Source organism: Gouania willdenowi, chromosome 1, assembly GCF_900634775.1.
Source record: "Gouania willdenowi chromosome 1, fGouWil2.1, whole genome shotgun sequence".
In the NCBI taxonomy this organism is placed as follows: domain Eukaryota; kingdom Metazoa; phylum Chordata; class Actinopteri; order Blenniiformes; family Gobiesocidae; genus Gouania; species Gouania willdenowi.
In genome coordinates, this window is record NC_041044.1 from 8,940,037 (window position 1) to 9,228,394 (window position 288,358).

A 288,358-nucleotide genomic window follows, 5' to 3' on the forward strand; every position below is an offset into this window, starting at 1 on the left:
TGCTAAGTAAAAAGGTACAAGATGGAACAAAGTGAAACAAAATTAGCGTCCGTCCAGGCGGACGTCCGAAGGAAGTGCCGCGCCCCCGCTCCAACAGTTTCAAAGCTTAAGCTTTTTATACAGATAAGAAAAGGTCCCAACAGTGAGAGACAAAAGGGAGGGAGTCAGATGCCCATTGTGGCAATGTTGGAGGATGATGAAGATGTTATGAGAAGGTTTGGCTCCAGTCTTTATCTGTCTTGATAAGTGTGTGCGTCAGTGTATGTCTGCATGTGAGCAGAGATTCTGGCTTGGCAGAGACTGTGCTGCACTGAGAATAATACGATCTGTACTGTTTAATCATGATTCAGCTGTTCAAAAGTGTAAAGATTAATGGAGTCGTCATGTATTAAAACATGACAAATTGTACACATGAACATACATTTGAGGATATGATGATGAATATAAAAATGACCATAACAATAGAATTCAAGATTCTTCTTCTCACTTATAAAGCCCTAAATGGACAGGCACCAGTCTATCTCAAGGAGCTTGTAGTGCCATACAATCCCCCCAGAACACTACGCTCTCAAAATGCTGGACTACTCGTTGTTCCATTTGTCTCTAAAAGTAGTATAGGAGGAAGAGCTTTCAGTTATCAGGCCCCACTTCTCTGGAACCATCTACCAACCACGGTTCGGGGGGCAGACACCCTCTCTAACTTTAAGGTTAGGCTCAAAACATTCCTCTTTGGTAAAGCTTTTAGTTAGGAACCAGCTCATAGCTCATAATTAAGATGCAATAGGCATAGACTGCCGGGGGGGGGTCTGGCATGCTCGGTTGGAGAGAGGTTGGAGAGGGCGTTAAGAGAGAGGTCATTTAGGCTAGAGAGGGACCGGAGAGGGTCCCATTCCTCTCTCAAACACTCCCTCTATGTCTGCTTCTTCCCTTATGTGTTTGCTCCTGTACTCCTTCTGGCTTTTGTCTTGCAGGTCCGTGGGATCCTTAGTGTGGAGTTACAGAGTCTCAACAACTCTGTCTCCACCCTTTCCTCTGCACACACCCAACACAGCATAACGTGGATGGCTGTTCATCATAGGAATGGGATCCACACAAGGTTCCTGCTGCTTAACAGAAGGTTTTCCTTGCCGCCATGATGAATTCATGTTGGGTGTGGGAAACATATGTATGTGTATATACGTATATATGCATATGTGTGTATCCATAAAATGAAGAGTCCGTCCTTAAGACTGCTCTACTGTAAAGTGCCTTGAGATACCATTGGTTATGATTTGGCGCTATACAAATAAAGATTGATTGAGATTGATTGAAATATCTAACTGATAACTGAATGGTTAACCATCTAAATCAGTGATATATAGTTTTAGAAACAAAATCTTAACTTGCCACGTGGCAATTCGATTGGATGCCCCATTTGTCATACATGACAAGTGACCTTTGGAAGTTAAGGTAGAGCTCTGTTATGTTTTGGCTGACAAGTTTATCTACAAATGCAGTTTTTAGGCCGGGCTATCGGACTCAAAACTCCACTCACTTTGTTCTTCTTCTTGTTGTTGTTGTGTACACTAGTTCAAATCGCTACTCCTTCATTATTCGTGAACGGATCGGGCTGAAATTTGGTAGGTATAATCTATGGATGTGTACGCATCGATGCCCTGAGCACGATTTTCGATTCAGGGCCCAGAGAGACCTCAAGGGGCCCCAAAAATTCAGTTGATTTCTCATTTATTTGTGAGTCAACTATTATGATGGTTGGTGATACCGAATCATTGGCACATACTAATATATAAATGGGGCCCATTACCCTGTAGTGTAACGTGGGCTCCAGGTGAAACCCCGGGGGCCCCATTCTTCAAATGGCGTTAGTTCTCGTTAGATCGGTATGCAGTTTGGTATGAATACTCTATGAATGAATATGATGACACCCAAAACCTCCCCCCCCCAATTTACTGTCATTTCCAAATTTCTGGGAACATAATCGTGTGATATATCGTTCCAAAGGTAATTCAACGTAGATTATGATTATACCTCAAGGGGCCCCAAAAGAAAAAAAAAATAAAGTTGATTTCCCATTTATTTGCGAGTCAACTATTATGACAGTTGGTGGTACCGAATCATTGACACATACCAATATATGAATGAGGCCCATTACTCCGTATATGCCACGGGGGCGCAATGACTACTCCTCTGCTAATGCTCATTGAATCGGACTGTAATTTGACATGGAGATTCGATGAGCAGATGTCAAGAGCCTCTCGGAGACCTTTTTGAAAGTGTGGGGTAGCACCCCCTTTTCCGGTAATTCCTAAATTTATTGGAACACAGTCGAGTGATAAATCGTTTCAAAGGTAATTCAACGTAGCATACAGGGCTAAAGACTGCGACCAAAATGGTTGCATATGCGAGTATATTTTCAGTGTGTGCGAGTGAAAATTTTATCTGGTCGCATCCGTGCGAGTATGGTGACCATATTTTGGACAGAGCGGCTGAAATCCCACAGAGTAGACTTCTTTCTTTCTCTCTCCGTGCTGCGGGTGAGGTGCGTGCTCACACAACTTGTCTGAGTGTAATGCAACGGTGAATATCCCGAGTATAAACACAAATGCACTCCTTCGGAGTGTGCGTGGTCCGCGAACGGAGCCAGGCATAACGAGCCCATCACTGAGTGCGCGCTCACATTGAGGGCATAAAAAGGAAGAACGTACCGAGCGCAACGATAGAGCGTACACGCTCATCAGAACCAGCATGGACTATGATGCTAGGACAGATGTTTAGCTGTGGTTCTCTCAGAGCAGGGGTCTCCAACCTGCGGCTCTGGAGCCTAATGTGGCCCTTTGACTCTTATGCAACTGCTCCCTATAGTTTAAAAAAAATTAAAAATAAATATTTAAATAGTTTTTTTTTACAGAGGCTATTAATGATTAATGACAAATAAAATCAAGATATAACAATTTGTTAACCTAAAATAAATCACATAGTGCAATGACTCAGCACCTTCCTACTTCACCTCCAGCAAAATCTACAGATTATCAACTTTCCTTCACCTGTGGCTAACCTTAAGTTTTAAATCCCTGGTAAGACAACTAAACCAACAAAAAAGTATAGTGGTAGCAAATAGAGATTTTAATTGTGTGGGAACAGATTCATTTAACCACCAATGTGCAGGTTAAATCTGCATGTTTTATGTGTGGCAGAAATGAGCAGTTATCATGTGTTGACCACATGATCATGTGTTATCAAATTCAAGTTACTTTTTGTAGACTTTCAAATACAATAATTTAAAAAAAAAATCTTCTCTATATAACATTGTGTTCATGTAAACTGAGATGTGTAAGAATTGAAGATGCAAGATACTGTTTTATTTCTTGATGTCAATTTAATTTAATTTTAAACTGTTTTTAAGTTTCCATTTACATGTTCAATATAAAATCAAATCAAATTAAATCAAACATTATTCTACATAATTTTAACTGTATAGAATTTAATACACTGTATTGTCTTCATTGAGAGGGTATTTTTTCGGCTCCATGAGGACTTTAATCCAGGTGAGATGAGGCAAAATGGTTCCTTGTAGAGTAAAGGTTGCAGACCCCTACAAACACCTACTGTTAAGTTAATTCAAGTACAGCCTTTAAACAAAATTTTAAAAAAAAAACAGAATACATGTAACCTGTTGTTATGCTTTGCTGTTATTTAAAAAAAAAATTATGTCTTCTTTTAAAATTATATAAAATAAATGACCTGTTATTTCAGCCACTGCTTGTCGCAGAAAAACCTAACATTGTCACTAAAACCTGAAAATATTTTGCAAATATCTAAAGTCATCAAAACTACGGTACGCCAGTTAAGTCAACTATTCATCAGCATGCATGGCTATGCTGTACACCCCCAAATTCTGTGCTGGTGCGACCAACTGTAAAAACCGAGTCATTTCACTGAATTCTCAGGAATGTGGTACGTGCTATTCTACGGGTCCGGCCGTAGTTCATCAGAACTTGTTGAAGAAATAATTTCAAATAAACCTTCACATGAAAGAATTGAAACATTGAACAAGCAGCTGGCCTGAAGCCATAGAAGACTTTTATTTGGAGAAAGATCTTTAAAATCACTCATTTTTAAAATTCAATTAATTCATTGAGTACAACATCTACATTCTCAGAAAAACTTTAAAATCATGCCTTTAGTCTTTCGCAACATAAAAGATGTAGCATTACAATGACAAAGTGATTTTTTTTCTTTTATAAAATGACATTTTAACCTCTGTTAAAGAAACAATGATGTAACATAAAAGAAGCAATTATCATCCCTCTCAATAAAACAAGTGAAAAAGAAAAGAGAGGCAGAACACAGTAGGTTACAATGAGCTGACATGGCTTGAAAGCACACATAATACAGTACTGTACAAGGGTCCGCCTCAGACAAAATGCACCAAAGTCACTGTCACTGCTGAGGAGAGATCAAACATGTGAAAGAGCTAAACACTGCTTATTTACCAAACCCAGACCACGGCATGGTTGTTGGCAACTGGTAAATGAGGTAACGTTTTTTTTTTTGTTTTTTTAAAAAAAGCACCAAGGGTTTGGCCTTTGAATGGTTTTTATAGCTTATAACAAACAGCAACTTGGAGGAAAACTACTATAACCTTTGCTTATCCCCTAGCAATATTATTGGAGAATATTGGAGAACTACTGAGGTACAGAGGCCAACAAACTCACCTTGCCAGGCCTGTTTAGTACAATAAGCAGTCATTTTTCTGTAATAAAGAAGGACATTTCATGTCAGTATTTAGAGTGAGATCTATGCAGGTAAGACTTTAATCTATGTCCTGCCTGGATTCACCTTTAATCTTTTTTTTTTTTTTTTTTTTTTTTTAAAGTGATTTTTTTTTTCTTTCTTTCTTAAAATGTCTAATCGCTCACAAAGTTCATTAACTCAAAAACGCCTCATTTCTCATTCAGGTCCACTTAAAAAATCTTGGCCATCAGAAGGCTTTTACAAAGCTTAAGTCAAGATACCAAGTATTATAAGATGCTGCTACGAACAAACATCGAGGGAAAAGCAGCAAAAATCAGGGACACGAGGGTCTTTTTTTAAAGATCACCTTCAAAAATATAAAACAATCTTCGGCCAAATACTTTAGGGGACAACAACATCTAGGTCTAAGTAATATGATGTGCAAAATCAATTGTGCATAGAGATCAAATTGTAATAAATATTAAAGTGATAATTAACATTATCACAAGTTTGACTATGTCAAAACTTGAAGGGGTGATTGATTGTACAATTAATGATTAATTTAGTTTGACTAAAACATTAAAAAGGGTTTTTAATAGTGCTCTTAGAAAAGCTTTTAAGTAACAAACATTTCCCAGTTATTATTAACAGGAGCCCGAAGACAAACACAACAAAACCCGCAATAAAAAAATCCTGAAAATATTTGTCATTGATTTGTCATAGGTATTCATCAAAGCTCCACCTCCCACTGAATGGTTCTTTCACTTCAGATCATTTTTTCTTTTTCTACATTTCCATGTAATTTCTGCACCAAAAAAATCACGTGAGCAACAAAGAACAAACTGAGCATTAGAATGATGTACAGGGACTTTACACAGAAGTACTTTAGCTAGCTTCTAAAACTCAAAACCAATTCATTTTATTTTCATCCTTTCTTCATTTGATGTAGCTTAAAAGATGTGAAGCATAATGCCTGTCTTTGGACCACCGAGGTAATTGTAGGTGTGTGTGTGTGTGTGTGTGTAAAACATGCTGAAATGTTCTCCAAACATTTCATAAGAGGAAAAAAAGTGTCCGTCTGAGCCGTTCTGGCTCGTTCTGGTTCGAGGTATATGATCCTGGGGCCGAGCGGTGGCACCTGTGGAAAATGTTTCAAAGCGGTCTGATAGATGATGGTGAAGTTCATTCATGCTGCTGAGTTTCAGCCAACACCCCCCCCCCCGTCCCCCCACCCAGTCTTTTTCTGCTTTGACCGTTTTGTTGATTAATCAACAACCTTCTTTCATTCCTATTCTCTTTTGGATCAAATTAAATTGTATTCACCTTCAATTCACTCAATTCAAAAAGTGCCTTTAAAAAGGTTCGACATTCAAAACTCAAAAATGTTTAAAGGGGATTCTTTAAGGTGCATTTACATTAATAGGTAAGCACTAGTTTCATTTTCCTTTAAAGTCTGACTGAATAAATGGGAATGCTCTAAGAATTGGGAATGCCAAGTGGATGTCACATTGTACCACTAATCTTTGGAAGCCAACACTACTAAAACTACAACAATGATTTCAGGTCAACTAATCAATTAGTGGATATTTTCAGTCTGATCATAGTCTGTTAGTTACATGAACTTATAATCTTTGAAGTTTGTAAAGTTTGAACAGTATCATTAGTGCAAACAATTAAGGCTGAACACAATAATGGACTGTGTCAAATATCTGTGCATGTTTTTTGTGGAGCTTGTGTAATTTTAATGTCATTTTCCTCACCTTCCATGTGAAGACTCTTAATAACTGGCTCCTCTCTGTTTCTCTCCCTCATTCCTAACAGTGTGCTGTATAACAAGCTGCTGTGTCTGGAGCCGTAACTCTCTCCACTCCTTAGTTCAAACAACAGACAGAAGCTCATGTATTGACCAATCACATGTAGCTAAAAAACCAAAACAAATCAGCTCCCAAATGGTGTCTTTACTTTCACCTATCCCAGAATCTGAAGTTTTAACATTTAATCTGGTACGCATTAGATATTTTGTGTGAGCATGAGCCCTGCTTATGTGCACCCCAGCTTATAGCACTAATATACATTTGAACTAAGGAGTTTCTTCCACTAACAGGCTGAAGACATACCGAAGGAAATGGAGAGTTTAATTTACACATTTCTTTGTCAGGATAGACCAAAATGGACAGCGACAGAAGATGTTGTACCCTTCTCTCCAATATTCTGCTTGGAACATTAAACTTCCTACATGAGGTTTAAAATTTGGGGTGTCACTTTAACACGTTAATTGTGATTAATTAATTATATGAGAAAATAATGCACTAAAAAAATTAATTGAGTTAATCACTTTTTTTTGTGCACCAAACAGAGCGGAACCTTTCTTCTATTACCCGTAATAGTGATGCATCGGTTACAACGGTAGAACATTAGGGGTCTTTGAGCGTGTTCAGTTTTCGTTTAAAAAACACAACAAGTGGAAAAATAAAGCCCAGTTGTGTGCAAATTATGCAAGAAAGAGGTCCTCTAGCCTCCAGCGGAGCTCTTCCACCCCAATGCTAACTATGTAGCAGCTAGCACCCACTGCGGTCCTTCGGACGCTACACTAGACCGAGTGGTTAGGACACACTGGATAAGATGACACAGTTCAGAGCCAGAATGAATAAGTCAATGAGTGACAAATGAACAAAGCGAGTGGATAAATGATTGTAGTGGACAGTCGACCACTCTCACGAAAGTGGATGTGGGCGGGGTTACTACGAGAAGCGACTTTATTTTGTGATGAACAATGTTATTTTTGATGTGCTAATTTACAGCACTGTGATTAATGGGTCTATTTTATTTATTTTATATTATCTGAAGGAGAGAAAAAGACAACAAGTTCGGTGTTCATTAATTGTATTGCTCAGAAAAGTGTTCTTACTGTTTATGATGTGCTAACTTACAGTATAGCACTACATACAAACCTGATGTTTGATTTCATCAATATTTCCCCGATGGTCTAAACTAAAGGTGTCAGCAGCCCTTGGAACGGGTCTTACATACAGACATTGACACCTACAGTGTCAATGTCATGTGACACAGGAAGACAAAACATAAACACACGTGCTCCTCCTGAACCTCTGCTTAGAAAACGCTTTAGCGCTCAGATGTATTGAAATTCAGCCCAAATGGCCCAAAATTGCATGATTCTTTATTTATAGATAATCAGATTTTACCAACAAAACCTGTTGACATTATTAAGCGCAGTCATGTGAGTGAAAGTAAATAAACCAATGGCACAAATGTCCTTCAAACTTTACAACTACAAAGGTGCTAAGTCAATGCATAAAAAAAACTGTGTTTGAATGGTAGTTTTTGCTTTATTGTTCCCTCATAACTTTCCTAAAAGCCATGGGAACCCTTTAGAATTTAAGGTTGATAGAAGAATGAGGTTATTGGGAAGTCCAAATAGGTTTACTCATTAGTTTTTAAACACCTTTAAACCTTAAAAAAAAGTAACTGAAGTTGAATCATATGAATTGAATGTGAACCAAACTTTAACGTTTACCAACATATCTTACCCTTCCTGCATTTCCTTTTAACAATAGTCAAAACCCCTCCACCTAGTGACATATTTACCCACTCCCAAACTGTGCACTGTCTTCCTAACCTCTTTGGTGACTCTCAGTTCTTTTTAAAACAGGGTTCCTACACAATGTTACAAAATTCAAGACTTTTTTTTTGGATGGCTACTTAAAGCGTATGATCATTAGCGATGTTGCTTTATAGCTTACGATTAGTCGTCACAGTAACAAACATTACAACACACTAAAAGACAACTATTTAAAAAGGGGTTTCTACAGAGAAAACCTTTTTTTTTTACTCCCAAGGTTTCCCAGGATTTTTGTGCAATTTCAAAACACCTCATCAATATTTTTTTTCTGTAAAGGCCCTTATTGCCCTGTGTAGGAACCCTGATTGAAGGTGGCTTTTATGATAATAAGGGAAGCTGCGAGTGCTAATCCCAACAAACAAGATCAACAAGGCTGTTAGGACCAAATAAATGTTGGTTTTAGGAATGGGCTCGCTATCCTCTTTCTCTCCCTGCCTAGGTGGAGGAAGCTCCATGAGTGGGCATGTTGGCCATGCTGCCAACCATGCCAGTCGCACCAGCCATACCTGAGGGCCCTCCCATTGCTGGAGGGCTGTGCTTGGTAGGTGAGGTCATGTCGGCTCCACGCCCCTGCCCCTGGCCTGGGGTCTGGGGGGCATGGTGGGTGTGCTGCAGGGTGTGGCGCTCCAGCAGGGTGCGGTGGGTGAAGGCCCGGTGGCACACGTTGCACTGGAAGGTGCGTTCAGCACGGTGAGTGCGCATGTGCACGTTGAGCGAGCTTTTCTGGGTGAAGCGTTTGCCGCACATGGTGCACTGGAAGGCTCTGACGCCGGTGTGCACCACCATGTGCTTGAGGAGGTAGTCCCGCAGGGAGAAGGAGCGCCAACAGATTGAGCACTGATGAGGTTTCTGACCTGGAGACACGAGCAGGCAAAGAAACCAAAATTCAAATCATGACATCAGTCAAAATAATTTCTTCAGTTGGAGGCTAAACAAGATGCTATGAAATGACGACACGTGATTCAACATCAAACCCTCTGGTCTTGTTTTAACAGAAATAAAAAATCATTTACCGAGTCTTAATGAATAGGGTATGACAGTGTAACAAGCTGCAGTGACTTTCTTACTGTGAGCAGTAGGCTTACAATATTATATGTTCTGCATTTTATGCAATTAATGTGATCAGCTGGAATGTCTTAATTTGTTGATCCGATCAATGACGTCATTGTCGTGATGGAACTTTCTGTAGATGCTTCCATTGCATTGTTTTGTCTCAATTAATCCAAAGACGTTCCATATCAATGACATGTTTGCTCTACGTGACACGGTTTTATAGTAATTAATTTGCATCTGTCGGTCGGAGCGAAGCGTTGGGCATGGTCTGCTTCCTGAGTCTACCGGCAATGAAAGCGGAGTTAGCATCTGTTGTTTGCGTCTCTGTGTACCAGAACTAGTTTTGTTTATTCAGGCAGTGCAGCCGCAGGGTGAAGAAGAGCCTGATTAAAGAGCAGACAGCAGATCGAGGCGGTTCTTATATTTCTGTCCATTTCAGGAGGTTGGTGGACACAGGCGTGTGTTTGTGCGCCCCACCTCCACTATGCACCTGTGAAAGGGGAAATCGCCTTCTCCACTTCCTCACAGTCACAAGGATGCATCTATAGGTACCAAAACATGGTACAGGTACAGGTTGATTTTACGTAAATCTGCACCAGGTAGTCCAAAGGAATTCGGTCAATACTTAAAAAAGTACAAAATTCGGTTCCCATCCCTCCTCATATAATCGGATTGGTGATCATTTTCTTAAACTCACTGATTGTTGATCGGCCAAAAAAAACATGATGGTGTAAAGCCCAGTGTGCAGCTTCCTGCTGTGACTACAACAAAAACAAAGCTGTTTAGAGAAACTTGTTTTACTATCAGTTACAAAAAATAAGTAATGGAAAACAACTTTAATTAGAAGATGATACAATACCACCATATCTGTTAAAGTAGCACTGCCAGTCATATTCGTTCTAGTGCCGCGGTTCACGATTCTTTTAGTAATACATTAATTGATTAATCGTATTACAGAAATCTACCTTTTATAGTTTTTATTGCTTCTATTGTTATTCCAAAACTAATAGATTTGTGACGAAAAAAATCTTCAATGTATAAAAAAGTATAGAGGGGACAAGGAGGAGAGACTCAAAGTAGGAATTGTAAAGGATGGGGAAGAGTTGATTACTTTAGAGAGTGTGAGATGTGATGTTATAGTTGTGCATATTGTGCTTATTGTGTTGTGTAATCAAGCCAGTCTGGTGACAGGTGTGAAACTTAGGTATGATGGTGGTGGCTGTGAACAGAGGGAAGGAGTGAGTGCTTATACCTAAAACAGGTATTCGGGATCATTGTGTCTAAGGTTAAGCCCAGTACGAGTTTTATCCCACAGCCCAAAACCTGCCAGTGCATCGTAGACCAATGTATGTGCAAGGACCACTACTGCAAACCCAAGCGCTGCCCCGGGCCCGAAGATGCAGCCAGGCCAGCAGAAAGAGCGGGGGCCAGGGAGCCCCAGGCAGCCCCCCCACGGCCGAGCAGCCCCGCAGACGCCCCCAAGATCCCAAGAGAGAGGCAGCCACATACAAACCCGAAAAGCCCCAAGGAGTCGAGGATCCGCCACTGACCCCCAACCCCAAGGCCCCCCGCCAACATCCCGGAAGGTTATGTTTTACCTTCCGTTTATCTGTCAGTGTGCTAGCAAGATAACTTGAAAAGTTATGAACAGATTTGAATGGAATTTTCAGGAAAATAAATAAATGGGACAAGGAACAGGTGATTACATTTTAATGGTATTCTGGCAACCAAAAAAAAAAAAAAAAAAATATATATATATATATATATATATATATCCCATTCATTTTCTCATCCACACTGTGGAAGTTTTTGCTGATGATGTCAGGTTCTCTCAGAGTCAACAGATCAATGTTGACAGGTAGTCATGGTAACACAGCTCAATGTTGATCATGGTAATCCTGAGTTTACCATGTTACCGTGACCGGAGCGTGTTCGCTGAGCTTGAGCTGCTTGGCGGATGTCTGCTCCAAGTGCTTTTCTAGTTTTTAAATGTAATCTAATTGACATACTAACAGTAAATGTATTTTCATCTTTGACTCTTATTTAGATATATAACTAGATGTAACAATTAATCGTAAGGCAGTTAAAAATCAATTCATAGGTATCACGGTTCACATCGATGCTCTGAAAATTTAATCGCAGTACTTTTTTAAACATCGGGGGGCGCTATATATCCTTCTCATCTAAAAGTGTAGGCTGCGGGTGGAATCTGCTACTACTTTCTTTCTGGCCGCCTTCTACTCTTAAACAGGTTCATAAATGATTCCTTACCCCTTTAGCGCCAAAAGAATATCTGTAATATTACGTGAATATCTGTAAAAGTCACGTTTTTCTATTAGCTCTGTCGGCTACCATAACATCTCTTCTTCACTGCAAGGATATCTGCATGCCAACCGACCACTGGGTTACCAGCGCCCTCTGCTGGTCCAAACTAATATCTGACGTAAATACAGTGCAGACTGTTTTTTTTTTTAAATGTCCAATTGTTAAGGCACAAAATACATTTTCAGTTGCACTTTTAAAAAGAAAAGGAACTATTATGCAGTTTTGCATTTTTTATTATAGAACCAGAAATTAAATTATTAGACTATAGTGTCGGGCTGTAATGAGTTCGGGCTTAAAAAAAAAAAAAATAAACAAAAAGTATGATATCGCACAGACCCATCGCCGCTCTACTAATTTTATGAACTGTGTTGATCAACTATTCATTTTATGTCCAAAACAGAAATGACAGAAACAATTACATTAGTAAAGAGATAATCTCTTCTTAAAGTAATTTCTCCCTGTAATCATTAAAGTAATTCTGATTCCAATTTATTCTCTTTACCAGCTTCAAAGGGAACTCACCGGAGTGGATGAACATATGTTTGCTGTAGTTCTTCCTGGAACGCAAAGATTTGCCACAGTGCGTGCAGTCAAACGAGGTCTCAGATCCCTGGGAGGAAGGGGATGGTCCAGCAGAGCAGGAGGTGGATGGAGGCGGGGCCGGGGTCATCGATGCTGGCGGTGGAGCCGGCTGACTGGGCTCTGTCCCTGCCATGGTGTCCATCCCACCCATGGGTCCCCCCACGTAGAAAGGAGCCGGCTGTGATTGACTCACTGGGTACTGGAACAGAAGCTGAGGAGCAATTCAATACAGACATGAGCTCAAGAGGAAAATCTCCTCACATACCAAGATATCACTCGTGTGTACTGGATAGACTGACCAAGATACACTCACTAATCTGCGAGGGAAATTTTTTTTCTTGCATGTAGTCAGCACAAACACATGCATGTTTATGCATCAACAATATACAAAGATAATACTGTACAATTACAAGTGTTACAAAACACAACAGACACAATTAGGTATATAAATGTTGTGTCTATGTGCTAGTTCTTTATTTAAAAAGCTAGTTTGATGTGATCCAGTGGCATACTTCTAGCTTGAGTTCACAGAATGTTTTATTCCCATGAAAGACCAAAATCAGTTAAATTGTGAAATGATTAGAGTTGAGGACTGTCTAGACAGGAAATCCAAAAGAAGTGAGATGGAGTAGACGAGGCAAAAAAGGGATTCAGTAAAATATGGTTAATAAATAAGGTTTACAAGTTCACAAGAGCAGAGGAGCAGTGGAAAGGTAGAAAGGAAGAATACCAAAAGTTTGGAGGAAAAAAAAGGTCGGTTTGTTCCTAATATTTGTTGTTGGGAAATAATGCACATGATCTTATCAAGTAAAACAAGCATCTAAAAATCTTAAAAGGCCTTGGTACCTTTGAGTGTTTATTTTATCTAAACTATCTCTGAAATCAAAGTTGAATTGAGCATCAGTGGGTCATTCCATGTCATTTCAATAAATGGCCCCACCACACTTTAATCTCAGAAAACTCTGACATTTTTACCAACTGTTCAGTGATTATTTAATAGGCTCACTGTACATTTTTAGTTTGATCAGGTTAATATTTTTAAGATATGGTCAATTTAGTGAGGGGGGTATGTTTCAATGTTTGCACATCCTTATTTTACTTCCACATAGGAAACTGACATTTGTTTTGGAATGCAGCTCCACCTACTCTTTCAGAATATACAAAAAGATCTGCTATACATCCTACCCGGTGGATATGCAAGGCCCTCAAATGTGGAAAAAAGGTTTGTCTGGGTTTCGAGCTCTAATATGTTTAGGCCTTCAGTAAAAAAACTTTACATATGTCTCAGCTCCCTGTAATTTGATCATCTTTGAGCTATGTACATAGACTGTTCAAATCACTAATGATTAGTCAGATATAAGCATTGGTTCTTGGGTGACAGTCTCTTGAAATCCAAAACAATACTTTTGTGCGTGGGATGTCCTGAAAATTTGTTGTAATGACATAGAATGACCCCGATATAACTACAGTGTTTGTAAATAAAGACACAAACATCTGTTAACAGTATTTTCATTTACATAAAGACATTTTTGAAATGCAAATGTATATTGTCAACAGGTGACTTAGAAAGAAATACAATTTTCTCTTTTTTTCTTTAATTTGCACTACATAAGAGACTGAATCCCACTGCCTGCAAAAATTAATTAAGGAAATGTTGGTCTGCCTCAGAACACCTGCCAATCAAACTGTGTAGGCAGGGCCCAAAAAAGAATCACAAATAAAGAAACACTCAAGAACAATGAAACTTAAAGCCATAAAACTTCTGTTTGTTTGTACCAGAGTGGATTCAGTGAATTTTTTTATGCAAAAGTTTCCCATTTGTCAATCACCCGGTCTTCTCAGTAACTAGATGACTTCAGCAATACAATAATATTTCAGATTTATTCAGACAAACTCATGTGTTTAATGTGAAGGTGATCATTTCTACATGAACATCATCATGATTTTTTCATTCAGATGGTTTACACTATTTTTAAGTTATTTACCAGTAAACAAACCAATTCACTTACTTGAAATCATCGCCCTTAATGGTAAAAAAACAAATAAAAGATAATTTAAGTCAGGGTACTTTTCAAACATTTTTAAAAATGTATGTAAGAAATTTAGCAAACTGGTTCCATGTACAAATAACATCAAACAAAAAGTCTGACAAGTTCTTTTAGTCACAGTCTTTTTACTTTGTTTAACTAAAGTGGTGTAGCATTAGCAACACTTGCTACATAACAAGGCAGCAGATCAGTCTAGTGATTTCCATTTGTTATTGAGGTAACATTCATGTTAATAAAATCCTACTTTAAGCAGTTTTTTGAACCCCTCATTTAACACAGTTTGGACAATCATATCTATTACAAGACAAAACGTTACTGCTTTGGTTACATTAGGCCTGGGTAATATGAACCAATATTCATATCTCAATATTTTTCCCCAAAATGGCAATAGACAATCCCACAAAGACCCTTTTAATAATCATTAGCAGCAAAAGATCAACATTTTGTTCCACTTTTGACTTTTTCCTTCATTAAGGCTGAAATGCATGTTGCTTCTTTCAGGGCAGCTCTGAGTTGCTGAAAGTATTTTTTAAACACAGTCAGGACGTTGTCCCTTTAAGGAAATCAGCTGAGATGCTGCGCAGCGGAGCAACGAGTTAAAATTGTTACAGTAGAGCAATACATGAGGTGCAAACACAGACACATGCAAACATCATTCACTGCCGTAAATGTGGACAGAAAACACAGCGGAGATGAAAAAGGCTCCGGTAAGTTTGTGTGTGTGTGTGAGAGAGAAAAAAAAAAAAAGAGGTTTGCTGTGCGCAGAAATGGATATATGGATATCACCATGGAGCAATATCGCTCCTTTCTCTCCATGTTTCAGCTGTCTCGTGCCGTATTGATGTCAGGCCAGAATCAGAAAAATCAGATGAGTAATTTACGCATGATCACTGATGGTGGTTTGAGAGTGTGCGAGACACAGCGCGCTAGATGATGGTCAGTAGTTCATCTTCAAATAATGCAGACCGATTGACAGACTGTGTAACTGTATTAACTCCGATCAATAGGATGGTTTTTGTCCCAATATGCCTATTTTTCATGGACTAATCAGAGCTACAGCTACAGGACCAGATGAGGCACCCACATAAATGAGGGAAAAAAAATATCATTAGGTTTTAAAGTTGTTGAAAAAAAAAAAAACATTTTATTTGTTTATTTAATTTTCTACATTATTAAACATTTGTGTAGCAGACAGAGAAGTCCATCTGCCTCAAATGTCAGCGCTTGTGCGCACTGACGTTTCCACATTAAACGAGCAAACCGCTCATTTAAATAGGGGGCGGTCTGCACCAGCTCTGCTCATGCACTAATGATTGCTGCAATCTTAGTGAATCCCGAGCAGCAGGTGAGGACACTGCGTCACTGAAGGATTTAGGGAAGCAACTTAATAACCACCCTTTATTTGAGATCTTTGTGAATCCGGCCCTCAGAACTGAGTTTCAGGGTGTACTCATACTGCCAGCTTGGGCCGTTACAAGCTCACAGCAGGAATCCCCCCCTCCCTGTCCCTTTTCTGGCACGGTAGAACGGACGTGATCACCAGCTCAACTCGGTTCCCACAAACAAACACGTCATCACGTTCATTTACGACACATATATGGCATTACGTCATCATTAAGCGATTCTGGGTTTGTCGTTGACAGTACATGCTGTTAATTTCATATTTTCTGTTGTGTAGGGTAACTAAACGTCAAGATTTACCCAGACACATGCTCTTTTCACGGCTGGATTATACAAACAAACTGGGTTAACGCAAAACGTTAATTTAAATGACCGTAACTGCTCATATTTGCTCTATCAGAGAAATACCATCAGTTTATGAAAGATAAGATGTTGCTCTTTACAGCCTGTGTCGGTAAATTTAATTTTCCTCACACGTGATTGAAACATTAAAGATGCCGCTTTGTTTTGTCGAAATCGACACAAGGAAAAGAAAGAGAACCAAAGTCTGAGTGAGAAAGAAAGAAAAATTAAAACAGACCACATAGCAGTGGATTTATTGAAAATGAAGACTCTTGGATGATAAAAACCACCATGGATGGAGGTTGAAAGGGATTTGAAAACAAAGGAGGAAATTGAGCCTATAAAGGTGAGATCAGTTTAATTTCTGGATCAATAAATGCTTTTGTGGAGCTAGTCTTAGTGTACATTAATACAAGATTAAATGGATGCTTTTAATATGTGAGAGTTTAGGACAGAGTATTTGTGTGTTTGTTTAAACTTTGTGTGTGTGTGTGTGTGTGTGTGTGTGTGTGTGTGTGTGTGTGTGAGAGAGAGAGTAATCTTAAAATTAAAATAAACATTTTGAATGTTTTGCAACAGCAAATTACTCTAAAATAACAGATGCACACACTTGGGGTATGTGGAAATTGTTGACAAAGTTTCAGGTCAAATAGACACCGCGTCGGGAAGATATTCGCTCCACAAACACACACGCACACAGAACTTTCTTGCTTTTAAAAGTAGATTTTCCAATTAGTCCAGGCTAAAATTTCAGCACCTCAGACCTGGAAATTACCAGAAGAAAAAAAAAAAAAAAAAAAAAACAGACAAGCTTTTTAAAACCACTCTAGTATTAAACTGATATATAACGTTCACTGATACTTCAAACAAAAAAAACATCAGTTTACTGTTTTGGTGATGTTGACTTTTCAACATACGTATGCAACACACTGAGCCGAGATCTACTTGTAAATTTTTACACTCATTCTCATATCTACTTTGAGGCACTTGCATGAAACTGTGGCACATCCTAAAATAAAGCTAAATAAATATAGCAACACTAACAATACTGACCTGGTTGTTGATGGACTGTGTGGTTGGAGGTGGAGTCGGTAACTTGTTGACCCTTCCTCTTGGGTTAAAAGCCATAGCTTGAGGAGGTTCACTTTGGGGCCAGAAACTTTCTGAAAACACCCCCTGCTCATCATAGAAATCCTGAAACAGGGAATGTGGCGATAAGCATGGACTGAATTAAGTCAAAAAAGTACGCAATAACAATAATAAGAAGAAAAAGTAGAAAGACACCCATATACTAGCACAGGATGAGTTCAACACACAAATAGACAAAGAAAAAAATTGGTTCTATTTTATAAGTAATAATTGATATAATGGATGATAACTTATTGATAACATTCTTCCACAGTCTGTGATTAATCAACTGTTAAAATCATTGAAAGCTGCAGTCCTACATCATGAAGCAGCAAACATCCTGTTGTCGATCATGATTAGAACCTATCAGAGAAAAATGGCTCAAAAGTTTTCGATCAAATCACTTTTATTCACCTGAACTACCCAGCCGAAAAAGGATGTTGTGATGATACAGGAAAACACAGCAGTCAAGTATTCAATTTTGTCGTATTTTGTTGTAAAATGTAAGAGTGACAGCCTTCTATGGCTTAAAACCTGTTTTTAACAATTTGATTTTGCTATTGGCTGAGAATAGCAGTTTGTGATGTTTCTCAAGCTTTTTGTGTCACGAATAAGCATTGTTGGCTCCACCTCTCCTTTAAAAGCTGGTAGGAGGGACTTGCACGTAGTAATCTCTCAGCCGTCAATGAGCATTGATTAACAGCTCGGTTGTGGACTGCGTTCAACAGCTGTGATTCTTGTTGCTCTGTGTTTAAAAGCTGGTTCTGGTCTAATCAGAGGGTTAATAAAGTTATGCGTGTATGACATGTGCCCTCACTATGTGACTCCTTGTTGCTGCGTGTCCATCTCGCTGGTATGTGTGAGTTGGTTTTCTGAAGCTCATGGCTGTAGAGCAGGGTCTGTTTGCCCATGTTTGTGTGTGCCCACCTGTAGCACTGTTGTGGGTCTTGTGGTCTTAACTGCTCTAGGAGCAACGTCCAAAATCAAGGCTCCGTAGATGGTTGGGCTGCCGTGCGGAGCTTAAACACATCTTGATGGTGCGGTGGGGGGGCAGCAGGGCTGTGGGCCTTTGGGGGGGGGGGAGTTAGGGATCAGGCTGGGGACTCACATTCCGGTATCTATCCATGCTGTATCGGTTTTGCGTTGTGCGGCTGGTTGCAGGTCTCATCTCTAACTGGTCTTGGGTGTGGTCTCCACGGTGGGCCAGCACGGGGAGTGGGCGCTGTGCATGGCTCAGGATGGTGCAATCTGCAGGGGATGGCGCCTGCTGTCCCGGCAGGTCGGGGTGCCTTGAACAGGTTGGTAGGGCTGTCTTGCTGTCTACAGGCCAGTGGGTCCGGGCTTTCACAGCTGCTGCTCTGCATTGGGTGAGTGCCAATGGTGTGTCTCCTCCCAGGAGCGGCAGCCCGTCCGTCACTCACTGTGGGGCATTCATGTTGACTGGTGAGCAGCAGGGCTTAGGTCACTGTCCTTATGCCGTCCGGGGTGGAGTAATCAAGCTGGATGGTGGCTGGTCTACGGGTTGGTGGTTGAGGGTGCGCGTGGGGCCTTGCCCGGTGGCTCGGCCATTAGGCACCCCAGCACCCTCCGGGTCTGATGGGCTCCACGGGCAGACTGGGCTAGTTTTGTCAGGGGTCTTCTGGAGTGGGCGGAGCGGGCTGTGCCCTTGCATGCCTGCTAGTGCTGTGGGCAGCTGCCCTCTCTTGGGCGGTGTCCCTCTTGGTGCTGCGCACGCACCACATGTTGGTATTATGGGCTGTCCTGGGCCGCATGATGATGATCATGCATGAAGCATGCCTTAGGCTTCAAGATAAGCTCATATTGGGGCAAAACCTTGGGGACATTGATTTCAAATATCAGTTTTAAGTTTAGGTTTAAGAACCCGTCATCTCCCTCTATTCATGGCCACCATCACACTTAAGCCTGGTGCTGCATCACCCTTTTAATCTCTCCACATTTGTCACCCGACTGATTCAGTAAATTACATTCCACAACACAATATGCTAGGGATGTAACGATTCACTCAACTCCTGATACGATTCGATTCACGATACGATTCTCTCACGATTTATTTTACAAAATGGGATTGTAGACATATGACTGAAGAATATTCCGTTATTTTTTTCCTTTTATTTTTCATTGTCAAAAGAATCCCTTGATAAACTATTCAAAACAATGCAATTTAACTAAAAATAAATCTTGAATGAAATAAATAAAGGAATAATACAAATGAAGAAGAAGCCTTTTAATTTAAATTCTGGTTCTATCGTAAACAATGCAAAACAGCATAATAGTTATTTTTCTTTTTAAAAGTGCAACTGAAAATGTATTTTGTTCCTTAACAAAACTTGAAATATTGACTAATGCTTGTGGACTCAGATTAACTGTAGGTCAACTTGGCACATCAAGTTATCATTCAAAGAAAAAAGGAACGCCAAATAATGCCAAAACCAAGCCAAAAACGAGGCGAGTTGGATACCACACCAGCAAGCCAAACCTGCGTGGAGGAAAAGGGCGCTGGTAGCGCCAATGCTACTTCAGAAATACTGAAGGAACTCAAACTATTTCGAACTGAAACGGCAGGGAACTTTGGTGTGCTGAGGAAGGAGGTGAGCGACATAAAGCTGAACTTCGAAGAATTAAAAACAAGGGTGGATGACGCCGAACAGAGGATTGCGGATAACGAGGACCGTAACATGGATCTAAAGTGCTGTTTCATCTGATGCGTAAACAAAAGTATCTTGAGGAGAAGTGTGAGGATCTGGAAGGCCGTTCTCGGAGAAATATTTTAAGAATTTACTCAGTAACGGAGAAAACAGAAGGCAGCAATATGATTGTGTTTATAGAAAAGCTAATTCGTGAGCAGCTTCGTATCCGGGAGGAGATTTACATTGAAAGGGTGCATCGCGTCAGAGAACAGGTGTCTCCGTGGGACGTGCTGCTGCAGACTTCACCAGATCTATCATCGTTTGTTTTCGCAGTTTTAAGGAGAAACAACGAGTGCTGCATGCTGCATGGTCACTAAAGGACATTCGTATTAACGATCAAAGGATATATTTTGACGAGGATTACACCACCGAAGTGTTCAAGGAGTGCGCAAAATACAGGAGTGCAAGGAAACAACTCCAGGAGCGAAAAATCAAGTCTCGCGTTCTCTACCGCGCAAAACTCATGCCGTTTCTGCAGGATGGAAAGACTAAGACTTTTGAAAACCCACGAGAAGCAGCTGAGGGTCTAAAGGACTTTGGTGTAACGATGGAAGTCCCAAGAAAAAAGCCGAATTGGGACTCAGCGCTGCGTGCTGCGGGATGGCAGTCCCCCCGCAGTAGGAGCAAGCATGCTCCAGCTGAGAAAATAACAGCCAGGGTTGAATCTCTTCGACTTTCCTTGAACAGTTATGAAAATGATAAAACAGTCGATGATTAAGGTATGTGGAGACTACATTGTGGCTAGTGCTTATTTGTATAATTAAGTGCAATGTCCGCAGTGTTTGAACATATACTTACACAAGCTGAAAACACAAGTGTATATGACTATGATGAACTGGATTCCGAATCAAATTTATTTCCAAACATAAATGATACATGTAAATATTATACAGACGCAGAATTTAATAATAATATAGAAACAGTTGGTTCATTTTCTCTTATTCATTTGAATTGTAGAAGCCTGTATTCAAATTTTAGTAAAATACATGATTATTTGAACACATTACAAAATAAATTTACTGTCATAGCTCTGTCTGAGACGTGGTTAACGGATGAGAAGGATGCGGAATTTCATTTTGAGGGATATTAATTGTTTTATGTCAATCGGATCAAGAAGAGAGGAGGGGGGGTTGCTCTTTATGTTAGCAGTGAGCTGAAATGCAAAACAATTGAGTGTATGACTACTGCAACAGAAGATTTAATGGAATGTTTAACTGTTGAGATCGAAATGAATAAACAGAGGAATATTGTTGTCACATGCATATATAGAACTCCAGGGTCCAACATAACAGCATTTAATAACAAGCTGGAGCAATTATTAGTTGGGATGAATGAAAATAAACTGTCTATAATTTGTGGAGACTTCAACGTAAATCTCTTGAATGTGTCTAATCATACTAGTAGTTCAGATTTCCTAGATTTAATGTATAGCAGAGGCCTTTATCCAACCATTACCAGGCCTAGCCGAATAACCTCCAGTTGTGCCACATTAATTGATAACATTTTTGTTAATATTTTTGAAAAAACGGTCAAAAGTGGTCTTCTGATAAATGATACAACTGATCATTTACCTATATTTGTAACTAATTTTTGTAAAGTAAAAACAGACAAAGAAAAGTGCAGTAAAGTTCTTCGGTCAAGAACTGAAGAAAGACTAAATACATTTAGGGATGATCTTATGAAAGAACACTGGGACAATGTTTATAGTACAAATAATGTAAATAAGGCTTATGAATCATTTTTTAAAAAGTATCTATAGTTATATAATAAAAATTGCCCAACAAAAATATTGAATGATATAGCAAAAAAAAAAACAACAAGCCTTGGGTAACAAAGGGTATATTGAAATCTTGCAAAAAGAAGAATAAGCTTTATTGCGACTTTGTAAAATATCAGACAGTAAATGCAGAAAAAAAATATAAAGCCTATAAAAATAAGTTGACTACCGTAATGAGACGTGCAAAGAAAGATTATTATACAAATTTGTTGATAGAAAACAAAAGTAATATCAAAGGAATGTGGAAAGTTTTAAGGGAGGTTATGGGCAGTAAAATGAATTGTAGTCTGCCATTATACTTAATGAACCAACAGAATACAGAGGTAAGTGGTGTACAAATGGCTGTTGAATTTAATTCATTTTTCGTCAATGTTGGTCCAAATCTTGCTAAATCTATACCACTGCATAACGAAAATAAAAGCTGGATAGGTGAAAGTAGAGTTATGCAATCACTATTTCTTGGTGAAGTTAGTGAGAGTGAAATTATTTCTACTGTCTCTAAATTGAAATGTAAATATTCATGCGATAGTGATGGCTTAGATATGTATATTGTCAAAGAAACTATACATTGTATTATTAGACCATTAAAATATATAATCAATTTGTCTTTTGATACAGGTTTCTTTCCAGATAAAATGAAGGTGGCTAAGATTGTTCCACTTTTTAAATCGGGTGATAGGCATAGTCTCACAAATTATAGGCCTATATCTTTGCTTTCTCAATTTTCCAAAATTCTGGAGAAACTCTTTGTTGAAAAATTTGATTATTTTCTTGAAAAACATTCCTTGATACATGATGATCAGTTTGGGTTTCGAAACACCCGCTCAACAGCTATGGCTTTGATGAAAATCACAGAGGACATTACTACAGAAAAATCACACAGTTGGAGTTTTTATTGATCTTAAAAAGGCCTTTGACACTCTCGATCATGGTATATTGATATCTAAATTACAGACATATGGCATTAGAGGTGTAGTTTTAAACTGGATTAGTAGTTACTTGGAAAATAGACAACAATATGTAGAAGATATAGGTCATGAATCTAAGTTAGAAACAATACAGTGTGGAGTCCCTCAAGGCTCTGTGCTGGGGCCGAAACTTTTTACTTTATATATTAATGACCTCTGTGAGGAATCAAAGATTTTACGATTTGTTCTTTTTGTGGACGATACTAATTTTTTGTATCGGGGAAGAACTTAGGAACATTAATGGAAACTGTTGAACAAGAAATGGGCCAACTTCAGAAATGGCTTAATAAAAATAAATTGTCGTTAAACTTAAGCAAAACAAAATGTATGTTGTTCACAAATCAAAAATGTCCTGATAGTGTTAATTTAACTTTAAATGGAATAACTATTGAGAGAGTGTCAGAATTTAGGTTTTTAGGAGTTCTCATTGAGGAAAAATTTAAGTGGAAGTCGCACATAGCTTACGTAAGAAATACAATTCGTAAAAACATTGCCGTTTTGAGTAAAGTTAAGTTTATGTTGAATTACAAGGCAATGAGAATTCTATATTGCTCCTTTATTTTGCCATATTTAATGTATTGTTTGGAGATATGGGGTATTTCTTATATTACTAATTTAACGCCCTTATTTCTTTTGCAAAAAAGGGCTATAAGAATAATTAATGGAGTTGCTCCAAGAGAGCACACGACAGGACTGTTTCTGAGGTCAGGACTACTCAAACTGATGGACTTGGTTTCTTTACAAACTTTATTAGTTGTTCATAAAGCAAAAAACTGTCTGTTATCGCATGGACTTCAAACCCTTTTTACTGTAAACAGTGAGACAAACAGAAGAAATAATGACTTAAAACAACCTTTTGCAGGAAATACCCTCAAAAAAATGTGCACATAGTTAACTTGTATAGCGATGAATGTGAAAATTGTTAAATTTACAACAACTGTTTAAGCAAAATCATTTATAATAATAAGATATAGAAATAAAATTTAAAAAATAATAAAAAAAGTGAAAATTGTTAAAATCGAAAGTTGATTACATCTGTTCTGGGCTATTGTTATCTTTTGGCATCGTTGAGGCCATCTAATTTGTAACGTTTTTGTTAAGAATGGGGTAGGAGTTTATAAGATTTTTTCTTCATCCTACTCCTGGTCTTTTCATGGAATGTATTATTGTTGTGTTTTCTGGATTGTTGTACCAATTTATGTTGCATTACCATGAAAAAAGAATAAATAAAATGAAATAAAAAAAATGAACAATTGGATTTAAAAAAAAAAAAGTAATTGCACTGATTTACGTCAGATATTTGTTTGGACCAGCAGAGGGCGCTGGTAACCCAGTGGTCGGTTGGCATGCAGATATCTTGCAGTGAAGAAGAGATGCTATGCTAGCAGATAGAGCTAATAGAAAAACTTGACTTTTACAGATATTCACGTAATATTTAAGATGTTCTTTAGGTGCTAAAGGGGTAAGGAATCATTTATGAATATGTTTAAGTGTAGAAGGCGGCCAGAAAAGAAAGTAGTAGCAGATTCCGCCCGCCGGTACACTGCTGGACAAGAGAAGGGATAAATATATAGCGCCCTCTGCTCTTTAAAAATACTGCGAATCAATTTTTAAAGTATCGATGTCAATCGTGACACCTATGAATCGATTTTCAACTGCCTTACGATTAATCGTTACATCTCTACAATATGCACAATAGTAGCATAGTGGCCCACCACAAATAAATAAGGCACGCTCTATGAATGTAGCATGTCAATACTGTACATTTGGTGGCGGTATGCAATGCCTTGTGCAATGTCTTGCTTCTTAAGGCAATTGGTCCACCAGAGGAGATGATGCAGAAGCAGGAAACAAGGCTTAAAATATTTTTTTCCTTTTTTGACAGAAACACTTTTCCCACCAAAAATCAACACAGCCCAAACAGGATGTTGGGATGATGCGACCAAACACTGTGGTCATCTAGCATGTCCGTGTAGGTTGTAGGTTGAAACAAACGTAAAACAATCAAAGTTACGCTCTCAAGTGCCATTTAGGTTTCTGTCACATCAACGCCTGACACGTGGCTCAAAAAAAATCCTGACTGCACATCAGCAACATGAATTCAGCTTTAGTCTCTCAGCGCACATTTCACAGAGATCCTCTGGTCTTCATTACAACTGATTTAATTTGACTCTTTCAGAAGCACAATCAGTTATAGGCCTGTACATTATTATTCAATGCATACATGAATGGGTCAAGTTTACCATATTTAGCATTTTATATTATTGTTAGAATGTCATTGCTAAATATGTAAATACATTTTTATAAATATTAATTTATACAATTGTAATGTTTTATTTTAGTTAGTTTAGTAACATACAAAGCCATAAATGCAACAGTACTAAAAATATTTTCTGCAGTGTTTGTTTTCTGCCTTGGTTTTCTATTTCTTCAAGAATTTTCATTTCGGTGCATTACTAGCAGTGTTGTGCTAGTTACTGATAAAAAGTAACTAGTTACCGTTACTAGTTATTTCATTCAACTTCATCAAACTGCTCAGTATTAGTCTTTACAAATACCAATCTGACTGAAACACTAAGTATTCTTTCAATGCCAGTTTATTTACCTGAGACCAGCAGAAACTGAAACTGTTACAAGGAATTGTGAAACAAATAACACAAAACAACCTGAACATTATTCAAAATTAAAGTGGCTTCAGCATCATAAAATGGTTGTGTTTAGCCCTTAGAATGAGCCCTTACAGCTAATGTACAAAAAGTAGCAACAATGTACAACAAACAAAAAACCTTCAAAAATAAATAAATGAAAGCAATCCGAATTAACATTAGGAATAAATTTTGACCAACTTTGCTTTACAAAAACTGCTATAAAACAAACAAATTACGTGCAAATAAACCACAAAACAGCTGCTCTAAAATTAAAACGGGAATTTTTCAACCTTAGCAGAGTAAAGTAAAGGCAGGCATACACTGTGTGATTTTTGAGCCGATTTTCGACTCTTGCGACTATTTTGTGGGATCGTGCGAGTCTCTGCTAGATCGTGTGTCGTGCATTGGGTAGTATACATGGGGAGAAGCTAATAACACCTCACGACCAGCTCCCGATCAGCAATCGTAGGTCGTAAGTAGGGATGTAACGATTAATCGTAAGGCAGTTAAAAATCGATTCATAGGTACCACAATTCACATCGATGCTCTGAAAATTGAATCGCAGTACTTTTTTTAACCAGCAGAGGGCGCTATATATGAACCTTCCAAAAGCAGACGTGACTGGCGGAATCTGCTACTATTTTCTTTCTGGCCGCCATTTACTGTTAAACATGCTCATAAATGATTCTTTACTCCTTTAGCACCGAAAGAATATCTGTAATATTACGTGAATATCTGTAAAAGTCAGGTTTTTCTAGTAACTCAGTCTGCTAGCATAGCTTCTCTTCTTCACTGGTGGAATAACTGCATGCCAACCGACCACTGGGTTACCAGCGCCCTCTGCTGGTCTAAACAAATATCTGATGTAAATACAGTAAAATGACTGTTTTTTTGTTTTTTGTTTTTTTAAAAGTCCAATTGTTAAGGCACAAAATACATTTTCAGTTGCACTTTTAAAAAGAAAAAGAACTATTATGCAGTTTTGAATTGTTTATTATAGAACCAGAATTTAAATTAATAGGCTTCTTCTTCATTTGTATTATTCCTTTATTTATTTCATTCAAGATTTATTTTTAGTTAAATTGCATCATTTTGAATAGTTTATCAAGGGATTCTTTTGACAATGAAAAATAAAAGGAAAATAGTATAGTATTTTCCCCAAAAAAATAAAGAAATATTTTTCAGTCATTTGTCAACATTCCCATTTTGTAAAATAAATCGTGAGAAAATCGTATCGTGAACCCGGTATCGTGAATCAAATCGTATCGGGAGTTGAGTGAATCGTTACATCCCTAGTCGTAAGAATTTCAAACACGTTTGAAATCCAGTTGCTCCTCGTGAGCTCCTCGTGAGGGTATCTCACAGTTGAAGCAGTGCTCACACTGAACATGAGCGAACATCGTAGGACTGCTGTAAAATTGACGAATTGTCCAGCCAGCTCCTGGTCCATCATGTCGCTGTCTTTTTTTTTTTAAAGCTCTTTTTGCTGATTTTTGCGAGCGTCTCTCCACTTCTGGGGTTTTCTTCTTCGTCTGTTTTAATGGTGACGCTTCAGTGTTCTTTTTCTTCTTCTAATTTGTACGTTGCATTTCTGGAAACAAGACCCCAACGTGTCGTGTATGGACGTACAGTGTGAGCAGTCAGATCGTGTCAGAGTGTCGGTCCGTACAGTGTGAGCACATGAATCGTGAGCTGCGCATATTCGGGCTCTGCGTCTGAGTCGCACAGTTTGAGCTGGAGCTGAGGGCCATGATTGAAAAAAAATCGCAGTCTATCCCAGCCTTAAGCTGTGCGTATTCCAAGAACACAGTCTACCGTTGAAAATGCTTATAAAAATAAATATGGAAAAACAAACTCAGCATTTTTCTCAGCTACACAATGCAAAACGTATCAGGCTAACGAGCTGCTGTTAGCGGCGACTACACAGAAGCGACAGGCTGCATATTTACAACATACCGTGCAATAGCTTTGCTGACCTGTCCCTGGATAACAGTCGCAGTCAGTTAAAATCCAGCCGCTGTTGTTTCGGTGCAAAGGCTTGCCTCACAGATTGGTAAAATAATGCCCGTATTTCCACTCTGAGAAGTTTATCCTGCTCTCGCATTGACTCGCCATGATTGGCGCGCGTGATGTAAACAGAGACGCCAACAATTCTTCTTCATCTTCTGTTTTACCGTGGTTGGCACGGCATCCCACAATAAAATGTAGCGCAACTGTAACAAGAAGTACATTGCAGCTAGCAAAGTAACAAACAAACATCATATTGTAATGGTAATTGCATTCTTTCTTTAAAAAAATATTGCATTAGAGTACTAGTTACTGTCAAAAGTTCACGCGTTACCGCCCAACAGTGATTTCTAGTTACCATAAAGACCTCTCAGTAGCCATACTCACTTCTTTGTCTTTATATTTGAAATATATACTCTGAAACTGTTTGGTGGGCGTGCCTGGTGCCCATGCTGCCGTTGTCAAGGTTTACCTCCGTGGTGAGATTATAACCCTAACCCTAATCTAACCCTAGCATAATCCAATAAACAAATAAAACATGTCCGTTCACTTTAAAAAACAAAAATAAACAAAAAAGAATGTATTTTTTTTGTACATAAAGAAAATCACAGGGTTTGGCATAAATGATAAAAAAAAAATAATCTACAGGACAAACTAAAAAAAAAATCTTAAAAGACCAATAAATTGTCCTGAGTTTCAGGTTTGCTTGTATCGCAAAAATAAAAATTTTGAAATGTAAAAATATCAATCTAAAAATAATCTGCATCAAGATAAAAGCTCCAAAAAGTCAAATAATATTTTCAAAAAACAAAACATCTTACAGCAGAAGAGGACAGTGGATGACTTTATGACAGACTTTAAAACGTAGAAGTAAAAAAAATCAGCGGAAAAGATCGGTTTCATATGCAAGGATCAGCCGATCGCCAATCCCCCAAAATAAGGGAAATCGGCACCTATCGATCGGTGCATCCTTGTTTAAAATAAAATAAAATAAAAAAACTAAAATTTGGTTCCGGTCTTTCCAATGGAGCCAGCATCAGCCTCCCCCACTTGTTCCTGGTTTTCTTATGGCACGTCATATTTGTGCTGCCTGCAGACGGACACTGCAAATCCAGCAGGCAGAAGTACAAATCTGCTTTACCATGATTTCCTTTTCAAGTGCATTTTTGCAGTTATGAAATGCTGACTATAAAGCTTGAAAAGTGTTATTTTTTACAGCAATGCAAATACAGCTCTGTTTGTCTTTACAACACATCTGATAGTATATGATGACTTAATGGCATGTTCCCAATAACATAAGCATTTCATCAAGTTTGCAATTTACAAAAGTGATATCACTTAATCCTTTGCAGGCTTTCTTAATGTATGGAGGTACATACCTGACCAAAGCCTCCCATGGCTTCCTGGGAACCCTCTTGTCCTTGATCTCTTCTCCCATCCTCCAAGGAAAAAACAGTTCCATCTGCATCCTGCACTCCTTCATCTTTCACCACCACTGCCTCTCCTCCCAGCACCTAAAGACAAACAGGTCCATTTTAATTGAGCAGGAAAAAAAAACAGTCCTGTTTACAAGATTGGCTTAAGCTAAAAATGCCAAACAACACAGCATTGAGCCATCTAAACCCTTTTAAGCAGGTTCTAATAAAGTGAATTACCTACAGAAAATATGCAGAAGTCCATAGATTAAAAAGAAGGCAATTACTGCCGAAGTACAAGCGAGACATTCAATTGTCCAAAGTGCAGAAACATCTCCAAGATATACGCCAATGCAGTGCGAGAAGAGGGAAAAGCATAAAAAGAAAGAAAAGGAAAACGTTGCAGCTCTGCATGCCTGAAAGCTGTAACCATAGCAACCCTTTCCCTTATCCCCCTACCTGGAGTCTTAACGGCTGCCTCTGCTTGCGGCTGTGGCTCACCCCCCTGTCTCTGTCTCCATCTCTTCCTCGCTCTCTTCCATCCAAGTCTTCCTCCTCGCTGTATCTTTCCATCCCCACAAGGTCATCAGAGAGGTCAGTTGTGTTGCCATGGAGGCTGTCCCTGCCAATGCTGTCCACGCTGGCCACACCGGAGCTGCAGCCCGCTGAGAGGTTTCCCGTGTTGTTGGTGTTGGTTCCATTGGCTGTTTGGGCCAACAGGTCTCGGAGCTTGTACCTGACATCCTGAGTACAGCTGGGGCTCTGCTTCATGAGGATCGCACCGGCCCCGCCCCCCATCCCGTCCCCACCACAAATAGAGCCTTGGCCCATGTCTCCCAATGACATCAGATTGACTGTATTAGTCTGATCCATGGGACCAGGGCCGCTTTCACTCACGTTAACGCTGGCCCCGCCCAGCCCTCCTCCCATGTTACTTGCCCCACACTCAGCCATAAAGTTGGAGAAGTTTGCATATCCCCCACCTGCAGTTCCAATGGAGCAGCTTCCATTATTGCCACTCTCTCGGCCTTTCCCCCCGCCACGCTCCTCTTGCTTGGGCAGGACTCCCCCCAACATCCCTCCCCCTGCTGCAGCGGCTGCAGCCGCAGCAGCAGCTGCTGCGCTTGCTGCCCCGGCAGCTGCCTTCCTTTGAGAGATGATCTGGGTACACTCATCGATGACTGTCTTAATCTGCAGGATACTGGCAGCAGTGAGAATGCAGAGTGCCTGAGACTGCAGAACCACCAGTGAGCCGCTATACATGAAATCCACCAGCTGCTTCACTGTTTCAGCTGGTACCAGCGGTGGGACAGAGATTTCAGAGTGGCCAAGGAGCAGCTTGTCTTGAAAGAAAGGGCTTCCAGCTGCCAGGACGCAGGCATGTGCACGCAGAGAGGCGTCATGTATTCGCACGGTGACATCACAGAAAAGACCCTCACGCCGCTGTGTACGCAAAGCCTCCAGAACGGACTGGCTGGAATTGTGAAGGTGGATGTAGTGAACCGTCTCTGTGCCGGACACCATGGCGGGAGGAGGTGAGTCACTTGGGGCTGGGTGGGAGTGGGGATGGGGAAGGGGGGGAAGGTGTCTGGGGTTTTGCGTCAGCTTGAGGGATGAGGAGAATACAAAGGGAAACGGATACAGTTCATGGGCCCTAGTTGGGCCACGAACAACTCAGACAGTCATGAGTCAGGTGTAAGTTCACAAACGAACTTTTTAGCTGCGGGCAGACGCTGCCTTTCCTGAGAGGTGTTGATGATGATTTTTGATCCCACTGGCCTCAGTCTGTAATCATCAAATAAAACATCTGCATTAGAGACAATTATTCTTTCACATCATATTTCTAAATATTGCAAAAATAAATACATTTGTTTTCTTTTACAACAGTAAGGTAAGACACTTTAAGGCAGTAAAGCTACATATCAGATAATCCTTTAAAGTTACAGAACTTATTTGTCTTTGGTCCGCAACCAACATGACCAAAATCTTAACTTCTTTAAAATTATTTGTTTTAAGCCATTTTGAAAAAGGTCTGAAACACATTAAACAAAATATTATCATCAAGAAGTGTGATATCACTATAACTTCTACATTTTCCTAATTGGTCATATTTGATGTAGAAGAGACATTTCTTATGTAGATGTCATTACATTTCTGAAAACTTTACAAATGGATGTGCCAGTATTATACCAAAATATGAAGAAAAAAAAAAACCCACACACACAACTACAAAAAGATTTACAACTAGTTTTTGAATATAGTTGTTTTACTTGTGTAATGTAATTTGCGAACATTGTAGTTTGATATTTTAGTTTCTTTGCGTTATTTAATATTGTGATATGGCAAATATAGATGAGAATGTCAGATTTGGCTTTTTGATTTTGCCGAAGAGGGTGGAAAAGCCCGCAGAAAGGATTAGTGGGGGTCAAAGGTTATTAGACTTATGTAAAATGAACAAAAAAAATGAAAACTAGAAGCAGAAACATTTTTGTTAACTGAAATAAAATAAAAACGAGCATTTAAAAAACAAAAACAACTGAAACAGTATTGTGTGTCCACAAGACTAATTTACTTCAAATTATAGCCATAATTTCCTTTGTTTTCGTCTTTGTAAATGTATTTTATATTTAAGCTTGTTAGATTGATCTATTTTCATCTGATCTGCTCGTTTGTGGCAGCTGTATGGAACCTTGTTATCTGTGACATCCTGTGTTGACATTAATCTCTCGTAATGACCATGACAAAAGTTGAGAGAAAGCGGCAGAGTCCTATTTAGGATTTCTTTTAATAGGACTGTGTCAAGTGCGATGGAATGGCACCCTGTCCAGTGTGCACCGTACCCTCGCCTAGCACACGATTACCACTGGAGATAGATACCAGCAGAGCCCCACGACCCTAAAAAGCAGCAAGCGGGTTGGAAAATGGATGGATGAGTGAATTAACGATAAAATTAAGAAAGTGTCTACAGATAAATTAAACGTTGTCCAAGGCGCCTGACTCAAGGATTCTTCCTTCTGCTGCTGTGGGTTCCAATCCCACTTTTGACATATATATGTTAAAATGAAAAAAAATATATAACAGGCTTAGGGCCAAAATAAAAGGGTTAGCATGTTAGCTATAAATAAATAATATATGAGCTAAAATACAACTGACAGAACTTTAAGTCACGTGGTGCACCCATCACGTGACCTAAACTAGTCACGGCCTAAAATGAAATGCCTTGTTCTAGAAAGCAGGCGAGTTTTACCCAGCACATTACACTAACCTCAGAAGCAGTATTGCACACAGAGGCTGCTCTCTTGTGGATGTGGACTACTGTATTGAATTTGTGGGTAGCTGTTGATCAATCTTTTGAATACATTTAAAAAAAAAAAAAAAAAACATTTTTTTTCAATATGTTCTGACTATTTACATGATTGCACCTGACAATAATCTAATCTCCTCGTTCTTAACCTGGTTTTGATCGAACCGCAGGGGTTCATTGAGTGAGTCTCAGGGATTTGGCAGAGGTCAAGACACACAGTAAAAACGTGTTACACAAAAAAAATTATGATCATGTTAAATTTGAACTTCAAATATTAATTTCTAAAAAAAAAAAAAAAAATGTTTAAAGCTTACTGGAACCAAGCAAAATTTAGCCCAGGCTTACGCGTGTCAGAATAAAATATATACCTATGAAGCAATCATTTAATTTTTCTAATCACGCAGGGTTCGGTAACTGCTATAATGAGGCTTGCAGAGTTTATCTCTAATACGATTAAGAACCACCGATTTAATCTAAGATATCAAACCTAATCTTGATCTGAAAGAAGATAAATTGAGATTGGCAGCTGGAAGGATTCCTCAAACCAACAGACAGTAGAAATGGCTCAACATACACAGAGAAAGAACCAACATGTGTTCTAGGACTTTTTGACCTCATGAACAGTCAAAAAGTCGTGAACAAAGGCGGTCCATCGCCATAAACTGCAGTGAATTCCTTCACACGCGAGCTCCACAGTGACGTCAGCTGATTGACAGCTGGCACTGCTTAATAAACACATAATTAATCACGCGCTGTTTGGAACACCTGTCCGGTCACCGACACTGCTCGTGCCACGCTTGGTCCGGTGTGTCCCACTCAGTGGGTGGTCAATGACCACCGCTCATTTTACACACAATCTGTCAAACAGCACCGCAGAGCCCGACTGTCGTCACAATGAGTCGATAAGATAAAAAGTAATCATCATTACTTCTCGACTTACCCACATTGTCATTAGAGACTATTGAAACAGGTACTAACTAGCTAACGTCAGCAGCACACGAACAGGTTAGCCGCAACAAGCTAACGTTAGCTAGCATTAGCTGTTGACATTAGCCGCTGAGGTCTGCACGGAGATGTGCAACAAATTCGCAAAAACGTGCATGCAAACTATCCTCTGCTGTCAGTTTAGAGACAAACCTTTAGTTTTAAATGCGGTGCGGTGACTGGCAACGTGCCTTGCACAACAAAAGCCCTTGGCTCGCCCCCACGTTCTGTTGAAATGCTAACCTAGCTCTGACACAAGCTGGCGTTAGCAAGCCTTACACATATTGTCATAGACACAACTAGTGAAGTTAGCACTCAGGCAACTAACAGCGCCTTAACCTGACTAAGGTTACAACAGCACGGCATGGTTGTTGATTAGCGGCTGCTTACCGGCGGTGAGGTGACAGCTCGTGCGTTAGGAAGCCCTGCACGCACCCAACCTGATGAGAAACTGATGGAAACCAACGTGCACGCTCACACACGCGTGCAGAGCGACAGACAGCGGTGAGCAGCAATTATTTCTGCACACTAACTACACAACACGGCCAACAATGAATGTTATTAGACCTCTCTTTATAATGTTTAGTCTAAAAATGGCATAAAGCGCGTCTTTTGTAACTCTGACATGTCCATAAGAATTGCCCATATTAATTATTCATCTCGGACATACAACAATTCAACGGCACATATTACCACAACAAATACATTTTATCTGCTTTTAAAATGATAACACATTTGCTTTTCCTAAATGAGAAAACCCAAGGATTATTAAAAGTATTGATTAAAAGTGAATACGTTTAAAAATCCCTCCAATTCATCAAGTGATTATAATTCGCATTTTCATTTATTTATTTATTTTTTTTGTTGGGGCGGGGGGGGGGGGGGGGGGGGTAATTTGGAATAAACTGATATATATTAACAAAAAACTAAATGAAATAATTTTTTGCTTCAGCTTGTCTTGAAAAACATCAGAATTTGGCTCAGTAGGATCAGATCTGCAGTAGCTTTTCAAAGCTACATTAAAGCACCTAGATATAAAAATTCACGCAATACTTTTGAATTTTTATATTAAGAAAGACATGTTGCAAGTGAAGGTGATCTCACCTGTCGGCCCCCAACAGTTTGAGAAAGCACTATGATCATTATAGAGATAAAGAAAAAACATAACAGCCTAAATTTAATAATTTGGTAGCCCACTTTATGGGGGCAGTTCTTCAAGAACCACAATGCTATCAACGCTTTAACTATTTTTTGAAGGTAATTTTATGTTATTTTGCAAAAAAGACAATTGGGCTTTAAATTACATTAAATTCTAGATGTATTAGACTCCACAATGAGTAGAATTCCCCTGCAGTTCACATTGCCTGGTTCAATCAGGCTCATGCTTTATCTTTAAAATGTATTTTCTGTCCCCAAATATGTCAACCATTATCAGTTAGTGAGATTTAAAGTGATGATGTTGCCTGAAGGTACACGCAGCTCTCTTTCAAAGGTAGACCTCATAATTATATGCACACCCAATCATCTTCAAAGAAAAGAAAGAAAACGTAATTAATGTCAAACCTCATGCACAATAATAAATGAAATAACCAATCCTTCAAGTAATTTTCAATGTAAACATGCTGCAAATGCTGAAAGGGTTCAATTAAAAAAATAATAATAGGTGACTGTCATTAAAACTGAATTTCTCTATTCACTTTTTTTTGTTTCCTTTGGATTGATGCCAGTGAAGGGATCGTCCCTGATTGATACTGCATGCTTGGCTTGGCGTGTGCAATTAAAATACTTTTCATTATTCACCAAACTAGTACAGTGCCCGTACGAAGTATGTATTGCTATAGAAAAGTAAGAGGGTAAGTAGCTTTTTCATGGATGGCCAAATGAGGTTGTGTTTGAAGGTGGGACTCATCACTGTAAAGGTGGGACTGTTGACGTCATCGCTTTAGAGGTGGGACTGATGACGTCATCGCTGTAGAGGTGGGACTGATGACGTCATCGCTGTAGAGGTGGGACTGATGACGTCATCGCTGTAGAGGTGGGGCTGATGACGTCATCGCTGTAGAGGTGGGACTGATGACGTCATCGCTGTAGAGGTGGGACTGATGACGTCATCGCTGTAGAGGTAGGACTGATGACGTCATCGCTGTAGAGGTAGGACCGATGTTCCAACTGATAACATCACCACTGTAGAGGGTACAAATGATGACATCATCACTGTGGAGGTAGGACTGATGACATCATCACTGTAGAGGTAGGACTGATGACATCATCACTGTAGAGGTAGGACTGATTACATCATCACAGAGTCCATCAACTCAGTAGGTGTGGCGTGGGGGGTGGGGTATCCAAACAAATCCAATGGTGCACACCCTTGAACCAAGCAGCAGCCATGTTGAAACTCTCAGGTCAGTCTGATACCCAGAGATATTTGAGGAACGCACAAGCACACGATCCTTAGTTTTACAGAGAGATTGTAACATTTTGTTCAGGAGTGTATTAGCAACAACAATTGATGAATTTGGTTTAATTGTCGAGGATGGTATTATTTGAGATACACAGGTGATATACACACTATATCCTGCCTAAGACGAGATGATTTTGCCCTGTGTTCACACGTTACACACCTGTAGAAAAAGAACAGGGCTGGTACTTCACAACAAAATAAAATTTAATGACAAACTTTTTACGATGTTTACAACTAGAAATGGATAAAGGAAAAAACCTAGATAATCCAGAACTCTTTGTCCTGATGTAAGGCATGCAATCCCCACAGAGCTTTGGACATTAAAAGCTACAGGTCATTACAGTAAGACACACTGACACTCTGCCACAAGTTCACACAAAAGCCTTCATGGTATCCATTCTTAATTTGGGGCCCAATAAACATTTATTTTTTTTGGATATGCTATGATTAGAAGAGGAATTCGTCACAACACTAAAAGTATAGAAGTTTACAAATAGCTATAGGAATCACCAACATTTGTGCTGGGGCTTGTTCTACCTTGTCCGCTCTTGAAGGACTGACAGTTACACAAAAAAGTTGAGTTAGTAGGTTTGCACATAATGTGGGTGTGTTGCACACAAAATGAAAATGACAGTAGCAGCCGTGACTCTTGCATTCGACCCTTTGCAGCAAACCAGTTTTCTGCACCAATTAAGCCTCTAGAAACCAGTTTATTTAGTAAATAGGAAACGTCTATTGTAATGTTGTTGTTGTATCTGTCATAGAAAATGTGCAGACATTAACTTTTTTCTATGGTTAAAATTCCCAACAACCTCTGGGATTTAAAGTGGCCTCAGCTATATAAATACACTTATATATTTGCCTCCATATAAAAATAAAATTAGTAACACACAGATATTGCACACCTAAGGAGATTTCCCAGATTATTGACAAACTATTGAGGAAAAGTACAAACATAAAAATCATAAACCCTCTAATGTGGCATAAATAAATATTTAGCATTAAAATTATATGCAAGCGGCACGTTTCTCCGATTTAGGGTGAATCAGAAGGGGCAGTGGTGGAGTCACGGCTGACGACATAAATGTGTGAATGAAATTTGGAGCAGTGCGGTGACTAAAGCATTTGGTGGAGCAGCAGGCAAATCGTGAGGAAAGAAAGGGGGAGTGAGCTTCTCAGTGCTGCTGAGCTTCCTGCTCCCTTTGGCGACACCCCACTGCTGTGATGAGGGCGGCCCCTTTGCCACTGCCATCCTCAGACAGCAAGAATGTGACATTGCACTTTGGAGAGAGTTCTTTTACTGTCTGTTGGAAGATCCGGTTGAAGCTGAGGAAAGAGAAGAGAATTGGAACATCAGCTAAAAGCAGCTTATTGTGGAACCAAACAAAATAAGAAGCTATAACACAAGACGTTCCATTATAATATCTGATTTTGTGATTATAGTAAAGTAAAACACAGTTCTGTAAAATCATAAGTAATATATTTCTTGTGTATTGCCAGCATGTGTCAGACACGGGATGAATACAATAAGTGTTGTGTGTAATTTAGATACAGTTGAAACCTTTTTTTCTTGAAGGCTGCGTAATAATTTAGGGCCGTATTCTCCGGTCTGAACATAAGCACTTTTTTACGTGCCTGCAGTAACGTGTCTATCTCCTGCGCGTTTTCTCCGGTCCAGGTTCCTGACACGCCCACCACACATAAATCAATCAAAAGCGCGTCGTCTGTCAATGAAGGTGGTCTGAAGCAAAGGAGGCGTACTGGGCCATGATGTCATTTTTTTGGGCTGTCTAGAAATCCCGAAACATGGAGTTTTCCTAACACTTGTAAATATCATTGAAATCCATGAAAATGATAAAGCACACTTTTAATTTACAAAAACAATATAACAGGTTGATTTGATAAGATTATTGCAGTGTGAGGATTGGCCGCATTCTTCTGTCTGAGCTACAGTTAAAATCTCTCTTTTTTCCCTCATACTAACATTTGTTTGTGTGGAAAGCCTGATTTGATTAAAGGTATAGAGGATGATTTTCCCAAAGTTTAGAAAAGAAACGCCCTCTCCACTTTTTAAAAAAATGCACATGCGCAACACTCTACCTGCTCCCAAGAGGGAACGCCTATTAAACGTGTGCGAGAGAGCGTGCACAGCTCTGTGTACAAGTTGGTGTCGGCATCGCTTCTACAAACTCACTTTACTTACGACTGAGGCATCAGTGGGAAGCCCAACGTGTGCTTTTAGCGCACGTCATCGTGTGAAAAATCTGACCCAGTGAGAACGGCGAGCTAAAATGAATGGCTGAAAACGTTGCTGACGAGACACATTAACACTTTTTAGTGCGCATGCGCAGCAAGCCATAACTAGTTAGGTGTGCGCACATAAAACGTCCTTACATAAACATATCACCAAAATGACTAACAATTAGAAGGACCAAGGGGCGACCGTGGCTCAGGTGGTAGTCGGTCGTCTTCTGATCGAGAGGTTGGGGGTTCGATCCCAGTACCTGACTATGTGTCGAAGTGTCCTTGGGCAAGACACTGAACCCTAAGTTGCTCCCAGTGGTCGACTAGCGCCTTGCATGGTAGTCCTGTCCCACTGGTGTGTGAATGTGAGAGTGATTGGGTGAATGAGCTGACATGTAAAGCGCTTTGAGACCGCTTCAGTGTGGTGATAAAGCGCTATATAAAATCAAGTCCATTTACCATTTAGTCCATTTACCAATAGCTTTGATGACTCACCCAGAATTAAAAGCCAAAAAAAAATCCTCCACAATACCTTTAAGTACTTACATTCCTGCATTCAGAAATGATCAGCGCGCATTAGTTATCATCTGTAATCAATGTTTGGCATGTTATATACTTTAGTAGTGAATCAAACTGTGGCTATATGTTTGACATAGTACAAAAATAAGTGAACAGCGTGGACAGAAGTTTGATGCTGCTTTCACACCGGATGCGTCACAAAATGTCCGTACGTCCAGATTACATACAAAGTCAATGGATAGATGTGTCCCAGATACGTGGAGGAGAATCAGCAAGGAGGTGGTAGTAGCAGGTAAAAGTTATCTCTGTAGTTTTCATCTTAGAAAGTCGGCATGAGCTAGGATAGCATTAGCTGCTAATCACGCCGGCTTTTTTCACTGGTGGTTTATGTTTATGAGAGGAGAAAAACAAGAGTGCAGCTCCTCACTTTAGCAATCAGTGAAACTCAGCATGTTGGATGTGTCACTGGTCGGTGGCTCTTCGTTTCAGACGTGCGTATGAAGCAAATGGGGACATTTTTTAATCCTGTGGACCCTGTGGATCGTGCGGCAGATGCGTCCGGTGCCGCAGATGCGTCCGGTGCCGCAGAAGATGCATTTGGTGTGAACGCAGCATTAGGTCTGTCAGGCAGCAGCCGACGTGAGTGCACACAGCCACGCCTCCGCGATGCAACACTCACCATCCTCCCAGGAAAAGTAGTGGATGGCAAGGGTAATATATAATGAAATGTAACACATGTTGTTCCGTCTAGAACTGGTACATGTAAACATGTCATAATAATAACACATTTTATTTAAAAGTGCTTTTCGAGACTCTTTAAAAGTTAAAACAATATCAAAAACAGTGATTAAAATAAAAAAAATATATAAATCAGAAAAAAAGAGGAGGCGGGCGGCGGCGGTTTGTATGTATGGGAGTTTATTTAGAAGTGTGGAGTTGTACCAAAGAAAATGCCATTGCAGTAGTCGAGGTGGGATGTGATGAAAGCATGAATGAGAGTTTTGGCTGGTTTTTGGCGTGGAAAAAACATCCACCTCAGATTTTAGAAATGCTGATGGTCAATATTTTGGCGTACTTGTGTGACTCCCCCTGCCCCCCTTTTGATAGTGTCAGTTTGGATAGGTTCTTTCTGGGAGTCTCTTTTACAATATTATCCATGTAATTGTAACGAAGTCCAAACTTTTAGTGCAATATAATGTTTCACCTTCCCTAGGAACTGCACTTATTCCAGCACCCCGGGAGAATGTGCGCAAGGCCAGATTGGAATGGGAACACCCACATTTCAGGGCCGCTCCTCCTACAATGCGTAACTGGGATGAAGGCGCGCAGTGACCAACTTAAGTACAGATGCTGAATAGCTTTTCATGTATGGGAGAATACGCCCCTTAATGAATAACCAGTAAAACAGCTCTCGTCTTGTGTCAAAGTGCCATAAAGAAAAAAAAAAAAACTTTGGGTCTTGTGATTCTTACTGTGGATGCAGCTTGTATAATGTGCCGTCCACACCCACGGTCACATCTAGGTGTTCCAGTTTACGGTTCTCACGGATCTTGTCCACCACGGCAGCCATTCCGGCACCACATATCTGAGCCGCACGCCGGGAAACCGTGCCGCACACCTCTTTGACAATAATACTGTCATCACATGTGCTGTCGAGTCCCAGCTGCTGCAAAATGGCCCTGACCTGCAGCAGTGCCAGACGATCACTGTAGGGCGGGGGGAAGAGGTGGGAGGAGAGGTAGAGGTCAGCCAACAGTAGGAGAGTCACTGAATACCTCACAGCTGTTCCATAAGCTAAGATAGGTCTACACTCACTATAAACTCATGTCACCACATTTTGGCTCTCATCAGCTCTTACACTCTTTTTTTTTTTTACATCTTTTTTCTCAGTTCTTTTAAATTTCATGTGATTGTGTCTTTCTATAACCAGCCTGCTATTGGTCATCTTTAATTTCAACTTTGTACCAACTTATACCTGTTTAATAGACATTTTGATCTATCTTTAGATTAGCCGAGTGTATTACAATTCAAGTTCATAGTCATTTTAGTTCGAATTTGTCTATAGAAGTGTTTTAATGTTTTATTTCATGTAGATGTAGCAATTTTCTGTTCTGTTTGTGTGTTTGGGATTGTGTATTGTCTATTTTTGGCCCTGTTTTTGGCTGCATATCCAAAGTGTAATGTTTTTCACCTTCAGTGCCCTGAATTACAGGAACAGCTTTCCTGTATACTGTAGGGAGATCCACAGAGTTGTCTGTCAATAAATGATGGGAGTTAGTTTGACGTTATTTTTTTTCTAGTCCTTGTGGTTTTAACTGTTCAGGCCTATGTGCACCAGGAGCAGTGGAACTAATCAACCTATCTGTGTGATTACAGATAAACTTTGCGGTTATTTTATGAACACTATTCCACCTTTGGTATGAAGGGATCCAAATTCTCATGGCAGAACTTGACAATTAGCTAAGAAGGCAGTGGTTAAAATCAATGAGAGAAGAGTGTGAAATGATTCTCTCACCTTTCTATTTGTGACAGAAACTTGGTCTCAAAGATGCCCCTCGTCTTCAGCGTCTCAGAAATCTGCCCTCGGAAAAGGAAGCCACGCTTGGTCAGATCGATCAAAATCTGCCTGACGATCTCCCCCAGGTACATTCCACTGCACATCTTTTCATATCTGAGGGCAGTAAGAAAATTATTTGATGTTATAACTCAAGGGAGTAAAGCTGTCCACTTCTGTTTGTTGTCTACTTTACCTTTGTTTGCCTTCATTGAGTGAGTTCTCATCCACTGCTTGGTCATAGATTGTGCGGATGTCATCCAAGCAGCCATTATCTCCAAAAGCGCCCCACTCCATATTAACGCACATACGTCCGGCGTTACCCTCCACTATCTCAATGTTTCTTGCTTCCTCCATGTAGCAGGCATTACTGCCTGTGCCTATGATCATATTCAATATTTAATACTTCCTACTTTAACACATACAGTACATTATATTGTTTTGGGGGTTTCATTTTCCTGTAGCACTGATGTCCAACTAAAGCACACACTTTTATTAAAAGGATAAAATAAACACATTAATTCACCTGCAATCAGTCCAACCTCACAGGTTGGTTCCTCATATGCACATGTCATCATTGTCCCAACTGTGTCATTCACTATGGCCACAACATCCAACTCAAATTCCTACAAGACAAACAACACAAATGCAACCTTTTGTCATCTAATAAGACAAACATGTTCCAAATTCCAGTTACCATGCATGTTGAGAGTATTCAGTTCTTTTATAATCTCATGACAAGGTAGCTGTTTGCCTATTCAGAAGTGCAGAAGTGCACATGATCTCCATTACCAAACGTAGTCCTGATCATCAATGCGGTTTGAAGCAGAAATCAACTTCTGAATTGCACATCAAACAAGGTTGAACAGGTGTGTTGACAGACGAGTTAATATCAGGCCGGAGGCTTCTTAAACATTACACTGAGCATAATGCAGTTTGTTTACATTCCTAGAAACGACAACACCAGAAAATATGCACACTACTGAGAAGAAGGTTGAGCTCTGCCAAATGCACAAAGTACACAGAGTCCTCCTGGTTGGAGCCAAAAGTTTGAAGTGTTATGACATGCTTTTAGCACAGTCACACACGGCTCCAATCCAACACGGTTTTACTAGTCATGTTATTAATTACCCTCAGATAATACTTACAGGATTCTCCACCTAAAAGAGTGAAATCATGTCAAACAAAGTGATTGAGGGACTACTTTGGAAACACAAGTGCTGGCCAACATTCATTAAAGAGTAGAGTGGAAGGTCATCCATGTTTACATTTCTCGTAAAGAAAGTGTGGGGAGTTTATCCTAAAACTGCCATCTAAAGGCATCCGTGAACCAGAATTAACATGCATGTTAGTTATGAGATGTTGATGACAATTGTGTGTTTGTGAAATAGTTTCCTCCCTTTTTCTACAGCTTATGTTGCGTAAATATTATGCATTTAGAAAAAAAAACTAAAACATGCTGTTCATCAAATGCTAAAGGACCTTTCTGCTGTTAAAACAGCTTCACAGCTAAATTTAGGGAGCCTTTTTTCATAAATACATGAAGAAAAACACTTTAAATAAATGCACTCATACAGTGCTGTCATAAAGTATTTGCCCTCTTACCTATTCCTGATTATTCTTGTCTCACGAAGACAACCCAACTAAATATAAAATGCAGTTTCTAAATGAACCTAATAGCTGGTAGCGACCCCCTTTGCAGCAATAACTGAAACTGTGTTTCAGTGGAAGATGCGAAAGGATTTTGGTCGACTCCTCTTTGCAGAATGGTTTGAACTCAGCCATATTTGAGGGTTTTTAAACATGAACTGCCTGTTTACGGTCACATTACAGCATCTTGTTCAGATAGAATTCCAGATTTTGAAATGGCCACTCTTAAAACTTAATTTGGTTTTATTTGAAGCATTCAGAGGTGGATATGCTGGCGTGTTTTGGTTCGTTTTACTGCTGCACAACCCAAAAGCCCTTGAGCTTTAAGGCACAAACTGATGGCTGGACGTCATTGTGTAATCAATTACAGCAAGTCGTCCAGGTCATCGAGCAGTGAAGCAGCCCCAGATAATAACTCTGCCACCACCATGCTTGATTGTTTGTATGATGTTCTTTTTCTCAAATGCTGTGTTATTTTTACACCAGATGTAACGAGCTGTGCAACTTCCCAAAAGTTAAATGTTTATCTCGTCGGGCCACAGAATATTTCTCCAAAAGTCTTGGGGATCATCAAGATGTTTGTTGGCTAATGTGAGACGAGCTTTTGTGTTCTTTTTTGTCAGTGGTGGTTTTCACCTTGACACTCTCCCATGGATCCATTTTTGCCCAGTGTCTTTCTTATGGTTGAGTCCTAACACTGACCTAAACTGGGGCCAGTGAGACCAGCAGTTCTTTGGATGTGGTTCTGGGATCATTTGGGAGCTCTTGGATAAGTTTTCGTTGCACAGTAATGTTGGTTGATCTACCACTCCCGGAAAGGAGTGGAAGATCAACTGCATCCAGTTTTCTCCATTTGTGGATAATTGCTCTAAATGTGGTTTGTTGTAGTCCCAAAGCCTTGGAAATGGCTTTTTAACCTTTTTCAGACAAATAGATTTCAATCACTTTGTTTCTCATTTCTTCCTAAACTTCTTTAGATCCTGTTTCTTTTGGAGCCGACTTCAATTTGTCTGACAGGTTCTATTTAAGTGGCTTCTTGTTCAAAATACATCATAGTGGTAACCAAGCCTGGGTAATTAGTCTTTCAAATCGGGTCAGATGGGTTTGGATTTTTCCCCCCTTAATATATTAAAATATTATTTAGAAACTGCATTTTAATTTGACTTGGGTTGTCTTTGTGAGACATTAAAATTGCTGGTTTGATGATCCATTTAAGTGTGATAAATATGCAAAACAATCAGGAATGAGGAAGATATACTTTTTCCACTGCATTGTATTTCTATATACACTCACTGGCCACTTTATTAGGTACACCTGTTCAATTACTTGTTAACACATTTTTAATCAGCCAATCACATGGTTCCAACTCAATGCATTTAAGCATGTAGATGTGGTGAAAACAACTTGCTGGAGTTCAAACCAAGCATCAGAATGGGTGATTAAATCATTTTGCATGTGGCATGGTTGTTGGTGCCAAGAGGGCTGGTCTGAGTTCATCAGAAACTGCTGATCTACTGGAATTGCCACTCCTAACCATTTACAGAGAATGGTCTGGAAAAGAGGAAATATCCAGTGAGCAGCAGTCGTGTAGATGAAAATGCCTTGTTGAGGAGAAAGATAAAAGGAGAATGGGCAGACTGGTTTGAGATGATAGAAATGCAGCAGTAACTTAAAGGGGACATATCATGCTAAATCCACTTTTTTAGCCCTTAAATGCATTTTGTTGTATATTTAGAGTGCTTAGAAGTACAGAAAAAATCAAATTAGTCTCTTCAGGTGCTCCGTAGTTATCTTTATATTCTGTTTTGCTCATATATTTCAATCTGTTTCAATTTTTCTATTCTCTATTACGTTTTTTGAACTGTTACATCACAGTATTTGCAGCGGAACTGCCAAATTAGTACATCAACTCCAGGTCCAACACTTCGAGCAATCCGCCATTTTTATTTCTCGCTTTTATTTTGTAGTCCAAGCTCAAGGATGCCGAAGTTACGAGAGGATAAGTCAAAATGTTTGGTTGTTGGATGTAGTAACCCACACGCTTCATTACACTGTCTCCCAGCATCAGAACCTTTTCAAGGTGCCTGGTTGAGTTTTATTTTTCACAGAAATGTACCCACATCTGTGGGTAAGGTCCTTTTTGTGTGCGTGAAGCACTTCAAGGATGACTGCTTCTGCAACCTCCACCAGTATAAAGAAGGATTTGCCGAAAGACTTTGTCTGATTGAGGGTTCAATTCCTTCTATCTTTGGAGACGACGAACAGAGCACTTCGGTAAGCTGTAAATAACGCTAAAAAGTGTGATGATAAGACGTCCCTGTCATTGTTTTGTTAGCATTAGCAGTTGCACCGTCTTCAGACTTCATATGTTCGCGCTGTGTGCTCATTTCAGATCCTTGATGATATGGCCTACGTGATTTAATTTAAGTCTAAAGTTTTCATTATTCATTTCATTTTGCCGTTTTTGTCTTTGAAAAGACTGTATTAAAATGCATTTTGTGGCGGTAGCTCGGCGCTAGCGTTAGCGCGGCGCTAGCGTTAGCTCGGCGCTAGCGTTAGCTCGGTGCTTGTGTTAGCTCACTTGTTAGGGTTCTGCAGGTTCATCATCTTCATTTTTATCTCGCTCCGCCGGGTCCGACTCTGGCTTGAACATGTAAGGCTGGATGGACAAGTCTTCTGTTGTTGACATTTTATAAATAACCTCTGAATAAAAAGTTTATGCGCCGCTACATAGCCGTATCTCTTCTATCAAACTACAAAAATGGCCGAGCAGGGTGGAGTTGAACCGAGTGTCACCTGAAGAGGGGGCGGGGTATGGAGTGTCTCATTTGCATTTAAAGAGACAGCACCAAAACGAGTTGCTCTCAGACGCACATCAGAAAAAGGGTAGAAAAGGGGCCTGTGGAGCTATAATAATGAGGAATTCAGACCCAAGCATTGCAGTTCCACTTTATATAGACCACAACTGTATGATTTATATGTAAAAAGGAAGGATTTAAAACCATGATATGTCCCCTTTAAATAACCACTCGTTACAACCAAGTAATGCAGAATACCATCTCTGAACACACAAGTGTGCTGAATCGTGATATGCAATGTATGGTATAATATTGCACTTGAATATTTTGCATAGAGGTAGAGTTTTATTTTGATCAAATATTACTTTACTTACATTTTGGGATTTCTATGTTGTGTGTATTCTGCTTAATGTTGTTATGTATTATTTATGCTTTGGTTATTGTGTTTTATTTTGGTTATATTTTCTTTTCTGTGTGAATGTAATTTCTACATGTTATCTAATCTGTTTTTTGTACTTCACAACTATCGTGCATATATAGTCTGTGATGTAGACCCCAGGACGAACTGCTTCTGCTTTTGCAGTATAACGAACGGGGATCTTAACAAAACAAACATTTTCTAGGCACACTTTGGGCCCCTTAGTACTAATTGAGCAGGTTTAAACACAGCAGCCTACCTGAGTATTGTTTCTGACCATGTCTATCTATGACCACACTGTACCCATCTTCTGATGGTTGCTTCCAGCAAGATAATGCAACATGTCACAAAGCTCATCACATCTCAAACTGTTTTCTTGAACATGACAATGAGTTCACTGTACTCAATTGGCCTCCACAGTCACCAGATCTCAATCTAATAGAGCACCTTTGTGATGTAGTGGAACAGGAGATTTGCATCATAGATGTGCAGCCGACAAATCTGCAGCAACTGCGTGATGCTGTTATGTCAATATGGACTAAAATCTCTGAGGAATGTTTCCTTGAAAGTCTGTCATGAAGAATTATGGCAGTTCTGAAGGCAAAAGGGCGTTGAACAAGGTGTACCATATAAAATGGCCAGAGAGTGTATATAAAAATCAGAAATGCTTTAATAATCGCAGGGGGAAATCTTTATTTTATATATGTTTCTAGCATTACGTTTAAATGCAGCATCTTTTTTGTCTCAGTACCTCTTTCCTCTTGATTGCGTCACGAAGAAGCTCAACTACATCTTCTCCTTCACAGTCTGTGGCTTTAAATCCTTTGGTCCATGTGACGAGGATACCCTGCAAATTAAAAATCATCATCATCACCATGGAAAAAGAAACAAAAGTTGTCTAAAATAAATGAAAATGTTTTTCATGCCACATTCATAACTTATGACTAAACAAAACCTACTGCATCCAGGCTGGTCTGATGGCAGGGGAAGGAAAAGGTGAAACCCAGCGGCAGTCGAGCACTTTTCATCCCCATGTAGTCCAGGAAATCAGAGATGCAGTAAACAATGTGGTCAAACAGCTGGAAGGAGATTGCCTTGCTTTTAGTTTTATAGAAGGATCACATTTCCTCAAGTTATTTTCCTGTTAAAATAATTTTGTTTGTACAGAGAATGACCAAGAAATCATTGCTCTAGAGTTAATTGATTACTTTTACATTATTAATTACCTCTTCTCCTGTGCCCTGCATGACCTCAATAGGAATGGCGTAGATTTTGTTATGCATTTCCACCGATCGCCTCTTCCCACTACGAATCTTAACCAGCAGCACACGGAAATTTGTTCCACCAAGATCCAGTGCAAGGAAATCTCCATTTTCTGTAATAAAGATGTCAGTGCTGAAAGTAGACATTTCATTTCAGCTAAAGACATTTTAGCAAATACAGACAGACATAGTGCTCTTTATGTAACGCAAACATGCTTTTAGTGATAATGTGACTGATATATATTTCTATATTTATATTTGTAGTTCAGATTTGGGTTTCAACATGTTGATCAGCTAAGCTTGTTTTAGTAGTAAATTAGGATTGCCATCTTCAAAAAGATAGTAAAATGTGAATTAAAGATTACAATACTGCAACCTAGTGGCCAGAAACTGCATAGAAAATACATTATCATTAGTACGTTTGCTTTGACAGATTGTACATGAGCTTCATATTTGATTTTCATCCAATTCTTTTTAAAAAAAAAAAAAAATCTGAGTACATATATTCAGTCCAATGGATAATAACCTATTGAACAAATTAACATTTTTTTAAAGTACAAACTAAACATCAGAATAAAAAAGAAAACGTGCTTCCATCCTCAGTGCTGACAAAGACAGGCTTAAAAAGGGAAACTATATGGTGAAAAGCAGTTCATTAGGATTGAACAGCTCAATAATGGCAAAGATGATTGGAGAAAAACAGGAAATAGGGAATCAATTATGCCAAAGTATGCAATGGATCATTTCTGACCACAGAGCAATATAATGAGAAGTTACACAGTGGTTTTTATAAGTCCTGTATAGTCCTGGTTTAAAAAGAACAACCATGAAAACCAGAATTCCTTCAGCTTTGTATTAATAGTTAAGGTGTTATAGTGTAGTGCAGTGTTGGGGTGAATTATAATTGTAATTGTGTAATTGATAATTAAATACAATTATGAAGTCATATTTGTAAATGTACTTTTAAAAAATGCTGTTGCAATTGTAATTGATTTGAGTTCAGATAATTGACTGTCTTTGTAATTGGCATGAAAATGACAATTACAATAATAATTGTTAGTTCTATGGCTTACACCTATTTGGTAATTATTAAAATGTGTTTCGGATTAACTTTTCCCACTACCTGTCACATCTCTTCAGGATCATTTTACCATTTAAAAAAAAAAATATAAATCTAGGGATATACTGACAGAAAAATGTCCAAGACATCTACACCAAAAATATTAATTACAATATTTTCATTGATTAGGATGCCTAACAAGGTAACCTTACAGCTGATTTATTAAAAAACTGACTCAATAACATAGGAGATGCAGAAAGCTAACACAAGAGGAAGGTTATGTTTTATGGGGTTATTTATTAAAGGCTCAGTAATTGTGATCAATTGAATTGAACTTTAGTAATTGAGAACGTAATTGTAATTGACTTTTAGGAGGATAATAATCATTGTAATGTTAAATGGAAAAAATGCCAGTCACTGTAATCGTAATTGAGTTGTATTGAAGACATAAATGTAATTGACCCCCACCCTGGTTAGTGGGACTTTATACTGTGAACACACTTGTGTTATTTAGCATCAATTGAGTATGATTTAGTGACCACAGCCTCATAATGTCTCGCCCTTTTCCTTACCTGTACCGTCTGGTGTACTTCGGACGAAGGTGGGCAGCATTTTGACTGTAGCCTCCTCGTGGCTGTCCTTCTTCAGGCCCCTTTCGATCTCCACCCTCATCCGTTTCTTCACCTCTAACAGCTGAGTTTTGCTCAGACGGAATTCTGCCAAAGTCTGTTGGATGTGCCGAGCTTGCTCCGTCAGGCGGTAGGCCACCGCCGTCACCATGGCGGCGCCTTTCGCGCTTCCACTTTCAGACAGCAGGAAACGGACATCTGAATCTGGTATCAAACGGCGCACAGTTTTGTGCAGGCGACGAGCATATCTGTTCACAGAATGGAGAAAAGATTCTGTGGTGGCAGGAAATCCTAAATGTTGAGATATTACTTAAAATTGGACGGCTCTCAGAACTGGATCAAAACTCAATTTGTCTGCCTGATGTAAAACTAAGATTTTGTGTAACTGTATTCATCCATCAATTGACAAACAGATCATAATTACAAAACATATCTCCTTGAACATAAACTAGTTGATTTTCCTCAAAGTTCAACTTGAGCATTTAGCCACCAAAATTATTTTTAAAAGTTAGTGACATGAACAAAATTGGTCATTACTATACTAAACGTATTACACTGTTATACCTTTATACTACTGAGCTGAAAAAAGCTCTAAAACATTGTGTACATTTTGTATTTTTCTGACTTGGCAGTAATGTAAAGCATTATTACTATCTTGTCTATTACTAAATCCTCATTGTAATAAATGCGACATGTGAAGGGATTTCTGTTAGTGTGGGAGTTTCAATAACACCTGATTCATGCCAAACATGGAATATGGAAATAATCTTGCAGTTGCAGCCTGGCTGTCTTTTTCCGCAGTGTGTTATTTTTCATTCCTTGTTAAACTCTTGCATAGATAACTCACTGAGGGTGCATCTTGTAAAGAGAACCATCAATGCCCACTGTAGTGCGGAGGCGCGCCACTCCTTTGTTTTCCTTTAAACGAGAGAGGATCGCTCCCAGGGTGGCAGATATTAAATTTGCTGAGCGGAAAGATACGATGGTGCAGACGTGTTGCACGGCCAGACAATCTTCATCCGAAGGTTCCACTCCAAGCCTGGTCAGGATTTCCATACACTTCTTAAGCCCCTCTTTAGTCCTAACACAAATAAGTAAAAACCCAAGCGTGTCAATTATTACATGATAACTCAGGGTACAAGAATGCATTTCAACCAAATTCACTGCCGTTATCTTGATAGCCAATCATTTTGTTTTAGCGGCATATTAACCATAAAGTTTTCTGACTTTATAATCTATGGGGTTTTGAGTAATAGATTAACCACTAAAATTTCCATTAATTTTGTTCTAAAAACATTGATCACACCTTTCTGTAATGTTCTACAAAAAAATAATAATAAGAAGAATTTACTAGTCAACACTAAAGTGCAGTCGGAAGCTTTTGTGGAAAAGACTTCCAGGCTTTTTAAAGCTTCTCGTCCTTAAAGTTAACACTTAGATATTTTACAGATTGTTTTTCCACACTTTTATGACTCCGACAACTCACTTTTCTATGGCCGACACATGTTTTGTTTCAATCTTCCCTCTTGTCAACAGTTCAGGGGTTATTCGTCCCTCAAACAGCAGTCCTTCCTTTGCCATCTTGACCAGGATTAGTCGCACCAGTTCTCCCATGTACATTCCACTGGCCATCTTTTCAAACCTGGTCACAAACAGCAGCTTTATCTCATTGTGTTTATAATGCAGATTATATACTGTACTCTTCCAAAGCTGCTGTGTAAGACATCAAGTTTTGGAAATAAATTCAACACCAAGACAAAAATGTTTTCACCAAAGAACGATTAGTAAAGAAGAACCTTACAGTTGTTTTCCTGGGTTTAGGGATCCTCTGTCTATTTCACGATCAAACTCTGTGCGAATGTCCTCCAAAGAACCATCGTCCCCAAAGGCTCCCCATTCAGTGTTGATGCACATTCGGCCTTCGTCTCCCTCCACCAGGTCAATATGACGCAGCTCTTCCATGTAGCAGGCATTAGTTCCCGTTCCTAAAAAGATGCACGTGGATGAATTTCCCTCTGCTGAACTTGGTAGTTCACAATTCTGTTGGAGCCATAGATTGATTTTATACCTTTTGGTGCCCCCACATGTGTACTATATTGTTATTTGCCTTTTTTCTTTAATACAATATTAGGTAATGAACATCAAGTGAGCAAATCTCAATAAAGACGATGAGTGACTTCTTAGATTTTTTTGTTCAGTTTCCATAATATGATATTTCCACTTTGTTATATTTTTGTGTATTTATTTGTATCTAATTTAAGTTAATGAATATTTAGGGTTTCCAAAGATTTGGGGAAGGCAAGAACCTTGTACAGGCGAATACATTTGCACACAATCTCCCTTTTCCTCTGGAGATATGCAGAACAGATTACAGTGCAGTGTCCAAAGTTGCATCCCATTAAAACTCAAACTCAATAGTTATGAGTTAGCTGAAAAAAATACATCCTCGTTAATCACTATGCCAAATATGCTGGTAGATGAAATTGGCTAACAACAGTTTTTGCTCATCTGTAACTTGGGGGAAATGTAGAAATGCCTTGATTATGGGCATTGCTCCGAGAGTAGTTGATGAATTCATGTGGGGTGTGGGATACATATGTATGTGTATATACGTATATATGCATATGTGTGTATCCATAAAATGAAGAGTCCGTCCTTAAGACTGCTCTACTGTAAAGTGCCTTGAGATACCATTGGTTATGATTTGGCGCTATACAAATAAAGATTGATTGATTGATTGATTGATTGAGTAGTTAAGACACGCCCAGTCACAGCAGCCCTGCCCCCACTGCGCTGCACAGTTGCACATGAAGATGTCAATCAATGCTCACTGATGGCTGTCTACATTTGTTTGTAATGAAATTCTCTTCGACTTTTTGATCTATGAGGTCTGCACTACGGCCGTGTTTGAAATGTCATACTAACGTACTACTTGTACTAAGTCTGACGTCAAAATTAGTATGTAATGCGTTCACATTAGATAGTATGAAAAGATTAAGCATGTGATTAATACCCAGATGTATACTATATCTGGACATTTTTGAAGTATGCAAGATGGGCACACTAGGCATACTCAACCACCCCATGATGCATTACCAGCAGAATGTAAAATGATCCTGGGACCGGCTACAACCTAAAAATCAAATATTCCCTTTTCAAATCAAAAGCATCTCTTCTTGTCTTCCATTCGTTTTTAAACGCTTTTGTAAATAGGGCTCTTGTTTTGACTTTAACCAGATGTTTTGTCAGTAGCACAATTACGGGTCTTCAAAAAGTCAGAACAATGGCAAGCTTTATGGATCAAATGACCACATTTGATATTCTACTTGGTCACTTTCTTGCTTAAAATTCTTTCAGAACTTTCAAAGGTGGCGAATCAACTGAGATATTTAGCCTCAGTGTGCTTCAGGTTTTTGTCATTGTTGGTGCAAAATGCATCTTGGGAAACTTGGAAGTACGGTCTACTTCAGTGGGAACAGTCATCATCCTAATCCTCATAACCATACTAGTATATAGTAGACAGTATATACTCATTAAGTTTGTAGTGTGTAGTACAGAATGTGCCATTTCGAACACAGCCTATGTCTTTATCGGTTAAAAAGATTGTTGGCCCCAGCAGCTTTAAAAGACAAATGAAAGATTTTTAACAATCAATGGTAGATCCTAATTAAGTATGGTTTATAGCCCAATCAAATTGGGTAACTAAAAATGACACACACATATACCAAACCAGTTTAAGAAAGACCTTTATGTGTAATGAAATAAATATGGTATTCTATTACCAATAATGATTCCAACTTCACAGCGCTGATCATCAAATCCACAGGTCATCATAGTTCCCACCGTGTCATTCACCACTGCCATGATGTCTGCTTCATAATCCTGATAATCCAGAAGTTACAACCATCAGTCAGTCTTCAATCTTTCTTTTTTTTATTGTGAGCTATCATAATTCTCACATTTACAATGTGACTTAGTTTTACAGTACAAAAATGACCAAAGAACCCCTCACCCCTCTTTTCTTGATGGCCTTGTTCAGTAGCTTCACAACATCCATGCCTTCTACTCCACTGGCTTTAAACTTCTTTGTCCATGTCAGCAAGACCGCCTATAAAACACGTAGCTACATCACGCTAACTGCATCTGTGTAGCATCCGGAAATCTGCTGTTACAACTTCAAACACCATTTTCTGCCAGTTTTCTAAAGCTTTATCACAGTAAATGTATTCATCATCACTTACTCAGAGTTTTCGCAGATCTAGAAACTAAAGGAAAATGACTTTCTTTATGAGTAAATTGTGAATCTTTGATGTTTTTACCATTGCCCAACTTTGTACTCTAAGGTGGTAATGCTGGATCAAACTGGAGCTTGTAAAACATCTCCACAGTATAAGTCTTGAAATTGGCTGTTGAACAACAATCCTTTAACTTCCAAACTACTTTATAAGCATGTTTTCCTGAAACCGTTTACCTCGTCCAGTTTGGATTGGACACAGGGGAAGGAGAACGTAAATCCCACAGGAAGCTTTTTATCTTTGATTTTTTGCTTCTCCATGAAGTCGCCCAGGCAATCGGCAACGTGTTCAAAGAGCTGCAGACAGAAAGGAGACTTTAAAAGAGCATCCCACCAAAGAGTGAAAAACAAAACATCTGAACATCAATTCATTTTTCTTTCTATACCATCAATCTTTAACAAACATCTATTACCCACATGTATGTTGTGTAGTTACTAGGGGTGTGGCAAGAGCTCACTCATGATAAAATCTGTCTCGCAAGTTTTGTTTTTTTGTGAGTTATCCAAACTTCTATTTGTGACCTGTGGGGGCAGTAATGCACCTTTGCTAGGTCTAGCCTGCCAGAACCCAAAGTAGGAGAAGGAAGAGCAGGAGGAGTAAATTTTAATTCTAGTTTAAATTTGTGGAAGAAAACGTTTACTAACAGTTAAAAGAACATGGCTGTGTAGTTGCAGTATGTTGTTAATGACATACTTGGTCAGGCTCTGTTTGCACTATTTGCACTCTGTATTGACAGAGTAGAACTTTGATTTGGTTTTGCACATAATATTGTTTTGTACTTGAAAACAAAAAGAAATATATAATTTTATTTGTTTTATTCTAGCTTTCATAAATTTTAGTTTTAGTTTCAATTTGTGGAAGAAGTGTATTAAAAGTTCATGCTTACACCATTGGATTTATTTAATTATTTTTCCTGTGGAGTTACTCAACCCTAGACTTTTAAAAAAAAAAAAAAACTCTGTTTATCCATTAAATTCTTAAATTTGTCCAATGTGATGAATAGTGTAAAAGTGAGAGAGACGAGAGAAATGTATCAATTTAAACTAAGGGTTTAAAAATATATGAGCAGAATTGGCAAAGTGCGATCCTACGTCTTTGTTAACAAACCTGTCCTCATATCAAATTACAATTCTGTCCAGCTGTCTGCTTCGCTTTTCACTAGACTGCATCTGTCCTGCTCAGTCAGTGGGAGCCATGCTCCCAACCAATCACACTGCGTCAGTCACTCGTGTTTTGGTTATTGGGTTACAACACGACTGCCAGCTGTTGGACACAAGTTCCATGTGGGTCAGAAGAGCTTTTCTGACACAGCTCCAGCGTTATCCGCATTACAGCGCAGGTCGTTTTACCCAAACTGAGCCCCAGTTCAAACCTAAACACAACCAAGCTCTGTGTGGAGGGCAGACAGAAACTACGATGCTAGTTAGGGCTTTACCGTCTGCCCATGAGGTGGATTACAACCCTGGGGAATTGGACACCGTCTGGTAAACAGAGATTGTCTTATTAAAAGTAATTCCTAATTGAGAATAATGTTCACAACAAAAAACATTAATGAATGCTATGTACACTAATCAAAAATATAAAAATAACACTATAGTTTCATGAGCTGAACTCAAAGATCTAAAACTTCTTTTACGTACACAAAAGGCCTGCAGTGCTAAACGTGAATTAATAATAGGAATATATTCTTATTTTTTGCCTGGTAAGATATTTCTTCTTACTAGTTTTTGTGTTGGAGTATTTTACTTACTTCAAAATCTACAAATATCCACATTAAGTAAAAGCAGGAATATATTACTTAAAACATCAAAATTACCTGATAACAGAACAGGAGCATTTTGGAAAAGGCTTTGCTTTTCTATTTTTGATCAATGTGTAAGTGTGTATGTGTATGAATTTACCTGATTGCCACTCCCATGGATGATATCATCAGGAGTATCGTATACCTGACTCTCCATTTGAACTGGCTGCTTTTTGTCACGTGTAACTTTAACTCGCAGGATACGGAAGTTTGAGCCACCAAGGTCCAATGCGATGAAGTCCCCTTTTTCTGTGGGATGGAGAACAAAGCAGTTCATAAACAGTGTTAAAAGAGCACTTCCAATTTATGGTCAAACAGTGAAAAAGTTAAATTGATGGGTTGGGCAAGCTACGTGTGTTAGTTGTGTTCTCACGCCAACACACCTGAAGCCAGCATGTCATTGCCCGATCCCGATAGATCTCGGAAGCTATGCAGGTGTGGGCCTGGTTAGTAGGTGGATGGGAATTCCAGGTGCCACAGTGGGGTGGCAGTCACCCCAGTGGTATCTGTCATTGTGTCCTTGGGCAAGACACTTTACCCACATTGCCTAGTATGAATGAAGTGTGTGAGCGAGTGTTGGTGGTGGTAGGAGGGGCCGATGGCGCACTTTGGCAGCCTAGCTTCCGTCAATCGGCCCCAGGGCAGCTGTGGCTACAATAGTAGCTTTCCACCACTAAGTGTGGAGTGAAAGAATAATCCCTTAATTCTGTAAAGCGACTTTGGGTGTCCAAAGAAGCGCTATATAAAATTGATGCATTATTATTATTATAACACTCTGCTAAAGGCCTGATTACATTCAGGTGAGTTGAAACAGAAGCTATAGCTACAACATGTAAGGCCACGGCTCATAGAACTTAACCAGAAAAGGAAATATCTGTCCTTTTGAATGATAACTTTTGTCTGGACTTATGTTTTCATGTTTCATTTTACAATCACCATAAATACTCACACTAATATTACAGGTTTGTTCACCATTTGCACAGAATTGCCTTTATTTGTTGTCTAATTTATCAGCAATTCCCTCTCAAACATAAGTAATCTAAACACAAAATGAATGATTAAGGTTTTCCATTAAAAAACAACAACATCAATTCAATTCAACTTTATTTATATAGTGCAAATTACAAATGTCATGTCAAAGCGCAATCAAAATATACAATTCTTAAGAAAAAACCCAACATGCTTCAGCTACAGTGGGGAGAAACAACTCCCTTTTAACAGGAAGAAATCTCCAGCAGAACCAGGCTCAGAGGTGGCAGCTTTGACTGGTTGGGGTTAGTGGACAGTAAGAGGAGTACAGAACACGATATAGATGGAGCATCAGAGTGTCCCAGACTAGTTGAGCCTGAAAACTAAGCGTCAAAGAACATTTCCACTACAAAAGCTGATAGCCAATTTTTAAGCAGGTAAATCAAACTTCCACAGTAACAAAAATAAATATTTGAATAAAGCCGCTAGCGTTGTTTTTTTGTTTCGTTTTGTTTAATCAAGGAAAGGCCACATAGATCAATAACTCAAAGATAATTTGCTTTAAAAAAATGTAAAAGGCTAAAATTTCTGCCCGAAAGTTTGTTTTGTCTAAAAGATTTGCGCATTGCATTGTGGGATGTGGAGTCCAGTCATTCTTACCCTGATTTCTTGTGTGTCTTTGTTAGACAAGGAGGACAGTGATCTGCATGACACCATTTTGGTTCTAGTTTGTTCCCCGTATTCCTTGTGATATCACCTCACATCATGAGACTTTCAATTTTGGCCAGATTAATCGGTCCGTGTGGGCCTGGCCTATTAATTGATTTTTTAGATTGTTCAATTTTTTTTGCTGCGGATGACTGAACAAATAAAAAAAAAAAAAAAATTCTTCTCTTGCTTCAGCCCACTTTTTGTCCCTGCGAGCTTCCATAGCACCCCCCTCCCTCTTGTTTCTCTCAAATGCACTCACAGCTAACGGCTGTTATCTATTTTAACAAAAGAACAGCTGCAACTTTTAGTTACGTTTGATCAAATAAAATCAAAACTTGTTTTGAGACATCTACGTCATTTGTACTTTTTTTTTAAGTAGAGGGGAAAATCGGACAAAATATGAAATAAATTTTTTTGTGAAAAAATCTGAGAGTTTATTTTTAGGCCATATCACCCATCCCTATGTCCATATAAACCCCAAAAAAACATCTGCCATTGTTTTGGCACAACTTTTAGTTTGTGATAACACAAAAAATATGTTGATAAGCCACTTTCGCAAAAAATTGGGGGCAAACACAATAAATCTCTGTAGGAATGTAGTAAAAACACTTCTATGCATGCATCTATGGGACTCCACATCCCACAATGCAATGCATGAAACTTTTGTGACAATGTCAATAAGCTGAGTGTTTGCAGTGAAGGTCAATACAAACTTTAGAGCTGCAGTTTCCAACATTTTACGTCTTTTTTTGATCAAATAATGCTCAATTTATAGATGAATTAGGCCGACGCTATGTCTTTATCTGATTAGAAGAAAACTATCATCCCTATTACACTATTGGTTTATTCTGACATTGTTTCAGAATAAACATTTACTTTATTCAGACAGACCACACTATGAAGTCGTTATGGAAATTTATAGATTCGATAGAATCAGAACCCATCATGTCACACTTGTGCACCTTAACAATACTGTATATCATGTTTCCCAGTAGTGTTCCTTATTTAGAACATGATCGTATACTGCATGGAGCTATTTATCCTCCTGACCGGACTGGAATGACAGGTGACTAGGCTTGACATCTAGACGTGTTACTGATTAGCTCCAGAGCTTGTGGTCTGGTTTGACCTAACTGTGAATATTATCCATGTACAAAGCAACCTTGATATTATGACCACCTCTGTAGGTTCATATTTGGCAGCTCTATTCAAGGGTAGGAACAATTCACTGCTTCTCAAGCCTCAAGTCATGTCACTAAAACCTAATACAAGTCAAGTCTCCAGTCAAGGCCATTCAAGTTTAATTTAAAAGTCTTAACAAGTCATAAGTACATAATGTACCACAGTTTGTGTCATAGTGATATCACCCGACAAAATAAATAATAATGCTTTTATAAACAAATCAATCCAGCATCTTTTTAGATTTTCAAATTTCCTCTGTTAACCAAACAAACAATAATCATACTGGGAAGTCGGACCAGATATAATTTTTCAAAATCAATTATTAATCATGGTATAATCTTTAAATCCCAAGAATATCACTATTAGGATAATTTTCTCTGCTAGTGTGTGCACGTCTAAGCCCAGCTTGATGTTTTCAGCTGCTTCCTGATTGGCTGTCAGTTTGTTTAAAGATGGACCTGTGTATTGAGCTGAGGGAGTTTAGTCAAGTCCTGTTTGATGGCAGAGTTCTGTCGGTGTTAAGCAGACTTATTAATCATTAACAATAATTGCATTTATAAAAAACATATTTTGTTATGGAAGGGTAGGAAGTCAAGTCTTCCTGAGTCAATAGGCTCAAGTCTGAGTTAAGGCACGAGTTGTTTGTTCTCAAGTCTAAGTCGAGTTGTAAGTCCTCTGTGATTTTGTCAATTTGAGTCTAAAGTCATCAAATTTGTGATTTGAGTCCAAGTCATGTGACTCAAGTCCACACATCTGGCTCTATTCACCAAAATCTGTGATCAACTGTGTTTCTGTCATGTATCACTCAAGATAATTCATTGCTTTTCATTAATAGAATAGTCCCTGCAACCCTGAAAAAGGAGCAAGCAGGTCAGAAAAATGGATGAATGGATGGATAATAGAACAGTTTTCTGAGAAAGGCTCCAGCTGAACATGTGACGCTATAAAGTTGAAACGGGTTTTGACGAAGTAGCAGAATCAAAATTGTCTTCTAAATAAAAACAACAATGAAAAGATAGCCAAGATAAAATAGTAATGACCTTATATTTTGATTGTTTTACACATACAAAGTGTTTCTGTGGATCTCCATGTAACCTGAGCTCAACCTTTGCTGTCATTACAATTGAAACTGGCCATTCTTTGCTCTGCTACAATGAGCTCTGTAGAAACACGACTGTGCAAATCTGGCTTTGTGTAGTTGGACTTTGGAACCTACACGTCCTTACCCTGGCACAATCTCTTTTTATACAATAGCTCACTCACTTTGTTTAATTTTAGTGCATTTCTGAGCAGAAAGTGTAGATAAACTTTGCCATGAATCTCTAACAAATCACCACTTGTGCTTAGACTTAGTCTTATGCTTTTGTAAGACTGTCTCATTCTGTCTGAACTGACTACTGATTACATGGATGATCAAAAAAGACTGTCTTTGATGGGCATACACAGTGATGACAGTTGTAAATCCATCTCTTAATCTTTTAAAATTCCATTTACTTCTTAATACATTACCTTACAATTTTATAGGTCTGGTGATATCAATGGCCGATATTTCATTCAATTTTTCACCTTATTTTCCAATGTCTGTATTTGTTTCCTTTTATTGCGCAATCTTTTTTGTCAAGTGTAGAAACTTAAAGCTGCTGTATGTAGAATCCTCTCTCCGCTCCATTTTGAAATCGAAACTCAACCTCCCATACCGGTGTCTTTTGTGAACACTCTTAGCAACTTTTTTCTCAATATAGACTTTATCTTGTGTTATTGGAGATTTTTCTGATGTTTTAGAGACTCTAGCATGAACGCACGTATTACTGTAGTTACTGTCCTGAGCAGCGGCTGTTGCCGTCATCTCGTCCCCGCCACAAGTACACACAGAGTGGGCTGTGATCTCAGCTGCCTGCCGCTCTGAGCGGACTGATAACCATCACTTTGCATCCAGACTATAAAATGTATTTACCTTGAATAAGCTTCTCTGGGTTTACACGCGCGTCTATTATCACTCTCCCTCTGACATCAGTGTGTGTGGGGGGTGGAGTCGAACCCTGCACAGTCACGGAGGGTCATGATGACACAAAGCAGTCCGTTCCTCCTCAGTATGTTTGTGGCTTTAAAGTGTTGCTTCCCCACCTCGGTCTGCCTTTTTCCTCTTGATTTGCCATGTAACTCTTGTGTCTAACTCTGTTATGGAGACTTTAGCTGGCGACGTCCGTCATTACACTTTTACTGCCAAGGGTACCTGAACGCATCCGACTTCAGTCGAGCAGCCAATAGTAATGTCAAAAACAGCTCATGGAGCACACGTGTGTAGATCTCTGATTGGCTGACATCGAGATTCTAGGAGCGCCACCTCCCGAATTTATAAATGTCCCTTTACAGAGCGAGGAGAACAATAAGAATAGATTCACTGTCCACTCAGAACAATTTGATTACAATATACCTAAAGATGATTATGGATTTTTGACCAAATAATGCCAAAAAAATAAATATTGCAGCCACGGCCAGAATGACAATTCATGCCACTATAAAACTAGAACCAAACAGCTAATATATGGCCATCGTCATCATCATCATTATCGCAATATCTTTTTAAAGAGCCCCATACAATCTACACCAGGGTTACACACACTTTTTCGACTCGCAAGCTACTTCTACCATGAACGTCTCTTTGCAATCTACCGAGGAAGAGACTTATTGTAAACAGTTTGATTTAAATACTTATACATTGTTTAATATGTGTGTAATACTAATATTAAAATACAATAATGTTGTAGAAACAGTGGAACTTGTAACCAATTCACCTTTAACTAATATTTCCTTAGGAGCATATGTTCCCTGTTATATCCTGTCTTTATCCTTCTTCAGCAATTAAAACAAAAGATTATAAACTTCAATCACTCATTCATTCATCTTCTGTACTCATTTATCTCTTTGTACAGAGTGTCATGGATATACTGGAGTCTACCATGGCTCACATTTGAAGCAAGGTAATTTTTAACCACATTAGGATCCAATCTATCAGACGGACAACACAGAAAAAGACCAACACACTCATTTACTCCAATAGTAATTTAAAGATTCCAACCGACCAAAAGTGTCTGTAGAATACTTAAATCCTTCATTTTAAAATGAGAAATACATTTAAATGGATAGACATATTCAAAGCTGTTGCTTGCACAATTACACAAAGTAACATTTGTGTTTAAAAGCCATGCAAACATATGTAACTAGTCAAGACTTGACTTGTATTGTGCTTATTCATAACCTCACCACTCACCAGTAAATGTGAAGACTATAGTCTACCATTGGTAGAAATTAAGAGTTCATAGTCTTCCACAAGGACACCAATACATGAACTCGAACCTCCAACCTCTCTATCAGAAGACGACCTGTCAACCACCTCATCCATAGTTGCTCAAATCATCTCCCAGTGATGTATGTTTAATGGGACAGCAAATAAATACAGGCACTAATCAACTACACATCCATCTGACTTCAAATTAAAATGATTTGAAATGAAACTCTGCATGGTAGTAGAGAGAGTTCTCCTTCGTCATAGTTGTGGTCATCTGTGCCTCCATGTCTGTCATTGCTTGTGTTCCTTTGGTTGAAAATGCATCTGAGGCTTCAACTCTGCCCTTTTCTTGGACCCTCAGTCCTTCAGTTGTTTAAACTACAGGCTATTTATGTCATGAAGGCTGAAGTCAGACCTATTTACCAACTATTACCAACCCCCTTTTTTACCAGAGGTGAAAAAAGTACTAGTCTTCAGTAGTCAATTAAAAAGTATAGATACTTGAATAAAAAATAATTCTGGTAAAAGTAAAAGTATTGAAGTTGCTCCCTTACTTGAGTAAAAGTTCAAAAAGTACATGTTACTAAATGTACTTAAGTAAAAAGTAAAACAAATGTCCCTTCAATAATAAATGAGACAATGATTTTAAATTGAAATTTTAAATTCCATATCTTTTTTTCTTTTACAAACTTGTAGAAAACTGGTACATGGAAACAAGTTAAATCTGTTATCTTAGAACACCTGGAGAATTTAGCACTCATTATAGATACAATTTGTAAATAAAATGTTCCAAGCTTTTCCTCTAGCTTTGCGGTTGTTGGTTTGCATCTTTTTAAATCGTGACTTCATCTTCGAAGGCCTTAAAAGTAACGAATTAATTTTTAAAATGTAAGGAGTAGAAAGTACAGATATTTGTAAAAGAAAAAAGTCACCAAAAATAAATACTCAAGTAAAGTACAGACACAAAAAAACCTACCTAAGTACAGTAACAAAGTATGTGTACTACTTGTCACCTCTGCATGGACTAGATACAATAAAATGGTTCAAATCTAATAGAGGAATTTCAATATATCTGTCCATTGTGGATTATCACAGAAGACCTATAGACAATAACAGAGGTCAGAGCTATGGAGTCATTTAAAGGTCCTTTATAATGCAAATCAACTTTTTTGAGCTTTTAACCTTATTACAATGTTAATTCCTGATCAAAAACAAACTCAAAGTATTATTGGGATTCCTTCCTGCATCTCTGAGAAATCCTCAATAATCCTGCTCTATGGAGAATTGTACAGTTGTGTGCGAAAGTCAGGGCACCCCTTTAAAAACAGCATATTTTATATATTTAAAAAGTTATATTCATATTTACTGTCTCTCTGGTATATGGGAAAAAAAGACAATATTGTCAGGAAACATTAATGCATAGTTACATTTTATTTTATAAATTGAACAAAATTACAAAAATGAAAAACATAATTTTGGCATGTGCAAAAGTCGGGGCACCCTGAGAGTTTCAAAGTGTCAGATTCTTTTTACAAGCTCAGACCTCTACCAGCTCATTGGTCCTGAAGCATGTGTCAACAATTGTCATTAGGGAGTGCCAGCTGGTGCCAATTTGAGGGTTTCTTAAATACGGCGACTCCACAAACCGTGTACAAACACTCAGCAACCATGGGTTCCTCTAAGAAGCTGTGTAAGACAGAAAAAATGAAAGTAATTGATGCCCACAATGCCGGGGAGGGTTACAAGAAGATAGCAAAGCGTTTTCAGCTTGCAGTTTCCACAGTGCGAGGCATAATTAAGAGATGGCAGGTGAGGGGAACTGTGGAGGTCAAGAAGAGATCTGGAAGACCAAGGAAACTCTCGGAGAGAACAGCTCGTAGTCTGATCAGAAAGGTAAACCAAAACCCACATTTGACTTCAAAAGACCTCCAGGAAGATTTAGCAGACTCAGGAGTGGTGGTGCACCCTTCCACTGTGCGCCGATACTTGCACAAACAAGACCTTCATGGAAGAGTCTGTAGAAAAAAACCTTATCTACGACCTCATCATAAAATACAACGTCAAAAATATGCAACAGAACATCTACAGAAGCCTGATGACTTTTGGAAACAAGTGCTGTGGACTGATGAAGTTAAAATAGAACTCTTTGGCCACAATAAGCAAAGGTATGTTTGGAGAAAAAAAGGAGCAGCATTTCATGAAAAGAACACCTTGCCAACTGTTAAATATGGGGGTGGATCCATCATGCTTTGGGGTTGTGTTGCAGCCAGTGGGACAGGAAACATTGCTCGGGTGGAGGGAAGAATGGATTCAATTAAATACCAGCAAATTCTGGAGGCAAATATCACAGCATCTGTAAAAAAGCTAAAGCTGAAAAGAGGATGGCTTCTACAACAGGATAATGATCCTAAACATTCCTCCAAATCCACCATGGACTACTTCAAGAAACGCAAGCTGAAGGTTTTGGAATGGCCTTCACAGTCTCCCGACTTAAACATTATCGAAAATCTGTGGGGTAGATCTTAAAAGAGCTGTGCATGCAAGACGTCCTAGGAATATTGCAGAACTGGAAGCCTTTTGCAAGGAAGAATGGGGAAAAATCCCAAATAATAGAATCCAGAGACTTGTTGTTGGCTATAAGAAGCGTTTACAAGCTGTGATATCTGCCAGAGGGGGTGTTACTAAGTACTGAAGGTACTGATGCTGTAGGGTGCCCCGACTTTTGCACATGCCAAAATTATGTTATTCATTTTTGTAATTTTGTTCAATTTATAAAATAAAATGTAACTATGCATTAATGTTTCCTGACAATATTGTCTTTTTTTCCCATATACCAGAGAGACAGTAAATATGAATATAACTTTTTAAATATATAAAATATGCTGTTTTTAAAGGGGTGCCCTGACTTTCGCACACAACTGTATGTCTGCAGAGCCGGAGGCTCCAGCTACAGGGCTGCATGAACTCTTCTTCATTTACAGCACTTATCATAGACAGCGCCACCTATTGCAACAGATATATAGTGAAATGGCACTTATTTAATGTATTTTTTAAAATGTAAATTAAATGTTATTGTTATTTTAACTAAATACAAATACAAGTAGTCGACATCTTTAATATAGGAGTACCAGTGTTAGTGAATGTACCCTTTTCATGTGTTACCAGTATTTCTGTCAACCATGCAGTGATGTTTTCTATTATTACAGTGAGTGGAGGAATTTGTAAGGGGACTGAAAAAGAGCTGAGGAAAGAAGGGACACTGTTCAGTCAGTAGATGGTGCTCACTTTAAAAGCGGGTATATTGGTATGAAATGCGAAAAATAAATATTTTACAAAAGTGAAATATGTACAGTCTGTCAGATATGCCAGTGCAATATCTACTCCTTCAGTTAAAGGTAGGGTAGATTATTTTCTCCAGATACACTTCTTAAGTTTTTGGTTGAAATTTTCTTCATGTCCTGACAGAAATTAGATCTTTATGTGCTCAACTGTAGCAGCTGTAAGCCTGTAAAAACTTCGACCAATGAAAAAAGACGGTTCGTTTTTTTTTTTTAACCAATCACGTCTCCCTGCTCGTTCTCGACCCCTCACATGCACGAGCTCACATTCAAAGCCGGTGACAGAGTTAAAACAGAGTTTTTGGTCACGTGTTTTAACATATATAATGTTAAAGTTTAGTGTTTACTTACCATTGAATGAGACGACAAAGTTTCTACACAATACAAGCGATAAGCTTCGGTCCGCTTTCAGAGCAGCGGTGCTCGTGCATTGGGGGAAGGACGTGGCTTGAGAGAGAACATACACATCTATCTATAAATACAAGGATGTCTGTGTGTGTGTGTGTGCGCGTGTGCGTGTGTAGCAAAAAATCTCCCAGACGCCGTGCCTGTTCGACCTGAAACTTTGTCAACGGCTTCCAAATACCCCGAGTTTGTGTATCTGTTATTTTGGAGTAATTTGGTCATTTCAAAATGTTTATTTTAATTTAATTTCACTTCTGGACAGCACGGCAAGTGAAACCTATTCAGCTTTTGATCACAGAGTGTGAGGGGGCGCTAGCGCACCATCTATATCTATTTCACTACACAGCTCACTTCCGGTGCATGCAAGAGCTCCTGTGGACTTCTCTTTTGAGGAAAAATACTTTTTTACTGTTCCTTATTTGGTGATGACGTTTAAAAATGTTTATTTTCATGTTAGTTTGACCGTACGGTATTTAGACCGGACAGACCACACCCAGAAGTTATTGACGGCAATGGCTGCTGTGTTCTACACAAAAGACAACAGAAATGCAAAAAACTACACGAAAAAAAGAAACAAAATGACTCCAGAATCACACTACTTAAGGCAACAAAAAACAATAATTATACAAAAAAATGCACAAAAACACAACAGAAAAATACAAAAAATACACATGACTCCAAAAAACATACATTACAAAAAAAATGAAATTAACTAAAAAACAGCAAACATTTATGCACAAAAACACAACAGAAAGATACACAAATACACATAACTCCAAAAAACATACGTTACTGAAAAATACACCAAACAAAAAATGTAAAAGTGATGATGAAGTCATGCACATGTCCCATAGAGTTAAACCAGGAAAATTGCACCCACATTTTGCACCCGCAAATATACCCCTTATGCTCCCACATGAATGCATACTTCTGACGGGCCCTGTACTAGTTCTCTCTGATGCTAGAGACATGAAGAACATCTGTCCTTCGACAAGGTAATTGTCCTTTCTTATTCAGTCTGCACAGGGAAAAGAAACATTTTTTTTTGTACCAAAAGATAATGTGTGGTGACCGAAAATGCGTGTTGGACTGCGAAAGTCCTCGGAATTTGTTCAAACTTCCTAAAGAAGAGTCTACTTGCTAGAAGTGGTTGGAATTTATCTCTGTGAACACGCAACACACCATCTAGTATCCATTAGTCTGTGACCGTCACTTTACAGGAGACTGCTTGGTGAATGTTGGCCAGTTCCAAAGTGGATTGTCCAGTAAATTACGTCTTCAAACCGGAGCAATTCCCACAATAAATCCCACTGATGGAGAGGCCACAGTCATAAATAAAATAAACCTCTAGCAAAATGTTAGCCATACTCACTTCTTTGTGTTTATATTTGAAATACATTTGGTATCGGAGTCTGGGTCGAAAACGTAAGGCTCCACAGAACGCTTCTCCATCTCTGGAACTGTTTACAAAGCTTGGTGGGCGTGCCTGTTGCCCATGCTGCTGGGGCTCTAGGGCTACGTCATGAAATGGGAGGCACCCACATGGGGAGAGGCGGCGCTCTGAGAAAGTCATATTTCTTAATAAATTAGTATTTTATTTTGCAAAATGTTAAAGATTACTCATATGTGGCTGTAGTTGATTTAGGAAGGTCTTAATGTTCCATGATATAGGACCTTTGAAGCATGTTGGATGAGCCACTCCTAATGGAGACTTTTCTTGGCATTCTGAGTGATCTATAATTCCCTTCTTTCTTTTTCTTCTGAGAGAGTTGAACAAGTAGTCGGCAATTTTGGAGCTATCTTTATTCCTATTTTGTATTTACATATCTCGTTATCACAGGAAGTTGCACCCATAACGAGACAGTAGTCACTCTAGGAGAAAGGTGGATAGCCTAAAAGCTTGGGTAAGATTAAAGGTATTTAGATTTATTTAAAGGATTTTCAGATTTCACTTTTTTGGTGCCTTTTTGAAGATATATGACCTGGAAACAGGATATAAAAATTGTTTTACCCTCAACCTTTAGTTGTGCAGCTTGTCCAAGTGTTTTCAGTTTTTTTTTCATTACAATAAACAATCTATACTTACTGTAAAATGTGTTAAAGCACAGCCTGATGTGGCCTGTTGGGACCTGTCACTGAAAAATGTGCTGATGTGTTGGCTGGGCCTGATCTGTGACGGAAGCCTCTTTGTGTTTGTGCTCCTGATTTGAACTCAGTAGTTCCCTTTTGTATAAACAGCGTGGTCAAATGATTCACAACAAGACTCACAGTATACATTGCACAGCACTCTAACATTATCACAGGAAACCCCTGTTGTCATTAAATCAAAGGGATAAATTGACCACAAAAGCACATATAATCCACAGTTCAAGCAGGATGTTAACCCAGCATGGTTTTAGGCCAAAGTAGACATTGACACTTTTAGCATGGTTAAATGAGTTTAATACAAATGTTCTTTCAGGCCTTACCTGAGCCATCAGGAATGGACCTGACGAAAGTGGGCAGCATCTTGACTGTTGCTGTAGGATTGGTGTCACGCTCCAATCCGTTCTCCATTTCCCGACGGAAGCGGCTCATGATGTCCTTCAGCGTCTCATCCGAGTACCGCATTGAGTAAAGATACTTGTCAATCTGAGGGAAAAACAGGTAAGGGCATTACTAAACTCAGTTAAGTAAGGAAGTGAGATACATAAACAAACCGCCTGCATTTGTATTTGCTCAAGGGTTTTATTGCAATCTTAAAAGATTTTCTCTAAGCAATTTTTCCAACGTTTACATTTTGTGGCCACAGTTTTAAGAACTATAAACCATTACCAAGCAAATCATTGTTTAGTAGATTTTACAACATGTTGCATGTTATACTGCTGGTACTTCTTAAGCATTGAGTAGCCATTGTGCTTTAATACATTTGAAGATGAAATGTCCTTGGGAAATATTACAAAAAGACGACATCAAGTAAAGATGTCATTGTGTTTAATTATATAACTTCACCATTATTTCATGTATCTCCGGGACTACACAGTGCATCCCATGTATTTATGTGGCATGTTGACCACAAAACAACCAATTAATGATTTTGCCCAATACAAAGTACCTCAGGTGGAAAAACCTGAATTAGGATAATTCAACTAAACCCTCCAGTTCAATTGTTGCAGAAGAACCTGGGAAACAATAGAAACAGTAATAAAATAAATACACAAAAATAGTTGTAATAAAAATGGTTGTAGAACAGATTATGATCCTTGTTAGAGCCTGATAAGTAACAAGACTTGAATTGTTATTTTAAAAAAAAATAATAATAATAATAATATAATAAAACCTGAAATGTATTAACTGGTCAATAATGTAACAGCCAGAAATGTAATTTTAAAAATGTAATAAAACCCAAAATGAAAAAGTTGAAACTGGTTAATATTATAAGAAGATGCTGAGCTCAAAATGTTAAAACTTGTTGCCATCATTATTACATGATGAGGCAGGCAAAACATTTCACCCCTAATAGTGTAATATTTATATTATATCATAGAGGGAGTCAATTATTTATGGATTCAATGAGTTATTGCTTCAATGTAGAGGGTAGTATCATACACAGATGTGTGTATATATATATATATATATATATATATATATATATATATATATATAGTTATTACAGTTTGGGTTTATTACTTTTTATAACAATGCAGGTCTTGTTAGTTATATCATAACATTTCAGGCTCTAACGTGCCTGGTTATTGTAATGTTAGCAGATTTTCCACTGGATATTATATTTGTTGTTTTTATATAACTCACAGTGTATGTCATTGGGTACAATGCGGTTCAGAAATGTATTATGTGCCATTACAAGCAGCTGACATTTTATCCCTCAAATACTTTACAGGTATATATAAGTTTCAAAGCTCGACAACACAAAAAGTATGTAACAGTTGAGGCCTGGACTTACATATAGTGTTATATCAATATGAATCTCCTATTTTATATTTTTACCATTCTACTTCTAACCTGAGAGAGATGGATTTTATTTTGTTTTTTTTTTCTTTTGCTGCTGCCTAATAATACATGTGCTGTTACATATATCTTGTTGTCCATACTGCTTATTGATTGTGTATATTCATCTTTTCAGTGAGAATGTTAGCAGTTCAGTTCCAGTGACCTATCTCTGGTTGACCCTGAGCGCTGCCATGACAGGAAGTTCCCATTGTGATATCACATCCCATTTCATCTCAACTCACGTGACATTTCCACTTACTCCTCTCCCATCACTGTGGTCTAGGTCTGCTTTTCCCATCTATCACTGAATTTGCACAAAACTGATTTGCAGTTGTTTTCTAGGTCATTCATAAGATAAATTAATATATAGATTTCACATATAATTATGTGTGTGTGTGTGTGTGTGTGTGTGTGTGTGTGTGTGTGTGTGTGTGTGCGTGTGTGTGTGTGTGTGTGTCCTGTAGAAACACATACTGTATGGGTGTTTTATATGATTTAGCTATAATGGGATGCTTAAGTCTATAAATATAATTTCAGTTATGAAAGAATAAAAAGCTGGTGTGAAAAACGATGGTGCTGATGACTTATTGCAGACACCTGTCAGCTTCGGACGCCATGGCAACCAGTGCTCCGGAAGCACTCGGTGATGAGCCCCATTTCAAGGGCATTCATGTCAACTCCCAAAATGAGATCCAGCTCAGGGTTGATCTGGGCCTCCTTCCTCTGCTTTTACAACACCCTTCACCCCCCCAATCTCCCAGTATGAAGCCACTGACACCTGATAGTGCTAACTAACCTGTTGTCATGTCATTACCCCCCATACAAAGCCATAGTATCAGTTTAAAGTGCTCTTACCTTTTTGAGCTGGTCATCCTTCAGCTCAGTGAAGTAGTAGGCCAGAAGCTGAGCTGCTATCATCCTGCCTGCACGTCCGCCTCTTGCTGTCAGCTGCTACAAGGTGTCCACAGGGTGTCCACAGGGTGTCCACAGGAGGACAAATGGAGACTAAAAGATGAAGACTTTCTTTCCTGACCCCCCCTCACAGATGCTTCTCTCCTGCAGTGAAGGTGATGTCGGTCTGTGCTGAACACCGGCTTAAAGCAGGGAAAAGTGTTCAGAAACAGGACTAAAACAGCAGCGGCTGTGCCTGCTAGTCTGCGACAGGGAGGAGTCACTGACACACACACACACACACACACACACACACACGGGCTGATTGACCTGCCTCCTCCCTCCTCCCTCCTCCAAGCTCAGAGCTCTGCTATGCCCTGCCCCCATCCTGCATCAGGATTGGCTGAGCTCAGAATGTGATGAGGGGAAGTGGGCGGAGCAAAGAGGGGGACGACAAGGGGAGGGGGAGGGAACAGAGTCGTGAGCTGAAGGTGGAAGCTGCATCTGCATCAGACGATGAATGGCAGCATGAGAGAGAAAAGAGAGTCCCTTCCTCTGAGCAAAGCACATCGGCCATGCCAGCAGAAGGTGGACGTGCGGAGGGACAGGGCTCACACACGCAATGTGACGTCATCACACTCTGCTGCAACTGCCAGCTGAAGGGCATCGAACATGCAGCCATCTCCTAACGCTACAGCCTCATGACTGATGGCTTCTTATCTGATGCAGCACACCCTCACAGCTGTGAGACAAGCTGTGCATCAACCAACCGTTCTGATGTACAAGTAAAACATAATTACAAGTTATTATCATTAACCCATTACAACAAAATTATTACCCTTTTAAATGTCTCCTCTTAGTTTAAGCTTAGATTAACACTCAGCAGAACCTAATTTTACATTAAGCAGTAACCTAAGCTTATGACATTTATAGTCCGACTCATTCAAAGCATTCCTAAGTATATTTTTAATTTGAAAGAGAGAATGTATTCAGCTCTATTGAAGTGTGATGTCAATGATAGACATACACTATATTAAAGGCTCTAAATCCATATTTTACTAGTTTTTCACCCGATTGCAAATCCAGTCACAATGATTGGATCTGCACCACGTTACCATGGAAACAGTTAACATGAATTATCTTTTACAACTCAGAAATCACATTTTCTACAGAACCTGAAAGAAAATATGCAACAAAACATCAGTGACATGATCGAAATCCATTGAGAGGTTTTATCTGCTGTATTAATTACTGTTGGAGAGAACAAAAACCTATAATGTTCTTTTATCTGCTGTAAAATTTTCTGTTGTAGAAAATATTACGTTGATGTGAGTTTTTTCATCTCTGAATCCTATGAAGAATAGTCAATTAGGCCTAATGCAACCAATTTCAGCATTGCTATTCATAGCTTTGTTACATCATCACGTCCTACGTGATACAGAGCAAATCTGCTGACACATGACGTGCAAAGCCCCCTGTGACGTCTCTTCTTTTCTCTCCGTTAACTGTGGTGGTATAGGACCACCCCCTCCTCCAAAGCGGCTGGTAAAAGGAGAAAAAAAGCTGCTCTGCCTTTTCTATCCGAGTCTGATCAGTGCAGCTCAGAGAAAGAGGAGCGAGGGCTTAGCTTAGCTTTCACTCTCCCCTCTAAAGCTTGGTGTCATGGCTGCTTCAGGGTGACCTTCTCTGGTCATAATCACCTTTGTTTGTGTTGCTATTGTCCCCGCAGACATTAAGGCCAAACCTTCTCTCCCTTTCAAACACTTAGAAGAGTCTATCAACACAGTGGTTAAGCCTGGCTGTGTTAATGACACTATTGAAAGCAGAGCTTTAAACATGCAGAGACATTAGTGTAGAGATATGTTCATTATTATTACAATATGTCTTTATTCATAATTATTTTCAATTGTCTTTAAAAAAAAAACATGTCAGTCTCTGTACGCCCATTAACCATGTGTCAAACTCAGAAACTCAAGGCCCGGGGGCCAAATACAGCCCCCTGAAGCATCCAATTATGCCCATAGAAGAAAGTAGAAACTTACCAATAATTCAATTCTATAAATCTCAGACACTCCAAATACAACACATTTGGTCAAACTCAACAATATTTGCCAGTGCTCACAGTTTTCCTGTGATTACATCACATGATTGTAGTCATTTTTAATCTCAAATTGTTCAAATAACTCTTGCAGGGCCTGTTTGGATATTGTCAGTACCTTACATACTTTACATATTATTTATGCGTGAAAGTGAAAACTAGGACACGTTTATGTTGAAATTTATTGTTTTCCCACCTAAAATCTGTGGCCGACTTTGGATCAAGCTGGTCCGCATTTGGTCCCTGAAATAAAGTAAGTTTGAAACCACTGCTGTAAAATTCTTTGGCTCAGAATGAAATCTGATACGCTTATTACGACAACCTTCAGGCAAAATGTTTTGCTTTTACAGAGATCAGATTCATGTTCTGAGCTCTGAAGAAAAAACAGAATCTTTTTTTTCATTGTTGGAGACCGTTAGTCAAATAGAAAGTGACAGTGTAGCAGTGTTGATTTTAGCAGCACATTTTGATTTAGTGTTAGTCATAGTCTTTGACTAAAATTCAACTTAGTTTTAGTAAAAATGTAGTCATCAGGACTATTTTAGTTATGGTCTTGTTTTAATCAACCAAATGACATTAAGATTCTGGTCGACTAAATCTGTCATCTCAGATGTAGACAGTAGACTAAAAGGCATAAGAGCTAATACATTTATTAAAAATTCAATTATCATGTATCAACCTGATATGGGTTGGTAATAATATATGTAATTAAAGAGAGACAGAATTCATGTGATCCTTGCATAAAATCATATGATCACAAGTTCTGATTGGATTGCACCCCATGTGACAAAACTATAGTTTAGTTTTTGTTAGTTGAAGAAAATATCAAAATGTTTTGACTTGGTTTTCGTTCACATGTAGTTTTTTATTAGTCATAGTTAGGGATGTCATTGATCATGTTAATTATGATTAATTAATTACAAGAAAAAATTACGCACTAAAAAAATGAACGCCATTAATCGCTTCTTCTTTTGCAACCCCAAACAGCGCAGAACCTTTCTAATAGCACGCGTTTCTGGTATCTCCATAATACTGATGCACCGGCTACAATGGTGCGCGTCAATTTCAATTTTGGTTAAAAAAAAAAACTCACTGGATGGACAACTAGCCCAGTTGTGTGCAAATTGTACAAGAAAGAGTTTTCCAGCACAGCTCTTCCACCTCAATGCTAACTATGTAGCAGCTAACACGGGCAGCGGTCCTTCCGACAATACACTAGACCGAGTGACCAATCCACACTGGACAAGATGACAGAGTTCAGAGCCAAAATGAATAAATCCATAAGTGACAAATGAACAAAGTGGATAAATGACTGCAGTGGACAGTGGACCACTCTCTGTGGTAGAGGATGTGGGCGTGGATAATACTACTACTAGAAGTGATTACTTGATGTTATTACAGTACTTTATTATGTGATGAACAATGTTATTTTTGATGTGCTAATTTACAGCACTGTGATTGATGGGTCCGTTTCTGAAGGAGAGAAAAAGTAACAAGTTTGGTGTTCAATAATTGTATTAATCGTAAAAGTGTTCTTACTGTTTATGATGTGCTAACTTATAGCACTACGCATGGACCTGATTTTTTATTTCATTTCTATTATTTGGAGATTGACAAAATGACACATCAATATTTCCCATACAGAGGAATGTAATTGTCTGTTAAAAACATTTATAAAGACAGTTTGTTATATATCATTGATTCGATCTGCCACAATAATGTAATTTAAATGAAAATACCTCAAGTTGAGGGCATTTCTCAGCTACTTTTAGGTGGGATTAAAAAAGAGATTAATTAGATTAATTAATCACAGAGCATAATTATTTAATCCCACAATATTTTTAATCTATTGACAGCACTAGTCATAGTCGTGTTATTGTCACTTAAAAAACGTAGTCGACAAAAACTATGGCAAAAAGTTTTAATCAATAAATTTAACACTGCAGTGTATCACCAAAAATGTCATTGTATATTCTTGTGCAATGACAATAAAGGCATTCTGTTTTATTTGATTAAAATTTCTTAGCCGGTATTGAATATGTGTTTGCATGTGCTGCTTTATCATTTTTTCACTGAGAATGTGCACACTCTCTTTTATTCAGCGAAGGGCAGACAAAAATGTGAGTAAATATTTACAGTGCAATGCCCACTTGCTTGGCTCTCAGAATCATGAGTTAGCTTTGACACAGCAGAAATGTGCATTTTTACATTAAATAAATGGATATTTGAAACAGTTTACAAAGCAAATTTAAAACAGGCCCTCGTTATGTCATGACCACAGAAGGAAGGATGAATAAATGTGTTTCCAAAAGGTTAGGCTACACTATAAATACATAAAAAATGAGGCCCACTGGTGTTAAATATGCCCTCATCATAACTGGCCAAACATTCAATGGACTAAATATAAAAATATACATGTTCGCAATGATAGAACGACATAGTTACAATTATAGAGTAGCTTTACTAAACAAAGCTTACACATGCCATACCATGCCTAAAGAACATGAAAAGAAATGGAGATTTTAAACTTGTGAAAGTCCTGCCCATCTCATCATCATGCTCCAATAAACTCCTTTAGTGCTACTACAAACACAATGAGTGCTGGGGCCCAGGAGAGGGGGAGGCCTAAACTCCAGAACTAAAGTCCTGGACTGGTGCCCAAATACCAGTACTCTCCTTCTGCCGACATTGAAATAGAATGTGTAATTATAAGTTCAATGAACATCGTAGACCCTTTATGTTTATCTGAATGGCATTTGTACAAGAGCAAAAAGAGATGAAATCCCACTGTGCCTGTGTATTTACTAAGCCTGACTCTGTGCTGTAAAGGTCTTGAGAAAATGCTCTTGACAGGGGAATTATGTCTCTGCACTGTGTGTAAAGGAAGCAACAGGTCATCTGAAAATGCTGACAAGATGTCAGTGAACCATTTCGAATGTTCTTCTTTACTGCATCAAGGTCATCTGACCTCCATCTCAGTCTTATGTATGGACAAACACAACGTGTTTCACCTAATATCACACAAACAAGTCTCAGGTTTCAATGCAATTCATTTCGACTTTATATACAGTAGAGCGCCAAATACAACAAGTAATCTCATTGCACTCATCACAAAATATACTGTTATGTTTTAATGAATCGTCCTGCCTATGCCCCCCTTTATCTCTCCCTCCTCCTGCATGCATACTTATCATGTGACACCATTCCCGGGATCACAGACGAGGATCTGGGCCTGAAAAGTGATGCAGAGGTGTCTGTCTTCCGGTTGGACAGTTCAGTATTGGTTTTGCTTTGGGCAGAACTGTTATTTTTTATTTCAGATACACGTTCAACCCTGTGGGGATGTGGATCTCCCGGGGGAGGGAAAACGGGGTGCACCGTAAAATAGGTCTTGCTATCTTAAAACCTGCTAGCTTCCAAGATAGTGGACTGTACCTTAAAAGGTAGAGAATACTGGAGGCCTATACTTTAACTTGGAGCTACGGTTTCATTAGCAAGAAGCCTAATAGCTGAATGCTCTGCCTCCTGTTTGACTTTTATATATGCTGCAAACATGCAGTATGCCAGAAGACTGGGAGCAAAGTGTTCTACCTGGACAATAGGGCACAAACAGGTCTTAAAGAATTACTAGAGCTTGATCAATAGGAGCTTTGTTTGCCAGCAGGTGGATTTTTAATTATATTTTAACTTGCACAGGAAGCCCATGAAGAGAAGCTAATACTGGACAAATATTATCTCTCCTGTTTTTACCTGTTAGTACTTTAGCTTCAGCGTTTTGGATCAATTGCAGACTTTTTAATGAGTTACTGGAAAATCCTGGCAGTAAAGCGTGATGATAATCAAATGTGTGGATTCGTTTTTCAGGATCACTCTGACCCAAGATATTCCTGATTGTAGAGATATCATGAAGGTATAAAATGGCAGTCCTTGAGATTTGCGTAATACAAAAGTTAAAGGATAAATCTGTATAAAAGATAGCATCTAGAGTTTTCACTGTGGTACTGAGAGTAATGTCATGCAAAGATTGTACTGTACTCACTCTGATAATTTGTCTTTGGGATTTTATCCAAATAGATTATCTTCTGTTTTGTCCTGGTTAAGAAGGAGAAAGTTTCAACTAATCCAGTATTGTATTTCTTTATTTCTTTAATGTTTAATAGTTTAATAACAAATGTGTTTAATCTGATTTCATAGACAAATAAAGACATGTATCATCTGCATAACAGTGAATATTTATGTTATGCTACCTGGTAACGATGCCTAGGGGTAGCATATATAATGTGAAGAGTATTGGTCCTGAAACTGAACCCTGTTGAACTCCATGATTAATTATGGTATGCACTTAGGGGAGATTGTTGTTACTGAATACAGTGAACTAACAAATTGTTTCACTGGGAAAATATCTACCAATGGTAACAGAAAACTACCTCTTTGATTCTTTGAAGAAAATGTTAATACTACTTAATGCAATGAGGGGAAATATGTGGTTTTGTCATCATTGTTTCTTTAATAATATAATAATTGATATATCCTGTCTCAAAAACTCCATCCATCCACAGATAAGTAGGTTGTAAGCCCCTTATGAGGGTCAGATACATGTCGTATATAGAGAACTCATTGTCCCCTTACATTAAAAGCTAGTGGTGGGACGCCATTAAAAATGTTATCTAATCAATTAGAGACTTTGTAATTAATTAATCTCGATAAATCTAAATTATTTGCCTAACAATATATGACACGAAAAGTAACGTTTTTTCAATTTAAATTTATTTTTGTATATGACTGAATCAATGAATACAATAAATGAGCGTAAACAAGATAGTGTTTATTATTTTCATCACTGAGTGCTAACATAATGTGTAATATGAATAAAGAATATTATGATTGCATTGTTCACAAAGCACAAACTTAAATTTAAGTAAGCTATATTCATGCTTTTCTGGATTTTTTTGTAAACTTTCTAAAACAAATTTGTTTTTGTGTATTAAAAAGAAGGAAAAAAAACAGCATTTAGTACTGCTCATTCCAGAGAAGTGGAAACTGAACTGTGCAAAATAGTTAGAATATCTGTGGCATGAAATAAAAAGACCAACTGATGAAGCTGATGAAATTAGTTTGAAATAGTCTTTCTACATAGCAGTTGTTAAATTAGGTCAGACGATACTATCAGTAGCACTTCTTCTAGCCCCGCCCACATCCTTTACCACCGAGAGTGGTCGACAGTCCACTAAAATCATTTAGCCAGTGAGTTTGTTAATTTGTCAGTCATGGACTTAATCATTTTGGCTCTGAATCCCTGTCATCTTGAGAGAGGACTGACAATACCTAATTGCTCGGACACGACTGTTGTCCGCGCTAGCTGCTACATGTTTAACATTAAGGTGGAACTAAAATTAATGCCCATGAAACACAGGAAATACTTCTCCTCGGGTTCTCCCGTTTCCTGTTTTGTGGTCTGTGCATCAGTATTATGGTTATATTTGGAACTTGTGAAATGAGAAAGGTTTTTTTGTTTTTTAGTGCATTATTTTTCTGTAATTAATTTATTGTGATTAATGCCTATATGTGGTTGGCACGAATCTCAAGGTGGTCTTTATATGCAATTATATTCATTCACCCTTCCCAGCAAGAATCTCAAACTCCACCTAGGTATATGATACAATATTTTTTGAAAGAAAAAATAAATTGCAGTTGAAATAACCATGCATGCTTTAAAACAAAAAAAAGAAAAAAACTTCAACTCTGGCATACTTACATGCACTGGGCATGACCTTTTCAACTGAAAAGAAATATAAAAAATTAAAACAAACAAGAATACCCTGTTGTGTAGTAGATTTGCAGGTGATACCACTCGTGCCCTCGACTAAACCTCTTGTGACGTATTGTCCCGCTGTAATCGGTAAGCATAAGTAAAATAATTTAAAAGATTCATGTTTTTTCATAATAAATGTGTTTATATATTTCCAAAATATGAACAAATTCTAATTGTACTGCATTTCACTTAAAAAAGGAAAAAAATATTTGCTTTTATTAATTTTTTTCATAAAGTGAGCAATCATGTGACTCCTGACTTTTGGAGGAAAAAAACCCTAACAATTTGCTTTGCTGAGTAACAAATTACACCTATGAAAAAGTGCCATTTGTAAATAACGACAAGATTTAACAAACGCTTGTCATTGTCCTACGTTCAGAGGAAAATAACTTAAATAGGTGCATTATAGTCTATGTTGATCCAATACTTCATACTAATCTTTGTGTATGAATTTTAGATTATTTTGTTTCTTGGTATTGTAATCAAGGTCAAGTTTGTTGGTTCGCTCCAACAACAATCCAGACAGTGTGTTCAGTCCAAAAACCCAAGCCCAGCCCATTGTAGTGTATCTGATTTTGCCGGATAAAGTTCTTTTCTTTCAGGTAGATTTGGACATGCTTATCATTAATCAGGAAGATGACAGTTGATACCTTTTGGGCAATTTTAGATATTAACTCCTGAAACTTAATAATTTTTTTACACAGTTTTGAATATGGCTTGACATATGACACCCAGTAGAGAAAAATAATGTTTTTCTGGCCATTGTTACTAAGCAAATTATTATAATTCTGTTAGCAGGATTTTGAATACCCAAAGTAAAAAGGAAAGAATAATCCAAAATGTTGAAGATGGTAATATGAACTTTGTACCTAATTGTCAGAGCCCAGAAATCTAACAAAGGCTTATATTATGTATTCACTAGGCTTGTCTCATTCAAAGACCTTGGAAGTGAGCAAGTGAACATTCTGTGGTCAATAAACAGGCAGATTGTAAACAGAGGAATAGCATTAAAGCTTCGGTATGTAGAATCATGAGACTTGTATAAAAACAGCTACGCTCCCCCCCTCCTATGGTCACTAACTGGTATCCTGGTGAATACACCAAATGTGGAGCTCTTCGTGACTCTTTTCTCAATAGAGACTAGTGACAAATGTGATTTATCTGGTGTGTTCTCACTCTCCCCAGTACTGGGGCAGACTGCACATAGTCTTGGATGTCCTTGGATTCTGTTTCACCTCACTATGTTTATGCCTTTATTCTGTTTCTTCTCCACATCGGTCTTCTTTTTTTTTGTCTTGCTTTGCAGTGTAAACGTTGTGTCTAACGCTGTGATGGAGACTTCTGCTGATGGAATGTCTACCATTGTACTTTAATACAGAGGACGCAAACACACATCGACTTTAGTCGGGCAGCCAATAGTAACACCACAAAGCTACTCTCTGTAATAATATTTTTGATTGGCTGAAATGTTGTATTTCACTCCTGGATTTCTTATAAAGGGCCAAGATAAGGAGTAAAAGTGCACTGTCCCTTCAGAATAGTTTGTATTACAATATGCTCAAAGGTGATTATGGATTTTTGACTAAATGAAGCAACAAAAAAAAACCTACATACTGCAGCTTTAACACTAGAAGTCCCACAGAGGTGTCAAATGAACTTTTTACCTATAAAACCCAGAGAGGTGTCATTTGACCCAAAGAGAACACAAAAATTATTTATTTTTAATGACAGTTTGGTGTGAGAAATGTGCAAAAGAACAACTGTGATTTGTTTTCAATGGTTTTTATTTGTGTAAAAAAAAACAAACAAAATAAATAAAAATAATGATAATAACAAAGCAACTGTGCAGATATTTAGAAGAATCTCCTTCATCCTCTTATTGAGACTCGTGACATACTTGGCACTGCCACGGTATCTCTCTCCTACATTTGCCACATGTGTATTTGTGGCAATGAACACATCGCACAGTTGCGCGATTGCTCTTGCAGCAATGGTTGATCTGACACTTAGCCCTTTTCCCAGGGCCAGGTGTAGGCGGTTGTTGTTGGCGCAGTTGCTCTTTGAGTGCCTTCTTTTCACTCACATGAGAGTTAGCCAACTCTCTTGCTAGCTGAACCAGGAAGTCCACCCGTCTCTCCTGCACCCCGGTGCATGCTTGATAAAGCAGATGTGCATTGAGTGCCGCCATGTCGATCATGTTGTAGAACACGGCGACTGGCCATCGCCGTGTTCCTGTGCGCACACTGTACTCCCGCACCATCTGGTCCATCACATCCACTCCGCACTTTGTGGTGTTGTATTGGGTGATGGTGTTTGGCTTCCTTTTGATGGTTTCCTCAGTCTCAACCACGCTGTGCATGCTGCTGAGAATGTAGACGGTCTTTTTTCGTTTGGGCGCATACACCGTCAGCGTGGCACCAGTGGTGGAAAACACCTAAAAAAGAAGAAATTGTTGTTATTATAGCGGTTTTAAACACAATGACACACTCAGAGGTGTTGATGGAATAAAAAAGACCAACAACATACCTGAGTGGTGAATTCCTTGCGGTCCATCTTTCTAGTTGACTGAGGAATTTCCCGGCGAATCTTGTTGACTGTCCCGAGGATGGTGGTTTTCCGGCTGAGCAGTCGTCGTGCAAGTGTCAGTGATGTAAAGAAATTGTCCGTGGTGACCGTCCTGCCTTTGTCCATAAATGGTTCCATCAGCTTCATCACCACACTCTCAGAAAGTCTCTCCTCACTGGGACGACTGGGGTCCTTTCCAAGATATGGGAGGACATTGCAGATGTACTTTGTTTTCAAATCACAAGCCACCCAAAACTTTATGCCAAATTTGTCGGGTTTTGTTGCAATGTACTGCAGGAAACAGCAGCGAGTCTTCGATGGGAAAAGCTGTTCATCAATTGTGATGTGTCGACCAGGGTTGTAGCATGTGATGCAGTTGGTAACAAACGATCCCCACACATCCGAAATTGCAGCAAACTTATCTGTCTGCACTCGCTCACTGCGCGTAAACATGTCATCAAATCGTAGGTGACGCATGATGTCTTGGAAACGGTTTCGTGACATAATTCCAGTGATAAGTGGGTTTCCCAGGCATGCTGACCAGCTGTCACGCAGAGATGGAACCTTGGTCACCCCCCTCAAAATAATAACAGAAATAAATGCCATTAGTTCATGGAGGATCATGAACCAGTCCGTCTGCTCCGTTTGCCGTGCATGCTGAATAGTCCATTCTTGAATGGGACGGAGCATGCCAACAGTAATGAAACAGAGGAAGCTCTGAAGGCGACTCCTGATTCTTCTTCTGGCCTTTGCTGTTGGCTCTCCATCTGCAGCGTACGGTTCCATTGGAGTGAAACGGAGAATTGTACCCACATGTTCTTCATGCCACACTGTGCCCTCTTTCGCCGTCTCTGTGGGCTCACTCTCCAACCGAGCTCTCTTTTCCAGATGAGGAGCAGTCTCGTCATCTGCAATGTGAACAAATTCAAATTATTCTTTTCTTCGGTTTTAAATAAAAATAAAGTCAGGAAATGAAAATAGGATGTTTGGGAAATCTAACCTGAAGACAGCTCAGAGTCCGAATCCGAATTTGGCTGAAGGTTTATGTCCTCCCCATCTGAGTCACAAGGGTTTGCATTGTTTAGGATCAATTCCAACGCTTCTTGAGTGGTAAATCTTCTTTGCATTTTGAGTAGAATAAGTGTGGAGTGTCAGCAGGTGGAAGCAGCCAGCTATTTATTCCCCACAGCACAAAAGGCTGCATGACAACAGGGTATTCCAGGGGTGTCCAATTCCGGTCCTCGAGGGCCACTAATCAGCACACCTTATTCAAATGATCATCCAGCTCTGCAGAAGCCTGATAATCATTTGAATCAGGTGTGTTGGAAGAGGTGACTCTGTTTCTTTCAATGTTTGTAGTTTGTGTTTGTTCTCCCCCAGCATCAAGCAGAACGAGTTAATAAACGGGGCATTGTGACTTTAGCTTCCAGGGCACTTCCCCCTAACATTCCAGACTTCCATTGTTAGAGTCAGGCTCTCCCCCCTGCTGATTTCTCAGGTGATTCATTTACAAATGAATAGATGCAAATTGTAGCCATCAGAGTCGTCAGTTTGGTCCTAGAGTTCATTTGACCCTGCTCTGGGACTTCTGGGGGGATATAGAAATCCCTGGGACTTCTAGTGTTAAGAGTTGAACAATATCACAATGACTAGTTCAAGTTACTGTGGTCCTGGAGCATCTTACACTGAAGCATATGAAATCAGGAGCAGGTTTAGAGTTGTCTGGAAGAGCAATAGGCCAAACAGATTTGTTTATTGTGTCTTTTTTCCAGCCAAAGTGTTCTGGGTTTACTGGTGGTGCGTCAGAACCAGGAGTTTGGCAATGAAGTGTCTGAAAATGGGCCCTCCTCACATTTTCAATGAAAGCTTCCCTCGTTGCTGGAAGAGCATGCAAGTCTGGGGAAGATGAATAACTCTTCCAATTTTTCTCACCTAAGACAAGGAGCATTGTAGAAGCTCATAGATAAACACCTCATTCACATCAATATATCTGTATAATACTGGATAATAATGCAATGTCCTTTGAGTAGATGGCATTCAGGTCATAGACCTTGGAGTCAACAATCTTCACAGATTTGCTGGAATCTTCTCTGACTAGCTTCTTAGAGATGGTACTGTAAAATCCCTCTGGCCATGCTCAACATCTTTAAACATTGCCTCTCCAATCACAATGGCATTTTCATCATTTACAGATCCTGGCACTAGCTTTGAAAAGATGCTAGTACTAATTGTGAGTGCTTGTCTATTCTATTAAAACAATTAAAATTGGCCTTAAACTTGATCAAACTTTGAACATACAGTGGATAGTCATGGTTTGTCATGGTTTGATGTCTTTCCTAAGCAAAATAACTAAGACATGATGAGGGGCAAAACAAAAGCGACAGCCATAATTCTTTCATGACCAACGCCCACCCCGGATGCCAAAAATTTGAGGGGGAAGGGTTATTTCACAATATTATACTCCTAAAATGATTTTAAATCTTTATTTCATAATTTGGCTGTATCTGGGGTTAATATCAAGAGTTGTCCAACAGATATCAACTGTCACCCCCCTGATTTATGATAAGCATGTGTGACGAGTTAAAAATGGTTAATATTGAAAATGGTAAGGTATTGGAATTATTATTCAAATAACTTTGAAAGTATATTATATACAGTTTAAAAGTAGAATTTTTTTAAATTAGAGTTAAAAAGAATATATTTCATAATTATTATTTTTCTATAATTGCTGAAATATTACTAATATAGGGTAAATACTATGTGTAATTTGAAATTTATTATTGTCCGATGGTTTGTCGATTGATTGCTTCTGACGTGCATAGAGTTGAAAAAAAGTGTGTGCTGCTTCTCTGTCCCTTTATTGGTTCAAAAGCAACCACCTTACCTCTCCCACACTGTTGGAGCGGAGGGTGCAACACATGTCCTAGACTACCAGAAAAACTTTAACTTAAGGCTTTAGCTCCCTGACTAGTACATCTCAGCAATCCCTTACTACGTCCACAAGAGAGCACCAGAGGTCTGTATTCTTGACTGTATGTTAACAAGGTGCAATTTTTACATGTTACTGGTCTCCGTGTGATTTAAAACACAATTTAAGATTAATAATGGGGTTCCTGTTTAATTTCTTTCTCAGTTGTTCAGAGCAGTCGAAGGAAAGTAAGTGGAGAGTCTTTCAGTAATGACAGAGTTTGAAGGAGTGGTTCCTCCACAAATGGTGTTGGTGGGTTACATGAGTTTGAGTTTCTCTGTGAGGACTAATGCTACCCTCTACTCAGGCTTCTAGATGCTAGAAATATTGTAGATGCTAAATTTATGGACATGTGGCAGCCGTGTGCAGAAGAAGGCAAAGGTGCCCAAATTGTAGTGGTGAGCAGATGTATGGAGAGTTCATTGGAGAAGTGCCACTCAAATTCTGCAACTGTGGAGAGGAGCACAGAGTGACTGACAGTCTGTCAGATGAAGGAGGACAGAGTATCAAAACTTTTAATGATATTGATCATGCAGAAGTAGCCAAAATAGTAAAGGAGCAAAGAGAAGAGAGAGAAGTAAGGGAAAATAACATCAGCCAAGCAGATGCAGCTCCAACAGAGCAGGGACACAGAAAAGAGATGGAAATAAGGATCAGCCAGAGATAGGAAGACATTGTTAGGAAAGAAAAAAAGAAAAATAACACAAATACATTATGGCTGATTCATGTTTCTGTCATCAATTACAGTCCTTGTATTTTTTTCAACTTAACAGGCACATTAAATTGACCAATAGGATCAAATGATACGTCCACTTATATTATGCTAGTTACAGCATTTTGGTTTCATTATTTTTGAATGTTGGACCAAAACATATCATGTAATACAAATAAAGTTAGCCTGAATAAAAAGAGTGAAAGTAGAAGTAAAAACCTTTTCTTTTTTTAATTTTTTTTTATTATACTTCATTGGGTAGATCTTGTCGTCACCAAAGTGGAGGTTAGTGATCTTGGGCTTGAAATGGTTGGAGACCACTGATGTAGAACATCATATATAATAACACTACTTAAAATGAGCAACTTTACTCTCTTCTTCTTTAAGTTACAGTGGGTGCTGAATATTTCCAGCAGCATTTTGGATTTATTTTGGCAGGTACAGCTTTCAAAACTTATGTTACAGAAATGATGATAATAATAATAACATTTATATTGATACATTTGTGTTCATTCCATATTTGGGAAGTGAAACTCCTTCTATATATCTAATTATTTTTTTATTTATTTTTTGCTGCCCCACCCCTGCAAGAATCTCAAACTGCACTTATGGGTACTATTGAACTTCTCCACCATCCCATCTGACTTCAGATGGTATAGCGTGGTGCACGTCTTCTTCACACCCAATTTGCCACACAAATGTTTTACAAACTCCGACTCAATTTGCCTGCCCATGTCTGTGTGTAGTGTTTCCATTATCCCATGTTCCAGGACATAATCCTTAAAGAGTCACTCAGTAACAGGAGTGGCTCTCTGATCAGGAATAGCGTAAAGATTGACAAGTTTAGTGAAATACTCCTCAATAACGAAAACATAGCAGTTACCACTGGATGTGGCAGATAACCTCAGAATGTCAGCAGCTACTCGCTGGAATGATTTTTCGTCTGGTGAAAACCTCATGGGGGCCTGGTGAGGGGGCACAGGGGACTTTATCCTTTGACAGGCATGACACTGTTCACACCACGCGATTATGTCAGTGTGCATGGAGGGCCATTAACGCACAGCTCTCGTGCATGCCAAAACATGTTCATGGTCTAAGTGAGCTTTGAGAGGGGCACTATGAAGATTTTGCAGAACCTCGGGGACCAAGACGGTAGGGTCCACCACCTGGGTGGCCAGGCCAGCCACAGAAAGCCAAACAGCCCTGCACAGAAAACCATAGTCGTCATGTCAACCATCAGTGTCACAGGGTGTAGATCAAAGCTCAATATGAATCAGCACCGCAGCTACTAGAAAAAGAAGGTGTTGAGATAGAAGCTGTGGCAGAAACTGGTTGGTGAGACTCAACTGAACACACAGTAATTGAATCACCGTTCATGGCCATTTGGGTGCCTGTGCTTCTGAGAACGATGGCTGCTGATCTGTGACAGTAGTGAACTGATTAAGTCCAAAATAATGTCTAAAATTGTGGACAGCCATTATAATCGCCCACAACTCTCTGTCAAATATGGACTTCCGCCATTCAGCGACCAGAAAAATGTAAAATTTTAGGATTGCTTTCACTCTCTCACCAACACAGAAGACACATAATATGATATGATATAAGCTGTAACACCGGGAAAAAACTCATTGTCAGAGGTGGCTCTCCCTGTCTTATCAGAGCATGGCCCTGAGCCTGGATGCACGGTCTCACGAGTGGCCGGAAGGGTTAATGTATACTTTTCCTCTGCTGCACTTGATTCCCCACATACAGTACTGTACAGAGTCAGTCAGGGTGGTTACAGGGTCCCGCTAATAGCACCACACTGGCCCAGGAAAGAGTGGTTTCCAAATCTTCTGCCTTGTGTATGTAAGACCCTGGCCCAGTCAGAGCGGATCTGCTGTCTCAGGCATTGTGGCAAATCTGACATCCGAACCCAGCTTTCTTTCAGCTGTGGACCTGGCCCCTACTCAGTCAACCTCTAAGGGCTTGAGTGTGGCTGTCTTGGACACCATAAGCAATGCCAGGGTACCCCACCACACGGGCCAGTTACCAACAGAGATGGATGCTCTTTTTATTTTGGTGCCAGAATAAAGGGATGGCCCCTTTCGCCTGCTCTCTAGCAACTGTGTTCCATTTTCTCCAATCTTTCCTAGAGTTTGGGAGGGCTGCTAAAACCCTGAGGGTTTACTCCGTGGCCATCTCTGTGTTCCATGAGTCGGTAGAGGGGCTTACTGTGGAGAAGCACCCTCTGGTGTCCCAATTTCTCAAGGAGCCAGCCGTGTACTGACCTTCATGGGACCATCCTCTGGTGTTGAGGTCATTAGCTGGGGCCCCTTATGAACCACTGGAGAAGACAATTCTTAAGCTTTTGTCACATAAGACTGCCTTTCTTTCAGCTATGTGCTCTGCTAAAAGGTGAACAAACGCCACGCACTCTCTGTGAGTGATGACTGTTTAAGGTGGATCCTGAAAATGCCGGGGTGTCTCTCTGGCCAAGTCCTTTCTTCCTACACAAGATAGTGAGTCCTCAGACAGTCAATCAGGCTATCGATATGGAAGCCTTTTGTCCTGTACCAGCCTGTCAAGAAGGAATTGCTCTCGACACACGGTGCCCAGTATGGGTATTGAGGGTAATATATGTGGACCAAACACAACAGCTGAGACAGGCACACATTCAGCTTTTTGTATGTTATGGTGGTAGTTGCTTAGAACCACCACTGTTTCTCAGGCCTATTCATTTCAGGAGTTCTCAGTCCCTAGGGGTCTGGTAGCCTACTCGCAGTATGGCTACCTCGTGGGCAGCCCTGAAGGGGGTGGATCTCAGTGACATATGTGCAGCAGCGTCATGGAGCACTCATTGCACTTTTGCCAGGTTTTACAGAGTCAATGAGATGGCTGCAGTGATCGGCTCGACTGTTCTTATGTCAGCCGCTTCACATACAGATGCGGTAGTGGCCTAGGTTCCTCGCGACCTTGTTGCCATGACTCATCCACGGTTAGACTGGGTGACGCTCTGAGTGAGGTTGAAATAGATAGATCGTAAATTATGTCCATAACTATGGCTCTTTGAGACCAAACCACAAGACACAGTGGGCTGCACATTGATGTGACAGAAACATATTTCATACCTGAGAGTGATCTTTTCATGTTGAAATTCAGCCGCTCAATGGACACTTTGGCTCATATCCAGACAAGCGTGCACTTAAACAGCTGCTTGTTTGCTGTTTAAGCCGGATTGTTCTCTCTGATTGCATCACTACACAAGACCTACTCATGAGCAGTGTTGGGAACGTTACTTTAAAAAAGTAATTAGTTATAGTTACTCACTACTTGTTCCAAAAAGTAACTGCGTTAGTAACTAAATTACTCTATAATAAAAGTAACTCATTACCAAGGAAAGTAACTATTTGCGTTCCTGTTAAAAAAAAAAAAGTTGCTATATGTCAAATAATTAAGATTTTTTGATGCGTGTGTCGTGAGGTGCTTCATTAAATTTGAGTTGCTTACAGCGGATGTCGACGAAGTCTTTACTCCTGGATATAATGAACACTTCACATATACATTCTTGCCTTTGACCACAATTAATATAAAGTAGTGTTTGTATCGCCACCTTAAAAATGACAACTTTTCATCAGACTGCTCCACGCTCACCATCTCTGCTGCTTCATCAAATCTGTAGTGTGTGTGTGTGTGTGTGTGTGTGTGTGTGTGTGTGTGCGCGTGTGTGTGTGTGCGTGTGTGTGTGTGTGTGTGTGTGTGTGTGTGTGTGTGTGTGTGTGTGTGTGTGTGTGTGTGTGTGTGTGTGTGTGCGTGTGTGTGTGTGTGTGTGTCGCGTGTGTGTGTGTGTGTGTGTCTCGCGTGTGTGTCGCGTGTGCTGGCACGTCACCTTAGCCAATCATAATCCCTTACCATGTTTTTAACCCACCTCCTCACTACAGCAGAGTAAGAAGCCAGGATGCTTTCGGGTAAAAGTTTATTCAATCAATACATGTAACGCACCGCATTTAACGCTCAGTAATGATAACGGCGTTGTAACGGCGTAAAAAGTAATTAGTTAGATTACCCCGTTACTGAAAAACAAACGCCGTTATTCCAAACGCCGTTATTTTAAACGTCGTTATTCCAAACACTGCTTATGAGTCAATGGAGCATCTACATTGTTCGCTATCTTGTAAACACTGCAGCGTCTGAGCTTCTACGGGAAGCAGGAGGGTCCAATGTCATTATCCTCTGCGCTTTTTGAAACTTTATTTACTTGAATTTATTTTGTGCACCTTTAAAATTTATATAGCTGGTTTTTTATTTTGGTAAATTTTGTAGCATCAAATTTTGTTGCAATCCAAAGAGAGAACATAAGTCATAATTTTGTATTGTAATGCAAATTAAAAAGCAGATTTTTTCACCCTGCCCCGTTTCCATTTGCTCATTTGCAAATTATCTCTTTTTGGGCCTGTGTAAGTATAAATAACCGCAGAGGCATCCGTACAGTAAGAAAAGGGGTATCACAGTAACGGAGGACTGACTGTTAAAAATAGCCTGACTGCTGCCTGCAAGTGTTGAGCCAAGAAGTACAGGGTGTCTTAGGAAACCTAAAAAGGTCTCGTAAGGCTTTGAGCAAAGCTGCATAAATACTGTTTCAAAGTGTGTGATAACATTTACTGAAGGATGAGAAAATGTTGGTGTTCAATAGCCCATGATAATCATTTTAGATAATTAATGTTCCACATTCCACATTCACAGTTTTGCTGTTGGAAAAAAAAAAAAAAAAAGAATCCTAAAAAAAGATTAAATTTGCCAAAGAATATGTAACACCGCTACATATTTTACCAAAGTAGCAGTTACAGATGTGGACTCCTCATCTTCAAAAAGCAGAATGAGTAAAATTTGGGGAGTTATTGCTATATATAGTCTGAAGTGCCTCCATACATGGGGTGGAAGAGGAACAGCATTCCTCCAGTGAGAGGGTAATATTTTTGTTACCATCAGCAAGTGCTTCCCAAGTGGCATCAGGCTGGTCTGCCTCGGCTTTGCGCTGTTTTGATCTCTTGGGGTGAGTCTCTGCTTAATTTTGATTTTCTTTTTATGGTTTATTCTCTTGGTTACTTTGGAGAGTGGTGTGTTGTTTATCCAGAGACAGTAGATAAGAGTTGCTGTAATAAATGGCTCCAGATAATGTGTCTCCTGTGTAAAAAACTCCATTAGCAGCGCCTCATTACATACCGAGGCATTATGAGGTTGCTGACCCTCTTATCCAAACTTTGTCAGCTAAACAGACTTGGGATTAACTATGGCTGTGCAGAAAGAATTATTTCTCCAGAATGAAAACATAATTATCCAGACTAGAAACTGTCAAATATGACAGGTGGTTGAGGAGTTAGTCTTCAATTGTTCAATTGGTAAGAAGCAGTAGAGCTTAAATGACCTATTCTCTCCAGTTTAGTTAAATGAGTAAATAATTAAAAGAGTGCACTGTTGATCATAACTCTTATTGGCTCTTTTCCTCTATCATGGACCAGGCAGTTAACAGCAGGCTATTCATAGCTGAGCTGTAAGAGGTTGTAAGGGCACCATTTAAGTTGAGTGTTACTAATACACTGGGGCTGTTTTAATGTTAATGAATCCTGGACTAATGCATAATTTCCTTTAGAATGGATGTGTTATCATCACTAATACTAAAATATTACAATATATGTTTGACTTGAAAACCTAACACACGTTACATGCATAAGTTGTTAATATCCATTAGGCTGTTTTAACTGAAAAGACTTCAGTGTCTTTGTGTCACAAAGACAGCTGTAACAGTAAAAGTAAAAACAACACACATTGTCATTTTGAACATGCGGCTAACACATGTCTGGTCTTCCCCCTCCCCCTGTTGATCTCAGCCGGGTCTCCTTGAAGTGTTCCTGTCATGGCTTCCAAAGTCATACCTTGGTATAAGAGGAAGCATGGGAGCCAGGTCAAAACTGATTATGCTATTCATCACACTAAGCGTGTTGTCAAGAAACAGGTTGAAAGGTATGGAGGTGACATTCAGACATTCAGCAGCTGCTTTCAAAGGCCCTGCTCTTGCCTCACCTCAAGGTAGGGATAAAGATAATATGTGGAAAGCATTTGCTCACAGACAAGCCTGAGTGGAGCTGTTTCTATCGCTGCTGCTCTTCTGTATACTTCCACGCTGGCTGCCATTTGTGCAAAGCAGAGATCGAGCTGTAGGATTAGATCAGGGGTGTCAAACTCATTTTAGTATACATGTACATAATGCACACAACCCAGTTGTCTCAAAAATTACAATGTAATATGGAGGAATTGTGTGGGAATACTTGCAAGAAATTGCAGTTTTAAAAATAATTGGGAGTTTTCGCAGACAATTTAGAATTTAAAATGACTACAATCATTTAATGATGAAAATGGCCAGCCCTCGCATATATTGTGGTATTTGATTGAATTTTGGAGGAACTGAGAAATCTAAAACTCATATAATATTGATTGAATTTTTCAATGTAATTTGTACTTTCTACTTTACAAAATCCTCCTGCGGGCCAAATTGGATGCTGTGGTGGGCCGCATTTGGCCCGCAGGCCTTGAGTTTGACACGCCTGGATTAGATGCATTTGCTTTACGTAACTTCAGACACAGGTTGAAACCGTTCTTCTTCTTCTTCTTTCTTGTTATTGGCGTGTTGCAACCAACTTGAAATGGTGCATATCGCCACCTACTGTAGATGTTTTATTTCAGTACTTTAACTCTTCTTTTCATTCATCCCTGTCTGGTTTTAACCATGAGCAACTGAATCACAACATGTACATAGGCTACCTATTCAAAATGTATCTTGTTTCTTTTGAACTTGGACTTTTACAAGTACACCTCCACGAATTTGGTTGGCAAAATAACTTTGAATGTTTTCATCCAAGTGCCAAAAGCTCAAAATGTTTTTCATTGACAATTTCCCAAAAAAAATGCCTACACCTTAATACCCAGAATTAACAGTTAGAATAAAACATACAACATTAGAAACCTTATCGTTATGGTTAAAAAATGATGCAAGGGTTAATAAAAAAACTCTAAACTTTTCGAATAGGATTCCTCCATCCATACAAACAGCTTCTCAGTCTTATGTCTTCGAAGACAAACTATTGCACAGCTTTATTTCTTTATATTTAATCCAGCCCCAAAGGAAGTACAAATCTTCAAAAAACGAATGAAGTTATAAAAGTTATTAAAGATTTGGTGCCAGTTTTTGTTCAATTCTCACTGTCCGCCCTTAGATTGGCCTTTGATGCATCTGCATTTGTTACTGTATTTAGAAAAAATATGACTCCATTATTCAGACTTTTGAAATGTTTTAGAGACAAAAATAAACCAATTTGACAAAAAACTAATGTATTGTATGTAACTACATATATAGAGTCTTATGAATAGCATGTTAACAGTTCTTGACCAGCTTAGGTTTGTGAAATGTCATGTAGTTATAAAGTTATTATAACTCCTCAGATAAGTGCATGTGTCTTAGGGCTGTGTAATCATATTGAAATTCACACATGGCCGGTGCTATGATTCTGATATGTCTAAAGTATACCTCCTCTGTATGAACATGAACATTCTGTTATTTAAAAAAAAAAAGTATGGTTTCATAACCACAGTCATATGTAAAACTCAACCATATTTAATTACTGTCCCATATTGTAAAGGCAAATAGTTTAACGCTATGATTCTGGTGTATGTCTGCCATTTCATGGTATATCAGTATGATGGGGGAGATGTTGCATTATAATTTTCTTTGTAGAACATCAGTCTTTAAAATATGCTTAATTCCTTGAAAAGGTAATACCTGTAGACAGGAAATGAACCCAGAGAGGGTGTGAAAAGAATACTGTGAACACCAAGTGTTTGGTTACATAAGCTGAAGAGAAAGTCCTAAACAGGATCAGGACCACAGACAGTTCTTCTCAGTCTACTGATGCCACAGCTTCTGCCTGAAGATTCTACTGTTTTTTAAATTTTTTAAATCATGAGACATGTATTTATGCAATAACATGCTTCTGAAAACATTTACCCAAAAAGTGCTGCTTTCTTACAATAGGATAGTCTTGCTGGTTTTTTTATGATTTAGATCCGCTCAAAGCTTTTTGTTGCGTTTTACTGGTGTGGATCCGGCTTTTTCAACCTGAAATAATCACTATTAACGTATATACCAATGACGAGAGTGCTGAATTGAGTATTAAGCTTAATTTATCTGGAGTTAATATATGGACTCACTGTCCACCCAATTGGACAGACTTTACAGTATGTTGGATTATTTTTGTTTTGAGCCTTCACCACTTCTTAAAGGTGCTCCATTGCATAAAGATATGGTGACTGGAGAACAGTGGACTACAGAAATAATTAGATTATTTAAGCTTCAAAATATTCATCTTTCCTGCATTAAGTAACAATAATGCTACGTTTTTGTTGGGATAGACACGGTCAAGTGGTATTTAGGGGTCCAACAAGTGCCACATATTTTCCACGTTCTTACAACTTAATTCAGGCTGCACTTTTTCATATGTCCAGGTTTAGCGAATATCAGGGTTATTTATATGGTCTTCTGGATACCCTGACTGGGACGAGTGGGTATTGAGATTCATGATAGCTATCTCATATTTGAGATTTGCTCCTGGAGAGCACCTATCCCCCACACCTAAAAACAACTTCAAAAATACATAAAGTGTCAACAATAATACACAAAATGGTTCAGTGAACAAACAAAACTGCAGCAAAACAGACAAAAACCTGTAAAATGGTTCAAATTAATAATTTATTACATGGTCCTCGGAGCGGACATTTACATTTTTTGTGGCTCCCTATGTGATAAAAGTTGTCCATCTCTGATCTACATGTAGCCCTAGAAAAGGCCTGCCTTTCACATTCAGATGTAGTAAAGCAGGTTGACATCCAAATAATACTGAATATAGTGGCTGACCAGGAAGAGATTTAGACTAATCTGATCTACAGCCAGCTGAGCTCTGCTATTCCCAAAATCTTCTGGGCTGTTTTACTGTTACTGTCATGTTTTGCGCTTACAAACATGCCTTGCTCAAATGCACCTAAATTACCCTTCTTTTCAACACTGATACTCACATACATGTATTTGCTGCCATGTGGTTGAATATTTGACCAGCAGGTAAACAGGTGTACCTTCTTAAAGGGATCCTCCAGTTTTTTACAAATGTGGCCTAAAACCATTGAAATGTCCTTATTAAAAGATCTATGCCTAACATTATCTAGCATTATCTTATTTTTTAACCATATTCTTTTTATTAACTTTTAAAAATGGGACTACTTTACCTTGTGCGCCGCCATGTTGAACTGACATCACTGATGGCACAAATTGCCCCTTTTAGTCCATTAAGTTCTATAGGAAGTGAAGCATTCAGGATCATTTAGCAGCTTTTTCAGTCAGAATGACAACTTGTGCTGCTTTGGGTTGCTCTAAAAATTTCTTTGCTCTTCTTCTCTTCTTCGTGCCGTCTAATTTAGAATTTCGGTAAACAAAAGAGGTTTATATTGACTTTTTTTTAACTTTTACTGGTTTTTAGAGCAACACAAAGCAGCACAAGTTGTCATTTTGACTGAAAAATCTGCTAAATGATCCTGAATGCTTCACTTCCTATAGAACTCAATGGACTAAAAGGGGCTAATCACGTCATCAATGACGTCATTTCAACATGGCGGCGCACAGGCTCTTAAACGGGAAACTTTAAAAGTTAATAAAACAAATTTGGTGCAAAATAATGCGTTTTGTTTGGCATAGATCTTCTAATAAAGACATTTCTAAGGTTTTAGGCCATATTTGTAAAAACAGTGGAGGATCCCTTTAAAAGTACTTTTAATGTTTTCTTATAGTACTTTTAATGTAAATTACCTTTCTTCTTTTTTACATATTTTTTTTTTCACTAATGCTTTAAAACTACACACAATCCAACATAAGGATACGCTGGAACTGTTACCAAACTTGACTCCCTTGAACCCTTATTTTGTTGTTCATTAGTGCAGACTATCTCACTTGTCTCTAATGCATAGAAGTACGTGACTTTTCTGGCTTGCTTCACAGTTAATGATGCAAAGCCATGACTTGGATTGTCCATGTTGTAGCCACCACGTAGAATGTAGGGTACAGATCACTGAGTTATCTCCTATAAAGCAGCCATGTTGTCATACAACACCTGCTTATGTTAGAAGGCTGCTTCAGACCACTTGATCCTGACCTACATCTGAGGCAGACGTTTGAAGCTGAGATTGCGTTGGGAGCCCCAGAGTGTCAGGGAAATTCATGACGTTTTGCAAGTTAATTGCGTAGTGGATAAACTCACCACACGTGCTATTTTAGTAGATAAGTAAATTTGGGGACATCCCTTACTACTTAAAAATAAATTTGGCTTTAACTAATTAATGATAGTGCTGTGTGTGTAAATCAGCGTTAATTTTGTCAACAACAAAAAAATGTCAGTTTTCGTCAACAATAACTGCACTATGACTAATCACGAAAAGGAAATTAATGACAAAAAAACTAAATCAAAATATATTCATATTTTCATCAACTAATAAAAACAAAACTAATATTTTGTCACATGGAATGAAATCCAGTCAGAACTCATGTGATCATGTGGTCTTATGTATTGATCACATTAAATGTCTGTGTGTTTACAAACATTAATACCATTCAAGATCAGGTTATCAATGATAATTGAATCTTTAAAAGATGCATCCACTCTTATGCTTTCATATTTTAGTCAACAATATCTCTAACAGATTTAGTTGACTAAAACTAGACTCTAACTAAAAGAGTCTTAATGGCTAAATTATGACTAAAACTAAGTTGCATTTCAGTCAAAAGATTATGACTAAAACGAAATCACAATTTGCTGACAAAATTAACACGAGTGTAAATCAATCTATATTTGAGATTTTGTTATTGATGATGTATTTAGAAAACGTGTTCTTTGGAAAACAAGTAGCTACATAATTGGTAAAAACTTAATTTCGCATGTCTTCAATTTACAAAAGAATGATTCTAATAGGACAAAATTGTGTGTAAATAAACAAGTCAGGGTTAGGTAATGTAAATGAATTGTATGCATTTCTGCATTATATGCCTGTAACGCTTACAGCTGCTTCTCCAACAACAAAGCAGAGTCAATCGCAGTGGTGTTTTTCTGGACACTCTCCTAATGCTGAACTTTTCCCTCAGTAGGAAATCTCGCTCTCACTCTGTGAGCCAGGCGCAGGTCCATGCCACTGAGGACATGGCAGAACCAGCCTATACCATACCGCAGTTCCGGCAGAGGTGAGTTTCCACAATCTACTGTCATGTTCAGGCTATTTTAGGTGTAAGGCCAACTGCACTGACCAATGCCCAACCAGCACATCTCTTCTTTCCAACTGTTAGTAATAATCATTTTAAATGTTTAGTTTTTAGTTAAAGCAGCTTTGCAGTATTTGTTGAAACAAACTGATTATGTCAAATCATCACTTATATTCATGTACTGAAACACAAGACACTTTACATAGTAGGTTCAGTTTGAAGCTAGGGTAGGCGATTTTCTCCAGATACACTTTTTGATTGAAATTGTCTTTATGTCCTGACAGAAATTAAGATCTTATGTGCTCTGAAAAAAGAACTAAGAAAATCTGTCAACTGTAGCATCTGTATGCCTATAATAACTTCAACTAATGGAAAAAAACAAAACGTTTCCCTGTTTCCCTGACCCCTCGCATGCACGAGCTCACACTGAAAGCGCGTCACTGCTGACAGAGTTAAAACAGAGTTTTTGGTCACATTTTTTAACATATAATGATAAAGTTTATTGTTTACTTAGTGCTAAATGAGACATGAGAAAACAAAGTTTCTGCACAATACAAGCGATGAGCTGAGCTCCTCTTCTGCAGCAGCTATGCACATGCATGTGATTGAGACAGAGCACAGAGGGGAGGGGGGAAAGGCGGAGCCGTCGGGGAAGCTACATTAAAAATCCTTCTAGCTTTCGAAAATCACCTACCCTACCTTTAAGGTTAAAAGCCCTGCTCCCAAAAGTACTGCTTGAAAATATTTCAAGATTTATTCTCAATTGTAGAATAAGGCAATATGATTGTTGGTTGACTTGAAACTATAAATCAGGAGAGCTTGTGGATCTTGTTAGGGAACTTAACTGCAATTGAAATCTCATTTCTACATGTGAATGTTGTATTTCTGTGTCGCTAGGACTGCTGAGGAGCAGGGTACCGAGGAGTACCAAAGAGTGAGCACCAATGTTGGTAAAGGACTTGCTGTGATTCAGGAGGAGATCCACAGGATGAGGATGGTCACTAAGGCTCAAGTAGAGAGTCTTGCTATCCAAATAGAGGTTAGTTGCTCTGCCGTCATCATGTCATAGCACACTTTTACTCTTGTTTTTAGAGGATTGAACATTCCTTGGTCCAATTTAAAAGGAAACAGTGAAATCAGTCATAAGACTGATAGTTCAATACATACAATTACTGTGAAGAACTGCTTACTATGTAAATACATTGTTTCTGTGTGATTGCTTCTCTGAAATATTGAACAATAAAACTTAAAGCATCCTCTTGTCTAAATGTAAACTGCACATGTATACGAGATGGACAAAGACTAAATCAAAAGTATTTAAACTTACATAGAAATACACTTTTTTGGCTTTTAAGCTCCTATACTTTGTGTTAAATATACTTAAGAACAGGTGGAGGAATAAGCTGGTTTTATTCTAGCTTTATATGTGAAACTAAAACACAAAGTAATTCTAACTTTATTTAAAGATGTGGTTGTTGAAAAAAAAAAAGTGGATAGTTTAGGAAACTTGTTTCAGGTAAAATGACTCATGACATTAGAATCAAAGAACCATAGAATTTAGGTTTTAATTTTGAGTTACGGTATTTAAAAATGTATATCCTCTATCACATTACCATTAAAGCCTCTTCTTCAAGTAAGCCTCAGGAGAATATATTGCAGGACAAATATGCTGATGACACTGTGTGTGTTCTTACTGTAAGACTGACAATCCTCTCTTGTATCTGACTGATTAACATTGAATTTATATATTGATTTGTATTTTTGTATTTAAAACATAACCTTACAGGTGCAGTCCGCCACTCTCAGATCCTTCTCTTCCCCTCCCTCCCCACTGCTCTCTTGCTCTGCCTCCAAACTTCTCAAAGTCCCTCCCTCAGAGGAGCTAACAAGCTAACGTAACCCCCAATTTCCACTGTATGGGGCTCTGCTGCGTGATGTCACCGCCACGCCACCGGAGTTGATAGATTTCCATTTTAGTCTATGTGTTAATTTCCACCGGGTCTGCTGCAGTGCTGCGATGCGTGTCTGCTCCTTTCCAGCTGCCGTAGTCCGGTGCCCTCCGCCAGAAATAGAAGCCCTGCGTATATCTGGCGGAGGACGACGCATCAATCAGCACAGAGCAAATGAAGCTAAACAGGAAATTAAGCACATATTCCGTTTTATCTCTTCTCTGTTGGCTGTTGCTAAAAAATGTGGCTATGACAAATCCAGAGAGTCCAACCTTCTTGTTCTCCTTCGTTAGGAACACTGACCTGTTTATTGTTGCGTTTATAACACATACCTTTAACTGCGTTCTCGCGCAATTATATAAATATCATGAGAACTGCTCTGTCTCGTGACGTCACAGTCTTCCAACCGGAGTGCACCGTGGTTCACTCAAAACGCAACCGGTGGGGATTACCGGACGGCGGCCAGCGGGGCAAAACCAGATCGGTGCCGTAGTGCTGCGGAGACGTATCCAGTGGAAACCCCCAGTTAGCCCGACAGCAACATCACAGTAATATAGCATGCTCTGTTAAAAGCATATTACTGCAGCGCTTCGCTCTCTCTCTATGTACACACACCTCAGCAACAACACATTGTCACTTACAGCAGCCACACGGAGGCTGCTGCACGCACAAAAACTGCTAGTTTGATTTAAAGCTGTCCTTACATAGTGACAGCAATAGCAAATATGACAAAAAGTCACTTTTATAAGAGTTGCAGACTGCACCTTTAAATATGATGAACCTACTATATCAGACCATTTTTGTTGGCAAATATTGAAAATAGAAATCATACAACTTTCAGTATATTAAATAGCAGGTGTGTGAGAATACACTGCAAAAAACAATATACTACCACTAAATAGCTTATCATGTGTGGACAAAACAAAGAGAGACACAGTTCATGATCATAAAAGTATTTTCAGCAGCATAGCCAAAAGAGCCTCAGCACAAAAACAGCTTCATGGAAGTGACAATTTACAGTTCTACAATTTTATAAGAGGTATCACCAATTTGGGGGGAAAAACACACACACAATGACGCATTAGGAGTAGAATGCCGACACACGATCTGAGGCCGACATCGGTGAGACGTATGCGTGCTATCTGGGTGAGTTCACAATAAGACACAATAGACGATGTTGGGCTCACGATACAATATTTTTTGAAAAGAAAAAAAGACAAAAAAAGAATTGCAGTTGAAAAAATAACCTACTGTATGCCTTTTATTTGACTTTAAGTCAGCACAGACCTACACACTTATTCTGGCTTTGACCTTTTCAACTATAGGAAATAGGAATATAAAAAGTAAAAACAAACCATAACAATTTGATGTTATGTTATGTTATGGTAAATCATGTGGATGTTCTTGTCTGCCCCCCACCCCCTCAACAATACATCTTGTGACATTTTAATATCGCTATATCTTGTAACACAATATATTGTCCCACCTTCACTATACAGTATAGAATGTGTCCAAAACAAACCACTGTCTTTGACCCCAACACTTCAGCTGTTTAAATCTACTCAAACAGTAAGGAGCTTGCTTTTGCAAGGAAATCACTCAGTTTTGTGTAAATATTCACTTCTGCAGGTTAAGAACTTGATGAGAAAGAGGCCAGAGTTTCTGGATGATATTCCTAAAATGCCGGACTTCCTGGTGGCCCTGCGGCCCCATACTGTGTGGGAGAAGATGCAAGTCAAGCTCTTCTGCACCGTAGAGGGAAACCCCAGGCCTATTGTCCAATGGTCAGAATAACATATGTTTTCTTCATTTTGAATGATATTTTTAAATGTAAAGGTTTTTATTTAACAGGTTTACACACATTGACAAGGAGTGTAAGTAAGGGGAAAAACTGTGTATCGTGTGGGTCAAGCGTTGGCTGCAACAGGATAAAAACCTAATAAAGCATATATAACAGTCAACTTGGTAAAACAAAATGCTTGTGTTTTGTGATGAGGCCAGTTCTGATCATTCATTTTGATTTTTTGTAGGTACAAAGGAGGCGTGCCAGTTGATCCGCTTAGTATTCCAGCAAAGTACAAGATTGAAAACAAGTATGGAGTCCACAGTTTGATTATTAGCAGGTGGGTAACCACGAACGTGCAAGTAATTGTACCTCAGTACTTGGAAATTTGGGATATTAGTTATTTGTTCAAAAACCAAGGCCTATAGACTGAGAGACTTTGCTACTAGGCTTGTCTTTGTCTGACTGGGGAAAGTAGAGATTTGGGGGGTCATTAGGGCTCAGCCGGCTCCTTTTCGTCATCTTGAAGTTGCCTCAGCTGTTGGTGTCAAACTGCTGACCTTTGTGTCATTTGATCCATGAATTCCTTCCACTACATGCTCACTGCCTCTGCCTGAATATCTTTACACTGTGATGACATTTCAAGGGTATTGAAGACACTGTTCTTTAAAAGAGGTTTCAGTTTAACTCAGGATTGTTTAACAGATTACATCTTTGATAATACTGATTTTTCTGACTGTTTTTATAGAAAACGTAGAGGGTCAATGTCATATTTCTTTGTATTTCTTCAGTTTGATCACTGCTTTCTTTCTACACATTTTTACTGAGTTTTTAAGAGAAGAGCGAAAACTAGGCCTGTGCTTCAATTTTAAATTGAAGCACATATAAATAATTTTAAAGTATTTTATTGAGACGTTATCCTCTGATAGAATATATTATTATTCTAAATTAAAGTTTATGAAATAGCACACAGATAATGAGAATAAGAAATTAGAGCAGTGGTTCTTAACCTGGGTTCGATTGAACCCCAGGGGTTCATTCAGTCAGTCTCAGGGGTTCAGCACAGTAAAGATGTGTTACACACAACACATTTCCATGACAACGTAGTTCATTATAAGATAAATTATTATTATTTCCACAAACTCGATGAGGTTGTGGAAAACCACCCTTGAGGCCAATGGCAAGCCAATTCCACAAGTTTCCATCAAATGTGGCATACACCAAGGAGACGCCCTGTCCCCACTGCTGTTCTGCATAGGCCTGAACCCCCTCAGCCAAATAATCAACAAGACTGGCTATGGATACTGACTCAGGAACAGGGCCACCATCAGTCACCTCCTCTACATGGATGACATCAAGCTGTACGCTAAGAATGAGCGAGACGTAGACTCACTGATCCATACCACCCGGATCTACAGCGCAGACATTGGGGTGTCATTTGGACTAGAGAAGTGTTGTCGGATGGTGACTAAGAGAGGGAAGGTAGTCCACACAGAAGGGGTCTCACTTCCAGAGGGAACAATAGCAGACATTGAGAACAGTTACAAGTACCTCAGAATCCCACAAGCAAATGGCAACCTCGAAGGAAAGCGGCTACGGCCAACGAATTGTTCCACCTAAACATAACTGAAGTGGCGGATATCAGGAAATCATACCAATGGCTAGACAGAGCTGGAATGAAGGACAGCACAGAGGCAATCATCGTGGCTGCACAGGAGCAGGCCTTGACACCAGAGCAATAGAGGCCCAGATCTACCACACCAGACAAGACCCCAGGTGTAGACTGTGCAAAGAGGCCCCTGAGACAATCCAGCACATAGCTGCTGGATGTAAGATGCTGACAGGGAAAGCTTACAAGGAGCGTCATAACCAAGTGGCTGGCATAGTGTACAGAAACATCTGTGCAGAGTATGGGCTGGAATCCCCAAGGTCAAAGTGGGAAACACCTCCAAAGGTGGTAGAAAATGACCGAGCTAAGATCCTGTGGGACTTCCAGATACAGACGGACAGAAATGGTGGTGGACAAAGAGCAGAGGAAAGCCGTTGTGGTTGACATATCAATACGAGTGACTGCAACATCAGGAAAAAGGAACATTTGAAACTAGAAAAATACCAGGGGCTCAGAGAAGAGCTGGAGAAGGTCTGGAGGGTGAAGGCATCAGTGGTGCCCATAGTCGTCGGGGCACTCAGGGCAGTGACCCATAAACTGGAAGAGTGGCTACAACAGATCCCAGGATCTCTACTGCACTTTGCTGGACATCTCGGTCCAGAAAAGTGCAGTGCTTGGAACAGCAAAGATACTGCGCAGAATCCTCAAGGTCCCAGGCCTCTGGTAGAGGACCCGAGCTTGAAGGAAAATGAGATATATATATATATATATATTCAACATATTTTGAACAAAGCAGAACAATGGGCCCAGGAATGGGTGTCAGGGTAAATTATGAGAAAATATAAAAAAAACGTTTTTAAAAAAATATCGTATTTTACTTTTCCAATACAAAGGGTTTACTCATGAAACTTGAAGGCTTCAGTACCTCCAAAAGGTTAAGACCCACTGGATTAGAGTATTCATTTCTATTACCTGTAACATTTTGAGGAATATTTTCAGCCTGTGCTTCAGCCTGTGCTTTGTACCTGTATATTACCTAAAGAATATGTTTAAAGTAATCAATCAATCATTCATTTGTTCATCCGTCTGTTGGTTGTTTTGTTTCTTCTTTTACCTGCTTAACCCTCCACTGCTGCCTGTCCTATAGCAGACATCAGCACCATCAACAAACATGATGCCCCTGTTATTTGCATGCAAATAAATATAGTAGTTTACTTCATTTCTAAGGGTGATTTAGAGGCTAATAGTCTATAATGCATGTTTTTGGATTGTTAGAGGAAACTGTACATGGGAAAAACATGCAAACTGTAACACGCAAAATAAGAGCAATAGATTATTAGTAAAGATTACAAACAATGCCTTTGCATGACCATCATCATAATCAACTGTACTATTAATGCAAGATTGATACTTATGTGTAACATCAGCATAGGCTTTCACATTTTTAAGGCAAACAGCCAACAGCTATAAAAGGACAATAAAATTATTTTTTGCTCTGATTTATTTTAGTGTGGCTGCAGCACTCTAAAGTTAACCCACTAGCTTGTCCTGTGTGAAGTCTTTCTGTAGCTATGAACCCAAATGGCTACTGTCACTGACTTGTTTCGTCTTTTCCTGACTCTGCAGGTGTGCTGTTAGTGATACTGCTGAGTACAGTGCAGTCGCCACTAACCCACATGGCACCGCTACCAGCAAGGCTACAGTTACTGTGAAGAGTGAGCCTCTCTTTTATTAAACCTCCATTTCGCCAAGACAGTTATAGTAACTATGATTGATTTTACCTCAATCTTTTTGGTCTTCACAGGACCAGCAGGAGCAGGAGAGTTCTCCCATCTTGGACTAGGTAAGACTGTGTATCCTCACTAATGGGAAAGGACGTCAGTTCCACCTACAAATTAAACACTTGGAATCTACAAACTGCCCTTCTTATTGAGTGGAACCTCTACATCTACATTCATAATAAGAGATTGCGATTTCCACAGTAAAGACATGTTCTGTTAAGAAAAAATCTGTTTAGAATTAACAATGTGAAGTTTATATAGGAACATGAATAGATGACCAAATGAGACACTTTAAAACATTCCCAAAAACAAGAGATGATTCCTTTTACAAGGATAGTAATAAAAAGAAGAGTTTACTTAATAGATTAACTCTAAAATTGTTATAGAGATTGTTACATGATATAATTTTGTCTTGATTAGTGTTGAATATTTTATGTTCATGTCTATTGCTATGCAGATAACACCTAGCTCTACATCATCACCAAATTGAACTCTTACTCTTACCTTATCCCTCACCAACAACCTTTTTCAAATGAAGTCCTAGTTTATGCGAAAAAAATGTGCATTAAATGTACAATATCACTGAATATCCAGCACACTCTTCCACTAACCTATTCAGCTTACATCTCACAATATCAGGACTTGTATCAACTTCTTGTTTAGCCTCCCTAATTAAAACCACATCTATCACTTCCATTTACAACATTAGTCTTTGAATCTTCCTAAAGGTGTACACACATGAGATGTAGCTGCTGAGGATGTTTTTATTCTTTTTTCATCCAGTGCCACATCTGACTGAGATCCATGCCAGTAAGCTGGAGGTCACCCTACTTGACAGGTTCACTGTGACTTTTGGTGTGGAGGGTGGCTCCATCTCGTTGGTGTGCAGCATGGTGGTCGTCCCTGACCTCCCCAACGTGCCGCCCCTTGCCCAGTGGTACAGAGATGGTCAGACATCCCTTAATTTTTTCAGTCCATTGTGGGAGTAGAACAATACGTTTACACTAACTGGTTTCTAACGGGTGGGGATACTCATGCTATTGTTAAGTAACCCATACAGCTGATAACTCAAGTCTTATTAGTTCATTTTATCAGTTCCTGTATGGCACTGACTGCTCTTATTCACATTCAGCCCATTCTTTCCTTTGTGTGCTTGAAGACAAACTCCTGCATCAGGGTAACCTGGCAGAGATGTCAGTGTGTGGAGGCTCCGCCCGCCTGACCCTAACTCACCTGGCTAAGGACGACGAGGGCCTTTATACTCTACGCATCTTTACAAAGGATGGCACTGCTGAGCACAGCGCATACCTGTTTGTCTCAGGTGAGACATTGACACAGTATAACTAAAGGCACTACTCCTAGGCTGCTCTTTCTATTAACCATTAACAAATGAAAAATTATAATTTAGCCAATGATGTAGAAACTGTAGGTTTTCAAACGCAGGAACATATGTGAGGAAAGTCTAAAAATGTTAAATATAAAGGCCTTTTAAAAAAAAATTTACATAAATGTTTTTAATTTACATAAGTCATACTTATAGTTACTCCTTGCGAGTTCAACCAAGGCTCAGCATTGTTCTCAGGTTTTAACAGCCATTTATCAACATGTCTTTACATGTCCAATGCCATCAGAACTAAGAAATTAAAATACTAAACTTAAATTAACTCACAAAAAGTCCCATTTTACACATTTCACAAATGAAATACCTCATTGGCCGCATCAACTCCAAGGGAATAAAGCTGAAGTCTTCTTCTTAAATGACAACTTTAGATATGATTTTATCAACTTCTCTCAGACACTCCATCATGTTGTGCCACAGCTACTTATTACCCCCAGCAACACAATAAAGAATACAAACAAAACAAAACAAAAAATTAAGTTCTCCCCTCGTGTCTCTATAATTTTAACCAAATAATTGAATTATATCTATATTAATTAACTGAATCATTACTCATGTATTTATTGAAGTTCTATATGAAATATTTATGTGTAATTCTGAAATGTATGTTATTTTTTAACTGAATATGAAAACTATGAATTGCATTTTATGAGAGGATGTCTGACGGCAGCTACACCTATGATTGACTAAAGAAGCCCCTGGAGCAACAGTGACCTGTTGAGCATTTTTTTCCTTGTCTAAACTAGAAGGATCACAATAATTATACCCTTTATGTCTTTTTTTTTTTACCTCCATCCTTGCTTACATTACTCCTGACCCATTTCACTTTCTATTTGATGTCCGTGTTTCATAGATGCTGCCCCTTCTGTGGCTGGAGCTCCTGGTGCACCAATGAGCGTAAAGGCTTATGATGTCAACTCAGACTATGTCCTCGTTGCCTGGAAACCCCCAAACACTGTCAATGAGGCGCCTATCACCGGATACTTTGTAGATCGGTGGGTCAGCACCCCAAAAACCTCTCACTGTCTTTAAATAGAGCAGACTTGGCACACAAACATTAATAATGCATAATTAGACATGAATGACTGACAGAGAATGAGTTTTGTGTCATTTCAAGTCTGTGTTATCATAAGTATTATTATCATTAACGGGGTGGAAATCTCAAGTATGATCAAGTTGGTCATAAACGGCCTGAATTCATGTTAAGTGGGCTGAACCAAAACCATTCTAATTTTAAATGTGACCCAGGTTGAATGACTTTACTATTTACAAATTAGGGCTGGGCCTGCAATAGAGATTACAACTGGGGTGGCCAATGGGATTCTGAGGGTGGTCATCGTCACCTCTGCAGGCACATTATTAAATGTTTGTGCAGCAGACAAAGAAGTCCATTTGTCTCCAATTTCACTTCCTTAAATGTCATTGTGTGCTTCTGTGCACTCACGTCTGCACATTGAACGAGCAAAACGCTAATTTAGGGCGGTCTCCACCGCTTCTGCACATACACTAATCATTGCTGCAATCTAGTGAATTCCCCACAGCAGGTGAGGAAACTGCGTCACCAAAGGATTTAGAGACGCACCTGGTTTACCACCCTTTATTTCAGATCTTAGTGAATCTGCCCCTAAGGGTGGAATGATAATTTCACCCAGAATAACAGAGAGGGTTTCTGAACAGGACTACAGACTATACCTTTAAGATGAGTCAAATCTTGCATAGGTTTATTTCTTTCCTCACTGTTACACAGTGTTGTGTATCTCTGGGTTGGACCTGCAGGTGTGAAGCTGGCTCCGACACCTGGGTGCAGTGCAACAACACTCCGGTGAACATTTGCAAATACCCAGTGCACGGCTTGAGTGTCGGCAGCTCCTACTACTTCCGGGTCAGAGCTGTGAACAAGACGGGCATCAGCAGGCCTTCACGCAAGTCAGACAGAGTGACCGCCATCGATGCTGCAGAGAATGAGAGGCTGCAAGGTACTGAGGAAGGTAAATACAAACACAGGGCAGTAGAGGGTGTCCTAATGCATCTGTGTTGTTCCTTCCTGCCACAGTGGTTAAAATAGAAGGGAAGTACGACATTGTGATCAGGGATGATGACTTGGAAGGTACAGTAATGTTGAGACCCATCAGGGTCAGCTGAGTTTGATTTCCTACTCCCTTTAAACATCACAATGTCACAGGGTACTAACACCCATCCCTGCTATAAGTGTCTCATTTATCCTCAAAGTTAATCTCAATAATATTTCTAATCTGCATCTTAATTATTTTCTGGGTGTCCATCGATGTGTTATGCCACAGCTCCCTTTTAGGCCTTGTTTTGGAAGTTTTCAGTAAACTTTAACTCAAGGATCTGATTTTAGTTCCACATTATGCTTCATTTTATGTTCTTTTCACATCGTCAAGCAAAGGTTCACATAAAATATTCATCATAGTTATACATGATTTCTTAGAAACTGATCTAATTTCTTATACAGAATTAAAGACACATTTTTCAAAGTGAATCGTGCACAACATTTTGGAGTCACCCTTTTTTAACAGTTGTGTTGCGTTCCTTGCTCTAACTCAAGCTCTTCCTTTCACCTTTTAATCATCTAAAATGCTCTTCTTACCTAATTAAACTTCTTCTCATCTACATCCTACGTGTGCCAAAAACTGCCAAATTAATTTTACCCCATTGATTTAATTCAAATACTAATTTACTTAACTTTTGAAATTTTAACTTTAAGAAACTATTCAATGTATCGCTTTGTGTAAAAGTACAGATGGTGCCGTTGTAGAAGTCCTACGTGTTTATCTTGTGAACTGCAGGTAAAATGTGTTAATCCTAATTGGTTTTCTGATGTGCTTTTAGGTTTCCAACATGTTTGCCTTCACCAAAAAAAAAAAAAAGTTTATACCATCAACATTTTCTAAATTTGTGAATTTATACAGGACCAAAATGTAAGTTTTATATTCTTCACACACTTCACTTTCTATGTTGTTCAAAGGTTTTCAAACTTTTTATTATCTCTGAACAATTTTACACAGTTATTGAGACTGAGTAATACTATACAATATCAGCGCTGATCATAGATATTTTTTTGCTTGTTTTGTAGCGTTTAATGTAAAAAAAAAAAAAAAGGCTTGATCAAGTGACATTACTCAAACAGAAAACAATAGTGAGCAAGAGTGGGTATGAGAACATTATACAAATGTATTATTAACCAATGAGCTACACACATTTTAACCTTAAATACAAGAATATTCTACAATTTAAAAGAAATAGAGAAATAGCCTTAATAAATCCAGTAATAAGAAAAAACTAATTATTGATAGAAGTGCTAGAGCGAATTTGGATTGGACTGCTTGTATCGGTATCCGATATCTTTTTTCCTTCTTTTTTTAAATGATATAGGATCAATATCAGACACTATAATCAGATCAGGACATCCTTCTGATTATTTATAGTGATAAACAGACAAAACAAACAGTGAAATTATACAAGGAGGCCCCTTGTGTTAAAGCCACAGATAGAAAGCTAATCTGTAAAACTCTTAGCCAATAAGACACCTTTTAAATAAACATTACTCATTTTGTCCTATCAAGGTATCTCTCAGTTTGAGGATAAATATATGTAACCGTCAATCTAAATTGTACTAAATTATAAATGTACTCTTTTCTCTAAATATTCCATCTACTTTTTACTAAGTAAACTCCATTAGATTTGATCAAATTGATTTAAATTTTAGCAACAGTAAATGTGGTGGGACTTCTGCAATGGTGGCAGATGTACGTACTTTTGCTTCAACACGTTCACTCCCAATCTAGGCTACGTTACAATCCCTGGTGAGCCCACAGACGTGCACGCGTCAGAAATTTATCACTCATATGTGGTGCTGAGCTGGAAGCCTCCCAGCCCTCGTGGACGAGCACCACTGTGGTACATCATCGAGAAGGTGCGTGTCTTTGCTCCTCAGGCCCTCAGTTTGCCCCTCAGTACAGACGCTTTATTCTGTCAACACTAGATAAAATAAGCTCACTTTGGTTGGAGTTTTAAAAGATTGCATGTATTTTTATGCCTCATTGGGACAACAAGCAAAGAAACATGACAGCACTTAGATGTTATTGTGTATTGCATTGCTGGGGTTCCATAGGTAGCGTTATATAAACAACAGCAACACATGTAAAATAGTCTCTGTAATAAAATGTTAGATAATATATCATCAAAATCAGTATCTTCAGTCTTGTCAGTTTCATCTAATGTGCAGAGGTTTTCTGCTCAGCAAATGTGTTTGTGTGTGGGTACCGTCCTGTTGAATAAACATAATAAGTATGGTTTAGCGAATAGGTTACCATGGTGATTTATCCTGGTAATAATTAAACCAGCATCATAGTACAGAAAACCCTGGGCTGATCCTGAAGTGATCTCAATAAGAGAAAATCAATTTTTTGTAGTACAGGCCTAGAGATTGGCAAATGCCCGCATTTAGAATTATGACCATTCTAAGCATAAAAGCTGCAGTATGTAAGTTTTTTGGCATCATTTGGTCATAAATCCATCATAACCTTTCAGCATATTGTAATTCAAACTGTTTGGAGAGGACACTGGACCTCTATGTCTTCTATTGGCTCAGTGTTCAAGCTTTAGAATGCAAGGAGCAGGATGCTGTTTTACAGCCAATCAGAGATCTGTTTACAAACCCAGTGTCTCATCAGCTGTTTTGGGCATTACTATTGGCTGCTTGACAAAAGTCGAAGCGCGTTCGTAGACTAACCTAGTTTATTCCTCTTCATTTGTGGGAGATCTAGGTAATTCTCAAAATCACTGATTGGACTAAATTGGTTTTGATAAATTGGCCTGAAATTCTTCAACTTGTTTTTATTTGTTGACAAGTCAATTATTAAATTTTGTCAGACATTGAGTCATCCATCTATTCTTTGTCTAATGTTTGTCATGTGAAAAGGTTCTTTAGTTAAACTATCACAAAAATTATTTGTCAGCCAAACTAAAGCTGTAATTTAATCCAAAATGAAATTAACTTTGTGAACTGATCCTATAGATTCTTTGCAGTTCTAGTGTCTTATCCAAAGGAGCATTAGCAGTGTAATTAGAAATGTGGCTTGTTTTATGTAGTATTACATTTTCTTTTGTCTCCCTGCACTAAATTACCAAAATGACAAAATCAAACTTAAAAGTGAATCAAACCCAAGTGAACCCCAATAATACAAAACACAAACATTCTACTGTTTTTAGGCTTAATCCAACCCTTCAAATGTTCCCAACACTTTCTCCACGTGTTTGTGCCACATCGATGAGTTTGTGGCAGATGGCTGTACCTTGTTCCTCCCTCCCTGACCCCTGACTCTCCCTCAGTGCTTAGCAGGCACTGGAGCATGGCAGCGGATCAACACAGCAGTCAAACTGCACTCGCCGCGCTACCCAGTTTTTGATTTGCAAGATGGGCAAAAGTACCAGTTCCGAGTGTATTCTGTCAACTTGTACGGCTCCAGCGAGCCCTCGGCGCCCTCTGAGCCCATCCAAAAGATGGATGAAGATGGTAAGAGCTGGAGCTAACGCACAGACAATATTCAAACTATTGCATTAAACACGAGCAAGCAGAGGACATATACACCTTTTAAAGACTAAATTATGAAACAAAAACTAAATTATCATTATTTAAATTAAAAGAAAAATTTGCTTTTATGGTGATTATGTTTTTGTATTGAATTTTTATTATATCTGACACATTAAGGTGTTAGGACATTCTTTCCTAGTTTGCCAAATGTCTTGAGTTTGTGGGTTTGTCTTGAGTCAGTGCGTGTACGTTCCAGGTGCTGTGGTGGCAGTGGGTATGTACAGATCCATAATATCACAGAGCACTTTTTATAAGGCACTGTGACTCAATGCTTGTTGTCACAAACTCCTATTGTTTGCATGTGCGTGTCTGTTTAGTAAAAGATGGTTACACCATAATAGAGAATGTGTATTTCAGGTTTTGTTATCATTGTCCAGAAGAGAGCAGAAATGTTCATATAGCCACAAAGCAACGGTAAGCCAAAGTGGTCCAGCATGAGCCATCAAAATAGCTTTAAAAAAATCACCTTTAAGACATTTCAGAAATTTTAACTAAAAATTCCAACAGATCTTGAACCTTCCTGGCTTTTTTGTTGTTGTTTTACTGTAATGCATTTGAACATATGGGGCAGATGAAACTACATCCTCTGTTGAATAAGTGTTATCCCCACATTTTCTATTAAAGCTTTTTCGACTGTACTTGTAGAAGGTTTATAGTTTATTATTGGATGAATGGCCTTTGCAAATGTCCAGGTCACCTTCTGTGCTTGGTTTTAAAGTTTAAAGTTTGTCCAAACTCAAAATCTAATGACACGGCCATGCTTAGCGCCCAGGGGCCTCATTTATAACCAATGCATACGCACAAAACAAGGCCTGAAATATGAGTAGAACACTTTCCACGCTAAGTATAGGATTCATAACACACACTTTTAGTATGGATCCTAAAAAAAAAAAAGTATGGATTCAACACACATTTCAGCTTCACTGTGTGAATCTATTGTTATTGCAGAAGCTTGAAGATGCTCTGAATCCAGATTATGTTTGAGGCTATGATCACAGGTATCAGGTCTGCTTTTAATAAATGGGTTTGTAGTTAGTTTATTTATAAAGGTTTGAACCCTTACATCTGTGGATCAATAGATCTCATAGAAGAGAATCTACTTTACAATATGTATTTGCAAAAGAACATGACAAAGATGTGTTTCTTTATATATATATGTTTTACTTGTTGTTTTTTTCTCCTTTATTACTTAAATCCTGACAAAGAAAACAAGCCTGTGTGAACACTAAGATCATAATCACTCAATGTTTACACTGAACACTTGTCTAAAAGCACCATGAGGCTTTGCTTTGGTCACTGCATGTTTTAAACATATACTGTAAGTCACAATGAACACCCTGTGTGTCAGATCATTTGATCATTTTAATCAATAATGAACAGCTGAATAAAGGTGTTGTCACATCAAGTCAAGTCACATTTAGGCTTTTTCTAAAACACTGCAACCATTATTCACCGGACAAAGTATAGCATAAAAACATCAAATAATTTACACAAAATTTGTTTTTTTGTCCAATACTAAATAATACAACACTGATGCAAACAAATTGATAAAATCCATGTTATTAGATATCCATATTCATCTCTTTTTTAGTCCATGGTCAGGCTTTCACAGTAAAACAGAGCATTTGGGGAAGAACACAGATCAGTTCACTACATCACAGCAGTTAGTGCTACTGTATGAGACCCAAACATTGTTTAACATAGCTACGAGCATTGAACAATATCAGCTAAATAATGTAAAATTTAACTTGTGCTTATTCTTAAATTAAATTTTGCTGTTGGACTGTTTAGTGTTGAACTTAGGAGGAAAAAGGTTTTTGTTTTACCTCATTTTGGTACTGCAGTATTTCATCAAATCCTGTGGTTGTGTTTATTGATCTGATAGTATATGAAAGAGGCTCAAGAAGCAAAATGACACAATACAAAATGACAGACCTCACCTCCTGAAATTGAAATAGGTATATCACAGAGACTGAAAACCTCACCTACATAAGAGAGGAAAAAGAAATTTTGGACTTTTTCCTCTCTTTGTGCCCGGTACCAAACAATGGTTGTGGATCATTGGTATTGCACATTTGCCATTAAGTTCTGTAAGAGATCCCGATTCACAGATTCTTAATAGACTGATAGCTGTTTGGATGTTTTGTTGCTTAAACATATTCCAAACCTATTGTGTTTTTTACCGCACATGAAACAGATATACACTGCTTTAACAATGGACTCAAAGCATTCTTTTAAGGAAATTCTTCCCAAATAACAATATATAACAACAGTCATTTGAAAGATTGTAACAGTTCTGAGTATTTATGTAGTTGATAAATGTCTGCTATAATCAATATCGATTGATGTCTTGCCCTTTTCTCATAGTCTCATGTATTCCCCTCGTGAACAGCGTACATGTACTCTAGCATCTAAGAAAACATACAGTAAATGTAATACATCACTTCAAACTACGGTACTTTCTTCCTGTTGTTTGATTCTTAAGGTGCGTTCGACTTTCTACTTTCAGAGAGAGAGTCAGTGTTATCCCAGTATTAGGGCTGATCATTTTGTCACAGTAAAAAAGCCCCAATATTTTTTGTAAGTTCAGTTACATGCTGGCTCTGCCAATCATATTTGGTTCTTTTGGATATTGTTAAATTCCAGAACATGCATTCAGCCATTTGTGGTCAAACATGTTGCCCTTTGAGAACCCAGAATAGCTTCTGAGTCCACATGTTTAGACAAGTTTTAATTTCCCTAAAAAGTTGTATATGGGTAAAAAAGCATACCTTTATGTTTATGTTATTTGTAATATATAACTTTCAAAAGTTCTGCAACTTGACATGAGAATCCCTCTACTATCTAATTGGATGGATAATTGATTTTATGATTAACAACAGTTTCTGTTTTGAACAGGTGTTCCATCTGCTCCTGGTACAGTTGTTTCCACCAGGAACACCAAGTCATCCGTGTTTGTTCAGTGGGAGGCTCCTAAACATCCTAAAGACCTTATGGGATATTACATCGATGCTCGTGTGGTCGGAGCAAAGGAATGGTTTGCCTGCAACCACAAACCCTTCAAACACAACAGGTGGGGACCTAATCAGTTTCATATGGTAAATGGACTGGATTAATGTAGCGCTTTATAACCTCGTAATCCCAAAGCACTTTACAATATCAGCTCATTCACCCATTCACACTAACATTCACACACCAATGGGACTGAGCTGCAAAGCAAGGCACTAATCTAACAATGGGTGCATTTTAGGGTTTAGGGTTCAGTGCCTTGCCCAAGGACACTTCGACACATAGGAATTCTCTTCTATTCTCAATCAGAAGACGATCCTTCTACCACCTGAGCCGCGGTCACCCACATTTCCACAACACACACAAAGACTTCTCAACTGTATAAAAATTGAAGGCCCTGAATTCAGCTGAGTTAAAAGTGACACCCACTTGTCGTGGCTGGGTTTTAAACATAAATGATAAAACAAAGCAACCTACAAACGTTCAAAGACAACCACAGGTGAATACACCTAGTAACCACTGCTTAGACGTTTTTGTTATGAAGGAAGGGATAGCTACAGAGAGAAACAACCGAGAAGTCCCTCAGCAGCGTAATCTTAACATACACACCAATGTATCTGTGTTTGTGTCAGGTTTGTGGTCCATGGCCTGATTCCGGGGGAGAGCTATGTGTTCCGTGTACAAGCCGTCAACATTTATGGTCTCAGCGATGAGTCTCAGGAGTCATCGCCAATCACTGTGGAGCCTTCCCTCTGTAAGGCAAAACCCTCAGAACAACACTCATCAAATACCTGATAAACACTTTTGTATGTTTTTCACTGAAATTGTTGGGAAGGATATTGGTTAATGCACCAAAATCCTTTGAAGATGAGAATCAGCGTCTTTGAGCTGAGTAAAAAGATTATTTAAAGTACTTTATCATTCTGTCTAGGCAAGGGAGTGGACTATGGTACGTACCAAACAGCTGTGTGAATCAATACCACCATAATCACCTCACTTTGTGGCACCTTCACTGTGTGATATCTCCACAGGAGGGCACTTTCTTCATCACTCTGCACCCAAACAATTTAACATTTAAATATGGTGTACAATCTTTCTTCAAAACTTTCCTCAATAATCATTTGCGTCAGATTAGTTTATATAAAGAGGGAAAAAAACAAAATTTGACCTATGTTGATCATAAGACTTTGCCTTTCAGCCACTCCAAGCGCTCCTTACGGTATCACCATGCTGAGCTGCGATGGCTCCTCTATGACGGTGGCCTGGAAGAGTCCCAAACACTGCGGTGGCTCCAAGGTCAACGCCTACTACATTGACAAGCGGAATGCCGACACTTTGGTGTGGAAGGAGGTCAATCTGTCTGCTGTCACTGAGAGAGTCTGCACAGTAAGTCAAAGCATCAACCAGACATTGTTAAAAAAAAAAGTAATCGTATTTAAAAATCTATAATCAAATAGTGGTGAGGATAGAGAAGACACTTTCATATGAGAAGTTTAAATAAGGAATCAGAATAGACTGTGAGCAGCACCAAACTCAGATGTAGGTCTGGAGGTTCATCGACTAGTCGCGGTCAATTCAAATTCAGAACACTTAAAAGTATAAGAGGAACCTCAGATCAGGAATTGGGATTATTAAGAAGCAAATTATTTTGAGGACCCTTCAGGTATCAAAGTGTCCAGCTGTAATAATTTGGTACTAATAAGCAGTGCTTTATTTGTAAATCATGAGGTCTCGCAACAAATGTTAATTTTTTAAAATGCCTTTTGCTAACTAAATGGGTCGTGAACACAAACAACCAATTAACCTAAATGTTTAATAAAAAAATGATGAATCAGTCTTAAAGAAGCACGGACAATCGCCCGTTACGGAGCGCATCCGTCTCTCTCTCTCTCTGAGTGACAGCACAAAATCACGACTAATTTAGCCACTCACAACATAGGACACTAAACTTTCAGAACACGAAAACCCACAAATACAAAATATTTACAAACTTTTACACCATAACTCCTCTAATAAATCAGCAGCACAGCAGAAAATGAAAATAAAATGCATACTTACCATTTATTTGTCACTACAGACAAAAAACAGCCATGTTGAACTTCGTATCCTCGCAACTTTTTTTTTACATATTTCACAGCCGAGGCCTGCCTTGTCTTTCATAAGCCTAGAGTAGCAGCTCATCTTAGCTTTGAGTTGAGCCTCTGTCTTAATGTCCATGTCAGAACTTTCACCATTGTCTTCTTCTCTTCTCTCTGTCCCTGAGTCCTCCTAATGTCCCCTTGATAGTCATCCTCCTCTGTCCTGTCTGTTGCTCCTGCATTAGCATCATCGCTACAGGTGTTACTGCTACACTAACTGCTGCTGTGCTGTTGCTCTCCTCCGTGATTTCCACACAAACAACCTTGGACTTCTGAAGCTCAGGCTTAGCTTCACTTATTGGCTTAAAACAGCTCTTTAAATCCAACTGCTTTTTTTTTTTTTTTAGCCATTATCTACCATCTTCCAAGCTGACAGAGAAACTATTTTTAAGCAAAATCACACTTAAGACAAAGCTTGACTTTATTCTCTTTCACTTGCGCTCAGTTTTTTCCTTCAATTTTCTGTGTAAAATCTAATTTCCCGTGATTTCAACTTAATAAAAGACACAGCTGTCCAAATATAATACTTCAAAATGTAATTAACACACCTAAAAGCAAATGAGGTGCAAAAAAAAAAAAAATGAGGTACAGGATCTAATCAAATAAGTGCCGGTCAAATTCTGGGAGATTAAGCTCTGCTAATAAGATAAAGAGACAGCTTTAAATTGAGAGCATGTGCTAAGGCATGACATTGATTTTTTCTTTAGGTGGACAACCTCACCGAGGGAACATTTTACGAGTTCAAAGTTCAGGCTGGTAACATGGCTGGAGTTGGTGTGCCATCAGCTCCCAGTACACCGATGAAATGTGAGGCTTGGACCATGGAGGAGCCAGGTACAGGTTCCTGTCTTATCTTCTATTCTTTATTTGTTAATAAAGAAACAATTACAAGTAATGGTGACAAAGATCAAAGATCGTAAAGTTTGGACATAATTTGGCTCCACATTTTATTAAAACCTTTTTCTAGTATTGGATTATTTTTATTCCAAACAAACCACAGTTTAAGGTGTTTGATATTTTGAATTCTGTTAGATTTTGTTTTTATTTTACACCTAAATATACCTGGAAGCCAATCTTGCTTATCAGGAAGCAATTTAGTGCAATTCATTATCACTTTGGTATTTTTGGGTCAAATGTTTCATTTTTTAATCCAAGGTCCAGCCTATGACCTGAGCTTCAGCGAGGTCAGAAGTGACTCCCTGGTCATCCTGTGGAATGCCCCAGTTTACACTGGAGCTGGAGCAGTTACTGGATACTTTGTGGACAGGGCCAAGAAAGGCTCTTCTGACTTTGTAACACTGAATGAGGAGGCTGTGAGCCACCGCTACCTGCAGGTACAACGCTCAATACATCAAATCAAAGATCTGATTTAGGTTTAGGGATTGTTGGTCATCATATCACAGCCATACAGCAATGGCTGCGAGGCCATTTTTTCCACCTCAACATGTCATTTTCTCTCATGAATTTTCAATGAAAAATGAAACCTGTTTCTTTCAGCCTGGTTCTAAATGTGAGCTTTCTTCTGCAGGTAACTGGGTTGGAGGCAGGGGAAACGTACGTGTTCAGAGTTTGTGCTGTCAATTCAAAGGGAATTGGAAAACCATCAGCTTTGTCTGATCCAGTCTGCGCAAAGGCTCTTCAAGGTGACGGCATAGTTCTGTCTCTTCTTTGTTTGAATTCCAGTATAGCAGTGACGTGCAGTCAGGGTAGGCATTCCACAGTGAATGGTACAAAAGGAAGGATTAGCTTTGTGGATGCGCCTCACTGAACCGGCTGTTCTGAGTTGTTGTTGTTGTTGTTGTTGTTGTTGTTGTTGTTGTTGTTGTTGTTGTGTTTCCAACACAAACAACGAATGCGCTGCCGTGTCATGGGATATATCTTGTTGGGAGAGTATGGAGGCTATTTTGAATAATTGTTTATGTTTCCTTAATGGTGATTTTTTTTTAGATTAACACCTGCCAGCGGAAACATGTGAAATTGTCATTGGTGTCGATTTGCAACGCCCTGCCTACCTAACCCTAGTGCTCACGGCATGTCACTGCAGTATAGCCACCATTTTTAGAAATGACACAAGCCTCTAAATACTAATCGTATTATGTTTTGTAAGAAAGTAATTGATACTGACACATACTGAATATGTATGGTGATAAGCGTGATAGTGAATTTAGAAGTGCAATGTTTTCATAAGGCACGCCCCAGTTTTACCCAAAACTTAGAAGGAAAGAAATGGAAACACAAAATAATAAATAATACCAGCTATTTGTGTTACGACTTTTTAAAATATGGTTTTTAAACATTTTACTCAATAGTTCCACTTAAATTAAAAAAAAAAACTGCCTCACAAAGTTTTTATTCAAATGCAGTCTTTTTTTGGGTCTGGTAATTATTGGTGATTTATTCCCCTGTTCTAGTTATATGTATGCAGGGTGTTAAATCACCCTTGGCCTAGGAAGCTGCCAAATACCCATAGATGCTCTAAGTCTTTATCAATGCCGTTGTTGTGTTTTTGTCTTATCTCATTATTAATCCTTCTGTTTGTCTCCAAAAGGAACTAAGGAGATCATGGCAGGTGTGGATGAGGAGACTGGAGACATATTCCTGTCTCTGGAGGCCTGTGAGATTAGTGAAACATCAAAGTTTGTGTGGTCGAAGAACTACAAAGCCATTGGTGACTGTCCCAGGGTCAGCGTTACAAACAAAGGGCGGACGTAAGTGCACAAAGGATTCAGGACTATTTCACAAGAGATCAGTGCTCATCATTTTTACAGCACTTTCATTACATTTACACCCAATGTAAATGTTTTTGTCTAAACTTTTAGTGAAGTCAAAGTTATAGCTCTGTGATCTACTTTATCTCCAAGTCATCCTATTGCTCAGTTGTCATTGTCCATTTGGGAAACATATGAGTGCTACCACAATCTGCTCATCTTTTAATTCCTCCACCTCATTATAGTCGCTATTCAGACTTGCCTCACTGCAAAAGTGGCCTCGGAGTTTAATATTCCAAACAAATACCAGCAAAACCTTTTAAAATAGTTATTATTGTGGCAGTCAAGTGATCATGTACCGTAATCCTGCTAAGGCCTTGGGAATTCAATAGGAAAAGATGATGGCATGAATTGGTACCACAACATTGATTCAAGTTCCGGCTGAATGAACAGGTTTTCAAAATAAGTTTGAAGTAATCAAATAAAAATAACATTTTTTTCATTGAATGATTGAAATATATTGAGTTTTTCTCCAACACTATTGTCTTTGCAGTTGTGGAGATGTCTTTCTAAGACTGCTAAATCAACTGGAGTCCATAAAGCAGTTTAAGTGAATTAATGCTTCAAGTGTCTGATTGATGGTGATAAGCTGTCAGTTTTTTTGGTTTACAGCTCCCGGCTGACTTTCACCAACCCCGATAAGGCTGATTTGGGCAGATACTCTGTGGTTGTCACTGACACAGATGGTGTCTCTGCCAGTCACACTCTGACTGAGGATGGCAAGTCTAAACATTGTCAACCTATTCTCTGTAGCTGCGTTTCCATTACAGATTTTCACAAAATGAAAGTAATATTTCTAAATGTCGACAAAGTATAATTGCGCTTTGAACGTTTTTCCATTCAACGTTTTTTTGAAGAGGAGCCTCGTGACTCCTGTGAAATCTCATCCCGCGAGACTTCGCTGTAGGAAGACGGACACTCAGAACCTCCTTATAACACTCTGTATTCCTTTGTTGTTTCACGTCTATTGTGGCAGTAATCATTTTAAAGTCTAATGGCAAGGCAAGGCAAGGCAAATTTATTTGTATAGCGCATTTCATACTCAAGGCAACTCAATGTGCTTTACATGATAAAACATTAAATTGTTTAAAATCAATAAGAACATTTAAAATCATCAGTAAAGTCAATTAAAATCATCAGTAAAATCAATTAAAATCATCAGTAAAATCAATTAAAATCATCAGTAAAATCAATTAAAATCATCAGTAAAATCATCAACAAACAATGCTAATGCTAAGGAATGTCTCGGTCTCCTCTTCTGTTTACATGTACCGCGTTGGCATGGGTCATGTGACCAGGTGCGTCACGTTCTGTGACGTGTATTTGCAAGAAAAAGTGTATCCATGGTGCTTTTGCGCCACATTTCAATATCGAAACGTCTGAAATACCTCCTCATGAAAGCGTCAAAACTTTTTAGCTATATTTGAGTGTTTTTTCAAAGTTGACGTGTTTCCATCACCAGTTTTTATTGTGCTATTTAGATTTTGAGCATTTCCGAGGGTAATGGAAACCCAGCTTCTGACATAATTGATGACAAGAGCTGGAAACGCCTGAATTTCGAGAAAAAAAAAGCTTTCATGAGGCGGTATTTCAGACATTTTGATATTGAAATGTGTCGCAAAAGCGCAATGGAAATACTTTTTTCGCAAATACGTGTCACAGAACGTGACGTAACTGGTCACATGATCACTTCTATACCGGGACATTTCTTAGCATTATACTTTAAAATTAAGACTACCACGTTAGACTTGAAACAATAAAGGAATGATATAATGAGGTTTTGAGCGTCCAACTTTCTTCAGCAAAGTTTAAGGGGATGATTTCATGGGAATCTGTAATGGAAACCCAGCTAGAGACAGTTATTTATCTTACAGCCCTGGGCTTGTTGATGCTCATGTACATTTTGTTGAATCTGTTCTGCAGCCCTCAACACCATGATGGAGCTCAGTTATGCCATCAGACATCCAAGTAAGTGTTGTTTCTTAGTATCAGGATCACAATCATTCATACCCCAAGTAAGAGTCTATACTGTTGTTCTTTATGATGACTGCAGTTGTACCTCTGAAACATGGCCTGAACTACGAGATCCTGCCCAAAGGTCACGTCCGCTTCTGGCTGCAGGCCGTCAAACTATCACCATCCGTCTCCCACAGGTTCATCGTTAACGACAAAGAAGTCAGCAGCGGGGAGGTATATCATCTACACCCTCCTTTACAACCATCTAATGCAAACATTTCTGATGATATGTGATAAAACCAGAAATGTATAACAAGCATTAGCATTGAATTACAGTGAAGCCGCCAGCTTTAAATGCAGTTTAACCTTCAGTTCAGTAACATTTTGATTCTTAATAGTTAAATAGAGGTTTTTCAGTTTGTGACATAAAGCTAAACCAATCGCGTCAACCGTGGACTAAATTAATGAGTGAATATATAACTGTCTGTTTGCAGAGGTGAAAGTAATTAATTACAGGTACTCATGTTACTGTAATTGAATTTCTTTTATGGCTACTTGTACTTTTTTGAGTATATTTCTAAATCAGTAATGTTACTTGTACTTAAGTATGTTTTAAAATAAGTGAAGTAATTCATTACATTTCTACAACCAACCGTTACTCAGCAAATCATTATTTTTTGTGATTTTTTTTTTAATACCGTTTCATGGTCTCCTCATAGGCAGTTTCTGAAGGCACATTGAACATAATCCATATGTTCTTTGTCTTGCCATTTCTGATCAAAGCCCAGCCACTTTCTTGGGTTCAGCTTGGGGTTTCTGCCTATCATGTTGTTACCCACAAGCAATGTTGGGAACGTTACTTTATTTATTTATTTATTTTTATTTTTTTCTCTTGTCTGCACATGCTGTCAAAGGTCAACACTACAAGAAGTGCAATCATTATGAGACATCAATGCATGTTTTGTTATTGCAATAAAACAAAATTGATTTATTTTTTTGCTTAATTGTGATCATCACCAGCCCTCCCTAAGGAAGGGTAAGAAGTATTTTATTATAGGGAGGATATAAAAAGGGAGAGCAGTGTTACACCTAAGTGGAGAGGGCGGGGGAGGGGAAAGGGAGCAGGGAGAAGAGACTCAAGGTAGGAAATAGAAAGGGTGGGGAAGAATAGATTGTTTTCCAGTGAGGGTGAGAATATATTGTGCTTATTATGTTGTGTAAGCAAGCCAGTATAGTGACAAGTGTGAAGCTTAGCTATAATGGTGGTGGCTGTGGACAGGGGGAATGAGTGAGTGGTAGTATCTAAAGCAGGTATTTGGGATTAACGTGTCTAAAGTTAAGCCCAGTATGAGTTTTATCCCACATCCCAAGGCGTGCCAGTGCATCGTATACCAGTATATGTGCAAAAAACCGTTACCGCAAATCCAGGAACTGCCCCGGGCCCGCAGATGCAGCCAGGCCAGCAGAAAGAGTGGGGGCCAGGGAGCCCCAGGGAACGTTACTTTAAATAAGTAGTTAGTAAAAGTGACTCACTACTTGTTCGAAAAAGTAAGAGTTAGGAATTTACTTATTCTATAATAAAATTAGCTAATTACTACCAAAGTAAGTCTTTGTGTTACTGTTAAAATTTTTTTTAAAGTTTTATATATATATATATATATATATATATATATATATATATATATATATATATATATATATATATGTATGTATATAAAAGCTATATGTCAAAGAATTCAGATTTTTTAGATGCGTGTGTCATTGTGAGGTGTTTCATTAAATTTGAGTTGCTTACAACGAATGTCGACAAAGTCTTCACTCCTGGATATAATGAACACTTCACATGCACGTTCTTGCTTTTGACCACAATTCATTTAAAGTAGTGTTTGTATCGCCACCTTAAAAAAGCCAACTTTCCATCGGACTGCTCCACGCTCACCATCTCTGCTGCTTCATCAAATCTGTAGTGGTTGTGTGTGTGGCGCGTGTGCTGGCACGTGTAAAAACACTGGCTCTGATTGGCTACCATGAAACATGACACTGCCTTAGCCATTCATAATTGCTCACCTTGTTTTTAACCCACCTCCTCACTACAGCTGCGTATGAAGCCAGGGCTGCTTTCGGATCACAGTTTATTCAATCAATGCGTGTAACACACCGCATTTAACGTTTAGTAACGTTAACGGCGTTGTAACTGCGTAAAAAGTAATTAGTTAAATTACCCCGTTACTGAAAAAAAAAGCTGTTATCTAACGCCGTTATTTTAAACGCTGTTATTCCAAACACTGCCCAAAAGACACATTTGGCATTGCACTGTTTTAGAGTTAATGCTTATTTTGACCTTAATTCATTGGTGTTATTTTATTTTAAAAAGAATTACAAGAATTGTATTTGTGTATTTGTGGAAATTAAATGAAGTTCAAATTGTGCAATATTTGGTCTCTTCCTTTTTAAGTTTATACATGAGATGTTTACTGTATGCAAGGGAACCATGGCAAGATTTATTACCAAAAATAAATGTGAGGGGTGAAAGTAACTAGTAACTTTTACTTTGAGTACTATTTAATTGAGCTACTTTTTACTTGTACTTTTTACTTGTACTTTTATGTATGACTTACTTGTGCTTGTACTTGAATACTATTTCATTCAAGTAACAGTACTTTACACCTCTGACTGTTTGTCTGTTTGCCCTTCAGTGGTTTGAGATCTCATGTCCACAAAATAACTGAAATCATAACATAATGATTATATTGTTTCTTTCTCTGTTTACTAAGGGGTGCAAGATCAGCCACGATGTGGCATCTGGAGTCATTCAGATGGTTGTGGAAAATTTCACTCGAGCCAATGAGGGCACTTACACTGTCCAGATTCTTGACGGCAAAGCCAAAACTCAGAGCTCACTGGTCCTGGTGGGAGATGGTATGATCATTCTTTTCTAAACCCTTCATAAGGTTGTATGATGCATATTTAGGTCGACAGTGTGGACTCTAAGAGATTAATTTAAACTTTACTCACTGTCAGATTAATTATTGGACGTTACTCACTCTCTTCAGTCAACTATAAAATGTTTTACTCTCCAGCTAAACAGTGTTTGGCTTATTTTGGTGACGTCTCATTACACTCGCATTGCTTTATAATTGCTTTTTGTCCCTGTTTTAGCGTTTAAGGTTGCTCTGAGAGAGGCTGAGTTTCAGAGGAAGGAACACGTCAGGAAACAAGGTACAAGCACACTGTGTGTGTGTCTGATAAAATCTGTTAAAAGCATCGAGAGCAAATGACTCAATTGTGTAACAATGTTGCGTATGTAGAGGTGAGCTGAAGAAACACTGCAGTGTTATTACTGAAGTTACTTTATTATTCTACCAACAAATTTGGTAGGTATAATCTATGGATGTGTACACATCGACGCTCAGTGCCCGATTTTTTATTTGGGGCCCAAAATAAAAAAAAAAAATGAAAGTCAATTTCTCATTTATTTGCGAAATATTACGACGGTTGGTGGTACCAAATCATTGGCACATATTGTTAGATTGCAATGCAGTTTGATATGAATTAATATGATGAGATGCTCAGAGCCCTTTTTTTGAAATGGGGCCCGGGGGCCCACCCCCCATTTCCGGTAATTTCCAAATTTATGAGAACATGGTCATTTCAAAGGTAATTCAACGTAGAGTACTATAATGCCTCACACAATTTCATTAGGGGCCCAAGTAGGGTTGGGTATTGGTTGGGTTTTATCCGATACCGGTGCCAACTCTGTATTTTTTAAACGGTTCCAATGCTTAAACCGGTATAAAAAAAAAAATGAGGGCCAAATTGAACACAATATTACCTTAAATAATTTATAGAAATAAATGGAATATGGAAATAATAAATAAACAAAAACATTTAAATAATATCAAATAAAACAATATTGTATTAAACTATATAATACTGGAGATGAATATTGTTATGATTTTATTTGTCAATAATCATTAATAACCTTTGTGAAAAAAAAAAAAAAAAAGTAACTATTTCAAGATTTATTTTTTAAAGCTATAGGGAGCCATTGCAAAAGAGTCAAAGAGCCACACGTGGCTCCTGAGCCGCAGGTTTCAGTAAACCCCTGAGCTATCCAACACAAACAATGGATGCGCTGCCGTATCATGAGATATATCTTGTTGGGAGAGTATGGAGGCTATATTAAATAATTGTTTTTGTTTCTTTAATGGTGTTTTATGATGTTGATTTTTGTTAGATGGCTAAATGCTTGTTCATGTGAATCTTGTTGGGTTTTTTCTTTCTTACTATGAATTTTAGATTATGATAAGTGCATTTAGATGACTTTGTTGTAAATTGCGCTATACAAATAAAGTTGAAGTGAATTGAATTGAATTAACACTTACCAGCAGAAACATATGAAATTGTCATTGGTGTTGACATTGGTGGTCTCGATTTGGAATGCCCTACCTACCCAACCCTAGTGCTCACGGCACGTCACTGGTTGAAGTATAGGCATGGCTCATATTTTGTTGTCACACGTTGAATGGTAACGGTGTTTGCTAGCTTGCCATTAGCTGTCATTAAATTACTAGACTTTACGTGAAGAGAAAAGGCTGCTGTCATCATCAGTGTGGCCACACTGGCAGCGCTGGGAGCGAGATTCACTTCAATTTGTCCAGCGAGGACGACACTGGCTGCTGCTGTTGTTGACGTGCAAGGCTCCGTGTCACGTAGGTTATCAAACACGGTGCATTGTTTCGGCTTTTAAGTAAACGTCATGTGGTCTTTTATCCTCTCGCTGTCAGTTATGAGCGTTGGGTGTGCTGAATCTGATGAGTAGCGGCACTGACGTCACGATCAACAACCAGGGGGTGGCAGGGCACCGAAATGTTCGTTCTTATACACCTTTTCGTGTGACGTCAGCACTTGACTTAGCAACGCGCGCCGCCATTTTAAGAGTGGTAATCATTTGCCTGACAACTGCTATTTACCACTGATTTTGCACTCTGGCTGATTTTTATCGTATAATGCCAAATCCTGTGTAGTATTTGGCTGTCATAACCACGCCTGACTGAAGGAAAATATAGACTTTTACAGAATACCGACAGAAAACGGAAAATATAGATCCAAGCACTGAGGCAAACAAACGTAGATGGAACTACATGGAGCCCAAAATCAAAGTGGTTTTATATTTGCAGTGGACATTTCTGCAATGGTAGGTTGTGTATTTTGGGGATCTAATTTCTTCCTGACTGATTTTATGACATTGATTATGAATTAGCCTACATTTAAATTGTAATTTATTCAGTAATGAAATGTTTATGGCCAGTATGTTTAACTTGTAATATATACTGTAAGTATATTAAATAAACAAATGTGCTTCATATACCCATTTATGTTTTAATTTAGGCAGTAGTATTATTATTATATCAGCAGCGCTAGCCTAGCATAGTCACATCTTGTAACGAGCCAATTATCATGATGACACAGGCCTATATAGACACAAACACATATATAAGCCTACCTTAAAGAAAATATATGCATCCAAGCTTTTGTAAGTCCTCATCTTCTCCATAGTGTAGACGTCAGGGCTGTTAATGAGCTACTCATAAATAACAGACCATTGGAGATCTGGCCATGTTGTCTGGTTGTTTTTCCATTAACCTTGAGGTGTTTCGTATTGGACATGATTCTAAACCAACCAGATGTAACTTCCCTTCATGTCGGTGTTTGGCCTTTGGCTCTAATCTGCTGAAATATTCATACAACACTGAGTAAAACCTTTGTGTTGTCCGTGGTAAATGGTGTAAATAACGGTTGTCAGGCAAATGTAAACCCCTCTTAAAATGGCAAAGGGCGTTGCTAAGGCAAATGTCCCAGATGATGATGTCACCGCGAAAAAGTGTATTCGGTATGGTTACTACCGTTTACGTGGGAACCGATGCCATATTAGTACCGTGTTACGGTACCCACCCCGAGGCCCTTTTTTCACTAATTTCCATTAAAGTCGTTTTCTCATTTATTACTGAGTCAATTGTTGACAGTTGGTGGTACCAAATCATTGACACATACCAATATATGAATGGGGCCCATTACTTCATATGTGCCACGGGGGCCCCAATTTTCAAATGACTACTCCTCCGTTAATGCTTGTTGAATCGGGCTGTATTTTGACATGGATATTTTATGAGTGGATATCAAGAGCCTCTTGGAGACCTTATTTAACTCAGTGGAACCGAGTCATTTGACTGAATTCTTGGGAACGTGGTACGTGCTATTCGGCACCGAGACGTTACGCGGGCCCGGCCGTAGTTGATCCGAACTTGTTAGCATTAAAAAGGGTATTATACAGTCCAACTATTTTTATTTGTTAAAAATGTGTTCAAGCTACACTGCTTGAAAAGAGAAATGAAGCTACATTTGTGCTTGAGAGTATTTTCAAAGTAAATTATCTAATAAAGATGTTGCAAATTCAATCACATGTAATGGATGAATTTGTAGCAAATTCAGCCAATAATTCACTTAATCAGTCAATCTATATATCTATCAATTAATGAATCAATCAGTCAATCAATACCTTATTTATATAGCACTTTCCATACAAGGAAAAAAAATGCAACACAAAGTGCTGTATATAATAAAAACAACGGGAACAAACAAAAAAATACAAGCACATATACACACACGCACACACAAACTTTTGGATTTGGACATATATATACACACTCGTATACACACTTATTTTAGTGCAAGAACATAAAGTGTGATATAATCAAAAGAACAGAATCTATTAAAATGAATTAGGAATGGCTGTAAGATAAGTGTAGAAGACAAACACAAACAGTTAAAGGCCAAAGTCTGACCATAACATCCTACGGTTGTTTCCATCAATTTATTTTGTGAAATCTTGCCACCAAACCATAAAACTCTTCATGAATTAGATTTTCCTCCATTGAATTATCTATTCTTTTGTTTTCTTCTACCTCAGGTCCACATTTTGAGGAGTATCTGTATTTCACTGTCACTGAGGACTGTACTGTTATGCTCACCTGCAAGGTAATAAAACTTGGCTTTACATCTATTTTTAGCTGCACTGACAGTAATATCTATCAATATCATCAGTTTACTGCTTAGCTTAATATTTTCCTAATCCTCTATGTGGCCCTATGAATTAACCTTGGTGAATCCTGTGTTGTAACAGGTGGCCAGCGTGAAGAAGGAAACTTCATTCCATTGGTTCAAAGACGATGATGAGATTGTTCCAGAAACTCCTCCCAATGTCATGTCTGGGGCCTGCGGTCTGCCCCTTCCTTTGGTAACATCTGTTACATGTTCTAAAACACTGTTTTTTCACTTTTCTATCGTGTGTACACCTGAATCTTGTGTCTTTATGTGTTCCCTCAACTCTTAATACAAGTGTAATATTTTCTTTTTCACCTATGAATGTGTTTTGAAAGAGTCATGCTATAATGTATCTATGATTAAGTTGAATTATTGTCAGGCACAGTTCAATTTTTTTAAAAGAAAAGAAAAGAAAGAAAGAAAACAATGCAAAAAAAAAAGTGGAAAGTTTGTTATTTCTTTCTGAATCAATAAATGTGCTCATATACAGCTGGTTGGGAATCACTCTTATGGAAGATATGAGAAGTAAAGGAACATCAGTGTTCTGATGTCAAGTGTACAAAAAAGAGTTGTGCAATGGATCCAAAATGGCTACCATCACATGGTGCCGATGTGGGCTGTGCTCTGTCATTATAATGAAGTTTTACCAGAGCATTAACTCACAGCAGATCACTTGGAAGACGCCATCACAGCCACGCAAAATTAGACAAAACATCTGTGCAACTCTGACGGATGTGGAGCAGCCCGTGAAGGAGGCGTGTTAGAGCCCGATACGTAACAACGACCCAAAAACTAACAATACCTCAATTGTTCTAAAACCCAAAATGTAATAACTAATCAATAATGTAACAAGACGCTGAGCCCAAAATGTAATTTTTTTGTCTTTTATACATTATATATATAGAATGTATAATATATATATATATTATACATTATATATATATATATATTATACATTATATATATATAATTACCAAAAATGCCATGTATATATTGTGCATATATGTAGATAGATATTTACGCACTACTCTCTACATTGAAGCAATACGCCATTTAATTCATAAATCATTGACTCTATGATGTTATAAAATGATTTAATTATTTGGGGAAAAATGTTTTGCCTGCCCCATAAATGCTTTATAAAATTTCATGGCCCCCAAATATGGAACTCTCTTGACAAATCCTTAATAAATCATTCTGCAAACAAAACATTTGGGGCAAACCTAATTCAGTATCTTTTGTCTAAGCAATAACATATAATAAACACTAAAATGAACTCACTCTCTTGTTTCCATTACAATACAGATTTATTGTGTTGTCTCTTTTTTTTTTTTTTTTTTTTTTTAAATGTTTGTTTTTGTAGTTTCTTTTTATGAAAATTTGTGTTTTGTGTTTTTTGAGGGGAGGATATTTCATAAGCCATTAGGCTTCATTCCTCTCCTGCACAATCCTTTCTTTGTTATCTTGACATCATGTTTCTTCATATGAGTGTAAATAAATAAATAAATAAATAAATAATGTTGTAAAAAGAAAACAGTTTTTATGTTTTGAGCTCAGCATCTTGTTACATTATTGGCCAGTTTATTTTTTTTTTTAAAGTATAATGGCCGCACCTTGCTGACAGAGCAGTTACAGTACTAGTAGCTGCTTGAGATGGACCTGTGTCGAACATTATCTGACTACACCTCCATTATTATTCAAAAGCTTTTCATAAACCTTTCAAATTAAAGTCAACTTCAGGTATGACAAAATAACTTCTACCAAAAAGAAACAAAACCAAAAACATACAAAAAAAAACAGTCAACATTTTGTCAGGTAAATCACAGCTTTAGACGTGGAGGGTGACAACTAAACTCTCTTTTCCCCAAATATATTCAGTTCTCCAGGAAGGACCAAGGAGTGTACAAGGCTGTGCTCAGCGACGACAGAGGAAAGGACACGTCTGTGTTTGACATTTCAGGCCAAGGTATGTCTTCTTTATGGGTTCTCTTCTCTCACACTGATGACACACCATGCAGTCTTTAATGTGTTTATCTTTTTCATTTTTTTAATTTGCAGTGTTTGACAACATCATCAATGCCATTGCCCAGATTGCTGGTAGGTGTGCACATTCCCAATTCACACTTTATCCATCGATTGACATGCATGACATTCTTTGCAGTTTTCAGCTTTGATTTATTTTGTGAAACATGAAAGAGTAAAAACATCAACAGAACCCAAGTAGAGTATGAAAATGAGTTCAGCCTTGTTTAACAGCAGAGAGGAAGTTTTACCCTCTTAAGTAAAGTACTCATTGAAAGTAAGGAAATGGGAATCTGTCCGATTGTGGAATAATTGTGTGTGTGTGTGTGTGTGTGTGTGTGTGTGTGTGTGTGTGTGTGTGTGTGTGTGTGTGTGTGTGTGTGTGTGTGTGTGTGTGTGTGTGTGTGTGTGTGTGTGTGTGTGTGTGTGTGTGTCAGGTGCTTCTGCCTCTGAGCTGGTGCTGCAGTGCACGCCACAGGGCATCAGGCTGCAGTGCTACATGAATTACTACACAGAGGAGATGAAGACCGTCTGGAAGCACAAGTACAGTTTAAAAGCTTTTAATTTTTATAGGAAACACACATATTAAATATCACAATTATAAATGACCAACAGTACATTTAGGCTGTGTTGTCTCTCACTTCTAACAACCTGGGTTTTCTCAAACCATCTCTCACCTACTTTTAATTTTTAAATAACAAATCTAGAGTTTCCTTCTCAGGACTAGAGTTGACGCTTTGGGAAAGTTTGCCCTAAAACACAGGTGTCAAACTCAAGGCCTGGGGGCCAAATCCGGCCCACACAAGAAAGTACAAATGACAGAAAAAACATGAACCATTTTGTAAATTACCTACTAATTAATTCGGTTGTATATATCTCAGGCCCTCCATATACAAAAATTCTATTTAAATCTACAATATTTGCAGAGCTCAGTTTTCAAGATTCTAGTCTTCTTATTTACTAACTTAAATTGTTGAAAGAACAACATTTTTTTCAAAATCTGGCAAATTTTTTTCAAATTATTACATGAAATTTCCCCAAATTCCCAAAATCAGGTAAACTTAAGTGAAGAAGATCCTGCATGAACTGTTATACTTACATCCTATATCATTTATATATCATTTATTTGTGGAAGTTCAAACCAGGGCAGATTAATGTTGAAATTCCTCTTTTTCCCATCTAAAATCTGTGGCCTATCTAAAGGAGACATATCATGCATTTAAATCCTTCCTTTTTACATATAAATCATACAGTTGTGGTCTATATAAAGTGGAAATGCAATGCTTGGGTCTGAATTCCTCATTATTATAGCTCCACAGGCCCCTTTTCTACCCCTTTTCTGATGTGCTTCTGAGAGCAACTCGTTTTGGTGCTGTCTCTTTAAATGCAAATGAGACACTTCATACCCCGCCCCCTCTTCAGGTGGCACTCGGTTCAACTCCACCCTGCTCGGCCATTTTTGTAGTTTGATAGAAGAGATACGATTGTCTAGCGGCGCAGAAAAAGTTTATTCACACGTTATTTACAAAATGTCAACAACAGAAGACTTATTCATCCAGCCTTACATGTTCGGGCCCAGCGGAGCGAGATGAAAATGAAGATGATGAACCTGCAGAACCCTAACAAGTGAGCTAACACAAGTGCCGAGCTAACGCTAGTGCCAAGCTAACGTCACGAAATGCATGTTAATACAGTCTTTTCAAAGACAAAAAACGGCAAAATGAAATGACTAATGAAAACTTAAGACTTAAATTAAATCACGTAGGCCATATCATCAAGGATCTGAAACGAGCACACAGCGCTAACATATGAAGTCTGAAGACGGTGCAACTGCTAATGCTAACAAAACTATGACAGGGACGTCTTATCATCACACTTTTTAGCGTTATTTACAGCTTACCGAAGTGCTCTGTTCATCGTCTCCAAAGATAGAAGGAATTGAACCCTCAATCAGACAAAGTCTTTCGACAAATCCTTCTTTATACTGGCGGAGGTTGTAGAAGCAGTCATCCTTGAAGTGCTTCACGCACACAAAAATAACCTTACCTACAGATGTGGGTACATTTCCATGAAAAATAAAACTCAACCAGGCACTTCAAAAAAGTTCTGATGCTGGGAGATGTTGTAATGAAGCGTGTGGGATACTACATCCAACAACCAAACATTTTGACTTATCCTCTCGTAACTTCGGCATCCTTGAGCTTGGACTACAAAATAAAAGCGAGAAATAAAAATGGCGGATTGCTTGAAGTGTTGGGCCTGGAGTCGATGTCCTAATTTGACGTTATTGTTCAAAAAACTTAATAGAGAATCAAAAAATCAAAACAGATTGAAAAATATGACCAAAACAGAATATAAAGATATCAACGGAGCACCTGAAGAGACTAATTTGAACTTTTCTGTACTTCTAAATACTCTAAATATACAACAAAATGCATTTAAGGGCTAAAAAAGTGGATTTAGCATGATATGTCCCCTCCGAAAAGACTGTATTAAAATGCATTTCGTGACGTTAGCTTGGCGCTAGCGTTAGCTCGCCGCTTGTGTTAGCTCACTTGTTAGGGTTCTGCAGGTTCATCATCTTCATTTTCATCTCGCTCCGCCGGGTCCGACTCTGGCTCGAACATGTAAGGCTGGATGGACAAGTCTTCCGTTGTTGACATTTTGTAAATAACGTGTGAATAAACATTTTCTGCGCCGCTACATAATCGTATCTCTTCTATCAAACTACAAAAATGGCCGAACGGGGTGGAGTTGAACCTAGTGTCACCTCTGCAATCTGGAAAGGGGGCGGAGTATGAAGTGTCTCATTTGCATTTAACGAGACCGCACCAAAACGAGTTGCTCTCAGAAGCACATCAGAAAAGGGGTAGAAAAGGGGTGGAGCTATAATAATGAGGAATTCAGATCCAAGCATTGCAGTTCCACTTTATATAGACCACAACTGTATGATTTATATGTAAAAAGGAAGGATTTAAAACCATGATATGTCCCCTTTAAATTAGTGAGATTATAAACAGATGCTCTGATCAGTTTCACTTTCACTTTTACCTTGTCTGTGGCTGATGATGCATTCATGCAGATCAGCCTACATCATATACAATATTTGTATTTCATATGATCTTACAGGACTGAGGCTCTCAGCGTCACCACATAATACATTAATTAATTAATTCATATATCGGTCTGAAAGCACCTGTTGCACACAGGCTTTATCAGCTGAATAATGTAGGTCAGTCCATCAGATATATATCACCATAAGTCTCCTATAGGATGTCATTGATAAATGAAAAGATAAATACAGTATTCTCTCTCCTGTCAGCATCACATCAGATCTACACAGCGACGTGTTCACAGAATCATCCACCTTTTATTGGGCAGGTCATTTTCTAAGAGAACTGATTGGTCAGGAGTGAGTATGAAAGTCCCGCACTTTCATACTCGGTCATATCTCAACCAGAACAACACCTGGTCTCGTCCAGGTTAGTTGTTCAGACTAAGTTTACATGGTGATTTAGCTCCGTCAGACATTATCCAGCTTCGTAGTGTAGCACATACCGATAAGCACGATAAGAGGAAATCTAGCTTTGCCATATAGGCCCAAGTGCTGAAAAATGTTGTGGTTAAAAATGTTGTATTTTCTGTCAACTGCTGTGGAATCCTTGTTTTGTGTGATGGGACTTTGTAGGGAGAGTAAGATCGCCTCCTCCGAAAAAATGAGGATTGGTGGGACATCAGAGATGGCCTGGATGCAGATTTGTGATCCCACAGATAAGGAAAAAGGCCATTACTCCATCGAGATCTCTGACGGTGTGACAACCTACACTCGCACGTTTGACCTCTCTGGACAAGGTATTCCACTACACAACATGTTTTCCTTCATTTGTGTGTCATCTTATTTTATGGTAATGCCAACATTTGTGTTGTTTCTTAATCTCTGATCTACTTGTGTTATTTTCAGCGTACACCGATGCCTATGAAGAGTACCTGAGACTTAAGTAAGATTTTTGCTAATCCTGCACTTTAAAGCCTGGTTTTTTATAATCAATGCATTATAATCATTCTGCTCCTGTGTTTTCTATCTTGCAGGGCAGCTGCATTCGCTGAGAAGAGTGAGTCAATTTTTTACCGACACTGTTGATGAAAGCTGAGCTGTATTATTATCAGCCTTGGGGAGTAACGGATTACAAGTAACGGCATTACGTAATCTGGGTACAAAAAAAATGGAACTTTTATCCGTTACACTAAATTAAAACACATGTAATTGGATTACAGGTATTTTTTTAAAAACAAGTACTAGGAGGATTACATTTTAAAAGCAAGCGGAATATCTGTGCAGCAGACACACACAGTGCACACAGGAAATCACATCTACCACATCCAAATTGTTCTGGGGCAGGACTCCACTTCAACTTTTCCACTAATTCCATTAATGAGTAAATTGATTGATAACCTTTCAACACCTTATTTATTTAAACTACTGTGGGTTCCCCCAGTCTGAGTTAAACTAAAACATAATTTCCTATATTGCAGTGTGACAGTAAAAGGTGATTTCATGTTTGTCTAAAATAATACAGTGAGCAGGTTACACATTCTATCCTTTTGTGTCTTTATTTGCATGTTTGGTATTGAAGTATTCCAAAACTAACTCAAATTAATCAGTTACAGTACTTAATATTGTGATACATAGAGTAAGTTACTGATTCCATTTTTTAACAGGTAACTAACATGTAATTGTCCCGGATTACTTTTTTAAAGTAACCCTCCCAGCCCTGATTATTATATATGTATTATTTCGTTCCCCCATCACCTGCGGACTGAAAGTTGACCTGACCTGTGCTCTCTCTCTCTCTCTCTCTCTCTCTCTCTCTCTCTCTCTCTCCTCAGATCGTGGCAGAGTGGTGGGCGGTCTGCCTGATGTGGTCACCATCATGGAAGAGAAGGTTAGCATTGTAATCCATGTTAGATTTGACAACATTATATTTAATTTTGCCAAAGTCTTTTGACTAAAATGCAATTTAGTTTTTGTCAGAATTTAGCAATTTCATTTATAGTCTTGTTTAAGTCAACTTATGACATCCAAATTTTAGTCAACTAAATCTGTTACAGATATAGTCGACTAAAATATAAAGCAGAAAAGTTTATGCATCTTTTAAAAATTCCATTTCTATTCATCAACCTGATATTGGATGCTATTAATGTATGTAAATACTCACAGTAGCTGGGTTTTCATTACCCTTGGAAATGCGCAAAATCTAAATAGTGCAACAAAAAAAACTGGTGATGGAAACACCAGAATTTCGGAAAAACACTAAGATATCGCGAAACGTTTTTATGCTTTCATGCGGTGGTATTTCAGACGTTTCAATATTGAAATGTGTCACAAAAGCACTATGGAAACCCTTTTTCCACAAATACACGTCACAGAACGTGAGGTACCTGATCACATGGCCACTTCTCTCTGAGAAAATGACTCGGTACGTGTAAACATAAGAGGAGACCGGGACATTTCTTAGCATGTGACTTTAAAATGATTACTGCCACATTAGACGTGAAACAACAAAGGAATGCAGAGAGTTATAAGGAGGTTTGGAGCATCCGTTTTCTGCGGCGAAGTCTTGCGGGAGGAGAATTCACAGCAGATACCAGGCTCCGGCCCAAAACAACGTTCAATGGAAACACATTCAAAGCGCAATTACACTTTGACATTTAGAAATATTGCTTTTATTTTGCAAAAATCTGTAATGGAAACACAGCTAGTGTCAGGTTTTGGAGTTGTGGTGGAATACCCAAGCGCAGAGAGAGATTCAAGCATTAGGCAGGCGTTGCGTTCATCATAATTGTCCATGTTTAATGCTTAAAAACCAACAAAAACCCCAAATCCAAAAAGGCACAAGGAGGCACGAGGAAAACAGGGAGCAGGAGACAATACTTTACAGAGCACAAGGAGGGTGGCATCAACAATGATCCAGCAATTATTCTGTGTCCAAACACTAATTAGTGAGGGAGGCTTGATTGGGAAAGGATCATACCTGCATAACTGGGTGCAAAAACATGAGGCAGCTAACCACTAACAATCCAAACACACTGACATCACTGGGAGGTGGAGACACGAGCAGGAATACCTGAGAACACATGAAACTAGCATTGAAAACAGTATAAACAGAGACTCCGAAAAACAAAGAGGACCACATGGGCCAATCAAATCGAAGACCAAACAGAAGCTGACACAAAGACAGATTTGATCTGTTCAATGTTAAAGCTATAGTATTCATTCATTATTCATTTGGTTAACAAAAAAAAATCCATAATAACCTTTTGAGCATATTATAATCCAAATATTCTGAGCGGAAACTGTACCTCTGCTCCTTCTCTTGGCTCTGTATCCAGGATCATGACGCAACTTTTCTGCCAATCAGAGATTTTTTTACAAACGGAGTACTCCATGAACTGTTTTGGGGTGTTATTATTGGCTGCTTGACTAAAGTCGATGAGCGTTCACGTCCTATCTGTAGGAAAACACTCCAGCTGGAGAAATCCCCATTGTGGCATTAGGCACAATGGTTACACGGCAAAGCAAGCGGAAAAAGGAAGGCCGACGTGGTGAAGCAACAGTCTAAAGGCCCAAACATACTCGGGCGGAACGGACTCCACAGAGGTCCGCGCTGACTCAAAGCGGACGTCGGTGGCTGCATGCAGTCCGCCCCACGCACTGGTGTGAGACGGAAAGTGATAACAGACGGGTTAAATTGTGTGTAAACCTAAGAGAAGCATATACAAGGTGGAGAGAACGTACACAGTTCATTTGCAGGCTGGACGTGTAGTGGCGAAGGACGTGCTCTCGGCAGCAGCGCTGCTTTTGAGGACAGTAAGTAGAGAGAGATACGTGCATTTATATCAGTCTCTAAAACATCAGAAAACTCTCCAATAAGAGGAAGTCCCTACATTTGTCGCTAGTATTTATTGGGAAAAAAGTTGCTAAGAGTTCCACGGTTGTGCGCGTTCAGGAGGATACCTGTGAATTAGAAACAGGGAGGGGAGGGGGGAGCGTAGTTGATTACAAGTCTCATGATTCCACATACTGCAGCTTTAAGACCACATGGCCCATCTTATGTCCGCAAACACATTCACCTTACTTGCTATTGGATCACGTACAGGCTTATCCCGCCTTCCACGCAACAAAAGTAGGTTTGATTGGACATCTTCCAAAAAAGAACTTAATTCTCACTGGATTTGGCCTAATGTAAATAATATAGTTGTTTTTATTTGTTCACAAACTATATATTTTTAATAAAAATTTATTGCATGTATTCATTTTGAATAAGTCATAGTCTCGTTGTTGTAGTCGACGAAAACTATGAGGAAATGTTTTTGTCAACAAAATGAACACTAATGCACAGTGACACCAGCGAAGAGCTTTTCTGGCTTGGCAGCATTCCTCATAACACAAAAGAATAACTTATGGGTTGTCACCAACGCAAACACATCACAGGAAACAACACAGTCAGAAAGCATGAAGCCTTAGACAGAAAAACATTCTCCTGCGGTGTTAGAACCATGTGACGCAAAGACTCACCTTCAGATTCATGAACCCAGCAGCAAATACATGTGCTGAGCAGCCTCACGTCAACTGTGTGTGATTGTAATCTCAGAGTAACAGTTTACACATTAGTGAGAGCATAGAGATGCCTACATAGATCCTATAACTTCAGATTGTAATGCAGATTATCTCCAAAGTGGACAAGTCATGAGTAAAAAACTAAAAAATATGAGGACTTTTAAGAAGGAAGTGTTGTAAATGAATAAAGTGGATTGAAATGATCAAGAAATAAATGTTTTAAAACATAAATCCTTTAAATGTATTTATTTTTTTAAATAATCTTATTTGTTGGAGAAAACTAAATGTTCATAAATAAGAAGAAATAACAAAAGAGATCATTTTTTAAGGTTTGGGAAATAATACTTAACATCAGACATTTACAGTTACGATATAAAAAAAAATATCCAAATTAGAATGAAATCAAAATTATAAGAAAATATCCACAGTACTCGTGCTAAGATGAATCATAAGTGATAACCCTGATGAAATGATTAACAAATTAATCAACTAATGGAATAATACCTATGCATATTTTATTTGTAAAGCAAATTTAAGTTTTCTTAGCAATATTTGACTTTAGTGTCACAAAATTTTTTAGCAACATTCAAAAATTATTTATCAATTTCAATTAATTTATTTGGAGCTGAAGACACAAATGCTTGATTTACAACTTAAAGAGAATCCTAATGGATCCTAATTGGTTGTGTCTGGAGGTTAACCAAAAGTAGAAGTTTAGATATATAATGTGTGCAAAGAACAGTACCAATTATCATAAATAACTCTCGACTTTCTGCAGTCGCTGAGCCTGACCTGCACCGTGTGGGGCGAGCCGACTCCTGAGGTCACCTGGTTCAAGAACGAGCAGGAAGTGGCCTCCAATGAACACACCAAGGTCACATTTGATGGCGGCAAGTTTGCCAGCATGGTCATCAACAAAGTTACCCCGGATGACTCCGGCAAGTATAGCATCAACGTACGGAACAAGTACGGCGGGGAGTTTGTGGAGATCACAGTCAGCGTGTACAAGCATGGAGAGCAGATCCCTGAGCCCAAACTGGGACACCCCAAAACAGCAACACCCACAGCATCAGCAGCAGCTACGCCTGTGCCTCCCAAATCCCCCACTCCTTTCTCTAAGACCCCAACACCCACCCCAAAGTCCCAGACCCCTGCACCGTCAGTGAAGAGCCCGACTCCAGCTTCAACTCCAGCACGCAAGTCTCCCACCCCAACCCCGAAGTCCCCCACCCCGACCTCTAAGTCTCCAACCCCGACACCCCCTCGTGGTGCCAAGTCTCCCACCCCCCCCAGATTTGTGAAGTCTCCAACCCCACCAAGGAAGTAAAGGATGATGATGAGTTAAAGCACAGTGTGAAGCCATGTGCTCTTAATTTAACGTTTTGAAAATAAATCCCACTTTGTAACCCACTGCGATCCCTGGACTACAACTTTTAATGAACAGGCTGAGAAACTACACAGCGCTGTGCTTCTGACACTAGTGGGAAAAGAGTATTTAAGTGTTTCTTTTAAAAAGCTGAACCTTCCACGATGCAATGTTAGTGGAAAGCCTTTGTTGTCTTTTAGGTGGATGTCCAAGAATTCTCGGGGTTTCTCTGTAATGATTATCAGTGGCTCCACTACAGTAAACATACATCATAATCACATATGCTCTCAAATAGTTGGGAAACAGATGTGGAGGTGAGCGCTGAACCCTGTCTGAAATATCTAGTTACAGTTTGAGTAGCACTTTCCCATCGTGTCTCTCCAGGGTAGACTTTATTGCTTAGATGTCCTTAGAACCTAGACCGGTAAATGTGTACAATGGCTAGAAACATTCAACTGTTTGTCATCTACTGCACGCTTCTTTGTAAAGGCAATAAACTTTACTTATCAACCTCCCTCTCTTGTAATATTTTCAATGTCAGCCTCATTATGTCATGGTAAGATAGTGTTGTCTCCAGGCTTAGAAGGACTGCACGAACCGGCTCCTGACAGCCAGGTGAAGCCAAGGTGGGTGGGGCTTTTCCAGTGGCTGTCAGAGGGCAGATACAACAGGCAGTATGTTTGCAGAACGAGTTCAAAACCACACTTTCAAAGCTACATGTGTAGGTTAGTGAAGAGAAACCGCACCTGACGAGCAGCTGGAACTTCATTTTTTTGGTTTTAGGACTCCAAAATGGAGGAGCGCACAAGAAAGCCAGGAGGTCTTTTGGCAAAGATGAAGTGAGTATCTTTATTTCCTAAAATGTACTATTGAAAAGCTAACATTAAAACCCACTTCAAGACTGTCTTGTTGTTTCCCAACACGCAGAAAGCTGCACACACCGGTTTACGTTGCTGTGCTTTCTGGTTAGAAGTTTAAGAGGATTCATTTGGGGAATATTAATAATAGGTTTGCACATATTGTGGAATATTTTATGTCTAAATGTTCCCAGCCACTGCCATAACCATGGGGAATTCATTGGCTCCGTGGGCCTTGCTCAAGGGCACACAAGAATATAGTCAGGGCAGGAACAGGCTGAGATGCTGAACAATATAGAAGCTTAGCTCTTTGATGGAAAGTACCAGTAATGGTTTTAACTTCAGACCCTGAGTGAAGTTTCATATTTTCCCAGGCTAATATGAAACTTCATGAATAAAGCTACCTGTAATATGTCTTTGAGTGTGTTAGCACCATAATGGCCTGCCCTCTAATAGTTAAGGCCCCACCAGAACCAGGTCAACATGTGACCCAAACCAAGAAAACAGTTCAATGTCTAAAACTTCTATAACAAAAGCATGGAGCAGCTGTTCAAACCAAAAGAACTGTAAAACCATTATACAATCTGAATTTCATACAAAGCTGCTGGTTTTAATGACATGTCAGATAGGTGTGTGTAATTCTTGGTAATTGTCCTCATTGAAGTCTTTAACAGTCCTGTAATGTCATATTAAAGGTGAAGAAGAAGCCCGGTACACACAGACTCAGTGGGATCAGGCGTTCATGGAGTCCAAACTGTCCAACCTGTCTTCACTCAAAGAAGACGACAGTGCGTTTTACATCCAGCCGCACTACAAGGAGTCCTACCGGCTGGCCATTTACGCTCTGCTCAGTGGCGGCAAAGATGCCTATGAGGAATTCCTCCTGGCCGAGCAGATCAACCCCTTCCTATCTGAGGAGGAGATCCACTTCATGCTCGAAAATGCAGAACTGCCAGTTATCAGCGACGAGCCAGAGGGCAAACAGGTCAAAGACGATGGCAGCCCCTCCACTTACTTTCCCCTCGAGTCTGACGAAGAGGTGCCAGACTTGGATCTGGGGTGGCCAGAGGTCATGCTGGATGGAGCAGACACCAGTATAAGCCTGCTGTTTCACCCGCCCAGAGAAAACACCCCCACCATCAAAGAGGTGGTACGGAAGCAGATCCAGGAGGCCAGACAGGTGAGGAGGGAATCTGGAGGCAGTTGATATTTCAGGGACAACATGAGAGAATTCATCTTGTTTGTTCATTTGAACAGAGCACAGGCACAACAGCAGGTCATCAAAAGAACAAACACAATGAAAGGCGTTGGTGCATGCTTGCAGATTGTAGAGCTTAAGTCTACATGAAGAAACACGTGACAACACCAGATATGCAGCCATTGGTACCGTTTACCTAAGAGATAAAGCACTAATATCCAGGATTACAGTAGCCTGAAATCTTTGTGTTCTTGAACTCTGACAACTGATGAACATTATGTTTTCCACAAACACAAAAGTATTAGAAATAACTCAACTTTGTTACAAAATGAGAAATTTACAAACCTTTTCCTTACATGATGCACCATGTGTCATGTCATCTTAATGTTCTCCTGCCATAATGTTGGACGATTATATTATATTAACCTTATAGTTTGGGTGGCAGTGGCTCAGTCCTTAGAGGACATTGTTTGGGAACTGGAGGGTTGCTGGTTCAAGTCCCAGTGCGGACCAAAAGAACGAAAGTTGTTCTGTTAGCTGGAGCTCTCGAGCACTGCCAAGGTGCCCTTGATCAAGGCATCCAAGGCATCCAACACTGGCATCCAACCCCAACACTGCTCCTTTTATTGTAAAGTGACTTTGAGTAGCCAGAATAGTGCTATATAAAATGTATGTATAATAATACAATAGTATTATATATATACTGTTGGCAGTAACAGACAGTTTATGGAGTATTACCGCATTCATACTAATGTATGATTAGAACATTTACATAAGGATTCACAAAGAAATTTGGTGATATTTTAGAAGCATAATCACACAAAATGTAATGTTACACTTCAGTCTATTCAATTTTGATCCAGAATATGTCAAAAACTTCTGGCAGGAAAATGAGACACGCACTAAGGTGTGATGTCGTGCCTCTAGTGAGTTTTCTTGGGACACGAAGCCTTGAAGGCATCCTGCAGGGAGTCAATACTTCTATAATGTTTAGAATGCTAATTCCTCAAAAATAATTACCAAGATGAGCACGTGTTCATGTACTGAGTACATTTCATCATATTGTGAAGGCTGATAGAAAGACACATTAGCTGCAAGTGTTATTATCACATGGGGAGGCAGAGAACTCAAAAGCAAACGGAGAGTGTGACAGGTCAGTTCCTTTAATGGATAGCCAGAGGTTCGGTACACGGGAGTCAAACAGGCACAGGCAGAGGTTTCCTGGGGAGTAGGGAGGTCCTTGATCCAGATAGAGGTTCAGAGGTCCGGTGGAGTGAAGAATAAACCTACCGTGAAAGTTTCCTACTATAGACAGTGGGCATGCGCACCTGACGAACTGCGCACCCGTCATTTTTGAAAAAGGTTATAATCGTTCCTTTAATTTTTAGGGTTAGGGTTAGAGTTCGGGTTAGGGTTATTGATATTGTACGTATATGTGTAAATATTTACTACGCTATTAGTGCGCATGCGCCTGTGGGAGGCTTTCACATGTAATCTTTCAACGTTGTCCAGAGCAGGATGATTAGGATGATGAGCGTTCCCACTGATGTATACTTCCAAGTTTCCCAAAATGTATTTCGAACCTACGACGGCATCAACATGTGCTCATTTGACTCATAAAATTTCCCTATACATATGCATAGACATATTTCATTAATTCACATTTCAGAGACCAGCCATTGTGCTACTGACAAAAAGTCTGTTTAACGTCAAAACAAGACCAAAACAAATGGATGACAAGAAGAGAAGCTTTTGTTTTGAAAGGGATGTAGGATTTTTAGTTTAAAGCCGGTCCCAGGACGATATTACATTCTGCTCGCAATTCATCATGGGGTGGTTGAGTATGACTAGTGTGCCCACCGTATACACTAAATGTCCCCATATAGTATACATTTGGGTATTTCTTGCATACTCAATCTTTCCATACTATTTCATGTGAACACACTGCATACTAATTTTGACGTCAGATTTAGTATGAGTAGTAATATACCATTTTGAACACAGTTAAATACTGGGGAGAAGAGCATAGATACAGGTGAGATTAATCACACAGATGAAACTAGTGTTGCTGATGGGCTCAGAAGCGACAGAATGGCAGGGGTTGGAGGCACTCAGTCTGGAGCAGTGACAGTTATGACAAAAAAAATAGTCTGTCAGTAACCTGCTAAACTGGGTATCCCTCTTTCTGCTGTCGATACCATCTGCTGAGCTGGTTATTATGAAAACCTTTTTTCAGGTTTAGTTTTAAACTATAATTTCAGCTTTTATGAAGGAAAACCACTTATTGAACGGTGACATCACACCAACAACACAACATAGAGGAAGACCTGCTCAGTAATTACTGCATTCAGGTAAAAACTTGAAGAGCAACAGATAATAAAAAATAATGGCAACATCAAAATACAAAATACAAGAGTGATGATCACCTCAGGATCTAACATATAAAAGTGAAGATGAGTGATGGAGAAAAAAGCTAAATGTTTGAATCACTTGATATAATCAAAGGTGAAAAAAGATGTTTTAAGTTGTGTTGATTGTGCCAATATTGGAATGTTTATTGACTAAGGGTTTCTGGGGTAATGATTTCTTCATTTGCAAACTTTTGCAAACTTAGTTTGGTTATCACTCACACTGGGCCTGTACGACAAAGCTGGATTTTCTCTTATCGTGCTAAATTCCGGGATTTATTCTGTGTCCTGTACAACGACGCTGGATAGTTTCTTATTGGGCTAAATAACCATGTGCAACTTGGCTAAACGACTAACCTGGTCGGGAGTAGGTTTTGTTCTGGCTAGGATATGAGCAGTGTTGGGAACGTTACTTTAAAAAAGTAATTAGTTATAGTTACTCATCACTTGATCCAAAAAGTAACTGAGTTAGTAATTGAATTACTCTATAATAAAAGTAAGTCATTACCAAGTAACTATTTGCGTTACTGTTGAAAAAAAAAAAAAAGTTGCTATATGTCAAAGAATTCAGATTTTTTTAGATGCGTGTGTCGTAGTGAGGTGCTTCATTAAATTCGAGTTGCTTACAACCAGGGCCGGTCCAATGAAATTCTGGGCCGGGGAGCAAAACCATTGCGTAGGGCCCCCCACCTTTAATAACATAAGTGTAGAGAACAATATCATAATTTATAAAACAAATTATGTACATTTGTGCACATTTTAAAAACAACTTCAGCTGACCAAAATGCTGTTCAATTTTTTTGTATTACTACAAATTAACTATCAATTATTTATTTATTATTACTGACAATTGTGAATTTATTAGATACTATTATCAGAAGAAGTATTATAATATAACACTTACCACTACTAACACACACACGCGAGGTAATGATGGCCTCCTGAGGACTGTCCCTTTAAAGGAGCCATGGTAACGTGAGGTCAGAGTTGAGTCAGACATGCTTACTTCCTGATTTGTACTGAGCGCATGGACAGAGTTTAATGTTACTTTTTTGTTACCGTCCCATCTGAAACAACATAAGCAGTGTTTGATCTTCCCCTGCTTACAATAACCGTGCAGTGTGATGGTAACAAGTTGTTTTAAGTCCTGTTTATAACGTTATCGACCCACAGAGACCTCTGGATCTCTACAGCACACACATTCACGCACAGTGACATTCTGAAGCCAAACTATTTCCAAATTTAACTCCTATTCTTTTTTTTCTTCAGTCGACTCTGTCCTAATATTGTTGCTATGGCTGCTGAGGTGAGTGAGTGGGGGAGGGGGTTTGGTAAGCGTGTGTGTTGAGTTTCACAGAGGGACATTCATAGTGTCTTCTTGTTCTGCTGCTGCGGCTGCCCGAACGTTAAACCCCGAACCGTGAACCTTTTTAGCATATTCTGCCTACTTTTTTGTACTTTCTACTTTTTGTTTTACCTCTCTCCGTGTCTGGCAACCCAGTTTGAATCTATTTACCGACGTGTTGGCAAGTCACGGTCTGAATGTCTAGCGTTGACTCAAGTCTCTCTTGCGCATACGGCATGGGCAATACTAACTACAGGTGGAGGGAGGGGAAACATGACACCAATCATATTCGCTCACCTTGTTTTTAACCCACCTCCTCACTACAGCTGAGTATGAAGCCAGGGCTGCTTTCGGATCACATTTTATTCAATCAATGTATGTAACACGTTGTAGCGGCGTAAAAAGATGCTGTTACCTAATGCCGTTATTTTAAACGCAGTTATTCCAAACACTGGATATGAGTGAGTATGAAAGTCCCGCCTCCTGTCCAATCAGTTCTCTTAGAAAACAACCTGCCCAAGAAAGGGTGCGTCATTCTGTGGAAACGTTGCTGTGTGGATCTGATCCAACTGTTGACAGAAGAGAGACAATATTCATTCATTGATGCAATCTTTTCATTTACCCAATGACATCCTATAGAAAACACAGATTTTCATCTGATGGACTGACCTACATTAGTCTGATAAAGCCACGTCGGGCGCTTTCAGACCAATAAATTAATAAATTCATTCATGTATCCTGCTTTTTCTGCAGCAACAGTTTTGTTTTTGTATGAATTATGAATTTTAATTCTTCATATGTTTAAAGAATTATTCTTCAATTGTGACAGTAAGTATGCATGGTTTCTCCGTGTTTGTGATTGGTCAGACTCTACAATCTCCACCCCTGTCACTAGAGCATGCATGTAGTCAGGCTGAAATCACCTGGGTTAAGTGAACGTGTTTATAACCTGCTTCGTAGTACAAGCCCGTGCACAGTGTAATAGTAAGCAGGCAGATTCCTCCTTCTTTACAGGTGGGTGGAGACAGAAGGATCCATGGTGTCTTTCTGTCCATTTCACCAGAAGAACACTATAAACACAGTGATGCATGGTGGTGGCACCATCATGCTTCAAGTTCTGGACAAATGTTATGTGAAATTTATAAATCTGACATAATTAAACAAGTTTCATCAACAAAAGAGAGATTTTTGCCGACTCAAGGTGAACGACTTGTTACCCAGAAGCCAAAATGCTGTGAAATGTTCAGACGGTACTTCAGTAAATATTAGTTTAAGAAGTGTTTGCATATTTATGCAACCACATTATTCACTCAAACATTTCAGTTTGTTTTTCAGTTGAGTTGGACAGAATACACAGTAGGTTCATATAAGATGAATTGGGGTGACCATTGCTCAGTGGTAGAGTGAGTCGTCCAATAACCGAAGAAAGGGTTTGGTGCTCGAATCCCACTCTAGCCAAGTCATTGCTTTTGTGTCTTTTACCCACATTTCCCTGTATGAATGGGTATGGATTGTGCATGAATGTTGGTAGTGGTCAGAGGGGCCATAGGTGCGAAATGGCAGTCACGCTTCTATCGGCGTGCCCCAAGACAGCTGTGGCTACAATGTAGCTTACCACCATTGGTGTGAATGAATAATGGTTTTTGTCATGCACTTTGAGTCTTCTTGAAAAAAGTGCTATATAACTCCAATTATTATTATTATTAGTATTATTATTAGCAGATAAAACAAATTAGGACATTCATTTCCCTGGTGTCTTTCCATAAACCTGACCATATAAAAGTAGCATCCAGACTCTTTGTTTCCATGTGTTACCACTTTTTGAATAACTAATAATAATCAGAGATTAACATATTACCTCAGGTGATCATTCAGATTATAGTGTTTTTACTTTCTTTATCAAAACTAATCAGTCTTAACACAGAAGATATTTTGACATCAGTCTCTTGGATAATTGACAATAAAGGGTGATTACCATAAACACTGAATGTGTGAGGGTGAATGGCAGCTTGAATGGCACAAAAAAACAATGTTCATGCTGATGCATGAACAATAAAGGTCTGTTCCTTTTCGCAATATACGTTTAGGTGAGATTCAATAATGGAAGAGTTCCTGCTGCCAATCAAAGAGTTAGTTCTTACCAGTGTTGGGAACGTTACTTTAAAAAAGTAATTAGTTATAGTTACTCACTACTTGTTCCAAAAAGTAACTGCGTTAATTAACTGAATTACTCTATAATAAAAGTAACTCATTACCAAGGAAAGTAACTATTTGCGTTACTGTTAAAAAAAAAAAAGTTGCTGTATGTCAAAGAATTCAGATTTTTTAGATGCGTGTGTCATTGTGAGGTGCTTCATTAAATTTGAGTTGCTTACAACGGATGTCGACAAAGTCTTCACTCCTGGATATAATGAACACTTCACATGCACGTTCTTGCCTTTGACCACAATTAATATAAAGTAGTGTTTGTATCATGACCTTAAAAATGACAACTTTTCATCAGACTGCTCCATGCTCACCATCTCTGCTGCTTCATCAAATCTGTAGTGTGTGTGTGTGTGTGTGTGTGTGTGTGTGTGTGTGTGTGTGTGTGTGTGTGTGTACGTCACCTTAGCCAATCATAATCGCTCACCTTGTTTTTAACCCACCTCCTCACAACAGCAGAGTAAGAAGCCAGGATGCTTTCGGATAAAAGTTTATTCAATCAATACATGTAACGCACCACATTTAACGTTCAGTAACGATTACGGCGTTGTAACAACGTAAAAAGTAATTAGTTCGATTACCCCGTTACTGAAAAACAAACGCCGTTATTTTAAACGTTGTTATTCCAAACACTGGTTCTTACCAAGTGGTTCATTTAGCGTTTTAACTTCCAGAATGCTGATTGGTTTATTGAGAAGTTGCGGTTGATCTGGATTGAGTTTAGCCCTCTTTAGTCAGCCATGAGAAGGCGTGTTTTTGTGTGCGTTTTTGTACCTTAGCGAGCTCTCTTGGTAGAAGTTTCTGGCCCCTAATTTAGTTTGGAACACAACAGCTAGAATCAAACCTTTCCTCACCTGAAGATCCAACTTTCAAAAAAGTCATTAACCATTGATAAAAATGTAAAAATATTTTTTTAAAAAAAGGTTTTTCTTTTAATATTGTTTACTTTACACAGTACAAAAAGGTTAACTTTCCAAAAATGAATTAAAAAGTTTGAGGAAAAATTTAGTTACAAAAACACAGACAAAGACATAGTTGTTGACTTCTACTTCACCTGTTAAACACTGAGGTAATAAGATATTTCCTCACCAAGCGTCCTTTGATTCATTAAAACTTTGGAAGCTTTGTTTGAATTTTGAAGGCATATTTTGGAGGTGGGTGAAGCGGAGCAGCAAGGCTTCTTTGAGTCAGATAATGTGTGTTTAAGAATGTGATCATAAAGCCCATGATTAAAATGCTTCCGTCAGTCTGCCCCAGGGCAGCTGTGGCTACAATAGTAAGAATAAAAGGAAGAATAATGCAATCTAAAGCGCTTTGAATGTCTATGAAAAGTGCTATATAAAATCCAATGCGTTATTTTCATTATTATTAGAAATCATTCATGTCTCATGGCATGTCTGCTGAGACGATAAAAAGATCATTTAAATACATACTTTAAGGTATGCTGAAGAATCCTTGGATGAATTTTCTCCTGCAGTTGTCTCTATGTGGATTGTCTCTTGAGGGGTTTTCCATAAAGCGGGTTATTTTCAAACTCTGAGTATGTTCTGGCTAAAATGAGGTAAACTGAGTATCTCATTCCTAAACGCGAGGTATGTTCTTCTCTGAGTATGCTGGTTTTATCAAAGAAACCCTGAGTTTCTACCTGGCTCCGCCCACCTGAACACCGCTTCTGAACACTTTAATGTACCTTGACACTCTTCTCTGAAACACATTAGTAACATTACACACCACAGACTGCTCACAGGATTATTAATGTTGTGTAGTTTTCTTCAGGGCCGGTCCTATGAAATTCTTGGCCGGGGAGTTTTGAAGTTATGGTGGTGGTGAATTATGACACCGCTCTTGGAAGCTTTGGGTTGGGGGTTTGCGTCCCGCTTCAGTCTTCTTTTATGACATCGAGATGAATCTGGTGACAATATTACATTCAAAATCAATATAAATGATGCGATATCAAGCGGCAGTCACTGTCTTTATAACCAGTATAATGGGAGTGCTCTCTATGTAGCCATCCTATGCTACTGCCATGTCTCCTCAGACACATTTTATTCATATTATTCCCCGCTCGTAACGTCACCGAAGCGATAAAGTGATGAAGCGACCAAAAAGCATGACTAATCACGGGTGATTTAAGCCACTATAGTCACTGAAATGGCATTCAGTGTGAAGGCACCTTTAGAACAGGCTCATATTCCACAAATGCCATCAGGGTGAATAAATCACTCTCTTTCGGGTGTTACCATGGTAGTTTGTGTAACCCTCGATCCATTGATTATGGCTTTTTATCACGCGTGTGCACTTAAGTAAGCCAAGGTTTACATACTTAGGGTTGATTGATCCACTTCATACCAGTTGTAATGGATTCCGATACCCAGAGTTTCCCATCTCGGGGTATGTTGACCCAGAAACTATGGATAGACTCAGCGTTTGTTAACCCTCCTTTATGGAAAAACCCCTATGGTGTGTGTGTGGTCAAAATATAAACCTTTATTCTGAGTTTCAGTCTCAAAAAGAGGGGAGGGCGGATGTTGGAGCGTCAGAGAAAGAAGAGTTAAAAGACACAGTGGTAGAGTAGGGCGTCCAGTAACCGAAGGGTTGGGGGTTCGAATCCCACTCTATCCAAGTCATTGTCGTTGTGACCTTGGGCAATGCACTTTACCCACATTGCCTAGTATGAATGGGTATGAACTGTGCATGAATGTTGGTAGTGGTCAGAAGCGTTGTATGTGCTGCCACGCCTTTGTCAGTATGCCCCAGGGCAGCTGTGGCTAAATTATTATTATTATTATTATTATTATTATTATTAATAATGATTAAAAAATATTTCAGTATGCCATAAATTAATGCATTAACAGAATCCTCTTTGTGTGAGGGAGAAATATGATTGTGTCTGCTACACGGATACATACAGTTTGTATGATGAAGTAGTTATCAATGATGACTAAATGTGTTTGTCTTTTTAAACCCTTCCGCTAGATGATTGCCATAGCGATGGACGTCTTCACAGACGTGGACATTTTCAAAGAGCTGGTCAGTGCTACATTGAGAGGAGTTGTAGTCTACATCCTGCTCGATGATTCCCACATGAAGAGTTTCATGAACATGTCACACAGGGTGGGCATCAACATACGAGACCTCAAGGTGAGAAACATCACACGCAAGGATTATATCATCCACGTCATGCTACAATATTACTCAGACAACCACAGAGAGAGAAACAAACTGAAGTAACTTAAAACGTTAACAATCTTTAGTGTTTTGTCATTTTGGGTCAGCCCAGTCTCACAGGGGATTGTTAACTGTCATGTAAAGGAATTCATATATAGTTTTGCTTCCTCATATTTTTGCATCCACTAACCCCACGCAATCAGTAGCATCTGTCAAGACTTGCATTTGCCACTGATGAATATGCAATGTGGGCAGATCAGCTGTGAGAGGCAAAATGTGGAGACGGTAATGCAAATGTATTCATGTAGCACACAATTCTATTGATCGAACCTGGTGCTTGTTTTTGCACATATATTTAGAATGTCTTTAAGACTGAGTCACAGGATGGGAGATGTTGGAGGATCCAAATGCAGAGAGTGGGACATCAGGCAGGAGGAGTTAAGAAAAACCCAAAATACAAACTCAAAAACCAGAGCGAACAAAAACAGTTATAATCATCAGTATCAAAATAAATAATCACTTGAAATATGTCAGTCTGTAAACAAGGAAAAATAATGGAAACCAAAAATAGGGATGTTTAATGCTTGAGATGACATTTTTTGCACCATTCATTGATCTCAGGACTAAAATCACTGCACGCATGATCTGAATCTGCCAATGTGCCAGAGATTAAAGCGTAATTGTGCAAAAAACAGATCTGCGCACTTCAATGCAAGTAAACATTTTATAGCCAAGCTTTCAGTCAGAAGACTTTCATCACGGTAACAATCCACCTTGTTACCCTTTTTACCAAAAGCAGCACACGTTGTCATCTTGACCGAAAAAGCTGCTTAAGGATCTCAAAAGCAGGCTGAATGCTTCACTCCAATAGAAAACAATGGGATGTTTACAGGCAGTGGGGATTTGGGATGTCATCAATCACATGATTGGTGGAACACAGGCTCTAAAACTGTAGTCTAACTTTTAAAAGGCAATTAAACAAATATTGTGCATAATAATGCATTTTGTTAGGAACATATCTTCTAATAAGTACATACATACACATTTTATGCCTAACTTGTAAAAACAGCTGAGGATCCCTTTAAGATGCAGACTGTTTGTGAAATGTGTTCCTTTCATCAAGCTGCATATGAAAAACTATTCTGTGCACTAAACAAAGGTAAAACCTACACCTCCCACATTTTAGAAGCTCATGTACATCATGTACAATCAACATTTCTTTTCCACTCAGTACTGACCATTTTTTTTAATTTTATTTAGAATTTCAGGGATTAGGTCTGACATTTGCTCCATTCTTATGAACTTACCCTTCCAGCTTTTCCAAGCTGTGTTTGTACCTGCCATTATCATAGCAGACAACGTTTAGCAGCCACAGGTCAGATCTGTTAGCAGATTAGCAGATCTGCTGGATTTTCCTGTTAAACTGTGTCATGGGGATGTGACAGCAAACCAAATAAGGAGTCATCAGTGCAAATACAGGCATGGCTTTGTGATCTCAGAAAGTGTTTAGCCAGTTGCCAATTAAAATACCAGTCTGAGAACAAACCGACACAGGTTTCTTCAAGCCAACTATCACAAAGAGTGTGCATGTGTGCGCATGCACACTCATTCTTTCATTTTTCATGATTCTATTGTATTCATAAACTTAATTCACCTTCATCAAAAGTTTAAATTCTTGATCTTACATCAAACACAATAGGACAAAATGCTGTGTTCACTGTCTATACAGACAGTGAACACTGTCTATAGAATAGAAAACCACCAACAAAAGCTTCTGATAAAGCGCATTGGGTTCTTTCATTGTTATACATTATATGCATCAGAACAAGTACTGGTTTACATTTCTCATTTAAATGAAAATATCAATTATTTACTTGTGTGTACTGCAAATAAGCTCTGCACTATTCAGCCATTATGGCTGAATTGTAGTGTGACGTCACAGGCTAGAAAGTCTTATTAGATGTGAAAGGAGAACTATATCAAAATATATTGATATCTTTTTTGACTAATAAAAACAAAACTACACTGTTCCCATGGGACGAAATCCAATCAGAACTATTTATGATAATTTCTGTTTTGGAAGGTATCCAGTCAAACAACGTAAGTTATACTATGGTTCTGTGAATTCCTGGATGACTGCCAGTAGACAGTAAACAGTAGTCAATGCGTCCCCTTGCGCTCTGCGCAGGTCGAGTAATAATATCAACAACGTTACATGCTGTGTAGACTACTGGTACGCTAATTCCGAGGCTATTTACATCCCATTATAGCCTACACCTGGCCTCTGAGAATCTTATCACCCTGAAAGATTAAGGGTGACCGGTGTCACTGGCAGTCATTCAGCAATTCACAGAACCATAAGTACCTCTGAAAGGTACATTCTGATTCTTTCCCTCCTGACTGCCAGTAAGCAGTAAAAAATAGTGGATAACTAATACCAGAAGTGTCACAAGGAAGAACTGTACCCATCTCCTAGTCTGCTGTAACAGCCAGTGACAGGATTGTTGATGCAAGTGATGATCCAGAGGCCACATCAAGGCAATCAAACCTTGAAAAGGTGCAGGGCACTGTCCTGGATGCTCCGCTCCCACACAAAGTGTCCAGCCACAGAACGTGTCAGTAGCCTTCAACTATCAAATGTACCTATATAATTACAAGCAGCAGGTTGGCTAATCTTTCGATAGGCAATTGGGAACAGACTGTGTATCCCACAGCCAGCAATCAGAACATCCCTCAGCTGTCTTACAAGTATCTTTTTTTCTTTCTAATCAGACTGTATCAAGAAAATCATACGACCAACATCCAGTGGAGTAATTACTACACAACGCTCCGTAGACAGCGTATGTACTGTAGCTGTTGAGCGAACCAGCACAAACAACGACACCCGAAAATCCTCCAGACAGAGGAACTAGATTGACAACCACAGCCTTAGGAGGGCAATAATTTGAGCTCCTGACAATAGTCACATGCAGAATGCCAACACAAACTACATAGAGTTGTACCTACTCCTCCTTGGACCTGCAGTTTGAAAACAACAAAAGCAATTTTTGGAGCAGAATACCTGCGGCTGTCACGTACACCAGGTAAGAGAGCTGTTCAAAGAGGCTGGGTGTAGGCCATCACATAATATAAATAGCCTCGGAAGAGGCGTAACGATGACTTTGTTGATAATTATTACTCGACCTGCTCGGAGCGCAAGGGGACACATTCACTGTTGTTTACTGCCTGTCAAGAGGGAATGAAACAAAACTTCTGTGACATAATACCATCCCATATCAGGTTGGTAATAGTAACTGAAGCTTTATACTGTGTTTTAGTTGACTATATATGATTTAGTCAACAAAAATCTTAATGTTATTTTGTTGACTAAAATGAGACAATAACTGAAATAGTCCTGATTACTGAATTTGAACTAAACAAAAACTAACTTGCATCTTAGTCAAGACTATGACTTAAAGTAAATAAAAATTTGCTACCAAAATAACACTGCGTAACAGAAAGAAATTGAGAAAATGGTGGACTGCATGCTCAAAAACTGTGATTTTTCAAAATGCCAGCAGTGCTTTTATTGAAGAAACACAAAAATAACAATAAAGCATAAATGCTTTTTATTTTTAAACCCTAACCACAGCCGGAGCATAAAGCGCCAGCACAGCTGCAGCGTATTAAACTGTTTATATTATCTATTTCAAGGAGTACAGTGCAGAGATGTTCAAGTCTCACCGGTGGTTCACTAGTTTGTTAGTGTTATTACTAAGGAATGGCTACTTGACCATGTTGCACCCTGACACACACCCTGAGTCAGCTGAAGTAGGCTCCCAAAAAACCATGACCCTTTACAGCTGTGTTAAACTCAAGGTACGTGGGTAATTTACCCGGGTTATTCATTCAGACCCCACATGCATTACATTACATAGGATACCCATTGTCAGCTAGGAAAAAGTATGACCATAAGTGTTACACGGGACAAAAGACAGAATGGACAGGTTCGCTACAAGATGCAACACACAATTTTTGTAAAATCAGAGGCAGTAAAATTTTAAAGTTTATCACAAATCAAAAGAATTCAAACATTGCACATCTTAAATTCATCAAAGATTAATGATTTTTACTGCAATACTTTTTTTCACTAGTAGTGACACTAAAACTTTAGTGTGGGAGAGATTTCAAAGATGTACCGGTACACACAATAGTGAATTTAATTATTCCTAAATCCTTTTTGGTAACCTTTTAAAAACAGATTGAAAAATAGGGTTTTGTCAGCTAAAGGACTCCCATATTATATTTTCTTAAAAACAAAAACAAAAAAAACTTTATAAAGAATTGATTTACGTTTTATTTTTGATACACTGATGTTGTTTAACACAACTGCTTTTGTTTATATTTTACTTTAATATTCTATTGTTATTTGGTTGATTTTACCCGGTTCTGTGCCCATCAGAGCCTTCGAGTTCGGACTGTTCGGGGGCAACAATATCGGTGCCGCTCTGGGATCAAGTTCCATGGAGGCCTGAAGCAGAAGTTTATTCTGGTGGACTGCCAAACTGTCATGTACGGAACCTACAGGTGAGTAAGGGTTAATGTAAGATACCACAGTACATTTGCAAATGAGAACCTCTAAATCAGTCTAAAGTCCCTTTTTCCATCCTTATGAAAACAGTTTACTTATTTAAACTCTAGATCTTTTAATGATTGCCTTTTGAAAATATTGAATATTTAAAATTATTAGTCCTATGAAAATTTTTGAGTTGAATTTAATTATTAATTTAGTTTAATTATGTGGGGAAATAATTTAAAACAATGTCATTACCCATCCTAAGCAGATACTATAGACAATGGATGAATAGATGATCTTACACTAAATATAACTTCTGTACTCACAGAGTTACTTTCCAAACCCCATTTTGTTTTTGACAACGTCTTTCTCTAGAACATTTGTTAAATTTCATTGTAATAACACACCTAAAACAGCAATCATACTGTCCACAGAATGCCCAAAGAAGGACAAATAATACATCAATAAATTACTGTTACTATGCACAGGAAAGGATTTAGCTGAGCCTGAACCTGCTGACTTACATGGACATCATGTTTCAAAAACAAGGGAAAGAATAAGGCTCAGAAGAGGGTACATGAGACAAAAAACTTTCAATACATAGCCTTACTATACTTTTTTTGATGCATTTTTGTAGTTTTCTTTAAACAGTTTTTGGGTGGAAAATATTCAGCTGTTAATAAACAGAGTCCTGCTTCTGTATATCATCATCCGCCATGATGAATTCATGTTGGGTGTGGGATACATATGTATGTGCATATACGTATATATGCATATGTGTGTATCCATAAAATGAAGAGTCCGTCCTTAAGACTGCTCTACTGTAAAGTGTCTTGAGATACCATTGGTTATGATTTGGCGGTATACAAATAAAGATTGATTGATTGATTGATTGATTGTATACTGCAGCCAGGATTACCAGGTTTACTGTGATTATAATCATTTCTATGTTATCCATACAGAAGAGTTTTTGAACGTTGAGTTTTTGTCGGAAGTTAGCTGGACGTTTCTTTGACAATAAGTTTGTCACGTTCCCATACAGTGTGAAAAGTATATTTAAGTTTAAATAAATGTCAATATTCTGCATGTTTGAATTGTTGTTGTTTATCTAATTATCTCCTCTTTCCCCTCTTTTACAGCTACACCTGGTCATTTGAGAAAATCAACATGAGCATGGTCCTTGTTGTCACAGGCCAGCTTGTCTGCTCTTATGATGAGGAGTTCAGAAGACTTTATGCTCTCTCCACAGTTCCTGTAATTCCGTTACGAGGGAGGCCATCTGTGATGCTGCAGAGCCCAAGCTCAAGCCAGCTGTCCCTCAATCAGATACATATGAGATCCAGACTCATTCACGGCATGCGAGGTGCTCAGGACGACAGGTTTAGCAATGCCGCCATGTTGACCAGAGTGTTGAGCATGCAGGACAAGTTGCATCGCTCTCACAGCCCTGACACAGGAAACCTGGTGAGGGGACACAGTTATGGAGGAGAGCTACAGAAGATAAACTCCATGACTCGATTGAGAATGGGAACTAAAGATCTGGGAATCCCTTTTCCTCCTGAAAGAAATGGATTTAACACCAAGGGTAGCGATTTGCCCCTAACCAACAGGTTATCTCAGCAGCACCTGAGGCACCAAACTCGTTATGGTGCGGACCATAATTTGATACCTTTCAACTCTGAAACGTCCCTCCACAGGTGGAAGATGGATACTTACTTCAATGAGAGTGACATGCTCACAAATGCGTCGAGTGAGGCGTTAACTCCAATGGCATCACCGTACAGCAGCCACACTGGATTGAATGAACATCAGACACCACTCATTCACAACAAGTCAAAAGACATTAAGACCAGAATGGAAGAAATGAGGCTAAAGAGGTTTAGCCTAAATGATTACGCAAATCTTCGTCAATGCCAAGAGTCCTACCGGTCGATGTACGCCACACTTGAAAGGCCAAAACTCATGCCACATCTGAGGAATCCAGATATAAAACCGAACATTGAAGAACTGGATATGAATATCCAAGACGGCTGTAGCTTGGAAGACTTTGAGCTGAAGAAAGATGGTGACAAGAGGGATCTTAATATTACAGATGGTCGCCGTCCACCCTCTCCTTTCAACATCAAAGCAGGTTCAGATAGAAAGGCAATTCATGCATACAACTGGTATGATACTCTTTCCAGGACAATATCAGCTACTGAGCTGGATTCCAAACAGAATGATGCAACTCTCAAGCTTCCTCACTTACAGTCTGGCAATGTTGGTATGCCACACTTGAGAACAATGGAGTCTTTAACTGAACTCCCTGAAGAAAAAGAGAGCTCAACTTCCAAAGTAAACAGTGGGGATCCAGTTGTGAAATGTGGGCAAAAGCAGAGTCAAGTTTCTAATGACAATTCAGGGAAAACAGGTTTACCCACAGAATCACAAAGTGAAGTTCAAACCAAAGGAAGCCACAGCTCTTTACACAAAGTGGGCAACAAACTAAGTTTAGACCGAATTAACTCAACATCCAGTGAAGTGGAGGCCATTCCAAAAATTGTAGACGTAACACAAGGATCTCCGTATGTTACCGAATCAAAGGGCAGTCAAACAGAGAATGATGAAATTCAAAAGCAAGAAGCATCTGTGCATTGGAAACATTCAGGGAAAAAGAAGGTACACACAAAACTTTCAATCGATGAAAAGAAAGCTTCCAAAAAAGAGGAGAAACCACTTCAAAGAAAGAGCTCATTGAAATGGTCAAACTCTTCCGGATCAAAGACAGACCCATCTCAGACCTCTGCTGCAGCGCAAACAGCAAAGAAAGGCCACTCGCTGAACTCTCCCAGTGGGCTGTCAGACACTGAAAAGCATAAGTCTCCTTTTGCCAGATTCTCTCCCCAACGTTTGAGTAAGAAAAAAGCAGCCACAGTAGTAGAGCTGGATCAAGGCTCCAGCAGCACTCTGGATGATGAGGGAGCAACTCTCTACCAGGCCAAAAGAGAGAAAGCCTACAGCCGATACGAGTATTTACTCAGTACTGAAAACATCCGTCTGGATAAGTCTGTTCGCACAACAAGTATGTACACGTCGGACAAAGAGAAAAGTGCTTCCCTCAACAGACAAGAATGTGGCTCTCCAAACGGACAAAGCAGCACTGACAACAAACTGGGCCGGTTTATGCAGCGTGTTGGAAATATTATCAAAAACAAATAGTGTGCTAAGAAGTAATAACACAATCTGGTAAGAAATGAAGGTAAAGTGAATGAGGTAATTTGTTTGTTCACTTTAATATTAATTTTGTGGATGTTTACACCTATACGGCATGCAGCATTATGTTAATGGTACTGCTAAACAAACATGATGTGATGTATAGAATAAATGTGTTGTGTATTGGAGGCTGTGGCTAGGTAGAGCGGTTGCCTTCTGACTGGTAGCTTACTGGTTAAATCCCAAGTGCCTGAAATACAAGTCCCCCCTGATGGAGGGCTAGCGCCTTGCATGGAAGCTTATGGCTCAAACACACTCAGGCGGACTGTCCGCGCTCCTCCGACCTCATATACTCAAGCGGACTTGGAGCGGAATGTCACATAGTGGTTTCCTGTGAAATTTTCTTAAAATCCTAAATTTCTCAGAATCCTTTCCCCATAATCCTACAGTTCCCACAATCATTTCATAGCTGTGTACTTTTTCAGTCATGGCGTCCTACACTGATGACGAGGAGGAGGAGTTGCTCTTGTTGCTTGCTTCACAAAAGACACAAATTCTTACTAATTCTACTTTCAGACATCTTCAGCCCGTCTATTGTCAAAGCTCATCTCCAACTCTCCTGGTCTGTTTATCCATGCAGTTTAAATACAGGTCAGTGTTACATTTAATGCGGGTCAATACATGCCGAGCAGTGTTTTGTGTGACACCGACACGGACAACTTCCAGGTGGCAGTAAAATCTGAGCTTTGCAGATAATTATCCAGTACGCCCGAGTATGTTTGAGCCTTTAGTTGCCATGGGTGTATGAATGTGTGTATGAATGTGACTATTAGTGTAGAGCAGTGGTTCTCAACTGGTTTCATCCTGTGACCCAATTTTGCCACCGTCATTAAATCACGACCCAGAATTCAACCAACTAAAATTAACCTCATTAATCCATATAGTCTTTTTTAAACATAGATCTATATATTTATATATCACTACATGCTTGTCAAAAGAAAAGTTTCTTTCAAAATAAAAGACAGGTCCAACCCAGCATGAGAGAAATTAAGTCTTTATTTATTTTTGACCAGCTGTCCACGACCCACCCAGTACAGATCTGCGACCCACTTTTGGGTCCCGACCCACCAGTTGAGAATCGCTGGTGTAGAGCACTTGTGAGACGACATGTGATGTGTTGTATAAAGTGCTATATACGTGGATGTTTGGGAAGCAGGGTAACTGTGAACATACTGATCATTCAAGATTAATGCAGCACTTGAAGGTGAGAAATATAATTTTCATGTAAACTAGCTATAGATATGGTGTAGAACTCGGAAGCATCCAGCAATTTGTTTGGAAGAGAAGTTACATCTTGCTTTTAAGCTATTCTAATTTGAAAATCTTGTAAATATTGAACTTTTTCAAGCTGAACCATGTACAGTACTTGTTGGGAGACCTCTAGAGGCCTTAGTGGTTAACACAGCAGAAGATAGGGCTAATGTTGTGTTTTGGCTGTCAGAAAATGATCATGTCTGGAGTTTAAAATCAAAGAATAAGATTTTAGACCAATGAAGTAATAAAAGAGACTAAATGCAGTACAGTTCCAGAGTTTTGTTTGGCTTGATTCAGAATCTTTCCAGAAATGTATTACATTATTTTTAATCCCAAAACTAAAACAACATTCAATCATCAAATATATTAAATACAATTATCATTGTGACTTTGAAGCGGTAAGAGCAACATTTGCTTTAATGATTGAGCCCTGCTGTATGAGAACTTATTTTCAGTTTAATAAAGTTCAAGAGACTCTCAAAGCAAAAATATCAATGGTCTGACAACTATCTTACTATTAAAATCTACAAACTAAAGTCGGCAACAGTTTTATAATTAGATACTTTAATATATATATATATATATATATATATATATATATATATATATATATAAAAGACTTTTTAAAAGGTTTTTTTTTAATGTTGTATTTATGTGTATACCAACTAAATATATTAACTAACTAAATAAACCGTCTTTTTAGACTAATATTTACTCTGGTGTTCAATGCAAATGTATTCAGTCAGAAAGAATAGATATAATCAACCACCAGCATGGCTGTTTGGTATAAATATATAAAAATCCTTACACTTAGTATGGTATCAATGAATGTAAATCAAAGATAAATATGTTATAAAATACAGTTTGGAAAGCTATGGAGAGCACATGTTCACATTCTTATTCCCAACGTATGAGTATGAATGAAGAATCTAAAACATAAAGTTTGTGCTATAAACCAGCTCTTGAATGAGCCTGAAGCAAATCCAGTTGCATTTTTTAATAATGATCCATACATCCTTTCATAAGCTTTGAATCAATCCTGATGTACATCATGTGCACTAAATAATAATAAAAACCTAAGCAGCAGTGTAGATAGAGCATACTTGTTCCTTTATTTTGTCTTAATTCTCAAAAGTGCATATAAGATATAACAAAAGTTATTATGCAGCAAAGAGTTTTTTATGCTTTGATGTGTTTCGACTACAAAGAATCTCAAGTTGTTTTAAATAAAATACTCCAAGCATTTGTTTCGTTCATCATCCAGCTCTTGGGTTTCAATCTCAAACTTCTTCATTGCAATGAAATACTGAACGAACGGCTCGCCGAGGGCACTGCGGATCACCTGATCTTCTCCCAAGGCCTCCAGAGCATCATCAAGCTTCACGGGTATGGCATAATCCCTCTGCTGACTCGGAGCTTTGTTCAGGCCGCAATCAATGGTTAGTTTTCGTCTGATACCATCGAGTCCAGCAGCCACGGTTGCAGCCAGTACAATGTACGGGTTGGCCATGGCTGATCCCAGCTTGTTGTCAATGTGCAACTCTCTTCCACCGTGATTTTTAATGTTGAAGGAGCTGCTGTTGTCGTTGGTTCCACATGTGGCATAAAGCAGACGCTTAGGGTCTTTGATTCTTTTGGCAATGTGACTCCGACAGCCCAGACCAGGTGACATCAGGCAGCTCAGGGCAGCAGAATGGGTGAGAAGTCCAGCCAGCCATTTCCTGCCAATCTCAGACAGTTCATCTGCCCTTTCCCCACTATGGAAAAGGCTGCGTCGTCCATTAGCATCCCACAGACTGTGAGAAAGCACCCCTGCATTGTAGAGCCCATCGTCAGTGAAAAAGCTGGCAATATAGCTGTGTTTTCGAGCCATTTCTTTGATGCTGGTACGAAAGGTGAAGGCACTATCAGCAGCTGAAATCCCAAACTCTGGCCTAAGGTTGATTTCCATCTGACCAGGGCCACTTGCAGATGCAATGCTGTCTATGTCTGCTCCCATGCAGTACATGCTGTCCACCAGCTGCTGGAAGAATGGAAGGTCATGGTTGCTAAGAAGGGTTGTAGCCGGGAAGAGAAGTGTTTTTGGTCCGACGCGGTCCGGTGTGCCCAGGACACAGCATTCGTAGGTAAAGGACGAGTGTAGGGAAAAGCCCAGGCTTTGGAGCTGCCCAAGGAGTTGTTTAGCTATGAGGCGAGGCGACGTGAGGAGAGGACATCCTGTCACAGTGCAGGGGTCGCAGATGACACGTGCAGTTTGCTCAGCCCATGGCAGGACCCTGAAGGTGGAGAGGTCAGGGATCAAGAGGATGTCGCTGCTGAAGTTGGCTGCGTTGGCGTGGTCAACTTCATTGCTCTTAGGACTCAGGGTTAACTCCAGGTAGCTTCTTGGCATCGGGATGCCATACACAGCTTTCTCCTGATAATGCAATAACGTCAAATAAACTTGTTAATTAATTCTGAGACAATCAAACACAGAATCTGATACCACCACAGAAAGGCAGACAAAGTGACATCATGGAAATAGTAAGACACATAATGACATTGCTCTTGTGGTGTCAACAACCATGTGTCAAACAATGTATATATATATTTTTTAACTCCAGGTTATTTAAGTTCTACATCATCTATTGCATCTTGTGTCTTGATCTACTAAAATTATACTCGGTCTTCAAACAACATTGAGGATCCGCGTAGATGACTTAACCTGTAGTGTAGATAGAAAAAGCTTATTACATGAAAGAAACGGAGAGGGACCGTCTTGGACCTCGACACTCCGTGGAGATCAGTGGCCTCAAACCGAACAAAATTGATGTTCTCCCAAGCAATCCTTTGCTTTATCTGCTCCATGGCTGTCGAAAAACGCTGGTTTCCAGATAGCTCAACAATTGCGATTCCGTTATCTGCAAAAATATAAATCAAGACTTTAGTAAAGTGCCAATCATAAACAAAAGAGCTCTAAGAACTGGCTCTTTGAAGTGAATGACAGGGAGCCAATTTTAGTGTGGTATGTTGATATAGCGGAGGGGAGGGGCTAGACGTGTAGGCAATTAACAAATCTGAGAAGTCACTCGGAAGACAAAAGAGCCGACTCTTTTAAAGGCGGGCATACACTGTGTGATCTCGTGGGTCTATTTTTGGGATTGGGCCGAGTCTCGGCTAAATCGTGTGTATACAGTACATGGAGTCATGAGAAGCAATTTACACCTCACAACCAGCTCCAGATCAGCAATCGTATGGTTGCAAGAAAATCAAACATGTTTGAAATCCTGGTCGCCCCTCGTGAGGATATCGCACTGTTGAAGTATTGCCATGAACCGGCTTACTTCAAATGCTCACACTGCGCATGCGCAAACACCGTAGGACCGCTGTAGAATTGATAGACCGTACTGCCCACATCTGGCCAGCCAGTTCCTGGTCCATCACATCATTTCTTTTTTAAGGCTCTTTTTACTGAGATTTGCGAGAATCATCTTCTGGGCTCTTCTTCTGTTTTAATGGAGATGCTTCAGAGTTCTTCTTTTTCTAATTCGTATGTTGCATTTCCGGAAACAAGACCTTGACGTGTTGTGTATGGACATATAGTGTGAGCAGTCAGGTTGTGTCAGAGTGTCGGTCCGTATAGTGTGAGAACATGTATCATGAGCTGCACACATTCAGACTCGCACAATTTGAAATGGAGCTGAGTACAATAATTGAAAAAATCACACAGTGTATGCTCATTTTAAAAGTGCAGTCTGCAACTCTTATAAAAGTGTCATATTTGCTAAAGCTGTCACTATGTAAGGCCAGCTTTACATCAAACTAGTCCTTTGTGTGAAAAAAACAGACTCATTGAGGCCCTCCTGCTGCTCCTGCAGCATTTGGCAGATTGCCAGAATGCACCGCGACCAAGCAAAAAGAACCAATCAGAGCCAGGATTGTGTTTGATGGACTGTCTGTGTTGCTCACAGTCTTTTTTACAGTGTATGGTCTGGAGGAGTAGAAGATGGAATTAGCGACTTTTCTGCTTGAAAGGTAATTACTGCTGCTTAATTTACATTATGTTTGATTTTTAATTGTTACACTAGAACTCTGTGTGTGTATGTGACACTGTGTTGTTACTGCTGTTGCTGAGGTTTGTGCACATTGAGAGAGAGAAGCGCTGCAATAATATGCTTTTAACAGTGCATGTTATATTACTGTGATGTTGCTATCTGGCTAATGTTAGCTTGTTACTTTTTTTTTTTTTTTTAAGATTGTTTCATTGTTTTCACTTTAAAGTCTACTGGAATCTCATTTTTTATTTTTTTTATTAAGGTAAATACTTTCACAGAAACACTTCAGTGACTTATCACTTATCAGTGTTCTTTGTATATTGAGAAGACCAAAAAATAAGAAAGAAATATTGTTTTTAGTATAGACATACTTTTGAAGAATATATATTCTCACTTTGTAATATACATTATGATATTTTGACAATTTAACCACAAAAATGTATTTAATTGTGAGTGAATAAAAGAATAAATCACATAAATCCAATTGAATCAGAAACACAACCAGACCAGATAAATGCATTGTACTTGGCCTAAGCTCCAAGGCAAAATACAATACAACCCACTATTATTATTATTATTATTATTATTATTATTATTATTATTAAAGAAAATAATCCTGACTGGTAAACCAGCTTCATTGTTTGAAAATATAAGATCTGTAACCACACTCACATTCTACGAGGTGTGCTTATAGTCATGATCTGGTCATTAATTTCCCTAGAACTAATTTACTACAAAAGTCTGTCTTATTTAGATCATCTTCATGAAAAGACTAGACAAATTTATAGACGACAATAATATACTACATGAAGGACAATATGGGTTTAGAAAAGGACGTTCAACAGCAATGGCTATAATTGACACCACGGAGAATATAAGAGATGCACTAGAACAAAAACTATTTGTATTCGGAATTTTTCTGGACCTAAAAAAAACCTTTGACATAATTAATCATGATATTCTAGAAGAAAAACTTCAAAAATACGGAATCAAGCACAAAACCTTAAACTGAATTAAAAGCTATATGACAAATAGGAGACAATATGTGGATTTTGAAGAACACACATCCAAACTATACAATGTGGTGTGCCACAGGGTTCAATTTTAGGGCCAAAACTGTTCATTTTATACATAAATGACATTTTCAAAGTCTCAAATTGTCTCAAACTAACGTTGTTTGCAGACGATACAACCATCCTATGCTCAGGTAAAGACAGAGAGAGGAGGAATAATAACACGAACAATGACTGCAGATGAGAACACATCCAACACAAAAAAGGGACAAAATAAAAATAAAAAAACATAACTGTGGTGAAGAAGATAAGAATGTTCGACCAGGATGTCAAATTTACTGTGTTCAAAACAGGAGACGGATTTAGATAAGCAAACTGCTTTTTCCGTCTCCCTTTCCGGCATGCAAAAAGACAAAAAAAAAAAAAAAAAAAAAAAAAAAAGCCGGTGTGATTTCTGCTCTGTATGTCAAAGTGAATTTCTGTGATTGCAACCATGTTGGAAATGAACTGAATAAATAAAAAAAAACAAAAAAATCTCAACCATGGAATAAACTGCCTAAAAAACTAAGCAACTCAATAAATTTGCATGTATATATAAAAAACGCTCTCCACGACCCTGATTAACAGGAACAAGCGGGTCTGACATTGGATGGATGGATATAAAAAACACTAAAAATCCCTGTTGTACATGTGAGATCGAGACATGTATTGTTCTATTACTGTTTTTATTAGTAGGGGGCCAAGCCCACGGGGCCAGGGAGCCGCTTAGGACCAGCGGTGCTAGGAACCCTATTGTAATCGTAAGGATTTTTATAATTATGTTTCCCCCGGTAAAAGTGGTGCTGCAGGCTAAACCGTGCAAGGTAGGGCGATGCCCTTTGGGGGGTGGGTCTAGACCTTGGACGCAAAAACTCACATATGTCCCCGAGCAGGTGGCGCTATAACCAAGGTCAAAGTGTTTTGTCCTATAACTCCCACATCGTTAGTTGCACATTCAAAAACTTTATATCCACAGATTCCTTGAATAGCACTGAATCACCTGGGCTAGGCCACGCCCATTGCTGCCTAACTTTTCTTGGAGCAAAATTGCAAAAACTGAAAAACCTACTTTTTCAAACTCCTCCTTGGGGTTTTGTCCAATCAGCGTGAAACTTGGCACGTAGAGTCTTCAGTTGGACTTGATTTAAAGTTATCAAAATAATTTTGTTCGGGCAAAATAAGCGCAAATTATTAACAAGTAAAGTTTTCTAGCTAGCTATGAAAACGCAAACTGGTGCATATCTCGGTCAAAATAAATGCTAACAACACCAAATCTGAGATCCTTGGTTGGCATGTGACTATGGGGGTACGTGGCAAATTTGAATAATGTGGGCCACTAGGTGGCGCTATAATTACAAACACATTTTGGCCTCTAACTTTCACATTTTAATTCACATCTTCAAAAACTTCATATCCCATAGTTCCCTATATAGAGTCGCATCTTCTGACATAGGCCACGCCCACTCCCGCGGCTAATTGTTTTTTGTAAGTCATTACATATCAAAAACCTACTTTTTCAAATTACTCCTTGGGGTTTTGTCTAATCAGCATGAAACTTGGCACGTAGAGTCTTCAGTTGGACCTGATCTAAAGTTATGAAAATATTTTTGTTTATGGCAAAATAAGCATGAATAATTAACGAGTACATTTTTCTAGCTAGCTATAAAAATGCATAACTGTTGCATATCTCGGTCAAAATAAATGCTAACAACACCAAATCTGAGATTTTTGGTTGGCATGTGACTGTAAGGGTATAAGCAAAATTTTAATAATTTCTGCCCCTAGGGGGCACTGCAAATATGGGAAATGTATATCTCATAAATGGCAAGACCGATTTTTACCAAATTTGGTGGGTATGACCTTGGGTCGCTCCTGGGGCCGTATCTCGAAGTTAATTGCAATTGGTCAAAGTGGGTGTGGCTTATTACAACATAACATATAAATAAACAAACCTTTATATCAGCTGAAGTATTATGTTAAGGACTGTGAAATTTACAGGGTACATATATAAGAGTTCACAGATCACCCATATTAAAATGCATTTTTGTCTGTAAATTTCACATTTTAAATCACATCTCCCAAAACTTCATATCCATCTGTTCACAGCAAATGGCACTGCAAATGGCACATTGGCTTGTGCCCTGATGGCATGTGCTCCGCGAAACCTGGGTGCCGAGTCGTGTGGGAAGGCTTGGCCCCCTTTCATAACTGCTTGCAGTTCTCATTGTATTTGTAATTGTATGTAATTGTATTTTATTCTGTTTTTGCTGTTGTATATTTATTGTAAATATTTTGTTGCTTTTAATTAGGGACCCCAGAAAGACTAGCAACCACTATGGTGGATGCTAATAGGGATCCTGATAATCAATAAACCTTGTTTATCTGGTGATCAATATAGGCCTATATTAAATTTGCTACTGTGAGCTACTGCTACTATTTGTTTGATGAGAAAGAAAACTGTGAAGTGTTGGTGATTGATTTGTTTGTACACACTGAGTATTTGACTACGTAAGGTAAAAAAACCCAAGTATTCATAAACATGGACAGACTTGTTCATTGTTGAACTTGTCATTCGCTCACCTGAATGAAGAGCTCCACAGTCTCTCCAGGATGAACCGCTGGCATATGATGGTGTCCTGGCTCTTTGCTGCCTATTTGTGTTAGCATTAGACATGAGAGAGCTAGATGAATCCATGGGAGAGGGCAGCTCAATGGGTGTGCTCTCCCTAGGTGGGCCTCCTCTTCCGGAAGCCTCAGAGGGAGGTTTGAAGGTGCTGAAAGCTCTGTGAGGGTTTCCATCATCATTCCGACCACTGGGCCTTCTACTACCATCACTGCCACCATGAAGGACCATGTAGGCTCTTCCTGGTCTGTCCTCATCACGCCCTCGAGTGCTGAGAAAAGAAGTCTCTCTGAGGACTGACTTTAGCTCTTCCATGGTCTGCCTGGGGACTCCCACCTCACCACAGGGGGACCTGTTCTGACACTGAACATGTGTCTCCCATTCCACCTCACTGTTGTCCATCCTGGAATAATCTTCTGGGTGTCTGAGTAACTGAGGGCTAACAGAGGTAAATACAGAGGTGTCGGTGGAGTAATGATTGATGGATGGACCTCCTCTTCTTCTGTTCTGCTCCACAATGAGGGCATTCCTTCCTGTCACCGTCACTCCTTTCTTCTTTCCAAGGCTCATCCCTTGGCCATCAGTTTGGTCTTCATTCCGTCTTGAATCCTCCTAGAAAACAACAACAGCTCTTTGCTATGGAAGGTAAGAGATGCTTAACTGTCCATGACTGATACCAAATAAAACTCACTTTACATAAAAAAAGATATCAAATGTATTCAGAAATGCTAAGTACAGCTATGTATTGTAATTTCTGATTTACCCATTAAACACAGCTTTAAAAAATACAATATGTTGATGGGACATTTGTTACCTTTAAACCTTCACAGTCATTCATTTCTTCACACCTAATTGTGAGCTGGGCCTCGAATGAAAGCAAAGCTACCCTCCTGCAATATTTTTTTTATAGACAGTACATACAATAGTGACAGAATAGAAACTTCTGTTTTGCTGCTCAACACCCCCCCGGAGTGGGACTGGAAGTGGGCCGGTCTGTCCGCTGATAGATCCTGTAGCACCGCTGCTGTAAGCTCATTGGCTGCTCAACAGTGATGGGTGATTCAGCGTGTCTTTTGTGTTTCCTGTGCTGAGAGAAACCACAGTGCTCAGCAGCTCTGATGCTGTGTCTAGAAAGATAAAGAAGAAAAATACTTTATTCCAGAGAGATAAAACCAATAAAGACTACACAATGGCTGCACTGGCTGAGCCTCATAAACCTGCTGTGATTTACTGTATATTTCTGAGAGAAGGAATTAAGTTTACAGTCAACATCAGAACAAAAGACAGGATCGTTACAGTTCTTGTTCATATTTTTTGGCATGAATCATTAGAACAAAAGAAACATCATGGACACGAAGACTTAGATTGTTTTGGTCAAGGTTACACATGAACTATTAACTTTACACCAGATGTTAACACCCGTGATCACCTGGTCTTCTCGACTGCCATAATAAATTATGATAAAAGGTTAAATTCTCCACCTTAATTAAAGTACAGCAGGTATTTAGATAGGCTTCTCTAGATCTCTTTTAGCTCCCAAGGGCTTTGTCTGAAGTCCAACATTATTCTGCATAATTGCTTTGACTTTGTCTTGTCATCAACAGACGCTGAGTCTCTTCTCTTGATACAATGGTGACACACAGCTCTGCATTGGCAATGACACACCTCCAGAGATGGCAATAATACCCAGATTCCTTACTTGAGTAGAAATAAAATACCTATGTAAAAAAAAAATGACTTGAATAAAACTAAAAAATACTGATTCAAATATCTACTCAAGTTAAAATAAAAAAAATATCTGAAATGTATTCAAAAGTACTTTTAAAAGTCAAAAGTATTTCTGTTGCACGATTTACTGGCTACAAAGCTATTAAACACAGGATCATTTATATGGAATCTGCTTTAGCAATAATGTTTGAACAAACACGACCTGTCTCGTATCCAAATGTACTTCACTATATAGTCATTTAGGCATTTGTATTGTACACTTAAGGTTAACACATCACATTTCTGACCATTGTGTGCAGCCCTGGTTATGACAAAAGGCTCTTAACCAGGGGTGCACACAACTATTTTGATCTGGTTCTCAAGGAGGACCAGAGGTTGTTTCTTGGTGGAACTCATTTTTTAATGTCTGAGTCATGGGTCAGATACTTTTTCTGATAAAATAAAAACATCTGACTTCATGAAATGAAAAAGAAAAAAACCCACAAGTTTCACTAGAACATTACTGCTGTTAACAGTACTGGTTACCTTTTTTGATCATTTTAACAGGAGCAGAACTTACCTAAAATCATTTCCCCAGACAATGTTTGTATCCCAAGAACAAGAATAATGTCTGTACTGTAAAATGTTAGGTACTCAAATGAGCACCAACACACTTGGATGTGGTGCTCATTTTAATATGTTCAGCGCTTCATGTCTTTCTCTGGTGTCATCTGTTTACTACTAACAGCACTGTGCAGCTCTAAAGTGTTATTTGTTTTAGCCACTAGCTTAGTAGCGGTGTACACCGCTGAGAGATGTTTCATTAGATTAGAATAATTTAGAACACTTGACATGTATTTTTTTCTTTTTACAGCAGCAGGTTGAAGTAGTGATTGTTCTTACATGCTGTAAACACCAGTTTTAAATCAACAGAGTGCTCCAGGCTCCATATTTATACTTCTTGTCCTCTCACTGTCAGCACAAGCTTGTTAGCAATGCCCACTTACCTGAACTCTGTCACTACATCATTACTTGTATGTCTGTGTAAGCCCTCCCCCTCCCCTTACTTTCAGCTTCTGTCTGATCCTGGCTGTGTGAGCCGCTGGGTCAAAACAGTTGACGCATATTGGTGTTGCGGCGCCAAAAAATAAAAAAATTTGGCTTATAGTTTATATATACAAAGTAATGAGCCTTTCTGGGATATGTAAGGAGTAGAATGTACCGATATTTATGTTGAAAATGTAACTGAGTAAAAGTAAAAAGTCGACAGAGAAATAAATACTTCAAAGTACTACAAAGTACCTGAAAAATCTACTTAGGTAGGTAACGAAGTATTTGTAGTTTGTTACCATCTCTGCACACCTCTATCACCTCATTTTGCAAAACAGCATGGATGTATCTAAATGTTCTTATTCTGCATTTGATTGCACCCGGAAAGATCCGGGTCGTCAATTTTGACCTCTGAGGTAGATGCTATTCATTCAGTAAGCTCGGAAGACATGACTGACCACAACAAGCTGATGTTTATTTTTATATGTTTTGAGGAGAAAAAATGCCTGCTGGGGAAATATATTAGCTCCTTGGGGGTAAGAGAGAGAAACGTCATACACTTCAAGTAAGACTTGAATGCACCAGCGGGGGGGAATCCTGCATGCTTCATTGAACCATAGACTGTAGAGATTGCATCAAACTATACGAGTATCATTACTTACGCAGAGCAACGCTCAAATGAACAGAGTGGGGATGGAAATACTTCGACAGAGTTAATCTGAACTTTTAGTAACATATTTCAAATTGGACAGCACATAAAAGTAAAAGTTGAGGAGAAAGTGATTAGGGTTAGGGGTTAGTCGGGGTCCCGAGCTCAAGGGCCGTTATTGCACTTTTCCGATTTGTTCTGTTGGATTTGTCACGGCAAATTTGTGGTTGACCTCATTTGGAGACATGATTTATTGCTCTGGTTGAATGATGGAGTCCAGGCGAGGCATTGATGATTTTATAAAAAAGGTTTGTTATAAAATTAAATAAAAAAAGGAGTAAAAAAGAAGCTTCCATCCTGAAAGAATGAAAGGCAAAAGGCTCGTGGCAGAGCAAAAAGGCAAGACCCACTAACTAACAGTTTCACAGCTTAAGCTTTTATACAGATAACAGAAAAAGTTCCACCCTGAGGTGAGGAGAAGGAGGGAGTCAGATGCTCAACAGTGGAAACATTTGAGGATGATGAAGACGTGTATATTATGAGGAAGATTGGGCGCCACTCTTATCTATCCTTGATAGTGTGTGCGTTCGTGTATATCTGCATGTGAGTTTGAGTTTTGGCCCTCAGCAGAGACTCTGTGTTGCACTGAGTACAATACGATCTGTACTGTTTAATCTAACATGATTCAGCTGTTCAAAAGTGCAAAGAGTAATGGAGTCATCATGTATTAAAACATGACAAATTGTACACATAAACATACATTTGACGATATGATGATGAATATAAAACTTGCCATAACAGATTTATCCGGGTTCCGAGTGCAATCGCATGCAGCATTAATAGTTTAAAAGCCCATACTCTTCAGTACTCCATACCAGGTTTTTCTAACTAATCCAGACAACAGATCCTATTGTCTCTAACGGTTATCACCTTTGCTGTCACTAATTTGACATTAAACCACCACATTAAAAAGTTAAAAACACATCACATCCAGATTTCTGACCCTTCATTGTCCTACCATATCACATTTATGCTCAACTGTATTCACTGACATATCCTGAGAATGCGTCGCAGATCTTTAATCACAGGCAGCATCAGCGACAGGACAGAATCCTACAGCCTTATTAGAAGAAACGACAAAAACCTAATCTTGTGTATAATTTCAAATAATGACATATACATATATGTATTTCAATTAAAATTAGGGATAGGGCTATGTGTTGGCATTTGATAAATAGACAAAGAAAAGAAAAGTTGGTCCACTTTTGTAAAGATAGGTTCAAATTTTGTCTGCTGGGATTTTAACATTGTACGGATCTTTGATTAAAGCCCTCCGAAAAGGCTTGCCAGGCAGCACACAATTTTATAACGTCTTTGTTTTTATTTACACATAATTGACCACAGGTCAAAAACCTGAAACAGAATAAATGCATCATCACAACACACTCATCAAATACACTAGGCATAAACAAAAAAAACGTATCAATTCTGTAATATCACCTTAAATATGACAAAGCAGCTCAAAATAAACATGTAACTACATTTCCTAGAATGCTTAGCATTCAGTGAGCATGCGTACAGCAGCTCTTTACTGCTACTGATAGCCACACATCAGTCTGCACTTGTAAACCACAACATTTTGCTTTAGCAGTTTCAATATACCATCGGGCTGTGTGCTCCTGATGACGGTCCAAAGTATGACAGTCAAACTAAGTCACTTTTTAGTAACCAGTGCAGTACCCATAGTCCTACGGTTAGACTCTGATGTCTAATGGCATGTTCACAACAAACGCTTCAAAAGCATCAGGTGTACATACACAATATATGGTGCTCCTGTGCGGCGCGTTTTGAAGCTTTACGCACAGTCGATGCTGCGCATTTTGAGATTTCAAGCTTTTGATGTGCGCCCGGCGCCTTCAACGCGGCCGATGCTAGAGTTGGGATTGTTGAACTTTTGGGGCATATTGCGGCGCGTCGACTAATCAGGAGCTTTCCCCAACCGTTACGAATTCAGAATAATGAGAAAAAAAACACGAACCGGAGACAGATGGATAGGCGCTCTTCTGCTGGAATAGAGCGTGTAGTTGGAATTCGTGTCCTGGTAGGAGATGTGAGTGCCGATGCGGGTCAGCAGGTCGTCAAACTGGAAAGCCAAGCCACTCTCTCGATAATGTAGAGCCGATGAACGGGAGCCGGAGACGGCGTGTTAAGCAAGGAACTCCAAACTTTATTCTCCATTCAACCACACTTCCCTATAGCCCTCTAATCACAGTGCACACACTAAGTCACACCAAAATACTTCTGACTGGAAACATCGCCTTCTCAACACAATAATGTTCCCCACCACTTCACAGTCACTGGGTTAATTATGAACGTAAATGATCGCTACAATATCATCCATTGTATGAACACCACCGGCAACAGAGAAGCCCCTCCCCAAAAGGCGTTCTCTTCCCAACTTGTTTTTGACGCTGGTGACAAGTGTCTGATTCAATGAGCACAAGCATCCGACTTGGGGCATGCGTGAGGCACGATTTTGACGTCGGAAACACATTTGGTGTGAACGCGGCAATAGAGCTTTTAGAACATAGTGACATCATCACTGCTTTTTAGTTGCCATGACTATAATAATAATAATGCATTGAATTTAATATAGCAAAGGGCTTTACAGAATTAAGGCATTATTCTTTCACTTCACAACTAGTGGTGGTAAGCTACTATTGTAGCCACAGCTGCCCTGGGGCAGACTGATGGAAGCGAGGCTGCCATATTGCGCCATTGGTCCCTCCAACCACCACAAACTCTCACTCACACACTACATTTATTGTATACTTGACTACCTGACAACTGAGCTGTTCTAACTTACCCTGAGTTACCAAGACTATCTGTCAACATGAGTTATTTCCATTTTAATTCCGATTAATAATTATTAATAAGATTAATAATTGTTTAGATCTGGTAATTTTATTAAGTGGCCTCAAACCTAACACCTCCCACTTGGCAGACTGATCGAAGATCCACGGAGGCCACAATAAGTAAACAGTCACTTAAACCTCTCAATGGGATTTCAAACTTAACGTCCAACCTGTACAGGCGTTTACAATGTAACCAAAGTGCCTTCAAACAAAAGTCCTTTGCGGTCATTGTACACCACAAGTACAGAGCTTACTAAGGACGTCAGCCCCACCACCTTTCCTCCTACTGAGTGTAGGTTTGCCCTTGAATCACTCAGTTGCCTCCCAGGGTTACCCACTAAATAACAAAAATCACAGAGTCCTTGGGTACCCATGGTGAGGACTAATCTCACCTCCAGTTGGTCTTCAGCAGGAATCAGAACCACCAACCTCCGAACATCTCTACAATGACGATGGTAGTGGGCATATCGGAGTTCTTCTGCCAAGCTCTCGTCTTTACGTCCACGTCTCGAACCACCCCTTTCTTTTCTGGATACATCATAACAATCCGACCAAGTTAAAACTGTCCTCTCAGAGCGCTCTGGTCTGCAATCCAGATGAACAAGTTCGGTCCTACAAGCTCGCTCCTCTTCGTCCAGAACTTGTCGACTCCAGCTTGAACAGCCTTCAGCCTGCGCCAAGAGTGACCTTTGATGTCAATCCTGAGCATGTCTCCCTTCCCTGCAGCAGATTGCACTGAAGTCACGCAGCGGAGCAGTTTCGTTGCAGATACACATTCAGTGGAAATCCAGGGTCACACCCAGTGGCGGAGCCAGAACAAAGCTGGCCTGGAAAAATCAGGGCCTGATTATTTTTAAAGCTTATATGAGATGTATGTTAAGATTTATGATAGGCTATAATAAAATCTGCCAGGCCACTGTAAATTAGCCTACGGTACGAATAATATACCTATGAGTGGATATACAGTAGAGACTGGTACTCCACAACTGGACCTCAGTTCTGTTAAATGTCACTGTTAAGATCTAAATGGAAAAAAAACAGGGAGAGAATGAGTTTATATAGGCTATTTGATGAAGCTTTATTGTCTCAGAGGAAGAAACTCATGAGCACTCATATCCTTCTCCACGTTGTGTCTTAATTCCTTTAAAACACATTTTCAATTGAACTTCTTTTCAAATTCAAACACATTTATAATTCACATTTTGTGCATAAATCCAGCTCAAATATATTCAAAACATACATACATTCATTAGCTTAGTTTACTCAGCAAAACAAAATTATTAAATAATAAATTAACATTCTCTCATTATAGCTTTTAACATTATATTCTGTACATTAAACCAAAGTGAACATTGAATCAGTTTGTGCTTATGCTAAAACAATGTCGGACTCCGTAATTTTCTCTGGTCCTTTACCAAATCTGACCAGTGATGACATGTATAGCCGCATGTCATCATTTAACCGCTGGCTATCGAGGTGGTGTCCAGAAAATGAGGTGGGCTTCATTTATAATTGGAGATCCTTCTGGGGAAAACCGAACCTGATAGGAAGAGATGGAATCCATCCTACTTTGGAGGGAGCATCTCTACTATCAGAAAACATGGCACATTTATGACATCTCATGAATGAGACCATGTTACAGAGGTGGAGTCCTCCACGCCCCTCTGCGCTTGCCTTAGGACAGTTTCCCTCCCATTGCTATCAGGATAGCTGTGTTCATCGCCATGACAACTGTTGTGATGGTGATGAATATTATTTTATGGAGACGGTGTCAGTCCCCCGACCCATATTTCACAATGATTTTAACATAAAATCAAATAAAAGAGCTATCAATTATAAAAATCTGAAAAAAATTAAAATCTCAAATCTAGAAACACCAAAACATAAAACCATTAGATGTGCTCTATTAAATATTAGATCACTGAGATCCAAATCTCTACTAGTAAATGACCTTATCTCAGAAAATAACTTTGATTTATTCTGTTTAACTGAAACATGGCTGTATCAAGATGAATATGTTAGTTTAAATGAAGCCACTCCTCCCAGTCATTTAAATACTCATTTGCCACGAGACATAGGCCGTGGAGGTGGTGTAGCAGCTATTTATCATTCCTCTCTCCTAATCTATCCTAAACCAAAGGCCAATTACACTTCCTTTGAAAGCCTGGTTCTAAATTTATCTCATATCGAATCAAAAACCTGCCAGCCAGTCTTATTTGCGATAATTTACCGTCCTCCAGGCCCTTATTCTGAATTTCTATCAGAATTCTCTGAGTTTATATTAAACTTAGTCCTCAGTTCTGATAAAATACTGATAGTAGGAGATTTTAATATCCATGTGGACAAAGATAGTGATAGCCTGAGCTCAGCCTTTATGTCCCTAATAGACTCAGTTGGCTTTTCTCAAACTATTAATGAAGCTACTCATCGTTTAAATCATACTCTTGATCTTGTTCTAACATATGGCCTTGATATTAATGAACTAAAAGTCTACCCTGAAAATCCTCTGCTATCAGATCACTTTTTAATATCTTTTAACATTATCCTAGAGGATCTCGCACTGTGCAATAAAATAGTTACAAGTAGAAATCTATCCAACAGTGCTGTGGCTAAATTTAAAGAGGCCATTCCTGCTGCCTTAAACTCAGTGCACCATCCAATAAATAACTATGATATTAATTATAACCCCTCTCAACTGGATCTGCTTGTCGATAGCTCTGCTAGTCTACTAAAATCCACCTTGGACTCAATTGCCCCATTGAGGGAAAAAACTATTAAACGTCAGAGGAAAGCTCCGTGGTTTAGCTCTGAAACTCACACACTCAAACAAACAACCCGTAAATTAGAGAGAATGTGGCGCTCCAATAAAACAGAGGAGTCACGAATACTTTGGCAAGAAAGCCATAGTAAATACATGACAGCCTTACGACATAGTCGATCTACATACTACTCCTCACTAATTGAAGAAAATAAAAATAATCCGAGGTACCTTTTCAGCACTGTAGCCAGGCTAACACAAAGTCAGAGCTCTATTGAGCCCATGATTCCTCTAGCCCTCAGCTGTGAGGACTTTATGACATTTTTTAACGATAAAATTCACAAGATTAGAGATAAAATTAGCCACTCCCTGCCTTCACCTGGGCCTGCTGTACCATTAAATGTAAATAGGCCTAACCTAAACTGTTTCACACTTCAGGAACTTAACTCTATTATTTCATCCTCCAAACCATCGACCTGCCTTTCAGATCCGATCCCAACTAAGCTGTTTAAAGAAGTTATTCCCCTAGTCTGCCCATCTTTGTTGGAGACAATAAATATATCCCTATCAATAGGCTACGTGCCACAGTCCTTTAAAGTAGCTGTAATCAAACCCCTTCTCAAAAAACCTACTCTTGATTCCAGCACTTTAGCAAACTACAGGCCTATATCTAATCTTCCTTTTATTTCAAAGATTCTTGAGAAAGTTGTGGCAGCTCAGCTCTGTGAATTTCTTCAAAACAACAGCCTGTTCGAGGACTTCCAGTCAGGCTTTAGAGCTCAACACAGCACAGAGACTGCTTTAGTTAAAGTAACTAATGATCTACTCTGGGCTTCAGATGAAGGACGACTCTCAGTGCTGGTTTTATTAGATCTTAGTGCAGCTTTTGACACTATAGATCACTATATTCTACTAGAGAGATTAGAGAAATTACTTGGAATCACAGGGACTGCCCTAAACTGGTTTAAGTCCTACCTATCTGATAGGTACCAGTTTGTACACGTGAATAATAAGTCTTCTGTGTACACTAAAGTAAGCTACGGGGTTCCTCAGGGCTCTGTGCTAGGTCCAATCCTCTTCTGTATCTATATGATCCCCCTTGGTAATGTTATGAGAAAATACTCTGTTAACTTCCACTGCTATGCTGATGATACCCAACTGTATGTATCAATGAAGCCAGGTGAGACAAATCAGCTATCTAAACTTGAGGCCTGTCTAAAGGACATTAGGGCCTGGATGGACCAAAATTTTCTTCTTCTCAACTCAGACAAGACTGAGGTCATTGTACTGGGCCCGCGACACCTTAGAGAAACCTATGCTAGCCTAACTGCCCTAGATGGCATTACTCTGGCACAAAGCACAACTGTTAGAAACCTTGGGGTTCTATTTGATCAGGACTTATCCTTCAACTCTCACATAAAACAAACTTCAAGAACTGCCTTCTTTCATCTCCGTAACATTGCTAAAATCAGATCTATCCTGTCTCAGGGCGACGCCGAAAAACTAGTCCATGCTTTTGTTACCTCTAGACTGGATTATTGTAATTCTCTTTTAGCAGGCTGCCCGAGCAAGTCGCTTAAGACACTTCAGCTGGTTCAAAATGCTGCAGCACGTGTACTGACTAAAACTAGGAGAAGAGATCACATTACTCCTGTATTAGCCTCTCTGCATTGGCTTCCCATAAAATATAGAATAGAATTCAAGATTCTTCTTCTCACTTATAAAGCCCTAAATGGACAGGCACCAGTCTATCTCAAGGAGCTTGTAGTGCCATACAACCCCCCCAGAACACTACGCTCTCAAAATGCTGGACTACTCGTTGTTCCATTCATCTCTAAAAGTAGTATAGGAGGAAGAGCTTTCAGTTATCAGGCCCCACTTCTCTGGAACCATCTACCAACCACGGTTCGGGGGGCAGACACCCTCTCTACCTTTAAGGTTAGGCTCAAAACATTCCTCTTTGATAAAGCTTTTAGTTAGGAACCAGCTCATAGCTCATAATTAAGATGCAATAGGCATAGACTGCCGGGGGGGGGGGGGGTCTGGCATGCTCGGTTGGAGAGAGGTTGGAGAGGGCATTAAGAGAGAGGTCATTTAGGTTAGAGAGGGACCGGAGAGGGTCCCATTCCTCTTTCAAACACTCCCTCTATGTCTGCTTCTTCCCTTGTGTGTTTGCTCCTGTACTCCTTCTGGCTTTTGTCTTGCAGGTCCGTGGGATCCTCAGTGTGGAGTTACAGAGACTCAGCGGCTCTGTCTCCACCCTTTTCTCTGCACACACCCAACACAGCATAACGTGGATGGCTGTTCATCATAGGAATGGGATCCACACAAGGTTCCTGCTGCTTAACAGAAGGTTTTCCTTGCCGCCATGATGAATTCATGTTGGGTGTGGGATACATATGTATGTGTATATACGTATATATGCATATGTGTGTATCCATAAAATGAAGAGTCCGTCCTTAAGACTGCTCTACTGTAAAGTGCCTTGAGATACCATTGGTTATGATTTGGCGCTATACAAATAAAGATTGATTGATTGATTGATTGATAAATGAACAAAAAGTGCATATTGAACTTTCAACTCTCTACTAAAGTCACATCATGAAGTCTTAGGAATGAACAGGAGTAATATACATAAAGTACATCCACTTAATATAGAGATTTTCTCTAAAATAAACATTCATTGCAAGCTGACGAACTCTCTCGATACACTACGGAATAAACTACTACAGTGCCAGTGCTATGGAAGCCCAAAAGAGTCATAATTAAATAAAAACCATTTTGATAAATAACAGACAAATATATAATATGGCCATTAAATTGTTAAATAAGGTAATATTATTATGAAACGTTTTATTCTTAAATATCTATTTCCACAATGGTCTTTTTATTTCATAATGTCGTTTTCACAATGACCTTTTTATTTCATAATGTTTTTCAGCAGAATGACTTCGGGCTGTCAATCAAAGCTAGTGGGTTGGACCTCGGCTTGATCCTTTAAGATCGATTAGTTTTCCTGGACATCGGTTATGGCCGTTCTTTGACCAACACAGTGGTAGCAATGGGAGGAAATGTACATAAAAGTATTATTAATAATAATAATAAATAAAGCAAGAAAAGTGCAGCGAAATGTGTCTAGCTTGAACATATTCATTTTGAGTGAGGGAGCGGGTGCATGCGCGTGGCCGATGCGCGTGTGTGCGTGTCAGTGGTGCAGATGTGTGTGTGTTAAGACCTGGGTTGAGTCCAACACGGTGACCGGGACAGGTAGCGAGGTTTATGTTTACAGTGCAAGTAGTTAATAAAGTACAGTTCTCCAACACAGCCTGTTGTTTCTGCGTGGTTCCACTTTTATCTGAGGATTCAACACCGAAGGAGGAGCTACATTCAGCTCTGGAGAGTAAGGACCTCCCCTGTGTCCCCCAACCACGGTTAGGAGATGGAAACAGTAAAGGTTTTAACAAGAGAATTACAACATTACTCGGTCCGTGAGTGGATATTTATCTGCTTTTGGCTTGCAGTTTTTTGGCATCAAAGGTTGTCATAGCAACCACGGAAGAATGTACGTTGTAACGAAAAAACTACAGAGTGTTGACATAAACCAAATGGATACTATGAAATCTAAGGGTACATTTATCACTAGAAATGTCATCAAAACATTTCTAAAGCCACAATCTATCTTGAAATAAGGCGATTTGCTATTAAAATATGTGTTCGCCATGTTTTCCATTGCCTGTGGGTGGAACACGGACCCTCAAAATCGAATATAAACACCAAAGGGGTACCCCGTGTGTGGAACACTGACGCTAAGGGGTCCTGATCGTGGTCAATATGTGAAGAGTTGAGAATGAGACTGTGTTACTCTAACGTGTGATGCACTCGTGACGCTCAGGCTTCTCAGCATTAGTGATAAGTCTCCACGAATCGATATTACAAATGCTGCTGCTCATGTCTGTGTAAAGGATCAGCCAATCACTTCACTGGCTCCGCCTTATGTTCTTTGATTGACAGACCGAAGTCATTCTGCTGAAAAATTTGAAATAAAAAGGTCATTGTGAAAACGACATTATGAAATAAAAATACCATTGTGGAAATAGATATTTAGGAATAAAACGTTTCATAATAATATTACCTTATTTAACAATTTAATGGCCATATTATATATATATATATATGTTTGTTATTTATCAAAATGGTTTTTATTTCAAAATGTTGTTTTTATTTATTGAATTATGACTCTTTTGGGCTTCCATAGCACTGGCACTGTAGTAGTTTATTCCGTAGTGTATCGCGAGAGTTCGTCAGCTTGCAATGAATGTTTATTTTAGAGAAAATCTCTATATTAAGTGGATGTACTTTATGTATATTACTCCTGTTCATTCCTAAGACTTCATGATGTGACTTTAGTAGTGAGTTGAAAGTTCAATATGCACTTTTTGGTCATTTAATGTACAGAATATAATGTTAAAAGCTATAATGAGAGAATGTTAATTTATTATTTAATAATTTTGTTTTTCTGAGTAAACTAAGCTAATGAATGTATGTATAAGGAAATAAGACACAACGTGGAGAAGGATATGAGTGCTCATGAGTTTCCATACAGTGCTAAAGGTTCCACTTACCACTCCACTCCTTTACTCTCCAGATTTTACATAGAAATGTGTCTGATAAATCAAGAACAAAGCTCTTAATTCACAGAATATATTTTCACAAAATATTATTTTTATTATTATTATTGTTTCTTGTTTTTTTTTTTCATGAATCTCACTGGGGGGAATCTGTCAATCTGGGAGCAACTGTGTGGATGTGTCCCAGCAATCACACACTTTCATACAAGGGAGAAGCAATCTACAGGGAATGTTTCAAAGATCTACCACGTGACGACCACAACATAGTTATGACGTCAGACTTATTGCAAGTAGAGAACTTCAGATAGCGCGATTTATAACACAGCCAGAGACTTGTCTGGACATAACACCAAACACTTTTCCAGGGAGTGGTTTTAAATGGCTGGTCAAGGTGGGGATATTGAATCTGGGAAATCATACGAGATCCAGGAGATAGTCTTCAAAATAATACCAAAAATAGCGCCTCAAGAGCAAGAACAGAGAACAGCAACCTTAAAAAACAAGGTGAACATCACAGCCTTAAAGGTAAAAGAGTGTCTTCATGCAACAACCCTTCTATGTGCAGTTTGCATGTTCTCCCTACGCACACAATGGTTTTCTTGCCTCAGCTCCAATGCTAAAACATTTGTCCAAACATTTCTTAATTTATTAAATAATGACAATATTTCAATTAGTTTTGTTTAGTTTTGTTAGTTTTACACACTTGCAGACACTGAGCGTGAGGCTTAAGATGTTTGTACAATTCTGAAACTGGCTCATTTGTGTAATTGAATAAAAGGTTGAATAAAAGGTTTAATGTGAACAAATCCAGCACAAAATCCCAAATGAAAAAAAAGATGTTTCAAACATTAGAAAACTATGAACCTACAAACCTTTCCCAAAATGTAATTATTTTTCAAAATCGCCAGGAAATGAAACGTTTTTTTGTGTGTTTGTGTTCGGTTTTTTTTTTCATGCGTTTCTATTCACCTGTACTCAATTTGCTCGTTGGCGTTAACAGCGTGGTTTTATAGTGAAATTTCTGACCGGATGTGTTGTTGTTCCGGTCTTCTTCTTCTCCAGTCTCGTTTCAGTTGTTCGGGAGACTTCGGCTCCGTTCGGAGAAACAGCTACGCGTTGTATGGTGGAGAACCGTGTTATCATTTGAACCGTTTTCTGGGGACCGGCTGTATGATTAAGCTACAATCTTCAATGAGTAAGCATATCCCAGTAAGTACGACCTCATATATCCGTGTTGTTTCCTGTGCCTTGTTGTTCTTAGCTGTTTATTTGTTGACTGCTACCAGCTGGCCTCCCCGGCTCCTCCTGAAATCACGGCCTGTTCGTCACAAATGCTAGAAAACCTTCAGGCTGGGGCTTGTACATTTTTATTAACTTAAAGATGGGGCATTAAAAAGGGTGGCCGTGCATTTGTTCTAATGTTAAATAAGCTGGTAGTTCGTCTCTGGGGTGTTTGAGGAAGCTTGTGTCCTTATGCGCAGCTCGGGCTGGTCCTAACCGGTCTCTTCAAGTTTCTGCTAACGATGAAGGACGCGTTCATCCAGTTTATAAAAAACAAACAAACAAAAAAAACTGTCTTAAATCTGGTTCCCATCACATATGTGGCTTTTAACGAGGACTACATGTCACGTGATTGAACGAGGCATCGTGTTTTTCATGAAATAAATCCGTCCCTGATCCGTGTGGCGGAGGCCGCTGTCGTTGTGTGATGGCGCCTTGTCTTTTGCTCACACAAAGGACACTTTACAGACGAGCAGTGAACCGCAGTCATCTTTCACACTTAAACGGCCTTAAATGTTCATTCATCATATCTACCTCTGATATGATGTTTATTCTGTCATTTTGAGCAGCAACCAATTCTTTTGTTCTCTAATCCGTATTTGGTGTCGTTGGGTGTATAATGTCTACACCTCTAGGAATACTTATTCACATCTGATATCTGGACATTAACGTTCAAACCAAAATGTAAGTGAAAGTGTATGAGTCAGATGATGATGTGATTGTAAAGAATTCAGAGTCCAAACATGTGTGAAGGCCTTCACCTTCATGTCAGAAATGACACATCATCTGTGTTCAGCAGCGTTATGGTCCTCTCACTGTTTTGTATTTAATAAACTCACTGGTGGTGGAGGCTCTTTAGCTGCCAGGATTTCATCTCCCATCTTGTCTTACCAGTACGTCATTCTGTCTGTCATCAGAGTGGGATCTGAAGACAGGAAGCACCTCCTATTAGATATTAGTATCTGATTCTGAGGTCCAGGACACCAATCCGAGAGTTCCAAAACAACAGAAACAAACGTGGTTTTAGGTTTAAATACCTCTTTGTCCTTTGTATCACATCCAAAATAATTTACCTCTAATATCCTAAAGGTTATCGTCTCCAATCCTGTTCAGAAACACTTTTTGTTTACTGGGTGAAACGGTCCTTCCATCCTGACAGTAGTTAAAAGGGGGTGTTGGGGAAAGAAAATTGATTCGGCGATATATCGTGATATTACGTCACGTGATTCTCGGATCGATTCAAAATGCATCCATATCGATTATTTAATTTTTAATTTATTATTATTTTTTACCTTTATTTAACCAGGAAAGTCTTTTCCGCTGCAGGAGACATTGTAACTGCACAAAGAAGTGCGCTGAAAACTCAAGCTGGTCAGCTTTTGTTTTTTCAATAAAATCTAAAAAGAAAGCACTGACTTTCTGCATTTGTGTTGTTTTAGGCATATACCTCAGTTAAGTTTCACTAAAGTCAAAGTTGGTTTTAAACCCACAGGCAGATTGTTTGCTATTTTTTTATTAAGTTATTGGCACATGGCTTGTTAAAGCCAATATTTTGAGTGTAAAATATGCCAATAAAATATATTTAATACGTGTTTTTTTGAACGTGTACATATTTACAGATTAGTTGTTCAAGTATATTAAAAAGAATCACAATAATCGCCTTGTACTTTGATATCGGGATATATCGAATCATATCGTGACCTATGTATGGAGATACGAATTGTATCACCAGATGCCAGGCAATACACACCCCTTGTAGTTAATGTATAAAAATGGCTTGGATTTATATTGGGTTTTCCCCCTGAGACTTAAAGTGCATTACAGAAATCTTTATTAATTCATAACTGTCATACCAGTGGTGGTAAGCTACGTTGTAGCCACAGCTGACCTGGAGCATACTAAGAGAAAACTTAGTATGCACAATTCTTACAAGGCAATGTGGGTAAAGTGCCTTGCCCAAGGACACAACAACTTGTAGTGGTGCACGAAATTCCGTCCGAAACACTTTTCTCACTGAAAAAAGCTGACCAAAACAGGATGTTGTGATGACGCAGTGAACACCGTGGTCAGTGCTCGCGCCCACATTCAATTCATGATGTATTCAGAAAAAGGGAAAAAAAACTTTGACCAGTCCCTGCCAATCTGTCCAAATAGAAAGAACCAATTGGATGCCTTTATGTCTAGATCCCCCACACCACCCCTCTCTGTCCCTCCATCCCCTTCTCTCGCGTGCACACTCGTTATGTGACACCATTCCCAGAACTACAGAGCACACAGCTCAGCAGACCTTTGAACAGTAAAACCAGGCATCTGAAGGTGATGCAGAGGTTGCTGACTTTCTGTTTTTACATTGCTCCTGATTCTACAATTTTGTGCGCTCTCCGTCCTCTCCCTTAATTCCTGTTTTTAGTCTGTTCCGAGTGTGCTTGTGTTTAAGGCACAGCTGAAGCGCTCAAGGCCTCATTTTGGAACACCTCCAGAAACAATCGCTCTACAATTTGCCCGTTTGATCCGCTCTAGACTTGGTTTGCGTGTTCACACGACCAAACGTGGCGTACTATCGGAACAAATTAATCCTAGAGCATTTTAAACATTTTTTTTTAAAGATTCAATTAGCATTGATCAAGCTGATATGAGATGGTGTTAATGTTTGTAAATTCACACAGACATATTTGATGAGATCATTGTGTAAGACCACATTATCACAAGTTCTGATTGGATTTCATCCCATGTGACAAAAGTGGAGTTTAGTTTTCATTAGTCGTCAAAAACATCAATATATTTTGATATACAGTAGTTTTCGTTCGCATGTATTTTCTTTTGCCCTAGTCTATAGACTCCTTAATGGCCATGTCACGAGTGACATCACAACTCTAGCTGGAGGCAAAAACAAGAAACGCTGCTGGCTAAAGACTGTGGGGGCTAGTAATGTTACAGCTTTAGAATGTCGTCTTGTTGAGTGTTTGGGTGCCAGAATAAGAGGAATAACATTAGTGGACCTAAATTAAAGTTTTATAGGATTCCAGTGCTCAGAAAAATCGAAGACATTTGTGGTTTTGCCACCAGGCTATGCCCCGCCCAACAAAATTTGTCACAATGTTTACAAACAATCAAAGGGTTTATTGTAAGGCTGCAACAATTAGTCGACATAATCGATTACGTGGACTACAAAAATTTGTCGACGCGTCATTTAATCTCGTAAACAATAACAAAGGATACAAACCTGTCGCGCGGCCACTTCCTGGTGCAGGTTCTTGCATGAACTGCGGGGGACAGTACCACTCCCACCTGACCTGTAAGGCAGGTTAACAACAGCTTTTGTTACTTTTTTTTTTTTTTAATGAGTAGTTGTTCAAAATCAAGACTAATCAAAAAAATTATTGATTAGTCGACAACAATGATAATCGTTTGCAGCTCTATTCTATTGTCACTTGTCGTTGATGGAATTTATCACAAAAATTTACAGTCAACAAAATTAAGGTCTGATAAATGTGTTACCTCTAATAATTTGGTTTCCGTTAAAAAAAAAAAAAATTAAAACAACAATGCATTCCATCCGTGCCTTTAAAAAATGAAAAAAAAATATTTTTTGCAGATAGGAGCGAGTGGGAAACGGTTAAGTGTCTAGTAGTGGTGTCAAAATATTGATACGATATATCGCAATATTTCGTCTTGCGGTACGTTATTGATACACTGGTGCCATATACCGATTTATTTATTTATTTATTTTTTTTCCTTTTTACACAAGTTAACTATCAAACACAAGTTAAATGTTCTCAGGTTTTCAAGTTTGCAAAGAACAAATTGATATTAGTATTAGCACTGAAATGTATGTGCAGTCTGCAGTGCAGGGTTAAGTTAAACTTTACACATGGTGGTAAGTATAAGTTAAAATGTGTGCCCAGGTTTTCATAGACCACCCAGTTATTTATATTATAATGCACTGAATGAAATATTCTAGTTTTCATAAAACAAGTTAATTCTGCTTGTTAAGCAGCACTGATATTTGTACATGTTTACAGAGAAGTTGATAATACTAGCACTGAAATCACTATTTTCTGCATTCATTTTGTTTTTGATGATTTTGATGAAGTTAATTTGCACAAACATCGTTAACAATATTTTTGTGAAGCATTATTTTCTGTCAGTCTCTCCTTAAAGACTTAAATGTAACACAAGGACATGTGACTAGTTGTGGTCAGTGTGTGTTAAGTAGAGCCACTGTGCAGTATACACTTTGTTTTACTTAGCTGTCATTCATGTGAAATGGATTCAGTGCAGTCAATAAATTCTGAATTTCATCAGTGACACAGATATCGCAATGTATCGAAATTTCCTGTGATTCATCGATTATTGCAGAATCACTGTATCGTGATAATATTGTTATCGTGGGCAAAAATATCGCAATGTATCGTACCGCGAGGTACCTGGCGATACCCAGCCCTAGTGTCGAGTGTTAAAAAGGCCGAAACATCCCCCGATTCAAAGGGACACTATCACTACTGATGATGCGTTTCAAAATGTACATCCATCCCATATCTGAGACCCAGATCCTACGCCACTCTCAAATGGTAAACCTCATGCGACTACCATCTTTTGGCTCAAAGGACAGTTTAACATCACGTTCCATGTTTAATGAACTCAGTATTAGGTGTTAATGCTGTCTCTCTTTGTGTTTGTGTCCTGCAGCAGTTCTGTGGTGTTCTGGGTCACACATTTATGGAGTTTCTGAAGGGCTGTGGAGACTACTGCCGGGCTCAGCACGCTGCCTATGCAGACGAGTGAACAGCCAAACTCGCCATCAATTCAGAGCACTCGAGCCACAGGAAGGATCCCGGCAAGTTGGCAGGACCGGGACGCCTCCCAGAACCAGCAAGAACTTGGCCTGGATGGGGTAACTCCACCCGCTGCACACTGCCCTCGTTGGCTTCTGCCTGGCCCAAATCGAGGTGGAACCAGCCTTGGTTTAGTTTTTGTTTGTTTTTCTTTTTCTTTTTGTTTTTATTTCTTCTTTTGAGTCCAAAGAAGAGGGTTTTGAGTTATTTTTTTCCAACTGTCCACCCTTTTCCTGCTGCCAACTCTTCATTGTAATCTTTTTTTTTTTTTGCCTTGTCAACCTGAAAGAAAAGCTGAAGAGATTGGTTTGAGTTTGTCAAAGCTCAGTGAGCGTTTGTTTACAACATTCTCTCTGAATCTAACTCTGTGTTCACGTTAGCTTTTACTTTGTGGAAGGCTTTTCCTTTTGTTTTTACGTTATTTTACGTTCTCACAATGGCTCGTATGAACAGACCAGCCCCTGTGGAGATAACCTATAAAAACATGAGGTTCCTCATTACCCACAATCCAACCAATGCCACCCTCAACAAGTTCATCGAGGTGAGCTACCGCATCAGCTATTCTTACTCTCATGTTTACCTGTAAAGGTTCCTGGAATGGCACACTGTGTGATTGTTTTATTAATGTTTTAATGTATTTCAACAGGAGCTAAAGAAATATGACGTCACCACCGCAGTGAGAGTTTGTGAGGCCACTTATGATGCCACCCTGGTAGTGAAAGAGGGAATCCAGGTTCTGGTGAGTTTAATACTGAAACTGATGTGCTATCAAATGTATTGTCTTAGCAACTTCATTTTTATTCTCTTAGCTTTCACTTTGTGTGCATTTGAGCATCTGCAATACCTTAAACCAGTGGTTCCCAACCAGGGGTAAGGTACTAGAACATGTTGCAGGGGGTACTTGTAAAGATTTCTGAATATATTTACAACACAATGAGTAATTTTTTATTCTGTTTCAGACACTGTCCACAAGACAGTTTTTCCAACCTATTGTCATCAGTGGAAAAAATGTGGCCTTATTTTCCTATGAAATCATTCCTAATATGTTGATTATCAAACTACCAAATATTTAAGCACCTAGAATCAAAATACATACAAGTAGGAAAAAGTTAATTACTTCGTTGGAGGGGTACACGTAATGGAAAAGGTTGGGAAACACAGCCTTAAACCCAACAAGCAGTTCTGGCAATAATCTCATAAATGTTCTGATTTGTAGTAGAGCTTCAGTAAACATTAGGTTCATAAAAACACATTGTGTTGTGACTCAAAGGCGTAACATTAAATGTAATCTAAAGATTCTGCTCTAACTACTGTAGAGCTGCTTCCATTTCTCTTTATCTTCCTTTGATATTTCGCACGTTCGGTGTGTAACCATGAACACAGTGTAAAGAATGTGCAGTAAGGCCTGAGATAAAGGCCACAGGTGCCCCGCCCTCCCCACACCAACATTTTTCTTTCCCTGCAGTCTGCCCGACCTCACACTTCTTTTGTTTTGGTTTCCAAGAAACTGGGCCAATGATGTAATTTGTCCTCTCTTTTTCCCCCTTTGCCCCCACCTCATCCAGGATTGGCCGTTTGACGATGGAGCTCCTCCCTCCAACCAGATTGTGGAGGATTGGCTGAACCTGCTGAAGCTGAAGTTCAGGGAGGAGCCTGGCTGCTGCATTGCTGTCCACTGTGTAGCAGGCTTGGGGAGGTGAGCTCACATATTAAAGTGATATGTTCAGGAGTGTGTGTATAAGTGGTGGGTCTGTGTGAACAGAATAACACATGCAAACCATTTCAAATGTTGTAATACACATTTTTGCACCTAAAATTTGGGCATAGATGAAAGTAAATGACGGGGTTATAGTCCTGATCCGTAGCTGACTAGTTTTTAGTTTTTCAGCCACACTCGTGGCTCTGTCTGTGTCCCATCGAGGGGAGGGGGGGAGGGGCTACAGACACAGCATGGTGTGCCCTGCTCTGCATACAGTACAGGAGGGAGGGAGATGGGAGAGGAGGTGGAAAGATGAGGGAATATAGTGAAAGGAAATGGAACAAAGTTTGGGCATATTTTAATGTCATGGTCAGTTTCAGTGTGAACTGTGTTATCTAAACATCTCATGTCACACAGGCTTCACAATGAACTAGCACATCAGAGCAATCCATCCTTCAGTGACATTAACTGGAGCTTTAGAATTTCGTAATCTAATGTAGCATTCTGTTTCATGTTAAATCAAGGAAAAAAAACATAAATTATAATTAATGTATTTTTCATGAATATTATTTAACAAATAATTTACTAATAATGAAACGTAATAATCAATTCTGAAGAGCCACTGTGGAGCCAGGAATCCCATCACCTACAGATTGGTTCTGACTGTAGTGCAGAGTATGAACTAATGTTTTTATGTTTTCACCTTAAAATGAATGCCAGACTGGCTCCAAAGCACAACATGTGCAGGAGATCATCTTCACGCGAATTACTAACGTACGTAAATGTGATGCAGAATATGCTGTGAAAATCTCACTCTGACAAACACAAACTGCAGTCATCAGTTCATGATAAGCATGCTGAGAGCAGAGCACTGTAGAAAGTTGTGCAAGCAATTCAAACAGCTTATCACTGGCTGAAAAGAGTGATGGGGGAAAAGATTTAGCTCCTGTGCACCCACGTCTGCTACTGTGTGTGAAATAAAGGAACACAGTCAGAGGGAAGTGGTGGCATTAGGGCCGATTAAACCTGTTAAAAAAGGGTTTATGCAAATGATCTGAGTCACTGTAATGATTAGTTCATGTTACCAGGGCCACTGGGTCTGACCTTTGCTTCTCTGCCTGCTGCATGTATGTTTTTTATTTATTTTCTGTTACAATTTAAGTACAACACCAAGTTATCCATGCATCCCTCTTATGTTCCTCCTGTGAGGTGGTAAACACTTGTATTTAACTAAATGGTGCACTTAGCAACCAAATCACCTGCACACTGGTGTGTTATTGGTGAGCTTAACCCTGTTAAACTATGGGAACATGAGAAAGATGTTTGTAGAATCATGAAAACAATTTTTCACACACACAGGTGGCCTTGTTTTATCTTCCAGTAGGATGATATCGATATTGGTCCAATACAGTATTAGTGTTAATCATACATATTACTTATGTAGTGTGGAATGGTTGAAAAGACTTGATCAAGTGATATTACTCGAACAAAGAACAATATTCAGCAACAGTAGGTATGAAAAAAAACTGACCCATTTATTAGAAGTGCTGAAGCAGAGTCTGGAACAGATCAGGAAACCCCTAATTTCCTAATCTTACCTGACCAATGATTTGGTTTGAAACCGACTTGAAAACAACAAGAAGTATTTAGCAGTTTAAAATTCCTCAAGGGTTTACAAAGTCTTTTTGACCTCAAATCACTGCAGCTCTTTGGAGTTCTGGAAAGATTCTGCTTTGAATTGTTTGTGTGCCAAAGTGTCATGAATTGATTAATTTCTTTCTTTCTCAGAGCTCCTGTTCTTGTAGCCCTCGCCTTGATAGAATGTGGAATGAAATATGAAGATGCTGTCCAGTTCATTCGACAGTAAGTCAAAGTGTGTGTGTAATCACTGACTAAACATCTGGACAAATGAAGTATTCCCTGTTGGACAGAATAAGCCTTTAACTCTGAGCTCATTGGTTGTTTCTCATCATGTGACAGAAGCCTGTGTACTCCAATGCACCACATAGTGAGCAGGGATGAGTCAGTTTTAGATAGCAGTGGTGCACTTTGATTCAAGATTACATATGTTTGACAACATCCTTAAAAATAGTTTCTACTCCTAATGCATCAGCACTTTCCCACGCAGTCACTCAGCCTGCCAGTATTGATCCAAATCCAAACTGTAAAAATTGTAAATTGATTCAAGGAACTCGATATCGTGTTTTCCAACCATAGGAAATAAACTCGTAAGAAATAGGTTGTATCCTCAACCTACAGTCAGGAGTCTCTACATAAACATATTTCTAGGGTCCCCACAGTTATGAAATTAGGGAGTTAGAGAATTTGAAAACTATGTTTGAGGCCATACCGCTCTGATCGAGTCCGATCTCGTCTGATCTCGGATGCTAAACACAGTTGGGTGTGGTTAGTACTTGAATAGTTTAACTGTTTTGGAAATATGTTAAAAAGCCAACTTCTGTTACTATGGGACGTTAAGCAAATCAGAGTCAGAAATCCTGCTAATTGAAATTCCAATCTTATAATCAAACATGGTAGCACTAAATTAGTTGTTTAATGTTACATTCAATAGCTGATGCAGCGTTGTGCGATGCTAATGATAGATAAGTGATGGACACATCTTGCATACCTCGTGTCACATTTTAGTTACTAACCTTGGCACACACACACAGACCTCTGTTACACTAGTACACTGGAAAGGCCCGCTCATTTTTTAGCTCTAATGTTCTTGAAAAGATCTTAGCAGTTAAAAAGTGTGGGAACCCTGTATTTCTCATAGATACACTTCTGATTCAGAGAGTTTTAAACATTGATGACCAAGTAACGTGAGCTTTGTTCCACTCTCGTCTCCTCCAGGAAGCGCAGAGGAGCATTCAACAGTAAGCAGCTCTTCTACCTGGAGAAATATCGTCCAAAGATGCGTCTGCGCTTCAAAGACTCCAACGGCCATCGTAACAACTGCTGCATCCAGTAGAGTTAGACCCAGATCCGCGCCAAAACTTCAACGCTCACCTTGTCCGACATCAAGGTCCTATCGAGCAGGCTTGTTTCACTGTTTTTTCTTTGTGTCGGTAACTAATAATTCCCTCCCCCTCCAATTTCCAAATTGGTGTTGAATAAAAAGAAGTTGTGTGAAAGTGTTCTATTTGTCCCCGACCACTCTTTGAAACGAGAGAGGCCACATTAGGTCGTATTTTATCTTTAACTTTTTCTGTGAATGCACCCTAAGCTCTGATTGGACAGCGTTCACATCAGCTGAGAATGTGTCCAAACATTAACTTCTTTTTAGCTAATCTGTGTTCTTTGTCTAGTGTTTGGGTTCATTTCTCCAGTTGACTAGAAAAAGGTATACCTTCCTTCAATTTAGGTGGATCATCCATAAATGCCTTACAATGAAAGTGGAACAAATCAAGGTGGCAGTCGTGTTGGCATTTGGAAAGGTGTCATTTTTCTACTGAAACCAACCAACAAATGAAAATGTTGCCTTTGTCTTGTGCAGGAAGTCTTACACACTTTTCAGTAACTTTTTAGTAGACTTGCTTTATTGTTGCAATATTCCAAACTTTCTATATTTTACTGTTAAACCCTCTGTTTACTAATTAACTGCCATGTCAAAAATGTGATTATTTTTGTTTTGCTTCAAACTGGAATTCCAATGTCGGCGATATTTCGTATGCCTTTTTATTTGATGTCTAACTTAAGACTTGGATACTTGATGAATTTATGTATTTGAAAATGTGTACTATTATTAGGTTGGCTATTTATACTATCAATGGATGTGTGATTTAGTACAGTGAGCGACAAAGTTGTACCTGTTCACCAACTTGTGAGAGTACATTAAATGATACACTGAAAAGCAACCAAATCACTGGAGTCGTGCCTCATTATGGAAATGCTGTTTGTACATAAGAACATAAGACCTAAAAAAAGAAAAATCTTAACAGATCATCCATAAAGTGTTAAAAAGGTTTCATGGCTGAATCATTGCATGTTACGCCCCAGTCTAGGAGCTCCAGGACGCAACATAAAAACGTAATCGAAAAATAAAACTCGGTCTCCAAAAACCACCGGCAACGGGTTCCACAATTAACACAAATTTATTCTTTAACAAAAAGAGGCCTGCCCAGCAGGTAAAACATACAATAAACAAGAATATGGCAAACAACGAAAAACTGCACAAAACGCAGGAACTCAGAATATCAGAGAAGGGAAAGTAAAGTGCACTATATAATAAAGATAACAAGCTTAGCTTAACAAACAAATTCGGAGACAGAGTTTCTAGACGAACAAAGATGCTGCTGCTGCCAAGGTTGGTGAACGTCGACTGACAGTTGCTCTGGTCTTTTCAAAAGTGGTGTAATCCTCCTCAGCCAATCAGGGTTGCCCACCACTCCTCCTGCTGGCAGCCAATCCTGGAGAGCATCATCAAAGCTGTTCCGTTGAAAGGACATCCCACACTGTTACAGAAACACACCCCAGGCAGCAAACAAACAAGAACACAAACTAAACACTACGTAACGGCGAGGGCCGTAACATTGCATCTCACTAATGGGTTGTTTTCTCAGACCTACAGATTAATTCTATTTCATCCCTGCAAACCGCCAGAGGCGGTGCTTTAAGCACTGAATATTCCCCTTTGTGCATGACCCGGAGGAAGTTTATATCTTCAGGAATCACTCCAGGGGACTTTCCTTTTTTCTTCTCGTGCGCAGTTTGCTGGAATATTGTGCATACAGCTGCCGTCGCTAGTAGCTCTGTGACCGTGGTAGGTCGGAGCAGCGTGCAATCGCCCTCCAGGAGCTGCAACGGTGAGTGTTTGGATAACGGTAGCTTCAACCATTAGCAACCTCTGTTGGCATAGGCCACACTAGTGCCGCCTCCCCCCAGCTTATGGTTTGTGTTTGGTCCCAACGACACACGATGACTAGGTAAGTAGCCTCTTATTTGGCAGATCAACGGTTTGTCTTAAGAAAAAAAAACAAAAGACAGAGATCCTGTGGAGCTTCTTTACAGCCAGAGGATGGCCACGCCTTGGTCCTGAGCACCTGCGGGAGGCGCTGTCAGGCAAACCCTGCATGAACTGCAGCTACTTGCCTCGGGCAGCCAGGGTTGGCGGGGGAGGAAGGCTCAGTAGCCGAGGTCGACCTGCCCCCGAGCCAGCCACCTCCGGCCCGTCAGACATGCTCTGAGGCAGGCAGAGACTACGGCAGCTGCCCCTTCCAGGAAGAGAATGAAGTCTGCTCATAGTGGGTCATCATCTAAAGTCAAGCAGCTGTCTGCTGTATTGGCTCAGATGAGATCCCTGTTGGCCGACAGACAGCCGGTTATTCCCCTGGTGGCTGATGCGGCACTCTCCCCCCCAATGCAAACGCTGCTGCCTGAGGAGGATACACGCTCTTTGGCGGCTTCAGCTAGCCATTTCTGTGATTATGGGGAGAATTTGGATGTCGGATCCCAGATGTCTGAGCAGGGCTCCCACTCTTGAGATCAGAGTTCAGGGTCCGAGGTGGAAGACAACTCCATGCGCGCTGTCATGCGCCTGGCTCTACAGCGACTGCACACAGCTGTCCCACAGCAGGCAGAGGCGGCACCTGCAAGCACCTTCTTCAGGCGCAGGCCTGGCCCCACAGCCTTCGCTATTCCACATACAAAGGATTATCTGAAAGAGTAGCAGTCCTGTTGGAGGGACAGTAAGGCTTGCTCCCATCTCTCTGCAGATGGGCAGACCCTGGCAGCCATGCATGATGCAGCGGGGGCTGGCCTGGATCGCACTCCGCTCATTGAGCCTGCCATTGCTTCTCTTATTGTGTCCCCGGATGAATCAGAATCAGAATCAGAATCAGCTTTATTGACCAGGTACAGTTTAGAACAATACGAGGAATTTGACTAGGTAGTTGCAGTGAAAGGAGACACATCAACACACCGGAGCAGCCATTTGCGGCGCCCACATATTTAGGTGAAAAAGGGATCAATAACAGGAGGAGAGGAGGGGTGAGGGGAAAAAAAACTGCCAGTTTGAAACTGATTTCCCTAAACAGAGAAAGCAGTGTGAAACCAGGAAAAAAACCGCCTCTGCAAACATAATGTAAGCATGACACAGTCAAACAACTCGAGACAAGGCATGTAGGAAGGGTTGGGTGGGAGGTTGGCTGGGGGAGGGGGTCAGGTGGGAAGAACAACAGGAGTCCAGCCGTTTGGGGACATGGGCGTGCTGCCAGTCGGCGCTGCAACCACGCCTCCATGCAGCTGCGGTTGGGAGGTGGGGAAAGATGGCCGACGAGGCATTTGAAGTTGAAGACCTGTAGCTGCGTTACTGACAACCAGATGACGTGTGGAAAAGTTCAGCATCAACAGTTCCAGGAGGAATGTTGGGAAGGAGCGGGGGGAGGGAGTGGGGGTAAGAGCCGCCGTCTGCAGAAACTTCCTGGTGATAAGAGTTGAGACAACCTTGGCTGGCTGGGGAGCGGTTTTGGATGAGTTGCAGAGAGAGGCTCTTGTTAGTTTCACAAGACCTGACAAAGCAGCAGCTAGGAGAGAGATAAGACGGAAGGGAGGGAGAAACAGAGAGTGCGACTGACCTCGTCGAGAGAAGCAAGAAAAGCACTGCGAAGGGATGCTAAGTGCACTTGACCCCAGTGTCGAAAACCGATGACCTTCTCACGAGGGCTTATGATGCTGGAGCGCGTGCTGGTCGCATGGGGAACTCCATATCACACCTCATGTTGGCCCTCTCAGCCTCACTGCAGGAGGGCAGTGTACATGCCGATGTGGTCACCTTCTGTGATGCCTCATTGGAGGCTTTTGGGCCCTTGTCTAGATGTCCAAGCTCGTCGTCAGGTTTGGCTGTCCCAGTCGAACTTAACGGAGGCAGCCAGGAGAATGCTGCGCAGCCTTCCGGTTGAACCGGGGGAGATATTTGGTCCAGCAGCCCAGGAAGCACTCGAACAAACCATCCAGGCAGGGCAAACCAGGCAGCAGCATGCCTGGCTTAGCCGGATGCCTCCTCCCGATAGACCCCCAACCGGCTGGCTTAGGGGCCCCCCGGCTGTTTTTCGCACCCATGTGCCGCCAACAACCCACTCCACTGGTCGTCGTGATGCCCAGCGTCCTGCATGGAGGCCGGTCTGTGATTTTTGGGGCTCTGCTCGCCTGCCCCCCAGACAATTTCGAGCTCTGGAGCCTTTCCGCCCTCCCACTAGGGCCCAGAGGGGCCGTGGGGGCAGAGATTGAGGCCTTGGGGCCGGCGGTCGGGTATTTTGTGTATCAGCAGCTCCAACAGTGGGCTACTCATTCTTCAGACCTGTGGGTGGTTGCCACCCTAACCCACGGGTACAAACTTCAATTCCGCCGCCGGCCCCCCACATCCGGCCGGGTCAGAATGACATCCATCAGCGACCCGGCAAAGGCTCTCGCATTAAACCAGGAGCTGTCCGCCCTCCTGGCCAAAGGCGCCATAGAGCCTGTAGACCCTCGGTCAGGTCACGGAGGGTTCTACTCAACATATTCTCTAGTGGCAAAAAAGACTGGCGGATTCCGCCCAATCCTCAACCTCAGAGGGTTGAACACATTTACCGTATGAGGGTCATACCTTTTCACATGCTGACCACAGCAGATGTCCTCAGAACGGTGGCTCATGGGGACTGGTTCACATCGATAGACCTCAAGGATGCATACTTTCACGTCCCAGTTGCTCAGCGACACAGGCAGTTTCTGCGCTTTGCATACCGCGGCCGCCGCTGGCAGTTCAGGGTGCTGCCCTTCGGCCTCTCTCTCTCCCCAAGGGTCTTCACGAGGTGTGTGTCTGCAATCCTAGCACCTCTACAGTCTCAGGGCTTGAAGGTTCTCCCATACCTGGACGACTGGCTGATCTGTGCTCCATCCCGGGCCCAGGCATCACAAGACACTGAGCATCTCCTGTCCCATGTGGCTCGGCTTGGACTCGAGGTGAATGTGGAAAAGAGTTGTCTGGTGCCATCCCAGGTCACAACTTTCATTGGGGTTTTAGTGAACAGTGTAACAATGACAGCAAAACCCTCCCCCCAATATGTGGACAATATTTTTCGCCAGCTTGCCTTATTCAGGGCGTGCCGCTGGCTGACCTATGTCTCTTTCCTCCGTCTTTTAGGCAAGCTAACGTCAGTCTCAGGGGTAGTTCCTCTGGGCAACCTCCGTCAGGGGAGTGGCAGCTCCACCCGGTGGTAACAAACATTATATGGAGCATATTCGGCAGGGCAGAGGTGTACCTGTTCGCTTCAGAGCAGTCGACCCACTGCCCTCTGTGGTTCTCCTTGGCCGTGACAACCAGTCCTCTAGGCCAGATCGCATTGGCTCATCCTTGGCCGGATGGCCTCTTGTATGCCTTCCCTCCGTTTCCTCGGATTCAGCTGTTACTCCACAGGGTCTTTCAGGAGGGCCACAGGATCCTGCTTGTAGCTCCCTTCTGGCCAGGAAGGAGCTGGTTCTCGCTGCTGCACAGCCTCTGTCAGGACTTCCCGACAGGAGGATCTCCTGTCCCAACTGGCCGGGCGGATTTGGCACCCCAATCCGCAACGCCTTCAACTGTGCGTTTGGCCACTGGGGTGCCCGAGACACTCCTAAGCATCTGTGCTGGCCCAGAATATTATAATATAATGAATGCAAGAGCGCCGTCTATTCGCCTCCAGTATGAGAACAGATGGAAACTGTTTTCTGACTGGTGTACAAGGCGGAAAGTGGGCCCTGTCAACTATTCTATTCCCTTTTCTTGAGAGGAGCTTGGAGGTTGCATCCTCTGAGAGCCACAAGGTCTCCAGCATGTGATCTTCCACTGGTGCTGGAGGCATTGCGCCTTCCACCATATGAGCCCTTGGCACAAGCAGCGCTGAAGTGGGTTACCCTTAAGATTGCGTTCCTTCTGGCCATTTCTTCAGCAAAGTGTGTCAGTGAGCTGCACGCCTTGTCAATCAGCGACACATGTCTGAGGTGGAATTCGGACGGCTTGGGAGTCACTCTGTGGCCGAACACAGCTTTTCTCCCCAAGGTGCTTTCCCACGCTCACCTCAACCAGCCCATTCGGGGCCAGTCTGACCTGTTGTGCCCAGTGCATGCCCTGAGAGCAGCTACTGTCGGCTTTTGGGGGTCTGATCAGCTCTTTCTCTGTTATGGTGGCCCTAACAGGGGTGGTGCTGTCTCCAAACAGCGCCTGTCCTACTGGATTGTCGATATGATTGCCCATCCATATCGGGCAAGTAACCATCTCCTCCAGTCTGGTGAACAGTGCCACTCTACCAGGAGTGTTGCTACGTCATGGGCTGCCCTGAGGGGAGTGCCCCTGGAGGACATCTGTGCCGCGGCCTCATGGGCATCGGCAGACACTTTCTCCAGATTCTACAGGGTGAATGTGGCCACACCCCATCCATTGGCTGTGGTTCTTCGGCCGGAATCCTCTGATCCTACACACTGAAGGGTGGTAAGCAGGATTCTTCTTGACTTTTCTGGTGTAAGTCATTCAGTGCTTAAAGCACCGCCTCTGGCGGTCAGCAGGGATGAAATAGAACAAAGAGTTACAAATGTAACTATGGTTCTATGAATCCCAAATGACCGCCAGAGCTCTTTGTCACTCCACTTCCCTGGAGTGATACCTGAAGATATAAACTTCCTCCGGGTCATCCAGTGGTCACGGGTGACATTGTTGGTATACATACTCGCAATGCGCATGCGCGAAGGGGAATATTCAGTGCTTAAAGCACCGCCTCTGGCGGGCATTTGGAATTCATTGCACCATAGCTACATTCGTAACTCTTCGCTACTGTGGCTTACTGCTCTGTATACATTGCTGGTTATTTCCTTCAAAGTATCAGAGCACCTACACCAGGGATCTTCTACCTTGAGGTTGTGATCCCATATGGGGTTGCCTGAAATGCCTTAAGAATTTGTTTTAAAACTGATTAAAATTATATTTTAAGATTATTTTTTTGTGGAATAAAAATATCTGAGCTGGTGCTTATTACTTTGTGCACTGGTACTGGCTACTGGTATTTGTAACAGTATAACAAACTTGATCCAAAAACTAATTTTAGAGAAAAAAAAAAAGTGGGGTGTAGGATTCCCATGAACATGATCAGAACAATAGTACCACAGCAAAGAGAAGGTTTTTTGGCAACATGCAAATCAGAAATGTTGCAATACACAGTCAGGGTGCTTGATTTGTTGTTCACAAATACGGACTGTTATCTATGATAAAAACAGTAGTAAAGGCAAAAGAAAAAAAATAAATTTGTGGAGTAATAATAACAGGTACCAGGTTAGCGCGACAACACAAGGCAACGAGAAGGTGTTAGATGTTCTCTGTAGTAGAGGTGCACACGTGTACTGCTTGGCACACTGTCCTCTAAATATAAACCAGGGTGGGTGAATGTGATTCAGTGTAAAACCTTAAATAAGTATTTACCAATGTGTCAAATGCACCCACACCACTTTAAAGTGGTTTGAGTTTAAATAGGATGGAGGATATGAACATTTTTATGCATTTGGGTTGTGACTTGTTAGTAAGTAATGATGATGGGTCCTCATGACATATGTTGAGAACCAATGATCTCATGTTTAGACGATAATATGCTGGGAAACCTGGAAACCTACAGAACTATCAAAGTAAAAATGACAAAGGAAACTAAATATTTGGTAAATATAAACATTTCAATATCTACTTCCTCATATGATTTTGATTGGTCATTTTACACCTTGAATGTTTCTTTGTATTACTTTAAAGTGTTTGTTTACATCTGTAAAAACCAAAATTATATATTTCCAGAGATGACAAGTAACAAAGTACAAATACTTTGTTATTGTACTTAAGTAGTTTTTTCTGGTATCTGTTCTTGAGTTTTAGTTTTTTTTTTGGTGACTTTTTACTTTTGCTCCTCACTTTTTTAAACAAATATCTGTACAGTGGTGTGAAAAAGTGTTCCTGATTTCTTACTTTTTTGCATGTTTTCCACACTTCAATGTTTCAGCTCATCTAACACATTTAAACATTAGTCAAAGATAACAAGTAAACACAAAATGCAGTTTTTAAATGAAGGGTTTTATTAATGAGGAAGAAAAAAATCCAACGCTACATTGTGTGAAAAAGTAAGAAATCAGGAAGGGGGCAAACACTTTTTGACACCACTCATTCTACTCCGTACATTTTAAAAATGAACTTGTTACTTTTAAGATCTTTGAAAATTACGCCACAACATAAAAATATGCACAATTTCGGTAGCTGAAGCTTTTTTTTGTTAAACAGATCCCTTTGTTCTTCTTAAAACATTTTATTTCCAAATTGTATTTATTATGAGTGCTAAATTCTCCAGGTGTTCAAATGTAACAGATTGAACTTGTTTCCATGTACTAGTTTTCTACAAGTTCTTAAAAATTTGCTGGTTTAAAAACCCTGTGTTATTATTTAAGGGGCATTTGTTTTACTTTTTTACTTAAGTACATTTAGTAACATATACTTTTTTACTTTTACTACTAAAGTAAGGAATCACCTTCCATACTTTAACTTTCACCAGAGTAATTTTTTTATTCAAGTATCTATACTTTTACTTGAGTACTGAAGACGAGTACTTTTGCCACCTTTGTACATTTCAGAAATATGATTGGTAATCAGAGTAGTAAAACATGTGGATAGCAGTTGGAAAAATGACTTCAAAGTTTTATAAGAACTAAATCGACAGCTCATGACAGCAAGATAATGTATGTACTCTGCTTCCATACAGGATTTACTCTGGAATCCTTTGAGGGAAGAGTGATTTGCTTTCATTGCTCTAATCCAACTAACGTTTATCCAGAGTAATGGATTACATTTTACAATTTAGTTGCATTTAAGGGTACTTGTAATTTTTGAGTATATTTCTAAATCAGTAATTTAACTAGAACTTAAAGTATGTTTAAAATATTACATTTCAACATCCAACTATTACTGAGTAAATTAGTATTTTTAGTGATTATTTACATTAAGCATAATCCATATATTCTTAACTGTGCCATTTCTGATCAATGTCCAGCCATTTTTATCGGTTCAGGTTGAGGTTTCTACCTATTACGTTGTTATCCACATGGCACAGTTTTAGAGTTCTTAAATGTATCTCTACTTAGAGCCTGATTCAAAAAAATGTCATGGTTTTTGCTTAATTCCAATTCATTGGTGTCATTAATTTTTTTTTAAATAACTGCATTTTTACAAACCTTTTATTTTATATAGATGCCTTTGTGGAAAACACATGAAGTTCCAATTGTGCAAGATTTGGTTTCTTCCTTTTTAAGTTTATACATGAGATGTTTACTGTGTGCAAGGGAACTGTGGCAAGATTTATTTCCAAAAATACTGTGTGAAAGTAACTTTTACTTTGAGTACTATTTAATTGAGCTAGTTTTTACTTGTACTTGAGTATTTTATGTATGACTTACTTACAATCAAGTAGCATTACTTCTACTTGAGTAGGATATATCGGTACTCTTTACACCTCTGGTTTTCTCTCAGGAACCTAAAAACAAATGTTAAATTGAAGTCTTCACTCTAACACACATCATGGATAAGACGTCTGTTTAAAGAAGAATAACCTTTGAAATGATGATTGATCACAGAGCTGCTCTATTCTGAGCAGCCATTGTTCATACAAGACGTTATCAAAAGATGTTTATTTCCTCCTTTGTACAACTTGAAGATGTCACGTCGAACCTTAATATAATAAATAAGAAGTCCTATCAAACTGCTGGAGAGGGTTTTTACACAAAAAAGATGGCTGTAGTAAAGGAAAGGAGCAAACAATGAAGGGGCAAAAGCCCAGGAAAAGGTGTAATTTGAATATGTACACAAAGATACAGAAAAACTGGCCTGGTTGTTCCTCATCCATCACAAGTGCAGAATTGTTTTTTTTAATGTTACAGTACAGAGAAGGTGAAACTGAGGTAAATTGTCTTTCCTTAAAAAAAAAAAACTGCTGAAAATGTTCAGTGTTCACCTTCATGTCCATTCCTAACCACACAGGTGGTTTGAGGAGTTACACAATTCTAGTTCCAAACAGAAAAAGGCAACATACAAGTTAAACAGCACCACCAACAAACACCAGACTCTCCCAGCAGGCTCCGCTCCCTGCTCCAGTTCTGTCACTTCTCCTGCAGGTCAACTGTTTTAGGGCCCTCACATCTCATTGGGGCCTTTCATGCCTGAGTCCTTGGCTGAAACTGGCGACGCCACCATGGGCAGGATGCACTGTGATGACTCACAGTAACCATTCACACCTGGGGGACCAGGAGGCCCGGGAACACCTGGAACACCTGGAGTACCCCGCGGACCCCTCTCACCATCACGGCCATCGGAACCATAACCTGCTCGCCCGGCCTGACCTGAAGAAGGAGCATAGAAAGGATTGCATAAAACTGTCTTTTAATTTACAATGATTTATGAAAAAAAAAATAAAAAATCTTCCTTTAATACACATGGTTGTTTTTTCGTTTGTTTTTTACAAAGCATTTTTATAATTTTTCCATATTCAAATTTTTTCCTTTATAGTATGTGACGTTGCTTTGAAATTTGAGCTGTTGTTTTGGTTGGTTTTGAATAACAAATACTTTGAGTTTGGCTCATCAGTGGTTTTAACTAAACAAATACTTGCAAATAGAAGAAAAAATATCCAGCAGTGAATAAAACTATTTAGTATATTTTGTGTTCTCAGGATGTTCAGGACCACCTAATAATAATGCTTTGGATTTTATATAACACTTTATCACATACACTCAAAGCACTTTACAGAACTAAGGCATTATTCTTTCACTCCACACGTAGTGGTGGTAAGCTACTTTTGCTGCCACAGCTGCCCTGGGGCAGACTGACCACCACCAACACTCACTCACTACCTTCATACTAGGCAATGTGAAGTGCCTTGTCCAAGGACACAATGACAGACATCATTGGATTGACTGTCCCCCACTGTGGCACCTGGAATTCTCAGTGGTCTCCCATCCACCTACTAACCAGGCCCAGACCTGCTTAGCCTCAGAGATCTAACGAGATCAGGCAAACACAGGCTGGTATGGCCACATTTAACACATAAAGACACATTTTCAAATCCAAAATGCTTAAAAAAGAATTTAAGTTAAACGCGTGAAAAGAGTTTTGATGAGACATGTTATAATGTTATTTAAAATAGTAAGCTCTGCATAGACCAGGAAAGCCTCCAGTAAAGGATCGAACATTTAAATTATGTGGTTTACATATGAATATTTTTAACTTGTGTGGATTTATTCAATTCTTTTTTTGACCTTCCGAGCCACGTCAAATCTTCATCTTGATTTTATCTCAAATTGTGGATGTTTTTACACAATATTTCATAATTGATTACGAATCTAGACAATAATTTATTGTTCATGTTTTCCCTTAAAGATGAACTATCGTGCATCCACCTGGTAGACCCATGGCACCAGGCTCTCCCTTCGGTCCTCTTGTTGTGAGTCCTCTGTCTCCTCTGTCACCCTGGTCACCTGCACACAGTGAAAGCAATCACTACCGACTGGAAACAGGCTCACACTTTAGAGCTTATCTGCTGTGTAATTACAATGATTGATCCTGGAGGAGAAATAGGTTAAGAACGCTTCATCCCTGGATTGCACTCAATACATTTACAGATTTACTGCATCCTGCAGCTTGTGTCAGACAAAAGCAACCATTTTAAAATATCATATTCAAACATATTTGGAGAGTGAAACTGAATGCAAATAGATTTTTTTCTTTCTGTTTGTAAGAAAATGCCTGACAGTTCTGAATCAGAACCCACGATCTTTGTATTCATCACAGCTGAAAGAGGAAATAAAAAAAAAACATGCTTAACCACTTCCTCTCCAGGATTTCTCTTTGCTCCCAATGTTTGTGTTGAAATTGAATTAAAAAGCTTCCACTTCTTCAGTTACTAGTTACATGGTGTACAGCTACCATCACATAATTCTGCCCTAAACTCAGTTACTGTTACTTTGCTACAACGTGCTTTAATCTGAAGGTGCACACAGTGCAGCTCTGCACAAAGCTTGATAATTAGCAAGCTAGGCACTTGTGTCACAGCACCATTATTGTATTGCCGGCGCCATCACCAAAATAGCGACGCCAGATCACTGCGGAGCAAAATTTGTGAAAGTTATGCGCCACTTTTTTGCGCAATTTGCCCCGTTTTCAACCGCTCTGGGATTCAGTTGACATGGAGCCCATAAGTAACCATAAGGCATGGCTGTGTTTGAAATTGCATATTAACGTACAACACACTCAACGAGTATATACTGTCTACTATATATGATTAGTATGATTAGGAGCATTAGGATGATGCTGAAGTAAACTTCCAAGTTTCCCAAGATGCATTTTGAACCTACAACGACAAAAACCTGAAGCACACTGAGGCTAAATATCTGTTATTTTGCCACCTTTAAAAGTTCTGAAACCATTTTAAGTGAGAAAGTGACCAAGCAGAATATGAACATGTGCTCATTTGATCCATTGGAAACACATTTCATTCCAACATTTCAGAGATTGAACAACTGACTAAACTTCTGGTTAACTTCAAAACAAGAGCCCTATTTACAAAAGCGTTAAAAACTAATAGAAGCTGCTTTTGTTTTGAAAAGGGGATGCATGTTTTCCTTTTAGCTTGAAGCCATTCCACTCGCAATGCATCATGGGTCTGTTAAGTATGACTAGTGTGTCCACCATGCATACTTAAAAAATGTACTGATATAGTATACATCTGGGTATTTCTGACATTCTCAATCTTTCTATACTATCTAATTGGAACGCATTAAGTGGTCTATTCTCCCGTCTGGACTTGAGCCATTTTTTTCAGTCCAGGTTCCTGACACGCTCACCCGTGCGTAAGAAGCCAAAAAGTGCGTAGTCTGTGAATGAAGGCTTGCTGAAGGAAAGGAGGTGGTGATGTTATTTTTTGGGGTGTCTATAAATCACAAAACATGGAGTTTTCCCAACGCTTGTAAATGTCATTGAAATCCGTGAAAATTATGAAGTTGACTTTTAATTTGAAATTCCTTCGTTGATAAACAATGTAACAGGTTTATTTGATCAGATTATTGCACTGTGAGGATCGGCCGCATTCTGTCCGAGTTACAGTTAAAATCGCTCTCCTTGATCATCATCATCATCATCTATGCACATTACATCACATCGTCATCATCATCATCATCATCATCTGTCATTAATATTTCACTTATTTACTCTTGTAGTGCGAGCAAAGTGTGGCTTTAAGTTGAGTTGTACACAGTGTTACAATAATTTAATCAGCCAGTTTGTAACAAGCAGCAACACACACACACACACTCACACACACACACACACACACAGACAGACACACACACATAGCTGATAGGCTCCACAACGCACGGGTAAAATAAAATGAAATGTAACACATTTTGTCCAGTCTTGAACTGGTAAATGTGAACATGTTAGTAACGCTGATGGTCAATCCTTTGGCGTGCTTATGTGACTCCCTCCACCGCTGTGACAACGTGTCAGTGTCACTTTGAATAGATTCTTTTCGGGAATCTCTTCTGCAATATTATGTAACTAAGTCCATATTTCTAGTGCAATATAATGTTTCACCTTATCGGGGAGCTGCACTTATTCTAGGGTTAGAAGCGCGTAGGAGGAAAATGATTTACTTAGCACACCAGAGAATGCGTGTAAAGCCAGATTTGAATGGGAACACCCATATTTCAGGGACGCTCCACCCAGAGTGCTTAACTGGGATGAAGGCGCGCAGCGACTGACTTAAGTACAAGGGATAAACAGTGCGCAGCCAAAAACAGCGTCATTCTATGTAACTGCGTAACAAGAATTGACTTATTGAGCCAGAGCTGGGTAACAGGACTTGGCTTGACCAGGCCTCCCAACTAGGAGGAGTTAGAGTCATAACTTGGCAGAGGGTAACACCCGATGTAAGAGCACCAGCACCAAGCTCACCTTAGTAGTGTAATGCACTGAATAACTTATAGTATGAATAATATTGTCATTTAATATAAAAGTGTTTGTGGCGCAATACAAAATAGTGACGCAGTGGCACGTGACGCAAAGTTGTGGCACATTTCTTTTTGGCATGAGTAGTGGTGCAGTGATGCATCACGCAACATTCACAAAAAAGTGACGCAACCAGTTATAATTACAGTCTCCTTGAAAACAGGTGTGAACACATTTAAAGCATGTATTACTGCGACCCTCAAGGACCAGAATGTAAGACTTTTCATATGATACATTTCCTTCCTCCAACAGGCAAAATGTGTTGTTTTTATACAAATTCAGATTACTGTATACATGTTTCAATGGTACTCATAGGAATAAAATTAGCTTGTTAATGAAATTAATATTGTTAATCATCTAAAATAGAATGAAAGCTTTACATTCCCAATATTTTAGAATGCCTGCATGACACGTTTATCCTAACTTTATTAAAAACTTCTATTAAAGCTCCCCCAACATTAAAAAGAACATTTGTAACTAGTTGCTAGCTGTGGAGTAACTCATGTTCGTTCATTCATGTTATTAGGCTCCACACACAACTTAATGGAAGAACTGCAAAGAACTTCCACACCAGATCTCACCTTTGATACCCTTACGCCCGATAACACCAGGTGGACCCTTCAGACCAGGAAGACCTCGTGATCCTGTGTGGCCAGGAAAACCATTCTCTCCAACAGGCCCTGGGGGTCCAGGAAGGCCCGGGGGACCGGGAAGTCCAGTGATGCCTGAATCAGGTCTGCTCAAGCTGGCTGCTAGCTGGGCCAGCTGCTCTGTGACACACAAGGTGAGTTTTCGCTGAGACTCAAAAACACGATTAACCTCTGGATCTGATCTTATACATTTCATGTAAATAGATTGAGAACAACCATGTGACTTTTTCTGCTGCATTTCAACAATGTAAAATTTATGGAAAAAAGGTAAAAATTCTAACCATTCTTTTTTAAAACTCTTTTTTAAAACTTTTAAAATTAACATAAAATGTGCAATCACGTATTTTATAATGGGGGGGAATTACGTTGCCATCCCTGTCATGATGCCCCCGCCCCACAGTATTAGAACCACTGAGTTAAAGTAATTGGATGAATGTATAAATGGATGGGTGGATGCATGTCTTTTATTTAACGAGTTGTCAGGGATCAGGTGGTTAGCTATGTGGTAATATCTTTTATTCTAGAAGTCAGTGGTTTCATTCCCAATAAAAAAAAATCATACATGGCAACTCTTAAGATTCTTTTGGTGGATAAAAAGTTAAATGGATGAACGTCATTTGTATTGTGCTTTATGTCTGTAAATTTAAAATGGTATTTTCAGGCTCGTTAAGGCATTGTCCAGAAATAAAATATATTGCCAGTAAACAGATGGAAGATGGGTTTGAACCAGACAACATAAAAATCCTACATGGCTCAATGGTTGTCCACACCTCTGTGTGAGACAAGTGTTAACAGTAATGCTAATGTGTGTAACTATAGAAAGTGTTTTTGAAGCGAGGGGAATGTTAAACACAGCAAACCCTTACCTTGCATCACCCTCATGCAGACTTGCCTGATGTGTGTATCTGTTGGAGATTTTCCCTGTGAAAACACAGATTGTTCAGTGTTGAGCTGAGGACAACCATGGCTCAGGTGGTACAGGGGTCGTCCTTTGATCGAGAGGTTGGGGATTCGATCCCGGTCTATACAGATCTATGTGTTGAAGTGTCCTTGGGCAAGACACTGAACCCCAAGTTGCTCCCAGTGGTCGACTAGCGCCTTGCATGGCAGCTCTGTTCCATTGATGTGTGAACTAAGTGTGAATGACCTGATATGTAAAGCACTTTGTGACCTCAGTCTGTGAAAGGTGCTATAGAAATAAACATTATTTACTTACTTACTTACTTACAACATTGCATGGAGTGAGATCCTTAGAAAAGCAAATATATATAAATACATAAAGGCAGCATCTAAAACAATCTACTGATGTGAAGCTGAAATGAATTGAAAGCTAAACACCCACTCACCGCTGGTCCCTGCCTTCCTGGCAGACCTGGGACTCCCCTGTCACCCTGCATGCCTCGTGGTCCTGGTTGGCCTACTTTGCCCTCTTTTCCCTGCATTCCTCTGCTGCCTTCAGGTCCTTTGTTACCCGTCTCTCCTGGAGGGCCGCTCTGTGAACAACACAAGCAAACTCTTTTTACACTCGTGGCTTTAAATTTAAATAACTGCGTGACTCCTGTTAGATCGAAACAAGAGGGGTGTATTCTTAATTAGATAACACAGATTTAGTGTTTCCATACCGATCCTTTCTCTCCTGGTTCTCCTTCATCACCCTGAAAAAAAAAGTCGCAAGCATTATTTCATTATAAAATAAATACAGAGGGTTTAGTATTATTTTCCCAATTTTCTCTATTTTACCAAGACTGTCTACCATAGCCATCTTTGTTTTCAAAAATGTAAATTTAGTAAAAAGCAATTACAGACAGTGCACTGCCTCAGCACCACTTACAACATCTCCTCTGTCTCCTGGTGTTCCTTCGTCTCCAGCAGAGCCCTGAGATGAATACAAACAGTAGATTTTATACAACTTATCATTAGTAATTAGTAATCAGTACTAGCTTGTAATCTTTAAATCGACCAAATGTACCTGTTCTCCATTTGGGCCGTCAAGACCAACTGCACCCTGGGGAGAAAGATATTTATGTTTATTTTATAGATTTTTTTTTTTTTTCTTTTTCTGTAGCATTAAACATGTAGTCATGATAAAGTAATAAAGAAAAAATTAACATTGGTAATAGTTTCCACCAGATGGCAGCAAAACTCAACGGAATGTAATGACAGCCAAATGAATCCAAAGTCACACTCATGGAGGTAAGCTATATGTTTCCTATATTGTCCTGTGAAGCAATGATTTTGAACCACCAACCCTTGGACAAACCCAGATACTGCTGCACAAAGAACTGCAAAAGCACCTGTTCCTCTAAAGCAGTGGTGGTAGAAGCTGATCAGTAAAGGCTCATGATCAACTTAAAATATTAAAAGAAAACACTAGAAACTAAGGTGAAATCCTGAATGATGAGCCAAATAATTCTGTAAGAGAATCACAACTTTGCTTCACCTTTACAGTTTCTCCAGTGTTTGGTCAAACCAGCAGTTTTAATGATCTATGTCATGTGTAATGAAATAAAATAAAATAAAAGTCAATAATGTCACTTTGGTTTGGTAATTTTGGAAAAATATTTTTTTTTACCAGTTTAATAAAGAAATCTTTGCACTTTTTAGAGACTGGTGTTATGATAAAACTTAAATGATGAAACATATATAACTGACATAATTTTGTAAAGGCAGTTTTTGCTATTGAAATACTATTAAAGACTGAACATTACTTTAACTCTTCTTAAAGGTAAATGAAAATGTTGGGTTAATGTTACATACTATGTATTACATAGATATAGATAACATACATGCTGTATCCACCTTATTCCTAGGGATGCTACTGTACATATAGTGATTGAACACAACCTCCAGTGTTGTGGAAGAAGTAGGTGGTCTTAATCAATAATTATTGAAGTTCTTTTTAAGTTAGTGCTTAATAACTGGCTATGCAAATCTGGCTATTTTAAAAACATTGTTACAATAGTAAACATTCATTGTTTAGCACACCATAACCTGCTAACGTACTTCTTATTCCTCTATACATTCTTCTATTCCATGCTCTCTTTTCTTGTCGAACTGTATCTACTAATGGCCATTTGTTGATATAAAAATACTTTTATTTATTACCTATCTTCAGTTAAATTAAGTATTTGTTTGTCTGTTAGAAGTATTACCTCAAAATAACAATCTTTTTGAAATGCAACTTAAATCGGGTTGCTTCCTCAATTACCCCACCGAGTTTTGTTCGGATTGGATCCAGATTGTGCATTTCATTAAAGGCACACTGTGTAACTTTTGGCCACTAGGGGCGCTAGACTGATAACTTTCACGCAAGCACCCCTAGTGGCCACAAGCGCTGCAGCACTGTCGCAAAAATCAACCAAGTCAATCGGTCCAGCCTCCCTTCATCTTCTGATTGTGTATGCAGACAGTAGTTGACCTGTAACTTCGGGATAAGGATTGGCTCTAAGGGCTGGGATGCGAAGAGGGGCTGGGCTTGCTCCACGGCTACAGTCTATGGGCTGGAGGAGCAGCCGCCCTCCTCGCCCCACCGTCTCCTCTAAACTTACATAGTCGGTATTTCAAGAGGGAACTGTCAAATACTGTATATTAGCCTGAGGAATCATTTAAAATAACTCATATGGGTCAACTCTTTAGGTCAAAAAGTCCACGGTGTGCCTTTAAGATTAAAAAGTTAAAATAAAAAAAAAAAAACGGGAGTGCAAATATATTTCCACTTATTGTTTCATTATTAATGGAGATATACATTTCTTATTTGCCTTGAAAGCACAAACCTCAAACCTGCACTTGTTAAAGGTTTGCACTCTCTGAGTCCTTCTGTTTATTGCAAGTCTATTTCTTTGGCCTTTTGTATTCCTTGGCTGTTCAATGCCTTGCCTCATTAAATAAAGGTTTACCACTAAAAACAGTTACATGTATTTGTTGATTGCAAGTGTTTGGACTGTATCCAGAAGTTAAGCTGATGCTCAGTGTGTACAGGAAAACTTTTAAAACACGACATTGCTTTAAACGCTTGAAGCAATAAAAAAAACCCTCTGTTTGCAGGTACTTTTGAGCGAGTAAATGTAGTTCCATGTGGGTAGAAAACCCTACAATGTAACAATCATATGATGTTCACTACATTTGTCTCTTGTTGGTGCTGATAGATACACAATGTGCTGAGCAAGCTTTATTACAATAGGCCTCATTTTGATATCAGTGGGCCTGTTCTACATTATTTTCAAATGGATGTAATGAACATGAATGTATACCGACAGCTTTATTCAGTCACATGACTCATGTATATGTGACTATACTAGAATTTAACATTCTTGTGTACCTTTTTTATGTGACTAATTAGTTGTGTGCCTTACCCTGTCTCCTTTCTGACCACGATAACCAGCAGGACCAGGAAGTCCAGGAAGGCCGGGATCCCCTTTGCCTCCCTATTAAACACAAGCTTATGGTAAACACACCGTACACACACAGATACGCACACACAAATACACACACACACACACACACACACACACACACACACACACACACACACACACACACACACACACACACACACACACACAGATACACACACGCACACAGACACACACACACACACACACACAGATACAGACACGCACACACACACAGACACACACACACACACACACACACACAGATACACACACACACACACACCAGAGACCTCTTACTATCTAATGAAAAAAAGTTTCCCTGCTTCACTTCATGTGATGAGTGAGGCTGGATGGCTTGGATGTTTCTGTGATATTTGGGTATGTGGGCATTCCTGGGGAACAGAGATTTCTTTCAGGGCTTCTCAGCTTCCTTTCCTGCCCCAAATCCCCCCTGAGCCACAGAAAATACCTGTAACAAGAGGCCATTCATGTCCCCTCACTGGTGAATTAGAAACTTAGTTGAAGGGAAAGCGGTTTATACCTTCGACTCTTTAACGAGATACTCAGCCCGAAGAACAAAGACCGCTCAATGCAAAGACTTGTATATCTAAACTTGATGTATATTGTATGTAAATGAGTGGGAATGAGAGGCTTTTTAAAAATCAATTTAAAGGCAGCATATGCATTAAAAAAAAACTCTTTAAAAGCACATATGTGGGCTTCAACATGTTTAACTATTTCACATCACTCCAACTGGTTTGATGATGAGGTTCAAGCATCTTTACAAACTTATCTGTTTTAAAGGGGACATATCCTGCTAAATCCACTTTTTTAGCCCTTAAATGCATTCTGTTGTATATTTAGAGTGCTTAGAAGTACAGAAAAAATCAAATTAGTCTCTTCAGGTGCTCCGTAGATATCTTTATATTCTGTTTTGCTCATATTTTTCAATCTGTTTCGATTTTTCTATTCTCTATTACGTTTTTTGAACTATTACATCACAGTATTTGCAGCGGAACTGCCAAATTAGTACATCAACTCCAGGTCCAACACTTCGAGCAATCCGCCATTTTTATTTCTCGCTTTTATTTTGTAGTCCAAGCTCAAGGATGCCGAAGTTACGAGAGGATAAGTCAAAATGTTTGGTTGTTGGATGCAGTAACCCACAAGCTTCATTACAACGTCTCCCAGCATCAGAACCTTTTCAAAGTGCCTGGTTGAGTTTTGTTTTTCACAGAAATGTACCCACATCTGTGGGTAAGGTCATTTTTGTGTGCGCGAAGCACTTCAAGGATGACCGCTTCGCTAGTATAAAGAAGGATTTGCCGAAAGACTTTGTCTTATTGAGGGTTCAATTCCTTCTATCTTTGGAGACGACGAACAGAGCACTTCGGTAAGCTGTAAATAACGCTAAAAAGTGTGATGATAAGACGTCCCTGTCATTGTTTTGTTAGCATTAGCAGTTGCACCGTCTTCATATGTTAGCGCTGTGTGCTCGTTTTAGATCCTTGATGATATGGCCTACGTGATTTAATTTAAGTCTAAAGTTTTCATTAGTCATTTCATTTTGCCATTTTTGTCTTTGAAAAGACTGTATTAAAATGCATTTTGTGACGTTAGCTTGGCGCTAGCGTTAGCTCGGTGCTTGTGTTAGCTCACTTGTTAGGGTTCTGCAGGTTCATCATCTTCATTTTTATCTCGCTCCGCCAGGTCAGACTCTGGCTAAAACATGTAAGGCTGGATGGACAAGTCTTCTGTTGTTGACATTTTGTAAATAACCTCTGAATAAAAAGTTTCTGCGCCGCTACATAGCCGTATCTCTTCTATCAAACTACAAAAATGGCCGAGCAGGGTGGAGTTGAACCGAGTGTCACCTGAAGAGGGGGCGGGGTATGGAGTGTCTCATTTGCATTTAAAGAGACAGCACCAAAATGAGTTGATCTCAGAAGCACATCAGAAAAGGGTAGAAAAGGGGTGGAGCTATAATAATGAGGAATTCAGACCCCAGCATTGCAGTTCCACTTTATATAGACCACAACTGTATGATTTATATGTAAAAAGGAAGGATTTAAAACCATGATATGTCCCCTTTAAGGGGTCTTCCCTGTTCAGCTGGAAGGCAAGTGTGGCTCTGCAGTAAGATGGATTTTCAAATTCTGATTTCTCATTTCCTGTTAAGTGCAACGTTGATATCCTTCAGAATACCAACGTAACGTCTAAGGAACTTGACGACACGTAACTAAGCGTGAAGGCATCAGAATCTCTGGGACTATAAATACAAAAAAGTCCTGATGTGACGAAAATATAATATGTGAACGGTGATTGGCTGAAATCTCCAAAATGGCATTGCCCACATATTAAGTTATATTCTGTGATCAAAGGCTAAAAGTTGTTATCAGTGACTCCTAAGACAATTCTGATAAATATATTTTGGTTATAATTTGTATTAAATGTAGGCTAGGAATATGTTTCAAGAATGTATGTTATAGAGGTTGCATTACCGCTCACAGAAAGAAACACATTTTCTACAATGTAAGGGTCTCATATTGAGCCCGTACCTGTAAATGACCACAAACATCACCAGTAAAAGGAAAGTCTCAGTATACTTCACATATATTATGGATTTTGAGAGGTCTTACTCTGGCTCCTGGTAATCCTGGAGGCCCATCAGGTCCTCTCACGCCACGTGCGCCCTATAATAAGAATGAAATATTTAATAGACACACTTTCTATCATGATGATAATTTGATTAGAGGAAACGTTATTCTATCATTAATTTAGTCTACACAACCTGTAATCTGAATTCAGCTCCCATGCTGTAAGTCTATGTAAAGCACAACAACAAGCTAGCATTTATGCACAGTACAGTATATAGTGCCAATATCACCTGAGAACATCAGGGATATCATATGGATAGAATTGCATGTGAGGGTGGCACTGAGTATTTTTGGGGGGATTTTTTTCTCCAGTTCTTTCAGAAGCATATGTTGAGACGTCAGACACTGAAGTTGGACGAGAAGGCCTGGTTTGCTATCTTTGAATAATTCCAAAGGAGTTCCATGTCTTGGGAACTGGTGCTCAATCGTGTTGGAACAAGAAGGGACCGTCTCCAAATTATTATGTCATCCAAAATCTAATGGTGTGTTGAAGCATTAAAGGGCACATGACACCAGTTTTGACATTGTGTGTTTTTAACACCATCTTATTCTATGGAAAGAATCATGCTGATATCTGGCAATAAAAGTGCCAAATGAGGCTCAGTTGGTTTATAATCTCTAAGTTAACATCATATTTTCTATTTCTGTTGAAATCCAGCAGTCTGACTGTGACGTCAGCTCAGGAATCCTCAGCTTACAATACGTTCAAAGCACAAAAAAGTTGGATTTATGGAGAAATTCACTTTAAAAATGATTCTCCTTCATGCTCAGGTTAATCTAAGCATGAGTTCCAGATAGACATTCCACTTAAAGGATTCATTCAGCCTTATCTATATGAACTAGAGGAAGGACAATGACACCATTCTCCTTAGTAATTAGTCAGAGCGATCCATGGCTGCCTATTTCCTTCCAACCTGGCAACATACGAGTGCGTAGCTCTGGGGGATGCAAAATCCGGAACCCACACTGTCACCTGTGGGGTCCCCCAGGGCTCCGTACTCGGTCCAACCCTCTTCACCATCTACACCATCTGGGTCATGTCGTCAGCAGGCATGGAATTAATTTCCATTGCAATGCTGACGACACACATCTATATTTCAAAGTCACTCCCTCCTGCCCCCCTCTGCCACAGCTGCCTGCCTCAGCTCCTGCCTGGAGGAGATAGGGGCGTGGATGAGTCAAAACTTCCTGCAGCTATATGGCTCAAAAACAGAAGCCATTCAAACTGGAACCCCTCATCAACTCTGCTCCTCCCCAATCACCTCTGTTTTATTTTCTGGACACACCATTCCCCTCTCTCCCTCTGTCACAAATCTGGGGGTTAAATGTGACCCCCACCTTACCTTCAACAGTCATGTCACCTCCATCTGCAAAATTGCATTCTTTCACCTCCATAATATCTCCAAACTGTGCCCCTCCCTCTCCCTTCCTGCTGCAGAGAAGCTAGTCCACGCCTTTGTCTCCTCCAGGCTGGATTACTGTAATGCACTCCTCATAGGGATCCCTGGCAGGAGCCTCCAAAAGCTCCAGTATGTTCAGAACAGTGCTGCCAGGGTCCTGATGACGGTGCGAAAACGCGAGCACATCACCCCCATCCTCCGTACACTGCACTGGCTCCTCATTCAGTCCCGCGTAGAATATAAGATCTTCCTGCACACCCATCACTGTCTGCACGGTGCAGCCCCCACTTAACTCACTGAACTGCTCACACCACACAACTTAACTAGGACCCGGTCAGGTCAACAACACCGTCTGGTCATGCTCAGGACACGGCTCAAAACAATGGGCAACGGGGCCTTTGAAGCTGCTGCCCCCGCCTGTGGAACACCCTCCCAGACCACCTCAGGGCCCCACAAACAGTGGTTGCTTTTAAGAAAAGACTTAAATATCACCTTTTTACACAAGCTTATTTTAACAGTTAATGCCTCTTTTTAGTCTTTTTAGAGGTTTGGTAAAGTGCATTACAAATAAAATGTATTATTATTATTATTGTTATTTTTACTATTATTATTATACACACTCCACATAGCTGCTGCTCAACAACGCTTCATAGTTTATACAGCAGTGATGCTCTTACACATTGAGATACATGTTACAGACAGAGCAGAGTCTGCGTGCGACTCTTCAACTTTAAAAGGCAATAAAAGGATAATTGGTCCATTTACAGATTTTTTAATTTCTAACAAGCATTGGTCCAAACTGAGGTCACATGTTCAAAACTCTTAACACAGTCTGCATGTCCATCATGATCTCAGCTCAACAGTTCCTGTCATCCCCAGAAGTGTTTCTCACCAACAAAACACTTTTTCAACCACAACACTCATTTTGAAAACACACACTGTCACTCTGAGCACACTGAACTACAAAATACTAACAAAAAAGAGGATTACATGAAATATATATGATCTTTCAATTTTGAATGACTTTTGTCAGGTAAATCAGTATTTTGTTATAAAATAAGATCTTTGCACTTTAATGGTTCTAAATTATCTTATATGCTGTAATATACAGTATAGCAACAAGACTGAATCAGGAATGTAGTCATTTACAGTGATCAAAAACATTTGTGCTTTCACACGAGTACTTTAGGACCTTACGAAAAATATAAAGATTACTGTAAACAGAAAAATGCAGAAATCAGAATAGTCTTTTCGGTCTTCCTCTCCTTCCTCCTCATCCTCCCCTGGCCGCTCTTCTCTCTCTAGCCTCACCCTCTACTCTTTGATCCAAACTTAGCTTAGTCCAAGGAAAAAGAATCAGAATCCACTCCTTAGTTTCTAATGAGACCAAAAACTGATTGCCTGAATTGGTTTTCAGCTATCAACTATACTCAGCTGTGTTTGGAATGGCATTATCGTTTCATTTGGTTTTGTTGTCAATATGTTTGATGTAATTTTCTATTTTAAGACATTCCCCTTGTGTTTTCCCCCCAATCATTCTGTTTTGATTGTGTTTTGAACAAAGTGTGTTAGCATTTGAAAAATGTGCTGTAAAAGTTTAGTGTCTAGCAGATGATAAACTACTAGTGACTGAGAAAAGAGTTCATGAATATTGGTGACTGTGGTCAATAAATGCATGTAGTGTGAAAGCAATGAAAAGTCATTCACAGTTTAATCCACATTGATTGAGAGTTTTGCATACTGTGTTAAAAGTTTTGAACATGTGACTTCAGTTTCAACCAAACGGGAAAAAAAAAAAAAAAAACTAATACATTTTTTCAGCAAAAATCTTCAAATAACAACCATTAAAACATTTTGGGCCAAACTTGACTTTTTAAGCATTTTTCCCTGTTCAGGCAGATCAATCATGTTTTTCAGTTGATAAATCTAATAATGACAAACAGTCCATCTCAGCATCCCCTTGACATTCAGCTTTATCGTTCTCCATAGACACGACCAGAGTTGAATTTTGAGCCCAGTGATGATAACATCATTAATCCAGCTCCTCCACTCGGCTCTCCAAGCAGGCTCTCCTCTTCTCCTTCTCTGCCTTCTGGACCTGTAGCTCTTTTGCCTTTTCCACCAACTGGATCACTAACAACTGTTTGGATGCAGTTGCTAGTGATTAGCTCTTTCCTCTGCTATTGTTAGCATGTTAGCGATGAGCTCTACTTTGCCCTACTATGGTACAATGATATTGCGAATGGCTCATTAAATCGCTCAATACCAGTTTTCCTTTGCTCTTGTTAAAGTGTACATGTTGACCATGTTGTTATGCTTGTTTACAGACACACATGACAATGTGGCCCGGTCGGTAATGCCACACACAAAATGGCCACTAGCATTGCTTTAATTATTAAAAAGAAAACACACAAACAAAACTAACTATGAAACATTGTTGCTTCATTATGATTTAATCCAAATAAATCCTATTGTCAAAATGTTTAACCTCCCATTTTATATACAGTACAAGGGATGAAAGGGAAGATTAAGAGGCATTTTTCTTTTGTGTACATTTTTATAAGGATAATACAGATTAATGGATCTTAGAGACTTACTGGTCCACCTCTGGGTCCAACAGGTCCCACCTCTCCCTGCTCGCCTCGCTCGCCCTGAAAGGAGATTTTACATTAGAATTTTTTTTTAAACTGACCATGCTTCATTGTTTAGATTGTCAACACTTCACTCACTTTAAGTAAACCATAATCCAGTAATAATAGTCATACTATGCTGAAAGTAACACAGACCACCTGAAATTTTTCCCTCCGTTTAAACAAACCTGTTTTCCTGGTGATCCCATCAGTCCAACAACTCCTGGATCTCCTGGGCTACCCTGATGACACAAAGTGACAAATAAGAGAAGTATTTCCCCTCAGTAAACAGTTGTATTGTCATGGATTTCTCTTAACCTGTGGTCCATAACACATTAATCAAATTAAGACGTTGTAATCTTTTCTTCTTCTATATGTACCTCTGAACCAGCATGTCCTTTTTGGCCATAGGAGCCTGGCACGCCCTACATAAAGAAACACAGAAGGTCAGCATTTGGGAAAGTAAGAAAGTTGACATCATGCAGGCTTTGACAAGACAGATACTCACAGGGAGGCCTTGAGGGCCAGGATCACCTGGAGCCCCGTTTTTACCCAGAAGACCCTGAATCAAAACAATATCTGCGTTAGAAAACACTTTGGAAATCCAAAGTGTCAAATTTATTATCAAACAAACAAAAATAAGTTTTATTTTCCCAACTCGAAACACTTTTATCTTGATTGCATTAACTGTAATAAAGGATCAGAAAAGGCTGGTTTGAGCATACTTTAGAGCCTGGTAACCCGGGTATTCCCTCACGACCATCTGGACCAGGAAGTCCCTGATGACATAAAGGTGGAATTTGTAATTATTTGTAAAAATACAATGAATATTAATATGCAATAACTGTGACGGACACATTATAGTACTTTTAATTTGTTTCTCACAGGTTAACAGCGCCTTACATCAAAATATCATCAAAAAAATAACATGTTTGGATGAAAAAAGGAAAACAAAACATTTGGAAGATACAGGCTAGTGGTGATTCACAAAAATAGAACAATGGAAGTCAATATGAGAGGGTCTAAAACTAATTTTAATAAGGGAAGAACATTTAAAAGTGCTCACAGGCTCTCCTTTTGGTCCTGGTACTCCTCTGATTCCTGATGAGCCGAGCTCCCCCTGTAAAATGAAGAATGATGTGTTATTAGTACAGAAATACAACTCATTTAAACAAGCTTTCCATTAAGAATAACAGGACCAATAAGTGTCAGGTTGGCCCCTTAAACATTGGGATACTGTGTGTATTTATGTTGTACCTGAGCTCCTGCTGGCCCAGGCTCACCGATGGCCCCTCTCTGACCTGGATCGCCCTGAAACATTTCAGTTTTCATCAGCTCCCATTCATCAGAAAAACAAACCAAAGCCAACAAAAGGGATAATGAGTCCTTAACTCACAGGAGCTCCAAGAATTCCTTGAGGACCCCCATCTCCTGGCTTTCCTCTTGGTCCCTGTTTGAGGGTACACAAAAAGAAAGCGTTTGCCAAACTTAAAAAAAAGAAAAATATCAAAAACTTCTCAAAGTAAGTTCTACTTCGAGCAGCTATCCTAATCCACTGCCTTCAGTGCAGTAACAAAGCATTTGTTAATTACAACAATGTATAAATCATGACCAGCCACATGTCCAAATAACCCTTAAGAATTTTCTTTCATAAAGTTAAGGGTTTTTTTCTGTGTGTTCAACCCCACATCATCTATCTCTTGTGTGTCGTGTAGGTGTTCTCACCCTGTCACCTTTGGAACCAATTATTCCTGGGAGGCCTCTTGGTCCGCCTTGGCCCTAAAATTACTCAGCGGACAGAGAAAGATTGAAAGGTTAGGCTGTTGAACTCATTAGTTGTTGATTTTCTTTACTCTAAAGTGACAGATATTATTTAATGGTAAATATTTTACTGGTAGTCCTTGAGCTCCAACATCCCCAGATAATCCTTGGTCACCCTCTTCACCCTGAAAAAACAATGTAACATCACTTGCTTCACCTTTGATCATTAACTATTTATTATTTGTTTGTTTGTTTAATTTACAATGCATCATTAGGGTCATGAAGGCTCACCTTATGTCCTTGTCTTCCTGGCTCACCCGACTCGCCCTTAATCCCTTTATGGCCCTATGATGGGGAAGAACTTATTAAACGTCTTCAACAAAGACGATAAATTAAATATTTATTGTAAAGCAACACATAAAGTAATTGTGATTCAACTGTAACTCACTTTCATGCCAGGGAGACCAGCATGCCCATGCAGACCTGAGGGGCAGGCATTGGGACACTGAAAAGAAAAACAGCCTATTTAAGCTCATGGGAGAGCCCTGCCACTAGGAGGCTTCACTGAAAGTAATGCTTCATATTAACCACTAAGTGTAAAACAATAGCATCTGACTTTCAACACAAGAGGTAAAAAACAGTGTTTTACAGAACTGTTTAAGCAGCTAAATTTAATCGAAGCTCATCACAGCAACCCAATGTTTCAATGACTCATGAGGCAAATTCAAAAATACATGAAAAGCTAGCACAACACAAAGCACATAGTTATGCTTTTGTTAAAAATGCAAATGAACACAACACACATGCAATTTAAAGAACACAGACTTTTTTCAATAAAATGATTATTGATTTTTTTTTTTTTAGTTTTACTTTTCTTTTTTGGGCCTGATTTAACCAAATCTCAAACAAAGAGCCCAAAATTGGACGCACGCCCAAAATACATTGCATCTGTTATTTGTTCAAATGTCTCATGTGATTACGTAAGTGTTGTGTACGAGCCCCCCTGGCACCCGTTGTGACTGTGGCTTTTATGACAGTATTACATCAGAGCTTCGACGGAGTTTACGGCACGCAGAGTGTGCTAGTGTGTTTGTGTGAAGCACAATAAAGTTTTCAGCAGTTAACGGGTTGCAGTCCGTAAATTACTTACACAACACTAAGATTCCCTGTGCATGTGACCAAGGGCAAAAAAGAACCTAAACTATTTAAAAGAGGGTTTGCATGTTTATGCATACATATCATGGGAGGCTATCAATGAGATAGTTAATGCTGTGTGAAAAAAAACAGACAAAGTGTAGAAATGGTGGCCAGATGAGAAGTTGAAGAAATGGAAAGAATTGCTTAAAAGAAATGTTTGAATAATATTTGAATAATTTATTCCAAAAAGAATATATATCAAAAAATATATCCATTTGTTTTGCTTATGTCTCCCCCTCCAACAGTGCAGCCATCTGTGAGTAAAGCTGTGAGGTAGATTTGATAACTCACATTGTGGGCGCTAAGTGGATCTATTTGCATATCCTCCTCCCAATAGTTTGCGTGTTCTTGCAGAAATGCCCAGATTAGATATGTATTGGAAGCAAACACAATCAGATCACTTGCAGTCATCAGTGCGCCCAGTTAGTACATCAAATGCAACAGGTGTTTGTACACGCTGTCAAGTTATGCACATTTTTATGCACACAAATCAGGCCCATAATGTTTCTGGTAGACAAAATGTGTAACTCCATGTTTCATGTTACTCAAATTATCTTGTCATTTCCGATGTCCAAATGTTTAAATGCTAAATACAAATATAAGAAAGGCAACAATTGGTTGCAGTGAAATATAACAAATCTCACAAAACCTGCAAATTTTCCATTAAGTAGAAGTAACTTCATCTACTTACCAGGTCCTCGCCTTGATACACAGCTGGAGGTCCCTAGAAAAGAAAGTGTGTGAGCTAAAAACCTCCTTATGTGTCTTTCACTTGATTTACTACTGCACTGTGTGGTAATGATTCCCATTCCCCATTTGGAACAGGAGATCAACATATACACATCCAGAACCTACTACATTTGAATTCATATTAACTTAACTTCACTGATGATTTTTATCAGCAGTGTTGTTCTGCAGTAATATTTACCCGAGGACCAACAGCACCAGGGAGACCGACTTGACCTCTTTTTCCTCTTGCTCCCTATGACAAATAAAATACATGAAACACATAAAGAAATCCTTGTTGAAACAGTCTTCAATCAGTCAATTACATCAATGTTAAAATTATATCACAACCCACAAATTAGTGACCATTGGCGAATTATCACTGGTATACTCACAGGGGGCCCAACTTTTCCCAGTTCACCTGGTAGTCCATCTGTTCCAGGAATGCCCTGATTGAACAACATCAAATGATACTTGGCCCATTGATATACTTGTAACACATCAAACCTGATCATAGTTTTCTTAAACTAAGTATTCTAGAAAGAACTCATAGCTACAGCTAAAAAAAAAAAAAAGTAGCTTTACTGTAAAAATATATCAGTGGTACACTAAGCAGGTTAAGATACAGTTAGAAGTCAGAATAAGGACAAATAATGGACAAAGGATGTTTCAGAGGGAGCTGCCAGGATGACTCATTGTGGCAACCTGTAATGGGAACAGCCAATAGATGAAGTGGGTGTATAGAATAGGCTAATAACTGTTTCATTTTAATAAAACTTCCCAATTGTTTTTCTTGCTGTGAAAAACATTTTGCTTCTCACATACATATTGATCTATTATTCTGTGCTGATCAATAGCATACGCCTTGTGTCGTCTTTTTAATATATATATATATATATATGTTTATCTACCACCAAAGCCTGTATGTTCTGTCTGTTCATGTTCTCTTTACTAATGTAACTTATTCAGTCACTATTCCACCACAGTATCTAGCTTGAAAGTTGGTTTCAATTTATGACAACATTAAACAAAAGAAACCAAAAAGCCACTGAAGTATCTTATTCATTGATCTCATATTGAACATAGCATAGCTATTACTCACATCAAGTCCATCAGGTCCTACACCCTGTTGAAACATGAACGTACATTCAGAGTCAAACTCTTTAAGAAAAATCAACAACATATAAGGACACCAAAACAAAGTCTGCACTTACAGGCTCCCCAGCAGGCCCACGCAGCCCAGCTTCCCCCTGAAAACCAAAAGGAGAAGCAACAGATTGTCACACGTGCTGCTGCTTCTAGGCCTTTATTCTGAAAACCAACTTCATCCCTGGGTAGTCTGTGAAACCTTTACTCCTGCTACCTGCTCACATGTGTCTCATCTGTTCATTTACTCTCTCTGGATTGAAGCTTTAGCACTCCCTCTGCCACCACTCAGTTACCAGATTGTTTACGTTCTCCATGACCAGCATTCCAGCGTTCTTCCCTGTGTCTAGGCTGATCCTGCCATGTTTTTTCTGGATTCTACCCTCTGGATAATCTCTCGTCTGGTCGGAATGATCACCTGTGTATGAACCTCGTCTCTGCTTAAACCTATTGTACTGTTGCCCCCGCTGACTGTCTAACTGTGTGCCAGAGCCATGGCTTGGATTACAGTTTTATATCATACTCCGGTGTCTGAGTCTGCTATTGGGTCGAGCTTTCTGACTTCCTCCTCACACTTAATAAAGACTTCTCAAACAATACAAAAATAAATAAATGAAATTCATTTAATTTTGACAGAACTTACTTTTAGTCCTTTTGGGCCAACTGGACCCATATCACCAGGAGGTCCAACTGGTCCCTGTGGAAACAACACAAGTAAAAGAAATGTTAGACAGTTTTTAGAAGCTTCATGTTTTCCCTAACTACAACTGTACAGTCTTCATGTATTACAGATGTTCTTCTACACTTGTGTTATACTAAGGGTCACCAACCTTCACAGGTACTGTATAGTTTAAAGGGCTACCAGTGAGAAAAGCACTTCTTTAATCCTACATTTTCACTTTAATTAGAGGGTCAGATAATAAGGAAGACTAACAGTAACTTAAAAAAGTAGGAAATGTTGAGGTTTCAAGTACATGCAACACTTTTTTCTCCTAATTTATACAATTGTTTCATTTCCATTAAATTTGATAGAAATACCACCTTCCATTTTTTTAAATATATCTTATATATTATATTATATATAACATATCACTGACCATACACTAGATCTGCACTGCTTAAAAACATCTGTTAGTGAAAAAACCCTTTAAAGATTAATTTAATAGCAGTATTTAACTTTACTAAGTACTATCTCTCACATGTATGCATATTTGTGAGTTTAAATCTGGGAATGTAAATCAGATTTTAGAAGACTAGAGCTTCTGATGGCACCTCACATGGTCCATGTGGGCTACCTGGTGCCCACAGGCACCATGTTGGTGACCCCTATGTAAGACATTGGGTATGCCTATCTCACATCAGCCATGAAGATGCAGGTACAAGAGTCTGTCACCTCAGTGCGTCCAGAATAATATTTCTGCGATGGCCTAGAATTGGATTAACAAATGATCATTTTACTGGTTTTGTAAACTTTATTCATTGATTAATGAATTACTTTTTCTCTATCCTCATGATCTATACAGACAAGAACACTGAGACATACTGAATTTTACAGGAAAATATAGGTATGCCTACACCAACTAACCAAACATACATGTGACAGTAAACTGAAATACCAGCTAATAGGGCACGGTGACACTTGAAGTGGCCAGTCAAATTATAGATATGTCACTACCTTACAGTGCACCCTAATGCCTTGGTTGTGATGTGTTTAAGGTAATAAAACAAAGTTTCTTGAATTCTGATGTTATTTCATGAGAATATCGAAGTACTGTATTAGATATGCAGGTCTAAGTTGTCACAATTTTCATAAACTTTTTTTAGGGATGCACCAATATCACTTTTTTTCTAAACCAATACAATACCGATACTTAGATCTGGATACTTGCCGATCCCGCGTACATATACTGATACCGATACTTCTAATGCACAAACAAATGCAAATGGAAGACATGTTTTATTTTTCTTCTTTACTTGTTAACTATCAACAAATATGGATTTTTTTTTTATATAAAACTGATAAGTAACACTGTCTCCAAATTTCAGACTGAAAACTTGTCTAGTCCTTTCACTAAAACAAAATATTAAACTTCGGTCAGCATGCAAAGTTACGTCTATGAACTAAGCTTTTTTGGCGCTAGGTTCAGAGAGGAAGTGAGAGGAGGGTTGTTTTTTTCTTTTTAAACTTTTTCTTAATATATTTCTAAGCAATTATAAAATTTGATTTAGTTTTATTTAATACAGGGAAAAAAGGATTTCAAATCACAAGGAGTCACAAGAATGTTGAGGGCAGGTTAATTTTGATAGAAAGGGTCATCTATAATAATCAGATGATTTCAAACACAGTTGTCCCTTTTTGGACATAAAGTATGTTCTCTCTGGAGGGGAGCCAGGGCTACCTTTGAGCATCTCGTTCTCATCAAACTCCCTCATTATTCAGGGCCATGATTCACTAAGATGAACCTGCCTGAGTTAAGAGGTGGAAAAGAAGCCGGCAGTGTTCCACCAAAGAAGCTCATTGACCCATCTCACAAGGACAAACGCGCATAGGTTGAGTGCTTGAGTTACAGACACGCGGTGCCATTCATCCATTTTCCAACCAGCTTGCTCCTTTTCAGGGTTGTGGGGGAAACTCAGTTTGCAACTCTGTAATATCCATGAGTACTGTGACGTGCCCTCAGTGTGTTGCACTGAGGCCAGCATGGTGTTGGTGTGCGCATCTTTCTGACTTGGTGTGACTAGGCCGTGCAGCTCAGGGATCAGTGACCGGAACATGTTGATGCCCAGACTGTTGAATCAATCGCTCCTTTGTGTTGCCTTTTTGAATCGTCTGCATCTCTGCCCCTTTTCTTGCCTCTGCACTTAAGCTTTAGAAATCCAGGAGCGTGATTCTACTTTTCAGCCAGTCAGAGATCTTTTGTACAGAGTGCTTCTTGAGCTGTTTTGTGGCGTTACTATTGGCTATTTGTCTAAATTTGATGCAAGTTCACATCTTCTGTAGTAGTGCAATGGCAGAACTTTTAGGAGGAGATGTCCCCATCACGGTATTAGGCACAATGGTTACATGGCAAAGTAAGCGAAAATAGGAAGACTGACATGGAGAAGCAACAGTCTAAAGGCCTAAACATACTGGAGCAGAATGGAACGACAAAAAAAGACAGGCCACCATTTAAAGGAATTCCATGCAATGGGTATCAATTCTTGGTACGAGTACAGTTATATTAGGCAGATATCTGATACCAGTCTCGGTATCAGTGCATCTCTACTTTTTAGTTTTTTCACATTCCTCACCCTTAACCCAGACATGGCGCAACAGGTGGCTAATTTTGTTTGACTCTCAAAGTAAACACAAACAAAATTACAAAAAAATACCAAGTACCGGAACTTATTGTAGTTTGTCCACTGGAATTTGTATTTAATGTACTGTATATATTTTGTTTTACAATTTATACAGGCAGTGCAACAACTTAACCTTGTTCTGAAATAGTTCCTACTTAAGTTAGCATGGTGTGATGAGTAGAGCTTTAATCGAGCCAAAAAAGTACCGACCCAAGCCCGCCTGATCTGAATGAAGCCGATGTCTCTTTAAGCCCGAACCCGTTTCAGCCCAACACTATTCACATTCGTGCGCACACATGTAGAATGTTCCAAAGCAAGTTACTTTACTAACTCAGCTTTATTTACATATGTCACTTGTTCTTTTCTTCTTCTTTTTTTCCCTTTGTCTGCATGTCAAAGGTCATCACTACAAGAAGTGCAGTCTTTTTAAGACAGCAATGCATGTTTTGTTATTGCAATTAAATAAATGAATTTATTTTATTGCATAATTGTGACCATCACCAGCCCTCCCTAAGGAAGGGTAAGAAACACTTTATTTTAGGGAGGATATAAAAAGAGAGGGCAGTGTTACACCTAGGTGAGGGTGAAGGGAACAGGGAGGAGATGGAAAGGGTGGGGGAGAGTTGATTATTTTGAAGTGAGAGTGTGAAGTTGTAGGTGTGCATATTGTGCTTATTGTGTGGTGTAATCAAACCAGTCTGGTGACAAGTGTGAAGCTTAGATATAATGGTGGTAACTGTGGACAGAGGGAAGGAGTGACTGGTAATACTTAAAACAGGCATGGGATCAACATGTCAAAGGTTAAGCCCAGTACAAGTTTTATCCCACAGCCCAAGGCATGTCAATGCATCCAAAACCAATGTATGTGCAAGAAGCGCTACTGTCACTTGTTCAGAATCAGAATCAGAAATGTTTTAATGGCCAAGAACAGTTTTTAGGACAGTACAAGGAATTTGACTTGGTAGTCGGTGCGCAAAACAAAAAAAAAATATATATATATACAGTGCAGCAGAAAATGTCTTCATGGAGGTGGTGATCGGGTGGGGGGGGTTCAGTGGGTGACTGGGAGTGTGTTCATGTGGATGGTGGCAGAGGGAAAGAAGCTGTTTTTGTGTCTGGAGGTTCTGGTCCTGATGGCCCGAAACCTCCTTCCAGAAAGGAGAGATTGAAACAGTTTATGACCGCGGTGGGAGGGGTCGGCCACAATCTTTACTGCACGCCTCAGAATCCTGGAGGCGTACAGGTTCTGCATACAACTACGACTATTACAAGCAGCTTCATGTGACGCTACACACCATGTAGCAGTTTATTTTTGCTATAAAGCATGTAGTAACACTGCTGTAACAAACACAGCTCAGAAAGGTGCTCTCTATGCTGCTCTCCCATGCTAATCAAAACACATGACTTGATCATTCATTTACCGCGCAGCCTCCAAACCCGGAATGAGCCCGTGGTATAAGAATCAAAATTAAGCCCGAACCTGACCAAATATTTAAAGCTCTAGTGATGAGTAAGTTCAAGTTTTACACACAGATGTGGGAATGTTTCATATGTAAAATATTTTCTAGGTCCTGACAAGTTGTTTTATTGTAAAGTAAAATATTACATTACTCAGTTCTAAATACCGTACCTGTGATTAAATTAGTGGTGCCTTTGTAGATGCACTGGGATCTATAAGTTGTAATGCGCATGTGCACTTTATGAAAAAATTTCATTTTGTTAAATAAATGATCAGAATGTCATTTTTGTTATTTGCTGAGACAACGGGGAAAACTCAAAATTTTTATTTAAAAAATAAATAAAAAGATTATGTCTTGATTTACTAGTCCTGCCCACTAGTGTTAATTTTGACAGCAAATTTTGGTTTAGATCTAGTCGTAGTCACTTAAAATGCAATTAAGTTTTAGTCAGAATTTTGTCTTCAGTACTATTTCACGTATAGTCTAGTTTTAGTTCACTAAATGACATTAAGATTTCAGGCGACTTAATCTGTTACAGATATAGTCGACCAAAACATAAAGCAGTAGAGTTTATGCCTCTTTTAAAAGTTTAGATTATCATTTATCAACCTGATATGGGATGGTATTAAGACACACACATAACAAAAGTAGTTTTGATTGAATACTTAGCAAAAAACTATGACGAAAAAGTGTGTGGCTCCTGAATTTGACTCTCCTGATCAAAACCTTCTGTCACTCAGCAAATGATACAAAAAATAGGTGCATGTCACTGCAGTTCCAGACCAGTTTGATCAACCCAGTGGAAACTGTAGCATAGTGTATTTCAACCTTGGGGTCACCTGGAATTTAAATGCAGTCGCCATAAATGTCTAGTAATTGATAAAGAAAATTAATTATCAATTTTTAACTGAATTATATAATCATTATTCTTTTTAAAATTAAAACAAACTTAAACAGCTGTATTCTATACTTTCACTTTCTAAAATTTTTCTTAAAAACTTAAATCTTGTTAAGCTAAAATGCAGCATAAAAAAAATCTGAGCGGACACAACTTGTCACAAATCCTGGCTACTCTGTGTTTGTAACTTACTATTAAAAACATGAATTAAAACAAAAATTTGTGAAATCAAAATGGGATCCCATTCTGAAAAGGTTGGAAACCACTGCTGTAGCAGCTCTGACTCGTTTTTGATCTTCAGTTAAACCTGCATCCACAATCATACCCTGATTAGAAAATTCACTAAGTTCATTCTGCAACAATGTCACAAAGACTGTTCATCATCACAAGTTCAAACAGACACATGAAATGAGTTCCATTCCACGTCATGCACCTGCCATATACTGTAGCTCTAATAATTACCAGTATGTACAATGTTTTAGCATCATATACATAGGAACTGCTCACATAGGAACTGTTCTGCCTGAATAAATACTGTTATACTTCTCTCCTATCTACCTTATTTTCTAAGGGCTATTGGATCTAATGGCCTGTTTCTGAGCACTCCACTGCAGCGCACAGCAAACACACTGTGAGCTCTCTGTATGTTTCCCAGCATACACATCACTCCTGTCAGCCAATTCTAGGCAGCCAGTCATCCCAGTATAGTCTACTCGCCGATGCACAAAAAGACCCCTGTTATAGAGTCTGGAAGCCATTTAAAGCCCTCCCCTAATGAGCCAGAATAGTTTATCCAAGGAATTTTTTTTTTCCTAACCTCAACCTTCTCAATCACAAGAGGCCAAAACAAACTGCTCTCTCAGCAGCAGCTCTAAAGATATGAAATCACAAAGTCCGGACACCCCAGAAACACAATACATCCTCTCACAGAAGACATTAAGACACAGTAACTGCTGGACTGAAATCTGAACAGAGCCTCACTTTAATTTTGTCAACAATTTTTGGAAAGAAGATCAAACTGCTGCTTTGAGTGTAAAACCAATCTGGATGACAAAAACTCCTCCAAGCCTGTCATGTCCCATCTGTTCATATGTTTTACTTACATCTGCTCCTGGAAGGCCTGCAGCACCAGGAGCGCCATCTTTTCCATTGTCCCCATCCATGCCCTGGGTGCACAGGATTTGAATTTACCAATGAGGACTTGAGCATCAACCTGAGCATCCATTATAGCCTTTGAATGTCGAATAAGATGTTAAGATCAGACTTACGGTTTCACCAGTCACAGTGGAGTCTTCTCCTCTGTCGCCCTAAGGACACAAGCACAAAATGATGACTTTTACCTCCCATAGGCATCCAACTCCTCTAACAATCTTATTTTGTTCAAGTGCAGGATTTAAATTCATTTTTAAATGTTTCTTGTCCATTAGAATCCTTTTAAAGACATTACTCATTAATTAATAAAAACACTGCTGGTTTCCAACATCTTCTTACAAATGTAATCCTTTATTTAGGCTTGTTTGTCATAAAATCCATGCTCTGGTGTCAAAATAAACTTACACTTTAAATAACTGAAAGTTCTTCAACAACTTGTGAATGGTTTAAATCTTTGATCATTGATATTCATCAACTAAATAAAGGCTCACTCATTGAACGCTGCCCAATCTCACTTTCCTTTGTAACAATGACTGTTATACTATGGTGAGCAGAAAACAGCTACACATCTTCAGTTAGAGGTAATCACAGACTCACATCAATGCCGTCCACTCCTGGCACACCAGCTACCCCAGGCGGCCCCATTGGCCCTCTGGGTCCGACCGGGCCCCGCTGTAAAACAAACACAAAATCAGTTTTCACTTTCCCCACTGAAATCTGTCCTTGAATTTCATTATGTGTAGCTGATCAGAAGGGCAGCTTCGACAGACTCTCTTTGTGTTGATGATGTGAGGGAAAAGGTCATGAAACCAAACCTGCTTCCCAATACATTCCCATTATCCCACCTAAGTAAGTGCATGTGTTCAGCTTAGTCTGTCTGGACCTCAGAAGTGCCAGCTCTGTATACTGAGCAGATACAGAGAAATACAAACCATTCCTATATCCAAGAAGCCTTCTATATAAACTTACAAAGCTCTATATACTTTATCATTTCAAACTTAAAGGTATCAAATGTGCCATATAACTGAAATATGTGTTGTTTTTTGTTTAAATCCTTCTGATACTTTAAAAAACTTTATTTCGAGGAACTTATTTTTCATCTTTTTATTTGAACCCATTCACTTTGATTTGATTTTTTACCTTAGTAATGAAAGCAATTTCAAGGAAAAGGACTTTACAAAATCTGCTTAAATCAAATGTTACAAACTCAAAATTCATGGTAAAAAGTTTCCCCATACTTCCAAGGCAGCAATAAATTGCACAATTACATTAAAATAAATTATATTTAAAGTCAAAAGGATGCACTAGTTACTGAGTGATATGAACAGTGATAAATCCACCAACAAACTCACAAATTTGAATACAAAACAAGTAAAAAGACAAATAGAACAACACATGGGCTTTAGGCTCCAATGGCTGAATTCTGCAGTGAGTCTTTGGCAGCAGATTAAAAAGGAACATCTTTGTCTCACCTGAGCTGAGCAAATCAACACACCCTGAAGAAAAAGCACCAGTAAAGAAGCCCAGCAGCACGCAGAGAGTGCCATGGTCTTCCCTCAGCTTTGGAAAAATCCAAACGGTCCCTTTTACCCAGATTAGACAGGGCTCTTAGATGTCCACCTGTAAGCGTCCCCTGATTGAAAGCCTGCTGGAGGGGGCGGATGTTAGAAGGTCCTGAATAATCCTGGGATGCAGGCAGCAACAGAAGGAGTGGGAGGAGGAGGGGCTTCTCTTCTTTCTGAAGGTTAAAAGATTTGAAGATGAAAGTGTGTGTGTGTGTGTGTGTGTGTGTGTGTGTGTGTGTGTGTGTGTGTGTGTGTGTGTGTGTGTGTGTGTGTGTGTGTGTGTGTGCGTGCGTGCGTGCGTGCGTGCGTGCGTGTGTGTGTGTGTGTCCACCTAAAAACTTTTCTCCATTACATTTCCTTTTGATGAGGAAGTGACAATATATACAGCTTGTAATTCTTCTTCGACATAAAGAGTGGACACATCCCACCACATGATTGGAACAAAACCAGTTCATCTGAAATCTATGAAATAACCTAATACAGTTTTTCATCATCTGGTCATTATACTGAGCATCTCACCAGCAACTCTTCAGGTTTAGGGATCTAAATTCGACTCCTTTTAGATTAGCTGGGTGGCAATGTATGTCACTGCCTGATGCTTCTAGACAGCATTTACCCCTACACTAGGACTGGCTGACCCATATTCAAATGCTGTTCCCATGAAATCCTTCACTCTTTATAGGTTATAGTTTTAATATTTAGTACAACTACCAAAATTTGCCGCTCCACCCTGGCTCATTCCCTATAGGCTTCGATGTGCGCTTTAGTGTCCTTCTTACTCACTGCTGCCTAGCCCTCGAGTCACCCGTTTTCAGCCCAAAGTATGGACTCTCCTGCACCATCCTCTTTGAGGGCTAGTTAGTTTGGCAAGTGAGTTATTACTCGTACCTTAGATTGTGAATCATTTTGCTGCTTATTTACCAAACACCTTTTCCAGGGATGTAATGAGCGTTGGCATCAGGCATCTTAACCCAGCATTCTATTAATTTTGCACCCAGATTGTACGACCGGTTTGTACATCAGGACCCAGGCGGGCCTCCACCCGAGTTTCCTCTGACTTTACTCTGCGTAGTTCACAATCTTTTTAGTCCCATCACAGGCGCTCAGACTCAGTCAAGACGGGCCCTCACTCTTATAGAGCCATGGAGTTACCAGTTCACCCCTGACTCATGCCCGCAGCTACTGTCACCTCCTCAGGCTGTTGATTTTTTTGCTCCATTCTGGTGGCTCCTTGTTTTTGCTTGGTTGTCATTGGCCTGCTTTTGGTTTAGTTTGTATGGTTTATTGTAATTAAATCCTGGAAACTTACTTTACTGTGTACCTTTGTCTTTGTCATGGCTCAACAAGCCAGGTTCTGACAATGGCAAATGAACTGTGAGAATCTGCAGTCATAGATGTACAGAAGGAAGAGCAGGGGTGAGAGCATGCAGCCCAGGAAGAGCCAGTTGAGGTGAAGTGGAGTTCAGACAGATAGTTGTTGACGCAATACTTTCTGTGACCTTCCAAAAGTCCAGAAGAATCCAAAGTATTACCTAGTGACCAAGGTGAAAGAGGCACAGAAAGTTTAGTGGCCAAGATGTGGGGCTGCAAGGGGTTGAATGCTGACGAGAAGTCTGCAAACAGAAGTCTGGATGAAGACTTGGTGAGCTCCAGGTGTTTCTAAAGGAGGCCTAATCCACTGCCCTGGAGAGCAGCAGCGCTGTAAACTTCGCGGCCATATCCATGAGCCTACTCAGCTGCTCGGCAGGCATATGCGGAGTCTGACGTGGCACACCACATTTGAGGAAATGCACCTGGCCAGGGCCAGGCAACTGCCAAGGAGAAGCCCAGTGAGGGGAGTCTCTCTCACCGGATGACCGTCACTGACAGGCTGAGTTGAAACTCCTGGGCTGACTGCACATTCCTGCCTCTTTGCCTTTTTTTGGTTTCTCACCCTCTTGAACTCTCTCTTCAAAGTTCTTTCAAATTTTTCCTGAAGGTACTGATCTTTAAGCTGATATCCAGAGTTTCTGAGAAATCTATGTTTATGTATCATTCTTTTGAAATGCGAAAAAAAAATACCTAACTAGTCATTTATTATTGTCTACTGCTGGTGGTCATTCATATACATTAATGTATATAAGTCTCGCCCTCATCTTATGAACCCCTATACAAATGGAAATGAGTGCTGTGATCGCCCAGCCAATAAGCTTTGACTTCTTGTAGCGGACTCTGTCAATCAAAGTGAATGCAAAACTGTGCACGGAAACAAGGCGCGTCACAACAGCAAACAGGTAAATATGATTTTAGCTCTTACCTCGGAAATGTCCATCTCCAAAAGACCATAAACATATATCAATGCAACCCGATGCAACCTTGTTATGTTCCGCGATGCATGTGCAGAAAAATGTTGCGACAATGGAAATTCAAAATGCTTGACCGTCACATAATTCATGTAGCCTCAAATAGTTCCCGGAAGTCATTGGGTAAATTGTCATCAATAACTGCATTGATTTACAATATTTATACAGTACACCATCATATGCACATGTTAATAATGTATTATTAATTAATAATTACTTAATAATGCACACGTTAATGGGTTTAAATATGCTGATAATAATAATAATAAAATCCAATATGATTATTTGAATGTCTTCATTTCAACTGCTCACTTCCGGGAACAATTGTGAGGCTCCATGAATCAGGAGGAGTGCAGATTGTCAGGAGGAGGAGTTTCCGTGTTGTGACATCACAACACGAGAAAAATCCAACTCGCCCGTTTTTACAAATTGTGGACTAACAAGGAGGGAGGAAACAGAACTTTTTCAACTTTGGCCCTCTGAATGAGACTAAAACAATATATATCACTAAAGCAAAACCATTATAAAGTGAATTTTTCATAACACTGCCCCTTTAAGATAGTTTAATTAGAAACAAATTGTCTCTAGTTAAGACCTTAATCAATGATTGACAAGTTAACGTGTCAGAGTTTTTGCAGCTCACTAGTGAACGTTTGTGCGTTTTTGACATCCGAATACATTGGCGAATAATAATTACTCACTCAACACTGTCTTCCATAAAATCCAGTCCTGACTCATGATGTCGACAACTTCACGTTCTGCAGCTCTTCAGCTCTCCTCTGATTGGTCAATGCAGTGATGAATGCGCGGCCTCATCACAGCTCTTTTTTAGGAGAGTTTCAGGAGCTCACAGAAAAGCATACCTATATCAAGTATCCTGTTTTAGCTGGGAAACTCCCGTATTTTACCCCTTTTTCCAGGCATCGTCCCGTATTAGTATTTTCCCCTAAATATCCCGTATTTTCATGTAATAATGATTAAAAGATGCCTTACTAAACTGAACCGTCATCAGCCTCGCGAGAACTACCACCTGAAATGGCCTGAGTGGCAGTTCTCGCGAGATTAGTGCTGACAGCGGCAACAAATCCGAAAACAACTCAGAAGAGAGATGATGAATGAAGTGAAATAAACAAAGAACTCATGTAAATACCATGAAAAGAAAAGTGTGACAGAAAGTTTACCTTCCTAAAGAGCACCAGGATGGGACACAGTTACACGTTCTGTTAGATTAGTACCTGAGATTTTAGCGTCTCCCACAGCGGAAGGAACGATGTAAGTCACCATGAAAAATCAGCCAATCACAAGTGACACAAATATACACTGCTTTCAAAAAGTATTAAAGGATGTAAAGTCTGTAATAAATGTCTAATAAGTCATTAGTGAAAACCAGAGAACCACATGAGTGAGCACGAGAAATTAAAAGAAAATATATAATGAAAATTAAATGTTAATGTCAAACTTAAAGACAAGCAATGTGAAATTAACAGTAAATATGCAATGCGTTGGCTTGTATATGAACTGTAAGGATATTAAATAAACAAATGTGCTTCATAAACCCATTTACGTTTTTATTTAGGCTGTTTTATAATTTAGGAATTAGAGCTGGGAAATATATCGAGATTCAAGAAGTATCGAGTTTTCTATTTTGGCAATATAGAAAACTACAATATATTAAAGCTTATTTTGTATCAAAATACTAGTTCTAGGAGTCACTGCTTTTACTTCTCAGAACAGAATGTAAAGCTCAGTTAGATGGATTTCTGAGTGCATCCTAATCCAGATCTTCCCCATAACAAGTCACACTACAGAACTCACTCACATGTGCTGTCCCTTACAGGTGAAAAAGCCTAAAGTGGCACATATTGTGCAGATGTTTGTTAATAAATGTGCCTGTGTGGCATTTTGCATCAGCACATTTAACCCAGAATTGTCTTTCTGGTCAGATTTTATTTGAAATAAAATTATCGAGATTTATATCGTATATCATCATTTTGAGAAAATATATTGAGATATGAGTTTTGGTTCATATCGCCCAGCCCTAGTAGGAATGTTCAAAGCATTTAAATGTCAACACAGGTAGGCTTACCAGATTCTAATCACCTAATTTAGTATTTAGTAAATGGTTGACAAGTGGATATTTTAGATTTCTTGTACACTTGTCTTAAAATATTCAAAGTCTGTGAATGGAATGTTAGTTTTGTTGGTAGTATGTGTGTTTATTATTCTAATTTATTGAATGAATAGATATCATCATTTCCTGTTTACGCTCTACCGCTGCTTGCAGCGGTCTACTACTGTGTTCTGCTAACTCTAATCAAACTTGTTGTCATTGATATTTTAGCCTTGAAAACACTTGTTTTAATTTTTTACCGTACAGTTAAACGTACGAAGGTTAAGTAAAAAGCAATCTCGCCTCTTATAGGCAGTACAATCTCCTTTAAACTTCCTTTTGTCCTTAGCTTAGCTTAGCTTAAATTTAGCACCTATGGCTTCTCTCTCCTCCCCTCCGCTCTCCTGCCCGGTGTGTCAGATGTTTAGTTACTCCTCGTCCTCCTTTAGGGACAATGGTAGTTGCATAAAGTGTAGCGTACTGTTAGATATGGAGGCGAGGATCAACAATCTGGAGAAGCGGTTCCGCACCCCTGATACCAAAACCGAAGCTAGCAAGCAGGACCTAGCCGGTGCGGACCGTGCTAGCTCTAGCTTAGCCTCCCCCCCGGCCAGCAATGAGTGGGTTACTGTCCGTGGTAAGCATAGTCGAAGGTCAAAAAGCCGCTCGGGACACCACCATGTTCACGTCTCAAACAGGTTCTCCCCCCTCTGTGAGGACAACACACTCACCGGGGAACAAACTCTGATAATTGGCGACTCCATAGTGAGAAACGTGAAGCTAGCGAAGTCAGCGGGCATTGTGAGGTGCATCCCAGGGGCCAGAGCGGGCGACATAGAATCAAATCTAAAGTTGCTGGCAAAGAGTAATCGTAAGTTTGATAGGATAGTCCTCCATGTCGGCACTAATGACTCCCGACGTCGCCAGTCGGAAGCAACCAAAGTGAACATTGAATCAGTTTGTGCTTATGCTAAAACAATGTCGGACTCCGTAATTTTCTCTGGTCCTTTACCAAATCTGACCAGTGATGACATGTATAGCCGCATGTCATCATTTAACCGCTGGCTATCGAGGTGGTGTCCAGAAAACGAGGTGGGCTTCATTGATAATTGGAGATCCTTCTGGGGAAAACCGAACCTGATAGGAAGAGATGGAATCCATCCTACTTTGGAGGGAGCATCTCTACTATCAGAAAACATGGCACATTTATGACATCTCATGAATGAGACCATGTTACAGAGGGGGAGTCCTCCACGCCCCTCTGCGCTTGCCTTAGGACAGTTTCCCTCCCATTGCTATCAGGATAGCTGTGTTCATCGCCATGACAACTGTTGTGATGGTGATGAATATTATTTTATGGAGACGGTGTCAGTCCCCCGACCCATATTTCACAATGATTTTAACATAAAATCAAATAAAAGAGCTATCAATTATAAAAATCTGAAAAAAATTAAAATCTCAAATCTAGAAACACCAAAACATAAAACCATTAGATGTGCTCTATTAAATATTAGATCACTGAGATCCAAATCTCTACTAGTAAATGACCTTATCTCAGAAAATAACTTTGATTTATTCTGTTTAACTGAAACATGGCTGTATCAAGATGAATATGTTAGTTTAAATGAAGCCACTCCTCCCAGTCATTTAAATACTCATATGCCACGAGACATAGGCCGTGGAGGTGGTGTAGCAGCTATTTATCATTCCTCTCTCCTAATCTATCCTAAACCAAAGGCCAATTACACTTCCTTTGAAAGCCTGGTTCTAAATTTATCTCATATCGAATCAAAAACCTGCCAGCCAGTCTTATTTGCGATAATTTACCGTCCTCCAGGCCCTTATTCTGAATTTCTATCAGAATTCTCTGAGTTTATATCAAACTTAGTCCTCAGTTCTGATAAAATACTGATAGTAGGAGATTTTAATATCCATGTGGACAAAGATAGTGATAGCCTGAGCTCAGCCTTTATGTCCCTAATAGACTCAGTTGGCTTTTTTCAAACTATTAATGAAGCTACTCATCGTTTAAATCATACTCTTGATCTTGTTCTAACATATGGCCTTGATATTAATGAACTAAAAGTCTACCCTGAATATCCTCTGCTATCAGATCACTTTTTAATATCTTTTAACATTATCCTAGAGGATCTCGCACTGTGCAATAAAATAGTTACAAGTAGAAATCTATCCAACAGTGCTGTGGCTAAATTTAAAGACGCCATTCCTGCTGCCTTAAACTCAGTGCACCATCCAATAAATAACTATGATATTAATTATAACCCCTCTCAACTGGATCTGCTTGTCGATAGCTCTGCTAGTCTACTAAAATCCACCTTGGACTCAATTGCCCCATTGAGGGAAAAAACTATTAAACGTCAGAGGAAAGCTCCGTGGTTTAGCTCTGAAACTCACACACTCAAACAAACAACCCGTAAATTAGAGAGAATGTGGCGCTCCAATAAAACAGAGGAGTCACGAATACTTTGGCAAGAAAGCCATAATAAATACATGACAGCCTTACGACATAGTCGATCTACATACTACTCCTCACTAATTGAAGAAAATAAAAATAATCCGAGGTACCTTTTCAGCACTGTAGCCAGGCTAACACAAAGTCAGAGCTCTATTGAGCCCATGATTCCTCTAGCCCTCAGCTGTGAGGACTTTATGACATTTTTTAACGATAAAATTCACAAGATTAGAGATAAAATTAGCCACTCCCTGCCTTCACCTGGGCCTGCTGTACCATTAAATGTAAATAGGCCTAACCTAAACTGTTTCACACATATAGGACTTCAGGAACTTAACTCTATTATTTCATCCTCCAAACCATCGACCTGCCTTTCAGATCCGATCCCAACTAAGCTGTTTAAAGAAGTTATTCCCCTAGTCTGCCCATCTTTGTTGGAGACAATAAATATATCCCTATCAATAGGCTACGTGCCACAGTCCTTTAAAGTAGCTGTAATCAAACCCCTTCTCAAAAAACCTACTCTTGATTCCAGCACTTTAGCAAACTACAGGCCTATATCTAATCTTCCTTTTATTTCAAAGATTCTTGAGAAAGTTGTGGCAGCTCAGCTCTGTGAATTTCTTCAAAACAACAGCCTGTTCGAGGACTTCCAGTCAGGTTTTAGAGCTCAACACAGCACAGAGACTGCTTTAGTTAAAGTAACTAATGATCTACTCTGGGCTTCAGATGAAGGACGACTCTCAGTGCTGGTTTTATTAGATCTTAGTGCAGCTTTTGACACTATAGATCACTATATTCTACTAGAGAGATTAGAGAAATTACTTGGAATCACAGGGACTGCCCTAAACTGGTTTAAGTCCTACCTATCTGATAGGTACCAGTTTGTACACGTGAATAATAAGTCTTCTGTGTACACTAAAGTAAGCTACGGGGTTCCTCAGGGCTCTGTGCTAGGTCCAATCCTCTTCTGTATCTATATGATCCCCCTTGGTAATGTTATGAGAAAATACTCTGTTAACTTCCACTGTTATGCTGATGATACCCAACTGTATGTATCAATGAAGCCAGGTGAGACAAATCAGCTATCTAAACTTGAGGCCTGTCTAAAGGACATTAGGGCCTGGATGGACCAAAATTTTCTTCTTCTCAACTCAGACAAGACTGAGGTCATTGTACTGGGCCCGCGACACCTTAGAGAAACCTATGCTAGCCTAACTGCCCTAGATGGCATTACTCTGGCACAAAGCACAACTGTTAGAAACCTTGGGGTTCTATTTGATCAGGATTTATCCTTCAACTCTCACATAAAACAAACTTCAAGAACTGCCTTCTTTCATCTCCGTAACATTGCTAAAATCAGATCTATCCTGTCTCAGGGCGACGCCGAAAAACTAGTCCATGCTTTTGTTACCTCTAGACTGGATTATTGTAACTCTCTTTTAGCAGGCTGCCCGAGCAAGTCGCTTAAGACACTTCAGCTGGTTCAAAATGCTGCAGCACGTGTACTGACTAAAACTAGGAGAAGAGATCACATTACTCCTGTATTAGCCTCTCTGCATTGGCTTCCCATAAAATATAGAATAGAATTCAAGATTCTTCTTCTCACTTATAAAGCCCTAAATGGACAGGCACCAGTCTATCTCAAGGAGCTTGTAGTGCCATACAATCCCCCCAGAACACTACGCTCTCAAAATGCTGGACTACTCGTTGTTCCATTCATCTCTAAAAGTAGTATAGGAGGAAGAGCTTTCAGTTATCAGGCCCCACTTCTCTGGAACCATCTACCAACCACGGTTCGGGGGGCAGACACCCTCTCTACCTTTAAGGTTAGGCTCAAAACATTCCTCTTTGATAAAGCTTTTAGTTAGGAACCAGCTCATAGCTCATAGTTAAGATGCAATAGGCATAGACTGCCGGGGGGGGGGGGGGTCTGGCATGCTCGGTTGGAGAGAGGTTGGAGAGGGCGTTAAGAGAGAGGTCATTTAGGTTAGAGAGGGACCGGAGAGGGTCCCATTCCTCTTTCAAACACTCCCTCTATGTCTGCTTCTTCCCTTGTGTGTTTGCTCCTGTACTCCTTCTGGCTTTTGTCTTGCAGGTCCGTGGGATCCTCAGTGTGGAGTTACAGAGACTCAGCGGCTCTGTCTCCACCCTTTTCTCTGCACACACCCAACACAGCATAACGTGGATGGCTGTTCATCATAGGAATGGGATCCACACAAGGTTCCTGCTGCTTAACAGAAGGTTTTCCTTGCCGCCATGATGAATTCATGTTGGGTGTGGGATACATATGTATGTGTATATACGTATATATGCATATGTGTGTATCCATAAAATGAAGAGTCCATCCTTAAGACTGCTCTACTGTAAAGTGCCTTGAGATACCATTGGTTATGATTTGGCGCTATACAAATAAAGATTGATTGATTGATTGATACGCTGAACGACACTCCGGACCAGGTGGTGGCAGTAATGCTCTAAAAGGTTGATGATGCTACCGCATAATAACAAGACGAAGAAGAACGACGGCGTCTTTTTTAAAGCTCGTTTAACGGCTGCTGTTGTCTTGGTTCCGTAAACAGAAGACTTTAATGGTTTATTGTCCGCTACAAACGCCACCATTAAACAAAACATGTTGCTTTTCCTTTAACAAACTGCCACTTTCCGCATACGGGTGAGTAAATGTGCTTTAAACCGCTCATTAGCTACTGTTGCTTTTTGTTTACCACTTCATGTGTGGTTGCTAACGATTAGCTTTTTTTTTTTTTTTTTTTTTTTGGAGTTCACTATTTCAAACTCTTAATGAAAATCATGATACCTTCAAACTAACAGCCACATTAAACTGAGCCTAATATTAGTTTAGTTTGTATTTATTTTTTCCCAACTGAACTATTATTTAAGTGTAATTTGTTGGAATTTCTTCTGTTTGATTTCTTTTTTTTTTCTTTTCTTTTTTCTTAGGAGGCCTAATTAGAATTAAATATTGCAATCAATCCCAAATAAATAACAGAAAACTAGTGAGGTGTGTAACACTTAACGCTGTAGATCCGGATCAGTAACAGGTCATATCATTGTTTTGACGGTGGGATATCTACAAAACCAAACTGTTATATTTAACCACTATTAGGATTTTCAGGAATTTACTCAAACATGGTCTTGTATAATTTTTTATTTATTGATATTATTCACAGAACAAAGATTCTGACTATTATTCAGGTGTTGGTAAATATCTTTAAAACAATGAATCCCTCGAAGTGTGTCAGAATTACTTGCCCTTTTTTTAATGTTAGGCATATTTTCCTAAATAATGTAGTTTTTTGTTTTGATCCCCAACTAAATAAAACATCTTATTTTCTCTAGTGTGATTTGTGTTGCTGATTCCATATATTTTATGTTTGTAGATGTTCAATGCTTTTTCCTTGTTGTTTTTTATTTAATTTAATAGGACCCTTTTCAGTCTCCTGTGACTAGAAGCGGAAAACATGGTTGACAACTTGGATTTCACAGAAGAAGAAATCCAGGAGCAGCTGGAAATCCTCGGCTACAAGAACATACCAAAACACAGGCTGTTGGAGTTTAAACAAGGTGAAATTACCAGAATGCTCGATCATGTTCACTTGTCTCTAATTAACTTTGAATATTAGGGGTGGTGATTTTATTATTGACTAATAAGAATCTATTCTTACATTTCGAAAGATTAATTATTTACATTTTTTAAGTTGTAATACAAACCAAGTGAGTCTTCATAATTTGGATATTTCAATGATATACGATACAGTATTAAAGGTTCTCAAGTGTTAATTAAAAGACAAGTTAAATAATTTTGGAGCTGTTAAGTGGAAGATCAATGATCAAATCGATAATTGTTAATAATTAAAAATTGGTTTGTAATCGAATCTAGACTTCATTAATCAAAATTGAATCAGTAAATTAGGATGATGAACCACCCCTGTCCAATATGTTGTTTTACAGCACTCTAGGCAACTGGCGACCTGGCCCTCAGTCTAATTTTATGCGGCCCCCAAAGTAAACATACAAAATGACAGAAAAATGCACAAAATAAAAGCAAAATTGCATTAAGAAAATGAACAAAACGACAATAGGAATACACAAAATTACTCAAAGAAATACACAAAATTACAGAAAATGAGAACATAAGTACACAAAAAGACAGGAAAAACATGAAAAATTACTCCGCAAACCCACAGTACAAACAAACAAGCAAAAGAACAACAGAAATACACAAATATTACTCAAAATGACAGCAAAAGACTCTTAAAAACATACATTTTACAAGAAAAATACACTAAAGGACAACTGAAATGCACTAAATGCCTCATATTTAGCAAGAGAACAACAAACATACACAAAATCGCAGAAAAACACAACACAAATTAATATAAAAACTCTTTGTTAAAGCTCAGATTGCTCATTATTCTAAATGCCGACATGAATGTTGATAATGTGGCCCTCCGATCAAACAAACACATTATTGTGGCCACGCTGTGATAAAAGTTGCCTACTTCTGTTTTACAATGTAGCTTATAATAATGGAGTCCTTCAGTACTTCAAGACATATAAAGAGCTTTTTAGTCCATTGTTTTTTAAATGTTTTACTTCCAGCAGAAAAGTGCTCCATGTTAAAGCTCAAACCATCTCATTTTTTTTCTCCCAACACGTCTTTAGTGAACAATAAGTTCACTAAAGACCAATGGCCTCCACAGCCACCTTATCGGAGTCAAATGTTCTTTTTCTTCTCACTTCTAAAAGTAGATGGTGTTCCTTTTAGTCAATAGTCTATTTAGTTACATTTATTCCAGGTTTCTCAATGTAAACATTTTTACCAAAGACTCTTATTATATTGTATTTTTGGTTGTCATAAAGACAGGGTAGTAATTGTCCACAGCAATATTGTCATAGATTGATCCTATGAGCTTGATTTACATTTGCCGCCTGTATTTTAATCATTGTGTATGACAGTGTGGGTTTAAAATATGCTGAGCAACTATGTAGTATGTTGTGTACCATGTCCTGTTTAGTATAAAGACTAAGCAAATTGAGGGTAAAAGTCAATATTTCCCTTTCTAGCATCAACAAAGTTAAACACTTTGATTTACTATCGAAGTTATTTGATGGTAAAGTACAATTATGTTATGAATATCTGGAGAGGTTTAGACTAGACTACATGTTTCCTCTGTTCAGGATGTGGTTTGTTTGATTTACTGTTTGTTTCAAAGCTGGAACACACTAGTTTATAGAGCATCTTTAGGATATGGTGAAACAGGACATTCCCATTATGGATCTACTTTGTGATGCTATCATGTTGTTCTATAAGCACCAACGTATTTGAGAAAGTGACCATTAGTGTATATTTCTTCTGTTGTCGTTAAGAAAGGATGAGACATCTTGTGGAACAAATGTTTGTGCCGTTCTGAACTGAATCAATCTTCTCTCGTTGTGTCTTTGTAGATCTGGATGATCTGATCCAGCGTGGAGAATGGATGAGCCTGGCCTCACCCTCACCCCCACCCTCCCAAATCACACCCACATCTCAGCCGGATCCCCCAGCTTACATCAAAGAGAAAGGTGAGAGTTTGACTGAAGCCTTCACCTCATAACAGAGTGAATCTAAATGAAACTAGCATGTCTGTCATGTTCTTATTTTGCTTGTAAGCGTTTCACTTTGTGTTTGTTTGATTGTTTGTTCGTTCTAGTCAGTTTGAGTGAAGCATTTTTCCAACATCCAAGCAAAGACAACGACACATGGGTAGGCGTACGCCATGCATCACGTTTTACTATGTGAACTTTCTTTTTTGTTTTGTACACACAATAATCACATCAAACAGGACCCAGAATTGTAACTAATGTGTTATTGTTCTAGTTAGGGTTGGGGTCAATTACATATTTTCATTTCCAATTAGGGGTGGGAACATCTGGGTACCTCACGATATGATACGCGATACAAAGCTCACGATAACGATTATCTCACGATATGACGATACTGCATTTATCGATATATTGTCAGAAATCCATCTTCGATGATCTATGACATAACAAGAAAAAAAAGATTAAGTGAAAAAATACAATATTTATTTTATATGTCTTAAAGACAATAAATTGAAAAATTGTCCTATGAACAGTGACACTATTTTAGTTCAACATTTCTGTAAATAAGTGTCAACATACCAATGTAAACGAATAAGTATCTCCAATAGTGCTTTCTTTAAACAAAAAATAGGGCCTTTCTTATCAGTGACACCAGTATAGTGCAATATTCCAGTATTGGTTCCTTCAACAAACACTGACAAAATTTATGTGAAGACCTACCCGCACATTTTAGTGAAAATTCAGAAAAGGTTTTGGAAAAAAATAAATAAAAATCGAAACTTAGCGGGAGCATATCAATAATCGATCGTGCAGAAAAATATCGCAATTTATCACCGTATCGAGATATTGTCACACTCCTAATTCCAATTACATCTCAATTATCCATGCTCAATTATAACTTAATTACCATAACAATGAAAACCTCGATTCCCAGTGACATTTAAAATTACAATTATTGTTTTTCTCCTGAGAGTCAATTACAATTATGGTTTCAATTACTGAAGTTAAATTTTAATAACAACAATAATCACAATTACTCAGCCTTTAATAAATAAACTTTATTAAACATAACATTACTCTTGTGTTAGCTTTCTGTTAGCATCTTTAATAATAAAGGGTGAGTTTGACCCATGTCTTAAATCAGCTGTAAAATACACTAAAAATATTATCTATCATCTAATTTGTTAATCATCTCTTGGTTACCTTGTTATGCTTCCTAATCAATGAAAATATTGGTATTACGGTAATATTTTTGGTGTTGGCCTGAGTCTTTTTTCTGTCAGTATACCCCTCTATTTCATTTATTTGACAAAAAATAGTAAATTTTTTTTACCTACCTAAAATTTTTTACCGAGTGGGAAAAGTTGATATGAAACATACATATTTTAATAATTATTAACAACGTTTGTATAAGACATAGAACTGTAACATGGTTCTCCAGGTTTGTGCTTAATTAAATTGTAAATGACCACTTTTATATAATTTCCATGCCAATTAACATTACAAAGTCAATTATCTGAACCCAATTACGATTGAAAAAGCTTTTTCCAATTGCAATTACAAATATAGCTACGTCATAATTGTAACTAATTTTTAATTACAATTATAATTGACCCCAACTAGCTGCAGATTAAAATTTTCTTTTAGTCATTAAAATAAATCAGACAGATTTCTGGCTTAAATTGAAATAAATACTTTAAACAAACTGACTAATAGTTTGTTTGATACAACACACAGGTGCCAGCCGTCCATCAGAATACAGCTGATCGACAGCATGTGCACAGGGACCTGTATGCTCAGCATTCAGTGGCTCAGAGACTTCATCTTCCCCCTGGTGCTTCGAGCCAGCTACAGGTGGAGCCAAACGTGGAGGAAACCCTGAACTCCACCGTGTCTGAGAGCCACATTTCCTCTCCAGACTCTCGGAAACATCCATTCATCAAGAGAAAAGTCCTGAGGTAGCTAGAACAAAAACAAACTACTATTCTCCTGCTTGTTACACCAGATTATGCACATTTAATCACACAGAATAAGGAAAGAAATCAAAGGCCCATTGCTAGGGTTGGGAATTGTTTGGTTTTTTTAACGATTCCGATTCTTTTTTTTTTTTTTTTTTTTTTTTTTTTTTTTTTTTTTTTTTTTTTTTTTTTTTTCAATCTTTTAACAGCAATGCATATTTTGTTATTGCAATTAAATAAATTTATTTATTTCATTGCATAATTGTGACCATCACCAGCCCTCCCTAGGGAAGGGTAAGAAATACTTTATTAAAGGGAGGATGTAAAAAAAGAGAGGGCAGTGTTACACCAAGGTGAGGGGTTGGAGAGGGGTGGGGAAGTTAACAGGGAAGAGGAATACAAGATAGGAAATGGAATGGGTGGGGAGTAGTCGATAGATTTCAAGTGATGCGATGTGAAATTGTGGTTGTGTATATTGTGCTTATTGTTGAGTTATCAAGCCAGTTTGGTGACCAGTGTGCGGCTTAGGAATAATGGTGGTGGCTGTGAGCAGAGGAAGAAGTGAGTGGAAATTCCATAGAACAGGTATTTGGGAACAACGTGTCTGTGGTTGAGCCCAGTATGAGTGTTATCCCACAGCCCAAGGCCAGTGCATCCATGACAAATGTATTTCCAAGAACCGCCACTGCAAAACCCACGAGCCGCCCCCGGGCCCCGGAAGCAGCCAGGCCAGCAGCAAGAGCGGGCAACCCGGGGGCCCCCGGCGACCACCACACGGCCAAGCAGCCCCCCGAACGCCCCCAAGATCCCAAACCGAGAGGCAACCATCGCCCCCCCCATACACACCCGAGAAAGCCCCAAGGAGCCAAGGACCCAGCGCACCACGCCACCAATCCAACCCCCAACCCCCAGACCCCCCACCCCATCCCCCCCCACACCCCCGCGCCCAACCCCCCGAGGGGAGGGCCCAGAGAGCTCCCCGCCCGAGACCCCAGCGGAGGAGCCAAAGCCCACGCCCAGCAGACGACCAGAGCCACGCCGAACGGGCAGCCGGCGGGCACCCGCCGCCGGGCCCAGAGCCAGCAGGGACCCGACCCCAGGCCAGAGGGACCCGGAATGAACGCAGCACCAGGAGCAGCCCGCCCAGGGAGGACGACCACACCCCAAGCCGCATAAGGCACCAGGGGGCCGCCGGGAGTCTCCCCGTCGGCCCCCAGGCACCCCAACCTAGCCCCCCATGGCGCCCCAAATCACCTATTGTTGATGTCGCCCGCGCCACGGGCTTTAGTTTTTTTATTTATTTATTTATTTTATTTTTTTTTAAAAGCCAGGGCCCCCTCCAAGGGCCAAGCCAGACCGCCTTGTGCATCCCCAGCACCCTGCCTCACGGGGCACTGCCCAAGCAGGGGCCGTACCATTAGGTATGCAAGGGCGCGGCACGCGGCACCCGCCCCGAAAGACCCCCGCCAGGACCGGCCCGGCCAGCCAGCCAATCACCCCGGGCCCCAGGAGCACCCCCCGGGACCAGGACCCCCCAAGGGCAAGTCCCCGGGCCAAGCCCCCCGGGACGCACCCCCCACCCCCGCCCAGGACCCGGCCACAGCCCAGCAGGACCGCACAGCCCCGGACAACCCAAGGCCAGCAGCCCAGGGCCCGCCGCCCCCCGGGCAGCGCCAGCCACGGAGCAGCGCCACCCACCGGCCCGCGAGCAACCGGCGATCCCCACCGCGGGGACGGAGGCACCCCAAAGGCACACATCAAGTGCGGAACCGCAGCCCCGAGCAAAAGATGCCCCGGACCCACCCACCAGTCCGCAGATGGCAGGACAGACCCACCAGGCGGCCGACAGCAACCTCCACCACCGGAACAGCTAGCGCCGCCCCCCAGTAAACAGCATCGCTCCGAGGCACCTAGCAACCCCGCCCCAACCCCGGTGAGGACACCAGCACACCCCCAGCACACCCACCCCCCAAACCGGCGAGGCAGGCCGCCCCAGGCCCGCACACCGCGGGGCCCGCCCCCAAGGCCACCAGCCGACGAAACAAGCACCAAGCCTCACCCAAGGGGAGGAAGCGTCCCCGCGCTCCACCAGGCCGACACCGCCCGGAAAGACCCCGCAAGGAGAGACCCCAGCAAAGCCCCCCCGAGACCCACCGCCACGCCCGACCACACCATCCTGATGTATTTTCACTCTATGTAGTGGCCCAGCCACCAACAGAGGGGCCAACGATTCCGATTCTCAATTTCGATTCATGTACTAAACCAGGGGTTCCCAAACTCAGCAGTGCCCACTTAAAAATCGGACTGTTCCACGCGGCCCACCCAATACTGATGCTCATTTTTTGGAGGGAATTAGAATGTGAATATTTATTTAGGATAAAAATAAGTAGTATTTCCAAATGCATATTTTAGATAAAAAAATAATGTTTAATCAACAGAAAAATATATGATTTAAGTCTTAAAGCCTGCAAAAGCACCTAGTTTTATTTTAGGTTAAATTTATTCATTCTTACAACAAGATATGAACATTTAAACTTTAGAGAAAATGAATTCTTCCAGGCCCCACTTTCTGAAGCAAGTCATAAAGCAAACGTTGTGTAGAAAGACTTTTGTCAAAGAAAGTCCAACTAACAATTAATTTTAATAACTTGGTTGCACATGTCATTAAACTTGCTCACCTAATGAGAAGGATGGTGCTGCATTGTGGCTGTCAATGTCCGAATGGAGGTCAGTTTTAGGCGAAGATCTGACCCCACGTCCAGTCTGTTCCTTACTTTGTTTTTAAGGCCACAAGCGCTGAAAATCCAGTTTCCTATAGATAGGTGGTTGTAAACGGCACAAGAAGCTTGAGAGCTTTGTTGGCAAAATCTGTGCATTCAAAAGATTCTTAGTTGTTTTGTGCCACCCTCCGATCCCACAGCTCAAACTTTCTTATCAAAGCCTCAATCTTATTCTGGCCTTGAAAAACGGTCACTGCTTTCCCCTGGAGTGACAGATTTAGTCCATTTAAATACTCAAAAATATCAGCCAAATAGGCCAATGTAGAAAGTCACAAAATCGATCTGACAGCTCAAAACTTGTCCACAAAAAAACACTCTCACTTCGTCACGCAGTTCATAAAGCCGTGTGACCACTTTTACCATGCGAAAGCCAGCAGACTTCAGTGTGTAGGAGAAGCTGATGGTGTACGCTTCCCATCTCCGCACACAAAATCCCAAACAGGCGGGACTGGAGAGGATGACTTTTGATTAAATTCACTGTTTTTACAGTTTTCCAAAACCATCTTCAGATTTGCTGACATAGTCTTTGTGGCCAGAGCCTCACGGTGAATGCTGCAGTGGACAGGTGTAATCAGTGGAGCCACATCCTTCACTCGCTTTACAACTCCACTCAGTCTTCCCACCATGACCCTGGCTCCGTCCGTGCTCAGTCCCACACATTTTCTGCATTCGATTTTGTTTGCAACCATGAATTCATTTATGATTTCAATTACGGCTTCCCCTGTAGTGTTTGATAGTAAAGGCTTGCAAAACAGAAATGCTTCATGTATTTCTCCATTGTGTTTGTATCTGACAAAAGCAAGCAGGTTTGCCATGGCTGCAATGTTAGTTGATTATCAATTTGCAGACCAAAGAAAGGACTTGTTCTGATTGGGACCAGTAGTTGTTTAACACATCTTGAGCCATGCCATCGATACAGCGCTTCACTGTGTTATCAGACAATGAAATCATATAAAATAAATTTGCTGCTTTATCACCAATCATCACATTGACTATTTTCTTAGCAGCAGGTAAAATGAGGTCCTCTCCTATGGTGTGAGGTTTTTCAGTCTGCGAATAATTTAGCCACTTTGTAAGATGCCTCCACAGCTCTGGCATATTCGCCAGAATAGTTGTTTCAATGGCTTTTTTACATATATTCTCGTAATTTGTTTTCAAAGAACAACTTTGGCTTGGACAACAATTGTCCATGTTTGGTTTGTAGATGGCGACGCAGTTTACACGGCTTCAGTGCTTCATTTGACAGGACTTCAGCGCAGATGACAGGGCGAGGGTTGTCATCAGGTGTAAATCCCAGCGACATATATTCACTCGAGCACTTTCTTCTTTGTTTCTTTGGTGGCTCTTTTGTCTGCTCATCCTGATGGTTATCTGATCATGATCTTCACCTAAATCAACAATAGACTTGTTTTTGCTGAGCAGCCATTGGTCCATGACTGCTACTTAATTTCTGCCGTTGATGCGTCCCCTCATCTTTAATTCCTCCCCACCTTTATTTTATTAACATGGTTCGGCCTGTTTTTAGAGACCTGTGAAATTACTTACAATAGTTTAAGTGTCTGTATATGATTGAGTCATGTCCTGCGTTAAAAAAATTATAATTTTAAATAATTCAATTAAAATAATATTTTTCTCGGAAATTATTATATTTTGTGGATGACCCCTCACGGCCCCCCTGTAATGCCGATGTGGACCCCACTTTGGGAGAGACTGTTCTAAACGATTCTCGATTCCGATTCTTTGAGTTGTGCAGATAAACAGGTCACAGATTTCAAAGGATAATGTTTTCATTTGAAAAAGCCTTTACACAGGCCATTTTTATTAATTCACTTAGTTGATACAGTTTAATTGGGTTGCTGTACTGTAACTAGGGTATTCAATTATAAGGGTCTCCAACTGTAGCTGTAAAACTGAAACTTGCAGGAATAACACTACAAGTTGGCAGCAGTCTAAAAAACAAAGAGTTGCAGCCCAGGTAGATGTATATGAAACAAACAAACTCAAACCCTGGAGCAGTCATGTGACAATCAACAGTTCTTTTTGGGGAAGATTATTGTTATTATTCTGGCAACTAGGTCCTGCACGACCTAGTCGCTCAAAGTTAAAAAAAAATGTAACTTTTTATGTGACTTCAAGCAACAACTCCCCAGGGAGTCACTGTCTGTAGAACCGAGGCTGCAGTCATTCCCTCCCGCTACAGTGAGACGGCTGCTGCCAGGACCTCTTGAATTTATAGTGCAAAATTACAGCGGTTAACTTCTTGAATACATTCTGGGGGAACTCATCCTTTAGTAACCCCATAAGTTGATCATTTAAACCGTAAAAGGGCGACCGTGGCTCAGGTGGTAGTGAGTTCTGATCGAGAGGTTGGGGGTTCGATCCCAGTACCTGACTATGTGTCGAAGTGTCCTTGGGCAAGACACTGAACCCTAAGTTGCTCCCAGTGGTCGACTAGCGCCTTGCATGGCAGTCCTGTCCCACTGGTCAATCAATCAATCAATCTTTATTTGTATAGTGCCAAATCATAACCAATGGTATCTCAAGGCACTTTACAGTAGAGCAGTCTTAGGGACGGACTCTTCATTTTATGGATACACACATATGCATATATACGTATATACACATACATATGTATCCCACACCCAACATGAATTCATCATGGCGGCAAGGAAAACCTTCTGTTAAGCAGCAGGAACCTTGTGTGGATCCCATTCCTATGATGAACAGCCATCCACGTTATGCTGTGTTGGGTGTGTGCAGAGAAAAGGGTGGAGACAGAGCCGCTGAGTCTCTGTAACTCCACACTGAGGATCCCACGGACCTGCAAGACAAAAGCCAGAAGGAGTACAGGAGCAAACACACAAGGGAAGAAGCAGACATAGAGGGAGTGTTAGAGAGAGGAATGGGACCCTCTCCGGTCCCTCTCTAACCTAAATGACCTCTCTCTTAACGCCCTCTCCAACCTCTCTCCAACCGAGCATGCCAGACCCCCCCCCCCCCCGGCAGTCTATGCCTATTGCATCTTAATTATGAGCTATGAGCTGGTTCCTAACTAAAAGCTTTATCAAAGAGGAATGTTTTGAGCCTAACCTTAAAGGTAGAGAGGGTGTCTGCCCCCCGAACCGTGGTTGGTAGATGGTTCCAGAGAAGTGGGGCCTGATAACTGAAAGCTCTTCCTCCTATACTACTTTTAGAGACAAATGGAACGACGAGTAGTCCAGCATTTTGAGAGCGTAGTGTTCTGGGGGGATTGTATGGCACTACAAGCTCCTTGAGATAGACTGGTGCCTGTCCATTTAGGGCTTTATAAGTGAGAAGAAGAATCTTGAATTCTATTCTATATTTTATGGGAAGCCAATGCAGAGAGGCTAATACAGGAGTAATGTGATCTCTTCTCCTAGTTTTAGTCAGTACACGTGCTGCAGCATTTTGAACCAGCTGAAGTGTCTTAAGCGACTTGCTCGGGCAGCCTGCTAAGAGAGAATTACAATAATCCAGTCTAGAGGTAACAAAAGCATGGACTAGTTTTTCGGCGTCGCCCTGAGACAGGATAGATCTGATTTTAGCAATGTTACGGAGATGAAAGAAGGCAGTTCTTGAAGTTTGTTTTATGTGAGAGTTGAAGGATAAGTCCTGATCAAATAGAACCCCAAGGTTTCTAACAGTTGTGCTTTGTGCCAGAGTAATGCCATCTAGGGCAGTTAGGCTAGCATAAGTTTCTCTAAGGTGTCGCGGGCCCAGTACAATGACCTCAGTCTTGTCTGAGTTGAGAAGAAGAAAATTTTGGTCCATCCAGGCCCTAATGTCCTTTAGACAGGCCTCAAGTTTAGATAGCTGATTTGTCTCACCTGGCTTCATTGATACATACAGTTGGGTATCATCAGCATAGCAGTGGAAGTTAACAGAGTATTTTCTCATAACATTACCAAGGGGGATCATATAGATACAGAAGAGGATTGGACCTAGCACAGAGCCCTGAGGAACCCCGTAGCTTACTTTAGTGTACACAGAAGACTTATTATTCACGTGTACAAACTGGTACCTATCAGATAGGTAGGACTTAAACCAGTTTAGGGCAGTCCCTGTGATTCCAAGTAATTTCTCTAATCTCTCTAGTAGAATATAGTGATCTATAGTGTCAAAAGCTGCACTAAGATCTAATAAAACCAGCACTGAGAGTCGTCCTTCATCTGAAGCCCAGAGTAGATCATTAGTTACTTTAACTAAAGCAGTCTCTGTGCTGTGTTGAGCTCTAAAGCCTGACTGGAAGTCCTCGAACAGGCTGTTGTTTTGAAGAAATTCACAGAGCTGAGCTGCCACAACTTTCTCAAGAATCTTTGAAATAAAAGGAAGATTAGATATAGGCCTGTAGTTTGCTAAAGTGCTGGAATCAAGAGTAGGTTTTTTGAGAAGGGGTTTGATTACAGCTACTTTAAAGGACTGTGGCACGTAGCCTATTGATAGGGATATATTTATTGTCTCCAACAAAGATGGGCAGACTAGGGGAATAACTTCTTTAAACAGCTTAGTTGGGATCGGATCTGAAAGGCAGGTCGATGGTTTGGAGGATGAAATAATAGAGTTAAGTTCCTGAAGTCCTATATGTGTGAAACAGTTTAGGTTAGGCCTATTTACATTTAATGGTACAGCAGGCCCAGGTGAAGGCAGGGAGTGGCTAATTTTATCTCTAATCTTGTGAATTTTATGGTTAAAAAATGTCATAAAGTCCTCACAGCTGAGGGCTAGAGGAATCATGGGCTCAGTAGAGCTCTGACTTTGTGTTAGCCTGGCTACAGTGCTGAAAAGGTACCTCGGATTATTTTTATTTTCTTCAATTAGTGAGGAGTAGTATGTAGATCGACTATGTCGTAAGGCTGTCATGTATTTACTATGGCTTTCTTGCCAAAGTATTCGTGACTCCTCTGTTTTATTGGAGCGTCACACTGGTGTGTGAATGTGAGAGTGAATGGGTGAATGAGCTGATGTGTAAAGCGCTTTGAGACTGCTTCAGTGTGGTGATAAAGCGCTATATAAATCAAGTCCATTTACAATATCTGGCTATAATAAACAAGGTAAAGAGTTGGAAGCACGAAACATGGATGAGTGTAAGGATTCATGAAATGTGATGCAAGGAGCATATTTTGAGCATCTCAAAAACTGCAGCCCCAGCAAAGAGTAACTACTGTGTTCGTAGGAAGAGTGATATATATGGTAAATGGTCAAATGGTCTTTATTTAAATTGCACTTTTATTACCACCAAAGTAGTCCCAAAGCTCTTTACAATGTCAACTCATTCACACTCACATTAACACATCAATGGGACAGAGTTGCCATAGCTGTCTTTTCCAAGGACACTCTGACACATGGACAGGTTCAGCCCTGGGATCAAACTTAGTGCAGAGCCATGGAAGAAAGCTGTTGGGTGAAATACGTTGTCAAATCCTCTAAACTGCATGTTCCCTATGATGAGTTTCCTCACATAACACTTGCTAAAGTAAACTTTTTCCTCAGTTACTTTTCTTTAACACTTATTTTTCTGTTCTTTTCAAACAGGAAACAAAACGGGCAGATGTTTGTTTGTGATGAATCGATCTACAGTGAAGACTCAGGTGTGTTTATGATCGGCCATTTCACAACAATAACCACAACCTGCACAATAGTAATTAATGTGTGCCAGTGTAAGGCTTTAACATCATACAGTTCCTTTGGGGATTTCTACAAATCTGACTGCACTCAAATTTCCACTAACAGTATTTGGATTTCCTGCAGGACACAATTCCAGGGCAAAATAAAGTAAAATGTTGTCAGTATCTAGTTGGAAAAATGAAAGTAAACGCATTTCTACATTATTTTAATTTGCTGAAAGTGTTTGTTCCTGTTGAATCAGGATTCATGCACGTGCAATATTTAGTATTATTAGTGGGTCAGATGTGCCCCTGATGTCAGCAAATGGATCCTTCAGAATTATTATTATTATTGCACTGGTTTACTAAAAATACCAAAAATAACTAAACAACCATAACTTGTTTTTCTTTGTACCTTAATCGGTGATGCACCTGCCATCAGGCCAGTGATTTTGATTTAATTTGTCAAACTAAGAATAATGGTAAAAGCAGGGTGCAATTCAGTTGGTCACCAGCAGTGGCACTGTTTTGCTAAAGTAAAAGAAGCTTCTCAGTAACTAAATGGCAGCTAAGCCTCTTACTGGTTCTTTAAGCCCTCTTTCTCTTCAGATCAGAGTCCACACGCTTTGTCATCATGTACAACACTGTGGACGATGAAGACACCAGTGATGACAGGAACTCGGTTTACTCCTCTTTTTGGTCCGACCAAGAGAGGAAAGATGATGACGACGATAGTGAGGAGGTGGAGATAGAGAGAAGGCTGGACATGAAACTGCCCGACAGTTTGGAAAACTCCACCCACTGGACTTCAAAGGAGGAAACACCTGATGGAAACAAACAAGAGAGCCTCACAGGAGACAGTGTGGAAGAGGAAACTCAGGAATATGACGACGATGATGAAGATATGCGTTGCACTAGTTCAGATAGTCCAGCCCCAAGCCTGATGACCTCTGGCTATGGCACCTACAGACCAGAAGACCAGGACGGAGGAGACGACAGAGATGACCACACCATAAATGAGTTTGAGCAGAACAGCAGAGCAGACCTGTCTGAGCTCAGAGATGAAGAGGAGTTTGATGTTGAAGTGAGACATGAGACAGGGTGTAATCAGGATCCAGCATTCACATTAGAGGGTGTTAATGTGTGTTATGGGAATGACAGTCCACACAAAGACAGGAAGCATTATCATGCTGAGTCAGAAGAGATACTGTGGACTGAAAAACATGTTGTGGAAAAAAGTCATGAGAAGAACAGCATGAAATCAATTGATTCCAGAGCAGATTCAGACGAATCACAGAGAATTGACATCAAGTTCATCAACTCCGAAGTAGACTGGATTACGTTTGAGGGAAACCTGAGGTTGAGGAAAGGTAATGTCTCTCTGACAAATAGTGAAGCAGGGAAGGCTTTATAGAAGCTGTTAGCAGTTATGCTCCTGTATGATGCTGTACAAGTTTAAACCAAGTTCTTTCTGTTACATAAATGTTACATTTAAGTGAGGTTTGAGACACTTTGCGCCATAACATTTATTCAGGAGATTATTTCAGGTGTTGTACATGAAGCCCACTGTTCTAAAATCTTTGGATTGACTTTACAAAAGACTTTGACATTACTCTTGAAGTAAAGGCACCTTTTGGGTTTATTGATGGTTGTGTTTCCAGATGCAGCGAGTTGTCTGGAAGAGCGACTGTCTGATCTTCAGTTGTCTCCATCAGCTCAGGAGGATGAAGATCGCACGGATCTTCCACTGAGTCAAACCTCAGATTCTGACGGCGCTCTGAGCGCCTTTGAGTCGTACATGAGAGGAATGGTGAGTGCCTCATCATCAGTGGGTCCAGACGAGGGTAGAATTCAGCTCTGTCACTCATTATTTCTCCTCCAGACGCGAACTCTAAACCACTATGACTTCAGACCCAAGCCCAAATCCTGTAAGTCATCATCAAACCAGTGTCTAGAGCCAAAACATCCAACAAGCTGTTTATAATCTAACTAAACAACTTTTCAGTCATCCGACCAATCATGAACCAACAGACCATAAAGAAGAGCGACCCAGTGGCCAGGTGAGTTATCCGCCTTTGTAGAAACCTCTCCAAAGACACTCGTGTCACATCTGTTTATTAATGTGGGATGACCTGTTCTCTTTCTGCAGGTATTTCCAGTACAAGCAGCTGTGGGACATGTTCAAGTGTCCTGGAGAGGCAGACAGGAGGGCTTTGCGCTGGGAGATTAAGGTAATCAAACCTACAAATTGTTTCTGTTGGTTTTCCTGTAACATAAAATCAACACAAAGTATTTAGTCTCATAAGATTCGGTCTTTTCGGATGTATTTACTAATCCTGCACTGCTCGGGCTTAGGCCCTGAACTATGAAGCTGAATATCTTCCTATCCTGCTAAGTTCCAGGATTAAACCTGCGTGTCCTGTAATAGAATGCTGGTTAACTTCTCACCAGGCTAAATCACTTTGGTAACTTATGCTGAACAGCTAACTGGCTCTGGATCAGGTTTAGTTCTGGTTAAGAGACCAGTGAGAACAGAAGCCCCGCCTCCTGGCTAATCGATTCTTTTGGAAAATGACACACCCATTCTTTAAAGATCCTGGTTACTGTAAGCTGTTAACCTCATCACCAACACATGTTGCACTGCTACATGAGGTAAGGGCTCTCACTGAGCTACTTAACATATTTATGGTTTTCCCCTCCCACCTGCCCATATATTCAATCAAAGAGGGGTTTTATACGATAGCAGGTAAAATGTATAGACTTTAACATACAAATGTACAAGGTTTAGAATCCATAAAAATGCTTGACTTCTATCTGTAGAAACATGCATTAATGGTGTGAATCTGTGCCGTAATAAAGTGTAACTGAATGATCGAAGTTCTGTCCGTTTACTGTAAGATGATTATTCATTCTTTGTTTATGCATTAAGAGTTGGCAATTTTCTGCCAGCATTCCTTCCTTATTTCCTGCTTTTGCAACAGTGTTTATTTTGGCCTGGATTATGGATTTTAATTCTTCATATTTAAAAAATAAAAATAAAAAAAAAAGTCTGTTCCTTCATGGTGAAGTTCACTGTGCTGCACGGTTTTTTTCTCCGTTTCTGATTGGTCAGATGCTGCAAACTCCTCCCCTTTTATGCGATCGTTCACTGGTCCAGATTGGAAAACCCTGGATTAACATGTTGATAACCTGCTTTGTAACACATCTGATCTGGGATTAGTAATGTTTGGTTAGTTTCAGAGAAAAACTGAATATCTTTAACTAGCTTTGTAGTATAGGGTGTCATTTTTTTTTTTTGCTAAACATGTTTTATGTTCGCTTTGAGTTTTTCACCATGTTCTCCTTTATTTCAGGAACAACTGGCCTATCAACCTCCCCCTGTAAGTAATTTCTGGTTATTATTTTTTTAAATGTGACATCACAGCATGAACATGCATGTATGTAATATTGGCTTTGACACATGCATGCAAACACAAGTACCCAGTATATAAAACACACTTGTTGTATAATACACAATCTGATTCTGTGTGGATGTAAATTAACTGCATTAGCCACTAGTTTCTTTAATTATCTTTAAGGAATCTACATATTTTCTTTGAGATAAATAATAAAATCAATTGTGTTTAGTGTGGATCATCTCTGCAGCAATACTTAAAAAATGATTGTTGAACATCTGTATGTTTACTATGTTTCAGCCTAAACCTCATAAAGTCTTAGTGCCCAACACCTACATCGTGCCAACAGAGAAGAAACGCTCTGAGCTGCGCTGGGAGGTCAGGAACACTCTGGCCAATAGAATCCCTCCATACAAGTTCAGATATCCATTCTAAGACTTAAGCCAAACACACACAAACTATGTTAATACAGCTTTTATTATTGGAATTTATTTATGAATGACTTGTTTTTTTTTTCTTCAAATAAACATACAAAACCTTGACGTTGATGTACTTGAATCACACATCGGAGTAGGGTAGTTTATAGGGATATAGTGGAGAGTAACGCTGGTCATGCCACAGCAGCTTTTCCTCAAGAAACTTAACAGTTTCCAAAGTCAGGATGACAGACTCATGTTTGAACATGCTGTGAACATTCAGACCTGCAAGAACAAACAATATCACACACTGGAACAGTCAGATAATTCCTTCAGGAGGAGTTCTAACTCACCAAGGGCTGGAATGATGTTCACCCTCTGTAGGTTTGACGTGGCCTGAAGAATATTCTCAGAAAACTCTTCACATCTGAAACAGGGAAACATTAGCACCAGTGGCCCTGAACAACTCTAGGCTGTGTGAAGGTACTCACACGTCGACTATTAACACCGACTCTCCCCAGTGTTTGCTTTTGATCAGATCCAGCAGGTACTGGGAATCTGGAGTGGGGATGTTCAGAGAGTCCACTACATGCAGGCACTCCTGCAATAGCATGAGAATTACAAACATTTGTTTCAGTTCTCTAAAGGCTTTCTTTTTACTAATGTACAAAAAGGTCAATAGTGTCAATAGACGCTAACTCACTTCATGTCTCGCTTTTTTAAAGGGTGATCACAAAAGCTATTTTATTTTTGCTATCCACACTGTTGTTTTCAGCCAAAAAAACTACACATTACAGTAAAACACTGAGTCTGTCTCAGCAGCAGCAGTTATTCAAACTCTCAGCGAGCGTTAAGTAGGGCTATAGTCAACCAAGGAAATGGTTGGTTGACCAAGACTACGGAAAATGAATGAGCAGGTGCAGAGGACGGCAAGGATTTGCTTTTAAACACAGACCATTTATGATATTAACCTTATTCAAGCTTTGACCAGAACCCAACAACGCAAAAGTGAAACCTACAATTAAAACCATTTTTTTTATACAAATGACACATTTACGTTTGTGTTAGTGGTAAGCCTGCTTTTATTAATAAACAACTGTTAATATCAACATCAGATCAGCTCATGGGGAAACCAGCACGTCAAACACAGGTGCGCAGTGTGCTCCGCAGCACCAGAGACAGCAGTGGATCTATTTACATCATCAATGTATAAAATATAAGGATGTTCTTGTGCAGAAAAAGGATTGATTTAACAGTGGACGCTTGTTTCAAGCCTGTCTTAATTTGTTCCCTCTCTGCCTTGAGGACTACGCAGTGACAGCTGAAGCACAACACTTTTTTTTTTGCAGCGCAGTAGTACTCAGTACTGTTGCTGGACATAGAATCATTGTTTAGGTATTAAATACATTATATTGATATTTAATCCTTATCACCTATTCTTTTTTTGCATTTTTTTTACAGTATTGAAACTGATACCATTGCTGGTTGACTACAGCGACCAAAGTTGGCAGCCCTAGTGTTAAGCTGCTCAGTCACTTTCTACTCCTCCTCCATTGCTCCTCTAACTACAGGAATAGTGCATTTAAATTGATAATTTTTCTTCTCCAAACACTGCATTGCATTGTCTCAGACACGTCGGATCAGCGATGCGAGGCGACATAACAGGTTCGCCAATGCACTGAACCACAAGAGTGAAGGTCACCTCCGCATGAAGAAATAGTGCTTATGCTACAGTGTATGTTCACTGTGGAAGCGCGGCACTGGCAGCAGGCAAGTTCTGTATTTTTAGTTTTACTGATAGCCATCACTCCTTCGCTAGTGAGAAAACATTGGCGGACCTTCTCCAAAGTCTTCAACGAGTTGGGGGTGGAGTCCATGGGTGGAGATACCAGCGAAGGGGAGGCTATTTTCCTTCCGATTTGACTTGTGATGTCACAAATCTGGGAATTTGAAACGACCACAAAAAAATGGACTGGATGGATTTATTTCACATTTTGTGTGCCGGTGGACACTCAAGTTACCTCATGTGATCAAAAAAACGGCAAAAGTGGATTTTTCACAATACCTGTATGTCCCCTTTAAAGGTTGTGGAGTCTTACAGGAGTAGACTGTCTCCATCACTGCATCCATATATTGATACAATCCTTGAATGTCATAGAAATATACAGGAGAACGCACCCACACGAGAACGACTACACTTGAGCCAGCATCTTGGCGGGAGCTGAATTGAACTATGAATAGCAGCTACAGCTTCTGCACATATAAATAACCGGGGTAACTATCACATTAAAGAACCGTTTTGTGATATTTAACAACAAGCAAGACTAGCAGTGCATTAGTTAAAAACAAATATATATATATATATTGAAGTATCCTCAAACCTCTCAATCAGAAAACAACCCCTCTAATAATTTGTATGTTAATATTTTATTATAGTACATATCAGTTATATAATATAGCACATTACATATCACATTGCACAATTTATTCCATAAGATGATACTTTAGTCAGAGACTGATTTTCATCTGGATACAAATTTTCACAGCATCTCTGTTTCTCACCGTGACCACTGATGAATTCATGTTATTTTTTTAAAACAACCTTAAAGGCTGGGTGAGTAAATTTCAAAAACTGGCATTATTTTGAAAGTATCATCTGCTTTTATGTTATCTGTAAACGATTAAGTTAGAACTGCATGGTAAAGTAGCAGCATCCATGCTTGTAACATATCCAATACAATAAACAAAAAGGTCTTATCTACATGATTATATACAGTTTTATATCCAATAAAATAAATCAGCAACTCAAACAACACACAAAATATTCCTTAAAATTCAAATCCACAGTATTTTGTGTAATTTATCATTTACTGTAAATACCTGATTATTGGAAATGTATGCATCGATTCTAGATTACTATGTCAGAGTGATGATTCAGTGACTATTTCTCTCACCCTTAGAATTAAATATAACTTACTGTCCTATAACAGTCCTGCTTCATTAACATGTCAGAGACACTACATTTATTTGATCTGGTTCAGTTACAAAGTGAACATCAATTCTTTTTGATGTTGGTTGTCTCAATGCTAAATAAATTTTGCACATTAATGAAGTAAATTAAACTACTATGGTTTTTAATTTACTGCCATGTATCATATTGTCAAATGTGACAGAATCAATCTTTAATGTGATGGTAATTTACCTGAACAGAAGCCAGCCTGCTAATCGTAGTTCGTCCTGGGCAACTTTTGGACCATTTTTGGACATTTCCGCACAATGGTTTAATGACGAATGTGTCCCATCTTATATAATGTTAAAACACATGCCTTGTAGTCATCGGTCAGCCATTATAAACAGAGGTGAGCCCACTCCTCAGCTTCATTTTTGAAGCATTGGCTTTCAGAGCTGCTATATTTGAGATTTAATGTGAAATAATGGCCTTTCTTTACTGAAATCACACAAACCATCAACTCAGTGTGCATTCACACTTAGCTGTGTAAGGATGGTTCAGGTACCTGAGTCAGTTTGGTGGTCAATGCCACTTTAAGTCCCAGCACTCGAACCTTCATGGGTAACATGTAGTAGTAGCTGGTTGGTCCTCTAGGTCCATGTGCCACCCCACCTGCAGCAAAAACATCACCGAGGTTACAATGAATCAATGCATTTACCTGAAGGAGACAGAACCAAGGCTGGCCATCAGTGTTTTTCAACCTTGGGGTCGTGACCCCATGTGGGGTGGCCTGGAATTAGAATGGGGTCGCCTGACATGTTTAGGAATTGTAAAGAAACAAAAAACATTTACTGATAAAAATTATGTTTCTAAATTTCTTAAATTATTCTTTTTCAAATTAAAACATCACACACACAATAAATATAAAACAACTTTATTCCCTACTTAGGGCCTATGCTATGAATCTAGATTACCTCTTATTGTGCTAACTTCCGGGATTTAATCAGTGTGTGCTTGACTACGAAGCTCGCTGGAGCTTAATCACTATGGCAATTAATGCTGAATGACTAACCTGGTCGGCAGCAGGTTTTGCTCTGGCTAGAATCTTAGCGAGTACTAAAGCCCCGCCTCCTGACCAATCAGATATCTTAGAAAACGACCTGCTCATTGATAGAAAATCCTGGTTGGTGCAGATCTGACAGCTGCGTTTAGGAAAGAAGATTATTAATGATAAATGCAATCTTTTCATTTACCGATGACATCCTTTAGGAAAGATATAGATTTATATCTGATGGACTGATCTACAGTCAGCTGATGAATTATGGATTTAAATTATTCATCATTTTAAACTTAAGCAACCTGGTTGGGACCAAGTTATGAAGTGGATCAGATCTGAACGAATATAAAAGCCCCACCTCCTGCTGCGCGCTGCACTAACACTGTTGCTCTTTGCTGTCATCATTGATTTCCATTTTTTTTAAGATCATAAGCTGTTCATTCATTGTAAAAACGCTCGCTCTCACAGGTTCTCCATTGATTGGTCAGACGCTGCAATCTCCACCTCCCTTTCATGTGAAAGCGCACGTACTGAGGGTGAAATCACTTGGCTTAAATTGGCGTGTTTTGATCAACGTACGTAGTACTGCTCCTGTCTGACAGGGAATGTTTGGTTAGTTCAAGCCAGGAGATGAATCCATTCTAGATTTGTAGCATAGGCCCTTAAAGTTCCCCAAATACAAATCTAGACTAAATGAAATGCAGAATAAAAATATCTTGTCACTTTGTGCAGTAATCCTGGCTCCTCTGTATTTGTAACACACTTTAATAAACATGATCAAAATTTAATTCTAAAAGAAGAAAAAAATGTTCCTGGGGTCACCCGAAATGTATGATATCAAAATGGGGTCACGAAATATTCCATCAGCCAGACGAGCTCCTCGCTGTGTGTGAACAACGCTGCAGATTTTCAGTGTAAACTCAGTGAGTTGTTAGTGATGATGATGATGGTTTGAAGAAACTCACCTCCTTTCCAAATTGGTGAGCGGATGCTTCCATGGCGAGCTCTTCCACTACCTTTCTGTTTCCATGGTTTCCTGCCTCCACCTCGAACCTCTGCCCTGGTCTTTGTGTGGGCGTAGCTCTGACACAGGACACAACAGCATTGGACCGTTTGGTTTCCAGCTTCATTTAAACTCTCAAAGCACAAGGTTTTAAACTTCACCTCAGCAACAGTGTTGGAGTCAATTATAATTGTAATCATGTAATTGATAATGAATTACAATTTTGACGTAACTATAATTGTAATTGAAAAAAGGATTGCTGTTGTAATCGTAAGTGACTTGTAATTGAGGTCAGATCATTTACCTTGTAATTGGCATGGAAATTATAAAAATAAAATTGACAATTACGCAAACCTGTGGAACCATGTAATAGTTCTATGGCTTAAACATACATAGTTAATCATTAAAATGTGTTTCAAATCAACTTTTCCCATTGTCAGTCTTCTTAGGGATCATTTTATCCCTAAGAAGACAAAAACGACTCAAACGCCCACACCAAACATATTAAAAACCAATACTTTCATGGAAAAGGAAGCCTAACAACAAAACAAAACATGACAAACAAATTAGACGATAGATAATTATTTTTTGTGCATTTTACAGTTGATTTAAGACATGGGTCCAAAACCACCCGTTAGAGAAGCTAACACAAGAGGAAGGTTAAGTTTTAGAAAGTTATTTAATAAAGGCTCAGTAATTGGAATTAAACTTTTGTAATTGTAATTGACTTTCAGGGAGAAAATAATTGTAATCTTAGCCATAAATGGAAAAAATGGCAGCCATCATAATCATGAATTTAGCTATAATTGAACATGGATAATTGAAGATGTAATTGTAATTGAAAATTGTAATTGACCCCAAAACTGCTCAGATTCTGCTATAGACACACACACACACACTTACAATCCTTTTGAAGTTCCTCTGCCATCGTTCCACATCGTGCAATATATCCAGTCTAAGCACAAAGTTATTATTGGTGATTGTTTCATGGTACATGACAACATCCAGTCTGAGAAGTGCCCATTGTTACCTTGGCGGCACAGCAAACACATCAGGATGGAGCTGAGCCAACCCCAGCGGCTCATTGTCGGGTCTCTGCAGAGTGTCGACCCAGACGTGCACAGAATCTGAGGAGTCACACGTCCTCAGCAGAGGCAGTGAGCAGTCGGCGGGTGGAGGAGGACGCTCTGCAGAGAGACAGTGAACACATCACTACCACAGTAAGAAATAAACAAACTCAACTTTAACTGAGGACAAACTCACTGAGTAGGGCAGGATTGATCAGGTTGGAGGGCAACATGAGGTTTGGAGGCAGAGCGCTCTGACCGCTGAAAGTGGAGGAAAACTGAAGAAGAAGAAGAACCACAAGAGGAAAGAAATAAAGACGACCACAGAGTCCTTCTACAGCAGGGATGAGAGTTTAGACCTTAGTGTAGGGTTTTTCAACCACTGTCCCATGGGAAATTATTCAATTTCACCTAATTGTTCTAAAAAATATATTTTTCAAACTAATTATTGTCTGCAAATATGCCATTATTATCATTATTAATAATAATAAAATTAACAATGTCTAGGGACAACAGATGGAAAATAGCCTATGGCTATAATCTGATGTATATGTTCATTGATATGTACTGTCCCTACTTAAATAAATAAAACATAATAATATCAGTATTTGTTTATTAATCCCAGGGGGAAATTGCTTTTGTTATAGCCACAGGGAAAAAAAATATTTAACAAAGACGAAAGAAAAAATAAACTTTAAATAAATGTATAATTACGTAAAAAAGACTGTTAATAATAGGGATCAGAAACACACATTACAGTAGTAAAAAAAAATCAAGTAGGATAGATAATACTAATAATACAAATTATATACAAATAGACAAAAACAATACAAATGTGATACAGATATTTACAACAATCAAGCTGTGAGGTTACAGTGATGCACTATACAGTATATACAATATATATATTATTATAAATATAATATAAAGTTATATAGTATAAAAAATACATTATATGAAACAAACAATATTTAACAGAATAAAGTTTAAATTGTCGTTCTAATCATATTTAATGTTTTGTTTTTTAAAACGTACTTTTATCCCTCAATGACATATTAACTATGCAAAATATTAATCATTGTTTTTTGTTTGATTTGTATTCAAGACACTTTGATAAGAATTGCTGCATATTGTTAATTGCACCTTTGCTTAGAAAGAAACGGGCACTGTACTGTCTCTATAAAAGCAAGGAAGGGGTGTGTGTGTGTGTGTGTGTGTGTGTGTGTGTGTGTGTGTGTGTGTGTGTGTGTAAATCATCTCATTGTTTTTCAGGTAAGAAGGGTGTTTTAAGCATCAGCTTAAAAAAAAAAATGTTCCAACTCTCCTAAAACATTAGCATTTACTAAAAAAAAAAATAGAGTTGAAGGTTGAAAATGCTGGACGTTTGTTTTGTTTTTTATCTCCACCATAAAAAGTCATATTATTGACATGTTTGGAAATGTTTTGCGCATTGCATTGTGGGATATGAAGCCCCATAGTCGGATGAAGTGTTTTTACTTCATTAGTAGTGATTTATTGTGTTTGTGCCAAAAACACCACTAAAGTGACTTCCAAACACATTTATGGTGTTTCACAGACTGAAAGTTGTAATAAAAAAATCATTTTTGTGGTGAATGTTCATTCTGGGGTTTAAATGGAAAGACCTGAGTCTGGCTGAAATTGAGTGTCTCGCACAGTGTGTGGTGATATCATGGAGAACAAACTACAACAGAAATGGTGTGAAACCAATCACCGTCCTCCTTGTCTGGAAAAGAAACACAAGAAACAAAAATTAACTCACTCAGTGCCATTGACGAGATAACTCGTCATTTGCGTTTTTTCACGGGGATTAGCCTCCTAGCCTGTGAGCCAGATACCAAAATAATAGGTGACATAGGAGGTAGAAGCACACCTTTGGATGAGAGATCATCCATGCTCAGCAGAGCTCAGAGGAAGAGGAGGAAAGGCGTTTATGAGACAGAAAATGGTGCTACATACGAGAGTTGACGTTCCCAGCAGCGCACAGCAGCGGATACTCGACCAAAGCATGTGTGGAACTCATTGATAGTGTGGTGATGGTGAAATAAAACAATAAAAAAACAGGGAACGCAGTGACACTCTGTATGTCCGGGGGGAAGAGGAAGTTGCGCGTGTGCAAAATGACGGGAGAGAAAGTTGGAGGAACGCCAAAATACAGTAAGAAATCAATTCAACTCTGACCCAGATAGATAAATAATAATAGTTTTGCCATTAAAAGCCCGATCTCAGTGTTTTGGTTTTTTTTTTTGTTTTATATAAGGAAACAATGTTCAGATGTTAGAGTTGTCACTAAAGCAAAAAGACAAATAGCTTTAAAGTCATTGACAGGGTTTTTTGACTGACTCCTAAATACAAAGCCACCAGTACCCGCTTAACTTCAACTATCTGTGAAGCTCGGGTCCGTTTCTTGTCAAGAGCTCGCTCAGATCTGATCCACTTAATTATGGTTTTCTTTTTTATTATTATTTATTTTGTTTCCTCACAGTGCAACTTATATCTACCTTTTAATTGTTTCTGACTTTATTTTTTACATACATCTTTGTTTAATTATGGGTTTTTCATTTATTAGTATCTATTCTGTTTCCTCACAGGAGTCAAAAACTAACATTTTCAGAAAAAATTGATTAATATTTCTAAAAAAAACAGATTTTCAAAAAAAATTCATGTGTAAAACATGGAATTATATTTTGTTCTGGGGAATAAACAGTTTAATATGTGTTTTTCCAAAGTCCGTTTTTACATCCTTTCTGGTCCGACATTCTTGACTCTCCACTAAAATCCCTTGTCCGGATGAATTTACGGGAAAGGTTATCATCTTCAGTCTCATAATAGATATTACACACACATCACAACTTCCTTGTAAACGACATAATTATACTCACAGCTTCTCTTACATAAAGCAAATAATAGTGTGTGTGTGTGTGCGTGCGTGTGCGTGTGTGTGTGTGTGTGTCTGTCTTTCTGCGGGTTTGTTTGTTCTTTACCTCACTGTATGGATTAGATTGTACCTACGGTGTGGTTTTAAAAACGCTTCATATTAATAATCAATCGTTGTATATGACATTAAGTTGTTGCCTGAGTATATACTGTTTACATTATTTTCTTAATTAAAAAATATGGCCATGAACTGTTGACTCACCAACTCAATGGCAAAGGCTGTTTAAAGGCTGCTTATAGCAGTTCAGTGTAAATTAGAGACACGATCAGACCGCTCCATGAGGGTTAGAGGACCGTAGTAATGTAGAGAGAAACGGACACTCACCCGTGTTACGGCGCTCCTGACACACACCGTCACACAGACACGAAACATCTCGCCTCGTTAAAGCAACAAAGTTCCTCTTAAAATATTTAAACCCGCTCCGAATCTCATCTTCTACACAAACAGTAGAAGGTCGTAGAGCCCCAACAAACGTGAGGTTGGCGCGTGTTGATGACGTAAGACGCATCGAGCCCCGGCCACCAGCGGAAGGAGTCGCTATTTTATTTTATCTATTTTTTTTAAACAAAATTACAAAAGTATGGAAGCCAATTTCAGCCTGTAAAAAAAACAAACTAGGAAAAATAAAATATTAATGATAAAAATTCTTAAATCATAATTATGACATAATGATAATGCATTGGATTTTATAGAGCGCTTTTTATAGACGTTCAAAGCGCTTTATATTGATGTGTATTTATTCTTTTCCTCCACACACGGTGGCGGTAAGCTACTATTGTAGCCACAGCTGTCCTGGGGCAGACAAACCTAACATAACTAAGCGCACTCAGTACATGACACCAGTGTCTTGTCCTGAGTTCACGTCGTACTGAGATTGTATATGCGCAATAATGCGCATGCGCGCACATGCGCAGTACTGAAAAATGAATTTTTGCTAAAGAAAAAAAAACATTAATAATAATTTTCGTTTATTTTTGTTTTCAAAGTGAACGGACACATGTTTTATTTGTTAATCGGATTATGTTAGGGTTTGGGGTTAGGGTTATAATCTCTGTACGGAGGTAATTTGGAGTAATTATCTATCTAAAACATGTTTCTAGATGCTTTATAAAGCGTTAGTAAAGGATTATAATCTTTAATCCTAACTTTATATTAGCATCCAAATAATGATAATAGATGCTTCATTAAACATTTATAAACCATTAACAAATATCTGGTTCATGTGTCTGTAATGTTTATAGATGTTTTATAAAACATAATCAAGGTTTACTAATCCTTTGTTAATCATTAACAAAGTGTATAATATGTTATAATGTGTGCATCAATAAACTGTTCATATAACATCAATTATAGCATTACAAATCATTAAAAAACATTATTAACTATCAGTTCATTGTTTGTTAATATGAGATCACAGCATGTCGGATAAAGCCAGCCATTTACCAAAATAACAAACATTCACAAAATACAGTATTAAAATACATTTTAAAAATTGTGTTGTACTGTTGTGTTGGGAGTGTACTTTGAAGTGCAGCTCGTACACCTGCCAGGATCGCCCGCTCAATCTCCGCCGCCGGAAGAGAAACCAGCCATACATATCACCCAGGCAGGCGTGTGGGAGTGGCTGTGTGTGTCTCTGCTTGTGTATTGGTTGAGGTTACAAGGGGCGGAGTCAATTAGCATATGTGCGAAACATTTAGGTTGAACATTTAGATTTAGATTTAAATTTAGATTTAACATTTAGATTTAGATTTAACATTTAGATTTAAACATTTAGATTTAGATTTAACATTGAAATTTAGATTTAATATTTAGATTTAACATTTAGATATAAGTTTAAGCATTTAGATATGATATATAACATTTAGATATGATATATAACATTTAGATTTTGATTTAAACATTTAAATTTAACATAATATTTACATTTAGATTAAACATTTAGATTTAGATTTAATATTTAGATTTGGATTTAACATTTAGATATAAGATTTAGCATTTAGATATGATATATAACATTTGGATTAAAATTAAATATTTAGACTTAGATTTAACATTTAGATATAACATATAACATTTAGATTTAGATTTAAATATTTTGATTTAATGCTTTTTTTACCTCCATATACGTGGTTAAATGTTGTGTTAAATGTAGGAAAATGTGCTAAATATGAGATAAATAATGAAAATGTGTTAACTACAACTTTTATACTAAATTTTCACACTTGGCACCCCATATGATAACAGTAAATATCTATTTACTCTTTATAGATGGTGGTATTTGTTGACAGAGACATTAATTCAGACTCTGAGGGTCAGGTCAGGTAACAAAAATATTTCAAACCGCAACAAAAATAAAAAAGTAATTGCACAAATTGATGTTCCTGTCCTATATTTCAAAAATATTTTATCAGATCACACTGGCTATAAGCATCAATTGAGGTGTATGTGATTTGGCTCGAGTGTAACTTTCAGAAAACAAAATAGTTCCAACATATCGAAAAAATTGATAGAAAAATTAAACTGAAAAATTACACAAAATATTGAATGATATCAGTACCTGTTAATTAGTTATATAATTTTATGTTAAATAATTCAGAGTCCCTTTAACTATAAAATGTAGTTTTTCATTCAGTCACTGATCATATAATATTCTGATTGTAGGCATCTTATTAATATCAATCCGAAGAGAGGATCAAAGGCCATGCGAGGAAAGTGTATCTCTAAGAAGACGGGTATGATGGTCCAGAAGATGTCTGCCACAGTGAATACACATGTCTCCACACTACTGAAGGACCTCATGGACTTTGAATGGGAATTCATATAGGTCAGTGAGCTCACTCTTGTCTCTTGCTGTCAATTGCTCATGTTGTTCTGACAGGTTGATATTGCAACATTAAACTATAAAAGACATTGATATTATCAGCTTTAGAGGCATGTAATGTTATTGTACTTCCCTGAGTTATTTTTGATTATCTTGTTTGCTTCCCAGCCACTACGGTGGCTGGGAAGTGTCAGGTGAATGCATTTACAGAAACGAACACAAATGCAAAAAGGTCACAACACAAATGCAAAATGGCTACAACGGAAGTGTTTCCGACGGACCGGTATTACAGACGGACACGTTTCTGGCGGATGTTTTTAACCTGCCAGAACAGAGAAGAACAAGAAGAAGACAAAGAAACACGTTTGAAAGTAAGTGAAAGTTGATTAGGATACTCTTATATTTTTCATATCAGGCTATCATATCATAATACCGGTTCGTCGGAAACACTTCCGTTGCAGATACACTTCCGTTGTGGCCATTTTGCATTCGTGTTGTGACCTTTTTGCATTTGTGTTCGTTTCTGTAAATGCATTCACCTGACACTTCCCAGCCACCGTAGTTTTTGGTCGACTTATTAAAACAAGTAAAAACAGAATTACAGTCAATTTATCTGTACTTAAAGTGAAGCCGCGTCTTCAGATGACAAGCTTTCTACATATTTTGAACTATTTACGAGCCTTAACAGTGTTTCATTCATTGCCATTTTTCAATTTTTCAAGCGTCACATATGTAAACAACATGGTTTCTGCACAGAGTATGCGCCCGCACGTCAGTCACGTGTCCCGGTAATTCTCCAAGTTAAAACGTATTAAAAACCACGTGAGGAGCACAGTGGGACAGAAGAGACTGAGTGGACTTGCCATGATGTCCATAGACAATGAGAGAGCAAAGAAAATGGACATACAGAGCATCGTGGAAGAGTTCAAAGAGCGCAAGGCTTGTCGTATACCCTTCAAACAGTGGTGAGTAGGTCTATAGTACTTCATATTGAAATAGTGTTTGTGAACATGTGGGCCGCTGTGCCACTTTTAATAAACTTTATAGCTACTGATACAGGCTCTGAGTTGAAATGGTTAAAGTGGGTGATATCAGCAGTGATATACTGTGGGACTCTTCAAGGCTTATCTATGTGGGCAGATTATTTCATTTGTAACCAGAACTCTCGAAATTAAAAGAATTATCAGATAAAATACACATTTTAGATGCTGAATATGCCACTAACCCTGCAGCTGCATTATATAGGGAAAGGTTGCAGTTACAGTCTCAATATGATTTATTGTCAACCAGCAAAGTTGAGATTCAGCTTTTACAAACAAAGCAACACTTCTTTGAACAAGGTGACAAACCTGGCAAACTTTTGGCATACCAAGCCCGGGCCGCCAGTGCCTCTAGACCAGGGGTGCTCAATACGTCGATCGCGATCTACCAGTCGATCGCAAAGGTAGTATTGGTAGATCGCATGACATCAAAAAAATAGACGTCAGCGGCTGATGTCAGCCTATCATCCATCCCGTGAAAAAAGCGAGGGCTTAAAATCGGAGGTAACTTCCGGGTGAGTCACATCATCGTTAATAACATGAAGTCCTTCCAAGATGGAGAGATGGTAAAAGAGGCATTCGTTGAAGCAGCTGACTCATTGTTTCGAGACTTTAAAAATAAGGCAGAAATATTATCTTCAATCAAAGCTCTGCAGCTGTCAAGAAGTACAGTTACAAGGTGCTGTAAAGCCATGGCTAAGGATGTAACCCAGCAAATGTGGAAGGGCATCGGAGATTGTGTTTCTCACTGCAGTTGTTCTATCCGAGCCAGATCTCTTCAAAGACGGTTATTCCGTGCACATCTGGAGAAGGCTGACTGTGACCACTCTGAGTTGTTGCTACATACTGACATGAGATGGCTTAGTCCAGGGAAATTCCTTCAAAGATTTCGAGAGCTCTGTCCTGAGATTAAGGAATTTTTCTGTGTAGCTGGACATGCAGTTTACAAGCAACTAAATGACGATCAGTGGCTGTTAGACTTGGCATTTTTAACCGATCTGACAAACATGTTGAATGATCTTAATCTACAGCTGCAAGGAAAAGACAAAACAGTGATCAATATGATCAGCTCAGTTAATGCTTTTAAACGAAAGAAGTTACATCTCTCCTCAAAGCTGCAGCGCCATGATTTGGCAAATTTCCAGAATCTGGCGTCAGAGCTGGAGACGCAAGGGAAGGCCTGCGTGCAACTTGACAGTGCACGCTACACAAAGCAGATTGACAATTGTCTGTCAGAGTTTGACAAACGCTTTCAAGATTTTTATTTGCTCGAGCCAGTCGCTACATTCATGTGCTATCCTTTTCGTGAATATGCTGATGTTGATTCACTCACATCAAAAATTGCAACTCTGTTTGACCTGAACTCTTCTGGAGTGGAAGATGAGATTTTGACTCTACAAGCCGACATTGAGCTGAAGTCAAGAGCTCATGGACAGTTCTGGAACTTACTCACAGAGGTAAAGTACCCCAACATGAGGAAATGTGCTACCTCCTTGACTGCATTATTCGGCTCCACTTATTTATGTGTCAGCCTTTTCCCACATGAAGACCATTAAGTCCAAGTACCGTTCCACCATGACTAATGAACATTTGGAAGTGTGCTTGAGGCTGGCTGTCATCCCTCGCTGATTCAGTTCAGTGCAAGTCATCAAAGTAAACTCGGGTAATTACAAAAAATGTTCATAGTTAATTATGTTGTGTTGTGCAAAATTAGCTCATGCGGTTATGCAAGGTACATCCACATACATTTTACATGTAAAGAATCCTCAATATATAGTATGTGAAAATAAATACATGTGAAATATATGTTTTGCATTTTTGTGGTGGGTAGATCTGGGGTAGATCATTGTGACTTGGTACTTTTATAAGTAGCTCGCATGCTGAACAAGTGTGAGCACCCCTGCTCTAAACATATACCCAAAATAGCGTCTCCGAATGGGTTAGTCACAATGGACCCCAGGGAATCATGTAATACCTTTTCTTGCTATTACTCAACACTTTACTCATCTGAGATCTCCTCTTGTATTTGGACAGAGCCTAATTCTCTGGACTGTTTATCATACCCTCAAGTAGACAACGATGTATTTAATCATCTAGGAGCCCCCATAGCAGTTGCGGAGGTCCTAGAGGCTATCAGCTCTTTACAAAGCTCCAAATCTCCTGGACCGGACAGATACTCCACGGAATTTTTAAAAACATTTTCCAACATGCTAGCTCCTATCCTGGAGAGGGTATTTAACGATGTGTTCACAAATGGGAGACAACCTTCTACATTCTCAGAAGCATCAATAACCTTGTTGCTTAAGAAGGACAAAGATCCCCTCCATTGTGGCAGTTACAGGGCCATTTCCCATTTCCCTCCTTAATGTTGACTTTAAAATTTTATCCAAAGAACTCGCCATTCGCCTTCAGAAGGTCACTCCAACTTTTTTTTTTTTTTTCACTTGTCTGCACATGCTGTCAAAGGACAACACTACAAGAAGTACAATCATTATGAGACAGCAAAGCATGTTTTGTTGTTGCAATGAAATAAATTAGTTTATTTTATTGCTTAATTGTGACCATCACCAGCCCTCCCTAAGGAAGGGTAAGACATCTTTTATTATAGGGAGGATATAAAAAGGGAGAGCAGTGTTACACTTAAGTGGAGAGGAAGGGGGAAGGGAGCAGAGAGCAGGGAGGAGAGACTCAAGGTAGGAAATAGAAAGGGTGGGGAAAAATAAATTATTTTACAGTGAGAGTGAGATGTGAAGTTGTAGAACATATTGTGCTTATTATGTGAAATCAAGCCAGTATGGTGACGTGTGAAGCTCAGCTATAAAGGTGGTGGCTGTGAACAGGGTGAAGGAGTGAGTGGTAATACCTAAAGCAGGTATTTGGGATTAACATGTCTAAATTCAAGCCCAGTATGAGTTTTATCCCACATCCCAAAGTGTGCCAGTGCATCGTAGACCAGTATATGTGCAAAAACCGCCACTGCAAACCCAGGAACTGCCCCGGGCCCGCAGAAGCAGCCAGGCCAGCAGAAAAAGTGGGGGCCAAGGAGCCCCAGGCCACCTCCCCACGGCCGAGCAGCCCCCCAGACACCCCCGAGATCCCAGGGCGAGAAGCTGCCACCGCCCCCCACACACACATCCGAGGAAGCGCCAAGCAGCTGAGCACCCAGCGCATCCCGCCCCGGACCCCAACCCCCAACCCCAAGGCCCCCCGCCAGCATCCCACTCCCCATCCACCCACACCCAAGCACCCAACCCCCCGAGGGAAGGGCCCAGAGAGCCCCCCACCTGAGACCCCAGCAGAGGAGCCAAGGCCCACGCCCAGCAGACGGCCAGAGCCGCACCGAACGGTCTCCTATTCCTTTGTCTCTTGTGGGTCGTGTCAATCTAGTCAAAATGACAGTTCTTTCCCGTTTTTTTTATATCTTTGACCACGTCCCGGTATTCATCCGCAAAACTTTTTTTTCCACCCTTGTTCAGTTGATTAACTCATTTTTATGGTGCAATAAACGAGCTCGCATAAAGAGGTCGACTCTCCAACTCCCTAAATCTCTTGGAGCTTTGGCCTTACCAGACCTTCGCTGATACTATTGGGATAGAAATGTCAATAAAATCCTTTTCTGGAATGTTAAGATTGCTCTCAATGAGCGTCCTCTATGGGCCATCATAGAACTAGCCTCCTCGCCTATCGGATTATGGTCAGTCGTTTGCTCACAGTTACCTCTACCAACCAAACGTGTAGCACAGAACACCATTGTTTCTGAGACCTTAAAAATTTGGAGTCAATTTAGGAAACAATTTGGTCTACATTCCTCTTCAAAATTTGCCCCAGTCTTTCGAAACCCTTTATGCCTTCCATCTTGTTCTGACCTTGCATTTGAATCCTGGTCAAACAAGGGTCTACAGACCCTTGAAGACCTCTATGTTGATGGTATTTTCCCTTCATTCGCAGACTTGTTGAAAAAATTCACTCTCCCTCAATTTAATTTACTTTGTTTTTTCCAGATCCGGCATTTTTTGCAAAATCAATTCCCTCACTTTCCTAATTGCCCGAGACCTTGATGGATTCTTTTCTCTGTCTAAAAATAACACAAAAATACCTGACTTCAATCTTATACGATTAAATTTTTAGAATGACCTCGACCTCCCTGAATTCCCTGAGAGCTGTCTGGGATCGAGACCTCCAAATATAAACTATATCTGATGAACAATGAAGCCGTATCCTTAATCTTGTTCACACATCCTCAATATGCGCTAGGCCTACAGTGCAAGATCCTGCACAGGAGCCACTTCACTAATGCAAGGTTAGCTAAGATTTATCCAGATAGAGCGGACTCCTGTAACAGATGTAAACTTGGACCAGCTAATCACATGCACATGTTTTGGTCATGCCCCAAACTTATTGAATTTTGGCGTGCCATTTCCGACACATTGGGCGACCGTGGCTCAGGTGGTAGTGGGTCGTCTTCTGATCGAGAGGTTGGGGGTTCGATCCCAGTACCTGACTATGTGTCGAAGTGTCCTTGGGCAAGACACTGAGCCCTAAGTTGCTCCCAGTGGTCGACTAGCGCCTTGCATGGCAGCCCTGTCCCATTGGTGTGTGAATGTGAGAGTGATTGGGTGAATGAGCTGATATGTAAAGCGCTTTGAGACTGCTTCAGTGTGGTGATAAAGCGCTATATAAAATCAAGTCCAATTACCAAGTCCATTGGGAATGGTCCTTGGAACCACAGTGAACCTTGACCCCTTTGTCGCTCTTTTTGGATTGCCCCCATCACTTGGTTGGTCCAAAAACTCATAACATATTATTGCTTTCACTACCTTGCTTGCGAGGAGGCTCATCCTCCTCAAATGGACGCATGCCTCCCCACCAACACATAATAGATGGATTCAGGAGATTTTGCGATGCGTGGGACTTGAGAAAATCACAGTCTCCCTGAACGGTTCCTTACAGGCCTTTTATAAAATCTGGTGACCTTTTTTACTGCATATAGATACCTTGCACATTGAAGCTGAAACACAATGAACTGAGTTGTTGATTATGTCTTATTTATTTATTTAATTTTCCTTTAATTTCCTTGTTGTTTTATTTTTGTTATTTTGTTTAGTCCCCCTCCCTTTTTCTGTTTTTCTTTTAATTGTAATTATTTTACCCCTTTGCCTCTTGATTGTCTTGTCCACCTTGTTGTTTGTGGTGTGAATGGTTGTGAGTGAATGATTTGCTTCATTAGGGAAGGGGGACTTGCCCTCTAATGCTCCTTGGATTTATGCGATGTTGTACTGTAACAAGTCTGATCCAATTGAGGGATTACCACTGATGCACATCTGGTATGTTTTGCTTTGTACCTTCCCAGTGTACAAACCAATAAAAATATTTGACAAAAAAAAGTGTGTGTCAAAATAAAGCGGTCGCTATCCGTGGTGCTGCGATGCTTTGAATTTGTGTTAGTGACCATCCTAATGTTTTTGTTGTTCTCTTGTTTTGCTATACTTCATGTCCGTTTGATGGACTTCAAAATGACCTAGTCTTTCTGTCAGGTTCTGTTTGTTATTTAGCCCTTGGGGTCCTTTTTAAGTTATTCTGTGTCTTTGTTTATTCGGTTTGAGTTTGGTCATGTGTTTAACTCTCGTCTGTGTTTCAGGTGTTCCTGCTTGTGGCTCCACCCCCCAGTGATGTCTGTATGCTTGGTTGGTGACTGATTAGCTCCCTCATGTTTTCACCCAGGTGTGGGCCATTCCCCAATCAAGCTTCCCTCACTATTTAGCTGAGTGCTTGGACACAGTATGACTGCACGATCATGTATGTATGTTGTCTTCCCTCCTCGTGTCCTGCTGCGTCTGGTCCATGCTCCCTGTTCCTCATGTCTTTTTGGATTTAAGTTTTGTTTTGTTTTATTAATAAAGATGGACTGGTTTCAAGAACGCTATGCATCGATCCTGCCTCTTTCTCTCTCTGCATTTGGGTCCACACCCACACCGGACCGTGACACGTTCTCCATGGTGTCAAAGCTTGTAAGCCCCGCTGTTGCGGGCATGTGTATGTTGTAAAATGATGTTATTATGAGCTTTACTATTTAAGTTTAAAGGGCCCTGTCATTTGCCCCACACCCGTCCCGGGTGTGGGGTGATTTGTTCCGCTACTGGACAGCGGATGGGAGTCTGCTCCATAGATATAATATACTGTGGTGTAATTGTTTAACATTTGTGCCATTGAACGTACCCTAGAGCTGTTGTAATGTGTATATGTCTACAGCCTGCTATGTTGATTCACGTGACGTCACTCACATTGCTGCATCGCGACAAAGCGAGAGCACTAAATTCTGATGGAGAACAGGAAGCTTGAGAATCCGCCGTCTGAAATAATCAAAATGCCCATGTTTTGTAGAGTTTATGGCTGCTCCAATCGTTCTAACCGGGAAAAGGAAAAAAGATTTTATAGAGTACCGAAGACTTTTGTTCACAAAGGTGAGACATATGAAAAGCACACAGAACAACACCGTAACCCATGCTGGGCGAGGCCCCACAACTCCCCCTTCCCTCCCCCCGAAGCTACACAAACCGGCCCCTGCGGTCTCCCAAGTGAGCCCCCGGGAAGGGGGAGGGCGACCCGGCCCACCGCGCCAGCGGCACCCTCAGCGAAGGCGCGCCCCAGGGAACCAGGTCAAGGCACCCAGACCGGCCCGCGGAGCAACACACCGCAACACCCCACCACAACAACCCAGGACGCAAGCGCCGCCCACAAGAGCAGCCATCCCCAGTGCCACCGCCATCACGGACCCCCCCGTCCTGAAGCCATGAACCACCCCAGGCCCCCAGACGAGCCAACCCCCAAGCTACCCACCCGGCGCAGCAATGCCCGCCCCCCAAGCAAAGGCCACAGCCCCCCCACCGACAAGAGCCCCCCACGCCAAACCCAACAGGAGAGCAGGCGCAGAGCGAAGGCGGAGGAGGGGGGGAGGACGAGACAGGGGGACAGAGAGCAAGAGGAAAGAGTGGCAGAGAAACACGCAGGCCCCCAGTCCCAAGGGCCACCCAGACATGCACGAAGGGGGCAGGAGAGCAACACCAAACCGCCCAGGAACCACGAGAGCACCCGAAACACCCCAGCAACTCACTCAAGCCACCCAGGTTAAGGCCACCCCACAAGCCCATGGAGGTCCAGGATTACAGTTAGATCAGTGTGTTAGTAAAGAGTGGTGCTGGAGTTGCTTGCAGGCTAGATCATCAGGCTAAAAATGAAAAATCAAGATTCAATGCAATTAGAAAAGGAGTCCAACGCTCCTCAAAGCATGTTATTTTATTTTTCTGAGAGCAGACATCTTTTCCATGGAAATACATTCTATGAGGAGATTTCGCCATTGGTTTATGCTTAACGATTTTTTTTCTTTCCGATTCACTAATATTGTTTTTTTTGCAATGGCAAGTGCCGCAAGGATGGATTGTGATTGGTTTGTTGGAATATCAAGCATAGTCAGGTCTCCTAACAGACATAGATTTGGAGATAGAGGAACCCTGCAGTCCAAAATGGAGGACAGTTTTTCAGTGATTAGAAACCAAAACTGTTGAACTGGCGAACAAAGCCATACGGCATGTAAATATGAATCAGCTGTTCCCTGGGTGCACTGAGAGCAGATGTCTGTTACGGAGAAGCCCAATTTATACATTTTCTGTTGGGTAATGTGGGATCTGTGGAGGACCTTGAATTGAATTAGCTGAAGATTTGTGTTTTTAGTCATCTTAAAAGTATTACAACAAATTTCTGTCCAGAAATCGGTGTTCGTAGTGATTGAGAGTTCAGCTTCCCATTTAGCAATTGGTAAGTGATTAGAGTTAGTGTTCAAGAGTGCTCTGTATATTTTTGAGAGTTTTTTTGTTTTTGTTGAGATTTTTTTCATATATATAGCCAGTTCTGGAGGTTGCAAGGTGATTAAATCTATTGCCGTATTTTTCTTAATTGTCTCTGTTACTTGTAAGTACTGAAGAAAGTTACTTTTATTTATATTGAATGTTCGGGTTAGATTGTTATATTTATTTATTCAGTTCATTTCCGACATGGTCGCATTCACAGAAATTCATTTGACATTATTTATTTATTTATTTATTTATTCAGTTCATTTCCGGCATGGTCGCATTCACAGAAATTCATTTGACATTATTTATTTATTTATTTATTTATTTATTTATTTATATGTCCTGAGCTTATCATTTTCGAAGAGGTCTTGGAGATGAATAATTCCGCTCTCTTCCCATGTTTTTAGATAGAGCGGTGTTTTTCTGTTTCTAAAGTCAGGGTTGTGCCAGATAGGAGACAGCATGGTAGTTTTTAATTGAACATTTGTAATGTCCAGGGCTTTCCACCACGCAGTCAGGGTGGAGGCAATCAGTGGGTTTTTAAAGCAGTTATGACGTTTGAGGGTCGTAGTGATAAAAGGGAGATCAGCGAGTTTAATATGTTTGCAGTCTTGCTGTTCTATTTCTAGCCAGGTGTTGTGGTATTCTTTTGGTTTTAGCCATTCTGTTAAATATAGAATTTGGTTTGCTAGGTAATAATGCGTGAAATTAGGGGCTTCCAACCCTCCCTCGCTTTTATTTTTTTGAAGGGTTGAAAGGCTTATTTTGGGTTCTTTATTCCTAGCATAGAATTTTGTAATTGCAGAATCTAATCTTTTGAACTATTGTGTTGGTGGTTTCTGTGGGATCATAGAGAACAGATAGTTTATTTTAGGTAAGATTTTCATTTTAACTGAGGCTATTCTGCCAAGGAGTGAGATAGGGAGATTGTTCCATCTCCGCAGATCTTCTGTGACTTTATCCAACAGCGGGTCTAGGTTCAGTTTAATTAATTCATTCAAGTTTGGTGATATATTTAAGCCTAGATATTTAATTGCATTTGTGGGGGAGGGGTATTTTGGGTTTTGGGTTGCTGGGTTCCATGATTTTTTTGTTAATGGAAGGATTGATGATTTTGACCAGTTAATGGAATAGTCTGATAATTTAGAGAAGCTGTTTATTAGTTTAAATAATTCTTCTAATGAGGATTGGGGTTCTTCCAGATAGAGTAAAATATCATCTGCATGAAGATTTATTTTGTGTTCTGAGAATAATAACAGAGTTCTGACGAACAGCTGCTGCGAGAGGTTCAACAAATATTGCAAAAAGCAAGGGTGAGAGTGGGCAACCTTGTCTGGTTCCCCTCTGCAGTGTGAAGCTTTGGGATGTTATTTTGTTTGTGGTTACTGAGGCCTTAGGTTTAGAGTATAGGGTGGAGATCCATTGTATGAATGATTCTCCAAAGCCAAATCTGTCAAGGACAGCAAGGAGGAATGACCAGTTGACTCTATCGAATGCTTTTTCTGTGTCAAGTGACAAGATTATTGTTTTCTTTTTAGAGTTCTGTGCCATGTTGATCAAATTAAACAGTCTTCTAACATTGTCTGTGGAGTGTCTATTTTTAATAAATCCTGTCTGGTCTTGGTATATAATTGACTGTACGACTTTCTCTAACCTGGAAGTGAGTGCTTTGGAAATAATTTTTATGCCTGTGTTTATAAGTGAGATGGGACGGTAGCTTGAGGGTAAAATTGGGTTTTTGTCTGGTTTAAGTAGTAATTTAATGTTTGCTGTATTCATGTGACCTCCTACGTAACCTTTATTTTTAATCTCTGTTACTACTCTGAAAAAGAGCGGAGCCAGCAATGACCAGAAGGGTTTTAGGAATTCAGCAGGGAACCCATCTGGACCGGGTGCTTTGCTATCCAAAGCATTTTGTAGTTCTTGTAAGGTTAATGGTGAGTCTAAGGTGGTTTTCTGATCTATGGTGAGCTGAGGTAGGTTTAAGTTATTGAGGAATGTTTTCATATCTTCAGGGTCAGGGTTTACGTTTGATGAGTATATGTTTTGATAATAATCATGAAAAACCTTATTAATGTCCTGAGGTAAGTTTAAAGTTTGACCTGAATTATCAGAAATTGCCGCTATGAAATAGTTTTCTTTGTTGTGTTTAAGCTGATTTGCTAAATATTTGCCTGATTTATTGTTGTAGTCGAAGTTTTTGTACCGTAGTTGCTGCAAAATAAAATCAGTTTTTTTTAGATAAAATGATGTCCAGATTAAGTTTTGTATTTTGGAGTTTTTACCATAAAAGTTCAGACGGGTTAGCTGCGTATTCTTCCGTAAGATTCTTAATTTTTTCTTCTATCTGTTCCTGTTTTTTCTTATAAGAAGACTATGATATAATCTTTCCTCTGATGACAGCCTTGCCGGTTTCCCAGAGTAAGGACGGTGACACTTCCAGAGAATCGTTTGTTAATAGAAAGTCCTCCCATTCTTTTCTTATCATTTTACCAAATTCACTGTCATTATGTAATGAAGTATTAAAGCGCCACAGAGAGGATAATTTCTGATTAGAGTCACACTTCAGGGTGAGGGATATTGGGGCATGATCGCTAATGATTTTAGGATGTATTTTAGAGAAAATTTTATGTGCGATGGATTTATTTGAGAGAAAAAAATCATTTTGGGAGAAGGATTTATGCACAGGGGAGAAGAAGGTGTATTCTTTTTTAGTTGGATTGTTTAGTCTCCATACGTCACCTATTCCAAGATCATCCATGTAATTCATTAATACTTTAGCAGATGGAGACGGTTTTGTATTTGGGCACTTACTGGATCTGTCTAATGATGTGTTGAGTGTCAGATTGAAGTCACCTCCGATGATTACAGATGAGTCTGCAGATCGGTCCGATAACTCCGAAAAAACTCTGGAAGAAATCAGGGTCGTCATTATTTGGGGCGTAGAGGTTTAGAATTGTGAAACATTTATTATAGATTACCACTTTGATAATAATATATCTACCCTCTGGGTCTATGGTGGAGTTGATTATGTTAAAGAGTAACCTTTTGTTGAAAAGAACCGAGACTCCTCTTTGACTGGAATTGAAACACGAATGATATATCTTGTTAAAATTTGAGTCTGTCAGAGATTTTTCTTCTGATTTAAGTAAGTGAGTTTCTTGAAAGAAAACAGTCTGCATTTAATCTTGATACATAATCAAATATCTTAATCTTTTTAGCCTGCGAGCAAATGCCACGCACATTCCAAGATGTTACTGTAAACTGAGACATGGAAAGGGGTGCGGTTTAGTCCATACGAATGTGAGCATAACCAAGAGTCTGTGAGCATTTGTGCACAGCTGAGTCGTAAGAGACTTCGATGCAAGAAAAAAAGAGAAGAAATACTTATCATGCGATACCACCACAGGGTAAGGGGCGGGGTTGAGAAAAAAGTGGATTTTAAACTTACGTCTACTGTCGGGAGGAGCAGAGTCTGCTGATGTCTGTGTCTGTAGCGACCACTTCGTCAGAGGTAGGTTAGTGAGCTAACTTTGTTTTTGTGGCTGTGTTTATATAGCATTAGGAATCCGTGTACCCTTCGTTCTTTGGTTATTCCGTTTTAAAACCAAATCAAAGTAACATATAAACAGTGTGGTTAATTTGTTTTTCTGATTTAAAACCAAAACAGAAATACTGAAAAAACAAAAACCAGATAAGCAGCATTTTTCAGTATTTTTATTTATAATTTTTTTTTAAAACTTGTTCTGTTTGTGTGATATTTATGTAGAAAATAGGGCGAGAACTGAAGTCCGCTGCACCTCGTTTCCTTCCCCAGGTCCTGGTCCAGGTCTCCTCACACAATAGGACTGTTTAGGATTTATTTCAGCATTTTTCTAATGCTGCTCCTGTTTTCATTCAGTTTATGGATGTTTTAGCTCACGCTGTAGTTTTGTTTTGTGGTGTTATGGTCCAAAAAGTATCAAAATAAACTGGTGAATGGCTATTAACTGTGAAGCTGGTGTGAGAAACAATAGATGTTAGAACTTCTACCATTTGACACTTGCAAAAAAAATTACAGCTTTTTTTAGGGTAGTAAAAAAATATATATATATATTGCACATTATAAATACCGCTAACAGCAGCCATCAACACACACGGAAGTTGATCATAAGAAACAAGGGGCACCAGTGGATTCATTACCATCTTAGTCGACGTAGGGATAGATGATTCACGCCTAATAAAAGATGCTCTTCAGAGTACAGCTGCTTTTGCTACCCTGAAATGTTACCCAGAACACATTTATATACCACAAATGTAGTTACCTGTAAACCCTTTCTTTATTAAAAAATAACATTTCAAAGATATATTTTACAAAACAAATGTCAGTTTTGTTTCCTCTTAAAAAAGGTAAAACATTTTCATTTCATTATTTTAATAACAACCAGGTGAATAAACATTACATTTATAAACTTTGCCTTTGTCTACAACAATGAAGAAGCAAAACCATAGTCAAGCTGAGCAAAACTATATATTCACAAGTTTACCATAGTATTTACAGAAAAGCTTTGCACAGCATAAATAGATTCTGCTACAAAAAGATTTGAATAAATCTTTTACAATTAAGGTGGAAAAGTGCAAAAGAGTTGCTAAATACATTGATTTGATCCATCACAGCACAAAAACAAGACAAACACCTGCAACAATGCAAACAAGTGTTTGACAAACCATGAGGTAAACAATCTCATACAAGGTGCTTAAAACTCTTAAGGACACATTTTAAAACAGCAAATTGACAAAGGAGAGTGCTTTGAAAGCTATACAAGGTTGTAGAAAAAAAAACGCTGAACCTTTTTGGTCGTTCTGATCTGGAACTTCAAGATCTAAATTTCCTGGGTCAAAGTCGAGCCCTCCCAGTGTGTTATATTTACGGTTGGATGTTGGTGTATTTTCCTCTTTAGGAAAAACAGTCACATAGTATCCATCTGAACTGTCTGGTACTTTTATGTGTGATGGACGTGCCCTCATACTTGGGCTTCCATTGTCCTTTTTGGGATCTACAAGGTCAAGCTTTAGCCCCGACTGAGCGTTTGATCCCCTGGCCCGGAGCACATGATTTTTTCCTGTGAAATCATCAATGTTGAGATCAGCACGAGATAAATCAATGTGCTGCCTCAGGGAGTCTCCACCAGGTGGGTTGGTCCGTGGTTTGGGTTTGGGTGCTTTTCTCTCAGTGTGCTGAATCCTGATACCTTCATCTACATCCAGATCAGGTGTTTTCATCTTTGCTCCAATTGTATCTGATCTGCGATTGTTGAATGAGGGTTTAAAGTTCAGTAAAGGATCATCAACGTTTAGGTCTGGAGCTCTGAGATGTATTCCAGGTTTGGGAACATTGAGATCCATGTTTGACCCCTTAACCTGTGGGCCTGTAAAGGAATGATTCGGAAGTCTGATGTTACCATCTAGATCTGGAGATTTCACATTGAGGTCTAGCTTGGGAACATTTAACTCAGCATTTGGTTGATTTGGAATAACTGCATCAGTTAGTTTGTCTCCTGAAACATTTAAATCTGGTGTTCTTACTTTAGATCTTGATACTCTAAAGTCAGGTGTGTTTAATGTTGGCATTTGAAACTTTCCCTCAGCTCCACTCAGATCTAAATTAGGCAAACTCACATCAGGTCCTGGTAAGTCTCCTTCCATGTCAACATTGTAGCCTTTTGATATGTCAAGTTTGGGCTTTCTGAACTTTGCATCAGGTAAACCAATGTTCACATTCGGATTGTTGGCATCTAACTTTGGACCTTTCAGGTCCATGTTTGGTAAATCAAGTTTCGGAGCATTGATTCCACTGTGTAGCTTTGGAGCTTTCAGGTTTAATTCTGGTAAATTAATATCTGGATTTAAATCCATATTTGGTACTTTTGGTAATGTTCCAGAAAGATCAATTTTAGGCATTTTATGTTTACCTGAAGGGCCATTACCATCCCATTCTGGATGACGCAGTTCAGGAGCTTTCAGTTTACCTGAGGGAAGGTCTACGTTAAGCTTTGGAGTATTAATATCCAGTTTTGGCTCAATGTCCACATTTGGTAAACCCAACTTTGGTGCTTTGAAATCTGGTGATCTCAGATCTGAATTCAATTTCACATTTGGTGCCTTGATTAATTTGCCACCAAGATCTGGTGTCCCAATATCTAAGTCTGGGCCATCAAACTCTGGACTAGAGAATCCCACATCAGGCATCTTAAACTGGGGCAATTTCAATTTCCTTGAAGTGCTGGCGAGTTCTACATCTGGCATTTCAATACCTGAGTGAGGTCCTTTGAGGTTGATATTTGGTGCATTAATGTCAAGATTAGGACCTTCCATTTCTGGTCCTTTCCAACCTTGTAGATTAGCTTTTGGCATTTTCATTTTTGGAATTCTCATCTTAGCTTTGGGTGAGCCAAAGTTTAGATCTGGTGTGCTCATATCCAGCTTAGAAGCTTTTAAGTTAATGTTTGGTAAATCCATGTTAGGCACATCCACTCCGCCCTTTAGCTTTGGTGCTTTTAGGCTAAAGTCAGGTGTCTTTAAGTCTGGATTTAGATCCATCTTTGGACCTTTTGGTAAAGTACCCGAAAGGTCAAATTTAGGCATTTTCAATTTGCCAGAGGGAGCATCGACATCCCAGTTTGGGCGATGGAACTCCGGTGTCTTCAATTTACCAGATGGCATGTCTAAATCAAGCTTTGATGGACTGAAGTCCAGTTTAGGGGTTTTTAAATCCAGCTTGGGCATGTTATGTTCTGGAGCATTGAAATTAGGAGCTTTGAGGTCTATATTCGGACCGTCAAACTTTGGTGCAGAAAGATTAAAATCAGACAGGTTTAAATTTGGCTTTTTCAACTTTCCGGAAAGACTGCCAAATTCAGCTTTTGGTGCATTTACATTAATGTCTGGGATGTCTAAATTTCCATCAATACCTGGTTGCCCAAACTTGGGCATTTTCAGTTTAGGTAATTTCAGCTTTGACTTTGGTGAGCCAATGCTGACCTCTGGAGTGCTGACATCCAAAGTTGGGGCATTAATTCCACCCCCTAGCTTGGGAGTTTTGGGACTCCAATCAGGTGACTTTAGGTCTCCATTATAATCCAAATTCAGTCCTTTTGGTAATGTACCTGACATGTTCATTTTAGGCATTTTTAATTTGCCTGATGGAGCTTTAATATCCCAGTTAGGGCCATGGAGGTCTGGGGTTTTTAGTTTTCCTGATGGCATATCTAAATTAAGATCAGCGGTGTTAATGTCCAATTTAGGGGTTTTGAGATCAACCTTGGGCATACTTAGGCTTGGAGCATTCATACCTGTGCTGAGATTGTCACCAGAGAGATTCAAGTCAGGTGATTTAAGATCCAAGTTAGGACCTTCTAATTTTGGAGCAGAAAGTCCAAAATCAGGAAAGTTGAAGTTTGGCTTTCTTAACTTTCCAGACAAACTGCCAACATTCATGTCAAGATTACCTTTTGGACCTTTAAGGCCGACATTAGGAGTGTTTACATCTGGTATATCAAGTTTGCCATTGAACTCAGGTCCTTTGAGGCTTGGTTGGCCAAATTTGGGCAATTTCAGTTTGGGGAATTTTAGCTTAGACTTTGGTGACCCAATGTTGATGTCAGGCGTGTTCGTATCCAACTTTGGAGATTTGAAGTCCACGTTGGGTAAATCCAAATCAGGAGCATTTACATCCATTTTTGGTGCTTTTGCTTTTCCCAATGTACCTGAAAGGTTAAATTTAGGCATTTTTAATTTCCCAGATGGAGCCCTAATATTCCAGTCAGGACCATGGAGATCTGGAGTTTTCAGTTTTCCAGATGGAATGTCCAAATTAAGTTTAGAAGTATTAAGGTCCAACTTGGGCATTTTTGGATCCTTGTTCAAGTTGGGTGCATTGATACTCCCACCAAGATTGGGACCAGAAAGATTCAGGTCAGGGGAACTTAAGTCCAAAGTAGGACCTTCTAACTTTGGCATCTTGAATTTTTCAGACAGTCCTGCAATGTCAAAATCTGGCATTTCTAGATCAGTTTTAGGACCTTTAAGGCTCATATTAGGTCCTTCTAACTTTGACTTTGGCAGGTCTAAATCAGGGAAATTAATCCCACCCTTCATAGATTTAAGATTTAGGTTGGGTGAGTTTAGATCTGTGTTTATGTCCAAATTCGAGGCTTCAAAATTTGGTTTATTCAGTGACAGTCCTTTTATTTTACCCGAGGGTAAATGTAACTTACCACCAGGGCTAGAGAGATCTAGTTTAGGTTTACGGATGTCCGTATTTGGTATATCAATACCCGTCCCTTCAATTTTAGGCGATGAAAGATTAAACTCTGGATTGTTCAGTTTTCCTAGGTTTAACTGTGTTCCATTTATATTCGGAAATGGTGAATATTGGTTAAACTCTGGTTTAGACACACCGAAATCTAGTCCACCACCAGATGAAAACTCAGGTACTTGAACATCTGGTAAGCCAAATTTGGGCATTGTAAACTTAGGAGCCTTGTATGCCGGTTGCAGTTTCTGTCCTCTCATTTTGGCTTTGGGAACATTTGTATTGGGTGCAGAAATACCCTTAATATCCGGCACTTGCAGATCAAAGCCAGTGGATGGTCTTGACAACTCTGAAAAGTCATCTCCATTCAGATCAGGCATTTTTGGGTCCTTGAGACCGAGTTTACCGAAAGAAATGTCTGGATTTTCTAGATCTGTGGTATTTACCTCTAATTCAGAACTATTGAAAGAAGGTCCAGATAGGTCCAGGTCAGGCACTTTGAATTTTGGCATTTTGTATTCTTGGTTTAGTCCTTCAATGCTCACTTTAGGAACATTAAGAGTATTGGACAGGCCAGTGTCAATTCCGTGTTCAAGTGAAGAGTCCGGTATTGTCCCAGAAATATGGCTGTCAGGACCATTAAACTTTGGACTTCTAGCTTCAAGTTTCCCTATTGGTAACAGAGTTGAGCTGGTGCCTAATGGTGGAAGGTTCAGATTACTGCCACTTAAGATGTCTTTAACATCTGATTGTGAGTCTTCCAATGTCACGGTCTTTGATTTTAGCAGTCCAAAATCAACTCCAAGGCGGGGCAACCCTGTGTCATGTTTTAGGCCAACTTTGGGTGACCTTGGTAATGTTGGAAGAACAGAAGCATCCCCACTCATGGAATGTCTTTCTACATCAAGTCCGCCCCCTCGCATATACTTCTTAATCTTGGCATTGTAGAGTTTGCTGTAGGAATCCTGCAGCATCTGGAATTATAAACATAGTTAGACTATTTGATTTCATTACCAAAGAGCAAGACATGTAGGATTCTTTGCTTCATGAAATTAACCAGAATGACTGCTTGTAAATCCAGAATGACGTTCAACTTGGTTTGACTTGGTCAATTATTTTATTATTCTTACTTCCTCCGGTGTCTTGGCACACTCGTCGAGATTTCCCAGGCTCCTGCTGCGATGGTTCTTCGTGAGGACTTGGATGTTGTCATCATAGGGCTCCATCAGCTTCAGGAGTTTGATGACTTGCTCTTTCGAAAGCTGGTCAAATGTGATGGTTGCCCCTAATATTTTATCCCCTGCAGGTGACAGTCAAGGACTTTTGTTATAAATATAAAAACAACTGTTAGTTTTAGCACATTCATGGTCACCTGACACTGTTAATATCACAGGTCACATAAGTTTGGACTTGATAACTAAAACCTCCCAGAGAAGTTTTTTAAGTGTTTTAACACTCAAGAATAAATGAGCTATGTGTCCATCACAGTTGAGTTATTAGAGGTCACAAATACATGCGTTTCCATTAATCAAGGATGTGTCTTTGTCAGGAAATTCTATTCAAGCTGAAAAGCATACAAAGGAAATTGGCACATTTCCATTGCATGAACTTTGATGAATTAGGCCACATACCTTCATTCAGGTTTTGGTTGGAAAGAGCTGTATCGATACTGGAAATGACCACACCTCCATCCTCTGCTTTATCCAGGACCAGGGCCTCAGAGAGGCTCCTCCCCCTGCGGTGTTTCATCTGCAAAAAAACATGACACTGACGTTTATTTTAGGTAAAAAAAATAAGGCTGTTGAATTTCCTAATTGTATTAAGAGTTTGATCGCCCTCTATTTGAATCTGAATTTGAATGGACTTCCCTCAGTTTCATTCAAACATTTTAAAAAAAAAAATAGCTTTTTTTTTTTTAATGAAATACTGATTTAAGCCCAAAAAGTCCAATATAGGATAGACCTAAGAAGATTAGTATGATAACACTGTGATTAGTGTCAATCATTACATAAAAGAGGGGTCCCCAATCCTGGTCCTCAAGGGCCAAGGCTAAGGTGAGCATGCGTGTCCTGATAGAACATTTGCAGCCGGATAAACGATGGATTCCTGGGACCAGTGGAAGGTCGTGTGCTTGGCTTTACTCTCCATTGAGGACGTCGAGGATATTTACATGATTGAAATCATGGTAGCAGGGATGCTGCTAATCGCAGCTGGCAGCTATCTGATCTATCGTAAAGTCTGTATTAAGTTGGCAGCTGTTTTAGGAAGGCTGCCAGTCATTTCAGAAGGTTTGGACAGGACACTGACCTCTCAGAATATCATGATGAATTAACTCAAAAGTAAGCAAGAGGCTACTTTGGAGCGTTTGCATGGAATTGAATCGATCTTGGAACGGATGGAGAGGATGTCCCGGCCAATTGCAGTTTTATGCCACACTATTGGATTTACTGTGACCAGGACTTTTAAGGCTACTGTAAAGAGGGCTAGCCTGTAACGAAAACAAATCATTATCACCATTTGGCCTCCCCCAACACGCCAGCTCAAGGATGTGTTCAATCTCACCAGATTGCCAGCTGGACTCTCGTCTTCTGAACCATAAAATCTGACCGTATCAAAGGAGAGCAAAGTTTATTGTGTCTACTCCTTCTCTGGCCCTCCACCCATCCCCCCCTCCCCTCAGTGTCAATGGAAGGTTCTGGAGGAGCGCCCACTGGCTGCTTGCCCGCGACCCCTAGTGGCTGGATATCCTCTCCCCCACTCCCCCACTGACTGTGTGTTTTCCTGACTGTGTTTTTGTAGTCGAGAGGTTTTTTCCTGGTTTTGTACTTGGCTCTCCTTCAAGGAATTAATTTCAAAATCTGCTTTTCCCCCTAACCTCTTCTCATGTTGCTTTTCCCATTTTTCATCTAAATTTGGGGCACCTCCAATGCCCTTGGCGACACACAGTTCTCCTGTTCTTGTCTCCCATGTTATTTGTGATTGTTTTTTCATGTTTTCTTTAGACGGGATGATACTGAAATGTTAGTACAATGTTTGTGGTTTTTACCTGTGAAAAGCACTGTATAAATAAAGTTTACTTACTAAAGTTCACTTACCAAGAACATTTACACTAGACTTGAAATAAATTTCTATCCCCATTATTAACGACAGTAGGTGTAGGTACTGCCATTAGAAAAATAAATAAATCACGATACAATGCACAATCAAGATCCAATCTGGATGAAACTCAATGGGGTGAGATCAGTTCAAAACTGTGATATGATTTTTTTTTTTTTCATTTTGTCAATGATGAGAGACAGGGGTTTTTTGATCTATGAAACTGATCCAGATTCACAATGATCAGATCCAAATCTGCTCCAAAATGAGCAAAATCTTCCATGGTGTAAGGTCTATCTTTGGTTAAATTTTTGTCAAAATCCATTACATATAAATTTGACAAACCTAAAGTCAATTTAAAGTCTTGTTAATGCACGGCAGCAGAAGTAGTAATAGCATAACCAAGTGCATAACTAGTAACTCTTTGCGTCTTGTTTTTTCCTCCCCCCACTTTTATCAGTCCATCTTCCTCACAGGCAGCCTCTAATGTGTTTCTCCTGGCTAGATTGTTGCTCTCTTGAAATGACCAAGCTTCACGTTCTGTTTGGTAACTTTTATTATTCCCAGTTCCTAGTTGATGTACTTCCCAAAGCAGTTTCTGATGCCCACAACCGTTCATTCCCCCTGATGATCATTACCAACCTCCATTCAATCAGCATAGGGTTAATATTTTTTGATAAATCAAAATATATTGAAAATACAAATTTTCCCTTTACCTCCTATTTCTATTAAAATCTAAAATCAAATGTATAAAATTATATGAAATATATTTTCAGGATGCTACATTTGCTGTAAATTAAGAATCTGTATTTGCTTGTTGTCATTCCTATATTGTACGTGTGATCTCTCTCCTCGGTCCGACTATGTTCCCACACTGCAGTTTGCGTGTGCAATTCTTTAAACAGGC

At 39.4% G+C, this 288,358-nt stretch overlaps 10 protein-coding genes and 1 pseudogene across 17 annotated transcripts in view; 4 read left to right on the forward strand and 7 right to left on the reverse strand.

Moving 5' to 3' along the window:
* Positions 1-4,058: 4,058 nt before the first annotated feature.
* zbtb45 (zinc finger and BTB domain containing 45) lies at positions 4,059-33,603 on the reverse strand. Of its 2 annotated transcripts, none has more exons than XM_028450850.1 (6): positions 33,455-33,603; positions 29,236-30,561; positions 28,741-28,875; positions 17,179-17,319; positions 12,275-12,545; positions 4,059-9,228 (listed from the first exon to the last, which is right to left on the reverse strand). In XM_028450850.1, the coding sequence occupies exons 2-6, from the start codon at positions 30,298-30,300 to the stop codon at positions 8,810-8,812; spliced, it is 2,031 nt and encodes a 676-aa protein (XP_028306651.1). In that variant the 5' UTR covers positions 30,301-30,561; positions 33,455-33,603; the 3' UTR covers positions 4,059-8,809. The 2 variants fall into 2 exon arrangements, with proteins under 2 accessions (XP_028306651.1, XP_028306660.1); XM_028450859.1 differs by lacking the exon at positions 33,455-33,603 and adding an exon at positions 33,218-33,385.
* Positions 33,604-35,711: 2,108 nt separating this feature from the next.
* Positions 35,712-69,560, reverse strand: LOC114480219 (hexokinase-1). 2 transcript variants are annotated; one of them, XM_028474183.1, is made up of 18 exons: positions 69,498-69,560; positions 67,121-67,283; positions 54,859-55,007; positions 53,134-53,253; positions 52,675-52,770; positions 52,445-52,544; positions 50,464-50,647; positions 50,149-50,304; positions 49,510-49,743; positions 48,606-48,910; positions 46,938-47,086; positions 46,671-46,790; positions 46,463-46,558; positions 41,372-41,471; positions 41,042-41,225; positions 40,807-40,962; positions 39,764-39,997; positions 35,712-36,854 (listed from the first exon to the last, which is right to left on the reverse strand). In XM_028474183.1, exons 1-18 carry the CDS (start codon positions 69,558-69,560, stop codon positions 36,704-36,706), a joined length of 2,760 nt encoding a protein of 919 aa, XP_028329984.1. In that variant the 3' UTR covers positions 35,712-36,703. The 2 variants fall into 2 exon arrangements, with proteins under 2 accessions (XP_028329984.1, XP_028330069.1); XM_028474268.1 differs by lacking the exons at positions 46,463-46,558; positions 46,671-46,790; positions 46,938-47,086; ... (8 more) ...; positions 67,121-67,283; positions 69,498-69,560 and adding an exon at positions 41,994-42,001.
* A 19,026-nt stretch (positions 69,561-88,586) lies between these two features.
* Positions 88,587-137,647, forward strand: myom2a (myomesin 2a). Of its 4 annotated transcripts, none has more exons than XM_028462519.1 (37): positions 88,587-88,720; positions 89,556-89,754; positions 94,901-94,996; positions 95,912-96,053; positions 98,593-98,747; positions 98,994-99,086; positions 101,982-102,070; positions 102,160-102,198; positions 102,920-103,084; positions 103,296-103,457; positions 104,389-104,530; positions 105,312-105,511; positions 105,589-105,642; positions 107,345-107,472; positions 108,891-109,074; positions 112,051-112,225; positions 112,794-112,915; positions 113,360-113,547; positions 115,007-115,133; positions 115,455-115,633; positions 115,828-115,942; positions 116,848-117,007; positions 117,680-117,786; positions 118,991-119,035; positions 119,121-119,257; positions 121,798-121,942; positions 122,183-122,242; positions 125,994-126,061; positions 126,207-126,320; positions 128,006-128,093; positions 128,186-128,224; positions 128,587-128,692; positions 131,838-132,001; positions 132,111-132,147; positions 132,239-132,261; positions 133,037-133,092; positions 136,546-137,647. In XM_028462519.1, the coding sequence occupies exons 2-37, from the start codon at positions 89,582-89,584 to the stop codon at positions 137,092-137,094; spliced, it is 4,626 nt and encodes a 1,541-aa protein (XP_028318320.1). In that variant the 5' UTR covers positions 88,587-88,720; positions 89,556-89,581; the 3' UTR covers positions 137,095-137,647. The 4 variants fall into 4 exon arrangements, with proteins under 4 accessions (XP_028318320.1, XP_028318396.1, XP_028318471.1 ...); XM_028462595.1 differs by having other exon boundaries at positions 94,904-94,996; XM_028462670.1 differs by lacking the exons at positions 105,589-105,642; positions 107,345-107,472; positions 108,891-109,074 and having other exon boundaries at positions 105,312-105,523.
* A 176-nt stretch (positions 137,648-137,823) lies between these two features.
* On the forward strand, positions 137,824-157,079 carry LOC114471188 (protein FAM83B-like). 2 transcript variants are annotated; one of them, XM_028459820.1, is made up of 5 exons: positions 137,824-137,972; positions 138,686-139,170; positions 148,123-148,287; positions 152,756-152,880; positions 154,009-157,079. In XM_028459820.1, exons 2-5 carry the CDS (start codon positions 138,733-138,735, stop codon positions 156,065-156,067), a joined length of 2,787 nt encoding a protein of 928 aa, XP_028315621.1. In that variant the 5' UTR covers positions 137,824-137,972; positions 138,686-138,732; the 3' UTR covers positions 156,068-157,079. The 2 variants fall into 2 exon arrangements, with proteins under 2 accessions (XP_028315621.1, XP_028315630.1); XM_028459829.1 differs by lacking the exon at positions 138,686-139,170.
* Positions 157,080-158,597: 1,518 nt separating this feature from the next.
* lgsn (lengsin, lens protein with glutamine synthetase domain) lies at positions 158,598-165,488 on the reverse strand. The gene is made up of 3 exons (XM_028451053.1): positions 165,042-165,488; positions 160,109-160,275; positions 158,598-159,791 (listed from the first exon to the last, which is right to left on the reverse strand). Exons 1-3 carry the CDS (start codon positions 165,484-165,486, stop codon positions 158,598-158,600), a joined length of 1,806 nt encoding a protein of 601 aa, XP_028306854.1. The 5' UTR covers positions 165,487-165,488.
* Positions 165,489-179,103: 13,615 nt separating this feature from the next.
* ptp4a1 (protein tyrosine phosphatase 4A1) lies at positions 179,104-190,471 on the forward strand. Its single transcript, XM_028455042.1, has 7 exons — positions 179,104-179,316; positions 179,854-180,000; positions 184,762-185,448; positions 185,554-185,646; positions 186,473-186,603; positions 188,395-188,469; positions 189,463-190,471. The coding sequence occupies exons 3-7, from the start codon at positions 185,344-185,346 to the stop codon at positions 189,578-189,580; spliced, it is 522 nt and encodes a 173-aa protein (XP_028310843.1). The 5' UTR covers positions 179,104-179,316; positions 179,854-180,000; positions 184,762-185,343; the 3' UTR covers positions 189,581-190,471.
* An 8,783-nt stretch (positions 190,472-199,254) lies between these two features.
* Positions 199,255-228,721, reverse strand: col9a1a (collagen, type IX, alpha 1a). The gene is made up of 32 exons (XM_028460806.1): positions 228,521-228,721; positions 227,646-227,720; positions 227,165-227,203; positions 227,000-227,062; positions 220,843-220,896; positions 220,268-220,303; positions 220,156-220,179; positions 219,449-219,502; positions 219,256-219,309; positions 219,019-219,051; positions 217,579-217,635; positions 217,422-217,475; positions 217,262-217,315; positions 217,095-217,148; positions 216,766-216,819; positions 216,627-216,680; positions 216,436-216,489; positions 216,095-216,148; positions 215,878-215,931; positions 215,750-215,794; positions 215,558-215,611; positions 215,337-215,390; positions 211,322-211,375; positions 208,641-208,712; positions 206,258-206,293; positions 206,120-206,164; positions 205,911-205,943; positions 205,635-205,781; positions 205,155-205,209; positions 204,220-204,408; positions 201,034-201,111; positions 199,255-199,977 (listed from the first exon to the last, which is right to left on the reverse strand). The coding sequence occupies exons 1-32, from the start codon at positions 228,593-228,595 to the stop codon at positions 199,772-199,774; spliced, it is 2,064 nt and encodes a 687-aa protein (XP_028316607.1). The 5' UTR covers positions 228,596-228,721; the 3' UTR covers positions 199,255-199,771.
* On the reverse strand, positions 200,558-200,675 carry LOC114472715 (uncharacterized; annotated as a pseudogene).
* A 9,307-nt stretch (positions 228,722-238,028) lies between the features above and the next one.
* On the forward strand, positions 238,029-255,382 carry hyls1 (HYLS1 centriolar and ciliogenesis associated). 2 transcript variants are annotated; one of them, XM_028457738.1, is made up of 12 exons: positions 238,029-238,212; positions 238,984-239,123; positions 241,008-241,124; positions 241,253-241,305; positions 242,883-243,103; positions 251,437-251,492; positions 253,175-253,317; positions 253,390-253,435; positions 253,513-253,567; positions 253,657-253,738; positions 254,861-254,887; positions 255,203-255,382. In XM_028457738.1, exons 2-12 carry the CDS (start codon positions 239,021-239,023, stop codon positions 255,335-255,337), a joined length of 1,038 nt encoding a protein of 345 aa, XP_028313539.1. In that variant the 5' UTR covers positions 238,029-238,212; positions 238,984-239,020; the 3' UTR covers positions 255,338-255,382. The 2 variants fall into 2 exon arrangements, with proteins under 2 accessions (XP_028313539.1, XP_028313530.1); XM_028457729.1 differs by having other exon boundaries at positions 238,030-238,212; positions 253,169-253,317.
* A 37-nt stretch (positions 255,383-255,419) lies between these two features.
* Positions 255,420-264,854, reverse strand: mrpl4 (mitochondrial ribosomal protein L4). The gene is made up of 9 exons (XM_028457750.1): positions 264,676-264,854; positions 261,592-261,673; positions 261,359-261,515; positions 261,232-261,283; positions 260,291-260,408; positions 258,834-258,940; positions 255,810-255,919; positions 255,672-255,745; positions 255,420-255,603 (listed from the first exon to the last, which is right to left on the reverse strand). Exons 1-9 carry the CDS (start codon positions 264,721-264,723, stop codon positions 255,461-255,463), a joined length of 891 nt encoding a protein of 296 aa, XP_028313551.1. The 5' UTR covers positions 264,724-264,854; the 3' UTR covers positions 255,420-255,460.
* A 15,508-nt stretch (positions 264,855-280,362) lies between these two features.
* Positions 280,363-288,358, reverse strand: part of LOC114464831 (neuroblast differentiation-associated protein AHNAK) — a 10,240-nt gene continuing 2,244 nt past the window's right edge. Inside the window, exons 2-4 of the mRNA XM_028449433.1 lie at positions 285,987-286,104; positions 285,486-285,655; positions 280,363-285,329 (exon numbers count right to left, since the gene is read on the reverse strand). Of these exons, the coding sequence (XP_028305234.1) occupies positions 280,821-285,329; positions 285,486-285,655; positions 285,987-286,104 (4,797 nt within the window). The 3' untranslated portion in view covers positions 280,363-280,820. The remainder of the gene's footprint in view (positions 285,330-285,485; positions 285,656-285,986; positions 286,105-288,358) is intronic.

Coding starts and splice junctions, on each gene's coding strand:
- mrpl4 (XM_028457750.1), bottom strand. CDS start 264,723: ATGTTTCGTGTCTGTGTGACGGTGTGTGTCAGGAGCGCCGTAACACGG. Junction 260,409..261,231: donor AGAGGAACTTCAAAAGGATT/GTAAGTGTGTGT, acceptor GTCCTGTGTCAG/AGCTACGCCCACACAAAGAC. Junction 255,920..258,833: donor TGACCACCAAACTGACTCAG/GTACCTGAACCA, acceptor ATGCTATTGCAG/GAGTGCCTGCATGTAGTGGA.
- zbtb45 (XM_028450850.1), bottom strand. CDS start 30,300: ATGGTGTCCGGCACAGAGACGGTTCACTACATCCACCTTCACAATTCC. Junction 12,546..17,178: donor CACAGTCCATCAACAACCAG/GTCAGTATTGTT, acceptor ATTGCTCCTCAG/CTTCTGTTCCAGTACCCAGT. Junction 9,229..12,274: donor ACATATGTTCATCCACTCCG/GTGAGTTCCCTT, acceptor TCGTGTCTCCAG/GTCAGAAACCTCATCAGTGC.
- LOC114471188 (XM_028459820.1), top strand. CDS start 138,733: ATGGAGTCCAAACTGTCCAACCTGTCTTCACTCAAAGAAGACGACAGT. Junction 139,171..148,122: donor AGATCCAGGAGGCCAGACAG/GTGAGGAGGGAA, acceptor CCCTTCCGCTAG/ATGATTGCCATAGCGATGGA. Junction 148,288..152,755: donor TCAACATACGAGACCTCAAG/GTGAGAAACATC, acceptor TGTGCCCATCAG/AGCCTTCGAGTTCGGACTGT.
- lgsn (XM_028451053.1), bottom strand. CDS start 165,486: ATGGACAACAGTGAGGTGGAATGGGAGACACATGTTCAGTGTCAGAAC. Junction 160,276..165,041: donor CTGTGGAGCTCTTCATTCAG/GTGAGCGAATGA, acceptor ATATTTTTGCAG/ATAACGGAATCGCAATTGTT. Junction 159,792..160,108: donor TCCCTCTCCGTTTCTTTCAT/GTAATAAGCTTT, acceptor TTGCATTATCAG/GAGAAAGCTGTGTATGGCAT.
- hyls1 (XM_028457729.1), top strand. CDS start 239,021: ATGGTTGACAACTTGGATTTCACAGAAGAAGAAATCCAGGAGCAGCTG. Junction 243,104..251,436: donor ATCAAGAGAAAAGTCCTGAG/GTAGCTAGAACA, acceptor CTTTTCAAACAG/GAAACAAAACGGGCAGATGT. Junction 251,493..253,168: donor GATCTACAGTGAAGACTCAG/GTGTGTTTATGA, acceptor TTGTGTTTCCAG/ATGCAGCGAGTTGTCTGGAA.
- ptp4a1 (XM_028455042.1), top strand. CDS start 185,344: ATGGCTCGTATGAACAGACCAGCCCCTGTGGAGATAACCTATAAAAAC. Junction 185,647..186,472: donor AAGAGGGAATCCAGGTTCTG/GTGAGTTTAATA, acceptor CACCTCATCCAG/GATTGGCCGTTTGACGATGG. Junction 188,470..189,462: donor GCTGTCCAGTTCATTCGACA/GTAAGTCAAAGT, acceptor CGTCTCCTCCAG/GAAGCGCAGAGGAGCATTCA.
- myom2a (XM_028462519.1), top strand. CDS start 89,582: ATGGCTTCCAAAGTCATACCTTGGTATAAGAGGAAGCATGGGAGCCAG. Junction 102,199..102,919: donor GTTCTCCCATCTTGGACTAG/GTAAGACTGTGT, acceptor TTTTTCATCCAG/TGCCACATCTGACTGAGATC. Junction 126,321..128,005: donor GCGGTCTGCCCCTTCCTTTG/GTAACATCTGTT, acceptor AAATATATTCAG/TTCTCCAGGAAGGACCAAGG.
- LOC114480219 (XM_028474183.1), bottom strand. CDS start 69,560: ATGATAGCAGCTCAGCTTCTGGCCTACTACTTCACTGAGCTGAAGGAT. Junction 55,008..67,120: donor GTCCATTCCTGATGGCTCAG/GTAAGGCCTGAA, acceptor TCCATCCCACAG/AAAAAGGGGACTTCATCGCA. Junction 49,744..50,148: donor CATGTGTCGGCCATAGAAAA/GTGAGTTGTCGG, acceptor TATTTGTGTTAG/GACTAAAGAGGGGCTTAAGA.
- col9a1a (XM_028460806.1), bottom strand. CDS start 228,595: ATGGCACTCTCTGCGTGCTGCTGGGCTTCTTTACTGGTGCTTTTTCTT. Junction 215,795..215,877: donor CTGGCCCTCAAGGCCTCCCT/GTGAGTATCTGT, acceptor TTCTTTATGTAG/GGCGTGCCAGGCTCCTATGG. Junction 208,713..211,321: donor CAGGATTACCAGGAGCCAGA/GTAAGACCTCTC, acceptor TGTGTTTAATAG/GGAGGCAAAGGGGATCCCGG.